Source organism: Choloepus didactylus, chromosome 16, assembly GCF_015220235.1.
Source record: "Choloepus didactylus isolate mChoDid1 chromosome 16, mChoDid1.pri, whole genome shotgun sequence".
In the NCBI taxonomy this organism is placed as follows: Eukaryota; Metazoa; Chordata; class Mammalia; order Pilosa; family Megalonychidae; genus Choloepus; species Choloepus didactylus.
Window position 1 is genome coordinate 62,654,589 of NC_051322.1, and position 267,122 is coordinate 62,921,710.

Genomic DNA, 267,122 nt, shown 5'->3' on the forward strand with positions numbered 1-267,122 from the left:
TGTTCCTTGTCTGTCTCCTCCAGTCCTGACCGGCAGCGGCTCTGTCTGTAAAGAGCTCGCAAAAATTCTGTTGGCTTCACATGAAGTACACAGGGGTCAAAGCTGTCAAACAATAGGACTTTCCACAAATCCTTTCTGCTTAACTCCTTCTCCATTTTTGGCTTGTACTGAAATGGTGGCTGGGTTCCATGTTTGGTTACATCCTCATGTTGGGCTGTAGCTTCTGGGGTTTCACCCCCAGGAAACCCAGAGTTTTTCAGGCCATCAATTTCTGCTTTCTTTGAAACCAAGAGTTCATTTCTCAGCTTATCTCTGTCCTCTGCATTTTCCTATAAGCTGCAAGTAAAAGCCAGGCTACGTCTACATTTTGTTTGGAGATCTCATCAGCTAAATATTCCAGGTCGTCGCTTTCAAATTCTGCCTTCCATCCAACACCAGGACTCAATTTTGCCAAATTCTTTGCCACTTTAAAACAAGGATTGCCTTCCTTCCAGTTTGCAACAACACATTCATCATTTCTGCTCAAGGCCTCATCAGAAGTATTTTTAGAGTCCATATTTCCATAGTCTCTTTAATGCAGTTTAGACTTTTTCTACCAAGATCCTCACAACTCTTCCAGAATCTTCCCCTTATCCATTTAAAAAACCGTTACAACATGTTTGGTATTTGCAAACTCAACAGCACCAACACCCCACTTCTCCAGTACCAAAATCTATTCTGGCTTGCTAATGCTGCTGGAATGCAAAACACCAGAAATGGATCGGCTTTTGTAAAGTGGGTTTATTTGGTTACAAAGTTACAGTCTTAAGGCCATAAAGTGTCCAAGATAATGCATCAACAATCGGATACCTTCACTGGATGATGGCCAATGGCATTCGGAAAACCTCTGTTAGCTGGGAAGGTACGTGGCTGGCTTCTGTTTAAAATAAGAGTTCTGGTTTCAAAATGGCTTTCTCCCAGAGTGTTCCTCTCTAGGCTTCAGCTTCTCTCAAAAATGTCACTCTCACTTGCTTTTCGGGCATTTGTCCTCTCTTACCTTCTCCGGAGCAAGAGTCTGCTTTCAATGGCTGTCTTCAAACTGTCTCTCATCTGCAACTCCTATGCTTTCTTCAAAGTGTCCCTCTTGGCTATAGCAAGCTCGCTCCTTCTGTCGGAGCTTATATAGTTCTCCAGTAATTTAATTCAGACCCAGCCTGAACACCTCCATGGAAATTATCCAACCAAATGTCTTGTCCATAGTTGATTGAATCACATCTCCATAGAAACACCAAAGGATTCCAAAATCTAATCAACACTGATATGTCTCCCCACACAAGATTGCATCACAGATAATGGTGTTTTGGGGGACATAATACATCGAACTGGCACAGTACCTTAGCTTCAGCACTTATTTAAATTTTGCCAACTGTCCTAATAACGTCCTTTATTAGTATTTTTTCCTGATCCAGGATCCAATTCAGAATTACACATTTCATTTAGTTGTCAAATTTATTTACTCTTCTTTACTGGGAGCATTTCTTGGTTTGTCACTGACTTTCATGACCTCGATATTTTTGAAGAGTATGGAAAAGTTCTATTTTATAGAATGTCCCTCAATTTTTTGCTAATGAGTTCTCATGATTAGACTGGGTTATATATTCTTGACAGAAAAACCTAGAAATGTTTCCTGGAAATGATGTTACATTCTTTTCAGTGCATCACATTGGAAAGAACATAATACTGATTGGTCTTGTTAATGATGTTGACTGTAATCACTTGGTTTTGGAGGTGTTAGCAAGGCCACTATTTTCCCCTTTGTAATTTAGTATCTTGTGAGGAAGATTCTTTGAGACTATGTAAATGTAATGTTTCCCATGAAACTTTCACCTACTAGTTTTAACATCACAGTAATGACTCAAGAATTATTACTATGACAGTTGCCAAAAAGTAATTTTCTAAGTTTTAATTCTATCATTCAATTCTTCTGCACTTAAGGAAGAACTTTCCATTTTCTTCCATTTACTTATTTCTATAAATATGGACCCATGGATTCTTATTTTAAACAGTCAATTATAATCTGTAACCATCATTATTTATTTTGATGTTTAAATTGTCCCATATTTAGCCAGTGGAAGTCCCTAAAGACTGGCTCCTGTGTCCTTTTGACATTTCTCCATCATTCTTTGAGCACTTCCTTACTTTCTGGCACAATAAGATGTTCCAGGCCATCCTGTATTTTTCCTGCCATATACCTGGAATCAGCCAATTCTCTAAGAGCCCTTAGAGTGGGGCCTATGAAGACTAAGTAACTAATTGAAGTTTGGATATAAGTAGCCCACTGGGTCTATGGACCCACCCAGAGGTCATTTTCTCAGTCCTCAGTTATATAGTTGAAATTTACATACTTGGGATTTAGAGTATACCCTACATTGGTTCCCTCATAAGGAAAGCCAAATAGAAACTGCTGATACTGCTTCTTAGTGGAAACGGTAAATAAAAATAACATCATATATCATAGAAATGATGGCAGAGATTAGTGCCACCTTTGAAGACCTAAAGGATACAAAGAGTAGTGGTTCCTACCACACTTAACCAAGACAACCCAACAGTACCCCCAATCCAAACTATGATACCAGATGTGGTATCAGTGCTAGAGCAGATTAGTTAAGGCTTCAGGTTTGTGGTACACAACCATTGATTTGGGGAATACATTCTTTACCATGCCAATTAGAAAAGAGGATCAGAAGCAGTTTATTGTGAAATGGACAAAATTATTATTATTCATTTAGTGTTGCTTTATGGCTAGGTTAACTCTCCTGCCCTCTGTCATAGTATAGTCCAAAGAGTGCTTGACCACCGGGATGTCACATTACATCACCAGCTTCATGCTGATTGGAAAGTATGACCAAGAGGTGACTAGGATGTTGGAGGCCTTGGCAATTAAACCCTATGAAGAGTTGGAGTTAAACCCTATGAAAATTCAGGGAACAGCCAGTTGAGTGAAGATTTTAAGGGTCCAGTGGTTAGGGATATGCCAGGATATCACTTCCGAACTAAAAGACAAGTTGCTACATCTTGCATTCCCCACCATAAGAAAGAAATACAGGGCCTAGTAGACTTCTTTGTATTCTGCAGATAACACATTCCACACCCAGAAATACTGTTCTGACCCATATATTGGGTGACCTGGAAGGCTGCCAGTCTAGAGTGGGGCCAGGAGCAGGAAAGGACACTGCAACAGGTCCAGGCCATGATGCAATCAGCCCTGATTCATGGGTCATCCTATCCTGCAGACCCAATGGTGTTAGATATGTCTGTTGCATAGGAGACTGGCGGTTTGATGAGTTGAGCCCTCTATCACAGGACTTGGCCTTGGGAAGACGGTTGCTGCAGAGGAGAGGCTAGGCCTCCCTATAATTGTGCCTAAGAGCCTCCTTCCGAATGCTTCTTTGTTGCTCAGATGTGGCCCTCTCTCTCTAGCTAGGCCAACTTGGCAGGTGAAATCACTGCCCTCCCCCCTACATGGAATCTGACACTCAGGGGAGTGAATCTCCCAGGCAACATGGAATATGACCCCAGGGGAGGAATCTAGACATGGCATCATGGGATGGAGAACATCTTCTTGACCAAAAGGGGGATGTGAAAGGAAATGAAATAAGCTTCAGTGGCAGAGAGATTCCAAAAGGAGCCAAGAGGCCACTCTGGTGGGCACTCTTACGCATAATATAGACAACGCTTTTTAGGTTCTAATGAATTGGAATAGCTTTCAGTAAATACCTGAAACTATGAAACTACAACCCAGAACCCATGAATCTTGAAGACAATTGTATAAAAAGGTAGCTTATCAGGGGTGACAATGTGGTTGGGAAAGCCATATGGACCACATTCCCCTTTGTCTAGTTTATGGGTGGATGAGTAGAAAAATGGGGGAAGAAAAAAAAAAGGCACCCAGTGTTCTTTTTTACTTTAATTGTTCTTTATTCTTATTATTTTTGTGTGTGTGGTAATGAAAATGTAAAAAATTAATTTTGATGATGAATGCACAACTATATAATGGTACTGTAAACAATTGAATGTGCGCTTTGTTTTGTATGACTGCATGGTATGTGAATATATCTCAATAAAATGAATAAAAAAAAAGAAGTGTCTGTTGTAGGGAAAGATTTAGTTTGGAGCTTAAAGTTCTAGAGGGAGATTCACAACTCAGATCTCTGGGATTCTAGAGTAAAGTCATGCCATCCATGCAGAGAAGTGCACACTCTGAGAAAGAGTTCTTGGCATGTTAAGGGACCTTATAGAGATGGATCACTTCACCAAGGGACATCAAGCAACCATGCATCTGGAACTTTCCGTTGTTAGCTGGGTTCTATTGACCCACCAAGTCCTGAGGTCAGAAAGGCCCAACAGGTAGTCCATCACAGATGGAAATGGTACAGCTGGGATCAATCTGAACAGGACCAGAGGGCATGAATAAGCTACCTAAGCAGGTAGTTTAGAACTTCATGTCACCCATCACACGTGTCCCTGCCCCAGTTTTCACCTATGGACATTTGAAGGATCCTGTACAACCAACTGATGAAGGAGGAAAAATACTAAAGTTGGTTTATAAATAAGTCAGCTCTGTATGTGAAGTCCAAACCAAAAACATTCAGCATGTGCATTAAAGCCAGATTTAGAGGTTGCCCTGGAAGACTATGATGAGGGACAATCTTGCTAATGGGCAGAACTGTGAGCAGTGCACCTGGTCAACAACTTTGTGTTGAAGGAAGTTTTACTTCTTTCTGTCATTTCTATGGAATAATAGGAAAGTTTTAGAATAGTATGCTTTTTTAAAGTTTGGTAGTTTTTCACCTGTGTGTACTGATTTTTGTGGTTATAACTCTTTGACAACTTTACCTATTTCTTCCACAGAATTCAATTTAAGGGTTTTTAAAAAAATCTCTAGTTTCGGTAAATTATATTATCTTAGACATTTTTCTATTTAATCCATTTTTTCAAATTTATTTTCACAGAATTGAACAAAGAATTTGTTGTGAATTTTTATTTTATGTTCTGGGTATTTCCCCCTTAATACTTATTTTGCGTATTTGCACTCTTTTTTTTTCTAGAATAAAATAGCTAATGGTTTATCTATTGAATTCATTTTTATCTTGATACTTCCGTTTTGCACTTTATTAATTTTTGTTAATTGTCTATTTCTTTACTAATTAATTCCTTCTGCTTTCCTTCCCAATTAATTTTATTGTTTTTTCCCTAACTTTTTGAGTTAGATTTTTATCGTTTATCTTAATTCTTTGTTAGTGTATTATTTGATGGTGTTAATTTTCCTCTCGGTTCTGCCTTAGTAGAAGGCATAAGTTTTATATATTGTGATTTAATTGTCTAAAGTTTTAGTTAGTGCTTTCTTTTTGTTCTAAGAGTTGTTTAACATAATTTGAAATTTCTTCATAGAATTTTTTTCCCCCAATTTTTATTTATTTTCTAGTTGTATCACATTGTGACCAGAGAATGCTCTCTTGACTATTTCTGCTGTTTGAAATTTACTGAGGTTTTTCTCTGTGGCCTAACAGTTTTTGTTAAGTGTTCATGGACACTCAAAAGGAAAGTGTGTTCTCTTTTTAGTTTGTATAATTTGATATATCTCAGTCAACTCTACCTTATCAACTACTTTACCAACGTCTTCTATAATTCACTTATTTTTTATTTACTTGATATCTCATGGGCTGAGAAACGGAGAGGTTATATAAATTTACCAAATTCTCATGGCTAGTAAATGGCAAAATCTGAATTCAGGCAGTCTAATATTAGAACCTCAACTCAACAGTTATACCATGCTGAGTTTCATGGGTATTTCTTCGATTTTCCCCTGTGTGGTGTCACTTGGGGTCAAACCATTTAGTGGCAGGAAGAGAAACCTCCCAGAGGAACAATGTGAAATCAATAAAAAGGATTGTGAGGACTTTGGAGCTTGTGAAGCAATTTAGCAAGGTATGCAGGAAGTCACAAAGAGCTGAAGAACTGTGCAAAATGGTGACATGACTAGAGCAACAGGAACTATAAACATGTAATGCTAGTCAGTGAGGTTGCTGAGAGTATGACATAGTTGGTGAGGCTGGGGGAAAGCAGTTAAATTTGGAATGGTAAAATGGCTAATATCAAGAAACTGAGTGACTGAGGGGCAAGCGCCACCAACATTCTGTGATGGTTATGATAGTGGAATCATCTATCCCTTGAGAACCTTCCAACCTCTGACAGGAAGGGAATTATCAGTTCTAAAGCAGGAGACCCCACCCGCCAGACACCAGCAGTGTTAAGATAGAAATGGGGAAGACTCCTGAGTTGTTTGTCCGTTAAAAGGGAGGTAACAGCTCCACCAGCCTTGTGGCAGAGGGGTGGTGTAATGAGGAGCTCTCCACTGGTTGTTCTTTCAACTCCTGAGAAAGGAGCAAGACATCAGCTCTGAAGAAGCCGATCAGTTCACTAGCAGAATTGAGTCCATCCTTGGGACGTCTTTTGGCTGTTTATCTAAATGGATTGTTTCCTAGCAGAGGAATGTAATGGTGGGAAAAATTACTCCCTGCTTATCTTTCAGCCTCTGTAGAAAGAGTATATTTGTAGAGTATTCTCTACAAACTAGAGAATAAGTTAGTTACTGTTCCAGTTTGCTAATGCTGCTGTTATGCAAAATACCAGAAATGGATAGGCTTTTATAAAGGGGGCTTATTTGGTTACAAATTTACAGACTTGAGGCCATAAAAATGTCTAAACTAAGCTATCAACAAGAAGATACCTTCACTAAAGAACACCCCTGTCAGCTGGGACGGCATGTGGCTTGTATCTGCTGGTCCCGGGTTGTGTTTCAGCTCCTCTCTCAGCAACTGTGTGTCCTTAGCTTAGCATCTCTGAATGTCCTTCTGTCCATAATTCCAAGCATCTCAAAGCATCTCTAAGTGTCAGTGTCAGTGTCAGCTCTTAGGTTCTCTCCAAAATGTCCCTCTCAGCTGCTTTTGGGGCATTTTGTCCTCTCTTAGCTTCTCTGGAGCAAACTCTGGGCTAGCACCTACTCTGAATGGGCAGAGTCCATATCACCATGGAGATAATTTAATCAAAGGTGTAGCCCACAGTTGATTGAGTCACATCTCCATGGAAACAATCGAAAGATTAATGTCTGCCCTCACAAGATTGCCTTAAGAACATGGCTTTTGGGGGGCCATAATACATCCAAACCAGCACAGTTAACTAGACCTTTTATAGAAGGCCCTTGGGTACTTTATTCATGAGGATGGAGAATGCAAAACCCCACCATTATCCTAGGAGAGGAATGCAATAGTTGTAAAACTAATTCCCTAGATATCTGATAGCTCTGGAGTAGGGAAGATGAGGTTAGATCTGTTTGAGAGACTTGATTTTCTAGGCACCAGGAGGGTGAGGGTCCAAATTATTTAACCCCTGGAAAAGGAATTCCAGATTTGATCTTATACCCTCAGCCTCATGCCTCACACCCTGGAAGAGGGATATGAAGATACTCTGAAGGAAGGAAGTGATTAAGGATAGAAACTGAGGGCAGTGAATCCAAAGTCCCCCAATGGCGGGTGCCTTTAATCTGTCGGTGAAGAGGAGCTGGGTAATTGGGAACTAAGAACAGTATATCCAGTTGTTGTTCCTCAAGTAAATCTCTATCCTGGGCAAAGAAAGGGAACTGGGGATTTCCATTCAGTAAGAGGCTCAGCCAAGGGAAAAAAGAGTTAGAAGACTCCAACTCCATGGAACAGTCACTCTGAGAGTTGAAGAAGTCACCCAGAGCTAACAAAAGCCAGTTAAAGCCCACCAACCAAAAAAAAGACCACCGGGCCATACCTATAGGAAAAAAAAGTTTTCTTGAACTTGCTGCACCAAACAAGAACTAGTCACAGGATGTCTCAATAAGAAGGAATTGGGAAGGACTTTTTCTAGGTTTGGGGCCTGTGCTAGTTGATTCTAGGAAGGGATTGTCAGTTATTTTTCCAGCATCTGTATAGCATGAATTGTGTTTGGTTAGAAACATTGTTCTGTTGGCCTTGTCCTTGAACTGTTGGAAACATTGATTATCATGATCTGACTGCTGTCAGGATTGCTTTTTCAAGTCCTGATTAGAGTTAGAGGTCATGGCTGGGGATCGTAATTTGACTGAACAGAAGATCATAGCAAATCCTCAGTAGGACTGTAGCTCTAAAGGATTATATTCTAGAGGGAAAATTCCCCCTTTAAATAGAGGAAAACAGGTGAAAGGACTTGTGTGGATATAGGAGGCTGCTCAGCAATTGCTGAAATATCTAAGGTGGACCTTACCCTGGTTACCCAGCAGCTTGTTTACTGCACTTGCATGGTTAATTAACCCGTACGAAGAGTTAGGGACATGGGGAGAGAACAACAAAATGACACTGGGTACCAGATACTGTGATTCCTGTTGTGATTCCTTGAGGAATTTGGCTCTGAATAGATTTACTCTTAGGCTAGCAAAGTTAGAGAAAATACACTGTTTGGTATAAACTTCCTTTTGTTCTAAAAAAGCAACAGAGTTGGACAGATTTAGTTTTGCAACTGTAAGGCAAAAGCATTCTCTGAAATGGAAAATGTTGACACTGTCAATCTAAGAATCTAAAATGTTCAAAGAGACACTAAATTTTCTCTCTGTGTGTATGCATGTGTATGCATGTGTGTATGTACTTGTGACTTTGCTCTACTTCTTTTTCTTTTTGAGAAGCCTATTTTTAGGTTTAGATCACAGGAACAGGAGGAGGGACACACCCAACAGCTGTAGAAGCAGGAAACATGTAGTATAAAACCGAAGTACAAAAACATGAAAATTGAGAATATTTGTGTATATTTTGTCCCAACTTAACTTTCTTGAAAAAGTCCATATTTCATACAGGTGTGATTGGGAATAGGGATGCTTGATTCTCTTTGTGCAACATATCCAGCATAATTCAGGCAGTGTGACCTATGAACACTTATTGTTTCCTTTGAGGAAGTATTTATTTTCTAGATCACATTCCAGAAGTATTAGGAACTAAGTCCTATAGAACGGTGGGGGGATGGTTACAGGAGTGATATTCATCCCAAACTGGAGGAGGGTCTATGGAGAGGAAGTGGCCTGGGTTGGCAAAGTTCAACTTGAATTCAACTATTGATGCATATAGTTGGTATTAAAAAATAAAAACTGTTCTTGTTTTTCAAAATTGTCTTGGAGCTTTGTTCCCCAGAAAAAAAACATGTTTTAATCTTAATCCATTCCTGTGTCCCATTGTAGATAGGACCTTTTGATGAGGTTATTTCAGTTAAAGTATGGCCCAACTATATCAGAATGGGACTTAATTCTATTACCAGAGTCCTTTTTTTTTTTTATTAAATTCAGTTTTATTGAAATACAGTCACACACCATACAATCATCCATAGTATACAATCCACTGTCCACAGTATGATAACATAGTTATGCATTAATCACCACAATCTATCTCTGAACATTTTCCTTACATCAGAAAGAACCAGAACAAGAATAAAAAATAAAAGTGAAAAAAGAACACCCAAATCATCCCCCCATCCCACCTCATTTGTTCTTTAGTTTTTATCCCCATTTTTCTACTCATCCATACACTAGATAAAGGGGGTGTGATCCACAAGGTCTTCACAATCACACTGTCACCCTTTGTAATCTACATTATTATATAATTGTCTTTAGGAGTCCAGACTGCTGGGTTGGAGTTTGGTAGTTTCAGGTATTTACTTCTAGCTATTCTAATACATTAAAACCTAAGAGGTATTATCTATATAGTGCATAAGAATGTCCACCAGAGTGACCTCTCGACTCCATTTGAAATCTCTCAGCCACTGAAGCTATTTTGTCTCATTTTGCATCCCCCTTTTGGTCAAGAAGATACTCTCAGTCCCACGATGCCGGGTCCACATTCATCCCAGGAGACATATTCTGCATTGCCAGGGAGATTTACACCCCTGGGAGTCGGGTCCCATGTAGGGGGGAGGGCGGTGAGTTCACCTGTCGAGATGGCTCAGTTAGAGAGAGAGAGGGCCACATCCGAGCAACAAAGAGGTACTCAGGGGGAGACTCTTAGGCACAATTACATGCAAGTTTAGACTCTCCTTTGTAGTAACGAGCTTCATAAGGGCAAGTCCCATGATCAAGGCCTCAGCACATCAAACCGCCAGTCCCAATGTTTGTGACAACATCAACACCAGTCCAGGTGAGGATGTCCAACACATCTGCACCTTCCCCCAGATCCTCAGGGCTGGGGAGGGGGAGGCTGTAAATATATTTTTTATTATCTGCCCAAATTACTCTGGGATGTGTCACTATTTCACTCCAGCCTATACTAACCTACCATATCTCATTTCCTATTCGAAGTTCCATGCAATTGCGGTGTTTGAACAAATCGACTGTAGAGTTGTACCGTTTAGAAAATTTAGATCCTGTACCAAACAGATATCTCTTCCCTTGGTCTCATATGAAAGTTGAAGTTTTAAAACACAATCAGTTTCAACCTTTACCCTTTGGCCTGGCTTGCCCTGGTCTTAACCAGACCTGCTTCATTCATATCACTAATTGAAGTCTGGGCTCTTTTTCATTTTTTTTTTTTTTTTTTTTTTTTTTTTTGACAGTGGCTGTATGCACTAATACTGACATTCATATCTGCCGAGCTCTAGCTCTGAATTTCAGGTGTCTCAGAGATATGCATTGTTCCAGAGACCAATCAGGTTATACGCTAGGGGATGAGCATCTCAAAGTTTAGAGACAGGCATTGCAGTTCAGGGATAGAGTTAACTGCTATAAGAGCTTACAATCTAGGGACTATTATAATTATTATGTCCACGTTAGGCTATGTTCTAAGATTCAATTCTGAGTTTACACATTATAGTTAGTCCATATTTGTGAGGCATCATCCCTCTCACCATGTTTTCTCCAACACTTTTACTCCTATATATATATTTTCCTACAATTTTATAGAGTTACATTCACATGCCATATATTTATCCACAGTGTACAATCAGTTGTTCATGGTATCATCATAAAGTTATACATTTATCACCACAATCAGCACTTGAACATATTAATTACTACAAGAAAAATTGTTTTTTTTTTAGCAATAAGAAAAAATGATAAAAAGAAAAATGACATGTCATACAACACAATATAATAGTAAGGACAGCAAATAACACCACTACCAAGAATCCCGTATTCCTCCCCTATATCCCCCTCTCATATACATTTAGCATTGGCATATTGCCTTTGTTACATTTCATGGAGGTATATTACAATGTTACTGTTGACCACAGACTCCAGTTTGCTTTGATTATGTTTTTTCCTGAATACCATCCCCTTTTCAACTCTCTACAGGGTTGACATTCATTTGCTTTCCCACATGCAAAAACATTTTTATATTTGTAGATTTAGTAACAGTCATTGGCCACTCCAGTTTTTGCCACGTTATACAGTCCCAGTCTTTATCATCTATCTTTACCTCTGGTGTCATACATTCTTCTATCCCACCTTTTTCAGCTTTACTCACAGACATCTTTGTTCAGTGTACTTACAATACTGTGCTACCATCACACAGTATTATGCTATCTATTTCTGGATCTATGCAATCAATCCTAAACATTCTGTAGTCCTTCAGCATCAAATGGCTGGTCTCTGCCCTCTTTCTATCTCATCATTGCCTGTGTTGTCAGCTTTTAACTCCCAAAGTTTGTTCATTAATGTCTGTTCATATTAGTGAGACCATACAGAATCTGTCCTTTTGTTTCTGGCTAACTTCACTCAACATAATGTCCTCAAAGTTCATCCATATTATTACATGATCCATGTCTTTGTTCTGTCTTACAGCTGCATAATATTCCATCATGTGTATATACCACAGTTTGTTTATCCACTTGTCCTTTGATAGACATTTGGGCTGTTTCCATCTCTTGGCAATTGTGAATAATGCTGCAATAAACATCAGTTTACAAATGTCTGTTTATGTCTTAAGTTTCAGTTCCTCTGAGTATATACCCAGCAATGGAATAGCTGGGTCATATGGCAAATCTATATTTAGCTTCCTGAGGAACCTCCATACTGTCTTCCAGAGTGGTTGCACCATTCTACATTCCCACCAACAATGAATAAGTGTGCCTCTTTCTCCACATCCTCTCCAGCACTTGTCATTTTCTGTTTTTTGGATAATGGCCATTCTGGTAGGTGTGAGATGATATCTCATTGTGGTTTTGATTTGCATTTCCTTAATAGCCAGTGAAGTTGAGCATTTTTTCATATGTTTTTGAGCCATTTGTATTTCCTCTTCAGAAAAATGTCTCTTCTTGTCTTTGGCCATTTTTTAATTGGATTGTTTGTCTTTCTGTTATTGAGATGCAGGATTCCTTTACATATTTGGGATATTAAACCCTTATCTGATATGTGGTTTCCAAATATCACCTCCCATTGTGTAGGTTGCCTTTTGACTTTTCTGACAAAGTCCTTTGATGTACAAAAGTGTTTAATTTTGAGGAGATCCCATTTGTCTATTTGTTCTTTGATTGCTCGCGCCTTGGGTGTGAGGTCTAAGAAACCACCGCCTATCGCAAGATCTTTAAAACATTGCCCTACATTCTCTTCTAAGAGTTTTATGGTCTTGGTGCTAATGTTTAGGTCTTTGATTCACTTTGAGTTAATTTTGGTATAAGGTGTGAGATGGACATCCTCTTTCATTCTTTTGGAAATGGATATCCAGTTCTCCAAACACCATTTATTGAACAGGCTGCTCTTTCCCAGTTGCTTCGGCTTCACTGCCTTATCAAAGATCAGCTGTCCATAGATGCGAGGGTCTACTTCCGAACACTCAATTAGATTCCGTTGATCAGTATATCTGTCCTTATGCCAGTACCATGCTGTTTTGAGCACTGTAGCTTTGTAATATGCGTCAAAGTCAGGTAGTGTGAGACCTCCCACTTCATTCCTCTTTCTCAAGATATTTTTGGCTATTCGGGGCACCTTACCCTTCCAAATAAATTTAGTTACTGTTTTTTCTATTTCTGTAAAGTAAGTTGTTGTGATTTGAATTGGTATTGCATTGAATCTGTAAATCAGTTTAGGTAAAATTGCCATCTTAACTATATTTAATCTTCCAATCTTGAACATGGTATGTTCTTCCATTTTTTTAGGTCTTGTTCAATTTCTTTTAGCAGTTTCTTATAGTTTTCTATGTAAAGGTCTTTTGTGTCCTTGGTTAAGTTTATTCATAAATACTTGATTCTTTTGGTTGCTATTATAAATGGAATTTTTTTCTTGATTTCCTCCTCTTGTTGCACATTACTTGTGTATAGGAACACTACAGATTTTTGCATGTTGATCTTGTAGCCTGCTACTTTGCTGTATTCATTGACTAGTTCTAATAGCTTTGCTGTAGATTTTTCTGGATTTCCTACATATAGAATCATGTCATCTGCAAATAGTGAAAGTTTTACTTCTTCCCCTCCAATTTGGATGCCTTTTATTTCTTTTTCTTGCCTAATTGCTCTAGCTAGAACTTCCAGCACAATGTTGAATAACAGTGGTGATAGTGGGCATCCCTGTCTTGTTCCTGATCTTAGAGGAAAAGCTTTCAGTCTCTCCCCATTGAGTGTGATGTTAGCTGTGGGTTTTTCATATATTGCCTTTATCATATTGAAAAAGTTCTCTTCTATTCCTATCCTTTGAAGTGTTTTCATCAGGAAAGGATGTTGAATTTTGTCAAATGCCTTTTCTGCATCGATCGAGATGATCATGTGGTTCTTCTGCTTTGATTTATTGATGTGGTGTATTACATTAATTGATTTTCTTGTGTTGAACCAGCCTTGCATACCTGGAATAAATCCCACCTGATCGTTGTGTATAATTCTTTTAATGTGCTGCTGGATTCGATTTGCGAGTATTTTGTTGAGGATTTTTGCGTCTATATTCATTAAAGAAATTGGTCTACAATTTTCTTTTTTCGTAGTATCTTTGTCTGGTTTTGGTATTAGGGTGATGTTGGCTTCATAGAAAGAGTTAGGCAGCGTTCCCTCTTCCTCAATTTTTTTGAAGAGTTTGAGCAGGATTGGTACTAATTCGTTCTTGAATGCTTGGTAGAATTCACATGTGAAACCATCTTATTACCAGAGTCCTTTATAAGCAGAATGAAATTCAGACACATAGGCAGAACGCCACAGAGAGTAACCAAAAGGTGGAAGGCAATGGAATCCAAAGAAGCCAGGAGAGGCTGCCATGTGCATTGCCATGTGACAGAAAAGCCAAGGAATAGAGATCTCTGGCAGCCAGCCCCAGAACATCACAGACATCTGGAGAAAACATTGCCTTGATGACACCTTGATTTGGACTTCTCCTAGCCTCAAATCTCTGAGTCAATAAATTCCCATTGTTTAAGCCAACCCATTGAATAGTATTTGTTTTTAGCAGCCAAGAAACTAAAACACATATACTAACTGACCTACTTGCTGTATCTCTGTGTATTTCTTGTGAGGATGCTACATTCTAACCCAATTAACAGACCTCTGGACTTGACAGAAAAGGATAAACCATATCCATTTCCTTCAGGGAAGAGATTTGTTGTCTTTCAAGAATACAAAACCTAGATAGGAAGTAGAAACTTTTCACACAAGGGAATTCTATTTCTATGTGTGTTGTATCTTTGGACTATATTTGAAGCAAAGTAGACATGTTTGAGAGTACTACTGATTGGTAGGGGAAGACAGTCTCTGACCATTTGAAGGTGGGAGTATAAACTGCAAATGAGTTAGCTGCATTTTGTAAATTAGACTATCTGCATATTCCTTCCTATATTCATCACCCTTTTCCCCTCCTTGGTCCAGTATTTCTCAAAGTGCAATGCTTAGAATACATCAGAATTGCCTGGAAGTTGTTGAAAATATAAATTTCTAGTTCCACACTTGACTGATTCAAAATATCTGGGGAGGGAACCTAAGAATCTGGATACACATCACATGTTATTCTTATGCATACTGAAGTCTGAATTCCCCAGCAGGGTCTCAACTGTGCTGCCAGGAATTAAGGAGGTGATCCATGTTCATAAAGGCAACAGAATCATAGAAAAGGAGCTAGTGGTGGCAGCAGCAACAGAAGGAGATCCTAAGTGGAAGATTGGGGCTTCAAAGTCTAGCTATTATTTACAGCCCATGTGTAAATTCTCCTTCACTGCCAATCTTGGAGAGTTTAGTTTGATTTTTATTGCAGGCAAAAGTGATTTCCTGTAGACTTTGACTCTTTCTGGAGAAGGCTGTGGAACCTTATTACTTCCCACCAGAGTTGGACTGTTGTTAAAGCCTTAGGAAGGTGATCTTTCCAGCTAGAAGATCTAATTTTAGAACATTTTTATCTCCCCAAATAGAAACCTCCTGCCCACTAGCAGTCAACCATAACCTCATGCCTCAATTTCTATAATGGCATCCCAACAGGTCTTGAGTCTGGGTCCCTGTAATCTATTCTCCATACTACAGTCAGGGAACTTTCTAAAGTGCAAAGGTAATCATGAATCATCGTAGGTTAAAAACCTTCAATAACTCCTTATCCCATTGTAGTATAAAATCTTTAAGATAGCTTCCAGGACCTTGAGGGATCTGACCCCCTTCTTACTCCAGGGATTAACGGTATTTTAGAATCAAGGTCCTTAATCAAGGGACCATGGTGGACTTCAGAAAATGGATGAACCCCATGAATGTGTTCGCAAAAATTGACATGTATGTGGATCTCTTCCCTCCATCACTACCTCCCCTAGAGAGAAGATGGATAAATTCCATTAGATTCTCAAAAGGTTTAGAATATTTGAAAGAGCAGATTATATAGTTTTACCTATTTTATAGTTTGGTTTTGTTTTTATCGTTACTTAGTGTTCCGGTTTGCTAATGCTGCTGTTAAGCAAAATACCAGAAATGGATTGGCTTTTTATAAAGGGGGTTTATTTGGTTACAAAGTTATAGTCTTAATGCCATAAAGTGTCCAAGGTAAGGCATCAACAACCAGGTACCTTCTTCGAAGGATGGCCGATAGCATCCAGGTAAACCTCTGTTAGCTGGGAAGGCACGTGGCTGGCATCTGCTAATCCCAGGTTGTGTCCTAGCTCCTCTGTCAGTTCCTGTGGGTTCTTCAAAATGTTGCTCTTGGGGTGTTTGTCTTCTCTTAGCTTCTCCAGAGCAAAAGTCTGCTTTCAATGGCCATCTTTAAAATGTCTCTCTCAGTTGTTCTCCAAAATATCACTCACAGCTGCTCTGAGGTCTTTCGTGTCTGTGAAATTGTTTATACAACTCCAGTGATCCAATTAACACCCACCCTGAATGGACAGGGTAACACCTCCATGTAAATTATCCAATCAAACGTTTCACTCACAGTTGATTGCGTCACATCCCATGGAAACATTCAATCAATGAATTCCAATCTAATCAACACTAATACACCTGTCCCCACAAGATTGCATCAAAGAATATGGCATTTTGGGGGACACAATACATCCAAATCGGCACACTTAGGGAGTGGGAAACAATATTTTCAGGGTTTGAGGTCTCCAAAGATCAGTCTGCTCCTGCGGGCTGGGTTTGCTTGGCGGGAAAGTCTTACTGTCTGGAATAATGTCTAAATTGAACCCAGCTTATCTTAAGCTAAGGTGTGTGTGTTGGGTGGGCGGTGGGGAGGGAGGTGGAGAAGGAAAGGGAGGGGAAGCAGAGGTAGGGACAGAGTGAGTATGCTGGGGGGAGGAGTGATACATCAGCACTGCAGCAAGGCTGCACTATCCATGGTCATTATTCCCTGGACCACTTGCTCCTTGAGGGCAGGGACTTTTCCTTGCTTATCTTTGATGCCCTGGTGCCTAGCACACAAAAGACATTTGGTTGGCAACAATGACCAACTGAATTAATTAATAAATGAATGAATACTTCTAATAAGGCATCACAGTTATGTTTTTGTGCCTGTTTTATTCCTCTCTTGCTCTTCAGTCTTGTGTTTGGTGTTTGTTGGACCGAATTGCCTTAGTTACCTAACTAAAAAGGAGTTAGAGTTAGGACTTGAGAGCACATGTTCTAATTTCTAGCTGTTTTCTTGTCACTAACAATTGTTGTCTCTTCAAAGTTGTGCAAGTAAAAACATTCTCAATCCTCCTCCTCAGTGCTTCTCTAGGCTCAGAAACCACAGTTTCTTTTCTGGTCATCAGTTTCATTTCTTTTTAACCACACTTCTTGTTGGCAAGCATCACAGCATTATTTCTGAGTAGTGAGTTTCAAATACTCAAATCCATTTTCCTTGATTTTAGGAAATTAAAGATGTTTTTCTAATTTATTTAAAATAGCATGAAAAGTTTGAATAAAAAACTTTATAAATATAAAATTTTAATAGAATAAAAAAGCATTAAGTTTTAGCCATAGAACTTAATGACTCTGGTAATAGAAGTTATTTGAAGAACTTGGTGTATTTGCCAATATAGCAACTTTGCCTCTGATTTGCAATTGACTGGAACAAGGTCTATGAAAATTGCAATTCTCAGCAAAAAGTTAAATGATTTTGCCCAAATGTCAAATAATACTGACAAATATTAGAATATATTTTTGAATTAGATGTATGGTTCTTACCAGACTCTGATAAGTTTTCAAAACAATGACACATTGTTCTAGTTTGCTAATGCTGCCAGAATGCAAAACACCAGAGATGGATTGGCTTTCATAAAAGGGGGTTTATTTGGCCACACAGTTACAATCTTAAGTCCATAAAGTGTCCAAGGTAACACATCAGCAATTGGGTACCTTCACTGGAAGATGGCCAATGGTGTCCAGAAAATCTCTATTAGCTGGGAAGGCATGTGGCTGGCGTCTGCTCCAAAGTTCTGGTTTCAAAAAGGCTTTCTCCCAGGATGTTCCACTTTAGGCTGCAGCTCCTCAAATATGTCACTCTTAGTTGTTCTTGGGGTGTTTGTCTTCTCTTAGCTTCTCTGGAGCAAGAGTCTGCTTTCAACAGCCATCTTCAAACTGTCTCTCATCTGCAGCTACTCTCTCAGGTTGGCTGTAGCTCCTCTTCAAAATGTCACTCACAGCTGCACTGCATTCCTTCTGTTTGTCAGCTCATTTATATGGCTCCAGTGATTTAATTTAGATCCACCCTGAATGGGTGGGGTAACACCTTTATGGAAATTATCCAATCAGAGTTATCACCCACAGTTGGGAGGGGCGCATTTCCTTGAAAACAACCTAATCCAAACCTTCCAAATCCCCACTAATACGTCTGCCCCACAAGATTGCATCAAAGAATATGGCTTTTTCTGGGGGACATAATACATCCAAACTGGCACATACATATTAATATCTGAGCACTAAGTTCTATAGTTTTCAAAGATTTCAAGGAAATTTGAGCATTTGCTGTGAATATATAGAGAGGTTATAGAGAGAGCTGAATTAATGAAAATATGGCTCAGTTCACAATATTACATGAAGCCCAGATGAACTTATCTATAGCATATAAGTGTTCAGGCTTTAGAGTCAGACAAATTTGGGTTTTAGTCCTTGCTCTGTCAATTACCCACCATATTACCTTGGGCAAGTGACTTATCCTATCTCATTTCTAAGTTAGGTATAATATCTATCTAGCAGAATTATTTGAAATAAGTGCCTCAGTCACTCCATGAATGGCAGTTGATATTATGAGAACATTCACAATAGGTAACATCATTCCTTAGCATATCAATCAGGGTTTTTAGTAGCAAGGAAGAGACACTAACTTTGGCTACTTTAATAAGAAACAGTGTTTTTTTGGGTTGGAAATTGGGTTGTCATAGATTTGCTGGGAGGTTGGCAAACCCACCTCAAAAGCTATACATTGCCAGAAGCATAGCTAAAATCCTGAACTGGTTCCATGGATGGCACCACTTACCACCTGCCCCTTGCACAGCTGGTGCTATTACACCCTGTGGTAAGGTGGTCTCTGTGGCCTTGACAAACTGGATGTTGCCACCACTGTCTGTTACTATCTGATGGTGGAGGCTGGGTCATGTGTGTGTGTATCTCAGCCACAAGGGAGACTAAAAAAATGAGTGTCTGGCATTTTCAGGCACACCTTCAGTGGGAGGTATGCTTTGTCTGCTACAGATTTATATGGTGGGGAATCACTCAAACATAGGAAGGGATTAAGATGTAGGTAGCAAGGATGTACACTATTTCCCCAGGACCTAAACATTTTGGAGATGGGCTTGACTCCTCTCTTTCTCACATGCCTCACATCCAATTGTGTTGTCTTGAAGCTGGATGTACCCCAGAAAAACATGTTCTTAAATTTAATCCATCCCTGTGGGTATGTACCCATTGTAAGTAGGAATTCTGATTAGGTTACTTCAGTTAAGGGGTGGCCCAATTGAATCAGGATGGGTCTTAATCCTTTTCCTGGGAGTCCTTGATACGTGGAGTTAAATTCAAACACAGAGAGAGAAAGCCACAGAGGGAGCAGTCGGAAGCTGAAATTAACAAACCCCAGAAGAGAAGGGAGAGACCAGGAGAGGCCACCATATGCCTTGCCATGTGCCAGAGGAGCCAAGGATCAATAGCAGCCGTCCCCAGAACACCAGTTTTCTGGAAGAAAGCCTTGCCTTTACGATGCCTTGATTTGGACTTTCTTTTAGCTTCAAAACTGTAGGCTAATAAATTCCCATTGTTGAAGCCAACCCGTTTCAGGGCATTTGCTTGAACAACCCAGGTAAACAAAACACCAATCTATTAGCAAATCTGTCAGCTTTGCCTTCAAAATACATCCAGAATATGACCACTTCCCCTCACCTCCACCTCTACCAGCTTGGAAGCCCTCATTATCTCTTGTCTGGATTACTGAATCAGCCTCCTGACTTGGTCTGCTGGCTTCTGTGTTTGGTTTCTTACATTCTATCTTCAACACAGCAGCCGGAGTAATTCTCTTAAAAAAAAATGTCAGCTCATATCACATCTCTGCTCAAAGTCCTCCAATAATTCCCATTCCATTCAGAGTGAAAGTCAAAGTTTTACAATGATCTACAAGGCCAAGGCCCTACATGACCTTTTCTCTTCCCATTATTACTTTCTCTATCTAATCACCTATTAATCTCCAACACAGTGCTAAACAAGCTCAAAACTCAGGATCTTTGAACTTATTTTTCTCTGCCTGGAGAACACTTCTCCTGGATATTTACACAATTTGTTCCCTCCCCCTCCCTCCCTTCCTCAGTTTTCTGCTCAAATGTTGCCTTATCAAGGAGATCTCTGATCACTTGTTCTAATTTTCCAGGTCTGCTATGACAAATACACAGAATGGGTTGTCTTAAACAGTGAAAATTTATTGCTTCATGGTTTTGGAGGCTAGCAGTCCAAAACCAAGGTCTTGATAGGTCATGCTTTCTCCTGGCAACTGTGTCATTCTGGTGTTGGCTCACATCAATACTTGGTTCCTTGGCTTGCACCTCTGCCTCCATCATGTGGCTTCTCCTTCAGGTTTCTGTTTCTCCTAATCAGCAATCTGTGTGTCTACCTATACTTCCTCTCCTTATAAATTCTTTGGCCATATGGATTAAGGTCTACCCTGACTCAATTTGGCCTCATCTAAATAATACATTCGAAGATCCTATTCATAAATGAGTCCACACCTTAGCTAATATCTTCAAAGGTCCTCTTTACAAATGGGTGCACACCCACAGGAACATGAATTAAGGCTTGTACATTTCTTTTGTGGGGGACATGATTCAGTCCCCAACACCACTATATAAAATTTTGACCCTCCACACCCTGGAACTCCCCATCCTTTCAAATTTTCTCCATGGCACCTTGATCACCATCTGACATTATATATATTTGTTTGTTTCTTTCTTTCCCTATAGGATGTGAACACCATGAAGACAGGGACTTTCATTTATTCATCACAAATCCTCCATGTCTACTTGGTGCACAATAAGTATGTGATGAAGGAATGAATAAGGACATACCTTTATCATCTAAGTAAGATAAAAAGTCTGCACAAACTGGTATCCCTCTTTTACACAGTTGCTGGAGTTCTATTTTTAAGATAGATTTGATTATGCCACTCACCCATAAAGATTTTTCCATTGCTTCTGACTGCTGATACCTGTGCTTCTCAATTTGGGGTATGGGACAGGTGAATCACAGGATAAAAGCAGTACATAATTCTAGTCCAGAGGGTCTTTACTTTTAGTATTTGGGAGAAATGTTTCTGATTTTATTCCTTTTTTTTTAAAAAAAATGTTATATTTGTGTAGATATGCAATCGCAAAATCAGCAGAACCATGTCTTTCCATTTCATTTGGTTGGGTAAAAAAACAAGAAAACTCAGAAAGGAGAAAAATTTATATAGGTGGTTAAAAAAATTGGTACTTCTGTGTTGTTAGGGAATATAGTCTATTAGGGTTGTGATTGAATAGAAATGTACAGGTTAATTAGAACAATCTGAAAATATCAAGGGTTGTGTGATCTCAAAATGAGCTTGATGTGGAAGCAAGTAGCATCTTTCTGACCACAACTAAATGTTTGGTAGTAAGTCATATCAGTTAATTTTAAAAGCTTATGGTCAAGGGTTGACAGTGTGATTGTGAAAGCCTTGTAGATCACAGTCCTTTTATCCAGTGTATGGATGGATGAGTAGAAAAATGGCAACAAAAAACTAAATGAAAAATAGGGTGTGGGGGATGATTTGGGTGTTCTTGTTTACTGAAAACTAAATGAAAAATAGGGTGTGGGGGATGATTTGGGTGTTCTTGTTTACTTTTATTTTTTATTCTTATTTTCACTTTTTCTGGTACAAGGAAAGTGTTCAAAAAATAGATTGGGGTGATGATGCACAACCATATGATGGTACTGTGAACAACTGATTATATACTTTGGATGATAGTATGGTATGTGAATATATCTCAATAAAAATGAATTAAAAGAAACATGAAAAAAAAGCATATAGTATACTCAGTTCCTTACAAAATTATGGGTTTTATTACTCTGAAAATGTAGTTGACCACAATCCCAAGTCTCTCATATGCGAAAAACCGAGCAAATAGAGGAAGACATTATCACTCTTGCTGTGACACTTAAAAACCAATTACCTGACTCTCCTGAAGAACAATAAGGTGAGATGGTTTGCTCTACTGGATCCAAAACATATAATAAAGTTAGAGTAATTAAAGTAGTATGTTATTAGTAGGGAGGAAAAAAAGTTAACCAATGGAACAGACTAGAAAACTCAGGAAGAGAAGCACGCATTTATGGAAACTTGATATATGACTAAGTGATACAGGATATAATAGGTAAAAGGTGGATTCACTTTTCAATAAATGATGCTCAATTAACTATTCATTTGAAAAAAAATGTAATTGGGTCTCTTTTTAATATCATACATAAAGGTCAACATCACATAAATTAAGGGCTTAAATTTTAAAAATGAGAAAGTTTTATATTTTAAATTAGAGAATATCTTTATGACCCTTAGCACAGAAATTCTTAAAAACAGACACAAAAGCACAAACCACAATATTAACGATGCGTAAATTCAATCATATTAAAATCAAGAACAATTGTTCATTTAAAAAAATCTTGTAAAATAAGGGAAAATACAAGCTACAAAGTGGAAAATGATGTTAACAAGACACAGAACCAACATAAGCATCCATAATATATAAACAACTCCTAAAAATCAATATGAAAAAGTCAAATAACTCAATAGATAAATGGGCACAGGGCATGAACCGGGTTTCACAGAAGAAGAAACACAATTAAGAAACAAACATGAAAAACTCAATCTCATTTATAATCAGGAAATGCAAACTTAAACCACAATGAGATACTAATTCATATCTACCAGGTTGATCAAAATTTTAATTTGTTGACAAATAAATGGAATGTTTTCATTTCTTAGCTGAGAAAAAAAAACAAAAAACCATATAATGGGTTGGCTTAACAGCAGGAATTTATTGGCTCACAGTTCCACAGGCTAGAGCCTTTACTTCCTCCCGGGGTTGCTATCTTCTGACTGACCAACAATCTTTGGGGCTCCTTGGCTTTTCTGTCACATGGCAATGCACATAGTGGTGTCTTCACTTTTCCCTTCTGAGTTCAGGTAAGGTCCAGCTGCTCCCCACAGATTCTCTCTTTCTGTGTCCAATTTTGTTTGCTTATAAGGACCTAAAGCCACATTGGATTAAGGCTGTCCCTCATTCAACTTGGGTACACCTTAAGTAATAACACCTTTAAAGGTTCTGTATACAAATGGGTTCATACCCACTGGATCAAGGGTTGGGATTTTAAACATGCCTTTTGGCAGAGACATGATTCAGTCCTCAACAAGGAGCAACAATAACATTTTTTGTGTGCCTGTTTTTTGTTGTTCTTTTCTTTTTTCTTTTGGTAAAATATATAGAGCTTACAATTTACTATTTTGAACATTTTTAAGCCTACAATTGACTACATCCACAATGATGTGTAACCATCACCACTATTTCCAGAACTTTTTCACAATCCCAAACAGAAATTCTGTACCCATTAAGCAGTAACTCCCCATTTGCACCCCTTCCCCAGCCCCTGGTAACCTCTAGTCTACTTTCTGTCTCTATAAATTTGGCTATTCTAGGTACCTCATAAAAGTGGAACCATCCAATACTCGTCCTTCTGTATCTGGCTTATTTCACTTAGAATAATCTTTTCGAGTTTCAAGCATGTAGCATTTATCACATGGAACATTACTTTTCCATTCATCTGTTGATGGACACTTCTGTTATTTTCAGTGTTTGGCCATTGTGAATAATGGTGCTATTAAACATTGGTGTGCACTATCTGTTTCAGTCACTGTTTGAGTCACTGCTTTCAATTATTTTGGATATACATCTAGGAGCGGAATTGCCAGGTCATATGGTAGTTCTATGTTTAACATATTGAGGAACTGCCAAACTGTTTTCCACAGTGGTTGCACTATTTTACATTCCTACAGCAATGTATGGGGATTCCAATTTCACCACATCTTCATCAACACGTGTTTTTTTTTTTTTTTTTTTTTTGATAATAGTAATCCTAGTGTGTGTGAAGCGGTATCTCATTGTGGTTTTGATTTGCATTTCCCTAGAGGTTAATGACATTTAGCATTCTTTTATATGCTTATTGGCTCTTTGTATATCTTCTTTGGAGAAATGTCTATTCAAGTCCTTTGTCCATTTTTCACCTGGGTTGTTTTGCTACTGATATGTAGGGAATTTTTAATATATTGTGGTTATCAATCTCCTATCATATATATGATCTCCAAATATTTTCTCCCATTCTGTGGATTTTCTTTTCACTCTCTTGATAGTGTCCGTGCCAGTTTGAATGTATTGTGTCCCCCAAATGCCATTATCTTTGATGTAGTCTTGTTGGGCAGATTAGATTTGCTTGGAATGTGCCCCACCCAGCTGTGGGTGATGACTCTGATGAGAGATTCCCATGGAGGCATGGCTCCACCCATTCAGGGTGGGCCTTGATCAGTGGAGCCATATAAATGAGCTGACTCAAAGAGAAGGAACTCAGTGCAGCTGTGAATGACGTTTTGAAGAGGAGCAAGCTTGCTAGAGAGGAACGTCCTGGGAGAAAGCCATTTTGAAACCAGAACTTTGGAGCAGATGCCAGCCACGTGCCTTCCCAGCTAACAGAGGTTTTCCGGACGCCATTGGCCATCCTCCAGTGAAGGTACCTGATTACTGATGTGTTACCTTGGACACTTTATGGCCTTAAGACTGTAACTGTGTAGCCAAATAAACCCCCTTTTTATAAAAGCCAATTCATCTCTGGTATTTTGCATTCTGCAGCATTAGCAAACTAGAACAGTGTCCTTTCATAAACAAAAGTTTTAAACTTTGACAATGTCTTATTTATACATTTTTTCTTTTGTTGCCTGTGCTTTTGGTGTCATATGTAAGAAACCATTGCCAAATCTGAGGTCATGAAGTTTGTCCCCCGTGCTTTCTTCTAAAGGTTTTATAGTTTTAGCTCTTGTGTTTAGGTCTTTTATCCATAAGTGCCCAACTTCATTTTTTTGCATGTGGAGACCCAATTTTCCCAGCACCATTTGTTGAAAAGACAGTCTTTTCCTCATTGAATGGTCTTGGCACCCTTGCTGAAAATCAATTGACCATAGATGTGAGGACTTATTTCTGGACTTTCTATAGCAGTAACTTTTAAATACTGCTGGGAAATCATTTGACATTATCTGGTAAATTTGAAACTACATATACTCTATGACAGTTGGTATATAGCCTATGCAATATGTATCCAATTGCATAAAAACATCAGGATATACCACACAATATTCATAGAAGCCTGAATTTTAAAAAAGGAAAACCAAACAAGCCAATTATAGAACCAGGAAACAACTAAGATATCCATTGATAGAATCGAAAAATTCATATCATGAAACACTGGATAGCACTTAGAAGAATGAAAAATAATGAACTATATCTGCATGCATAAACATGATCAAATCTCACAAAATAATGATGAAGAAAAAAGTAGAAGAATGTACACAGGTATATAGAGTTCAAAAACTTAAAAAAATGAAACAATCTATTATAAACAGAAGTAAAACAAATATCTACATATTTCACACTGTACATTACCTCAGTGGTAGAGAGAAGCTGCTTGGGGAGGGGCACACTGGGGCCTTCAAAATATTGGTGAGGCTCTTTATCTTAAGTTGGGTGGTGGCCATACATGCATTTGTTTTATTATTAGTCTTTTAACAGACATTTAAAATATATACACTTTTTTTGTATGCATGAAATGTTTCATGATCAAAATGTAAAAATGATAAAGAAAATGTACAGTCTTTGTAGAGGTACTTGGAATTTAAGAACTTAATAAATGCTAGTTATCATTTTTTTTATATATTAAGAAAAAATTCAACTACATAGAATTTGAGGGGCAAATAATCATGGTGTTTTACAACCCAAAAGTGAAAGCATAATCAACAGGTAAACAGGTAAATTTTTAAATTGCAAGATGTTTTCTTTAAATCAATTCCTTAAGTGACACGGAAGTTAAAGCTAGTGCCTTAGGAGAAAGTTAAGTCCTATATGATTAAGGTTATATTTTGAGATATTAACACATTTTAACTTTTTTTCTTCTTTGATTTTTTCCCTTAAAAATGACTGTCCCCTCTACCCACCTCCTTCCCCACAAATTCCCTCTCTCCAATTCAAGAAAACACCATGTTCTCTGCTTTCTTGCTCCAGGAGGACATTGTCACAGGTGTATAGTAGACTGCTACTTTGATGGCCCAAAGAACTAAGTCTCCCATATTCCTGCCTTTATGTAATGCCTTCCCTTTCAATCTGGGGTAGCCTGTGACCTGCTTTAACCAGAGAAATAAGGCTGTACCACTTTAAATCCTAACCCTTAAAAGAAGGCTTGTAAGCTTCCACTTTTGCTCTCTAGGGGAAGCTAGCCAGCATGTCAGAAGTCTGACTAACCTGAGACAGTCACTCTGAAAATCCCAACTAAGCCTTGTGGAGAGGCATGGGCCAGGGATCTGAGGCCCCTGGCCAACAGTGCCAGCAGAGTTTCCAGCCAACAGCCAGCACCAGTCATGTGAGAAAGGGTACCTTGGAAGTGCTTCTTTAACCCCAAACTGCTCAAGTTGATACCATGTGGAGCAGGGATGATCTGGTTCTGCCAAGCCCTGCCAAAACTGCAGAATGGTGACTGTATGAATAAAACTGTTGTTGTCTTAAGCCACTAGCTTTTGAGGTAGTGTGTTACACAGCATTCAATAACTAAAACAGGGTTGAGAGTAGAAAAGAGAACTGCCTCCCAGGAACGTTTGTTCTAAAAGTGCAAGTCTTTAGGAGAATTCAGAGGATTTTGGAGAGGGAATAAAAATGAGAAAAGGATTTACAAGCATTCATAGACTGCCTTGAAGAAAGATGAAAAGAGGATTTTCTCCAGATTAAAAAAAGAGATTCCCTCTAGGCTGCTGAGATGAGATAGCAAATTTAATTTTGGGGAATGTAATTTCATTAGCAAATCCTTTAAGACAGTCTTTTCCTTTTTTTTCTGCCAACTGCCCTATACTACTTTTAAAAACTGATCTCATCACAGATACTAGTGTGATTCCCCAAATAGGCAGTGAGTTTTGCAAGTCTACTTGTATTGATGAGGGGACCACTCAGGGGCTTGGCCAGTGTCTGGCTTTGGCCAATGGGACATTAGCAAAGGAGATGCAAACTGGAGCTTTCTCTTTTGGAATGCTGCCAGAGCCAAGCAAGCGATCAGGTGAGCCAATTGGAGATGCCTACTGGAGGAGAACTGAGCTGCCTGAGTTGACAGTCTCAGACCAAACATGCAAATGGGGCCATCATGGAGCATCCAGGTCTAGTCAAACTGCCAGGTGATGGCAGTGATGAGTTATCTCAGGTGAGACCAGCAGAAGAACTGCCCAGTTGAGTTCAGTCCAAATTGCAGAAGCATCAACAAACAAATGGTTCCCGTTTTAAGACGCTTAAGTTTTGGGGTGGTTTGTTATACAACAAAAGATACCTGATACAGAAACACAAATACTTAGCTATATATGATATAAGATTACTAATGAAAATTAAAATTGAGAGTCAGTTGGGAAGAATGAACTGTGGGGACTGGTTCATTTCAAAGTACTTACATGTGATGAAAATAAAGAACAAACATCATCTTTCTTTGCTGAAAGTTATTTGCAGAATTTACTTCTGAGAACAAAAGTGATTAGTAAATGGTTCTAAGACTGTTTCAGACTGCTTGTAAGCTTCCACACAAGAGAATGATTCAGATTTGACCTCTCACAAGAAGATACCTGTCAATCTTTCCACCAATAGTAGCTCATAACATTGCAGTACACTTCTCTGGCAGCATTTTGGATCTCTCCTCTTAGCAATTATCCTGAAATCTTTCCGAAAGACATGAAAAGTGTTTCTGCTTGTATCCATGCATCTGTATAATTTGGTATTTCAGAGAAATGAGAACCAGCCCTGATGATTAACCTGTCGCTCTAGTCCCAGTTTTCTGAAACAGAAAGGCAATTCATCTTACCCATTAACGAAGAATTAGAAAAACATTTTGTTTTCCTTAAGTCATTTAAATCAAACACTGTTACATTATGAAATGAAAAGTTCACAAAGATTTGAAAGGTAAAACATGGGACTTCAAAGAAATCCCATGGGGTGTCGGGGTGGCTTTGGTGTCCCCCTTCCCCTACTTGGGATGGCATTTGGCCACAACCTACTTCTTTCAAATTTTGTTTCACCACCTACTGCTCCATTTGCCCCACTTCCAACCATAGTATTTAAGTTCCCCAAACACACACGTGTTCAGTACTTTTGCTCTACCTGTAATATCTCACATCTATCTACTTGAAAACCCATGATCCCGGACAGATCGATAGAAAAAATTCTAGATTTCTAACATACACTCCATTTATTAGTCTATCCTTATGATAATTAACCATGAAAGTTTTAGTAAAACAGTAAATATACTAAATATTATCCCAACTTTTTTGAAGAACTGAGGAATTCCCCAATCTACTACCTTGCGTTTGGTGAATCTACATGCCACCATGAAGTAGGTAATATTCACTAAGTATAATTTTTAAGAAGTAGGGGGCATATGAATAAATCTAGTGCTTCAACAAGGACACTACTACTTGTTGCTGAGTTAGGGCACTACATACTGACCATAAGGATGTTTTCTAAAACTTATTCCCTGATATTTACCGAAAAGTGTACCATGCGTTAAATATTTTGCATACATTATCTAAATCAACCCTAAAACTGTTCGGGGTAGGCGTCATTTTCCTCTCAATTTACAACCGCGGAGGTGCAGCGCACGTGGTGGGGGATTCGGCTACACCGGCTGCCCCCCGGCCTGCGACGCGGTCAGCTGCCGGAGACCCAGGCCCACTGAGTGGTCGGCGGTAACGTCAAGAAATAGAAATTCTGACATTCTCCGGGGCCAGCTTTGTCTGGGAGGCCATTGCCAAGCCCACGCAGGACGCAGAAACAAGGAAGAAGCTTCCCGAACGAAGCTCTCGTGGCGTCCGTTTTCCCCGCGTAGGGACCCACGTGCCCGCTGGGGTGCAACTGCACGCGCGCGGCCTTAGGCTCCCACCCGCGTTCGCCGAGGGCGCAGCCGTTGCCAACGCGGCGCCGGGAGCTTTGCGGTCAGACAGGCCCCCGCGGGGGTCATGGCAAGGCAGGGAGGTGCCGGGACCATCTCTGCCGAAAAGCAACCGTCCTCTAGGCGGTGCCCCCGCAGTTCCCGGCCCTAGTTCGCCGGTCTTCGGCTCTCGGACACGCCCCTCAGGAGCCGGCCCGCGAAACCCCGGCGCTTCCCTGCAACTGGGCGGACGGGGCGGGGCCGACGCCACCTTGAGGCTCCGCCCCGTCCCCCGCGGCCCGCCAGGTCGCTCCGTCCCCGCCCCGCCGTCGGCGCTTCTTCCTGCGCCACAGGCCCCGGCAGCGGCCTTGGTGGCGGGTTGCGCTCGACTCTCGCGGGGGCGGCCGCGGCCACGGCGCGGATCGGGAACTGTGGGGAGCGCGCCGCGCGGCCTCTCCTCCGGGAGCGGCGGGCCGCGGAAGTGACGTGCACCCGGGCCGCAGAGCGTTTGAATCGGTTCCCGGGTGATCTCGCGGCCGCCACGCTCGGCCGCCCCTGCCGCCGCTGAGGAGGAATTGCGGTCGCGTGGGGCGGAGGCCTCTAGCCGTCGCGGGGGCTGGAGGCGGAGGCGCCGCGCAGGGCACGCGCCTCGTCACGGAGTGCGGCGGCGGTCGGCGCTGCTGTCTTTTCTCCTTTGCCCCAATATGGCAGCGGCGGGCGGCGGCGAGCCCAGCGGGCACTCGGAGGGGCCGGGGGAGGGCGGCGGGAGCGACGGCTGCAAGACGCTGTACTTGTTTGACCGGCGCGAGAAGGATTCTGAGCTCGGGGAGCGCGCGCTGCAGGTCGCAGACAGCGCGGACTATTCTGAGTTCCGCGCCTCTGTCTGTCAGGTAAGGAAGGAGTGATGGAGGCATGCTCGGGGAGCTTGGGCGGGAGGGTGATGAGGAGCCCACGTTGCTCACGGAGGGCCATAAACCTGTCACCGGCGCTGGTCCCTCGGAACGGTCTGCCTCGACTGCTCAGTCCCGAGCGCCCGCCATGCCCAGATGGGTTGGCAGGAGGACGCGGCCGATCCTGCTGCGGCCTCCGAGTGCGGAGCGCGCTCCTCCGCGATCCTCCCTCCCTCGGCCTTTTACTTGAGTCTCGATGTCTCGGATTTAGTTGTTATGTGTCGGCCTTACGTTGAGTGCGGCCGTACAAGTCACTTTCCTGTATGTAAAGCCTCTTGTTTGTGGATTATTTTTTTTTTTTTAAAGAAAGGAGGAGAGTTCTATGCGATGTCTGTATTATGAACGTTTCAGTAGTTAGAAACTGTGAAATCCCTGGAGCGCTTTTACGCCAGGTTAATTAAATGATGCTGTAGTTTACTGGGTGGTGCTGTCCGGAAGGTTTGCGAGGCTGGCCCTTGCTGGGTCCTTCCGTAGTGGAAAGTTAGTTATGCAGGTGGAGATGGCCTTCTGGTTTTCTGAATCCTTGGAAGTCCCTGAATTAACTCGAAGGGTGTTCATGAGTAGCTGTGGAACACCAAAGCGGGTATATATACACCCGCTGTATTAGTTTGCCGAAAAGTTTAGTATGTAGGAAAACCTTCTTTAAACTGGGAAGTATTTTATAGATATGTGATTTTGTTGCCTGAGCTTTAAAGAAGGACGTTATCATGCTCCGAATTAACTACCTATGGTACTTTTTAAGAAAGAACATTTAGATTACAAAGAAAAAGAGTTTTGAAACTGTTTGGCCTTGAGCAGGCTGATAGGTTTAGAAATGTTCCAGAGACATAATTCTGTACAGTTGCTGAAATAATTGAAAGTAAGATCCACAGAATAAAAGCGATTTGAGAGGAGGACTTTGTCTTGTTCACAGCTGTATTCCCAGTGCCTGGCACATAGTAAATGCCCAATTAAAATGGATAAATGAGTGAAGACAAAAACCTGTTAACCCTGAAGTTCTTTCTTGTGCCTGGATGTGTGTTTGAAAAGTGAATGAATGTTCATCATCGTTTTTAATGTTCTGTATGTCACAAAAAGGAAGCTCTTTAAGTTAGTTATTTTTGTTGTATTGTCTATCAGCACTTTAAAGAAAATATGGAACCAGAGGGGAAAAAAAGAGTAAACCTTTTATTCACTGTAAAACTTAATATAATTACTTTTAGCACGTTGAGATATTTCTTGGCAGCTACTCTCACCCCCCGTTTTTTTTTAAATAGCTATTATGCATGTTTTTATTCTGTTTCTTTTCTGCTTAGTATTGTCAGAGGTGTGTGTTTCTATTTTAACCAGTTTCATAATCAAAGTTTGAAATAGATGGTTTAGTCCATAACCAAATCCCTCCTTTTTGTCGACATTTACATTATTTTCAATTTCTGTAATTTTAAATAATTCTGTGATAAAACATCCTTGCATATGCAGTCTTTTATGTCTTGTTTCCTTTAGTTTAGAATCTTAGAAGTAAAATTCGTGGATCAAAGGTCAGGTACATTTTTAAAGCTCTTGATAAATGCTTTCAAATTGCATTTTTAAAAGGTTGTGATAATTTACTGTCCCTCTAGTAATAAACTATTTCCCTCCCTCTTATCCCCTTTGAGATCTTCTCACTATTAGATAGATAGGGCAAGTGTTTATAGCCTATTCTTAGAGAAGTGGAAAGTCTTAGAGATGTTGACTTACCTAAGCCAAACAGATAGAAAAACTTAGGATTCAAACCCAGAGCTCATATTTGTTCTGTTACACCACTCTGCCTCAAAGAAAATCTTTGCTACAGGAAACAGATATATTTATTCCAGTCTTTGAATATTTTAACCTCAAAACCAAGAAAAACATTGCCTTTGCTTGATCTTTTCTTCCTTCTCTTTTTCTACTAGAACACATGAAGGTTTAAGTTTGATTAGAAGTGAGAGGGAAGAACTAAGAAAAAGGAAGGCTACCTTTTTTTTTTTTTTTAAGAATCTACTTTTTAAAGTATTAGATTATCCCGCCTAATCCTTATAATCTTGAGGAAGGTAAAATTGTCTCCATTATGTACATGAAGAGCTGGAAGTTACTAACTTAAGTCCAAGATTATACAGTTAATAAGCAGTGAAACTAGAATTGGAATCTAGGTATATGGGGTTTCAAAACTTGTATTTTTTGTTACACACACACAAGCCACTGCCACCACCACCCCACCACGGTGTGCCAATTTGTTTTCCTTGTTAGTGGAGGAGGCAAAAGATTGCTCTAAATTAAAGTCTTTCATTAAAACTTAAATTAAGCCAGTACATGTTTGTGGTGCCAGGAGGTATTATGGATCTGTAGCTGTTGCTTGGGGAAAGCTCCTCTTGTTGAAAAGGAGCCTTCACTAGAGGGAGGAATCTGGAAAAGGTAGATCTGGAAGAAGCCATTAGAACTGTGATAAACAGCTGTTGACTCACCTGAGCCCTTGTGACCTTGGCAGAATCAAAGATTGACTCATTTAGTTAGTTCTTAAATTGACATTAAGTCCCATGTGTGCAAACTGCCACCCCAGTTTTGAGGAATTGTCTATCTTTTCCTTTGTGTGACTCCACTCTACCTTTCTATCCTTCCATGGCACTTGTTATACTATTGTATTTTTTAATACTGTATTCTACTTAAGTTCAGGAGCTTTACATAATAGTCAGTTTATAACTCTTTAGTTAAGAGAATCAGTTTCTTGCTTCCTTCAAAAAAATATTTGTGGTAGTTTTTAAGGGTACAGTATGTTAAAAACCCCAATAGATGAAAAGAAAAAAAGCATAAAGGTAGATTTAGAAGAGAAATATGGAACCTGAAGGAATGTCAGTAAGTGGAAATGCATTTGATGATACCTTACACTATTAACAATGCTTGAAGTTTCCTAATGGACAAGACAAAGAAGGAACTAAAATTGATACAGAATTCACAATGTCTGTAAAATAAACACATTACAATTGCTAGGAGAAGCAAAGATCTCCCTGGTGTTAAGAGTTGAGAAAAATTTCTCCCTACGTTAAAATCTTGAGTTCAACGGACAGCATCATCATTAGAAAAGGTTGCTTCTTATCCTGTCTTTTAATGCATGGTAGGGCGTGTATTTGTCATTTAGGGTGCTTTAACCAGTAACCAGCCAAAATTGTGTAGATATTTCTTATTTAATAATCTAATTATGAATGTTCTTCGTCTTTGGATGATTCAGGGACCCAGCCATCACGTATGATCAAAGTACAACTCATTAAAGGCTAGTTTGCAGAGTTTCAGAGCAATACAGTAAGGTATGTAGTTTCTGACTGACTTGATCCTTGAATGAAATATAAAATATTTAGAGGATTTTATGGACTGAAAGTTAGCCTTTCATAAATATTTCTTTAAAACAAGCTTATGCTTGTGGATCATAGTCCTTTTATCCAGTATATGGATGGATGAGTAGAAAAATGGAGGCAAAAAACTAAATGAAAAATAGGGTGGGGAGGGATGATTTGGGTGTTCTTTTTTACTTTTATTTTTTATTTTTTTCCGCTTTTTCTGGTACAAGGAAAATGTTCAAAAAATAGATTGGGGTGATGAATGCACAACTATGTGATGTTACTGTGAACAATTGATTGTACACTTTGGATGATTGTATGGTATGTGACTATATCTCAATAAAAATGAATTAAAAAAAAAACGGGTTTATGAGAGAGGTTGGACAGCAGGTAGTTTGCAGCTGACCTAAATACATGAGGGCAAGTATTTTGTATTGTCCATTAAGGGCACATCCATATGTTTTAAAAATTATCCCAGAAAAGGTTGGTATTGAAGTTCTCTCATAAAAATGAAAAGCTAATCAATACTCTTGCCCAGACAGAATGTCATCCTGCTTTCGATACACAGAAGGCAGAAGTAGTGTATTTGTATTCAAGGTTGGGTTAGTATAAATACATGAAAGACTTCAGTTGAGGTCTGATAATATAGATTTTAGACCAAAAATATGAAGAGGAAAGGGTACTTTGTCTTGAATAAAAGCAAAATGAGTAGTAATAGAAAAACATTCAATTTGTCACATATTAGGGCTTTATTATAAAATACTTCAAAAAATTATGAATCAAGAAATAGTTTTTATACAGAATTTTAAATGAAGCAAGGAAAACAAAGAACTTATGTTTCTTAATAGAAGAGTAATAGATTTATGGAGTGTTATTTGGAATAATTAGATATAAATCCTTTTTCAGATATACATGGATCTAATTCATGTTGATACATAATTTTTCAGTAACTATAAAACCAAATTTTATCTTCTACAGGATACATGAGCACATGATATAATAGCTGGAACACTGTAGAAATTTTAAAAAGTAGGGATTGACTAAAAAAATAAATGAATCACATTTACATAAAAACCTAATAATCTGTGAGGTCAGTTTCTGTCTGCTGAATGAACAGAATCTTATTCCCAGTCAGTTTGTCTGTAGCTTCATTTTTATAGTGTGGAATTGCATAGGATTGAGTATTTTTGTTTACTAGGTGTACCAAATTGCTTTCCAGTGTGCTTGTACTAATTTTCAGTCCTCAGCAACATGTAGGGTTCTGTTTCCCTACACAGAGGCCTACATTTGCTGTTATCAAGACTTAATTTTGTTGCCATTCTGATGGTAATGGTATCAAGTTATTTTCTTTGATAGCTAGTGAGGTTGAGTATCTTTTCATGTTTTCCAGTTTTTTTTTTCCCTTATTCTTGCGCTATTTGTATCTTCCAGAAATCCTTTTCTACTCTCAAAATTATTCTCTAATCTTTTCTTCTACAGTTTTGCACTTATATTTATTTGCTTTAATTCTCCTGGAATTTATTTTTGGGTTTGTCAACGTGAGTATTTTATCTCTTTTCATGCAGTTAGCTCTAGTTGTCTCAATATCATTTTTTTAGTGGTTTATCGTTTCCCTATTGCTTTATAATATCATTTCTTTAATTAGCCAAGCTCTCCAGGCATATATGGGGGGGTCTGTTGCAGGGCCCTCTGTTCTTTTCCATTGGGCTTTTTTTTCCCTTCCTTCCTTCATTCCGTTTTATTTTAAAGGATCAAAAATAAATGTTGCAAAGAGGAAACGGAGAAGTAAAACTTAACCTATTTGCAGATGGCATGATCCTATATATAGAAAATCCGAAAAATCCACACGAAATCTACTAGAGCTAAAATTGAATTCATCAAGAACAAGACCAATGTGCAAAAATTTATCAGTAGTGTTTCTATACACTAGTAATGAACAATCTGATTAGGAAATCAAGAAAAAACATTTATAATAGCAACTAAAAGACTCAAATATCTAGGAATAAATCTAACCCAATGATGTAAAGGATTTGTACACAGAAGACTGTAAAACATTGCTCAAAGAAATCAAAGAAGACCTAAATCAATGGAAGGACATTCTCTGTGCATGGACTGGAAGACTAAAAATTGTTAAGATGTCAGTTCTACCCAAAGCGATTGACAGATTCAATGCAGTCACATTCACAATTCCTACAACCTTCTTTGCAGAAATGTAAAAGCCATTCAGCAAATACGTGTAGAATGTTAAGGGGCTATGAATAGCTAAAGCCCTCTTGGAAGAGAAGAATGAAGTTGAAGGACTCACACGTCATGATTTTAAAACATATTTCAAAGCCACAATAATCAAAATAGCATGGCACTGGCACAAGGCCAGACATATATAGATCAGTGGAATTGAATTGAGAGTTTGGAAATAAACCCTCACATCTATGGCCTGATTTTTAACAAGGGTGCCAAGTCCACTTCATTGGGAAAGAATAGTTTCTTCAACAAATGGTGCTGGGGAAACTGAATAGCCGTATGCAAAAGAGCGAATGTCGCCCCCTACCTCAAAATCAACTCAAAATGGATCAAAGACCTAAACATAAGAATCAGAACTATAAAATTCCTAGAAGAAAACACAGGGAAGCCTCCTTAGGACCTTGTTATAGACAATGGTTTCCTGGATTTATGTCCAAAACACAACAAAAGAAAAAAATAAATAAATGGGACCTCAACAAAAGTAAAAGCTTCTGTGCATCAAAGGACTTTATCATGAAAGTAAAAAGATATCCTACAGAATGGGAAAAAGTATTTGAACACCACGTGTCTGATAAGGGCTTATCAAGAATATATGAAGAAAATCCTACAATTCAGCAATAAAAAGACAACTCAATTAAAAAATGGACAAAAGACCTGAACAGACATTTCTCCAAAGAAATGGCCAAAATGCTTATTCACTCAACATGATGTCTTCAGAGTTCGTCCATGTTGAAGTATGTATTAGAACTTCATTCCTTTTTATAACTGAGAAATAGTCTATCGTATGTATATATCACATTTTGTTTATCCATTCTTCTGTTGATGGACACCAGGGTGGCTTCCACTTTTTGGTTATTGTGAATATTGATGCTATGAATATTGGTGTATAAATTCCTGATTTCAGCTCTTTTGGATATATACCAGAAGTGGAATTGCAGGTCCTTTGTTAAATCTGTATTTAATTTCTAAGGAACTGCCAAACTTTTCCACAGTGGCTGCACAATTTTATATTCCCACCAACAATGTATAGGGCTCCTGGTTTCCCATATCTTCGCCAACACTTCGTTTCTTCAGCATGCACTTCTCTTATTACACCATCACAATTAACTTTGCGTATATCTGGTATCCCAGTCCATATTCATAATTCTCTGATTATCTCAAAATATTTTTGTATAGTTCATTTGTTTAAATCAGTATCCCAGCAAAATTCTCATATTGAACTTGGTTTTTATATTTCTTAATTCTTTTAAAATTTAGAGCATTTGAGCAGAATCCTCTCTACCCCTTATCTCTTCAGTTTTTCCTGCCATTGATTTCAATAAATCAAGTAGGTTTTTCTTTAAATATCTCACTTTCTGGATTTGCTTTTGTTCCTTTATGGTATCATTTAACTTTTTCTTGAACCTCCGTATGTCCTATAAACTAGAAGCTTTAAAGGCTTGCTTAGATTTAGGTTCAACCTTCTTTGGAGGGGGGTAGGCACAAAGAATACTCCTGGGTCTTGCTGATACTTCATATTACATCACATTAGGAAGGACATTATGTCTGGGTATTCCACCCACTCAGCAATGCTAAGATCAAATTAGTGGGATTAAGATAGTTTTAGCTGTATCCCTCCATAATAAAATTTTGATCTGATAGTTTATCCGTTGATGGTAATATTTTGATTGTCGTTTCTTCTTTATTCATTAGCAGGAATTGTTTAAAGAAGAACTCTGCCTCATCAACTAGAGCTGTTTGTTTACTTTGACATATAGTTGGTACAAGAAAACAAACAAATGCTATTTTATTCTTTCCCTTTAATGTACCAATATTTACAGTAAGAATTTCTTGCCTTAGTTAATTAAGGTAGTGATCAATAAGGGTTTTTAGTATCATTTTTCAGAATTTGAGTATCACTGGTCTCGATGTTTAGTTGTCTTCAGTGGGAAGGTTGGTTTAGGTTACCTAGTCCATCATTACCTGCAGCAGAAGCCAGCCTTTCTTTTAATTGTGTATACATTGTTGTATTCTTTCATTTAGAGAAAGCATGTATTATTTTTTTAATTTTAAAGTTATGTAAAATTTAAATGAAAATGTTAATTTACTGTTCTAATTCTCAGTTTTTACTTGTGAGATTTCACATTTTTCATGTGCTTATTGGCCATTTGCATTTTCTCCTGTTGTTGATCCTTTATGTCCTTTCTTTGTCTTTGTTGATGTTCATTTATTGATTTATGATTTCTCTATTAAGGTTGCCACCCTTTTGTCTCTTGCTGCAATTTGCTTTCTGTAATTTATAATTTGCCTTAACTTTTAAAGTTACTCTTTAGGAAGGAGTTATAATAAAGATTTTTTAAAATATGCTACTTCTCTATGTATCCTGCATAGTATAGCTGTCCTTACTTCAGTGTTATAAAATATCAACCTCCATTTTCTTCCAGCATTCTTCTTCTCTTTTTATGTATTTAGAAAATTGATATGCACATTGTGTTATGCTAATGCTTTATTCCAATTAAGTTTACTACTTCTGTATTTACATGAAATAATGTGTCATTTTTCTGAGTTGGCCCTGCAGATAGATGTTAAAACTCTTTTAAAATGTTCTACTTAATCACTAGTGTTCTTAAGTGGCATATAGTAGCAGAAAAAACAATCTTATTGAGCAGACAGGTAATTTATAGGTAGATATGGGCTATATTAGTTATGTAAAGGCAAAATTTTAAAAATATCAAGTCCATATTTCCTAGACAAATAATGTAGTAATTATTACAAGATTGTAAATTTATTATCAGTATTTTCATATTCTTGTAAACTTGAATAGTGTGTTTGTTTCCTTTGTTTAGCAATTGATTTTATTCCTCCTATTCTCGATAGACACTCGGCATTTCATCTGAAGAGAAATTTGTTATTACAACAACAAGTAGGAAAGAAATTACCTGTGATAATTTCAGTAAGTAAACAGTATTAAGTTCATGCTTTTATATTTAATACGTTCTAGTACATAATAGGGCAACAACTATTAAACACATTTGCAACTAAAACTCTTGATGATTTGGTTACTTTGTTGGGAGGGGGGAACCCTCTTTGTGTACACAGTCTACTCAAGGGCCATATTTTTCAAACAAGTTTATGGAAAAATAATTGATATCACTTAAGGTTATAGAAGATAATCTCTTGCCCACCATCCAAAATGGTTCTTCCTGGTCCTTCAAGAAGCTAATTGTCTTAGTTTGCTAATGCTGCAGAATGCAAAACACCAGAGATGGACAGGCTTTTATAAAACGGGGGTTTATTTCACTACACAGTTACAGTCTTAAGGCCACAAAGCATCCAAGGTATCACCTCAGCAGTCGGGTACCTTCACCGGAGGACGGCCAGTGGTGTCCGGAAAACCTCTGTTAGCTAGGAAGGCAGCTGGCATCTGCTCCAAAGCTCCGGCCTCAAAACGGCTTTCTCCCAGGACGTTCCTTTCTAGCAAGCTTGCTTCTCTTCAAAACATCACTCCAAGCTGCACTCTCTTTTTCCTCTCTTTGAGTCAGCTCATTTATATCGCTCCACCGATCAGGGCTCACCCTGAGTGGGCGGGGCCACACCTCTGTGGGAACATCTCATCAGAATCATCTCCCACAGCTGGATGGGGCACATTCCAAGCAAATCCAACCAGCACCAAAAACGTTTGCCCCACACAAGACCACAAAGATAATGGCATTTGGGGGACACAATACACTCAAACCGGCACACTAATTCTCCTAACTAACTTGGATTTTTCCATCATCTTTTTATTTAGTTACCAAGATGTGCCAGGTTTTCATGCCTGATTGGTTTTGAATAAACGTTCCACTCCATTCATGTTGATAGTACCATAATCCAGATCCTCATCTGATTTGCAGTGGTAGTGTATCTTAAGAATTGAATGTTTCAGATGAGTAGAAGTGTTAAGGCCCGTTCATTGATGTCCTTAGCAAAGTACAACTGAATTTGTAGACAGTCATTGTTTTAGAATTTGCCTGTACCATCTTTAAAGATGTTTCATAGATATAATTTGCATTTTCAAAATTATAAGTTCATTGCATTTCTGATGCTGGCCTGGACTTTAACATCTTATCTCTTAATTACAGATGAAACTGTTAAAGATGGAGTCACTCTGTACCTGCTGCAGTCAGTCGATCAGTTACTGTTAACAGCTACAAAAGAACGAATTGACTTCCTACCTCACTATGACACACTGGTTAAAAGTGGCATGTATGAATATTATGCAAGTGAAGGACAAAATCCTTTGCGTAAGTTCTTTATCCATACTAATTTTTATAAACAATTACTCTCCTTTAACCCCTGGTTACGTGTTACATTTCTTCACTTTTTACAAATTCTTGATTCTGCTTTATGAGAAGACTGACCACTTATTGTGAGCTTCCTTAATTCAAGCTCTTCATCACAATGTCTTTCCTTTTCTGTCTAAATCATTTTAGATTTAGGTAGAATCTTCTTTCTCCTGACCCTGCCAAAGTGTTTGATACTGCTTAGATGTTCATTATAAACATTCTTACTGAAAATATTTTTTTCTTATTGTATCATTTTATAGTTTGAAGGAAGTGAGAAAATATACATGAACAAAAAGAACATAAAGGAAATCCTTATCTCTACCACCCAGATATAACCACCATTAACACTTTGGTGTTTATCATTTCAGACCTTTTCACATTTTTTTTTCCTTAAACTTTTTATTTTGAAATAAATTCAAACTTACAGGACATTTGCAAAAGTAATACAAAACCCGTAGAGAAAACTCCAATACCCACCCTCCCCCAATACCCAGATCCACCAATTTTAACATTTTGTCACATTTGTTGTATATTGTCTTTATTTATGCATCTATCAATTAATAATCCATATTTGATTTCTTTATTAGAATGGTTTGATACTGTGCTTCCTTTTTAATCTATTTTTGCTTAAAAATCAAATGAGTATCTTTCCAGATCAATATATATTTGTTTTTAGTAGTTATATTATATTTAGATAATGATTTGCTTGAACAGTGGTCTTCTATTATTAGATATCTAGGTTGTGTTCAGTTTTTTTATTGTTACAAATGACTGAATAGTCTTGTGCCTAAATCTTTGTTCACATCCTTTTCTTTACTACTACTACTACTACTACTACTACTACTACTACTACTACTACTATTACTACTACTACTACTGCAGTTGGCTGCAGTGCCAGGCACTGGACCAAGTGCTTTATGAGCTTGATCTCTTACAATCCTTGATCCTGTATGGTAAGTAATGTTATTGATCCTATTTTGCAGAAGAACCTGAGGCTAAAAGATTTCAGGAAATGTGCCAAAGGCCACACTGCTAGTTAAGTGCAGGAGCCCAGATTTGAATCCTAGCAGTGTGATTTCAGAGCTTAACTCTTAATTAATACATTTATTACCTCCCACATTGTTCTTTTCAGATAAGCAAACTCTTATTTCTCCCATTCTAAAAACCTCGTTATCTTACTTCCTCCACCAGCTCCTGCCCAGTTTGCTCCCTTTTACAACAAAACTCCTCCCAAGAGTTGACTATTCACTATCTGCAGTGTCTTTCCTCCTCCCATGTGCTTCTGCTCACTCTGACCAAGCATTTGCTGCTACCCCTCTACTGTACCTACTGAAATAAGGTCTCCAGTGACTAAATCCAATATAAATTCTCAATTCTCATTTTACTTGAGTTATCAGTTGACACATTTATTCACTTTTTCCTCCTTGATATAGTTTCTTCACGTTGCTTTCTAAATCTGCACTCTCTTGATTTTCTTCCTACCTCACTAGCTGTCTTCTCTCATCTTCTCTTTCCCCACCCTTTTAATGTTGAAGAGCCTCAGGGTTTAGTTCTTCTTCCTTTTATCTTCTCTCTCACTTCCATACTTGAGCCCATCTAGTCATATGGCTTTAAAAACCATCTTTATGACAGTAACTTCCAAATGGATGTGATGAGAAACAGTCATTTTTAGTCAAATATCGAAAATAGTGCCAGACTTACCTTCTCAATACTAGTTTTGTTTATCCAGTTGCCCTTATGACATCACTAGCATGTGTGAAATGGGAGCCCTGATCTATTTGCTCAGTTCTGTGCTAACCATAGTTTTCCCATCTCAGTTGATCATCACTTGATCCTTCTAGTTGCTCAGAAATCACTCTGATTCTTCTTTGTCCCACTTCTCATTCAATCTGTCAGGAAATCTGTGGATACTGTGTTCAGTGTTTATCTAGAAAGGGCCATTCTTGTCGCCTATATCACTACCACCCAGTCTGGGCACCACCATCATAACTAATCTGGATTATACGGTGGCGTCTTTACTGGTCTAGTCTCTCTTCATTCCTGTCTGTGTAAGGTCTGAGAAGTCAGAATGTGTACTCCTGAAAAAACTCATTTCTTCTTTTACTAAGAGTAAAAGCCAGAGTTTTTATAATTATTTATAAGGTCTCAGTGGCCCTGGTTTGTACCTTTCTGACCATATTGCCAATACACTTCTCCTTGCTTGTTCACTCAGCTGCAGTACACTGGTCCTCTTGCTGTTCCTACAACATGCCAGCCCTATTCCTAGCTTAGGGTCTCTGCCTGGAATGCTCTTCACCCATGTAGTCCCTTGTCTCATTCCTTCACCTCATTCAATTGTTCATTACCTTCTCAACAAATCTTATACCTTGAACACCCTATTTAAATTTGTAACTGTGTTCCCTATATGCCTTTACTGTTATTTGATTCCCTTTCCCTGCTGTTTCTTTTCTAACTTGTATGTTAACAGGAATTTTGTCTTTTTTATTCTTTTTTGAATCTTTGATTCTTTGGGGGTAAATTTCTAAATGTATGATTTTAGAATCAAAGTACATATCCATTTTTAAGACTTTTAATATAGATTATTTACTTCCTAGATGGATTGTACCGGTTTTTATTCCCAATCATCAATATATGAATAAACATAGACTCTCACTCTTTAAACCCTTGTTTTGATACCTGTAACTCTGTACTATTTTCCTGAGTGTTTCCCTACTTCTTTTTCCTTTGCCTTTGGTGCTGCTTCTGGTTCTTCTTTACTGTTTGGTGGACCTTTCTTCACGATGTACTGATTTTTTTTTTTTTTTAGTTACATATTTTAATTATTTAGTTTCTTGTAACAGATTTATCGAGATAAAATTCACAAACAGTAAAATCCACCCACTTAAAGAGTACAGTTCACTGATTTTTCATGTATTCACAGAAGTTTTGCAACCAAGACCACTATCTAATTCCAGAATATTTTCATCATCCTGAAAAGAAACCTTGTGCTCCTTAGCAATCACTCCCCATTCCTGTCACTACCACCCCTTCCTTGGCAACCACCAATCTACTTTCTGTCTCTATGAATTTGTCTGTTCTGGACATTTCATATGAATGGAATCATTCAGTGTTTGTCCTTTTGTGACTAGCTTCTTTCATTCAACATGATGTCTTCAAGGTTCACCCGTGTTGTCGCATGTATCGGAACTTCATTCCTATGTATGGCTAAATAATAGTCCATTGTATGGATGGACCACATTTTGTTTATCAATTCAGGACGTTTGGGTTGTCTCTAGAAAATGATGATTTTTTAATCATATTTTTCAATCATGTTTTTTATTGTGGAATATAACGTATATACATAGAAGTGATATCTTTCCAAGTGCAATTGAACAAGTAGTTAGCAAATTTCAAAGAATGTTATGGCTTACAGTTCCAAAGTTTCAGTTATTTCCTTTTTGTGAAATATAACATACATACAAAAAAGTGTAATTTCAAATTACAATTTAACAAGTAGCTATATAGCAGACTTCAAATAATGCTATGGATTACAGTTCCACCATTTCACTTCTTTCCTTCTAGTTATTCTAGTACCCTAGCAACTGTGAAAAAGAAAATTATACAGAGATTCAGTATTCATAATCCTTTGTTAAATACCATCTTGTCTGTTGCTACCTCTTCCTCTAGTTTAATCACTTTCCTGAATTTCAGGGATATCTAGGCAGTGACCACTCCAACTTTTCCATGTTGTAAAGGGGTGTCGTCATTATGGGTAAAAGGTACACATCTGGTTGATGTTCTTGAAGAGGCTATTGCCTCTGGAGTTTGGGATTTAGCTGGCATAGGAGTTCTCTGAAGGATTTAAGTTTCTGAAGAGTAAACTTAATGAGTATATTATTTAGGGTTCTCTAGGGAAACAGAACCAATAAGAGATACCTGTAAATAAAAGATTGTAAAAGTGTCTACGCAGTTGTGGGGATGCACGAGTCCAAATTCCATAGGGCAGGCAGCAAACTGGCAACTCCAATGAAGATGTTCGATGAACTCCTCAGGAGATGCTGGCTAGCCAAAGAAGTGAAGTTCCTCTTTCTTTCTCCCTTAAAAGTCTTCAGCTGATTGGATTAAGTCCATCTGATTGAATTCTTCCATTGCAGAAGATATGCCCTTCATTGATATAATCGATCACAGGTGCAGTCAGTTCACTGAGGATTTAATAAACCAGCCACAAATGTCCTTGCAGTAACACTTAGGCCAGTGCTTTCTTGACCGGACACCTGGACACCATCACCTGGTCAAGCTGACACATGAAACCTAACCATTACAATCTACCCCTTGTCAACTTGGCAGTTATACACATCACCTTAAACCATACTTTATCTCTAAGTAGAGAACAATAACATATATTTCACTTAACAATGCTCAGCTGTCCTGCGTACAACTGGAAACGCAATAAATCTCTCCAAAATATGGTGCAAGTCCTTGGGTGACATTGACTCTTTTTTTTTTTTTTTTCCCATTTTTATTGGGACTGTTCAGATACCATACAATTATCCAAAGATCCAAAGTGTACAATCACTTGCCCCTGGGTACCCTCATACAGCTGTGCATCCATCACCACACTTAATTTTTGTTCAATTTTTAGAAACTTTTCATTACTCCAGACAAGAAATAAAGTGAAAGATGAAAAAAGAAAAAAAGAAAAGAAAACTCGAATCCTCCCCATCCCTAACCAACCCCCCTCAATTGTTGACTCGTAGTGTTGCTATAGTACATTTGTTACTGTTTATGAAAAAATGTTGAAATACTATAACTGTAGTATATAGTTTCCAATAGGTATATATTTCTTCCCTATATGCCCCTCTATTATTAACTTCTAATTGTATTGTCATACATTTGTTCTGGTTCATGGAAGTGATTTCTCGTATTTGTACAGTTGATCATGGACATTGCCCACCATAGGCTTCAGTTTTATACATTCCCATCTTTTTTTTTTTTTTTTTTTCATTTTTATTGAGATTGTTCAGATACCATACAATTATCCAAAGATCCAAAGTGTACAATCACTTGGCCTGGGTACCCTCATACAGCTGTGCATCCATCACACTTAATTTTTGTTCAATTTTTAGAAACTTTTCATTATTCCAGACAAGAAATAAAGTGAAAGATGAAAAAAGAAAAGAAGAAAAGGAAACTCTAATCCTCCCCTATCCCTAACCAACCCCCCTCAATTGTTGACTCTTAGTATTGATATAGTACATTTGTTACTGTTCATGAAAAAATGTTGAAATACTACTAACTGTAGTATATAGTTTGTAATAGGTATATAGTTCTTCCCTATATGCCCCTCTATTATTAACTTCTAATTGTATTGTCATACATTTGTTCTGGTTCATGAAGTGATTTCTAGTATTTGTACAGTTGATCATAGACATTGTCCACCACAGGATTCAGTTTTATACATTTCCATCTTTTGACTTCCAACTTTCCTTCTGGTGACATATATGACTCTGAGCTTCCCCTTTCCACCTCATTCACACACCATTCGGCACTGTTAGTTATTCTCACATCTTGCTACCAACACCCCTGTTCATTTCCAAACATTTAAGTTCATCCTAATTGAACATTCTGCTCATACTAAGCAACCACTCCGCATTCTTAAGCCTCGTCCTATGTCTTGGTACCTTATATTTCATGTCTATGAGTTTACATATTATAATTAGTTCCTATCAGTGAGACCCTGCAATAATTGTCCCTATGCGTCTGGCTTATTTCACTCAGTATATTGCCCTAGAGGTTTTGGCATCAACCAATTTTTTTTTTTTTTTTAATGTGGTTTTGTTCACTCACCATACATTCCATCCTAAGTAAATAGTTGATGGTTCTCTGTATGGTCACATATTTATGTGTTCACCACCTTCACCACTATATATAAGGGCATCTACATTTCTTCCACAAGGCAGGAGGGAGAGTCAAAGAAGGTAGAGAGGGAAAAGAAAGAGGGAAAAAAAAAATGACAGCTAGGAAGCAGCAAAAGGAAAAATAACCTTAAATCAAAGTAGAGTAAAGAATCAGACAATACCACCAATGTCAAGTGTCTAACATGCCTCCCCTATCCCCCCCTCTTATCTGCATTCACCTTGGTATATCACCTTTGTTACATTAGAGGAAGCATAATGCAATGATTCTATTAGTTACAGTCTCTAGTTTATGTTGATTGCATCCCTCCCCCAATGCCTCCCCATTTTTAACACCTTGCAAGGTTGACAAGAACATGTTTGTACATTTTATCACAATTGTTGAATACTCTAGATTTCACCAAGTTACACAGTTAAAGTCTTTATTTTTCCTCCTTTCTTCTGGTGTCTCACATGCTCCCCACCTTCCTCTCTCAATGGTGTTCATAGTTATCTTTGTTCAGTGTACTTAACATTGTTGTGCTACGATCTCCCAAAATTGTGTTCCAAACCACGCACTCCTGTCTTCTATCACTCTGTAGTGCTCCCTTTAGTATTTCCTGTATGGCAGGTGTCTTGTTCACAAAGTCTCTCATTGTCTTTTGTCAGAAAATATTTTGAGCTCTCCCTCATATTTGAAGGACAGCTTTGCTGGATATAGGATTCTTGGTTGGCAATTTTTCTCTTTCAGTATCTTAAATATATCACACCACTTCCTTCTTGCCTCCATGGTTTCTGCTGAGAGATCTGCACATAGTCTTATTAAGCTTCCTTTGTATGTGATGGATCGCTTTTCTCTCGCTGCTTTCAGGATTCTCTCTTTGTGTTTGACATTTGATAATCTGATTATTAAGTGTCTTGGTGTAGGCCTATTCAGATCTCTTCTGTTTGGAGTATGCTGCGCTTCTGGGATCCGTAATTTTATGTCTTTCCTAAGAGATGGGAAATTTTCATTGATTATTTCCTCTATTATTGCTTCTGCCCCTTTTCCCTTCTCTTCTCCTTCTGGGACAGCAATGATGGTACATTATTGTACTTTGTTTCATCTTTAAGTTCCCGGAGACATTGCTCATATTTTTTCATTCTTTTCTCCATCTGCTCCTTTGCATGTAGGCTTTCAGGTGGTTTGTTCTCCAGTTCCTGAGTGTTTTCTTCTGCCTCTTGAGATCTGCTGTTGTATGTTTCCATTGTGTCTTTCATCTCTTGTGTTGTGCCTTTCATTTCCATAGATTCTACTAGTTGCTTTTTGAACTTTTGATTTCTGCCTTGTATATGCCCAGTGTTTTCTTTACAGTCTCTATCTCTTTTGCAATATCTTCTCTAAACTTTTTGAATTGATTTAGCATTAGTTATTTAAATTCCTGTGTCTCAGTTGAAGGGTATGTTTGTTCCTTTGACTGGGCCATAACTTTGGTTTTCTCAGTGTAGGTTGTAATTTTCTGTTGTCTAGGCATGGTTTCTTTGGTTATCCAAATCAGGTTTTCCCAGACCAGAACAGGCTCAGGTCCCAGAGGGAAGAAATATTCAGTATCTGGTTTCCCTGAGGGTGTGTCTTAGAAAACTGCTCCACCCTGTGATGCCTCAGGTCACTGTGCTTTTCTGCCCAGCAGGTGATGCCTGTTAGCCTATAATTCTTGACTGGTGTGAGGAGGTGTGGCCGTGTTCCCCCAGGCTCTGGGGTCTGGTTCTGAATGGAAAGGGCCCAACCCCTTTCCTCTTAGAGAAGATAGACCCCCTAGGGGGAGGTCATTAGCATTTCAGTGGTCTCTCTCTCTCTCTGCTTGTGCTGTCTCCGCCCTTCTCTGAGTCACAGCCCTGGAAAGTGAAAATGACTGGGGCTTTCTCCACTGAGCTGAAAAAGAAACAGATAGTCCCCTACAGACCTAGTCCAAGGCGACCCTCCGGCTCTCCAAAGTCAGTCGTCACCCAAAGCCTCTGTCTGTTTTTTGGGGATTCGTACCTGTAGTGAGCAGTTCACACTCGCTACTGAAAATCCCAGTTGGGGCTCAGTTGAGCTATATTCACTTGCTGGGTGAGAGCTGCTCTCTGGCACCACGAGGCTTTGCAGCTCGGGCTATGGGGCAGGGGGCCTCACGACTTGGATCCGCAGGTTTTACTTACAGATTTTACGCTGTGTTCTCGGGCATTCCTCCCAATTCAGGTTGGTGTATGATGAGTGGACGGTCTCGTTTGTCCCCCCGCAGTTATTCTGGATTATTTACTAATTGTTTCTGGTTTTTTTCAGTTGTTCCAGGGGGACCACTTAGCTTCCACTCCTCTCTATGCTGCCATCTTGAGCCTCCTCCCAACATTGACTCTTAAACTTGATTTCCTTTAATTTAAATACTGCAAAATGAACAATAAAGCTTATGTCATATGATAAGGGGATAAGATAGAGAAGAAAACAAAGATACTTGCTTTTAATGCCAAATACAAATATATTCATAACGAAACAAGGAGTAAATATTCGTGCCATTGTAGTCCTCTTTTCTGTAACTAGTCACGTGGTCATAGTTCTTATTCATCACTTCCTTCTTCTACTACCCATTCCATGGTCCCTTTACCCTTAGCAAGCACTTCTGCTGGCTGTGGTTCTTTGCCAGGTGGAGTGACCCAAATCTTCATTCCTGAAGTTTCTTGGCCATGGGTAGCCCTGCTTGGATTGGGTTGTTGCAATTTTCCATTGACTTTAGTCACAGGGCATGGTAGTACTAAGAGACACCCTAGGGGATCTCCTGTGTTCCAGGAAAACTCTTCTTTACCTCCATTGTGTAGTTGCAGTGCTACTTCCCCTTGATAGTCATGATCAATCATCCCAACCAGTAGAGTAATCCCCTTCCTTGCCTGTTGATTCAGAGGCCTGAGAAGCCCGAAGTGGCCAGGTGGCAGTCTTAAGTTCCAGTTCAATGGAATTTTTGTGTGTCTCCTGGTGGAAGCACTCCTTCTTTTGGAACTAAGACTTGTAAACTAGCAGAACTTAAGGTTGCAGGGAGAGAAAGCAAAAATTTTCCTAATGGATCACTAGGAGTGATGGTGAGTGGTGCCACTCCTGTTTCCACCCCTTGATTCCTGGACCCATGAATCCTGGCTATAGAAGAAAGAGCCCTATGGACTGGACGCTGAGTCAGAGCATGCACAGCCTCCTGGAGAACACTGCCCCAGCCCTGCACGGTATTGCCACCTAGTTGGAGCTGTAATTGAGTCTTCAACAGGCCATTCCACCATTCAATCAATCTAACTGCTTCTGGATGATGAGGAACATGGTAAGACTGGAGAATTCCATGAGCATGTGCCCATTTTCTCACTTCATTTGCTGTGAAGTGGGTTCCTTGGTCAGAAGCTATGCTATGGAGAATAACATGATGATGGATAAGGCATTTCCCAAGTCCATGGATGGTAGTTTTGGCAGAAGCATTGCATGCAAGGAAGGCAAACCCATATCCAGAGTATGTGTCTATTCCAGTGAGAACAAACTGCTGCCCTTTCCATGATGGAAGTGGTCCAATGTAATCAGCCTGCCACAAGGAAGCAGGCTGATGACTTAGAGGAATGGTGCCATATTGGGGACTGAGTTTGGGTCTCTGCTGCTGGCAGATTGGGCACTCAGCAGTGGCTGTGGCCAGGTTGGTCTTGGTGAGGGGAAGTCCATGTTGCTGAGCCCATGCATAACCTCCGTCCCTACCACTATGACCACTTTGTTCATGAGCCCATCGGGCAACGACAGGAGTGGCTGGGGAAAGAGGCTGAGTGGTATCCACCGAACGGTTCATCTTATCCACTTGATTATTAAAATCTTCCTCTGCTGAAGTCACCCTCAGGTGAGCATTCACATGGGACACAAATATCTTCATGTTTTTTGCCCGCACAGAAAGGTCTATCCACAAACCTCTTCTCTAGACTTGTTTGTCACCAATTTTCCAATCGTGTTCCATCCAGGTCCCTGACCATCCAGCCAAACCATTAGCAACAGCCCACGAATCAGTATACAAATGTACCTCTGGCCTCTTCTCCTTCCAAGCAAAATGAACAACCAGGTGCACGGCTTGAAGTTCCACCCACTGGTAGGATTTCCTCTCACCACTGTCCTTGGGACATCCCAGAAAGGGGCTGAAATGTTGCAGCTGTCCACTTTCGGGTGGTGCCTGCATATCATGCAGAACTGCCTGTAAAGCAGGCCTGAGTTTTCTCTTCCTCAGTCAACTGAGGAATTCCCCAAGAGGCCATAAACTTTGGGCTGGGAAAGAGAAGATAATGTAGCAGGAGTGGGTGCTATGGGCATTTGAGCCACTTTCTCATGTACCTTACTTGTGCCTTCAGGACCTACTCAAGCCCTATCTCATATATACCATTTTCATTTTATGATGGAGTGCTGCTGTGCATGCTCAACTTTATGGCTTTGGGGGTTGGACAATATCCAGCTCATAATAGGTAACTCAGGTCTCATGGTAACTTGGTGGCCCATGGTTACGCATTCCGTCTCTACTAAGGCCCAGTAGCAGGCCAAAAACTGTTTCTTAAAAGGAAAGTAGTTATCTGCAGCGGATGGTAAGGCTTTACTCCAGAATCCTAAGGGCCTGTGTTGTGATTCTCCTATAGGAGCCTGCCAAAGGCTCCAGACAGCATCTCTATTTGCCATTGATATTTCCAGCACCATTGGATCAGCTGTATCATATGGTCCAAGCAGCAGGGAAGCTTGCACAGCAGCCTGGACCTTTCACAGAGCCTCATCTTGTTTTGGTCCCCACTCAGAACTAGAGCTTTTCTGGTCACTTGGTAAATGGGCCAGAGTAGCACACCCAAATGAGGAATATGTTGTGTCCCAAAAGCCAAAGAGGCCAAGTAGTCATTGTGCTTTTTTGGTCGTAGGAGGGACCAGATGCAACAGCTTATCCTTCACCTTAGAAGAGATATCTCAACATGCCCTACACCACTGGACACCTAGAAATTTTCCTGAGGTGGAAGTTCCCTGTATTTTTGTTGTTTTTATCTCCCATCCTCTGACACGCAAATTCCTTACCAACAAGTCTAGAGTAATTGCTACTTCTTGCTCACTAGATCCAGTGAACATGGTATCAGTATAATGGACCAGTGTGATATTTCATGGGAGGATGAAGTGGTCGAGATCCCTGTGGACAATATTGTGACACAGGGCTGGAGGGTTGATATACCCCTGAGGTAGCACAGTGAATGTATACTGCTGGCCTTGCCAGCTGAATGCAAACTATTTTTGGTGGTCCTTACTAACAACTATTGAGAAAAAAGCATTTGCTGGATCAATAGCTGCATACCAGGTACTGGGGATGTGTTGATTTGCTCAAGCAATGATACCACATCTGGAATAGCAGCTGCAGTTGGAGTCATCCCCTGGTTAAGCTTACAGTAATCCACTGTCATCCTTCAAGTCCCATCTGTTTTCTGCACAGGCCAAATAGAGTTGAATGGGGATGTGAGAATTACCACCAGTGCGTCCTTCAACTCCTTAAGAGTGGTGTTAATCTCTGCAATCCCTCCAAGAATCCGATGTTGCTTCTAGTTTACTATTTTGCTAGGCAGTTCCTTCTGCTTGTCAGCTCATTTATATGGCTCCAGTGATTTAATTTAGACCCACCCTAAATGGGTGGGTTAACACCTCCATGGAAATTATCCAATCAGTCATCACCCATGGTTGGATGGGGCGTATCTCCACAGAAACACTCAAAGAATTACTATCTAGTCGACACTGATATGTCTGCCTGCACAAGATTACATCAAAGATAATGGAGTTTTGGGGGACATAATACATTCAAACTGGCCCATCCCCCTTTTGGTCAAGAAGATGCTCTCTGTCCCACGATGAGAGGTCTAGATTCCTCCCCGGGAGTCATATTCCACATTGCCAGGGAGATTCACACCCCTGGGTGTCCGATCCCATGTCACTGCCATTATCAATCCATATGTCCCCATCCCAAGTTTCAGGATCCCATTCTTTTCTAATCAGTGCCTTTACTTTGACAGTAGACACTCTGTGAGGTTGAGATTTTAGATTACATCGTTAATCTGCTACTCACACAGTGAGACTCGGGGTCTGGTTTTCAGATATTTCAAGTCTACAGCCCCAGGAAATAAGATTTTCTTTCAAGGCACACATAGAAACCTTTACATCTGTCATACGGTGCTTAAGTTTCAAATTTGCAGTCTTTAACTCATACCTTTCTCTCATAACTTAATCCAGAGTATTTAAGAGCAACCAGCCAACATTAGATCTCTTAACTCTGCAAAATTCTATTAAGTTGTCAAAAGCACTCACCCAGAGCTTTGCTTTGTACAAGAGTATGATTAGGAGAATCAAATGGTGATATTTTGTGTATCTCCATTGCCAACTCATGCCATGGACTGTTGGTGCCATCTTGATTATTGGAAATGGGAGTCATTAGTGCCTTTTAATCTAATCAGAGTAGAAAATCAATTGTAAAAACCCATTTTAAGATTCTGTTTCTCAAGAACCACTCCTTGTACCAAGCTGTATTAGTTTGGGTTCTTTAGGGAAACAGAATCAACAAGAAGTATCTGTAAATATAAGATTTTATAAAAGTGTCTCATGCAACTATGGAGATGTGTGAGTCCGAATTCTGTAGCGCAGTCAGCAAACTAGCAACTCCAATGGAGGTGTTTGATGAAACCCTTGGGAGTTGCTGGCTAGTGGAAGAAGTGAAGTTCCTCTCGCCCTTAAAAGTCTTCAGCTGATTGGATTAAATCCATCTGATTGAATTCTTTTCATTGCTGAGGACATGCCCTTCGTTCATGTAATCAGTCACAGGTGCAGTCAACCAGCATTCTGGTTAATTAACCAGCCACAAATGTCCTTGCAGTAATGGTTAGGCCAGTGCTTTCTTGACCAGACAAGTTGCCACCATCACCTGGCCAAGTTGACACATGAACCTAACCACCACAGTGAGTAAAGGTTTTATAGAATTTTAGATAGAATCATGGCATTATTTAGGGTCTTCAGGACTAGTATTGACTTGTGCTTATCATACTGTGGCCATTTTGCATATCTAGCTGAAGCTTGCTGTAGCTCTATTACAGCCTCTTGGCTCTATTTGACTTATCTTAGCCACTGAAACCTTATTTTATTGCCTTTTTTAAATCCATTTTGGTCAAAAAAGCATTCTGAACCCTTCTATGTCAGGGTCAGGCTCATTCCTGGAATCTGTGTCCCACATCACCCAGGAGACTCATTCACCTGGAGGGTCCTGTCCCACTTCAGGAGAGGGTGATGAAGTTATTTGCAGAGTTGGGCTTAGGGAAAGTCCACATTTGAGCAACAAAAGAGGTTCTCTGGAGGTGACTCCTAGGCATAATTATAGGTGGGCTTAGCCTCCCCTTTACAACCATAAGTTTCATGAGACAAGCCTCAAGATCGAGGGCTTCGCATATTAAGTTTACATAGCATATGTTATGTCCACGATAATCTGTCCATATCTCACAGTGTCATCATTTAGTTGTACAGTCGTCATCACTCTACATTTTAAACCGTTTTCAAGACCCAACACAACCCATAGCTCTTTTCAGCCCTTAATTATTTGTTCTTAGTATTTGTGTTGTACTAGTAAGTATTCATATTAATTAGAGTCCCTAGTATGCAATAAGTAGATTTTTCCTATATATCATTCTGTTGTCAACTCTCTGTACTAGTGTCATACCTTAGAAGTATATCGTGCTAGCACCTATTTCTATTTGTAGTGCTGATCTGTGGGATGTATGCCTTCAAACAACCTCTTTAATCCTATTTGTGTTCAAAACAGCTCTGATACTTATAATCCCATTAGCAAATAATCATCACCCCATCCCCATACCTTTGAATTCACCCTTATTAACATATGTGAACATGTTAGATTATCATCTCCCCTCCACTAGGTTCTATCACTAGCTCCCCAGTATTCTACATTATAAGATACTGATTTTACATTGTTCAGGGAGTTCATGGTAGTGGTAACATGATTTTTTCTTTTTTTACTTTCCTCTTAGTGAACTGATCCAAGCCTTAACTATTTTATCTTTGTCAGTGAAGCAAAAAGCTTTATGTCCCACTGACTTAATTGTCCCATTCTGTGGTATATGCTCCATCTCCCTCTGGAGCACCTCTTCTCACTTAGCTTGAGATGTAGCATTGTATCTAAAATCGAATTTTCTTCCCCACAACTTTATATTTTCCTTTTATGGGAAATATGACCATTTCCTGTCTTCCAGATCATCTTGGATTTCTTTTTCCTTCTCTCTCTTTTTTTTAAATCTAATTAGATACTAAGTTTTACTTATTTCTTACTGCCAAATTTCTCTTAACTCTCTTTTCCTCCCATTTTCTACAATGTCTTTTTCCATTTTCTGGAGTTATTACTCTTAACCAGCTCCTTGTAGCTAGTATATGATATCCTTATACTTATATCTGATATTTCATACCTGTGTTATAACTAGACAGTTATAGACATAGCTTTCCTGTAAATTTTTATGGTGAGTGGAAGTGCTTGCTAGAGTGCTACTTTCTGGATTAGTTAACTTTAGGTGAGTTAAGCTTCAGTTGAAGGAAGAGACATAAATTTGATGTGCTACCCTTCCTTTTTCACGAAGGGAATAAAAGCGGGCAGTAGTTTACATACTGACCTTGAAGAAAGAAGCATGTTAGTAACAATGATGAACCAGTGACAATTCAAAAATCAAGGTGGTTATGTGGTAGGGAATCGGTAGCAGTTCTGTCAGTTAAGCAGACATGCTCTATTTGTCAAATTTCAGTTAGTCATAAGAATTCTACATTGAAATTATCCTTTAAGAGATGATTTTATAGTTGAGTCATTATTTGCCCTTTACCTCTAAATGTGCTTAGTTTTGACTTATGCATGATGTAATTACATTCCACAGACTATTTGATTTTTTGGTTATGGTCTTCTGTTTGTCTCTTATGTCTGTGTCTGTCTTCAGATTTTAAAGTTCTTGAAGCCAGGAATCATGACTGGCTGGCTGATGCTGTATGGTGCCAAGCAAGTACTGGTCGATGATTCCTTTTTTATGCTGGTGGTGATTGGTGATGGTGCTTTTATTTTGTATGGGATAATAATTAGGGTCAGAATAATTCTTTAATTTTAGCTCTTTGAAAAATAAAAGTGATGATATAAGGTACTTCAAAGTTGCTGCTACTTTGAACTTTTATATAAAGTATTTAGGAGTAAAAAGTTAAGCAATAATGTTTTCTCAATCTCTTTTAGCATTTGCTCTTGCGGAGTTAATTGACAATTCATTATCTGCTACTTCTCGAAACATTGGTATTAGAAGAATACAGATCAAATTGGTAAGAAAATAGTATTATAAAGCGATTTATAAGTTTGTTGGAGAAAATGAGAAAATAAAGATAAACTAAATGTAGAAAAAAAATCTTCCATTAGTAAAAATTTTTCTTTTTTTCTGTGCATGTATGAATGCAATTGTGTGATAATACCAATTGTTTCTTGTCATCTACTTTCCCTTAACGATACCTTGTTTAACGTTTTCTATATCATTAATATTCTGCAGTGTTGTATTCATTGCTGCAGAGTAGTTTATCACCTATAATACAGATTAGTAATTTGTCTTCTATCGTGGGACATTAAAATTTTCTCCATATTTTTGCTATTGTAAGCAATGTTGGCATGATGAACATCCTTATAGGTCTTTGTACACCTCTGATTATTTCCTTAAGCTAAATTTCAAGAAATGGAATTTTTGGGTTAAAGGATATCCAGAATTCTAAGGCTTGTGATACATAGAGTTGAAGTGTTTTTCACAAAGTTGTATTAATTCAAACTTCTACTAGCAATGTATGAGTAAGCCAATAAAACCACTTTTTCCATGTTAAATTTTCATATTTTTAACATTGATTAAATTTTTCCTGTCTTAATTTAACTTATTTTGTTTCATAGCTTTTCGATGAGGCACAAGGAAAACCTGCTGTTGCAGTGGTGGATAATGGAAGAGGAATGACCTCTAAGCAGCTTAACAACTGGGCTGTGTATAGGTTGTCAAAATTTACAAGGCAAGGTGACTTTGAAAGGTTAGCAAACCTTATTATTCGCTGTTTATGGGCAGTTGTGTATTTTAATAAAGATAAAAATTCTGAAATGCCTTTAGATACAAGTGTTATATGGGAGTGTTTGATATTATAAACATCTTTATTTAGATTTTTATATTATAGAATTTTTATGATCAGTGCACACTTTGAACAGTTCTTTTGTATTTCCTAAAGTCTGTAGGAGTTATGTTGATATGTTGAGTACTTTGGAACTCCTCCCCTCCCCTTCCTTTTTAAAAGTTGATGAAAACTAGGTAGCTTCTAGATTAGTAGAATGGTTTTTAAATAGGCTTAAAAATCACCTGATAACATTTGCCAAATTTATAAAGAACTGCACATATTTCTGTGGAGCTTTCTAGTGCACTTCTTTCAGTGTCCTGTGTCGGTAAACATTAACAACAGTTCTGAATAAAATGCAGTCAGGAGTTTTGTATCAGAATATGCTTACAGAAATTATCCTGAGTGACAATGTCATAGGGGAAATGAAATATTCTAGAAGCTGTCAAGAGATAGAGACTTAGGTCCTTAGGATGTGAGCTGAATTCTAGTAAGAAGAATGATGGCCCAGTAGTCTTTTGACATTTTTAGTTGTGTTGTATACTTCAATAGTATACTTGGGAAGAATCTGTTGGTGTTCCTGTTAGTTTGTTCTTGTTTGTAACAGTTTTCCTCTTTGCTCTGTAAGGAAGGTCAGCCAAATTTAAGGATCAATTTCAATAATGTATTAAGATTAATATAATTAGCACTTTTGCCCTCTCTTTTCTAAAATTTTGGCACCCTCACAGTTTTCTTTGAATTTGTAATGATTTATGGTGTCATGTCAAGAGGCAATATAATGAAGAACAAGTGCTCTGTAATCGTTAGGCCTAGTTTGAATCCTAACCTTGCCTCTTATTAGTTGTGTGACATTGGTCAAACTATTTTACTTCTCTGTCTCAATTTCTGTATTTTTAAAATGAAGATAATACCTCATAAGGTTTTGTGAAGATCAAGTGAGTTAGAACATGTAAAATCCTTAGGACAGAGTCTGGCATATGGTAAGCAATCAGTAAATGTCAGCTACTGTTAGTTATTACTACTCATTACGACTTCAAACTCGTTGACAGCCATTTGATTTTTCACTGTTTCATGAACACATGCTACTTCCAAGGATTTATAAAAAGTCATAGTAAAATTAAAGATCACTTTCTTTTATAGTCTGAGGATAGGATTTATCATAAGATAGAAAATACTAGGTAGAAGGGTAAGGAAGGAGAACAAATGGTCAGTTAGGCTATAAATCAGTAAAAGGTCAGTTAAATCGAGTGGAAAGAAGTGAAGAAGAGCCTACGATTTTTTTTTTTTTTTTAATCATCATTTTATTGAGATATATTCACATACCACGCAGTCATACAAAACAAATTGTACTTTCGATTGTTTACAGTACCATTACATAGTTGTACATTCATCACCTAAATCAATCCCTGACACCTTCATTAGCCCACACACAAAAATAACAAGAATAATAATTAGAGTGAAAAAGAGCAATTGAAGTAAAAAAGAACACTGGGTACCTTTCTCTGTTTGTTTCCTTCCCCTACTTTTCTACACATCCATCCATAAACTAGACAAAGTGGAGTTTGGTCCTTATGGCATTCCCAATCCCATTGTCACCCCTCATAAGCTACATTTTTATGCAACTGTCTTCGAGATTCATGGGTTCTGGGTTGTAGTTTAATAGTTTCAGGTATCCACCACCAGCTACCCCAATTCTTTAGAACCTAAAAAGGGTTGTCTAAAGTGTGCGTAAGAGTGCCCACCAGAGTGATCTCTCGGCTCGTTTTGGAATCTCTCTGCCACTGGAGCTTATTTCATTTCCTTTCACATCCCCCTTTTGGTCAAGAAGATGTTCTCCATCCCACGATGCCGGGTCTACATTCCTCCCCGGGAGTCATATTCCACGTTGCCAGGGAGATTCACTCCCCTGGGTGTCTGGTCCCACGTAGGGGGGAGGGCAGTGATTTCACCTTTCAAGTTGGCTTAGCCAGAGAGAGAGGGCCACATCTGAGCAACAAAGAGGCATTCAGGAGGAGACTCTTAGGCACAAATATAGGGAGGCCTAGCCTCTCCTTTGCAGCAACCGTCTTCCCAAGTGTAAAACTTATGGTAGAGGGCTCAACCCATCAAACCACCAGTCCCCTATGTCTGTGGTCTTGTTAGCAACCATGGAGGTGGGGTAGGAGAATACCCCTGCATTCTCCACAGGCTCCTCAAGGGGGCACTACATCTTTTTTTTTTTTCCTTGTTTGTCTTTTTTCTTTTTTCTTTTTTTTTTTTTAACTTTCCCTTCTTTTTTAAATCAACTGTATGAAAAAAAAGTTAAAAAGAAAACAAACATACAATAAAAAAACATTTCAAAGAGACCATAACAAGGGAGTAAGAAAAAGACAACTAACCTAAGATAACTGCTTAACTTCCAACATGTTCCTACTTTACCCCAAGAAAGTTACATAATATAGCAACATTTCAGTGAACTTGTTCCTACTACATCCATCAGAAATTAACAGACCATAGTCATTTCTGGGCATCCCCAGAACGTTAAATAGCTTATCTGTTCTTCTTGGATTATTGTTCCCCCTTCCTTAATTGCTCTCTACTGCTAGTTCCCCTACATTCTACATTATAAACCATTTGTTTTACATTTTTCAAAGTTCACATTAGTGGTAGCATATAATATTTCTCTTTTTGTGCCTGGCTTATTTCGCTCAGCATTATGTCTTCAAGGTTCATCCATGTTGTCATATGTTTCACCAGATCGTTCCTTCTTACTGCCGCGTAGTATTCCATCGTGTGTATATACCACATTTTATTTATCCACTCATCTGTTGAAGGACATTTGGGTTGTTTCCATCTCTTGGCAATTGTGAATAATGCTGCTATGAACATTGGCGTGCAGATATCTGTTCGTGTCACTGCTTTCCGATCTTCCGGGTATATACCGAGAAGTGCAATCGCTGGATCGAATGGTAGCTCTATATCTAGTTTTCTAAGGAACTGCCAGACTGACTTCCAGAGTGGCTGAACCATTATACAGTCCCACCAACAATGAATAAGTGTTCCAATTTCTCCACATCCCCTCCAGCATTTGTAGTTTCCTGTTTGTTTAATGGCAGCCATTCTAACTGGTGTTAGGTGGTATCTCATTGTGGTCTTAATTTGCATCTCTCTAATAGCTAGTGAAGCTGAACATTTTTTCATGTGTTTCTTGGCCATTTGTATTTCCTCTTCAGAGAACTGTCTTTTCATATCTTTTGCCCATTTTATAATTGGGCCGTCTGTACTATTGTCATTGAGTTGTAGGATTTCTTTGTATATGCAAGATATCAGTCTTTTGTCAGATACATGGTTTCCAAAAATTTTTTCCCATTGAGTTGGCTGCCTCTTTACCTTTTTGAGAAATTCCTTTGAGGTGCAGAAACTTCTAAGCTTGAGGAGTTCCCATTTATCTATTTTCTCTTTTGTTGCTTGTGCTTTGGGTGTAAAGTCTAGGAAGTGGCCTCCTAATACAAGGTCTTGAAGATGTTTTCCTACATTATCTTCTAGGAGTTTTATGGTACTTTCTTTTATATTGAGATCTTTGGTCCATTTTGAGTTAATTTTTTTGTAGGGGGTGAGGTAGGGGTCCTCTTTCATTCTTTTGGATATGGATATCCAACTCTCCCAGCCCCATTTGTTGAAAAGACCATTATGGCTCGGTTCGGTGGCTATGGGGGCCTTATCAAAGATCAGTCGGCCATAGATCTGAGGGTCTATCTCTGAATTCTCAATTCGATTCCATTGATCTATATGTCTATCTTTGTGCCAGTACCATGCTGTTTTGGCAACTGTGGCTTTATAATAAGCTTCAAAGTCAGGGAGTGTAAGTCCTCCCACTTCGTTTTTCTTTTTTAGAGTGTCTTTAGCAATTCGAGGCATCTTCCCTTTCCAAATAAATTTGATAACTAGCTTTTCCAAGTCTGCAAAGTAGGTTGTTGGGATTTTGATTGGGATTGCATTGAATCTGTAGATGAGTTTGGGTAGAATTGACATCTTAATGACATTTAGCCTTCCTATCCATGAACATGGAATATTTTTCCATCTTTTAAGGTCCCCTTCTATTTCTTTTAGTAGAGTTATGTAGTTTTCTTTGTATAGGTCTTTTACATCTTTGGTTAAGTTTATTCCTAGGTACTTGATTTTTTTAGTTGCTATTGAAAATGGTATCTTTTTCTTGAGTGTCACTTCCGTTTGTTCATTTCTAGCATATAGAAACATTACTGACTTATGTGCATTAATCTTGTATCCCGCTACTTTGCTAAATCTGTTTATTAGCTCTAGTAGGTGTATCGTTGATTTCTCAGGGTTTTCTAGATATAAGATCATATCATCTACAAACAATGACAGTTTTACTTCTTCTTTTCCAATTTGGATGCCTTTTATTTCTTTGTCTTGCCGGATTGCCCTGGCTAGCACTTCCAGCACAATGTTGAATAACAGTGGTGACAGCGGGCATCCTTGTCTTGTTCCTGATCTTAGAGGGAAGGCTTTCAGTCTCTCACCATTGAGTACTATGCTGGCTGTGGGTTTTTCATATATGCTCTTTATCATGTTGAGGAAGTTTCTTTCAATTCCTACCTTTTGAAGTGTTTTTATCAAAAAGGGAAGTTGGATTTTGTCAAATGCTTTTTCAGCATCTATTGAGATGATCAATTGATTTTTCCCTTTTGACTTGTTAATGTGTTGTAATACATTGATTGTTTTTCTTATGTTGAACCATTCTTGCATGCCTGGAATGAACCCCACTTGGTCATGGTGTATGATTTTTTTAATGTGTCTTTGGATTCGATTTGCAAGTATTTTGTTGAGGTTTTTTGCATCTATATTCATTAGGGAGATTGGCCGGTAGTTTTCCTTTTTTGTAGCATCTTTGTCTGATTTTGGTATTAGATTGATGTTAGCTTCATAAAATGAGTTAGGTAGTGTTCCATTTTCTTCAATGTTTTGAAAGAGTTTGAGTAAGATTGGTGTCAGTTCTTTCTGGAACATTTGGTAGAATTCCCCTGTGAAGCCATCTGGCCCTGGGCATTTATTTGTGGGAAGATTTTTGATGACTGATTGGGTCCCTTTGCTTGTGATGGGTTGGTTGAGGTCTTCTATTTCTACTCTGGTCAGTCTAGGTTGTTCATATGTTTCCAGGAAATTGTCCATTTCTTCTACATTATCCAGTTTGTTGCCATACAGTTGTTCATAATATCCTCTTATAATTTTTTTAATTTCTTCAGGATCTGCAGTTATGTCACCTTTTTCATTCATTATTTTGTTTATATGGGTCTTCTCTCTTTTTGATTTTGTCAGTCTAGCTAGGGGCTTGTCGATCTTGTTGATCTTCTCAAAGAACCAACTTTTGGTGATATTTATCCTCTCTATTGTTTTTTTGTTCTCTATGTCATTTATTTCTGCTTTAATCCTTGTTATTTCTTTTCTTGTACTTGGTTTAGGATTGGTTTGCTGTTCATTTTCTAGCTTCTTCAGTTGATCCATTAGTTCTTTGATTTTGGCTCTTTCTTCCTTTTTAATATATGCGTTTAGTGCTATAAATTTCCCCCTTAGCACTGCTTTTGCTGCATCCCATAGGTTTTGGTATGTTGTGTTCTCATTTTCATTCGTCTCTATATATTTAGCAATTTCTCTTGCTATTTCTTCTTTAACCCACTGATTGTTTAGGAGTGTGTTGTTTAACCTCCAGGTATTTGTGAATTTTCTAAGTCTCTGATGGTTATTGACTTCTAATTGTATTCCATTGTGGTCAGAGAATGTGCTTTGAATAATTTCAATCTTTTTAAATTTATTGAGGCTTGTTTTATGTCCCAGCATATGATCTATTCTGGAGAAAGTTCCGTGAGCACTAGAAAAGTATGTGTATCCTGGTGATTTGGGATGTAATGTCCTGTAGATGTCTGTTAAATCTAATTCATTTATCAGATTGTTTAGGTTTTCAATTTCCTTATTGGTCTTCTGTCTGGTTGATCTATCTATAGGAGAGAGTGATGTGTTGAAGTCTCCCACAATTATTGTGGAAACATCAATTGCTTCCTTTAGTTTTGCCAATGTTTCTCTCATGTATTTTGTGGCACCTTGATTGGGTGCATAGACATTTACGATTGTTATTTCTTCTTGCTGAATTGCCCCTTTTATTAGTATGTAGTGGCCTTCTTTGTCTCTCAAAACATCCCTGCATTTGAAGTCTATTTTATCTGAGATTAATATTGCTACACCTGCTTTCTTTTGGCTGTAGCTTGCATGAAATATTTTTTTCCATCCTTTCACTTTCAGTTTCTTTGTGTCCCTGTGTCTAAGATGAGTCTCTTGTATGCAACATATTGATGGTTCATTTTTTTTGATCCATTCTGCGAATCTATATCTTTTAATTGGGGAGTTTAATCCATTTACATTCAACGTTAAAACCGTGAAGGCATTTCTTGAATCGGCCATCTTATCCTTTGGTTTATGTTTGCCATATTTTTCCCTCTCTCTATTAATATCCTTTATTGTACCCATACCGAATCTCTTTAGTACTGAACCTTTCTCCAAGTCTCTCTGTCCTGTCTTTGTTTCTCTGTCTGTAGGGCTCCCTTTAGTATCTCCAGTAGGGCAGGTCTCTTGTTAGCAAATTCTCTCAGCATTTCTTTGTCTGTGAAAAATTTAAGCTCTCCCTCAAATTTGAAGGAGAGCTTTGCTGGATAGAGTATTCTTGGCTGGAAATTCCTCTCACTCAGAATTTTAAATATATCGTGCCACTGCCTTCTCGCCTCCATGGTGGCTGCTGAGTAGTCACTACTTAATCTTATGCTGTTTCCTTTGTATGTGGTGAATTGCTTTTCTCTTGCTGCTTTCAGAACTTGCTCCTTCTCTTCTATGTTTGACAGTGTGATCAGTATATGTCTCGGAGTGGGTTTTTTTGGATTTATTCTATTTGGAGTTCGCTGAGCATTTATGATTTGTGTATTTATGTTGTTTAGAAGATTTGGGAAGTTTTCCCCAACAATTTCTTTGAATACTCTTCCTAGACCTTTACCCTTTTCTTCCCCTTCTGGGACACCAATGAGTCTTATATTTGGACGTTTCATATTATCTATCATATCCCTGAGGTCCATTTTGATTTTTTCAATTTTTTTCCCCATTCTTTCTTTTATGCTTTCATTTTCCATTCTGTCATCTTCGAGGTCACTGATTCGTTGTTCAACTTCCTCTCGTCTTGTACTGTGAGTGTCCAGAATCTTTTTAATTTGGTCAACAGTTTCTTTAATTTCCATAAGATCATCCATTTTTTTATTTAGTCTTGCAATGTCTTCTTTATGCTCTTCTAGGGTCTTCTTGATTTCCTTCATATCCCGTACTATGGTCTCATTGTTCATCTTTAGTTCTTTGAGTAGGTGCTCTAGGTGCTGTGTGTCTTCTCGTCTTTTGATTTGGGTGCTTGGGCTTGGGTTATCCATATCGTCTGGTTTTTTCATATGCTTTATAATTTTCTGTTGTTTTTGGCCTCGTGGCATTTGCTGAACTTGATAGGGTTCTTTTAGGATTTGTAGACCTACTGAAGTCCTTATCTCTAATTTATCAGATCTACAGCTTCATGGAGTACACTTTCTCTAACTAACCAGCAGGTGGCGTCCACGAGCCACCTGTTCTCCACAAGCCAGTTCTCCCCTGCTTAGCCTTTTTGGTGAGTGGGGGAGTGAGTCTTGTGGGGCCCTATTGGTGTACCAAGATTGCATGTGTAGTTGGTGTTGCCTGCCTTGTATGTGGGGCGTGTTTCTGGGCAGTCGGGGAGGGGGGGTGGCCCTAACAATCAAATCTCCCTGATGATCCTAGAGTTTTAAAGGTGCTGCAATAGTCTAATCCTTCAGTTCAGTCCTGCCACAGTTTGTCTCTGCCACTGACCCACAAGTCTTTGGTATTGGCGTATGGCTCCTGAGACTTGCAAGTGGGCCCCTCTTCCAGGCTGTGCACCCCGGGTCCTCTGTTGAGGGATGACTGTGCTATGTCACAGGTGAGTGCCGTCCCCCCAGGGCAGTTCTGGGCTGCTGGGCTGTGTAGGGAGGCTCCCAGTCTGCTCAAATGATGGCTGAATGGGGCTGTGTTAATTCACACTGCTCCACCTTCCCAGTTCTGGGACATTCAGCTGAGGTTGCAGGGAAGGCTAATGTCCACGCCCAGTTTTGTGGTGTGTGCCTGTTATTTGAAGCACTTCCGTCACACTGGGTTGTCTGGGGCAGCTCTGGGCTATGGGGCTGGCGATGGGCAGGAGTGTTTCCTGTCCACCAGGATGGTGGCTGTGAGCGGACACCCCCCTTTTCTTGGGAAGTTGTGTTGTTTATTGAATTTTCTCAGCCACTGGATTATTGCCTTTTGTCTCAGAGCTCTCTTAGTTCTGCTCTTGACTTGACATGCCCAAATTGCAATTCTTTGAAGCTTTCTGTATTGGGCTTCTTAGAGTAATTGTTTTAGAAAAAGAAAAAAGGATTTAAAAAAAAAAAAAAGAAAAAAAAAAAACGGCCCACCTCAGAGATCTAATGGGTTATTGAAATGCTAATAGACGAAGCAACCAGGGTCATTAAGGAAAGGTCCACAGGGCAGAGAGATCAGCTTTTCTTCGGGATTTGCATATGCGCCTCAGGGCCTGAGCTCGGGCTTGAGCTCTGCCCTTCCCCCTTCTATGTTCACCAGAACTCCAAAAATCTTCCGCTTTTATTTTGGAGTTTTTCGTGTTGTTTTTTTTCTATGCCTGTCTCCTCTCTGCTGGGCTGGCTGCTCTCAGAGTCTCTGGTGTCTGGTCTCAGTCTATCTATGGTTGGAGTTTGAATCAGTAGAATGAGTTTCCGATAAGAGCAGCCACTGCACTTCTCCCTTCTCCTTCCCGGAGCTGACAGCCCCTCCTCCCACGGGACTGAGCCTGGCAGGGAGGGGCGCGGGTCCCCTGGCCGCAAAAACTTACTGATTTCGCTGATCTCAGCAGTTCCACGTTTTCATGAGTGTTGTATGAAGTATGCCCAAAGTCAGATTGCTCTGTGGTGTCCAGTCCACGCAGTTCCTGGCTTTTTACCTACTTTCCTGGAGGAGTAACTAAAACTTACAGCTCACCAGTCTGCCATCTTGCCCCGCCTCATCGAGCCTACGATTTTTAAAAATAAAATTAATCTTAACTGGATTCATGGAATTTTGACTCTGATTTTTCTCTAGATCTTAGCACAAATACAAACTTTTAACCTTAATTTTGATGTTAGGCAAATTTGGTTTAATTTCTGGTAAAAACCTTGCTTGTTTTGGTCCCAGCTTTATAGATAAATAGGTAGTTGTTATAGCTCATATATGTGTGTACTTGTTTTTCATTGCAGTACCAGTCCCTTGATCCACTACAATTTCTGTCCACATCGATGACTGCCCTGCCCCACCACCTTCTACTCCTATGAGGAAAAAATTGTCAGTGTGTTTTACTGCTTCCAGTTGAGTTTTTACAGAATACAAGGATGGGTGTTATAGGAAGCAGGCTATGGAAGAAAAGGAGGAATAGCCTAAAAGGACAAAACAGCAGAAAGATAGTGTTTGCTTATGGCTTATGTTCTGATGGAGAGGGAAGCAGAAGTAAACGCACAAATGCATACATTTAATTTCAGTTAGTGATTCTTGCTGTGAAGTAAAAATAGGATTATATGGTGGAGCTGAATAGGACTCTCCTTTAGCTAACAAGGTTTGGAGAAGTGGTTCTCTCTGAGAAGGTTACATTTGAGTTGAGGCTTGAATGATTAAGAGGAAACAGCCAGTGCTCACTTCGGCAGCACATATACTAAAATTGGAATGAAACAGAAGATTAGAATAGCCCCTGTACAAGGATGACACACAAATTAGTGAAGCATTCCATTGAAAAATAAAAAAAGAAAAAAAAAAGAGGAAGCAGCCAAATTAAAGATCTGAGGAAATAGTGTTCCAAGTAGAAGGAACATTAGCAAAGGAAAGATTCTGGAATTAGGACTAGGTTGTTTTGTTTCAGAGACAGAAAGAAAACCAGTGTAGTAGAGCATACTGTGGAAGAGGGAAAGAATAGTAAAGAGATGAAACCAGAGGCGTAATTTGGCAGTATTCTTATAATTCATTCACCTGAGTACTAACCCCTCTCCACCTTTCTTATATTGAAAAATGTCATGCCAACAGATAAGTTGAAAGTACAGTAATAGAACCTACACATAGATTCATCAGTTAACATTTTAACACATTTGTTGTCTATGTACACACACACATATACACACACTGTGTCTTTTCCTGACTCCTGTGAAAATAAGTTACAGGTGATAAGCATTTCACTCATAAATACTGCAGCATGTATTTCCTGAGAACTTGGACATTCTGATAAATAACCGTAATAACCACTATCGCACCCAAGAAATTTATCATTGATAAAATATGTAATAAATATGTCCATTTTCAGATTTTTTCAGTTGTCATGTCTAGTCTGTCTCCTTATTCTATGATAGTTCCCCACCTTTTGTGTCTTTCATGATTTTTTTTTTTTTTTTTTTTTTTTGTCGCGTTTAAGCTAGTTTTCTTATAGAGTGGTCTAACAATCTGAATCTGAGTGTTTCTTGAGCATCATTCTTTTCCTTAACATTTTATTGTGAACATTTTCAAACATACAGAAAATTGAAATTTTGTGGTGAATATCCCCTGAAGTCCACACCTATATTCTGGCATTGATGGTTGTTGACCACTTGTTTATCCCACCAATCATCAATTCATCTTTTTTTGATGCACTTCAATATAAATTACAGACATCAGTATACTTTCTCTTAATACATTAGGCACTGATTTCATTTTTTAGAGTTCAAAATTTTTTTTTCTTGTGAAAATGCTCACAATTGCAGTGAAATGCTCATGTCTGTCTTAATTCACTGGATTTATTTATTTTGAGATATAATTCACATACTATAAAATTTACCCTATTAAAGTATACAATTCAGTAACTTTTAGTATATTCATAAAGTTTTGCAACTGTCACTATTAATTAAGTCCAACACTTTTTCATCACTCCAAAAGAAACCCCATACCCATTGCAGTTATTCCTCATTTCCCTCTGTCTGCCCCTGACAAATCCTAATCTATTTGTTTTTCTCTATGGATTTTTATTCTGGACATTTCATATTAATAGAATTATAAGATATGTGGTCCTTTGTGTTTGACTTTTTTCACTTAGCATAACGTTTTCGAGGTTCATCCTATTGTATATATCATCAGTACTTCTTTCCTTTTTATGGCTAAATAATATTCCATTGTATGGCTATTTTACATATTGTTTACCCATCAGATGTTGAGCATTTGGGTTGTTTTCACTCTGACTAATATGAATAATGCTTCTTTGAACGTTCATGTCTCTGATAAAGTTGGATCATTAAAAAAAAAAATCCATTCTGCCATTCTCTGCCTTTGGATTGAAGTATTTAATCCATTTACATGTCATGTAATTATTGATGAAATTAGGTTTCCATTGATCACTTTGGTATTTGTTTTCTTGTGTCTTGTATCTTTTTTGTTCCTCTGTTCTGCTATTAATGCCTTCTTTTGTGTTAAATTTAATGTTTACTAGCATACCACTTTTGATTCTCTTTTTTCTTTTACTGTAGTTTTTTGAGATTTTTTTTTTGTGGGGGGGTGGTTTACCTAGAGATTACAATTACCTTCTTAATTTATAACAATCTAGTTTGGATGAATACCAATTTATTGTCAATGGTAGACAAAAACTTTGCATCTATATGGCTTCATTCCTTTCCACACTCTTGTGCTATTATTGCTATACAAGTTACACCTTATACATTATAGCCCCATCAGTAGTTTTGTACTTACTGTTTTGTGTGTGTGTGTGTGTGTGTGTGTGTGTGTTTTTTTTGGTGGTTGTCTTTTAAATTAGAGATTTTTAAAAAGGAGAAAAAAAGTTACAAAGTAAGAATACATTTGTACTGCCTTTTCTATTTCTCTCTGTAGTTACCTTTATTGGTACTCATTATTTCTTCATGTGCATTGGAATTACTTTCTACTGTCATTTCAGCCTGAAGGATTTTCATTAGTGCTTTTTGAAGGGCAGGTCTGCTAGTAACATTCTCTCAGTTTTCATTTATCTAGGAACATCTTAATTTCTCCATCATTTTTAAAGCTCTTGTGCTAAATAAAGAGTTCTTGTTTGAGAATCTGTTTCTTTCAGCACTTTAAAAATGTCATCTTACTGCCTTTTGGCCTTGTTCCAGTTTTCTAATGCTGCTTTTTTGCAAAGCACGAGAAATGGATCAGCTTTTATAAAGGAGGGTTTTGTTGGTTACAAAGTTACAGTCTAAGGCCATAAAGTGTCCAAGGTAACACATCAACAATCGGGTACCTTCACTGGAGGATGGCCAATGGGTGTCCGGAAAACCTCTGTTAGCTGGGAAGTCACGTGGCTGGCATCTGCTCCAAAGTTCTGGTTTCAAAATGTGTTTCTCCCAGGACGTTGCTCTCTAGGCTGCAGTTCCTCGAAAATGTCACTCTTAGTTGCTCTTGGGGCATTTTTCCTTTCTTGGCTTCTCCGGAGCAAAAGTCTGCTTTCAATGGCCATCTTCAAACTGCCTCTCAGCTCCTCTCTTCTCAGCAACTGTGTGTTCTTCAAAGTGTCCTTCTTGGCTGTAGCAAGCTCACTCCTTCTGTCTGAGCTTATGTAGAGCTCTAGTAAACTAATATCAAGGCCCATGCTGAATGGTTGGAGCCACACCTCCATGGAAATTATCCAGTCAGAGTTATCACCCACAGTTGGGTGAGGCACATCTCCATGGAAACAATCTAATCCAAACGTTCCAACTTAATCAACCCTAATATGTCTGTCCCCGCAAGATTGCATCAAAGAACATGGCTTTTTCTGAGGGGCATAATATATACAAACCAGCACAGGCCTATATAGGTTCTGATGAGAAATCAGTTGTTAATCTTATTGAGGATCCCTGGAATATGAAGAATCACTTCTATCTTGCTGCTTTCAAGATTGTGTCTTTGGCTCTTGACAGTTTGACTATAATGTATCTTGATGTCAATTTTTGAGTTGATCCTACCTAGAATTCATCGAGCTTCTTAGATGTGTGGGTTAATGTTTTTCATCAAATTTGGGATGTATTTGGCCATTATTTCTTCAAATATTCTTTCTCTTCTCTCCTGAAACTCCTGTTATATATATGTTGGAACACTTGATGGTGTCCCACAGGTTCTTGAAGCTCTTTTTTCATTTTTCTCTATTCTTTTTTCTTTCTGTTTCTCAGATTGAATAATCTCAATCAGCCTGCCTTTGACTTCAACAATTTGCTCTTCTGCCAGCTCAAATCTGTTGAGCCTCATTTTAGTTATTGTTCTTTTCAGCTTCGGAAGTTATATTTGGTTCTTTTTTGTAATTTCTTTCTTTTTATTGATGTTTTCTATTTGGTGAAGCATTGTTCTTATACTTCCCTTTAGATCTTTAGATACGGTTTTCTTACTTCTTTGAATGCATTCGAGAAAGCTGATTTAAAGTCTTTGTCTAGTAAGTCCAGTAGTCCAATGTCTGACTGCTCCTTTTCCTGTATATGGGTCATACTTCAATGTTTCTTTGCATGTCTCACTTTTTTGTTGTTGTTGAAAATGGAATGTTTTAAATAACTTAATATGGCAACTGTGGAAATAAGATTCCTCTCCCTTCCTGGGGTTTGTTGTTACTTCTCTGTCATTTGCTTATGTAGTGACTTCCCTGAACTAATTCTGTATTCTTTGTTTTGTGTCTCCATTGAAGTCTCTGACAGGTTTTAATGGAGTGCTAATCATTGGGCAAAGATTTCCTGTAATGCTTTGAATCACTAAGTCTCCCAGCTTTTTTGAGGGGCTCTGTGTGCGTATTGGGGCATATTTTCAATTACTTAAGCTGTTTTAGACTGCTCCAGTAGACAGTTTACAACTCTGCCTTTGCCTTCACTTCTGCTTGCACCAATTCAAAGTTCTAAAGCCATGAGTATTGGGATAACCAAGAATACATGACACCAACTCAGTCAGTGGGAAAAAAATGTGTTCCTACCTTTCTTGGGGACAAAAAATTTCATGGAAGACAGAAATGCAACAGGCTTCTATAGATATTGGCAGAGTTACAAATACTGCGTTCCCCTTAATGCGCAATTAAAAATAAGACATAAAGCAAGAGTACAATAAGTATAATGCATCTAAGAGAATTCACTGTCAGATCTCTATTGAAATAATAGCAAGGTATGTTTCCATTGAATTATTTTAACAGTGTTTTCCTGAGGTACTGCCAAGAGATGCTCACATAACAATGGTTACATCAATTTGGAAATAGGAACACAGTTGCATACATTCGTCTCCCTGCACTTTCTTCTGCCCCTCTGCAGCCAAGCTAATGAACAAGTTTTGATGGCTACTTCTCAGAGGTGGTTTAAAAATTCTATGTCAAAGATACTTTTCTTTTTAACAAAAAGATATTTATAAATTCGTTAACTCACTAGCTCTACTTTTTATCATACACTATCACTTCAGGTTATCTAAAGAGCTTAGGTTTGTGAAATAATGAATCTTTATCTGCAATAAACACAGGTATTTTACAAAAAATGCACATAGAACTATGGTTATAATCTAAAACTGCTTTCTAGATACAGAGCTAATAGCAAAGAGCCCTTGCCTTTGCTCTTCCTCTTCTTCGTCTTCCGCCATTTCAGTGACTAAGTACAAAAATGTGTCTAGCTCCAAGAGGTGGATCAGCAAAGGAGCAAAGGTCACTCCCAGAAGACAAGCCTTCCTATAAACGGATAAAAGGACATTTGTATAGTGATTATCTTTCTACCTCTATTTTTTAAAACTTTATTGAAAAATTAAAACAAAAAAAACCCCCACAACATTTCAAACAAAACGAAGGATTAAGAAAAACAGATAACCTAAAGTAACTACTTTGCTTCCAACATGTTCCTATCATACCCCAAGAAAATTAATAAACCATATCCAAACAATGAATAAGAAAAACAATGTAAAATAGCTACATTGCTTCCAACATGTTCCTACCATACCCCAAGAAAATGAACAAACCATAATCAAACAGATCTACCTCTATTTTTAATATACTTTCGACATTAGGACTTGTCCTTTAATACACAGCAATAACTAAAATGCCTATATAGAACCATGGTCACACAATCTGTACTTGTCTAACAACTCACAGGCGAAGAACTCTTACTTCTGCGCTTCCTTCCTTGTCTCCCCAACCCCTCAGCACACTGCGCCAAGACGTCTAGTATAATAATGCCGTTCCCCAAATACAGCCATTCCTCTGTATTAACTGAAAAAATATTTGAAGTGTTATTTTACACTCTATACTTTTAACATATGTTGTATACTACCAAGCATCTAGAAAAAGTAGTGTTTCAAATAAGGACTTAAATTTGTCCATGATACACAGTGGCTTTGAATAAACCATACACATGTAGCAAAGGATATCATCTGAAAGTATCTTCTTCTAGATAGGAACATTCTGGCCTAGAACCCTTCCCCTTCTCACCTCTTATCAACCCAGTGGTTGCATCTGCTGTGCTTAGAGGGTATTTTAACAATTTTGCTTCCAAGTAAAATTCTTTCATTTTCAGAACGAAGTCTTCCTGTAAATTTTAACACAAAATGTACAAAATGTATTAGTTTACTAACTCTACTTCCGTCATGTACTGGCAATTTCTTTAACATCTAGAAAGACTAGACGGTAAAAAAATGAGAACTCGTTTGTCCACTATGTACACAGTAAAGTAAAAGAAAAGGGACAGAACATACAGGATGATGGTTTATCTTGCCCAACTGTAGACTTACTGGCATAGAGCCCTTGGTATTTCCTTCTCCCCTTCTCCCTCCTTCCTGAAACAGCATAAACAGAATATGTACTGCTCTGAAGGTAGTTTGACCATTCCGTTTCCAAAAGATGTTTCATATGAATTTTAACAAAACGATACTACAAAATGTTTATTTTATGACCTGTACTTTTAACATACTTTATGTACTTCTAAACATCTAGAAAGACAAGCCGTTTCAAATAAGGACCTAAATTTGTCCACAATATACACAGTAGTGTTGAATAAACTCTATACATGTAACAGTGGTTATATCTGGAAGTGTCTTTTAAATAGAAATATTCTGGTCTAGAGCCCTTCATTTCTCCCGATTCCTTCTCTCTACCACAAACCCAGTGGATGAGTTACAGGCACGTATCACTTAGATGTGGTTTTACAATTTCATTTCCAAAAGTCATTTTCAGAAGACAGCTTTTCTATGAATTTTAACATAAAGTATACAAAATGTGTTAGTTTACTAACTCTACTTCTGTCATAGATTGGTAACCTCTTTAGTATCTAGAGATTACATTTATAAAATTAGGATTCATTTGTCCAGTGTATACACAATATATATAGTACAGCAAAGTTAAATGAATGTACTATTCATTGATTTTTGACAAATGCATATATATACCTATGTAACTCAAATCCCTACCAAAATACAGAAAATTAAATGAACCTAGAAATTTCCCTAGTAACTCAGGTGCTGTTATAATCATTGCCTTAAAATTTGAATTGGATGCCTGGAACATTATTGTAGTCTTGTGTAAACAATTATTTTGTGTTGGAAAGAGGTGTGATATTAGGTCAACTGGGTGACCATAATTCAGATGTGTTATCTTTAGCATTATGGTATGAAATCTGTTGAACCCTCTTCCCCAAAGACAGAGTTCATAAGGAGGGAAGATGAAAAGGGCTAGCTGTCTTTTTTGCTTTATACCAAACAGACCATCTTGATGGGAATCCAGATCATTATACGCAGGCTTTTTGCTTGTTGGATCAATGTTACCTTCTGTACTTTCAACTTACCCAGCAGTTAAAAGTCTCAAGTCAGTCAAGGAGCCGTTTTTGGAAAAATAAAAAGGGTAGGCTACATGGTTCCACTTCTTTTGCCATTTTTAGGTTGTAAGAGGGATCCCCTTCCTCTGAAGAGGATTTTCTTAATTTCCCTAAAGAAGCTGCTTTGTCCTCAGTATTTTCCTACATATAGAGTATCTTTCTGAACTTCCATTTACTTACTTGTTTTTGTACTTAATTGAATTTAGGCATTCTGCTTTAAATTGATCATTTCTATTGTGTCTGGTAGAGTTGTTCTAGAGGTTCTAATAGGGATCAGTGGCCATATGTCAGTTTTGTTAGAAGTGGGACTTTCTTCATTTTGGTAGGTTTTTTTATTTTAGGTAGTTAGATTTAAGGTAGCAAGATATATATATATAAATAAATAAATAAATAAATAAATAAATAAATAAATAAATAAATAAATAAATAAATAAATAAATAAATAAATAAATAAATAAATAAATAAATAAATAAATAAATAAATAAATAAATAAATAAATAAATAAATATATTCACTCTATTTCCTGGAAATCACTTATTGTTTTCAATTTATTTTTAACTGATTTGATCATCTCTCCTGTGTGGTTTCATTTTTATTACTTTTAACAGCTCTTATGTTTTGTTTCCATGCATGCAGATTTTGATTCTTCTTGTTTCACAAAGATATATATTTTATATTTTATCAAGAGTATGAATGATATATTTTCTGTAATTCTTTTGTAACTTGATCTAAATTTATTTTTGAGGGAAATGACTTTCTTAATTACCCAGAGGACTGCTTCTGTGCTACAGAATTGTTCCTTAGGGTCTTAGATTATTTTTCTATTTTTATTCATCTTCATGAAGTGATATTTACATAGACCTCGAGTGTGCATATAGGAATTTCCTCATTCACACAAGTCTGAGGCTTACTTGAAATCTGTAATGAGTAGTCTTATTTTCTGTGATAGGATTGTTTCCTAGATTGGGTTTTCATGGATGGCTTGTTATGAAAAAGGAGACTTACTGCCTGGAAATTGGGAGAGTGCCCCCACTCCTAACTGGGGAATAGAATTCTTGAGTTTTGAATTAGTTCAAGTGTATATGTATTGTATTTTATCAAAGCTCCTCCCTCCTTAAATTTTCTATACTTCCCAAGTATTGGAATGAGAATATAGGAGAGGGTGTTTTCAACTGCTTTCTTGAAGTATTGCAGTGGTAATTGAAGTCTTAGAATCTTTTCTTTTTAAAATGGACATCAGGTTCATAGAATTTGATTAATCATAATTCCCTTAGATTATAACACATTATTATTGATTCAGGCATGGCCCTTTAAAGTTTTACTTAAAAAAACAAATAATAAAATAAATAACTAGAATCCACTACCCAAACAAACCAGGAACTAGAACATTTCCAGTAACTTGTATCTATATATTTTTCCCTATTCCATTTCCTCTCTTCCCACCAAAGTTAACCACTATCCTGAAATCTGTTTATTTTCCTTGTTTTTTAAAAAAAGTATTTACTGAATTTTACTTGTTTTTAAATCTTATGAAAAGGGTAATCATATTCTATGTTAGTGTGCAAGGGACTTGCATTTTCATTTAATAGGAGGCCACTGAGATTTCATCCTTTTGTAGTTTTTTAATTATTATATAGTATCCTTTTGCATATACCAAAAAGAAATCACGGTATATTTATATGGTCTCCAGTCTGTAAGCATGTAGCTTTTTCCCAAGTTTTAGCAATTGTGAACATTACTTCTGTAAATAGTTTTATATATGTTTCCTGGTACACAGGTGCAAAAGTTTCTTTTCAGTATGTGCATAGGAGGGAATTTGTGGATTGCAAAGATGAACGTTGCAGTTTACAAGGTGAAAGTAAATTGATTTCCAAAGTGATGAAACTATTATACTTCCACCACCAGTGAAAATTTGGTAGAACTCAGCTATGAAACAATTTGGGTCTAGTCGTTTTGTGGGAGGAATTTTTAACTATTGCTTTGATTTGTTTAGTAGAGTTACAAGAATTTTTAGGCTTTCTATTTTTTTATTAATTTTGGTAAGTTACATTTTATGCAGAATTAATCCGTTTTGTTTAAATTATTCTTTCCTTCTTCTTGCTTTGGTTTATTTTGTTCTTTTTTCTGGGTTCTTGATGTGGAATCTTATATTATTAATATGAGGCCTTTTCTAATGTAAACATTTTCTGCTATACATTTTCCTCTAAGAACTACTTTAGCTGCTTTCCACATGGTTTTGATAAGCTGTTATTTTCACTTTCAATCTTTTTGGTGTGTTTTTTTATTTCTTTTACTGCTTGCTCTTTGACCCATGCATTGTTCAGGAGGGTATTGCCTAATTTCCAAGTGTTTCCAACACATGTTCCTGTTGTTTTTCTGTTATTGATTTCTTGTTTGATTTCATTATGGTCAGAAAACATACTCTATATTATTTCAGTTCTTATAAACTTGTTGAGGTTTGTTTCATGGTTTATTTGCAGGATGTGGTCTATCTTGGTGAATGTTTTATGTGTCCTTGAAGAGAATGTTTATTTTGTTATTGGGTGAAGTGTTCCATAAATGTCAGTTAGTTCCCACTGGTTAATGATCTTGTTCGGTTCCTCTCTTACCTTGCTAATTTTCTGTGTAGCAGTTAGTAAGAGAGGGGTATTGAAGTTCCTCACTATAATTGTGAATTTATCTATTTCTCTTTTCAATTGTTGCTTCATGTATTTTGAAATTGTTTTTGGGGCGTTCACATTTAGGACTGTTATAACTTCTTGGTGAATTAGCACCTTTATCATTATGTAGTACTGCTCTTTGTCTCTGGTAATTTTCTTTGCTCTAAAGTGTATTTTATGTGATAGTAGTATAGCTAAAGCACTGTAGTTTTTTCTTTTGTAATGCAATTTTACTGAGATATATTCACATACATTACAATCCATCCAAAGTATACAATCTTTGGCTCACAGTATCATCACATAGTTGTGCATTCATCATCAGTCAATTTTAGAACATTTTCATTACTCCAAGAAAAAAAGAGAGAAAACCTAGGACATCCCATTCCCCTTATTCCCCCATCATTGACCCTTATTATTGGTGTGGTACATATCTCACTGTTGATGAAAAAAATTAGGATTTTACTGTTAACTATGGTCCACAGTTTGCAGTAGGTGCATTTGCCCCCATATACCACTTTATATTATGAACTCCTTATAATAGTTTTGTACATTTCTTCTAGTTCATGAAAGAAATTTTTATTATTTGTTCACTTAATACACAGTCCATCCACCACATGATTTATTGAATTATACAGTCCCATGTTTTCACCTCTGGCTTTCCTTCTGATGACATAGATGACTCTCAACTTCCCTTTCTACCACAGTCACTCAGCATTCAGCACTGTTAATTCTTCTCCCAATCATATGCTACCATCACCTTTATCTATTTCTACTCATTTAAATTCAACCTAGTTAAAAATTCTGCACATACTAAGCAACCGTTGCACATACTTGAGGCTTTTTCTATCTCATGGTAACCTATGTTCTAGATTCTGTGCCTATCAGTTTGCATAGTATAATTAGTTCATATTAGTGAAATCATGCAATATTTGTCCTTTTTTGTCTGACTTATTTCATGTAACATAATGTCCTAAAGGTTCATCCATGTTGTCGCATGCTTCAGGAGTTTATTCCTTCTTACTGCTGAATAATAGTCTGTCCTATGTATGTAACACATTTTGTTTATCCATTCATCAGTTGATAGACACTTGGTTTTTTTTTCTGTTGGCAATTGTGAATAATGCTGCTAGGGATGTTGGTCTGCAAATGTCTGTTCATGTCCCTGCTTTCAGGTCTTCTGGGAATATGCTGAGTAGCGGGATTGCTGGATCATGGTGCAACTCTATGCTTAGCTTCCTGAGGAATGACCAAACCATCCTCCACAGCAGCTGTACCATTTTACTTTCCCACCAACAGTGAATAAGTGTTCTTATTTCTCTATATCCTTTCCAACACTGGTAGTTTCCTGTTTAATAGTGGTCATTCTTGTAGGTAAAATGATATTGCTTTCTGATACTGACTTGCATTTCCCTAATAAGTGGTGAAGCTGAGCATCGTTTCATGTCCGTTTTAGCCATTTGTATTTCCTCTTTGGAAATGTGCCTCTTCAAGTCTTTCGCCAGTTTTTTAATTGGGTGTTTGTCTTTTTGTGGTTGAGTTTTAGGATTTTTTTTATATATTCTGAATAGTAAACCTTTGTCAGATACATAATTTCCCACTGTTTTCTCCCAATGAGTCGTCTAACTATTCATCTTCTTGGCAAAGTCCTTTGAAGTATGAAGGACTTTTTTTCTTTTGCTGCTCGTGTTTTGGGTGTAAAGTCTAAGAAACCACCACCTACTATAAGATCTTGAAGATGCTTCCCTACGTTTTCTTGTAGGAGATTTGTGGTCTTGGTTCTTATATTTAGGTCTTTGATCTATTTTGAGTTGATTTTTGTACAAGATGTGAGATAGGGGTCCTCTTGGATTCTTTTGGCTATGGATATCCAGTTCTTCCAGCAACATTTGTTGAAAAGACTATTCTGTCCCAGTTGAGTGGACTTGGCAGCGTTATCAAAAATCCGTTGAACATGAGATGTGAGGGTCTGTTTCTGGACTCACAGTTTGATTCGACTGATCAATATGTCTCTCTTCATGCCAGTACCATGCTGTTTTGACCACTGTAGCTTTATAAAAATGCTTTAAAGTCAGGAAGTGTAAGTCCCCCAACTTTGTTCTTCTTTTTCAAGATGTTTTTGGGTGTTCGGTGCCCTTTACCCTTCCAAATAAATTTGATAATTTGCTTTTCCATTTCTGCAAAGTAGGCTTTTGAAATTTTGATTGGAATTGCATTGAACCTGTAAATCAATTTGGGTAGAATTGACATTTTAATGATATTTAATCTCCAAATCCATGAACACAGAATGTCCTTCCATTTATTTAGGTCTTTTTTTATTTCTTTTAGCAATGTTTTGTAGTTTTGTCTCTCTAGGTCCTTTACATCCTTGGTTAAATTTATTCCTAGATAATTGATTATTTCAGTGGCTATTGTAAATAGAATTTTTTTTCTTGATTGCCTCTTCAGATTACTCATTACTAGTGTATAGAAGCACCACTTATTTTTTAATGCATTTTTAAAATTGTGAACTTTAACATATAAACATAACAGTGATAACTTTCAAAGTATGATTTAACAAATAGTTAGCAAATTTCAAAGAATGTTATGGGTTACAGTTCCACAATTTCAGTTATTTCCATTATTGTAAAATATAACATACATACAGAAAGGTGTTAACTTTAGATGTAGCTCAGCAAGCAGTTATATAGGTAATTTCACGTACTGCTATGGGTTACATTTCCACAGTTTCAGTTCTTTTCTTATTATGAAATATAGGGTGTTCCAGTTTCCTAATGCTGCTGGAATGCAAAACACCAGAGGTGGATTGACTTTTATAAAAGGGGTTTATTTGGTTACACAGTTACAGTCTTAAGGCCATAAATTGTCCAAGATAACACATCAGCAATCGGGTACCTTCACTTGAGGATAGCCAATGGTGTCCAGAAAACCTCTGTTAGCTGGGAAGGCACGTGGCTGGCGTCTGCTCCAAAGTTCTGGGTTCAAAATGGCTTTCTCCCAGGACGTTCCTCTCTAGGCTATGGTTCCTCAAAAATGTCACTCTTAGTTGCGCTTGGGGGTATTTGTCCTCTCTTAGCTTCCCTGGAGCAAGAGTCTGCTTTCAACGGCCGTCTTCAAAATATCTCTCATCTGCAGCTCCTGTGCTTTCTTTAGAGTGTCCCTCTTGGTTATGGCAAGCTTGCTCCTTCTGTCTGATCTTATATAGTATGCCAGTAATTTAATTCAGACCCGCCCAATGGGCAGGCCAACACCTCCATGGAAATTATCCAATCAGAGTCATCACCCACAGCTGGGTGGGGCACATCTCCATGGAAACACTCAAAGAATTACAATCAAATTAACACTAATAGGTCTGCCCACACAAAATTACATTAAAGATATTGGCATTTGGGGGGACATAATACATTCAAACTGGCACGTAGGGTATATACAGAAAGTTGAAAACTTTCAAAGCGCAATTTAACGAACAGCTATAGAGCAAATTTCAAACAATGTTATAGGTTACAGTTCTACCATTTCAGTTATTTCTTTCTAGTGATTCTAATACCCTAGCATCTAAAAATATATATATATTTATATAAAGTTTCAGTATTTGTGAAATCCTTTGTTACATCCTATGTTGTCTGTTAATACCCCTTCCTCTCTCTTAGTGTCTTTCTTGATCATCAGGGATATCTAGGCAGTGAGCACCCTAACTTGTTCGTGTGGAAAGGGGGTGTCAACAGTATGGGGAAGGGGACTGCATCTGATTGTTATTCTTAAAGAGGTTATTGAGAAGCACTACTGATTTTTACGTGTTGATCTTGTTTCCTGCCACTTTGCTGAACTCATTTATTAGCTTTACTAGCTAATATAGGATCATGTCATCTGTAAATAGGGAAAGTTTTACTTCTTCCTTTCCAGTTTGAATGTCTTTTATTTCTTTTTCTTGCCAGTTCTAGCTAGAACTTCCAATATGATGTTGAATAACAGTGGTGACAGTTCCTTATCTTGTTCCTGATCTTAGACTGAAAGCTTTCAGTCTCTTAATGTTGAGTATGATGTTAGCTGTGGGTTTTTCGTATATGCCCTTTACTGTGTTGAGGAGGTTTCTTTCTATTCCTGTCTTTCAAAGTGTTTTTATCAAAAAAGGATGTTGAGTTTTGTCAGATGCCTTTTCTGAGTCAATTGAGATGAACTTGTGTTTTTTCCCTTTTGATTTGTTAAAGTGTTGTATCAGAATAACTGATTTTCTTGTGTTAAACCACCCTTGCGTACCTAGGGTAAAACTCATTTGGTCATGTTGTGTAATTATTTTAATGTGTTCTTTGATTCTATTTGCAAGTATTTTCTTGAGGATTTTTGCATCTATATTCATTCGAGAGGTAGGTCCATAGTTTTCTTGTAGTACCTTTATCAGACTTTGGTATTAGGATGATGTTGGCTTCAAAGAATGGGTTAGGTGGTGTTCCCTCTTCAATTTTTGGAAAAGTTTGAGCAGCAGTGGTATTAATTCTTCTTGGAACGCTTAGTAAAATTCACCTGTGAAGCCATCTGGTCCCGGGTTTTCTTTGTTGGGAGGTTTCAATGACTGATACAGTCTCTTTACTTGTGATTGGTTTGTTCAGGTCTTCTATTTCTTTTCGAATTAGCGTAGGTGGTTGTGCGTTTCTAGGAAATTGTCCATTTTATGAGTCATCTAGTTTGTTAGCATACCGTTGGTCATAGTATCCTCTTATGATCTTTATTTCTTTGGGGTCCATGGTACTGATCCACATCTCATTTCTGATTTTGTTTATTTGTATTGTCTCCCTTTTTGTCTTTGGCGTTCTGGTTAAGGATTTGTCAGTTTTATTGGTCTTTTAAAAAACCCAGCTTTGGGTTTTATTGTTTCTCTCTTTTTGTTGTTGTTGTCTGTTGTATTTATTTCTGCTTTAATCTTTGTTATTTCTTTCCTTCTGCTTGCTTTGAGATTAGTTTGCTGTTCTTGAAGTTCTGCAGGTGTTCATTTAGGTCTTTGGTATTAGCTCTTCCTTTTTAATGTAGGCATTTAGGACTATGCATTTGCCTCTCAGCACTGCCTTTGCTGAATCCCATAAGTTTTTTTTTTTATTTTATGATGGGCCATCAGCAGCACTGCTTTGGGAAACTACTTTGGCTGTATTTCTTTGATTGGGCTTTGTTTCTATAAACTCCTTCATTCCCCATCCCCATCCCCCTTTTTTTTTAGTCACCATGGAGTTGAGGCAGGTTGTTAAAGAAACGCAATCCAATAAATCACATCTCCTGTATCTGCCCTGGTGGAGTCTCCTCCTACATTGACTCTGTGACTCCCATAAGTTTTAATAAGTTATGTTCTTGTTTCCATTCCTCTTGAGATATTTGCTGATTTCTTTTGCATAGTCTTCTTTGACCCATTGATTGTTTAAAGTTAGCCTCCATGTATTTGTGAAATTTCTGGTTCTCTGGTTATCGATTTCCAGCTTCATTCCCTTATGATCAGAGAACATGCTTTGTATAATTGCAGTATTTTAAAATTTAAGGCCTGTTTTGTGCCCCAGTGTGTGGTCCATTCTGGAGGATGTTCCATGAGCACTTGAGAAGAATTTATGTCCTGCTGTTTTGGGGTGCAAGATTCTGTATATGTATGTTAAGTCTAGTTCATTTATCATATTATATATGATATAATTTGATAAATGCTTCCTTATTAATCCTCTGTTTAGATGTATCTATTGAAGAGAGTGGTGTGTTAAAGTCTCCTACATTATTGTAGAGACATGTATTACTCCTTTCAGTTTTGCCTCATGTACTTTGGAGTACCTTGATTAGATGCATGAATATTTATGATGATTTCATCTTGGTAAATTTCTTCTTTTTAATATATATCCTTTTTTGTCTCTTTTAACATTTTTGCATTTAAAGTCTGTTTTGTCTGATATTAGTATAGCTTCCACAGCCTTTTTTTTTTTTTGGTTACTGCCTCCATGAACTTTTTCTGTCATTTACTTTCATCCTATTTGTATCTTTAGGTCTCAGATGAGTCCCTTGTAAACAGTGTACAGATGGATCATATTTTTTATCCATTCTGTCAGTCTGTGTCTTTTAATTGGTGAATTTAATCCATTAACATTCAATGTTGTTACTGTAAAAGCAGTCTTCACTTCAGCCATTTTGTCTTTTGGCTTTTATTTGTCCGGCCTATTTCTTTTCTCTCTTTTTATCCTTTTTTGTTACCCTTACTGATAATCTTCATTTCTGTCTTCTCCTCTAAGCCTCTCTTTCCTGTCTTTTATGATCAGCCAGCAGAAACATTTCTTGTAGGGCTGGTCTTGTTTGAAAGAACTCTCTCAGCTTCTGTTTATCTTTGAATGTTGTAAACTCTCATTTTTGAAGGGCAGCTTTGCTGGATAAAGAATTTTTGGCTGGCAGTTTTTCTCTTTTAGTATCTTGAGTATATCGTACCACTTCCTTCTTTCCTCCATGGTGTCTAATGAGAAGTCAGCACTTACATGGCTTCCCCTGTATGTGGTAAATCACTTTTCAGGATTCTCTCCTTCTCTTTTGCATTTGACAGTTGGTTAGTGTGTGGCTTGGAGTGGGTCTGTTCAGATTTTTATTCTATTTGGAGTACATTGCTTTTTTCCTTTTGCATATTTATGTCTTTTTTCTGAGCTGGGAAGTTTATCAGCCACTATTTCCTCAAATATTCTTTCTGGGCATTTTCCCTTCTCTGTGATGATGTGTATATTTGTGTACGTTGTGTTGTCACTCATTTCCCTGAAATGTTGCTCAGAGTTTTCCATTTTTTTTCTTCATTTGTTCTTTTGTCTGTTAGAATTTGATTGTTCTGTCTTCTAGCTTGCAGATCCTTACTTCTGCCTCTTTAAATCTGCTGCTTTGTTCTCTAGTATTAATTTTATATTTCGTGTAGTGTCTTTCATTTCCATAAGATATTATTTTACTATGTACTTCTTCAAATTCTTATTTATACTCTCCTAATGTCTTACTATCCTTTATCTCTTTAGCCATCTTGTTGAATTTATTTAGGAGATTTGTCTGAGCATCTTTCATTAGTTCCAAATTCTGTGTCTTCTGCCACTTTTTAATTTGATCATTTGGCTTGATCACATTTAATTAATTTAATTTAATTTGATCATATGTTTTTGTTTCTTTGTATATCTTGTAATTTTTGCTGTTGATTAGCTTGATAAGATTATTTTGACTGTTGGTTTCCTTCCCTTGACTAAGACTTTGTTATTGATTGAGTTCGTGTTAAAGGTCGTCTTTGGTACATGGTTCATCAGTATTTCCCAGCCAGCACTGGACCAGGGTCCTATTTAGGGGGTGCAGACCATTTCCAAAGGGCACTGGAAAGCAGCTTCCCAGGACCACATTTTTCCAGCCTTCCCAGCAGATGACACTCTTCAGCAGCATATTCCCTACAGCCCTACAAAGATAAGTTATTTCTTAACCCTCCATCCCCTCTGTTTCTGAGATGAGTGGAAATAACGGCAGCGCAGCACTATGGTCACCTATCCAGGAAGGACCAAGGCTGTGGGACCCCATGGTCCAAATTTGTGAATGAACAGTTGGATCAGAACTGTGCTGTGTCCCTCTGTATTCCCAGATGGGAGGGCTTACTTGACTCTCCCAGGCTGCAGCAGCCAACTGGGCAGGGTCTGGACTGACTAGAAGCTGATGGCCTCAAGGGTGGGTGGGGGATTGGCACCAGGAGCCGCAGCCAAGTTCTTTCACTCACAGCAGTTTCTCTGTGTGTGGAACAATGGTGTAGTGGTACTCCGGGCTCCTGCCTGGAAGGTATCAAGGCTGCAGGACCCAGAAGGTCAGTTTTCCTGGGCAGTTGTTGGATCAGAGCTATGCTACATACACCTCTGATTCTGGGTAGTTAACTTTCCTGTCTGTCCCAGTCTGCAGCAGCCAGCTGGTTGAGAACCAGGCCAATGAGAAGCTGCCGACCTAGAGGGTGGGGGATATGTACGGGGAGCCATAGTGGAGTTGAGTCTCTAACCATAGTTTCTCTGTGTGTAGAAATAATGGAGCCACAGGGACCCCAGGCTCTTGCATGGGAAGGTTTAAGGCTGCGGGACCCAGAGGATCCACTTTGCTGGCCAACATTTGGATCAGTACTGTGCTGTTTCCCTCTTTTTCCTGGGGGTGTGGGGTATGTGTGGGAGGGCCTTCCATTTCTCTTCTAGTCCACAGCCGCCAGCTGGGTGAGAACCAGGTGTAACCAAAGCTGCCAGCCTCGGGTTGAGGATGGGTCCTGGGAGCTGTTGTCAAGTTCACTCATGGCAATTTCTCCATCATAGTTTGTCTGTTTCTTCGTCCAGCTCTCCCTTGTGTGTTGCACTGGTCCTTCCCTGGTCTCCTGAGCCCTGGAACCACTGCTTTGCACAGTTTCTGCCTGTTCTCTAGGTGTGTTGGGTGGAAGAGTGAGTTCTGCCTCTCCTTACTCCACCATGTTTCTGAATGTACCCTCCAGCCTTCTTTTCATTCATGGTTGTATGGTATGTCTTTTCCCATCTATTTTCTTTTAACCTAATTATGTCATTATATGAATTTCTTAAGCCCAGCATGTAGTAGGGTCATTTTTTTTTAAGTCCACTCTGCTAATTTTACTTTGTGTATTTAGATCATTACATTTAATGTAAATTATTGATATGTTAGGACTAAGTCAGTCATTTTATCATTGTTTTAGTGTTCCTTTTGTTTTCTACTTCTCTGTTTGACCTTTATGTGGATTACTTGAACATATTTTATAATGTTTTTGAGTATCTCTCTCTTTTTTTTTTTATGGTTGCTCTAAGGATCACTGTGTAGATATGAAACTTATCACAGTCTACTAGTATGGACATTTTACCACTGAAAGTAAATTGTATGAACCTTAACACTACTTATATCCCCTTTACTCTTTCCCATTTGTAATTTATTTTCATAAAATTACCTCTCCATACACTGAGAATCACATCAGGCAGTGTTGTTTTTATTTCAACAGTCTAACATAAATTAAAAGATACAAGAGGAGAAAGAGACTATTTTATTTACCTGTGTATTTGCTTGTTTCATAGCTCTTCATTCCTTATTCTTTCTTCATACCTTTTTTAAATTTACTTTGTCTAATAATGCAACCACTCCAGCTTTCTTTAATGTTTCTGTGGTAAATGTTCTTATCTTTTCCTTTTAACCTAATGTCTGTATTTAAGGAAGGATTCTTGTAGGCAGTGTATAGATGTGGCTTATAGTTTGACAGTCTCTGCCATTTTATTGGGATTTTAGACCTGTTACATTTAATGTAATTATTGGCATTAGACCTGTTACATTTAATGTAATTATTGGCATGTATGATTGAATTTGCCATTTATTTGTTTTTTATTTGTCTTGCCTGGTTTTTGTTTTTTTTTTCCTGCCTCATTTCAGATTGAGTGTTTTCTGTGTGTGAGTTTCCATTTTATCTCCTTTGTTGGATTATTAGCTATACATCTTTGTTTTTGTTGTTTTGCTGTTAACGTTAACATTCATAGTATACGTCTTTAATTTATCACAGTCTATACCAAGTAATATTACGCTAGTGTATAAGTATTATAGCAGTAGTATTCCTTTTACCCTGTCTCAGTCTTTGTGGTTTTGTTTTTTTACATTTTTACTTTCACTCATATTATAAATCTCAAAATATGTTTTTATGCTGCCTTAAGTAATTATGTTTAAAGAGATTTTGAAAAGAAGAAAATTGTCTTTCATGTTGACCCATGTAATTGCCGTTTCTGGTGCTCTTCATTCCTTTGTGTAAAGCTGTATTTCCATATGACATCATTTTCATTCTTGAAGATCTCCCTTTATTTATAGCTCAGATCTGATCTTTTTTTGTTTACATGCATGTCTTTATTTTATTATTCATGTACCCATACACTGGATAAAGGGGGTGTTGGTCACAAGATGAAGGCTATATAGTTTATTCAGTCATTTTCAAAGATCAAGGCTACTGGATTACAGTTCAACAATTTCAGGTATTTCCTTCTGTCTAGTCTCATACACTAGAAACTAAAAAGAAATATCCGTATAATGAGTCAGTAGTCATAGTCATTTGTTAAATCCTAACTTCTACATTGCAACTCCTCCCTCTCATTTGATCATTCTCTCAATCTTCAGGGATATCTGTGCAATGACTGTCCTAACTTCTTCATGCTGAAAAGAGGTGTCAACATTATGGGGTAGAGGAATGCAATTGGTTGAAGTTCTCGGAGAGACTGGTGCCTCTGGGTTTCAGGGCATAGGAGCCATCTTGAAGCCTTAAATTTCTGAAAAAAATAAACTTACTATGTAAAAACTTCATAGAATCTTAGATAAAACCCTGGGTATTAGGATTTTCAGGAATACTGTTGGTTGGGACTTGGTATACTGTGGCAATTTGCAATATCTGGCTGAAGTTTGCATAAGACCTCTCGACTCTATTTGAAATCTCTTAGCCACTGAAACTTTATTTTGTTTCATTTCTCTTCCCCTTTTTGGTCAAGAAGGCTTTCTCAGTCCCACAATACCAGGGCCAGCCTCATCCCTGGCAGTCATGTCCCATGTTGCCAGGGAGACTTACACCCTTGGGAGTTATGTGCCACATAGAGGGGAGGGTAGTGAGTTTATTTGCAGAGTTTGCCTTAGAGAGAGAGGCTGCATCTGAGTAACAGAAGAGGTTCTCTGGGGTTTTCTCTCAGGTATAATTATAAGGAGGCTTAGCTTTGCCATTACGCAAATAAGTTTCATGAGGGCAAGCCTCAAGATCAAGGGGTTGGCCTATTAAATTGGGAGTCCCTAATGCTTGAGAGAATACCAAGAATTCCTCGCATGGGGAAATTTAATAGTTCCACATATTTCTCCAGTCCCTTAAGGGAGTTCATAAATACTTTTTTATTTTCGCCCAAAATACTCTGGAATATATCAAGATATTACAATAGCCTGTACAGAATAACAAGATCTCATTCCCTATTCTACATTCCATGTAATTAGGTTATTTAAATAAACTGACCAGACATTAAATCAGGTAGTATGCTACATAAAATTTGAATTTGGGACAAAATAAACCTCTCTTCCTTTGGTCTCACATATAATTGGGAAATTTTAAAATACAGACAATATCGTCTTTTACCCTCTATTCTGATTTACCTTAGTCCTAACCAGATCACCGTCATTCATATGTGTAATTGAAGTCTGATCTCTTTTTCAGCTTTTTTAACAGTTGCTGTATGAAGTAATGCTGACTTTCAGAGCTGCAGAACTCTAAGTCTCAGGTGTCACATTCATACCCAAAGTTCCAGGGAACTACCAGGTTATACATAAAGAGCACAGCATCTCATAATTTAGAGAGAACAGTTAAAACTCAGGAGTAAATGTGACTACTGTAAGAGCTTACAATCTACAAACCTTTACAATGAGCTTTGTTGAACGTTCTGTACTCCTTAATCATCGATTGCCCAATTTCTCCCCACTTTCTATCTCCTGATAACCTCTGCTCTCAAATTTAATTCTTCAGAGTTTGCTTGTTATAGTTAGTTTATATTAGTGAGACCATAGAATTTCTGTCCTTTTGTTTCTGGCTTATTTTGCTCGACATAATGTCCTCAAGGTTCATTCATCTCGTTGCATGCCTCATGACTTCATTTCTTTCTGCAGCCACACAATATTCCATCATTTGTATACATCACAGTTCGTCCTTGTGCTCATCAGCCAATGGACGCTTGGGCCACCTCCATCCATTTACAGTCTGACTAATGCCTCCATAAACGCCAGTCTGCAAATGTCTATCTGTGTCCCTGCTTTCAGTTTTTCAGGGCGTATGCTTCGTAACTGGATTGCAGGATCATATGGTGTGCTGGTTTGAATGTATTATGTCCCCCAGAAAAAGCCATATTCTTTGATGCAGTCTTGTGGGGCACATGTTTTTGTGCTGATTAGATTTGCATGGGAATACGCCCCACTCAACTGTTGGTGATAACTCTGATGAGATATTTCCATGGAGGTGTAGCCCCACCCATTGAGGGTGGGCCTTGATCAGTGGAGCCATATAAATGAGCTGATGGACAGAGGGAACTCAGTGCAGCTGTGAGTGACATTTTGAAAAGGAACTACAGCCAAGAGGGGCACTTTGAAGAAAGCACAGGAGCTGCAGATGAGAGACAGTTTGAAGATGGCCGTTGAAAGCAGACTCTAGCTCTGGAGAAGCTAAGAGAGAGAAATACCCCAAGTGCAACTAAGAGTGATAATTTTGAGGAACTGTAGCCTAGAGAAGAATGTCCTGGGAGAAAGCCATTTTGAACCTAGAACTTTGGAGCAGATGCCAGTCACGTGCCTTCCCAGCTAACAGAGGTTTTCCGGGCACCATTGACCATCCTCCAGTGAAGGTACCCGATTGCTGATGTGTTACCTTGGACACTTTATGGCCTTAAGACTGTAACTGTGTAACCAAATAAACCCCTTTTATAAAAGCCAATCTATTTCTGGTGTTCTGCATTCTGGCAGCATTAGCAAACTAGAACATACGGCAAACCCTATATTAGCCTTCTGTGGAAGCGCCAGACTGCCCTCCAGAGGAGCTGTACCATTCTACTTCCCTACCATCAGTAAATAGGTATATCTCACTTTGCACATCTTCTCCAGCACTTGTATCTTTCTATAAAACTTAAAAGTTTTATTCAAACACCACATAGTCCATCCTAAGTGTACGATCAATGGCTCCTGGTACAATCACTTAGTTACTCATTCACCACCACAATCTATATGAGAATATTTCCATTTCTTCCGCAAAGAAAGAAGAAAAAAAAGAAAAAGAAGGAAAAATCCCATACCCCTCCTATATTCCCCTTATTGACATTTAGTTTTGTTATATTGCCTTTGTTACAATTAATGAAAGATTATTACATTGTTCCTGTTAACTATAGACTCTGTTTTGCATTAATTGTGTTTTTTCCATATACCATCCCATTTTTAACACCTTGCAATGGTGACATACATTTGTTCTTGCTCATGAAAATACTTTCTTATATTTGTACATTTAATCACTGTCATTGTCCATTCTAGGTTTCTCTAAGCTGTAGAGTCTCAGTTTTTATCCTCTGTCTTTCCTTCTGGTACCATACATGCCCCTAGCCTTTCTTTCCACCATACTCACACTCATCTGTGTTCATTATACTTGTAATATTGTGCTACCATCACATAGTATTGTGCTATCCATTTCTGAATCTTTACAATCAGCCTTGTTAAACATTCTGTACTCCTTCAGCATCAAATGCCCAATCTTTACCCTCTTTCCATCTCCTAATAACGTATGTGCTCAACTTTAACTCTCAGAGTTTGTTCATTATTGTTAGCTCATATTAGTGATGCCATACAGTATTTTTTTGTTGTTTCTGGCTTATTTTGCTCACCATAATATCCTCAAGGTTTATCCACATTGTCACATGCATCATGACTTAATTCCGTTTTATAGCTGTGTAATATTCCATCATATGTGTATACCGCAGTTTGTTTATCTGCTCATCACTTGATGGACATTTGGTCTGTTTCTATTTCTTGGCAATTGTGAATAGTGCCACTATAAACATCAGTGTGCAAGTGTCTGTTCGAGTCCATGCTTTCAGTTCTTTTGAATATATACCTAATAATGGGATTGCTGGGTCATATGGCAGTTCTATGCTTAGCTTCATGTGTAAATGCCAAACTGCCTTCGAGACTGGCTGCACCATTCTGCATTCCCACCTAGAGTGGATAAGTGTGCCTCTGTCTCCACATCCTCTCCAGCACTTGTAGTTATCAGTTTTTGGCCATTCTAGTAGGTGTGAGATAGTATCTCATTGAGGTTGTGATTTGCATTTCCCTAATAGCTAGTGACATTGAACATCTTTTCATATGGCTTTTGAGCCATTTGTATTTCCTTTTGGAAAAGTGTCTATCCATATCTTTTGTCCTTTTTTTTAATTGGGTTGTTTGTCTTTTTGTTGTTGAGTTGCTTTTGATGAAGTTTTATTAAGCTTCTGTATATCTGAAAAGTCTTTATTCTTCCCACTCTTTAAAGATGTTTTTGCTGAGTGTAGGATTTTAGGTTGTGTTTTAAAAACATTCTAGTACCTTAAAGATTTTACTCCATTTTCTACTGACTTGCATAATTTATGATAGGAAATCTGTTATCATTCTTACCTTTGTGCCTCAATATGTATTGTGTCTATTTTTCTCTGCTTTAAGATTTTCATTTTATTGTTGGTGTGTGTGTGTTTCATGAGGTCAGGTGTATATGTGTGTTGGGTGGGCAGTATGTGTGTGCATATTGTAATGTGTTTGTGGATGTGCACACTGTGGAAGGTGTTTTTTTGTGTGCATGATTGTATGGGGAGTTATTGTGTGTGAGTGTGTGTTTTGCAGTGACACATTTTTGTTTTGTGTTTTGGGAGGGCAGGTTTGTTTCTGTATTATGCAGGGTGTGTTTGGGTGTTAAATGGTTGTAGTTTTTTTTTTATATATTCTGTGAGGAGACAGGTTTTTTGTGTGCTTTGTTATTTGTTTGGTCCAGGTATTACAGTGTCTTACCTTGTTGTTGTTGTCCATTTGCATTTGTTTCAGTTATTGCTATATAGATTTGTGTGTCTGTCTACCATTTAAAATATTTTTATCCCATTCTTTTCCTGTTTTTTTCTGTTCTCATTTTTCCCCCTTTTTTCCCCAATTCTTTATTATTATTGTTGTTGCTCTTTTGTTCTTTCACTGTTTTTACCTGTTTAATATTTTGAATTTATATATTTCTTTTCTGGTTGTCCTTGACATTTAAAAATGCATGTTTAACTTTAGACTTCAACTTTAAATCTGTCTCCTTACCTTAAACCAAGGACTTTGGAACTCTTTAACTCTGATCACCTTCTTCCAAAATTAATGCTTTTGTTGCCCAGTATTTTGATTCTGATTTTTTAGAAATTCCACAGTTCACACATACTACTTTTACCCAGCCAGTTTTTAAAAAATTTTACACATATGACTTTAGAAAGTTACCTTTGTACTTACCGTATTATATTATGCTTGAAGGAATATTCCTTTAGAGCACATCTCCCTGTGCTAGATTCCCTTGGTTTTTATCAATTATTTAATTCTCATTCATAATTCTAGATTGACAGATTTTCTCTCGATACTTTCAAGATAGTATTCAACTGTTTTTTACTATTTGCTGTCAAAGCCTGCTATCCTTTTTTATCTGTCAGCCTGTTTTCTAGTTCTTCTGTTTGTTTCTTGTATTCATTATGATGTAGATTTGTTACTTGTCTTATTTGAGCACACTTACTTGGTCTTCCTGAATCTATGGAGCTATTTCTTTATTGGTTCAAGCATTTTTGCAGCTGTTATGTATTCTTTCTGTCCTCTGTTTCTAGAACTACATTTAAACTTGTGTGAGATTTTTTCCTTTAATCTTTCATGTTATTTAATCTCACTGATATTTTTCGTCTCCTTTTCTTTCATTGTTTCTTATGGGCAAGTTCTTTCAATGTATCTTCTAATTCTGTAATTCTCTGCAACTCTGTCATATTTCTTTAACTTTTCCATAGAGTTAGAAGTGGTTCCAGGCTCAGCCTAATTCTTTTTATTCTTGGTAGTGGGAAATGCTGTCCATAGATACCTTGCCTATTTGGTCTCCAGTGATGCCTCCTCTATAGAGTGTCATTATGGTACAGTGGGAGATTCCTTTAGAGCTCTTCATCTGTCATGATACATGGAAATGAGACTTTCTTCTGCTTTAATCCTGCTATTCTTCAGGCAATTTTGTAACAAATTTTGAAGTAGCAAACAATTTTGAAGGGCAATATGATATATAAAGGATAAGGATATTTCTTTAGTTTAGTTTGCTGGAATGTTCTGATTTAGTAGGTGGGTCCCAAGTATTTGCACTTCTTAAAGTTCCCAGGTGATGCTGATGCTGATGGTCTAGGAACTGCATTTTGAAAACCACTGGACTAGATGATGCCATGACTTTCAGCTCTGATTCTTTCACTTTTGAATAGTGTTGTTATCTTGCTGGGGCATCAATTTATTAACACTTAATAAAAGTGGCACCTAAGTAAGTTGTTTAAAACCATTGCATTAATGTGATGTTTTATTGTAGTGATCATTCAGGATATGTTCGTCCAGTGCCAGTGCCACGCAGTTTAAATAGTGATATTTCCTATTTTGGTGTTGGGGGCAAACAGGCTGTCTTCTTTGTTGGACAATCAGCCAGAGTAAGTAAAAAAGATTTCTTATAAATGAAAGTTGATAAGAATATTTTGAAGTTGTTTAAATACGTTAATCAGCCCACGTATTTGGAATTTTTAAAATGCTTTCTTTAATACTTAACAGATGATAAGCAAACCTGCAGATTCTCAAGATGTTCACGAGCTTGTGCTTTCTAAAGAAGATTTTGAGAAGAAGGAGAAAAATAAAGAAGCAATATATAGTGGATACATTAGAAACAGAAAGGTACAATGTATTTTAACTCAATTGTAAATTTATTCCTTTGGACAGATGATGTATGAGAAGACTCTTTTTAAAAATTTCTAAAGTACCGGAATTGTTGATTTAAAAACTTGAAGATAAGAAATGAGTGAGTTAGTTTTTCATTCTTTTTCCTTTAAACATGTGAGTTGAAAGAATGATCTTTTATGTGCTCTCTCAGGCTATGGGTCTTCAGAAAACAAGTTGTCTTATAAAGCCTAGTAAGCTTGTTGTAAATTGCTTGAAAAACAGACTTCTCTCCTTGGTCTGAATCTGAGTTTTAAAATCTTTGTTTTATAATAGCCATAGGCTAAAATCAGATCTTCAGAGAAATCAGTGATTTATTTCCATTGAAAGTTTGAATTCTGATTATTATTTTAATATGACAAAATGTCAAGAAGTTTGAATCTTGGTGAGTATATGGTATTTCTTGTATTGTTGAACTTTTCTCTGAAAAAATTTATTTTTTTTACTTTGAAGTCTTTCATTTGAGCTTTTTAAAGATTCTTTCTCAAGTCTAAAAGAAATTGTAGAAAGTTTTATGACAATTTATGAAGACAATAAAAATAGTCCCAAATGCCAGAGTACAGTGTTGATAGCATTAGGGTAGATTTCCTTCTAGTCTGATTTTTTTACTTATAAATAATTTTGGTCCCACATTATTTCAATTAATATTTTATTTCACTGTGTTATAAGGTGTTTTTTGGTATGGAAACATATTTTTAACTGCTTCATAATGTTTCTTTGGATGAAAATACTGTAAATAACCTATTCTGTTGTATATTTAGCTTATTTCCATGATTTTACTGTAACTATAAAGACATTACAGTAGATATGTTTGCATAAAATTTTGCCTGAATTGTAATTTTTTTCTTAGTATAGATTGTTAGAATTTTAATAAGTAGCAATGAATTTGAGGGTTTTTTTTTAATATAAGAAGTTATTTATTTCTTTTTTCTGGTTTCTTTCACTTAACATAATATTTAAAAAAATTTTTTAATTGCAATTTTGTTAAGATACATTCACACAGTAGAGAAACAATCCAAAACATACAATCAGTGATTCATGGTATCATCACATAATTGTATAGCGCCCCATGATCAAATTTAGAATATTTTCATTACTCCAGAAAAGAAATAAAAATAAAAAAGAAAACCCTAATCCTCCCATACTCCTTATCCCTCCATATTATTGACCCACAGTATTGATGTGGTACATTTGTTACTGTTGATGAAAGAGTATTAAATATTACTGTTAACTATCGTTCATTGTTTGCAGTAGGTACATTTTCCCCCTTATAACCGTCTATTATAAACTCCTTATAATAGTGTATAATCTGTGTATAATCTGCTCTAGTTCATGAAAGAACTTTTTTAAATTTCTGCAGTTGATCATGGACATTGTCCACCACAAGATTCAGTCTTGTACATTCCCACGTTTTAACCTCCAACTTTCCTTCGGGTGACCTACTTGACTCTAAACTTTCCCTTTCCAACACATTCACATGCCATTCAGCACTGTTAATTATTCTCACAATGACATACTACTGTCATCTCTATCCATTTCCCAAACATTTAAGTTCACCCTAGTTAAACATTCTGCACATATTAAGCAACTGCTCCCTATTCTTTAGACTCATTCTATACCTTTGTAACCTGTATTATTATATTTTATGTCTATGAGTTTACATATTAAAATTAGTTCGTGTCAGTACTTTGAGCTTTTTAAATGTTCATGGTATGTCTACACAATTGCTTCTCTTAATTTAAATGTCGAACTCAGCAACAGGATATGAAAGTGCCTATCTGACCATTTCCTTATACTTAAAAAGAAAATTGGAGAAAAGAAGCCAGCAAAATGTTGGCAGTTTGATGAGTGAAAGTAATACCTTTTCCTTCATTACTTAGTGGACTGAATTTTCTTTTTCATGGTTATTAGCCACTTTTATTTTCTCTGTAACTTAACATTCTTCTTTGTCCAGAAAAGATTTTCACTTTTGTTCATCTCACTTTTTTTCTCTTTAAAGGTGTTACATTTAATAATTTTGTTTATTGGTATATTTAACATTATCCCTAAACCACTTCCATCTCATCTTTTTTTTTTTTTTTTTTTTTTTTCATTTTTATTGAGATTGTTCAGATACCATACAATTATCCAAAGATCCAAAGTGTACAATCACTTGCCCCTGGGTACCCTCATACAGCTGTGCATCCATCACACTTAATTTTTGTTCAATTTTTAGAAACTTTTCATTACTCCAGACAAGAAATAAAGTGAAAGATGAAAAAAAAAAAAAAAGAAAAGGAAACTCTAAACCTCCCCTATCCCTAACCAACCCCCCTCAATTGTTGACTCCTAGTATTGATATAGTACGTTTGTTACTGTTTATGAAAAAATGTTGAAATACTACTAACTGTAGTATATAGTTTGTAATAGGTATATAGTTCTTCCCTATATGCCCCTCTATTATTAACTTCTAGTTGTATTGTCATACATTTGTTCTGGTTCATGAAGTGATTTCTAGTATTTGTACAGTTGATCATGGACATTGCCCACCATAGGATTCAGTTTTATACATTTCCATCTTTTGACCTCCAACTTTCCTTCTGGTGACATATATGACTCTGAGCTTCCCCTTTCCACCTCATTCACACACCATTCGGCGCTGTTAGTTATTCTCACATCTTGCTACCAACACCCCTGTTCATTTCCAAACATTTAAGTTCATCCTAATTGAACATTCTGCTCATACTAAGCAAGAGCATCTACATTTCTTCCACAAGGCAAGAGGGAGAGTCAAAGAAGGTAGAGAGTCAAAAGAAAGAGGAAACAAAAAAAATGACAGCTAGGAAGCAGCAAAAGGAAAAATAACCTTAAATCAAAGTAGAATAAAGAATCAGACAATACCACCAATGTCAAGTGTCTAATATGTCTCCCCTATCCCCCCCCTTATCTGCATTCACCTTGGTATATCACCTTTGTTACATTAAAGGAAGCATAATACAATGATTCTATTAGTTACAGTCTCTAGTTTATGCTGATTGCATCCCTCCCCCAATGCCTTCCCATTTTTAACACCTTGCAAGGTTGACATTTGCTTGTTCTCCCTCGTAAAAGAATATATTTGTACATTTTATCACAATTGTTGAATACTCTAGATTTCACCAAGTTACACAGTCCCAGTCGTTATCTTTCCTCCTTTCTTGTGGTGTCTCACATGCTCCCCATCTTTCTCTCTCAACCGTATTCATAGTTACCTTTGTTCAGTGTACTTACATTGTTGAGCTACCATCTCCCCAAATTGTGTTCCAAACCACACACTCCTGTCTTCTTTCACCCTGTAGTGCTCCCTTTAGTATTTCCTGTAGGGCAGGTGTCTTGTTCACAAAGTCTCTCATTGTCTGTTTGTCAGGAAATATTTTGAGCTCTCCCTCATATTTGAAGGACAGCTTTGCTGGATACAGGATTCTTGGTTGGTGGTTTTTCTCTTTCAGTATCTTAAATATATCACACCACTTCCTTCTTGCCTCCATGGTTTCTGCTGAGAGATCCACACATAGTCTTATTAAGCTTCCTTTGTATGTAATGGATTGCTTTTCTCTTGCTGCTTTCAGGATTCTCTCTTTGTCTTTGACATTTGATAATCTGATTATTAAGTGTCTTGGTGTAGGCCTATTCATATCTCTTCTGTTTGGAGTACGCTGCGCTTCTTGGATCTGTAATTTTATGTCTTTCATAAGAGATGGGAAATTTTCATTAATTATTTCCTCTATATTGCTTCTGCCCCCTTTCCCTTCTCTTCTCCTTCTGGGACACCAGTGATACGTACATTATTGTACTTTGTTTCATCCTTGAGTTCCCGGAGACGTTGCTCATATTTTTTCATTCTTTTCTCCATCTGCTCCTTTGCATGTAGGCTTTCAGGTGTTTTGTTCTCCAGTTCCTGAGTGTTTTCTTCTGCCTCTTGAGATCTGCTGTTGTATGTTTCCATTGTGTCTTTCATCTCTTGTGTTGTGCCTTTCATTTCCATAGATTCTACTAGTAGGTTTTTTGAACTTTTGATTTCTGCCGTATACATGTCCAGTGCTTCCTTTACAGCCTCTATGTCTTTTGCAATATCTTCTCTAAACTTTTTGAATTGATTTAGCATTAGTTGTTTAAATTCCTGTATCTCAGTTGAAGTGTACGTTTGTTCCTTTGACTGGGCCATAACTTTGTTTTTCTTAGTGTAGGTTGTAATTTTCTGTTGTCTAGGCATGGTTTCCTTGGTTATCCAAATCAGGTTTTCCCAGACCAGAACAGGCCCAGGTCCCAGAGGGAAGAAATATTCAGTATCTGGTTTCCCTGAGGGTGTGTCTTAGAAAATTGCTCCACCCTTTGATGCCTGGGGTCACTGTGCTTTTCTGCCCAGCAGGTGACGCCTGTTAGCCTATAATTCTTGACTGGTGTGAGTAGGTATGGCCGTGTTCCCCCAGGCTCTGGGGTCTGGTTCTGAATGGAAAGGGCCCCACCCCTTTCCTCCTAGAGAAGACAGACCCCTCAGGTGGAGGTCATTAGCATTTCAGTGGTCTCCCTCTCTGCTTGTGGTGTCTCCACCCTTCCCAGAGTCACAGCCCTGGAAACTGAAAACGACTGGGGCTTTCTCCACTGAGCCAAAAAAGAAACAGATAGTCCCCTTCAGACCCAGTCCGAGGCGACCCTCAGGCTCTTCCAGGTCAGTCGTCACCCAAAGCCTCTGTCTGTTTTTTGGGGGCTGCATACCTGTAGTGAGCAGTTCACACTCGCTACTTAAAACCCCAGGTGGAGCTCAGCTGAGCTGTATTTGCTTGCTGGGAGAGAGCTTCTCTGTGGCACCACGCGGCTCCGCAGCTCGGGCTATGGGGGAGGGGGTCTCCCGACCTGGTTCTGCAGGTTTTACTTACAGATTTTATGCTGTGTTCTCGGGCATTCCTCCCAATTCAGGTTGGTGTATGATGAATGGATGGTCTCGTTTGTCCCCCCGCAGTTATTCTGGATTATTTACTAGTTGTTTCTGGTTTTTTATAGTTGTTCCAGGGGGACTACTTAGCTTCCACTCCTCTCTATGCCGCCATCTTGCCCGAGTCCTCTCCATCTCATCTTATAATGACAAAGCTCTATAAAGTGTATTGGTAGAAATATTATTTGCTATGTTTGAACTAGAGGAAGATAGGAATTGAGATTAAGTGATTTTTCAGAACTGTATACATATGGCAAAACCTGAATAGAACTGAGTTCTCTTGGGTTATAATTTTTCTTCCAACTTTTCCTGTGTTTTATTTTTAGTTCATTCCAACAAACACTTAATGAGTACCAGTAAGGGACCTAGTTCTTTTTCTTTTCTGTCGAGTCCTTTTCAGCTTTCCTTTTTTGTCTGTTCCTCTGACTCTGATGTGTAGCAGTTTTCAGGTTGCAGGTGAGACTGGTAGTTTTATTTATAATCAAGCAGTCTTTTCCTCTTCTATGGAGCCATAAGTATATGACAAATATCAAATCTGTATTTCTTGTTAAGAATTTTCTCTTTAATTTGAATACTGGATCTGTCTGAGTTCAGTAAAGGAAACAAACTATTCTAGGAAGTTTAAACAAAATAATTTAATAAAGGGAATTATATACTTGCATGATTGTTGGAAGGGCTGAAGGAATACACTCTAGGCTGAGCCTCCTAGAATGTTGCCAGAATGCTCAGAATTGACCTTCGAAGGATGCTGCAGTGTCTGCTGTCAATATGAAGATCAAGCACCTCCCCTAAAACTGGAATACAAAAACACTCTGCCGTAGCTGTTGTCCAGGAGTTGGGAAGGTCTCACTGCCACATTTACCCCAGCCTGTTCTGCAGTGGCCTTTTGGCGCTTGAAGCAGAAGTCTGGATATGCTGGTCTTTCTGTGACCTTGGTTAATAACAGAAAACTGGGAAAACCTTGGGAAGATGACTTCTGTCTTGCTTTTGCCTTCCAAATTCTTGTGTAGTATGTCTGATTGGTAAAACATAATTTATATTCACAACCTGAATGCAAGGGAGCGTGGGAAATATATGTTTTGTTTTTCCAACCTCTGCAGCCTAAAAGGGCACAGTAAAAGGCGGTAGGAATGGATGCTGAATACCAACTGATCATGTCCAGCACACCCATATTTCTAGTTTCAATTGGTTGTTCTTCGTTAGGTGTTTGGTAAATAACTCATATTTGGTATACACCATTCTTGTTCTCTCCCTCCCTTTGTCCTCCAACTACACTAAGCAATTAATGGCTATGCAGTTAGAAACATTAATCTTTGTCATTAATCATTCACCACATTTAATTGTCTTTTAAAATAAATTCTTTCATATACTCTCTTCCACCCATTTTCCAGTGCTCTAATTTAGCCTTTCCAGCCTCATGTTTCATCATATGTTTATTGTATATTCTAAGTTACCTTGTTTTCCTTATACTCTTGAATCCTTCATCTTTTCATTTGTCTGAAATGTTCTTTCATTCATCTCCTGGGTGAATGTTACCACTCTTCTGTAGCTCTTGTTTCATATCTTTATAAAGGCTCATTGTTTCATAATCTTTTGTTTTTCATCTCCTAACAGATGTAATTTGTAGAAAGCAAAGGCACTGTGTTCTTGAGCCCTGTGTTCCTCATTCCCAGGATGAGGCATAGCTCTTAGAAGGTGATTGATAGTTATTTGGTAAATGACTGTTTTATTAGTAAACCCACAATAACCTACTAACTCTAATAGTGTATAAAATGTTACTTATGTATATTATGGATTGTAGCTATATTATGGTGTGTAGGGGATGCATGAGAAGAATTTTGAAGAGTTTTAAAAATTTTATTAGTAAAGCAATAATGCAGGCTTATTGAAAAAGAAAGTTGATCAGTTTCCTATAGATAATAGTTTAGTGTGTATCTTTATCTTTACAAATTTTTATGTATAGCAACACAGTACTTTGTGTGTAGGCAATTTTAATGCTGTCCTACTACAAATTGAGAAATTTGTAATTCCTGTTCCCCCCGCCTCCCTTCCGCAAGCTCTGGGGCCCAGAATGATTTTTCCAAACATAAAACACAGTGCGTTTTGGCTAAGCCAGCTGGGTCCAGGCTGCCCCTTAGTTTTCATGAACATGGAAGGCTGGACATTCGTTCTGACCAAGTTAAGTGGTAGGTGTCTCAAGTAAGGACTCATTCCTCCCTACGGTAAGTGTCCTCAATTTTTAAGTCATTCTTAATTGGTATTTATTCATGGTCTTTACCTTTTCTTTTATGATTCTAAAATTGGTTTAGCATTATGGGATAGGAACTCCTTTATGTAAAGCTAGCTTAGCCATGTGTATAAAGGTTCCCTGTCTTTATAGCATTGTCACACTCAGCTGGTCTGTTATATTGTCCCAGTTTCAACCAGATGTTTTTTGAAGCCTGTTTCTGAAACTATTCAATTGAATTACATTAAAAATTGATGTAATATTATTTGTGTAATTGCAATTTAGGCTTATCTAATCTGTTATGTTCACTCTTGTAGCCATCTGATTCTGTTCACATTACAAATGATGATGAAAGATTTCTACACCATCTTATCTTAGAGGAGAAGGAAAAAGATAGCTTTACTGCTGTGGTTATCACAGGGGTACAACCAGGACACATACAGTACTTGAAAAATTTTTTCCATCTTTGGACGCGACAGTTAGCGTAAGTCATTTTATTTGATTCAGGACATGTTGGTACTTAACTCTTTTAAGACAGAAAATATTACAGATAAATTTGAAGCCTCTTGGGTATTCTGCTTGTTCCTTCCCCATTTCCTTCCTTTCAGTATGGTATCTAGTTTTCTGATATTGGTGTTAAATATTTATTCATTCTGGAAATATTTATAACATTTAATGTACTGAACATTGAGGTGCATGTTTTTTGTTACCTATTATGAAATTAAAAATAAACTTCAGAATTTACCAAATTCAGCACCTCCACCCCCATATCCCCCTTTTGTCCTGCTTCTCCATGGCACCTATCGTAATCTTCCATACCATGTATTTTACTTATTTTGTTTTGTCTGTTTCCCCCATTGGAGCTTTGTCTGCCTTTCCCCGTTTTTTAACTGCTGTGTTCCCAGTGTCTAGAAGAATGCCTTCTACACAGTAGATGCCCAGTAAATGTTTATTTAATAAATTTATCATGCCTATTAACATTTTTCAAGCCCTTAATGTTTGACATATTAATAATACTGAAAATAAGTCATTGTATATCTGTTCCAGCAAGACTTAAAATTATTCTAGGAACTCTGTATCCCATTAGGCAAAATCAGAGGACTATTTCCATAATGGCTCCAAGTTTTTTCTCTAAAGCTGTATAAAAGATAACCTTTTACTGGGCTGTTCCGTAATTTGCGTCAGTCTGAATTACTGAATGTTGCAAAATGGATACATTTGCACAAAATCATGCTTTAAAAAAGTATCTTTTCACATTTATTCAAAAGACTATTGCATTTAATTTGAGATTCTCTATATTATACATAAATGTGTACTAACAGTTAAAATTTTTTCTCCTTTATGGAAGATAAATTTTATTTTTAGGAATACCTTTTTTAGGCTTGTTATTACCACTAAATGGCATACTGTATTAAAGTTTCTTCATGTAATGCTTGACACCTAGTAAGTAATGTTAAATAGTTATGAAATTTTTTTGGTGGAAGATTATATGAACTATGATTTTATGTGAATTAAAAGTATAAAGTTATTCTTCTGTATTTTAGGCATATTTATCATTATTATATTCATGGCCCAAAGGGGAATGAAATACATACTTCGAAAGAAGTTGGACCTTTCAACAACATTGATATTGAAGTAAGATAAAAATCCATTTTAAAATATTATGGATAATTAGGTATCTCTTCAAGTCTCAAGTGACTCTGGTTAACAAAAATCAGTCAGTAGTTAGACAACACCTCCCTTGTCTTTTACCAAAGTACTTTGGTAATTTAATATCCAAGTAAAGAGATCATTCCTAGATGTATTTTCCTTGAACCTTCATTTACTGTAGTACTTGGTTTCTATTTTCCCTCTCTCTTCTCTAGAGATATGAGTTGTTTCTGAACATCATGTCTTGAATCAGGGAGGAAAAGGGACATAACATAACTTTTCTTTCCTTCATAGATGTCTTACAGTAGTGACTTAGGATTTAGAAGCAGAGAATATTTGAATTTTGAGTTTTCAATACCTTGCCTACATGCTAGAAATTATTTCACATGCATCATTGCCAGACTTTCTTTTTCTAGCAAGAAACGTTGAATTAAACGTACTCAAGACTTACTGTCCTTCAGCTTGGATTTGCTGTTCCTTTGTTTATCTTTAGTAGTGTATGCCTTACTGAGATGCTACTAAAGCTGTTTAACCTATATATATATATAGACACACACACACACACACACATACATATATACACACACACATATATATATATATATATATATATATATTTTTTTTTTAAGCTAGATGATTACTTGCACAAATAAAAGTTGTTTTTACCTATTCTGGTTTTGAAACCTAGCTGAGAACAAAATTGAAGTCACCATAGAATTTAATTATTTTTATTTTTATTTTTATTTTAGATTTCTATGTTTGAAAAAGGGAAGGCACCTAAGATTGTCAACCTAAGGGAAATACAAGATGACATGCAGACGTTGTATATAAACACAGCAGCTGATAGTTTTGAGTTCAAGGCTCATGTTGAAGGAGACGGTGTAGTGGAGGGGATTATCCGATATCATCCTTTCTTATATGATAGAGAAACTTACCCTGATGATCCATGCTTTCCATCAAGTAGGTTAATCTGTTATCTTAGCTACAAAATGTGAAGTTGTGATTTAGTATAGTGATTTTTTTTTAATGAACGTCATTAGTTCAGTATTAAGGTTAGATGAATAAATATTTAAATTTTTTTCCTCATGCAGTTCTTCTTAAATTGTTAGGTATTTGTAACTTCCATAATTCTTGGTTTTTATGTATGTTCAATTCTGAGTGAATAAAGCACTGGCTTTAAGAAAACCTTATATTCCTTTCTCATACAGCTCTTACTGAACTGAACATTTAGTTATGTATTACATATTAATCCTTTGTATATTTACCATTGCCATATTGTTTTCCTTTATCTTTGATTACATTAGTATTTATAAAGGAGTTTTAAGCTTTATGTGGTCATATCTATTAGGTTTTTCTTTATACTTTCTGATTTTGTCTTGCTATATAAAGGCTTCTAATACCTCATGATTATAAAAATATCTGTAGCTTTGTGGGTTTTCTTTCCCCCATTTATGTTTAAGTCTTTAATGCGTCTGTAATCTCCTTTTTTGTATGTAGGGTAAGATAGGAATTTAACTTAATATTTTCTGGGTGGGAGTTTCCTATCACCAATTGTTAAATATTGTAATTTTCCCTTAGAATCACTTTTATTATATATTAAGTTCCCATAAGGACACAGATCTGGATTCTTTTTGAGGAATTGATCTATTTTGTATTTTTATATATGAGTATCGATACTGTCTTGTAGCTTTATCCTATATATTGGTATCTTTAGGGCGAGGTATTGTCACTATTGCTCTTCTTCGAGAATATTCTTAATTCTTAAGCTTTTGTTCTTTTAGATGAACTTTGGAATCAGTTTCATACATTCAGTTAAAAAATCCTAGTGGGATTATTAGAATAGCATTGAATTTATAGATTAAATCTCCTCATCCAGAAGTTTTCCTTAGTGTTGTGGGTTCTGGAACCAGATCTTCTAAGTTTCAATGCCATCTTTGCCACTTTCTATTATGTAAACTTGGACAAAACGCTCCCTGCCTCAGTCCTTATCTGTAAAATGGGAGTAATAGTTTATACCTGCTAGCGGTTTTGTGAAGGTCAAATAAGAAACTGTTCTAAGTCCTTAGAACAGTGCCCAACACTATGTATTTACTAAGTGTTTGATAAATGTTATTGCTAGGGAGCTGCCTTCCGTGGATTTCTCTGGCCCCTTTTTTAATTTGCTATTTCTACTATTTATGTTCTTGCTGGCAAAGAACAAAATAAAATTCTTCAAATGATGTCTTCAAATAAATTTCTTCAATAAAGTTGAGTGATGACCAGAGGGATTTTCCTCTAAGCGTAGTTATTTCTTTTTATTGAAAAGAACTCTTATGAGGGCTTTTTGGGGGTGGGGTGGGGGGATGGGGGAAGTTCTTTATTTTAGATGGGTAGTACTGCCAGGATAACTGAGGTGCCACTCATCAAGATCATAATATCTGATTCTAGTTTATCTAAATGTACAAGAATGTATTGCTAACAAGTATAACAAGTATAATGTTATAGGCGATTAAGCTAATTATGCTTTTTTGATCTCTTTGGTTGTATGAGGTTATTTATTTATTTATTTATTTTTACTCTACAGATAGGTTTTAAAGATTGCAGGCTCAGTCGCTAGTGTAGTATTCTGAATATGTAGTTTACTTAATATATGTGTAGGTAATTATTGACTTTTAAATGACAAACTCCATTGGTAATAAGTGATCCACTTTGTCCTCAGAAAGACCGATTTCCAAACAGTAAAACTACCCTTAGTTTTTATAAAGTGCAATTTGAGAGATCATACAGATTTGTTACCATTTCTCTGAAGCAACTTTAATAATTAGCTGATAAACATTGACTTCTTAGTGATAGTATTGAGCATGCCATATAGCTGTAAACATTTTGTTCTGCTTACCACTTTGACCTAGAATTAAAAGATGAAGATGATGATGATGACTGTTTCATACTTGAGAAAGCAGCAAGAGGGAAAAGACCTATTTTTGAATGTTTTTGGAATGGACGATTAATACCATATACATCTGTTGAAGAGTAAGTTTTGATTTCTGCTGAAATTATATTGTTTTTTAATCTTACCTTTTTCCTAACTGTTAGTTTGTTCTCTTCAAGCTTTGACTGGTGTACGCCTCCTAAGAAGAGAGGTCTTGCACCAATTGAATGCTACAATAGAATATCTGGTGCATTATTTACTAATGACAAATTTCAGGTCAGCACAAATAAACTGACTTTTATGGATCTTGAGCTAAAATTGAAAGATAAGAACACTCTTTTCACAAGGATCTTAAATGGACAGGTATGATTTTAAATATCAAGTTTTGAATATTAACAGATGTTCTATTTTCAAAGTAAAGTAAGTCATGAGTAATATAGGTTTTTATTTATAATTTACATACTTGGGATTTTATTTAATCAAAATACTCTGATGTATAAATGAATTTTTCTTCATGAGCCTTTGTTCACATTGCTCAAAAATTTCAAACTGATTAGACCATTTTTAGATAAAGTTTACTAATCTTTGTTAGATCTTATTATCTTGACCTTGACATAGTGAATAGAAGCTATAGAGTCACCTTCATTTAATAAGAACATACATGAATAATTGTATAAGATACATGGCTATATTGTATATTAATAATGTAAATATGCTACTTTAGTCTTGAAGGTAAAAATGGGGTAGCACTATGAAATATGCTGGACTAAAAAGTGGTTTGAAATTGTTCATTATTAAAATATATGTATTGATGTGTTAAAACAAGAATTATTCACTCTGAATAAATTTTTTAAAATTTTGAGTCAGACTAGGGTACTTTTATTCTACTTACAGAAATTTTTACTTGAAACTACTCTTTCAGTAGTTTAATGATGAATTATCATGGGATAGTTGTATTTATTATCAACTTAAATTTGCCAGGCAAAAAATGCAAATATATAACACACAATATTTATAGTGAACCATTCCTATAAAATGTTGCGGAATATAAAAGATTTTATAAATCTTATAAAATTAAGATGCTTTTTCTTAGCTATCCACTGAGAAATGTCATGTAAAAATGTGTTAGTACTCAATTATGATACCCTTGGAATTCATTTTTATGAATATGAATACCACATTTATATTGTGGTATTTATTGAGCAATTTGGTCTTTCCCAAAGTTATCTATGGTAGGTTAATTTTATTCCTTTGTTACATTGTAGTTTTTAATAAGTATATATTTTTAAATATCAAATGCACAGAAAAGTTGAAAGACTATAAAGAATGTCCATATAGTCCTTTTCTAAATTAACTGTCATCTTGCCACACATTACACTGACCTTTGTCACACTGTTGAGTTTCTGGAATTAATGTATCTGGTAATTTGGTTGATGAATCTTGGGAGTTCTTTAAGTTTTATCTTAGCCTTGAAGTGCAATATAGAAATTTGATAGGCAGACTTTCTCATTCCTAGTTAATAATTTTAAAGGATATCCAATGAATTAAGCATAATAAATTGACAAGACAGTTAATTTGTTGCTTCAGGAGAGAGTTGGTACCTGGGAACAGGAGTGGGAGGAAGATTTCCTTGGCACTGAATAACCTTTTACGACCTTTGTGTCTTTACCATGTGTATGTACCTCTTACTGAAATAACTTACAAAAGAAATACAATTTTATTTTAAAGACTAAGAATTTTGGCTCTCTAACTGAAGATTTTAAAGCTACAAAAACTTCAGCTGAAATTTTGTTTTTGCCTCATTTTCCTTTGGAAATGATGTATTGTAGTGTGTAGGAAGGAATGAGCTTCTATAGCTTTGTTTATTGTCTTCTGTGAAAGCATGTAATATGGAGGTTCTCTCCTTATTCTCCTAAAGATCTGCATGTGTATTGTTAAAAAGCACTTTATAACTTCAAGTTTATTTTTTGAGTAGATATGTGCATATAATACAAAATTAAAAACAGTAAAAGAGTCTTTAGCAATGTTTCTCAACCTTTATTTCATTATTACCCTCAAAAAAGACCCTTTTTAGACTTTTTTTTTTTTTCTAATCATTCCCCCAATGAAATTATAATACCACAGGAACACAGTCTGTTTTCCCCACTGAGAATGCATGGTTTACAGTGAGAAAGCTTCCTCTCACAGACCCTTTTCTCATAGCCAGCTAGTTCTGTTTTTCCTAGGTAGCCAAGCCAGTATTGGTGTACCCTAGAATTTAAAGCAGGAAAGGAAGCTTTGTTGTTGTTGTTGACCATCAAAGCCTTGGTTCCAGGGTAATATCAAAGATGTCTTTCTTCAGTAATAAACTTTTTTGAAACCTAAATTTGTAGGGGAGAAGGATCTTACAAAATGTTTTGACTTTAAGACTTTTCTGAATTGGGGGTATATGTAAGGAAAAGTGGAATGAATGGTAAGTGTCTATAGTTATACTTGTTTAGTAGTTAGTATGTTTTATAGAAAAAATTTAAATTTTACAGGAACAACGAATGAAAATTGACAGAGAATTTGCTTTGTGGCTGAAGGACTGTCATGAAAAGTATGACAAACAAATAAAATTTACACTCTTTAAAGGAGTAATTACACGTCCTGATCTTCCGTCTAAAAAGCAGGGCCCTTGGGCCACCTACTCAGCAATAGAATGGGATGGAAAAATATACAAAGCTGGACAGCTGGTAGGTTTATCTTATTTTTTAGATTCAATTTTTAGTGTTATTTGAATTAAATTAGATATATTTTTTAGATTTTCATACAACACATACGCATGTATTAGCTTCTCAGGAAAGAATGAAAATGTCAAACTGATTTTAATGACATAATTTATTATAGCATTTAGAAAAACTGTTATTTCCAAATGATCAATTAGCAAGATTTTTTTTTTACTTCAGTTTTATTGTGACATATTTACATACCATACAGTCATCCATGGTGTACAGTCGTTCACAATACCATATAGTTGTACATTCATCACCCCAATCTATTTTTGAACATTTTCCTTACACCAAAAAGAATAAAATAAGGATAAAAAATAAAAGTAAAAAAGAACACCCAAATCATCCCCCCATCCCACCCTTTTTTTCATTTAGTTTCTGTCCCCATTTTTCTACTCATCCATCCATACACTGGATAAAGGGAATGCGATCCACAAAGTTTTCACAATCACACCGTCACCCCTTGTAAGCTACATTGTCAAACAATCATCTTCAAGAGTCAAAGCTGCTGGGTTGGAGTTTGATAGTTTCAGGTATTTACTTCTAGCTATTCCAATACACTAAAACCTGAAAAGGGATACCTATATAGTGCATAAGAATACTCACCAGAGTGACCTCATGAATCCATTTGAAATCTCTCAGCCACTGAAACTTGATTTTGTTTCATTTCGCTTCCCCCTTTTGTTCAAGAACGTGGTCACTATCCCATGATGCCGGTTCCAGGTTCATCCCAGGAGTCATATCCTGAGTTTCCAGGGAGATTTAACCCCTGGGAGTCAGGTCCCACGTACAGGACAGGGCAGTGAGTTTACCTGCTGAGTTGGCTTAGCTAGAGAGAGAGGGCCACATCTGAGCAACAAAGAGGCACTCAGGGGGAGACTCTTAAGCACAATTATAAGCAGGTTTAGCCTCTCCTTTGCAGTAAAGAGCTTCGTAAGGGCAAGTCCCAAGACAAAGGGCTCAGCATACCAAACCGTTGGTCCTCTGTGTTTGTGAGAACATCAGCAACAATCCAGGTGAGGAAGTCCAACACTTCTGCATTTTCCCCCATCTTCTCAGGGGGTGCCGTGCATAGATATTTTTATTCTCTGCCCAGATTACTTTGGGGTATGTCAGTTAGGAAGGTTTTTAATGTTTCTATCTTTTTAACTTTTTATCTTGAAATGATTTCATACTTACAGGACAGTTGCAAAAATATTGTTTCTTGCAGTTAATTTTATTCACATATATAGAGATTCTCGATGTTTTTCTGAATGCGATATGAAATGATTTTTTGGCAATATTTATTGAGCACCTACTGATATAAGTTACTCTACCTTTTGACTGCATTATAGAGAATGCAAAGATCTTAGAGATGTGCTTTCTTCTTGGGGATAATACAGTCTAAAAACAAGGAAAATAAACACAAATAATAGCTAGGAAAGAGATAAGTCATATGAAAAGAGAGGGTGAATAGTGCTTTGGGAGATTAGAAGGAGAATAATTTTCTGGCTTTAGATGGTGATTAGGGCCTGGGAGAAGAGGGCAAATCACGAAGTACTTTGTGGAAGAAGTGGCATTTGAGCTGGACCTTGAATGGGAATTGAGGCTCACATTTACAAAGATAATTGCAAACTTAGAAGTGTGTCCATTCTCTCTGTAAAATGTCAGAGTCATCAAAATGTAATTAAAGCCATGAAATTAGATAAGATTCCTTAGAAATAGTACATAGGACTAGAGAAGAGGCCAAGGGCTGAGCCTGGGGCTTATCCAACATTTAGGGGTTAGAATGCAAAGGATAAGCTGGCAAAGGAGACAAGATTAGCTGGTGAGATTGAAAGAAAGTAGGAAAATTCCATATTCCTGAAGTCAAATGAAAAGTTTCAAGAATGAGAAAGTGATCATTTTGTCACATGCTGTGTGGTGGTGAAGTGCGTCGCCTTCTTAGAAAAAGATAATCCGAGTGTGGATGGAGGCGTAGGTAAGTGCAAGAAAACAGCAAGCAGTAAAGTTGGGTTGTCACTGTGCAGGTAGGCAGTCTACTGTGCATGTGAAGAGGAATAGTTTAGAAATGAGACTGGAAAGGTAGATTGGGCATAAACTCTTGTGGTCCTTGCTGGGAACTCTGTATAGGACAGTACTTAGCCCTTTCAAGCTAAAAAGGAAAAATCTTATAGGCACATGTTTAGTTTGCCATGGCTACTATGACAAATACCACCCTGTGGGTTGACATAAATAACACAAATTTATTGTCTTATGGTTTTAGAGGCTAGAAGTCCAAAATCAAAGTTTTGGCAGGCAATGCTTTCTCACGTAGTCTATGGCATTCTAGTGCTGGTTTACTGCAATCCTTGGGGTTCCTTTATTTGTATCTCTGCCTCCATCACATGGGTTCTTCTGACTTATTTCCAAATCTGACTTCCTCTGAGATGGTTTATTGGATCCATGACTCTTATGCCTAATCTTAGTAAGCAGCTTTTTAGTCACAACCTTGGGAGGATCCCCATTCTCTAGAGACTCATTTCCCAGAAACACGGAGGGCCCTACCTTGTCAGGGCCACTTCTGGCCCTAATCTGGATAGGGAAGAATTTTTCAAATCCTCAAGCGCAGTTCCTGTTTGTGTAACAGTAGAGTCCTCAGTTTATCCTCTTCTGCTCTCATTTTGCTATAAGCAGCAAGGAAAAACTAGACTGCACCTTCCACACTTTGCTTGGAAATCTCCTCAGCTAAGTATCCAAGTTTATCACTTACAAGTTCTACTTCCATTCCAGCATGGGCTCAATGTGGCCATGTTCTCTGCTCCTTTTAAGAAGAATCACCTTTCCTCCAATTTCCAATAACACGTTCATCATTTCATTCTAAGGCCTCACTGGAAGCATCTTCAGTGTCCATATTTCTACCAACATTCTGTTCATGATGATACATGTGTTGTCTAAGATGATAGAAACAACCTACAGTTTTCATCACTTTTTTTGAGCTCTCACCAGAATTGCTTTTAATGTCCATATTTCTACCAATAGTCTCTTCAAGACTTTTCATAGACAAGTTTTGAACTAATTTATTTGAAAGAAATGTTAACTTGTCAGAGCTTATAAATCAATGTTCTTAAACTAAGAATCAGAGTTTATGAGGGAAAAAAAAATTTGAGATACTTTAGCATTCGTAATAATTGGCTTTAAAAGAGTTTTGGCCTTTTTAATAGATGCTTAGCCATGACATTTTTGGCATGAAGCAGTTGTTTTATCTTTACAGTGGTATGTTAAGAATAAGTGGAGACCTTCATAAATATAATTTTACTAGAAAGCTTTTTTCATTAGTTTTAAAAATTATGTAAATGACTTTTTCTGTGTATAAAATAGAAGTAATTATTAAACCTGTTTCTGCTACTAAATATTAATACTAAAACCTTTCTTTTTTAACTAAATACTAGGTTAAGACAATTAAGACACTTCCCCTCTTTTATGGAAGCATAGTAAAATTTTTTCTTTATGGTGATCATGATGGAGAAGTATATGCTACAGGAGGAGAAGTTCAAATTGCAATGGTAAGGCAGCAAGTAATAAAAAATACTTCTTGGAAGTCTCTTAGTATGAATTATTTTTGCTTAAATATTGAAATAAAGATATAATATTGTATATTTTTCTTATGCTTGATTTTTCCTTTGGATAAAACAGTTGTATATACACATATCCTCTAGAGCCCAAAACTAGTGAGTATTGGAACCTAAACTCTGTCTCAAGAATGAATAACTCCAAAATTGGAGTGATTTTTTTTTCACTTGATGCTATACTCTGTTAATATTTGAATGCTATATAATTAGCAAAAGAGATTACACAAAAAATGGAAATAAAAACTGTGCTATAATGTAAGAATATCAATATGATTTATATATTAATTAGGGAAAACATTTCTTTGGAAGAAACATAGATTAGTGCTTTCACTGCTGCTAAATTTGAATGGTTTTCTTTGAAATGTTGGTATAAATTTATTTTATTTATTCAGGAACCTCAGGCATTATTTGATGAAATAAAAACTGTGCCAATTGCAAAGCTGGATAGGACAGTTGCTGAGAAAACTGTAAAAAAATATGTAGAAGATGAAATGGCGAGGTAAGGCACATTTCCAGATGCATGATAAAAATAGCAAGAAAAATTTAAAGGTGAGTTATAGTGCTTTTAAGTAATCTTGAATGTCATTTTACTCTTATGCTAGGGCATTTGTAGTCTTAAATGTAGTATTATGATGAACTTATTGCCATTAAAAAAAATTGAGAGCTTCTACTTATTACAGAAACAGAATCCTACATTGATTTTGTAGAAAAAGGAAATTTCTTATTTCTAAAATGTCATTCTTACAGGCACTAACATTAAGGCATTTAAAAAAAAATGATTTGGCCTGCAACTAGAAAATTGTGTTAGTTTCTGTTAGGCAAAGAATTAGTATGAAAGTAAAAGGCAGTATCAAAGCAGAGCTCTATTCTTGGCTCTTCTACTTGCCTAGCTAATGATGTAGTCATTTTGTTCTTACTGAATCTCACTAATTCTCCCTCTATTCTTAGAGTTGATACTGTCTGCCAAAGGTGACATACACAAATAGAAAAATTACCAGATCGACTGTTCCTGGCTCTTAATACCAGGAAGTGGTGTCTCACGTCTTCAGTAGCAACAGTGATTGTTCATCAGGAAAATTTTAGATGATTAACCTTAAAGAATTCTAGTTTTAACCTTTCAAAATATAGTAGAAATAAAACTTTTTGTTTCTAGTAATTTGTATTTTTCTAATTAAGACCATAATTGACAGAGGTTTGTAAAACATTAATTTAATGTTTTCATATTAGGCTCCCTGATAGATTGTCAGTAACTTGGCCTGAAGGAGATGAATTATTGCCAAATGAGATAAGGCCTGCTGGAACCCCTATTGGTATGTGGTTTTTGTTTTTGTTTTTTCCCCCAATACTGAAATAATGCTTTCCTTATGTTTTACATTTCAAAAATGTAAAAGTCTATGAAAAGTTAAAATGCAATGTCAATACTGAGGAGATTCTTTGTGTGTATTTAAGATGCATTTTTTTTTCTTTAAATTTTGGGCTAAGGTGCGTTAAGAATTGAAATACTGAATAAAAAGGGGGAAGCAATGCAGAAGCTTCCAGGAACAAGTCATGGAGGGTCAAAGAAACTCCTGGTTGAGCTCAAAGTTATATTACACAGTAAGTATACAAACTAATTTGGGTCCTTAATATTGTCCTTAAATGTATACAGATTTAATTATCCTTACGTAATTATTGATGACCTAGCAATCTGCTAGCTAATGCAGTGAATTGGATTAATGTTAGGAATTCCAGGTGCTACGAATAATTAGTTTTTAAGATGTTTTTTGAGTTTTTCTTTTACCCTTTTCCTCAGTTTTTCCATGTAGATAATTATGGGCTAAAATAATGATATGGTATATATGTAGAGGAATTTGCACATGATAGGACGTTAGATTCGATACTCCTTAAGTTCCCTTCCCAAATAAAAAATTTGGTGGCTCTGAACCTGTGGGCCAGAAGTACTTGGCAGGGTATTATTGCTCATTTTCTTTTCCTTAACCCAAATCACCTCGTTTGTTAACTTTGTCCATTGCTTTTTTTCTTGGCTGCCTAAAAATATTTTCAGTTTCCATAATCTGTTACTGTAATCTTGTGTGTATAGTGCATGGATTTTTAAGTTTTGGTGTTTTATTCAATGTGTGTTTATTTGCAACATTTGAAAAACCATTGAAAGAGTATACTTTCATTGTATAAATGTCTTATTAGACTTCTCAGCAATACTTAATGCAGTTTAACCACCTCTTTTACTGAAATACTCTCTTATTTTGGCCTCTGTGACACCATATGCTGTATTTCTCCAACCTTTGGCCACTTCTCAGTGTCCTTTGCATGATCCTTTTCCTGTATACCACTTGTAAATGTTATGGTACTTCAGGGTTTTTTCCTGGACACCTCTTTTTACTCTATGCTCTCTCTTAAGGCCATCCCATTTGTTTTTTAATCCCCTGTATCCAGTCCACCACCAGATCCCATTCTAAGAATGTCTTCGTTCTGCCCGCTTCTCTCCAAATCTTGGGTTACCATTCAAGTCCAGGTCATCACAATCTCTCATCTCAACCACTTACATGCCAATTTTGCTCTACTCCAGCTCATTAACCACAAAGCATCCGGAGGTGATCCTTTTAAAGTGAAAATCTAATTAAGTCACTCGCCTGCTTTATGTTACTTCACTTTTAGTGGCATAGGATACCAACCATAGCTCTGCAAGACCCCACACATGATCTGACCATGTTCCCTCTTCAACTTCATCTTCATTCACCATACTCCAAACCGCAGTCACTTTCTTTTAGTTCCCATACAAGCTTGGTTTTCCCATCTCTGGGTCTTTGCATATGTACTATCCTCTGCCTAGAACTTTTAAACAGCAGATCTTTGACAAACTGACTTTTCTTTCAGGTTTCAGCTGAAATGTCACATTATCAGAGCGGTTTCTCTGAATGATAATATTAGAAATTCTTCTGTTATTTTCTCAAGTGTCTTATTCTTTTCCTTAAAGTTAATTTGTACAACCTAAAATTTTATTTATTTCTTAAATGTCTTTCTTCCCTCTAGTAGAGGCGTGGCAGCTTTTTTTTGTAAAGGACCAGATAGTAAATATTTCAGACTTCGAGGGCCATGAGTTCTGTGTTGCAGCTGTTTATCTCTGCTATTGCAGAACAAAAGCAACCATGGACAATATGGTAGTTCACTGACCCCTACTCTAGAAGATAGAAATTCTGTGGAGGCAGAGATATTGTCTGCTTTCTTTGCTTTTTTCCTAGTGCCTAGTATAAAGGAGTTAATGAATGCATTAAAAAAAGAAAATTGCTTGGTCTTTGCTTGAGAACTTCTGATAGTCGTTTGTTTGTCTAATTGCATGACAAATTTGCAGTTGCACCATTTTTTTAAACTTAAAATTTTAAAATTATGAATGAAGCAAATAGAATAATGTAATGAGCTCCCATATATCATTTAGCCTGATTCAAAACTTATGTAATTTGTACTGCTGCATCTGTTCTCTTCTTGATTGTTGTGTCTCAAGTGCGTGCATTTCGAATTATAATTCAGTCATCACAGTATTCGTTCCTTGTTGTCCTCTACTACTTAGTCCAATTCAAATTCCCCTGATTTTCTAACATGTTATCTTTTTATGGTGTTTTGTTGTTTTGTGTTTTGTTTTTGTTTTTGTTTTTTTTTTGACATCAGGCATGTGCATTGCACTTAATTATTATGTTTTCTTAAGTCTCTTTTTTTCCAGAGCAGACCCCCCTCCTCTTTTTAATGTAATTGATTTATTGACAAACCTGGTTACATATTCTGTAGAGTGTTTCATATTTTTCTGTCTCCTTGAGATGTCAATGAATTAGTTCCACAATTTGCTCTGTTTCATGAAATCTGCAAGTTAGTTCTAAAACTTGATTAGGTCAGGTTCACCACTTTTTCCTAAAACAAGAATCAGTATTTACTAGGTAATTTGTGTTTCACATGGTAGTACATCAAGAGGCACACAATGTCTAATTGTTCCAGTGTAATGATGTTGAATGGATCAGTGAATTCACTTGGTAACATTGATCTCTCCATTATGAAGGTCTCCATTCATTTATTGTGTAATGGATCATCCACTAATGATCTTTGTTTGAATTAGTTGTTTTATCAGGGGATGCAAAATGGTGATTTTTCTGATTCTTTTATTCTTTACAAATTTATTATCCAAAATTCATCTGTAAAGAAATTTTCTTTTATCAACCAGAGTTATTTGGTTAGTCAAAAACACAGCTTTTATGGGAAAGGCTGTATAAGGGTTTGATTCTTTTCTTTAATTGCAAATTACCAGAGTTAGGAATTGAGGTTCTGCAGTAATGATTAGTGAGTTGCTGTAGTTTTGTTTTGATTTTTAAAATTTAGTGTTGTTGTAAATTTATAGGGTTTTAAACATTTAAAAGTTTTCTTTCTTTTTGATGCTCCTTCATGTTGGTTCCTGTGTCCTCTCAATGTGACCCTTTGATAGCTTTCCTGCCCTGGATAGCTTGGAATCTTTTTTTTTTTTTTTTTTTTAATTCAGTTTTATTGAGATATATTCACATACCATATAATCATCCATCATGTACAATCAGCTGTTCACAATATCATCATATAGTTGTGCATTCATTACCCCAATCTATTTTTGAACATTTTCCTTCAACAGAAAGAATCAGAATCAGAATAAAAAATAAAGATAAAAAAGAACACCCAAATCACCCCCCATTCCATCCTATTTTTCATTTAGTTTTTGTCCCCATTTTTCTATTCATCATCCATATGCTGGATAAAGGTAGTGTGATCCACACGGTTTTCACAATTACACTGTCACCCCTTGTAAGCTATATTGTTATACAGTTGTCTTCAAGAGTCAAGGCTACTGGGCTGGAGTTTGGTATTTTCAGGTATTTACTTCTAGCTATACCAATACATTAAAACCTAATAAGTGTTATCTATATAGTGCATAAGAATGTCCACCAGAGTGACCTCTCAACTCCATTTGAAATCTCTCAGCCCCTGAAGCTTTATTTCATTTCATTCCGCATTCCCCTTTTGGTCAAGAAGATGTTCTCAATCCCATGATGCTGGGTCCAGATTCATCCCTGGGAGTCATATCCTGTGTTGCCAGGGAGATTTACACCCCTGGGAGTCGGGTCCCACGTAGTGGGGAGGGCAGTGAGATCACCTTCCAAGGTTAGCCTAGAATCTTTTACATATTCTACTCCAGACCTGGAATCATCAATTCTTTCTGGGTCCTTTCCTTGGGGAATGGTATTTAGGGACTGCAGTCTGTGTTAGGGATGTTCATTGCCACTGGGTGACATTGCTTGTAAGCTTTTTCAGTTGACTATTAGGAATATATATTTTTGGAAAAGGAAAACTGAATTCATGCTGATATTTTGGGTTTTTATGTAACTACTTTGATTTTTTTTAAAAAAATGTATGCTAAGATTTATTTCAATTTTGATCATAATTATATTGTGAAAAACATATAGTTCACAAGTTAAATTAAGAACAAGAAAAACCTTATATGGGATACATACATAAGGCACAGTTGAAAAGTTCATCAGTTAATTATAAATATCTTAAATCTATAACATATCAAATATCAAAATTATGAATTAATTTGTGATAATAAAATGCTACAATTGTATACAGAATTCAACTGTTTGAAAAAGAATTTCCCACCAAGACTCTAAGAAATTTTAATATTATTTAATGTTAAGAAATAATTTCACATTCTCTATTAAGCGCTTTGATTTTATACTTGTATTTCTTTTATGTTGAAAATTTTGATTTTTAACAAGGTTAACATTCACTTGTTTTTCCTACAATATATTTAAATGGTTTAAACATAATAATATAGATATAAGTACTACTATGACTATTGAATTAAATTTGACTTATTTGTTGCTGTATTTGTCCTAAAACAATTATTTCTTTCTGGATAAATATCCAAAAATTATTTATTCTAAAGTCACTTGCAACGTGGTTATGTCACCAACTTGATAAACATTTTGGTTTGGTTTAATTATTGCCTTATATTAATTCCATATTTTGAATATTTAAGTTATTTATGTAATTCCAGAATGTGTAACAAGAAATTTTTCCGGGAAGTTACGTTATCCCCACTGAATACTACCTCTTTAGGTAGTAATGTTATTAGTTTTTGGCTTATCTTTCCAGTGTTTCCTTTTTGGAGCTATAAGCAAGGGCAAATATGTTCATATTTCTTATCCTTCCTTACACAGAAGGTAGCCTTTTATATATATATACTGTTCTACTCCTTGCTTTTTTCTCTTAACAATATCTCTTCAAGATTGCTTTATATCAAATAAACTGTTACTTTAATCCGGAAGTGAAATTTTAAGGAAAGCAGTTTTTTTTTTTGTTTTTTTTTTTGATAATAAATTTTATTTTGAAATAAGTTCAATCTTACAGGAACAGTTGCAAAAACAGTACAAACCCTATACATAGAACTCCATCATACCCCGACCCCACTCCCCCGATACCCCGATCCATCACCGTTAAGATCCTGTCACACCACTGTCTCTTTCTTTCCCTCCCTCTCTCCTTCCCTCCCTCCCTCCCTAGCACCCATCATCTATTGCTCTGTCCTCTGAACATATGAGAGCAAGCTGCACATATCTTTGAACAAACAATATAATTCACATCTACCTTTCCCGTGGACAAGAACATTATTTTATGCAATCTCATTAAACGCAGCTAGGAAGTTCAAGAAATTCAACATTGATATAAAGCTTGCATTCTATATTTCCTTTTTTTTTTTTTCTCCTTGTGTCCCATCTGTGTCCCTTTGAGCCTCCTCTCCTCTGACCTCAGATCACATCCAGGATCATCCTTGGCATTTAATTGTCATCTCTTTAGACTGTCTTATTTTTTTTTTCCATTGTGGAAAAATATATATAGCCTAAATCTCCCTATTCCACCCCTCCCTAGAATTCCATTAGTGGGATTAATCACATTTAGAATGTTGCAATGCTATCACCTTCCGACCATCCATTTCTAGAAGTTTCCCTTCACCCCAAACAGAAACCCTACTCTCATTTCTTAACTCCCCATTGCCCCTTCCCCCACTTCTTGGAACCCCTACTCTACTTTTCATCTCTTTGGTCATATTCTCTGATACTTTCTTTGTGTTTACCATGGGGCTTAAATTTAACATCTTAAATCTATAACAATCTTGTTTTTCTTTGATACCAACTTAACTTCAATAGGACACGTAAACTGTGTTCCTATACTCCTCCATTCCCCCATCTTTATGTAGTTCTTGTCAAAAATTACATATTTTACATTGAATCTAAAACCACCGATTTATCATTACACTTTCTGTATTTTAGATCCTGTAGGAAGAAAATAGTGGAGTTATAAATCAACAGTACAGTAGTATTGGTCTTTATGTTTACCATGAGATCTTTACTGGAAATCGTTACTTCTTCATGTGATTTCAGTCAATTGTTTAGTGTCCCTTCCTTTCAGCCTGCTTAGGACTGATCTTCTGGTGATGAAGTCCCTCAACTTTTGATTATCCGGGAATGTTTTCATCTCCCCCTCATTTTTATCCTTCAGGTGTTTGTGAATTCTCCAAGTCTCTGATGGTTATTGACTTCTATTTGTATTCCATTGTGGTCAGAGAATGTGCTTTGAACAAATTCGTTTTTTTATTTTTTATTTTATTGAGGCTTGTTTTTATGTCCCTGCATGCAGTCCATTCTGGAGAAGGATCCTGATCACTAGTGAAGAATGTGTGTCCTGGTGACCTGGGATGTAATATTCTATATATGTCTGTTAAGATTCTCTATATCTCTCTCTCATTTCTTTGTTTCTCTGTCGGTAGGGCTCGCTTTAGTATCTGAAGTAGGGCAGGTCTTTTATTAGCAGACTTTCTCAGCATTTGTTTGTCTGTGAAAATTTTAAACTCTCCCTCAAATTTGAAGGAGAGTTTTGCTGGATAAAGTATTTTTGGTTGGAAATTTTTCTCTCTCAGAATTTTAAGTATGTCATGCCACTGCCTTCTCACCTCCATGGTGGCCGCTGAGTAGTCATTACTTAGTCTTATGTTGTTTCCTTTGTATGTGGTGAATTGCTTTTCTCTTGCTGCTTTCAGAACTTGCTCCTTCTCTTCAGTATTTGACAGTCCGATCAGAATATGTCTTGGAGTGGGTTTGTTTGAATTTATTCTATTTGGAGTTTGCTGGGCATTTATGCTTTGTGTATTTATATTGTGTAGAAGGTTGGGGAAGTTTTCCCCAACAATTTCTTTGAATACTCTTTCTAGACCTTTACCCTTCTCTTCCCCTTCTGGGACACCAATGAGTCTTAAATTTGGACGTTTTATTTTATCTATCATATCCCTGAGATCCATTTCAATTTTTTCAATTTTTTTCCCCATTCTTTCTTTTGTTCTTTCATTTTCTGTACTGTGCTCCTCGAGGAGGCTGAGTTGTTGTTCAGCTTCCTCTAATCTTGTATTGTGAATATCCAGAGTCTTTTTAATTTGGCCTACAGTTTCTTTAATTTCCATAAGATCTTCTATTTTTTTATTTAGTCTTGCAATGTCTTCTTTATGCTCTTCTAGGGTCTTCTTTATGTCTTTTATATTCTGTGCCAAGCTTTTCTTCAAGCCTTTTATATCCCGTGCCATGCTCTCATTGCCTGTCTGTAGTTATTTGATTAATTCTGCCAGGAACTGTGTGTCTTTGGATCTTTTGATTTGAGTGTTTGGGTTCGGGTTCTCCATGTCATCTAGTTTTATCATATGCTTTAAGATTTTCTGTTGTTTTTGGCCTCTTGGCATTTGCTTTACTTGATCTTTAATTTGTTAGAATTGCAGCTTGGTGACATACACTTTCGGTAACTAACCAGCAGATGGCGTCCGTGAGTCACTTATTCCCAAGTCAGTTCTCCCCGACTTTGTGGTGTGTGGGGATCTGATTCTTTTGGGGTCCAATTGGTGCACTTAATTTGGGTGTGTTGTCGGTGCTGTCTGCCCTCAATGAGGGATGTGTGCCTGAGCGGTTAGGGAGGAAGGGCAGGTTTAATAATCAAACCTCCCAGGTGTTCCCGGAGATTTAAGGCTGTTCTCTGCTGCTGACACAGAAATCCTTGGTATTGGCGTAGGTTCCCTGGGATTTCCGAGCGGTTCCCCCCTCCCTGCTGTGCTTTTCCAGGACCTCTGCTGAGGCAGGGAGGGCCGTGCCACGTCACAAGTGAGCGCCGGCCTCCACGGAAGCCCTGGGCCGCCAAGCTGTGTAGGGGTGTTCCCAGCCCACTTCAAAGATGGTTGAATGGGACGCATTAGCTTCCCCCTTTCTGCACAGCTCTGCCCTCCCAGCTCCGGGACAATCAGCCATGGGTGAATTCAAGGCCACTGTCCACGGCCGATATTGTGTCGTGTGAGCGGTGCTGCGGGGAAGACTCCCTGTCAGGCTGGGTTTCTTGTCTCGGGTCTGTGCTGTGTGTTCGGCCCTGGGCAGGGCAGGAGTAGCCCCGCCCGCTGGGGAGATGGCGGCTGCAAGTCGTGCGTCTCCCCTTTGCTCCCTTGGACCGGAGACAATCAGCAATGGGTGTGGGAAGGGGTATACTCCACCCCAGACACCGAGGCGTTAGTCCAGACCGCTCCTGTCTTATCTGCAGCTGTTCCCGGGCTTCTGTTTTTTTTAAAAAAAAACGCCAACCCACCATTTCCCCACACCGCAGCGTGGCCAGGGGACTCAGCCAACTCACTCACTCGTTTCAGAATGCAGACTCCTGGTTTCACCAAACGCATGTTCCCGGTGGCTTTAGCAGGACTTGTCCGGCTGGTGCTACTCTGGAAGTGGTGTTCTGGGTCACTCTCTGGTTTTTTATCTAGTGTTTTCCATGGAGGTGTTTTTTTCTCTGTCTCACCTAGCTGCCATCTTAGGTTCCTCCTCCAGAAAGCAGTTTTTTAATATCAAAGGAAAATTCTTTATTAAATTCTTTGGTTTGTATCAGTTAATCTTAGTTACAGATAAATTTTTAAGAGTTGAAATATAGGAATTTTAGTGAGTTTAATGAGTAAAATTTAATTATTGCTGCTCAATTGCGTAGACTCTTTTGAAGCTTCAAAACACTTTTTAAAATATAGAGAGCAAAGAAAGATGCTTGATATCAGTGTGACATTTTAAAGTCAGTTTCTCAAGACATAAATGTTTCTTTGTTTTTATTTTTCTATTTTTTTAAGCTTCCAGTGGAAATAAAGAAATAATTTCACATATTAGTCAACATGGAGGAAAATGGCCTTACTGGTTTAAAAAAATGGGTGAGTTATTATTTTGAATGTTTAAAATTATGTAAGTATTACGTGGTCTTGATTTTTAATCTCTTCTTAATTTATCCAGAAAATATTCAAAAATTGGGGAACTATACGTTGAAATTACAAGTTGTATTGAATGAAAGTAATGCAGACACTTACGCAGGAAGACCACTACCATCTAAAGTAATTAAATTTTCTGTTAAAGGTAAGCAAAACATGAATACATAAGTATATATTCTAAAGTTGGCATTTTAAATCCAGTGGGAAAAGATAGATGATCAATAAAAGATGTTTGAAAGTTGGGTAACCATCTTGATGTTAAAATGGCTTTACAATTCTACTTGAGAGTCATATTGCCTCTGAATTTTGAAGACTTTGCCTCTTTGTTCTCTAGTTTCCATTGTTGCTGGTAAAATGTAAAGTATGAGTGACCTGCCCCCCCATTCCACCACCCCAATCCTTCTCCCTCCCTTCAATCCCCAGGAGTTTGAGGAATATATATAGGGCCCAGTTTCTGAAATTTAAAAATGTGTAATTTGGTGTGGGTCTGTTTTCATCCATTTCCTGGGTGCCTTGTATGCCCTTTGAATCTGGATATTCCTGTTTGATTTTCTAGTAATTTTTCTTGAACTACTTTGATTTCCTACTCCTTGTTCTCTCTTTCTTGATCACTTTTTATTAAGATATTAGATCTCCTGATTATTATATTAATTTTCTTTTCTCTTCTTTCCATATCTTGGTTTTAGTTTTCTACTTTATGGGAGATAGTTCCTTAACTTGATGTTTCAGAATTTTTATTGAATTTTATCTTTCTTCTGTCTTTTTTTAGTTTCTGAAATCTCTTTTTTATTCTATAGATATTCCTTTTTCAAAGTATTCTCTGTTTTCACTTCATTGATTCAGTATCTTTATTAATTTCCTGGGGTTATTAATAATAGTGGGTTTTAATCCTTGAAGTTTTTTCTTACTTGCAGTTTATTTCCTCCCTGTTGCTTTTTTCCCTGTTTGTTGTGGGTCTTTCGTATTAGTTGCCCACGTACATAACTAGTGATTTGCTCACATTTAAGAATGAGACATTTGTAACCTTTCACCAGCATTAAATTTGTGGGGAGGCCCCTTGTCAATCATGTATTTAACTGTAAAGTGATTTGGCTAGCTTATTTTTTTGGGAGAATTATGAGAGTTTTTAGGTCTTGTCTCTTTGGCTGTTCAGATTGCCCAGAGCAGAGACTTCTAGTGGCATGCTGGGAGGGTAAAGTTCTGGCTGCCAGCATTTTGGGAGGCAACCTGGTGAAGATTGGTGGGAGCCTCACATTTAGTATATAATCTTTCGCTTAATTTTCTTAACTATTTGCTTAACTATGACACTTTTAGTAGTACTGTGTCCCTTAGTCCGTAGACTTAACTTTCCCCAAAGAATGAATGTTCACTCTGTTGCTGGGGTGAGAAAGACAATGACTGGCTGAATGCAGTGAGGGATGATGGGGATCTGGGAAGCTGTTCAATGAGTCCTCCTGTTTTTTATCCCAGTTTCACTCCCAACTTGACACAGTCATTCCTGAGACTGTTGGGTGTCCAGTAGTGTGAATTGGATTGGTTCTCTGACTGCTTTGTTGATAATTGAAGATTTGATATTTTTATTTCTTTCTGCTAAGTCAGTTATACTTGCCCATATCTTTCCTAGCTTTCAAATTATGTTACTATCATCTTTTTTCTTGTTCTTTGCTTTTGTCTTTGTCTTTAAAATGAATCTGTGTAGTGTTATTATTTCAGGGTTTTGGAGAGACTTGATCTAAGTGCCTGTGATCAACTTTCTTTAATCAGAAGGACCACCTGGGACATTGTTCCTTGTTGTACATATAAATCTAATATATTCTGTTAATAGCTATGAAACACATTCCATAGTATGGATGAAACATAGTTTAAGCAGTTCCCTGTTGATGAACATTTAGGTTGTTTTCCAGTTTTTTGGCTAGTACAAACCACATTGGTATATGGAATAAAAATTATGCTGCTTTGTGTATGTGTGCTAGAATTCCTCTAGAGTAGATACGGCGAAGTAGAATTGTAAAGCTGAAATTTTAAATATATTTACTGTCAAATTGCCTTCCACAAAGACTTTGTCATGGTACTCCCACAATCAGAATATGAGACTTACAGTTTCCCACTTTCATCCATGGCTAGCCCATTTATTTATCTAGCCTAGTTGGCAGTTAAACTGCTTTTCTAATTAGTAGGTTGTACACCTCTTTTAGCCTCTGTTGGGCGTTCATATGTCATCTGTGAGCGCCTGTTCATTACTATGTCCATTTTAACAGTTGAAAGTGGTGGTTCAGAAATTTGAGAAACATCCAAGTCACCTAGAGAGCTTATTAAAACACAATTTACTGGGCCTCACCCCCAGAAGTTCTGATTTGTAAGGTTTGAGGCGAGCCCAAAAATTTACATCTCTGTTAACTTCCAAAGGTTTGGCTGAAACTACTAGACCAGAGACCACACTTTGAGACTGGTTTATAGGAGATTTTTATGTATTCTGGATTTTAATGTTTTGTTTTATGTATTGCAAATATTTTCTCATAGGATACTTTTTACTTTATTTTTGTTTAAAATTTGTATTGTGATAACATATAATTACCATTTTAACTACATACAAATATACAATTCAGTGATTTTAATTACATTCACAATGTAATGCTACCATCACCACCATCCATTACCCAAAGGGAGCTTATCTTTCACTTTGTTGTATCTTACAGAATTTTTAAAACTTCGTCAAATGTATGCTTTTATAGCTATTGAGTTTTGTGTTTTGCTTTAGAAGTTCTTTCCTATGATAAGGTTATAAATATATTCTTTATTTTCTAATAATTTCATAGTTTTAAAACATATCTTTAATACTTTTAAAATTTTACTTTTTATGATGTAAAGATTTAACCTCATCATTTTCCCAAATGGATTGTCAATTTTTTGCACAGACTTAAAATGTCGCCCTTATCATAGTCTAATTTCCTATATGTAAATGGATCTATTTCTGACTTCTATATTTGCTTTTCATTTTTACTTTTATTTTTGTTAAAGAGGGCAAGCCAGAGAAATTTTCATTTGGTCTTCTGGATCCTCCTTTTCGGGTTGGAGTCCCATTCAATATCCCTCTACAGTTCCAGGATGAATTCGGCCACACTACTCAACTGGTAACTGATATTCAGCCAATTCTTGAAGCAAGGTAATTTAAAGGATCAAATTGTACGTGCCTTTTCATATTTGCTGTGCAGTTACTCTTTCTCATATTAAAGAGCTTTAATTATTTGCATGTGGTTTTTAACTTTGATATTATTTAAAATGTATAGTAAATTTTATAATATGTGAGGGCTTTATTTATCCCCAAGCTATCCTGTGTTACTACAGTGTCATGTTTCCTTGTGCAAGTATGGCAATTCTGTTAGTACTGCCATTTTTGGTTCTACTATTGTTTTGTTTAGAAGTTATAGCTATTTAAACTTAGTGGTATTACCTCTAGTAGGTTTTAATATTTTACTGCAGTTTAATATTGATTTGTTTTAAAAACCATAGCAATAAAGTTATTCTTTCCTTGGGTCTTTCCTTAGAATTTGCCTTTATTTAATAGCCCTTTGGTGTGATGTGATTGACTGTTTTTTTTTTCTTTCTTTCGTTTTTCATCTCTATTCCTGCTTAATTTCCCTAGGCCACTATTTGATTCTTTTGAAGCAAAGCAGAATGGTTGAATTTAATCTCTTTATGTAATGCTATCATAGCCCTTAGCTCACTCTCTGTTTTTTTTAAATGCAATTTTATTGAGATATATTCACACACATACAACCCATCCAACATATACATCCCTGGCTCTCTATATCATCCCATAGCTCTGAGAAACATAGCACTGTGTCTTGTGATGTTATTGAGGATGCTAACTATTTACCATTACCTTTTTTTTGAGATGTCTAGGGAGAAATTCCTCATCAGTCTACAAGCATGAATTGTGTTTCTTTCCCTAAACAGTTGTTTTACTCTGGCTTCCAATTTTGTCTTTTTACCTACTTTTTATATATGTTATCTTATCTTATTGTCTGTGTGTTGGGTTTTGTTTTTTTTTTTTTTTTTTTCCCCTCCCTTTGTGGGGGAGCCATTTACTCTTCTAGTCATTTGAGTATGTCCTGCATTCCAGACACTTTTGCTGGCTGGGGATGTAGAGATGAATTAAGGATATTGTATTTGCCTTCCTGAAGCTCACAGACTCATGAGGCATAGATATTCTTGTCAAGGCTTACACCAAGGTTATGTTCCTGAAAAGCAATACCTAGTCATAAAAATTATTCAAAATGGGTTTTCATAGTTTTATGTTCTCTTAAGTTGCAAAATGTCGTTTTTGTCATTTTTGCATATTATATGAATATTGAGCAGTAATGGAAGAATTGAATCAATTACAAAATAAAACATTGAAATTGTCCAGCATAACCACAAATGTAAAATAATTATGCATTAGCTTACATCTGTTATATACTATAACTTTCCTCTTGTTCTTACTAGGATATTGTTACATATGAAGTCTCTGTCATAAACACATAGTGATATTTAAGATTTTAGACTTTTTAAAATCTTGGTGGTATGGACATGTGAATTTTAAGAAAAACAGTTTTTCCATTGGAAAACTCCAAAGGGCTATTAAATAAAGGCAAATTCTGTAGGTTTCTGTAGGTTTACAGAAAAATCATGCAGAAAATTCAGTTTCCATATACCCACCCTCACAAATACAGTTTTCCCTATCATTAGCATTTTGTATTGGGTGTACCGTTGTTACAGTTGATGAAGCAATATTATTATAATATAGTCTATGGTCTATGTTAGGGCTCACTGTATTGTACAGCTGTGTAGTTTTAAAAATTTTGTTCTAGTAACATATTACTGGAATTTGACCTTTTAACTGCTTTCTAATGTATAATTCATTGGAGTTAATTGCATTCACAGTATCATGCTCTCATCACCACCGTCCATTACCAATTAACTCCCATTCTTATATCCCATCCCCAGCCCCTGGGAACCAGTTTTCTGGTTTCTGACTCTATGAATTTGTTTATTTTAATTGTATCATATCCATGAGATCATATAATATTTGTCATTTGTGTCTGCCTTATTTCACTACCATATGTCTTCATGGTTCATCCCTGTGGTTCATGACTCAGAACTTCATTCCTTTTTATGGCTATAATATTCCATTGTAAATGTATCTACCATATTTTGTTTATCCACTCATCAATTGATGTTCATTTGGGTTGCCTTTGGCGGTTGTGAATAATGCTCCTATGAACATCAGTTTTCAAAATCTGTTAGAGTACCTGCTTTCAATTCTTTTGAATATTTACTTAGAAGTGAGATTGCCAGGTCATATGGTAATTCTATACTTAACTTTCTAAGGAACCACCAAAGTGTTTTCTACAGTGGCTGCAGATTTTGTATTTCCACCAACAGTGGATGAATGTTCCTATTTCTCTGGATCCTTTTATTTTCTATTTAAAAAATTTTTTTCACCTTTAGTAAGGTGAAGACCATTGTCTGAGTGTGTCTATGTTATGGTTTTTTTTCTTAGCTGTTGTCTAAAAAGAAATAATTTATTCGTGTATATGGCTTAACAATTCAAATAATTTGATAGGCCTTGTAAAAAAGAATGCCACTCCCTCCCCCAGGCCCTTAGCACCCCACTCTGAATCCATTTCTTAGAGAACCACTTTCAGCTTTCTTAGCAGATTATTTTGGTGACTTACCATATAGCTAAGTAATTTTATATTACTTCTACTTGATTCTTCAGTTTTAGGCACTATTTCTTAAAGCTGTAGGAGATGAGGATATACTCTCCCTTTGACACCCCCATTACCCATAAGGACCCTTTCTGATCTCTGGTTTTTTTAATGCAATTTTATTAAGATATAGTCATATACCATAAAGTGCATCTGAAGTATAAATCCAACTTTCCTTCTGGGGTAACATACATGACCCTATACTTTCCCATTCAACCACAATTCAGCACTGTTGATCATACTCACAGTGTGCTGCCATCACCTCTATCCATTTCCAAATGTTTAAGTTCAACCTAGTGAAACATTCTGCACATATTAAGCAACCACTCCCCATCCTCTAACTTCATTCTATGTATTGTTACCTATATTCTAGATTTTGTAAGTTGACCTATTATAGTCAGTTTATATTAGTGAGAGCATACAATATTTGTCCTTTGTGTCTAACTTATTTCACTTAACACCATGTCCTCAAAGTTCATCCATGTTGTCATGTGCATCAGGACTTCGTTCCTTCTTACTGCTGAATAATATTCCATCATGTTTATAGCACATATTGTTTATCCATTCATTGGTTGACAAACACTTGGGTTGTTTCCACCTTTTGTCAGTTGTGAATAATGCCACTATGGACATTGGTGTGCAAATGTCTGTTCACATTCCTGCTTTCAAGTCTTCTGAGAATATACTGAGTAGCAGGATTGCCAGATTGTAGGGCAGCTCTATACTTAGCTTCCCGAGGAACCGCCAAACTGTCTTCCATAGCAGCTTAACCATTTTACATTCCCACCAGTGGTGAATAAGTGTTTCTAGTTCTCCACATCCATTCTAACACTTGTTATTTTCCTTCTTTTTTAATAGCAGCCATTCTAATGGATGTGGAATGGTATCTCACTGGTTTCAATTTGCATATCCCTAATGGTTAATGATGTTGAGTATCTTTTCATGTGCTTTCTGGACATTTGTATGTCTTCTTTGGAGAGATGTCTGTTCAAGTCTTTTGCCCATTTTTTAAATTGGATTGTTTGTCTTTTTGTTGTTGTATTGAAGAATTTCTTTATATATTCTAGATATCAAACCCTTACCAGATATGTGGTTTCAAATTACTTTCTCCCATTGCGTATGTTGTCGTTTTACTTTCATGATAAAGTTCTTTGAGTTAACAGAAGTTTTTGATTTTGATGATGTCCCATTTACCTATTTTTTTCTTTTATTGTTTGTGCTTTGGTTGTAATGCCTAAGAAACCATTGCCCAACACAGGGTCCTGAAGATGGTTCTCTACATTTTCTTCTGGGAGTTTGATAGTTGTAGTTCTTATATTTAGGTCTTTCATCCACTTTGAGTTAATTTTTGTATATGGTGTGAGTTAGGGGTCCTCCTTTTTTTCTTTTTGCAATGGAGATCCAGTTTTCCCAGCACCAAACCACCAGTCCTCGATGTTTGTGAGAACATTGGCAACAGTCTAGGTGAGGAAGCCTAACACCTCCGCATTTTCCCGCAGCTCCTCAGGGGGGCCCTGCATGTATATTATTGTATATTGTATTCTATTGTATTAGGAGGTTGCTTCTTAGGCCTTATACCCAAAGCACAAGCAATGAAAGAAAAAATAGATAAATGGGAACTCCTCAAAATTAAAAGCTTCTGTACCTCAAAGGAATGTGTCAAAAAGTTGAAGAGGCAGCCAACTCAATGGGAAAAAATATTTGGAAACCATGTATCTGACAAAAGACTGGTGTCTTGCATATATAAAGAAATCCTACAACTCAATGACAATAGTACAGACAACCCAATTATAAAATGGGCAAAAGATGTGAAAAGACATTTCATTGAAGAGGAAATACAAATGGCTAAAAAACACATGAAAAAATGTTCATCTTCACTAGCTGTTAGGGAGATGCACATTAAAACCACGATGAGATATCATCTCACACCAATTAGATTGGCTGCCATTAAACAAACAGGAAACTACAAATGCTGGAGAGGATGTGGAGAAATTGGAATTCTTATTCATTGTTGGTGGGACTGTATAAATGGTACAGCCACTCTGGAAGACAGTCTGGCAGTTCCGAAGAAAACTAAATATAGAGCTACTCTTCAACCTAGCAATTTCACTTCTTGGTATATACCCAGAAGATCTGAAAACAGTGACATGAACAGATATTTGCACACTGATTGTCATAGCAGCATTATTCACAATTGCCAAGAAATGGAAACAGTCCAGATGCCCTTCAGCAGATAAGTGGTTAAACAAAATATGGTATATACACATGGTGGAATACTATGAGGCAGTAAGCAGGAATGAGTTTGTGAAATATATGACAACATGGATGAACCTTGAAGACTTAATGCCGAATGAAATGATCCATAAAAAGAGTGTTACTGTATGTTACCACTAATGTGAAGTCTGTGAAAAATGTAAAATAAATATTTTATATTGTAGAATGTAGGAGACATAGAAATAGGTAGCAACCGTTGAAGGGGGAATGATAATCTAATAAGAAAGGTAGCTATTGAGGGTACTCAATGTTATGGGAATGCTTGGGAATAATTATGTTCTGCAAACTTTCTTGGGTATGGTAGGATCATGTTGGAAGCAATGTAGTTATTTTAGGTTATTTATTTTTCTTATTCCTTTGTTTTGCATATTACCTTTTAAAAAATCAATTCAACATGTAAAAAGTAGAAAGAGAATGTTCCTGCTAATTCTACCACTACAAGAAGTAATAAGGTGTTTTAAAAATAGTTTTGATAGTCAAACTTAACTAGCATTCAAATCTTACTATTTGTATTATTCTTGAATACCAAATTTTTTTTTTGTCATCTGAGTGTCTAAATCCCTGGAATGCATTATTTTTTCTTTAGAATTTTAAATAAAATTGAATGTGGGAGATATTATAATCCCTGAGATAGTATTCCTAGTCTTCATTAGTAATATTACTCAGTATTAGTTTCAGTGTTAAAATCCTAAAACATAGCTATCAATCATGTTACTTCTGTCAAAATTATTTTAATGGGCCCTTCTGCTCTACAAGCTACTCCTTTGCATAACATTGAAGGCCCTTCAAATCTGCCTCTGAATTTGCCTTTTTTTCCAGTTTCATGTCACCCACCTTCATGTCTATACAGGACATTATACAGCTCCAATGCTTTCTTTATTAAAATAAAAACTGCCTTTTTTCCTCATACATTTCTGTGAGTTGTAACCACCACCACAATCAAGGTAAGAACAGTTCCACCACCCCAGAAAAGCTCCCTCATGTTGCTACTTTGTAGTAACATCCTCCTCAACCCATAACCTTTGGCAACCACTGATATGTTGTCCATAAGTTTGCAGGGTTTGTTTTTTTTTTTTGAGAATCACTTACACATGGAATCATACAGTATGTAATGGGTTAAGACTGACCTTTTTCACTCAGCATATTGCCTTTGAAATTCACCCAATTGGTTGCATTTATCAGTAGTTCATAGAATGCATTAATTTTATTTCAACAAATAATAATAATGGACTCTTAAACTCTTACTTAATTCCCAAATTCTAAAAGAATTTTAGAATATCTTTCTAAAATATATCCTTTCATTCCTTTTTTGTTTCGTATTCCTCATATACTCCCTTGATAGAAACTAAACCCATTATTTGAAGCTATCAGATTAAGCTGCTTCTCCATAAAATGAAGTTTGCATTGGTTCTGAGCCCCCACGCAGACCCACTAAATGTGGAGTGGGGGGCTAGAAATAACTTCTCTAACCCCTTGCTACTCAAAGTGTGGTCCTTGGATCAATAGCATTGGCATGACCTGGGAGCATATTAGAATTGCTGCATCCTGGGCTGCACCCTAGTCTTACGGAATAGAATCTGCAATTTAACAAGATCTTCAGGGTTTCACTTGTACATTAATTGAGAAGCACTACTATTCCTGATTCTGATTTACAGACAGCTGATGGTGGCTCATAGATAGCCCTGTGTTAAAGTCGGAGGACTTCCTTAAACCTGATTAATTTGGATATTTTATTTTTTTTAATGGGCTATCACAGCTAAGGGGCCTATGTACATGATCGAGCATTTGATTGTTTCCTACCTTACATCTTCACTATTTTAATATATGCAGTTTTTAGCTTTACATTGTATTTGCTGTGTCATCTGCAGTGTTTAGCCTATTGGTTTCACTCCTCAATACTTACTGAATCAATTTTTATAGTCTTTGTAAAAGAAATTCATTGGAATTTGCTTTTGTTCAGTTATTTCTTACTGTTTTTAAAAATTCTAATTTATTAGAAGAAATATAACTATGTCAATAGTATATGTGAAAACGAAATGTATTGGCAGCTTATTTCTATGTAATTGAAGGGAAATTATAAAAAATAATTGATTTTTTCCAGTGGTTTATCTTTACATTATGAAGAAATAACCAAAGGACCAAATTGTGTAATTCGAGGTGTTACAGCTAAGGGCCCTGTAAACTCTTGTCAGGGCAAGGTAAGTATTGTGCATAAATGCTATAATACATGTTGAATATTTATTTCTTTTTTGCGAAGAATCAAATTGGAGATTTAAAATCAAATGACCTGTTTTGGTAACAAGATGACAGAAATATTGGGTTTTTCAGAAATAATCAGGATCCCATCAGCTGCCTTAGCAATTACATCTTTAAGAAAAATCAGCATGGTTCTTTTACTACTGTTGTTTGTTTAACATTTATGATTTAAACATTTTTCAGTTGTTTTCATCTTCATTCCTGTCTTCCCACATTCAAAGCCATTTCTTCAACACAGTTATCCAGAATTATGTTGTTTGGGTTTTTCCCCCCTTACATTTTTCCATCCTTTTAAAAATAGTTTTTTTAGAACAAAAAAGACAATTAGAAATATGAGCAACTTTAGCTCACTTTAACATAATTGATTTGGTATTTCTCTATTTAAAGAGAGTTGTTTTGGAAGGAATAAGTCTAGGGAAGTTAAAAACATAAATTCCAACAAGTTAATTTTTCATTTAGGCATAAAAAAGAGATAATAGATTTATATGACTGAAGAAGACAGCTATGGCTAATAACTTAAGCAGTGTCACTTGTTTTAATCACTGTATTATTACCTTGATGTATATTTAAAGATTTTCCCAGCAACACGATGTTTAAATAAAGCACGTGAATGTCTTCAAGAACTAATATTTCTTTCAAATCAAATTAAAGGTTTAGTTCTGTACAATTTTTATGAATTCAGATTTTTTTTGGTAAAAGAACTTGAAATTCATGGCAAACAACATTAGAAAGATAAACGTAACCAAGTAAGAATTGTAGACTTTTAAAAACTTTTTCTCTGAAATAATTTTTAGATTTGTAGAAGAGTTGCAAAGATAGTATAAAGTTCCCATATACTCTTCACTCAGGTTATATCTTTATAACCACATATACTTATCCAAACTTTGAAATTAATATTGATACAGTGCTGTTAACTGAATTACAGACTTTTTTTCAGATGTCCCCAGTTTTTCTACTGTTATTTTTCTCTTCCAGGATTTAATCTAGAATACCACATTGCATTTAAAGATTCCTAGAGTCTTTTTTTCTACTTCACTGTTTTTTTTCACTTTTACAGTAATACCTGTCTTACTGCTAATAGTTATTTGGAGGTTATCTATTTTGAATTTGAAGAGACTGTTGTCTCTAAGGAGCAATATGTCATTTTTTTCTTCATCTAATATTCATATATATGATAATGTTGGTAAATAAGAAATTGCTGAGTAGATTTTTATAATGGTTTGAAAATGAAAAGCAAAGTTAAATCAGAATTAAGGTGATAAACTACTGATGTATTTTTGATTTGGATTTAATTTTTGAAATTTCTTTTCAACAGAATTTTAATCTGAAGGTTATTCTGCCGGGTTTAAAAGAAGACTCAGAGATTTTGAAAATTAGATTACTACCTGGTAATATTATTTTAAGCAATATTCCTGATATTTACCTTTGAAATAATATTCCTATGATAAAGTATAATGATTCTTTAAAAAGTGGGGTTTTAAATTTGTTTTTGGTATAAGTCTTGAAAATACATTTGAATGTTAAACAGTGCTGACAGAACTAATAAAGACTTTTGGAAGATTTTAATGAAGTTCTAAAAATAATCTGGGGAGAAAAACTTAAAATATATTGGAGAACTATTCTTAGGATTATGCTTATTAGGCTTATATTAGAAGTGGGTCTGTTCTTTACCTCCTGTTTATAACTGTTTCATATTTTAAAAAGAAAAGTTTCTAATGCCAATTGTATTAAATTAATTTGATAATAACTTACAAATGAATATTAACTTGAAAATAAAATTGAATTAAAATTATAAAGCACAGAAAATGCTGGTTAATTTGAAAGTCAGTCTGTTGTGGTGGTTCACAGAGCACATTGTGGAATCAACCCCTCTGGTTTTGAACCTAGGCTGTGATACCTATGATAGGTAAACTTGTTCTGTGCCTCAGTTTATCTGCGTCTAAAATGGGAGAGTAATGCCTACTCTCATAGTGTTGTTGGGAAAATTAAATGAGTTAATACAGGCAGTCCTCACTTTTCTTGGTTCTGTGGTAATTGAATTGAGGACAGTTCTAATATGCATGAGTTTTCATTAACATAGTACCATGCAAAGTGATTATTGGCTATACATGTAAAACACTTATCAGGACCACAGTTTCATCCATATGTGACATTTTTTACAGGTTTTAAATAAAAAGAACATATTAACAATTTGCTTTCATAAATTCAAGTAGTTTGAGGTGCTCCTCAAGCATGAATTGATAGAGAAGTAAAAATCGGCACATGGTAATAAAAAAATAAAAAAAATTATGTACTAGCAAACTCTTCTTCTGCCTTTATTTTTGGGGTTTTGAGTACTAAACTTACCAGGTAGTTCTGACATATTTTTGGAATATGAGAGTAAAATGACTAAGTAAGAAGTAGCATAGTGTAGTGATAAAGGTCAAGGGGTTTCAAATTACAAACCGGTATTAAAACATGACTCTGCCACTTACCAGGTAATCTGATCTAAGATACTTAAACCTCTTTGGACCCCAGTTTCCTCATGTTTAGAAAGGGGATAATAATATTACTGTCTTCATTAAAATTTTGGTGAGGATTATATGAGAATAGTGCTTAATTCAAACTTAGGACAGTGTTTGGCATATAGTAAATAATAAGTATTAATTCATGTTGTTATAAAGTAAGTGTTTTCACTAACAGTTCTTTGTGTGTTTGTGATTCAATATTTATCATAAATTGAGTTTTTAAATATTAATGTTTATGGAGTGATCAGGTCAATTTACTGAAGTGTGAACCCTCTTTTATTAATCTTATAGGGAACTTGGGGTCTAACTTGCTTAGACATCAAAGTTGTGGGCAATCTAATAATTAAATTATGCAGCTATGTTATTACATGAAGCGATCCTTTGAATGTTAATCTAAAACAGCCGGTACATGATTTCGTGTACCCAAGATTTCATGTACCCAAGAAATCAATCATGGTGTGAAGTTATAGTCAGTCAAAAAAGTAGTTTGATAAATTTTTTTTTAATTAAATTCAGTTTTATTGAAATACATTCACACACCATACAATCATCCGTGGTATACAACCCACTGTCCACAGTATGATAACATAGTCATGCGTTCATCACCACAGTCTATCTCTGAACATTTTCCTTACATCAGAAAGAACCAGAACAAGAATAAAAAATAAAAGTGAAAAAGAACACCCAGATCATCCCCCCATCTCACCCCATTTGTCCTTTAGTTTTTATCCCCATTTTTCTACTCATCCATACACTAGATAAAGGGGGTGTGATCCACAAGGTCTTCACAATCACACTGTCACCCCTTGTAATCTACATTATTATACAATTGTCTTCAGGAGTCCAGACTTCTTGAATTCTTTTTTTTTTTCAGGATCTTTTTAAGATTTTTATATGTTTAGATGATTTCTAGCATGCCATATCACCATGTCATAGTTTGTAGTGTAAAACTAAGCCTAGACATTGAACAAATTATACAGTTGAGACAGCGGTGGTCATGTATAAAATCGATGCATATTTGAGATAGCTATGATTAAACGTAAACATTGCTTATTTTTTCCTCTTTCTTGGCATTATTTACAAAATATCACTAAAACTGTAAATGTTAAAGTTGCTTCTTTTACTAGTTCAATAATTTAAATCTTTGAAACCTGAATGTGTATTTTACTATATAATTTCCTGATAGGCCCCCCTCGTCGATTGAAAGTGAAACCTGATTCTGAAATTTTGGTTATAGAAAATGGAACAGCTTTCCCATTTCAGGTAGAAGTTTTGGATGAATCAGACAATATAACAGCACAACCAAAACTGATTGTTCATTGTAAGGTGAGCTTATGAAATAACAATATGTAAATTTTATTTTGAGTCCCATTTTAGTAAGTGGCAACAACCGTGTCTTTTAGCTACTTAAGAGCAAGCTTTACCTAGTATCTAGGTGTTTACTGATTATTCCATGGAGAAATTTGCAAGAAATCTTTTTGCCAGTAGTTTTTAGCATCCTAAGCCAATAAAGATGCCAGCTTTATAAAGAAATTTATGGATGAAAGTTTCCTCCCCTCTCCTTCCCTGGCTCCATCTCCCTCATTTCAGTTGATGTAGTTCATTTATGAGCAACGTGGTAGTAATATCCTTTAGAATTGGGGAAGAATGGAGGTGGATAAATGACCACAAAAAGGAAAGGAAGACCCAAATAGATAAATGTTTTGCTTTGCTAATGCTGCCAAAATGCAGTATACCAGAAATGAGTTGGCATTTACAAAGGGGGTTTATTAGCTTACAGGTTTGCTATTCTAAGGCTGTGAAAACGTCCAAATTAAGGCATCAACAAGAGGATACCTTCTCTGAAGAAAGGCAGCTGGATCCAGGGTTCCTCTATCAAGTAGAAAGCCACATGACCAGCATGTGCTGATCCTTCACTCCTGGTCTCATTGCTTTCAGCTTCTGGTTCCAGTGGTGTCCTCTCTGAGCTTCTATGGGGTGTTTCTCTCTCTTAGCATCTCCAGGGCGCAACTCTAAGCTCACGCCCTCTCCCTCTCCCTGCCGCTGGTCCCCACCCTTTCTCCCTCTCCTTCTACCAGCACAATAAGTAAAAAGCAAATAAAAGTGGTTGAGGAAGTTGTTTTTTCTTTTCCAAAACAGGTAAAGCTTACTTAGCATTGTAGAAAATTACTCATTTCATTCAGAAATTGCCTAGAATTTTGAATTTGCCAGTTTCTAGTTAGAAATGGTACCTGTAGTGAATTGTTTGAAACTTTGATAGCAATTATTGAATGATTAAGTTAGGTTTCATTGGAGTCTTAAACTATTTTGTATGCTTCCAATAGTTTTTAGGTGCTCCAAATCTTCCAGTCTATGTTGTGGATTGCAGCAGTTCTGGAACTAGTATTTTAAGTGGGTCTGCAATTCAAGTTCAGAATATTAAAAAAGACCAGACGCTTAAAGCAAGACTTGAAATACCTGTAAGTTATTGTTACTCATTGATAATTATATTGAGTCTTTATAAAAATATTCTTTAACATCTTTATAATGTTAAGGTGACTTTTAAAAATGAAATATTTGGCGTTCTTTTGCCAAAGGGAGGAAAAGAAGGCAACATGAAATTGTATGGTGGATTTATATAGTGGACATTTAACGTATGCCAGATATTAGTAGTTTTCTTGGATAAAGGCTTTTACAACATCTATAGCTATTGATTTATGTTTTCCTCAAATTAATTTTTCCTTATGTTAAAATTGTTATTTTTGTATCAGTTTTACATTTTACTATTGTTTTTTATAGTTTACATTTGTTTCTGAGAAATTCCAGTAAATATCCCCACATAAATCACCACGGAAGGATGTATAAACATCTAATTTGTGTATAAGTTTTTTACAGATGCACACTTTTTATTAGCAATTTGTCTTAAAGGGAATTCTATATAATATGCCAGTGGAATATTTCTTACTGAACATGTGTCATGGCTGATGGTGACGCCAACATGAAGGAGGAAGTGCTGTAAACACTTGATTTGTTAAACGGGATAACAGATACTTAAACAAGTAAAATACTTACGAATTCATAATAACTGATATGGTAGACAACAAATAACCTACTCAGTTGTTTAACTTGTACTTGTCTATTAATTATACATCACTTAGTAACATATCTTGAGCTTCAAAAGGATGAAAGGGCTTTTTTTGGTCTTAATTAGAATGAGATGACTCAATTTTATTCCAGTTTTTTCTTTTCAGTCTGATTATACTTGATAATCTTCAAATGCTTGTTATATATTTCCTTTATGCAATAATGTGTGCAATGTATTTTTGAGGATACTATTTTACAAAGGGGTCAGAAGTTACAGGACTTGGAGTTAGGGAGGAATCTGGGTTTGGAGCAAGAGTAGCAAGCATTAGGAATTAGTTACTTATTATGAAACAGCAACAGAAATGAGACCAAGTATCCAATTCTGTAAGACAGGGACAAGGTATATCTTGTAATATGTAGTTACAAATGTTATCCTAAAGACAATAAATCATGAATTTAAGGAATCAAGCAAATAAGATACATAAGAGGATAGGGTATTCGCCTAATATTTCTGTGAGGCAGCAGTTTTACATATATCATCAGTCACATGGATGGTCATTGATAGGAATAGCAACAACTTGTTGAAGGAGACAGGAATTAAGATTGTAGGGGTATTTTAGGGTTAGGCTTATTTTGAATTTTGTATATCCTGTGAAATACATTACAGCTAGATCATGAAACAATGATGTAATGTTTTAATTTTGTGTGCCTGAAATTAATTTATTTAGCATAATCCAGCTCTTCTTAACTGATCTGTGGAATATTGGTATGCCAATAAATAGTTATGGATAACCAAGTGTATTGATCTCCTTAGCTTTCAGGACATGTAGAGCCCTTCTCTGGCTGTAAGCAACCTTGATCACTTACCCCAGTGTATTATGAATTGAAAAGGCACGGAGGCTTCCATGTAAACTAACATTGTTAAATGTATTTTATGGAAAGTTCTTAATTTCTGACATCTTTATTCTTATTGATAAATGTTAGTCACTGAACTTGTGACATATGATTAAAATTTCATAAGTTTTCAAAACTTTTAAATAAACTCACCAGTAAGAGCTAGTTTTTGGTTTTAAAAATGTGGCCACTCATTATTTATAACATGATGGTATAAATGGAACTATTAATAGTAAAATGCCCTTCTAATCACAAAATCTGAGTATAAAATTATATGAGGTTCTTCCACAATACTGAAACTAAGATTCTTCAACAATATAAAGGATTTACCATTAAAGCCAAAAAATGTCTTCAATACAGATGTCATTCAGTGTATATGTGTGTTTTCCCCTCTTCCTAGAGTTGTAAAGATGTGGCAGCTGTGGAGAAGACTATTAAATTGCTTCCCAGTAGCCATGTTGCAAGACTCCAGATATTTAGTGTGGAAGGACAAAAGGCAATCCAGATCAAACATCAGGATGAAGTTAATTGGATAGCAGGCGATATTATGCATAATCTTATTTTTCAAATGTATGATGAAGGAGAAAGAGAAATTAATATAACATCAGCTTTAGCAGAAAAAATTAAAGTAAGTATCTCAAACGTATTGGTTATTTGCAAAATTGTTTCGTGTGTTTATGCTTGGAAGACTAAAGAAGTTGTTTTATAGGGTAGCCTCTAAGAAGCAGCTTACCACAGGAAAATAATTTTATTAAAATTCTAGGCTAGCTTTCTCTCAGCCAACTCTGCAAATAAATTGACTACCCCCACCCCACCCCCCCAAATGTGGGACTGACTCCTAGGGGTGTGTGCCAGTTTGAATGTATTATGTCCCCCAGAAAAAGCCGTATTCTTTGATGCAGTCTTGTGGGGCAGACATAATAGTGGGGATTAAGTTGGAACTTTTGGATTAGGTTGTTTGCGTGGAGATGCGCCCCACCCAACTGTAGATGATGATTTTGATGAGATGTTTGCATGGAGGCGTGGCCCCGCCCATTCGGGGTGGGCCTTGATCAGTGGAGCCATATAAATGAGCTGACTCAGAGAGAGGGAACTCAGTGAGTGCAGCTGTGAGTGACGTTTTGAAGAGGAGCAAGCTTGCTAGAGAGGAACGTCCTGGGAGAAAGCGATTTTGAGGCCAGAGCTTTGGAGCAGACACCAGCTGCCTTCTTAGCTAGCAGAGGTTTTCCGGACGCCATTGGCCATCCTCCGGTGAAGGTACCCGATTGCTGATGTGTTACCTTGGATGCTTTGTGGCCTTAAGACTGTAACTGTGTAGCGAAATAAACCCCCATTTTATAAAAGCCTATCCATCTCTGGTGTTTTGCATTCTGCAGCATTAGCAAACTAAAACAGGGTGTAAGGTCTCCTTGGCAATGAGGGGCAGGACTCCTAGGGTTGAGCCTGGCCCTGGCATTGGGGTATTGGGGTATTAAGAATGCCGTCTTGACCGAAAGGGGGAAAAGAAATGAAATTAATATGGTGTGTGATTATATCTCCATAAAACTGCATTTTAAAAAATCTAGGTTAAATAAGATTATTTTCATGGATTAAACTGGAATGTGGATGGGTTCCTATGTGACAAACTTTTACTTAGGAAAATGATTTTGACACTTAAAACAAAATTTCAGTTATCATTTTTTTTAGTTTTTTCTTTTCTTTTTTTTAAATGCAATTTTATTGAGATATATTCACACACCATATAATGCATCTAAAGTATACAATCAGTGGCACACAGATTCATCACCTCAATCAATTTTAGAACATTTTCGTTACTCCAAACCAATAAATAAATAAATAAATAAGAACACCCACAATATCCCATACTCCTTGTCCCCCCATTATTTATATATATGTATTTTTGTTCTTATTACTCATGTGCCCATATTCCGAGTCCAGAGTGTGTCAGTTACAAGGTTTTCACAATCACAATCACATGATAAAAGCTATATATTTGTGCAGTCATCATCAAGAATCAAGGCTACTGCATTGCTGTTCAGCAGTTTCAGGTATTTCCTTCTAGTTATTCTAATACACTAAAAACTAAAAAGGAATATTTATGTAACGCATAAGACTAACCTCCAGAATTGCCTCTTTACTCTATTTGAAATCTCTTAGCTGCTGAAATTTTATTTTGTTACATTTCTTTTCTCCCTTTTGGTCAAGAAGACGTTCTCAATCCCACGATGCCAGGGCCAGGCTCATCCCTGGGAGTCATGTCACACTTAGGAGGAAGGTTAATGAGTAAATTTGCCAAATTGGCTTAGAGATACAGGCCACATCTGAGCAATGAAAGAGGTTCTCTGGGGATGACTCTTAGACATAGTTATAAGTAGGCTTAATTTTGCCATTGGAAAGGTAAGTTTCATAAGGGCAAGCCTCTAAATCGAGGGCTTGGCTTATTAAATTTGGGAGCCCTATTACTTAAGAGAATAGCAGAAATTCCCCAGGTGGGAAGTTCCTAGGTCCACTCATTTTGTTTAGTTTTGTAGTCACAATGAAGAATACCTCCTTATCAAAAACATGTGTTTACTGCATATATTAAAATATTTGTAGCTATACTGAAAGCACTAAATGAAAGTTCTGTTAAAGGCCGACAGTGAAACATTAACTACAGAGTCCTGATTTGGCCATTTGAAACTGGTGTACCACACTCTTGAAAGTATTATCCTTGGGGAAAATAGTTTTGTCTTTCCTCAGTAACTTCAGGTGGGCCACATCAGGTACATTCATCTGAATGTGCTTTGTTTACCTTGATAGGGTGAATCTGCATATTGAGGCTTAACATCTCCCTTAACAGGGAACAGGTCAAAACTGGCAGAAAGATTCTTATCACGCAAGTGGACAGCTTTGTAGCATGCCCTTTATGGCTGATTGAAAGAATAATGAGCAGTCTATTTTGTGTCTTTCAAAGTACAATCAATTCTGCTATAACACTACATATACAGTCCAAAAAATCACTGCTGTAATCAAAATCATACAACAAAAATCACATGCCTTATGGAGAAAGTGGGAATTAGAGTCATTACACTCAAACTTGTGATCCATTAAAAAAAAAAGGTAGGAACCTAATAAAACGGTAGCAAATAGAGTAACATGTATTAAATGGTTAAATAAATAAAAGCTTCTATAAAAGTATCATTTGCCTTGCTTGTTGTTGTGCATGTCAGTAGGGTTGCAGCTTTTGAGTTATTATGAAGTGCCAGGAGGGGAATTATCTGAAATTGGGTGGAAAGTTTGTAACACTAGATGTGGACCTGTGCTGCTCATAACACACAGTCCATCAAGGTAGCTGATAGGTGTTTGAAGTTTGTTGTTTGGCTTGGTTCAACTGGGTGCATTATTCTGCATTCACCTACTGTTTTCATGGGTGAAGTTGTGTATAAGCAAATGTGCAATTTGCTTTATGCTCACATTGTTCCCTTATTTAATTATTAATTGCATTAGAAGAAGTTTGCATTGACAAAACAAGCATTATGGCAGAACTGACCATACTTTTTCCCTGACATCTGTAGATAAAATTCCTCAAATCTTGAGTGTGGGGAAATAATTTTCTAAAAATCCAGGTTTCTTTAAAGCATTTGGAGGTAAACATCTCCCCATCTCTAGAAAACCAGCATTTGTGAAACCCTTTCATAAGGCATGTCCCAATTAACTAAATTTTTGGAGAGTTAACATTGTGGGACAAGATGTAAGAATTATTCTTTTATACTCTTACATCACGAGTTTATGTATATAATAATTTTAAAAGAATTTTTAGCAGAAGTGCAGCCACTCTTATTTTTAAAATCTTACTTGGAGTAGCTCTTACTCCAGCCAATTTATTGTTTCCTCTCTTTATAAGAAAAAGGAAGATTGAGAAAGGAGTAATCCTAACCCTGCTTGGGCATGAGCCGTTTTTACCTATCAACAGGTTTGAAGCCGAGTGTTTTAAAAGAGGTGCCAATTAACTGACTTTTGAACTTCTTTTTTGCTTTCTTACAGCAATACTTTTTAGGAATTTAGCACCTTCTGGTTTCCTATTAAGGTTAAGAAACATTGATTAGAAAGCTTCTCCTGGTACATGATCTTCTCTTTTCCATTCTCTAAGCTTGTGCCTCTAGTTCACTAATTCTTTCCTCTACCTCTTCAAATCTGCTGTTGTGTCTCAGTGTATTTTTAATTTGAACAAGAGTACCTTTTATTTCCATAAGATCTGCTCTTTTTTTATTTACTCTTTCAAATTCTTCTTTTTCCCCTTCTAGGGTCTTGATGTCCTTTATGTCATTAGCCATCACATTGTTGTTTGGGAGATTTGTGTGTACTACTTTGGTTAATTGTTCCAAGTTCTTTGTCTCTTCTGGCTTTTTAATTTGGTTATTTAGGTTGTCCATATATCCTGGTTTCTTCATATGCTTTATAATTTTCAGTTTTTGGCCTTGTGACATTTGCTTATCTTGATAGGGATATTTTAGGGTATGCAGATTTATTTGACCGTTTATAATATGGCAGAGCTACAGCCTGGTTGAGTGTACTTTCCCTTTTCTGCCAGCAGGTGGCATCTTTGAGCCACCTCTTTCCCTCAAGCCAGTTCTACCCGAGTTTCATCTGTGCACTGAGTGGGATTCAAACCAGGTGCAAATCCAATTAGCACAGCAATTTTCCGTGTGCACTCGGGACTGCCCACCCTGTGGAAGGGGAGCAGGTCCTATGCAGTTCGACAGGGCATTAGCTCCAGGGCACAACGGTCCCGGGAGTTCCCGGGGCTGCAGGTGGAGTATTCTGGGGCTGTGGAGCTGTGCATCTCACCTTCCAGCTCTAATGCCCTGAAGCCTATCCGCCATGCGCCCATGCGTCCCTGGGGTTGAGGAGGGGCTCCCAGCACTTCTGTGCGTCACCCTTGCCTCTCTGCTGTGCACCCCACTGGGTTCTGTGGAGGAAGAGTGGCTGCAGTCACAAGATCCCCAAATCCCGAGTTTCCTCACAGGTGTTTTCAGCTCTGGGGCTGTGAAGTGTTATCTCCCCATCCAACTGCTGACATGGGTGCACTGCATATTCAAAGCTGTCCCCTTATGTGCTCTTCTCACGGCTCCAGCCGCCAGTCCCCGGCATGGGATTTTTGGCCGCGGGTCTGCCAAGGGTTGTTATCCCAGCCAGCTGTTGAGAAGGGGGCACAGGGTGTGGAAGCCTGCTCCCTTCCGTGTTCATCAGCCAGCTCAACCACCCATCCCCAGTGGTGTTCTGGGCCAAACACTCACCCATCTTAAACACAGTCTTGGCCTCTCCAACAGGGTCCTTGCTATGTGGTGTAGAAGTCCCTGCCTGGCTGGTGTGTGCCTTAGTTTTATACATTCTGCCTCAAATCTGGTACTTACATGTTTTTTAGGCACCAAAAATTTAAAAACATGCACCTCCTTATTGTCAGTGAGATATTAAATACTACTTTTTCGTTAATTGTACAGTTTTTATTGTGGTTTTGTGGTCATTGGAGAAAGAAGCCAAGATTCAGGAAAATCAACCTGAATTGGGCTGATAACGTATTTAGAAGCTTGCAGCTATGATGAGGGAAGAAGCCTTCATCATTTCTTGTGTAACTCCTGCTTGTCTCTTGTCTCCATTATAAAAATAAAAGTAGATGAAGAAATAAAGATTGCTTAAAGAGATTAAAAGGTGGCTAAGAAGGGTAGATCAGATTAAACAAGAATTCAAAATATTGGAATATCTGTTTTTTTGAAAATCATAACTGAAGAGAAAGTTAAGCTAAAAAATCTTAAATGGAAAGAATGAAAGTTTAAAATTAGGATAGAGTAGGATATCAACTTTGAAAATGCGTCTAGACAGTCAGCCTGGTGGGCAGAGAGAGAAGGTCAGCAGCCGGGCTGTGACCACTGGTGAGGAGGGGTGTGCATGTGTAAGGGGAGGGTAGAGAGAAGGGTACCTCAGGGGCGACATATTCTCCTTGCCTGTGAGCCTTCTTCCCCGGTCGCCATAAGTGTCCCCAATTTCCTGGCTGTTGAAGGAAGAGGAGGAAGATCTTAGCAAAGAAATGTCTCAAGATGGCGCCTCCCAGTTCCAAGAAGTCATTCGACAAGAGCTAGAATTATCTGTGAAGAAGGAACTAGAAAAAATACTCACCACAACACCATCATATGAGTTTGAGCATACTAAAGACCTTGATGGATTTTGGAAGCTATTTCATAGATTTTTGCAAGAAAAGGGGCATTCTGTGGATTGGGGGAAAATTCAGAGACCTCCAGAAGATTCAATTCAACCCTATGAAAAAAATAAAGGCCAGAGGCTTACCATTTTGGTAATATATCCTCTGCGTTGAACAAGTTGGTGTTGGTGAAACTCAGTGGTGGTTTGGGAACCAGCATGGGCTGCAACGGCCCTAAAAGTCTGATTGGTGTGAGGCATGAGAATACCTTCTTGGATCTGATGGTTCAGCATATTGAACATTTGAACAAAACCTATGATACAGATGTTCCTCGTGTTCTGAAGAACTCTTAACACAGATAAATACTACAAAAGTACAGTCATTGTCGTGTGAAAATCTACACTTTTAATCAAAGCAGGTGCCCAAGGATTAATAAAGAATCTTTATTGCCTGTGGCAAAGTCTGTATCATACTCGGGAAAATAATGAAGCTTGGTATCCCTCAGGACATGGTGATATTTATGCCATTTTCTCCAACTCTGGTTTGCTTAATGCCCTTATAGGAGAAGGCAAAGAGTATATTTATGTGTCTAACATAGATAATCTGGGTGACACAGTGGATCTTTATATTCTTAATCATCTAATGAACCCACCCAATGGGAAACGCTGTGAATTGGTCATGGAAGTCACAAATAAAACACGGGTGGATTGTAAAGGGTGGGGACGCTCACTAAGTATGAAGGCAAACAGACGGGTGGAAATCACTCAAATGCCAAAAGCACGTGTCGATGAGTTCAAGTCTGTATCAAAATTCAAAATATTTAATACAAACAAACAATTTATGGCTCTCTCTTGCAGCAGTTAAAAGACTGCAGGAGCAGAATATCACTGTTATGGAAATCATTGTGAATCCAAAGACTTTGGATGAAGGTCTGAATGTCATTCATTTGGAAACTGCAGTAGGAGCTGCCATTAAAAGTTTTGAGAATTCTCTGGGTATTAATGTTCCTAGGAGCCATTTTCTGCCTGTCAAAACCACATCAGATCTCCTGCTTGTGATGTCAGACCTTTATAGCCTTAATGCAGGATCATTGACAATGAGAGAAAAACGGGAATTTCCTTCAGTACCCTAGGTTAAATGAGGCAGTTCTTTTATAAACGTTCAGGATTACCTAAGGAGATTTGAAAGTATACCAGATATGCTTGAATTGGATTACCTCACTGTTTCAGGAGATGTGACATTTGGCAAGAATGTTTAATTAAAGGTAACAGTTATCATCATCGCAGATCATGGTGACAGAATTGACATCCCACCTGGAGCAGTATTAGAGAACAAGATTGTATCTGGAAACCTTTGCATTTTGGATCACCGAACTGAAAAATACTGTGTACACTGTATTCTAATTATGGGTTAAATAGTTTCTTACAATGAAATGTTCTCTAGGATTCTAAAAAAGGCAAGTTCTTTACTATGTTACTGTATCTTGCAGTATTAATTTTTAAAGTAGAGTTTTTTGCAGTATGCTTTTAGTCTAAGAAAAGCACAGATGGAAGCAATAATTTTCTTTTTTGAAGAGACTCCTGAAAGTCAGTTAATCTTAAAATGTAATGTTTAAACTAGGGCAGCTCTGCTGGAAGATCTTTTAACAGATGCCTTATGATGATCACTTTGAATTGCTTATGATTTCAGAAATAAAGCTGTGAAGCAATACATTTATATATCTGTGCTTTTCAAGGACAACTTTGTGAAATGATGAAATAAAATTATTTGTTGTTACTAAACAGCTATTATATGAGTTGGAAGATTTGCTCCTGGCACTAGCCAGTACCTAGCAAACCCAGTTATTTCTATAGGAATTAAACTTGTAGGTATTTAGTACCTCTCATCTTGTTCTAAAGCTGGGATGCCTGCCATGCTTTCCACAGACTTCCCATTTATTGAAACAAAGCAGTGTTTCTTTTCCTAGCTGAAAGGGGTGGGGTAGGCAGAGGTTGGGTATTTCTGTCACATCCTTGTTCTCTAGTCTCGTGAGGGTTGGGGGGATGAGGTGGCAGTATAACTTTATAAACAAGTTTCCTTTCCTTGACGCTTCCTTTCTTGAAACTTGCTTGTTGTCACTGAAAAATGTTCATGAATAACTTTCAAATCAGGTCTGCTGGAAGTTCCATTTTTTTTAAAATCAATCACATTTTCCAATTTCTTCATTAAAAGAAAAAAATAAGTCTAGTAACAAGTTAAAATGTGAAATGCAAGAGGTGTAAAATTAAGGTATAGCTAAAGGCTCTCAAGAACGGATTAAGACAAAGGATGGCCAGCAAAGTAATTCCATGTAACTTTGGTGTTTTCATCTTGCTTAATAAGAGTTCACATTAATCTTAAGATTCTTTTCATAAAACAATGGAATATTATCTCTTAGAAGTGATCCCTTGACCTGACTTATAATTTATTTTTAAATATAATGATCCTAGTGACGATCTTGTGGCAAAGCTCTAATTTTTTAAAATATGACTTAATCTCCCCCTGAGTACCTCTTTGTTGCTCAGATGTGGCCCTCTCTCTCTCTAACTGAGCCATTTCGACAGGTGAACTCGCTGCCCTCCCCCCTACGTGGGACCCGACTCCCAGGGGTGTAAATCTCCCTGGCAGTGCAGAATATGACTCCCGGGGATGAATGTGGACCCGGCATCGTGGGACCGAGAGTATCTTCTTGACCAAAAGGGGGATGCAAAATGAGACGAAATAGTTTCAGTGGCTGAGAGATTTCAAATGGAGTCGAGAGGTCACTCTGGTGGACATTCTTATGCACTATACAGATAACACCTCTTAGGTTTTAATGTATTGGAATAGCTAGAATACCTGAAACTACCAAACTCCAACCCAGCAGTCTGGACTCCTGAAGACGATTATATAATAATGTAGATTACAAGGGGTGACAGTGTGATTGTGAAGATCTTGTGGATCACACCCCCTTTGTCTAGTGTATGGATGAGTAGAAACATGGGGATAAAAACTAAAGGACAAATGGGGTGGGATGGGGGGATGATTTTGGTGTTCTTTTTTCACTTTTATTTTTTATTCTTGTTCTGGTTCTTTCTGATGTAAGGAAAATGTTCAGAGATAGATTGTGGTGATGAACGCATAACTATGTTATCATACTGTGGACAGTGGATTGTATACCATGGATGATTGTATGGTGTGTGAATGTATTTCAATAAAACTGAATTTAATTAAGAAAAATGACTTAAGAATTCTTATTCTAGTGCACTGAAAGATATCTGAACATAAACAGAAACAAAAAATACAGATAATTCTTTTTTTACCATAATAACATGGTCATAACAGGAATTTTTTCCCTTGGGTGTTGGAAGGATGAGTTATAATTTAGCTTTAAAATTAGTCTTCCATAAGATAAGTGGCAGACTATGTTTTATGTTAATCTTACATATAATTTCTCTTCTAGGTTAATTGGACTCCTGAGATTAACAAAGAACACTTGCTTCAGGGTCTACTTCCTGATGTACAAGTACCAACATCTGTAAAAGATATGCGCTATTGCCAGGTTTCATTCCAAGATGATCATGTGTCATTGGAAAGTGCATTTTCAGTAAGGTTTGTGCATTTACTATATTGTGAAGTATTTCATAGCTCAGCATATGGCAACAAAAATATCTTTCTGTAATGTACACCTGTAAAAAGTTGTTTTTAATGTAGAAAATATTGTGGTTTCTGTGAAATAGGTTATGTTGTCTCTGGAATAAAGCTTTACCATTGATAGCGATTAATTCCTATTATCACTGTAACTCGTTTCTTAATTGGTCCTCTAGTACCTGGAAGAACTAGAACCTTCATTAAAGGAAAGTCCTCCTAGTGTAATCAATAATGAAAGCACCTGCAAAATGATAGACATGAAAAATACAAAATATGCAGTGTGGTCAGTGTATTTTGTGAAGGAAAAAATGTTATCAGTGGTTAGTGATGGTAGTGCTGAACCCAACCAGACCTAATATGTAGAAATGATAGAAAAGTGGGACGACTTCAATGAATATGTTTAAAAAAAAACAAAAAAAAACCTAACTCCCTGGCCTGTCAATTCCTTGGCCACCTCTTTTCCAATAACCTCCTTCACTTAATTCATTTCCCATGTGCATACTATTCCCTAAATTTAGAGCCCCTCCGTGTTTGTGATTAAACATTTCAAACATGCTTCTCTCTGACCACAACCAGATGCTTTGATGAGTTACTTCTTACTGATCCATCTTTCTTTCTCAGTGCTCTGCTGTTGTAATTTTCTTTAAATCCAGCATAAATATTATGACCTAACACTGCTGTATTTGTTGTTGTTGTTGTTAGTATTCTCTATCATTTTGCAGGCTTTCTTTTCCCCATTTCCTTTTGAATTAAAGCTATTTATTATAAATATAAAAATATATATTAAAAAGAAGTATTTGAAAGGGGAGTTATATTAAAGTTCTAGAATTTGAATGTTACCTATATATGTTACCTTCTAGCACATTAGAACTACTTCAGTTTTTTTTCTACAATTAATGGTGTAACTAAAGCCTTTTAATTCATTAACCAATTTCAGACCACTTCCTGATGAACCTAAACATTTAAAATGTGAGTTAAAAGGAGGAAAAACAGTACAGATGGGCCAAGAGCTTCAAGGGGAAATCGGTTAGTGTGGCCTACTTTCCTTCTTTAAAACACTTGTATAATGTTTCCTTACATTTGTGCTTTGGCATACATAATCTGAAGGGAAACTTTCCGTTTCAGGTTTATGTAGTCTTACTGGTTTAAAATCTATTGTTGGAAGATTGAAGTGTTATATGACCCTCTTTGCCTAGGCTGACAAACCCATGAAATCAGTTTATCAAAAACAAACAAAATAGTTTGTTGAAAAATAATGTTGCTTTTTGTTAGAATAATAGTTAATATTAAAATATAGCAATGAAGTCCTGTGTATCCTTTATTTTTCTTCTAGCTAGACTATTATGTAATACTAAATTCCTTCAGATTTTCATGATGAAAAATCTGATTAACATCTGCATTGTGTTAAATATATAATTTAAATATACTTACATAGATTCTTGAGTCATACTTTCGTAGCAGTTGCAAAAGAAATGAATAAAATCTTTTTTTACTAAAAAGTTACCTATATAAGAAAACCAAATTGAGTGATTTTCTATGTGTAAACATCTAAGTTCATTTTATTAAAAAGATAAGTCTTTAAAATGAAACTTTCCCTTTTTTTTTTTTTTTTTTTTTTTTTTAAGTTGTAATAGTTACTGATCAGTATGGAAATCAGATTCAGGCATTTTCACCAAGTTCTTTATCTGCTCTGGGAGTTGCTGGGGTTGGACTTGACAGCTCAAATTTGAAAACTACTTTCCAGGTATGGCTACTTTCCATAATAGTTGGTTTATTCCATTGTTTTACGTATAGCAAAAAGTTTGGGAGGAACTGAAATCACTAAGAAGTTTGATTTCAGTGTTTAAAGTGAAAAGTCATGAAAGACATGAAAAACTTTTTAATAAAAAGTTATAGAAATTTCAAGCATATACGAAAGAAGACAGAATAGTATAAAGAATTCTCATATACCCATTACTCAACTTCAACAATTGTGGTAGTCTTATTTCATCTATATACCTATCCACGTCCCCCTTGCCATATATCATTGTGAATCACATTCCAGACATCATATCATTTCATCCCAAAATATTTTTGTATGTGTGTAATGGTAATTTTCATGTAGCTTTTAAAATAAAATTTCATGGTGCTCACCACCAACATTAAACAGGATAGTGAGGAGGAAATGAGTTCTTAAAGTTTGCAGCTAGACAGTTAATTCAGGTTAGGTTGTAAAATAAAAATTCTGGATGAATTCTTTCAGTTTCAAACAAAAAAACAAGCATGATGTACTCTGCTTGGAGAAACCAAGACAGCTTTGGGGAAAAAGAGATGTTGGGGTTGGGTCTTCAAGAACCTGCTAGGCCAGGGTAGATGAGAGAGTAAGTGTTCTCTCAGAATCAAGAAAGTTGAATGTATTTAGAGAATCAAATTAGAGCTACTTCAGTTTTTTTCTACAATTAATGGTGTAACTAAAGCCTTTTAATTCGTTAACCAATTTCAGACCACTTCCTGATGACCCTAAACATTTAAAACTGTTCTCCCTTTTAGAGCCTCCATTACATTTTTTATTTTACAGGATAACCATGAGAAGAGCCTCCTTGTTATAGCCCTTCCTAACTAGTTTCTGTCTCCATTAATCTGTTAACGATATTTTCTAATTTTTAGAATACTACTTTCATTGTATCTTTGCCCTGCTGAAGAACTTTTTATGACATTTTATCTATTCTACAGAGATAGTCTCCTCTTTGACCTTCAGGTTCTCCTATTATCTAGCTTCAGCCCATGTATAAATATTTATATCTAGCTTCTCTCCATGTGTAAATATTTATAGATAAAATCAGAAAACTGTACTTCTATTGTTACACATGAGTGGTCCCTGCTGTTATCACTTTATGCACTAACTCCCATCTTCTTTTACCTAATTGCTCTTCAGTTGTAGCCTGTTTTTGTACATCTTCAGTTTTCCCCCCTTTAGGTCATTCCCATCTGCATATAAAGATACTATAATATCACTCATCTTAAACCCTCACCCCTCACACCCCCCCAACCCCAAAAGAAAAGAAAACACCAAAACTTCCTTTGGCCCTGCATCCCTCTCCATCTACTGACCTATTTCTTTCCTCCTTTTTGTAGTAAAATTCTTGGAAGAGTTTCATATACTCTTTTCACATCGTTTTCTGTCCTTCTCTTGCAAACCACTCTGATGGTGTTCAAATCTAGTGGTCAGTTTTCACTTCTCATCTTATACCACCTGTCAGGCCTATCAGCATTTTATACTCCACTAAATTTAAAATACATCTCCTTGGAATGGTCTAAAACACTCTGTAGTATTCCACTCTAGCATAATCTCACACCTTTTCCCCCCAGATCTCTAGTCAAGTTGGCTTTCTTTATCCTTTCTGTCATTTTACAACTGAAGTCTATTATCTTGGTCCATTTTCACATTTTTGTAGTTAATTCTATTTGTACTCATCATGTGTTTGTAAATGCATTATGTATATTTCATTTTCCAGATTTGAAATAAAACCAGAGTGACTTCTAACATGACTTAAAATAGAAATTTACCCCATCTAAAGGACATTTGGTTGTTTTGCTGTAACTATGGAATTCTAAGATAAACTGTGTGTATTTTGAACTTTTAATAAATTTTACTAATGAATATCTATTTAATTCACTTTCTAAATACTGAAAATTTTGAGCTCATTGGATTTTTCAGGGAAATTGATCTGTGGTTATTTTGTGGTGTCTTTTTATAGAAAATACAAACTGTTGTTTCAGAACATAAAACATGAAGTTTTATCTCTGATTTTTAAAATCTGTTGAAGTAGATTTGTGCTTAGTGGAAATTTAAGATAAATAAGTCATTAAGGGCCACTCTTAAAATGTGAATGCTATAGCTCTTAAGCCAATATGAAATCAGTTTATATCATTTAATCACATTACAAAGTTTGCAAGTGATTGAGCAGTGACAAATCAAAGCCCCTCACTTTTACCTTTTAATGGAAAGGACATGGTGAAGAACAAAAATGTGGGATAAAGGAATAGGGGGTCATTATATAGGGTGGTCAAGGAAGACCCCTCTGACTAAGATAATCATTGTGCAAAACCTAAAGAGAAGCCACCTGTATATCTGGTAAAGATTGTTGCAAGCAGAAGAAAAGAACAAGTGGAAAAGCTATGGTGCAGGCACATTCTTGACTATTTGAGTGATTGAAAAGCAGTGTGAAAAAGGTGAATTAGGACAAGTTAAAGTAAAAGATGAAGCCAGGACCTTTTGGATCCCTCCTCCACAAAAAAAGAAGCTCTCATGGGAATGGAAATTATGGTATGCTAGTATTGGAAGGTGTGTATATTATTTGCCATTATATTACACAGATAAGCCATCTGTAGGCACGAAACATTTTCTTTCTTCTTTTTTTGTAAACTAAGCATTATTCCCGTCATTTCTCAATCTCTTTTTCCTCACTAGGAAAACACACAAAGTATAAGTGTAAGAGGCATCAAATTTATTCCAGGTCATCCTGGAAATAAGGATCTTTGTTTTACTTGGCGTGAGTTTTCTGACTTTATTCGAGTACAACTGATTTCCGGACCCCCAGCTAAACTACTACTTATAGGTTGGCCCGAATTAAAGGAGGTAAGTAACTTCTTATCTTGCCTGAAAGTGTTTACTATCACTTGGCTTACTATTTTCATACTGAAAGTGTATCAGAATAGATATTTATTGTTGAAGTAACAGCAGCTAACAATAGTTATAGTAACAGTAACTAGCAAACAGCAAAGCATTTTGAGTTTTCATACTACTACTCTAATTCATCGCTGTGTCCCTAGTTTGTTAAAAGTATTTAGTGGAATAATTCAAATTTTGAGCAGTTTATTACAGAAGTTTTCAGGCACACACGAAAGTTTCCACTATAGTAAACCCCATGTGCCAGTTACCCAGTTTCTGCAGTTACTGAGTTTACCAATTTTGTTTCTTAATTTTTTCCTACTAACTTAAATTTTTTTTCTGGAATTTTTGAAAGTGTATTCCAGACCTTGTGTCATTACATCCATTCAGTATGCCTTCCTACACAAGTACTTAAATTTTAAATACTGCTTTTGTAAATGTCTGTCAAATCTGTTACCTTCATCAATGTTTCACTAATTTTTTTCAACTCTAATTGAAAAATGTACAGATTCTGGCATTCAGTTATAGTGTGTCAGAGCTTTAACTTTTTTTTAATCATTTTTTTATTGTTGAATATAACATACATACATAGAAGTGATAACTTTCCAAGTGCAGTTTAACAAGTAGAGAGCAAATTTCAAAAAATATTTAGGTTATAGTTCCACGGTTTCAGTTATTTCCTTATTATGAAATATGACGTATATAAAAAGATAATATCTTTCAAAGTATGATTTAACAAGTAGATACATAGGAAATTTCCAAAGTTGTTGTGAGTTGTAGTACCATAGTTTCAGTTATTTCCTTATTGTGAATTATAACATATATACAAAAAGGTGATAACTTTCACATTATAATTTAACAAGTAGCTGTAGAACAAATTTCAAAGGATGCTATGTGTTACAGTTCCACAATTTCAGGTCTTTCCTTCTAGCTATTCTAGTACCCTAGTATCTAAGAAAAAGAAAATTATATCGAGATTCAGTATTCATGGTCCTTTGTTAAATTCCATCTTGGCCGTTGCTACCCCTTCCTCTAGTTTAATCACTTTCCCAATCTTCAGGAATGTCTAGGCAGTGACCACCCTAACCTATTCATGTTGAAAAGGGGTATGTCAGCTTTATGAGCAAAGAGGACACATCTGTTTAATGCTCTTGAAGAGGCTATTGCCTCTGGGTTTTGGGACTTAGCTGGCATAGGAGCACTCTAAAGGATTTAAGTCTCTTAGTGAATGAAACTTTATTATAGAGTCCCAGATAGGGATCTGGGATTCTTTAAGGTTTTCGGGACTACTGTTGATTTGGTCTTATCATATTGTGGTCATTTGGCATAGCTAGGTGAAGCTTGCATAGGAGTAACCTCCAGGACAACCTCTTGACTCTATTTGAACTCTCTTAGCCAATAAAACCTTATTTGGTTGCCTTGATTTTCCCCCTTTTGGTCAAAAAGACATTTGTCAATCCCTCTATGCCAGGGTCAGGCTCATTCCTGGAATCCATGTTCCATTTCACCAGGAAGGCTCATTCATCTTGGGGGTCCTGTCCCACGTCGGAGGGGAGGGTGATGAATTTATTTGCAGAGTTAGGTTTAGAGAGAGAAAGTCCACATTTGAGCAACAGAAGAGGTTCTCTGGAGGTGACTCCTAGACTTAGCCTCCCCTTTACAGCCATAAGTTTCACCCAAGCAAGCCTCAATGTCGAGGGCTTGATTTAAAAGCAGGGCGTTCCGAAGAACACATAACATATGTTTTGTCCACAATAATCCATCCATGTCTCACATTATCATCACTTAGCTATACAATCCTGATCATCCTCCATTTTAAACAATTCTTATGACCCAAAACATCTCATAGCTCCTGTCAGCCCTCAATTATTTGTCCCTAGTATTTGTGTAATGCTAGTATGGTATTTCTTTTTAATTATAGTCCCTAGTATGCAATATGTAGATTTTTCCTGTATACCCTTCTGTTGTCAATTCTCTGTGCTAGTGTCATACCACAGAAGTATATCATGTAAGTACCTATCTATTTTTGTGGTGTTGATCTGTGGGAAGCATGCTTTTAAACAACCCCTTTCAATCCTATTCACCTTCAGTACAGCTCTGATACTTACAATCCCATTAACAAACAATCATCACCCCCATCTATTATCATACCTTTGAATTCACCATCATTAACATATCTGAACATACTAGATTATCATTTCCCCTGTTTCGGTTTGCTAATGCTGCCCTTTTGCAAAACACCAGAAATGGATTGGCTTTTATAAAGGGGGTTTATTTGGTTACACACTTACAGTCTTAAGGCCATAAAGTATCCAAAGTAATTTATCAGCAATCAGATACCTTCACTGGAGGATGGCCACTGGCACCCGGAAAACCTCTGTTAGCTAGGAAGACACGTGGCTGGCATCTGCTCCAGAGTTCTGGTTTCAAAATGGCTTTCTCCCAGGATGTTCCTCTCTAGGCTGCAGCTCCTCAAAAATGTCACTTAGTTGCTCTTGGGGCGTTTGTCCTCTCTTAGTTTCTCCGGAGCAAAAGTCTGCTTTCAAAGGCTGTCTCCAGAATGTCTCCGTAAGTTGCAGCTCCTCTCTCGGCTCCTATGTGTTTTTCAAAGTGTTCCTCTTGGCTGTAGCAAGCTCGCTCCTTCTGTCTGAGCTTATATAGTGCTCTAGTAAACTAATCAAGGCCCACGCTGAATGGGCAGGGCCACACCTCCATGGAAATTATCTAATCAGAGTTATCATCTACAGTTGGGTGGGTCGCATCCCATGGAAACAATCAAAGAATTACAGTCTAATCAACACTAATACGCCTGCCCACAAAGATTGCATCAAAGATAATGGTATTTTGGGGGACATAATACCTTCAAACCAGCACACCCCCTCACCAGCTACTGTCTGTCACTAGGTCCCCAATATTCTACATGATAAGACACTGGTTTTACATTGTTCAGATAGTTCACAGAAGTGGCAACATGCAATATCTCTCCTTTTGTGTCTGAGTTAGTTCACTCAGAATTATATCTTCAGGGTTCATCTATGTTGCCATATGTTTCAGGACCTTGTTGCTTCTTACTGCTGCGTAGTATTCCATCATATGTATATTTCACATTTTGTATATCCACTCATCTGTTGATGGACACTTGGATTGTTTCCACCTCTTGGCAATTGTGAACAATGTGGCTGTGAGCATCAGTGTACAATTGTCTGTTCCTGTCACTGCTTTCAAATCTTCTGGGTGTATACCGAGAAGTGAAATTGCTGGATCACAGGGTAATTCAATGTCTAGTTTTCTGAGAAACTGCCAAACTCTTCCAGAGAAGCTGTACCATTATACAGTTCCACCAGCAATGAATAAGAGTTTCTATTTCTCCACATTCTCTCCAGCATTTGTAGTTTCCTATGTTTGATGGCAGCCATTCTTATTGGTGTGAGATGATATCTTATTGTGGTCTTAATTTGCATCTCCCTAATAGCTAGTGAAAATGAACATTTTTTCATGTGTTTTTTAGTGATTTGTATTTCCTCTTCAATGAAATGTCTTTTCATATCTTTTCCTGTTTTTTAACTGGGCTGTTTGTGCTATTGTCGTTGAGTTGTGGGATTTCTTTATATACGTAAGATATTAGTCTCTTATCAGATACATGGTTTTCCAGTATTTTCTCCCATTGCATTGGCTGCTTTTTCACCTTTTTGACAAATTCCTTTGAGGTACAGAAGCTTTTGATTTTGAGGAGCTCCCATTTATCTATTTTTTGTTTCATTGCTTGTGCTTTGATTGTAACGTCTAAGAAGAGACCTCCTAATACTAGGTCTTGAAGATGTTTCCCTACATTATCTTCTAGGAGTTTTATGGTATGTAACCTTTTATGCAGTTTTATGGTTTTGTCTTTTATATTGAGGTCTTTGGTCCACTTTGAGTTATCTTTTATATAGGGTGTGAGGTAGGGGTCCTCTTTCATTCTTTTTATTATGGCTGTCCAGTTCTTGCAGCCCCATTTGTTGAAGAGAGTGTTATGTCCCACTTCAGTGGATTTAGGGGCCTTCTCAAAAATCAGTCAGCCATATATCTGGGGATCTGTTTCTGAATTCTTGATTTGATTCCATTGATCCATCTGTCTGTCTTTATGCTAATACCATGCTGTTTAGACCACTGTAGCTTTATAGTAGGCCTCAAAGTCTAGAAGTGTTAAGTCCTCCAATTCATTCTTTTTTTTTTTAGGATGTTTTTGGCAATTCAGGGCCCCTTTCCCTTCCAGATAAATTTGGTAACTAGCTTTTCCAAGTCTTCAAAGTAGGTTGTTCGAATTTTGGTTGGAATTGTGTTGAATCTGTAGATCAGTTTTGGTAGAATTGACATCTTAACAATATTTAGTCTTCCTAGGCATGAGCATGGAATATTTTTCCACCTATTTCAGTCCTATTTGTTTCTTTTAGTAAAATTTTGTAGTTTTCTGTGTAGAAGTCTTTTACATCCTTGGTTAAGTTTATTCCTAGGTACTTGATTTTTTTTTAGTTGCTATTGTGAAGGGATTTTTTTTTTTTTTTTTTTTTGATTGCCTCTTCAGTTAGGTCATTCCTAGTGTGTAGGAACATTACTGACATGTGTAGATTTATATACTGCCACTCTGCTGAATTTGTTTATTAGCTCAAGTAGCTTTGTGGTTGAATTCTCAGGATTTTTCAAATACAGGATCGTATCATCTGCAAATAATGACAGTTTTACCACTTCCTTTCCAATTTGGATACCTTTTATATCTTTATCTTGGCGAATGGCTCTGACTAGAATTTCTAGCACAGTGTTGAATAATAGAGATGACAGTGGGCATCCTTGTCTCATTCTAGGTCTCTGGAAGAAGGCTTTCAGCCTCTCACTGTTGAGTATTATGCTGGCTGTGGGTTTTTCATATATGCCCTTCATCATATTGAGGAAGGTTCCTTCATTTTCTGCCTTTTGAAGTGTTTTCATCAAAAAGGGATTTTGAATTTTGTCAGCTGCTTTTTCAGCATCTATTGAAATGATCATTTGATTTTTCCCTTTTGATTTGTTAATGTGTTGAATTACATTAATTTATTTTCTTATGTTGAACCACCCATGTATGCTAGGAATGAACCCCACTTGTTGATGGTATATAATTCTTTTAACGTGCCTTTGGATTCTATTTGCAATTATTTTGTTCAGGGTTTTTGCATCTATATTCATTAGGGAGATTGTCCTATAGTTTTCCTTTTTTATAGTGTCTTTATCTGGTTTTGATCTGAGAGTGGTATTAGCTTTATAAAATGAGTTAGGTAGTATTCCTTTTTCTTCAATTTTTTGAAAGAATTTGTGCAGGAATGGTGTCAGTTCTTTTTGGAAAGTTTGGTAAAATTCCCCTATGTAGTCACCTGGTCCTGGACTTTTATTTTTAGGTTGATTTTTGATGACTTATGCAGTCTTTTTGCTTGTTATTTGTTTGTTGAGGTCTTCTACTTTTTCTTGTGTTAATCTAGGTTGTTCATGTGTTTCCAAAAAATTGTCCAGTTCCTCTGAATTATCTAGCTTGTTGGCATACAGTTGTTCATAGTATCCTCTTAAGATTTTTTTTCTTTCTTTGGGATCTGTAGTAATTATCCCCTTCTCATTTCTGATTCTGTTTATTTGGGTCTTCTCTCTTTTTGACTTTGTCAGTCTAGCTTAGGGTCTGTCAATCTTGTTGATCTTCTCAAAGAACCAACTTTTGGTTTTATTTATTCTTTCTATTGTTTCTTTGTTTCCAGCTCATTTATTTCTGCTTTAGTCTTTGTTATTTCTTGTTGTCTACTTTAGGGTTAGTTTGCTGATCATTCTCTAGTTTCTTCAGTTGTCCATTTCTTTAGTTTTAGCTCTTTCTTGCTTTTTGATGTATGCATTTAGAGCTGTGAATTTCCCTCTCAGCACTGCCTTCACTGTATCCCACAGGTCTTGATATGTTGTATTCTCATTTCCATTCATCTCTCGGTATTTACCAATTTCTCCTTTTACCCACTAGTTGTTTAGGAGTATGTTTGTTTAACCTCCATATATTTGTGAAACATCTGTTTCTTTGGCAGTTGTTGATTTCTGGTTGCATTCCATAGTGTTCAGATTATGTGCTGTGAATAATTTCAATCTTTTTAAATTTTTTAAGACTTGTTTTGTGCCCCAACATATGACCTATCATGGAAAATGTTCCATGGGCACTAGAGAAGAATATATATCCTGATACTTTGGGATGTACCGATCTATATATGTCTGTTAAGTCTTAATTCATTTATCATATTGTTAAGATTCTCAGTTTCTTTACTGGTCCTCTGTCTGGTTGTTCTCTCTGTAGAAGAGAGTGATATATTGAAGTCTCCCATTATTATTGTATACGTGTCTATTGCTCCCTTCAGTTTAGCCAGTGTTTGTCTCATGTATTTTGAAGCTCCTTGATTGGGTGCATAAACATTTATAATTGTTATTTCTTCTTAACGAATTATTCCTTCTATTAACATACAGTGTCCTTCTTTGTCTCTTATGACATCTTTGCATTTAAAATCTGTTTTGTCTGATATTATTACAGCTACCCCAGCTTTCTCTTGATTGCAGTTTGCGTAGAATATTTTTTTCCATCCTTTCACTTTCAGATTCTTTGTGTCACAGGGTCTAAGATGACTCTCGTGTAAACAGCATATAGATGGGTCATATTTTTTAATCCATTCTACCAGTGTGTATCTTTTAATTAGAGAGTTTAATCCATTCACATTCAAACTTAGTACTGTGAAGGGAGTTCTTGAACCAGGCGTCTTATCCTTTGGTTTTTAGTTGTTAGATCTATTTTTTCCCCTTCTCTCTTTTTTTCCTTTAAGTCACACTAATTAGTAACTGTTCAGTTTTGTTCTCTTATCCAGACCTCTCTCTCCTTTTTTTTTTTTTTTTCTTAGCTGGTAGAGCTCCCTTTAGTATTTCTTGCAGGTCAGGTCCCTTGTTAACAAATTCTCTCAGCCTTTGTTAGTCTGTGAAAATTTTAAACTCTCCCTAAATTTTGAAGCAGAGCTTTGCTGGATAAAGAATTCTTGGCTGGCAATTTTTCTCTTTCAGAATCTTAAATATGTCATTACACTGCCTTCTCACCTCCCTTGTGCCCGCTGAGTAGTCAGTACTTAGTCTTATGTTGTTTCCTTTGTATGTGGTGAATTGCTTGTCTCTTGCTGCTTTCAGAAGTTTCTCTTTCTCTTCCTTATTTGACAATCCAATCAGTATATGTCTTTGAGTAGGTTTATTTGGATTATTCTCTTTGGAGTTCATTGGACATCTTTGATTTGCATATTTATGTCATTTACAAGGTTTGGAAAGTTTTCCTCAGCTCTTCTTCAAATACTCTTCCTAGCCCTTTACCCTTCTTCTGGGACACCAGTGATTCTTATATTTGTGTGCTTCATGTTGTCCATCATTTTATGAGATCCATTTCAAATCTTTTGATTTTTTTCCTTATTTTTTCTTTTGTGTACTCACATTGAATTACTCTGTCTTCAAGTTCACTTATCCTTTCTTTTGCCTTTTCATATCTGCTATTGTGTATCTGTAGTATATTTTTAATTTGAGCCACAGTTTCTTTCATTTCCATAAGGTCTGCTGTCTTTCTATTTACTCTTTCAAATTCTTCTTTATGCTCTTGTAGAGTCTTTCTTCTTGATTTCCTTTATGTCTTTAGCCATCTCGTTGAGATTATTTTGGAACTTTGTACTTCTGTAATTAATTGCTCCAAATATTGTGCCTCTTGCGGCTTTTTAATTTGTTCATTTGACTTGTCCGTATCTTCTAGATTCTTCAAGTGCTTTGTAATTTTCTGTTGGCTTTGAGGCATTTGCTTGTCTTGGTGGGGTTATTTTGTGGATTGCAGAATTATTTGAGCATTTATATATAATTTCATATGCTGGAGTGCAATTTCCCAATTTTACCAGCAGGCAGCATTCTTCAGGCACAGCTTGGTGGAATGCAGTTTCCCTAACCTACCAGCAGGTGGCTCTCTCAGTAGTTCTTCCCTGAACTTCTCTTGTGTAATGGGCGCTGTCCAAACCGGGTATGAGCCAGTCAATTCATTGGATCTCTGCATGCACTGTGGAATGCCTGTCCTGGGGCTGCAATGCAGGCCCTGAGCAGTTAGGCAGGAAATCCAATCAAGAGCAACATGCAGACAGAGCGTGGGTCCTGCCTGCTGGTTCTCTTCCTGCCTTGTTCCCCATGAGTCTCTGGGGTGTGGGAGGGGCTCCTGATCTCTGGCATGGCACTTCTCTCTTCCCCGCTTCTCGCCGTTGCACCCCACACACACATACACCAGACTTCCATAGTGGGGAGAGCAAACACTGCCCGACTGGTTCTCTCACTGACTGACTGTGTCCCTGTCTGACTGTGGAGGATCACTCTCCAGCAAACTGTGGAGGTAGGTATGTGGGAGTGGGGAGCTGCTGCTCACTCCCTTCCCTAATAGCATTTTTCCACTGCCAGCCTAGAGCGGGGTGTGGGTGAGTGGCAGTCCAGTCGGGGAACAAACACACCACGTCCCTCCAGCTGCTGTCTCTCCTCTGTTTTTGTTGATGTCCCCTCCACTTACTGTGGGGGACCCTCTATGGCTGGTCACACCCCAAAACCATAGTTCCTGGTGTCCTCTGGCCCCTTTGTAGTTACTTACATGGAGGAGAAACCCTCCACCTCACCTACTCTGCCATTTTCCCAGAAGTTCCTTTAACTGAAGAAGAGAAAGAACTCACATGACTATGGTATTAGATGAAATTATTCCAGTAAAGGAGCAGATCATCTAAGAAAAGTTTATATGTGTGTCCTAGTATGATTTTCCCATTTTAGTTTGTGAAATTAAAAAACAGATAAACTAGTGAATGAGTGTGTTTTTAAAGTTTCATGTTTAATGTTTTTGATGTAGTGTGTTGAATGAGGAAAAAGCCGGTTTATTTTTATGTGAACACAGTATATAAATTAACACTTTTTGGGGAGCACCTATTGATGCCAGTAAGGATTTGTCAGTTCATTGTATTCTAGAACAGTTGGGTGTCTTAGCTAGAACAGTTGTATAGCTTAGAGGTGGAAAAATTTTGACTTATCTTTTACTGTGATCTGTTTTGGGAATGTCAAATACAACAACAGCTTGTTAACTCAGAAATTCATTGTAAAATTTATTTGCAGATACTATAGAAATCCAGAAACCCTTAAAGTAAAACTTAAAACTAATTTCTTCTGTTAGCGATACGGTTATGTGTAAATAAGTTTCAAAATAATCATTTAACATCTGTTTTCCTGGAATTTCCTCATTTACGTCCTGTCCCATCTTTTCCCCACAGATTTTAAGTGGAAAAAAGAACTGATTTAACATCTAAGCATGATAAATATTTAAAAATATGAATATATTATATAAATATACACTCATAGATATTCTTTTATTTAAACTCCAACAGCCTTACAATGTGTTATTTTATAAATGAGGAAACTGAAATCCCAAAATGTTAAATAAATTGCCACAATGAAAAAGTGGCAGAGGACAGATTTGTATTCATGAATGATTTTAGAGACCTGCTTTTTCCACTATTTCCCAGAAAATATCAGCTTGAGTTGTTTATTGAAGGATGTCCTGTAGAAGTAGTTACTATTTGATAGGTAGATATTCTGGTTTGCTAGTGCTCCTGTTTTGCAAAACACCAGAAATGGATTGGCTTTTATAAAGAGAGTTTATTTTATTACAAAGTTATAGTCTTAAGACCATAAAGTGTCCAAGGTAAAGCATCACAATAGGGTACCTTCACTGGAGAAAGGCCATTGGCAGCTGGAAAACCTGTCATCTGGGAAGTCATGTGGCTGGCATCTGCCTGCTCCCAGGTTTCATCGTTCTCCAAAATGTCAGCATCACCTTTCAATGGGCATCTTCAAAATGTCTCTCTAAGCTGCAGCTGCTCTGAAGTCTTTCTGTTTGTGAGCTTTTATATAGGGATCCAGGAAATTAATCAAGACCCAGGCTGAATGGTTGGAGCCACACCTCCATGGAAATAATCTTATCAAAGCTATTACCCACAGTTGAGTGGGTCACATCTCCATGGAAACAGCCTAATCCAAAGATTCCAACCTAATCAACACTAAATACATCTGACCCCACAAGATTTCATTAACATGACATTTTGGGGGACATAATACATCCGAACTGGCAGCGTAGACAATTATGTGATTATGAATAAACTACTGTCTGACATAGGATGAACAAAACCCAAGATAAGCTTCTGTTTTCACTGTAGTCGTTCTGTACGTACCTTTTAGAAATCTACGCTGGAAGCCAGTAATTTCAAATGTTCTTTTTCCTTTATAAGTTTTTAATTAGTTCTGTAAAAAGTAGATCATTTGATAATTTAATTGGCTTTCAGAAGTTTATTTTAATTGATGAAGGAAGTCATTTGTGAGTAGAACGTAAATTTAGCAATCATTTTACAAGTGTGGGACATATGTTTTAGTGCTTCTTAAAATTATTATGTTTCAGCCCGTTCCAGTGATTAATGGTAAAGAACTACAGAACCCACTTATTGTTCAACTTTGTGATCAGTGGGATAATCCAGCACCTGTACCACAGGTTAAAATAACTCTTATGAAAGCTAGCAATTTAAAGGTAAGTTTTAAACTCCTTTAAATGATTTTCACTTACTTAAAATGCTGGATTTTATTCTCATGATAATGTCTTAAAGTGTCACTGTTCTTTTTTATTATTATTATAGGCTATGTAACTTTCCTTACTGCTTAGTTTAAATCAACCCAAAATTTTTTTGTTATTTCTTTTGAGGAAGGTAAGTTTATATCTAATTCAGCTAGTTCAAATTAGAAAATTACAGCATTTAAAAGTATGTGTAAATATGGCTTTAAATAAAATTTTAATAGAATTGCTTGTTAGAACTTTATTGATCTCTAGAATTTTGTAATTAACAGTTTTGTTTTGTTTTATTTTGTTTTTAGCTTATTCCTTCAAACCAACAGCATAAAACAGATGAAAAGGGCAGGGCTAATTTGGGGCTGTTCAGTGTTTTTGCTCCTAGGTAAGAACTGAAAGTATGATGGTTGATGATATTATGCAGATTCATTTTTCTTGTTACTTACTGAAGTTCTGTGTAATAACTAGTCTTCTATTTAGTATTAGACACAAGTTGGAACTGAACAGGAGTAGAGTTTGGAAGAGGCAGATTTTTTAACCTTTCAGATTTGCCTGTGCTATAAGAAGTAACTCTAATCAGATAGAAGTTTCCTTAATGTCTGTATGGAGAGTTGTCTGTGCTTTTGTACTAAAATATGGCTAATCACCAGTTTAGAGAGTAAAATAAATGAGAATTGGGAAGAAAACTAAAGTTTTCTAAATGAGTTAACTTTGTGTAAATTGTCTCAGAATTTTTAGGTTCTGACTAATTTAATTTGAATCCTCTCTTTTTTTTTTTCTGTGTGTGTGTGTGTGTGTGTGTGTGTGTGTCTGGTTAGGGGAGAACATATTATGCAGGTTAAAGGTATCTACAACAAGAATACCATAGAAGGACCTATAATTAAGTTAATGATTCTTCCAGACCCTGAAAAACCCGTTCGTCTCAATGTTAAATATGATAAAGACGCTTCCTTTTTAGCAGGGAGTCTGTTCACTGGTGAGTAATTCTCAGTATTTAAGTACATTTGTAATGATAATTTGCCTTTTACATTAGTGGAATAAATTTTATTTTTCCTAGGTGTTCATCATGAGAAAAAGCATGCAAGTAATATTTCCTCTTAAATGGCAAAGAAAATATATTTGCCTTAGCTCTGTCAATTCTCATCCCTGTGGTCTACATTCCTTTAATGTCAGGGGTGAACTGAAAATTGAAACATAAACAGATAGCCTGAAGTAATTAGTTAAGTTTGTTTCTCCATTCACAGAACTGTGAAATTCTGCAGAAGAAATATGAACTGCTAAATAGGGAGAATTTCATATGTTGTGATATTATCTTAAACCCATAAGACCAGGACCTTTTAATTAATTTGGATGGAGATACAGCACATCAGCATTTATGAGTAAAGATATTTCATAACAACAAACACTTACTAAATGCCTGCTCTGTCCATCAGTTACAATGATAAATATGACAGTTTTCAATGAGTACAGTCTAATGTAGAAGATAATCAAGTAAGGAGATGATTTCATTGTAGCATGACAGATGCTGAGTCAGTAGGAAAATAGTACTTGCTTTACACAGGTAATTTTCTGGAAGACTTCTGTTTTCTTAAAGGGATGAATTCCTGTACAAATTTTTAAATGGTGAAAGAAGCACACCAGAAAGTTTAGGTTTTACTTTTTTTAATAATTGTTATGTATATGCATAGTTCTTTCACAGAGTTTTTAATCTGTTTGGGAAGATAAGACCTGTGATTTAAAATCTTTAACAGGTGCCTAATATGTTACATATGGCAAATATATTGAGAATATTATTTTATATATAATACATACCATTTCTGTATGCTATTGAAAATCATATGAAAAACATTCTGTACTTGTAACCCATATAGCAAATTATGATTTTGTAACCAGTTGGCATTATTCTAGCTAAGCATAAACAATCTAGCCTTTTTTGGTCTCACATGTTAGAATTTACAGCATAGCAGAATGTGAAAATAAGAGAGGAGAATGTTAGGGGCAAAGATAGATTTGTCAGATTTCTGGGGAGAACATGATGTCCAGTTTTAATGCAAGAGTTGTCTGTCATGATTAGTAAGTTTTTTGGGCACATTGTTGTGGCCTTCTGGCTAAATTGGTTTTATTTTCATCAGAATTTTATTAACATTTAAACAAGAAGTATACTTTAAGAAATACATTTGATTAACCATAGCTATTAATTGAGCTAGAAAGAAAATAATTTTTTAATGTTTACTATGACAGATTTTATGATAAGTGTTATTTCTGAAGATGAAAGTATCATTAAAAATATTAATTCAACACGTATTTCCATGAAAATGTGGAAACTGTCTAGCAGTGGGAACCGACCATCAGCAAATGTGAGTCCTGGAGAGAACTTTTAGAAGTTAAGAACAGCTTGTTTAATGTTTAACTTAAAATTAAATGTAATTTAATGTAAAAGTACAATGTGTATACATTTGAGAATTTGAAGTTAATCCACTCCATCCTTGGGATATTAAAAAAAAAATGCATTGGCATTTATTTCAAATTAAATGTTGCCAGGGGCTGGAGAGAGGGGAGAGTGGGAAGTTACTGATTAATGGGTACAGAGCTTTTTGTGTGGAGTGATGAAAAACTTTTTGTCATGGATGGTGGTAAAGGTAATTAATACCACTGTGGATGTAATTAATATGTGATTAATAACATTGAATTGTACACTTAAAATGGTCAAAATGGGAAATTTTTTGGTATTTATGTTACCATATAAAAATTTAAAAAAAGTTGTTGATGCGATTGAAAAGCAATAGCTTACATTGTGATTTTTCTTAACATTTAAAGATACTTTGTGCCTTAAAATTGTCTTTAAAATTATATTTTAAAAAATTTTATGAGTCACAAGTTGTGCAGATAGAAGTTAATGTTGAGTAAAATCTTGGTTGAAAGCCGTGGAAAATATACCTTAAACAGGGCTAAGAAACAAAGGTAATTTATAGAACAGTCCAGGAGTAAATATCTCAGGCACATGTCAGTACCATAATCTCATTGAGTGGCAATTTAGTTTCACCCAAACAATCTCCTATTAAAACAGCCTGTCCAGTGGTAATATACTAGTCACACATGATATTTAAAGTTTCTTTTTAGTATCCACATTAAAAAAAGTATAAAGAAACAGGTAAAATTAATTTTAATGTATTTTTAATCTAATTTGTCAAAAATATTACCATGTCCTAATGAGATTGCCCATTCTTTTTTCTTACCAAGTCTTTTTTACTTAACGCCATATCTCAGTTTGGGCCAGCTACATTTCAGGTGCTGAATCATCATTGTGGCTGCTGTTGGCTACCATGCTGGACAGTTCAGATCTGAAATAAATCTCACATTGGAAACTGTTAAAGCTTATTTGAGGATCCTGATTTAAATATCCATTTCAGCATTTATGATTCATTTTAACCATTTGCTTAGAAAACTAACTTGCTTAAGTTAGACCTTCAGTCCAGAAAACCTACTATTACCTTAAAATAATATTGTTGCTGCGGAGACACATTGTGTACCCTTTAATAATGGGATGTTTCCACTATGTCTAATATCACTATTGTGTCTTACATGCATTGTAAAGAAGTACATCTATATATGTATTTCTTATAAATCCAAATGTTATCTGGATTCACATTCAGTTCAGGTATATAATAAGTTTTCATTCTTAATATACATTAAGTGTTTACAATTTTCTCATACTTCCGTTTCTAGGCAGAAACATTTAGTTGTAATAAAATAAAAGATAATGACAAAGAAGATGGCTGCTTCTATTTCAGGTATTTCTCATGTAATATTTTTATGCATATTTTGTTACTGAGTATCTCAACCTTGGAGATACTTGCATGCTTACCTACAGAAAAGTAGTATATAGTTAAATAGAAAATGTTAATATCTGTTATTGTGGGGGAGAAATTTTTTTGTAATTGGTGTGTGTTTGATTTTAAGCTTTGTAATGGTCTGGGGAAGATTGTTATCATGGATGGATTAGCTTTCAAAATTATCAAACAAAGCTATCAGAAGAAGCATTACTTTAGATTATCACAGAGCACAGAGATTTCTGTTTTAAACTTAAGATTTTATGAAGTAAAACTAGAAGGCTGGACCAGCTTTTTCACTGTTTAACTATGTGACTTTGAGCATCCTGTATCTTCATCCTGGACCTCCATTTTCAAATCTGGAAAATGGTTTGGAATGGATTATTTCTAAGGTTTCTTTTCATTTTTAAATTCTTTGAATCTTCGTCAATAGGATCAAAATGCTTGTTAGTTCAGTGCTTTTGTCACACTATCTTGGGAAGGACCAGTTTTGTTTTTTAATTTTATGTCTGTCTTAGACCTATGCTTTTTGTAAAAAGAAAAGAAAATTCACTGAACACACACTTAGTTGGTGATGCAATGCCAGATCATTGTAAAAGTTTCTGAACATTCTGAGTTTTGTAATTATCTTGTGATAGACCAATAACAAAATGTTCAAACCTGTGCCTGTGCTCCAACCACACTTTGAATACCATTTCCTTAAGTCTTTTGGGAATTTTCCAGAGTTATTACATATCCTGACTTTAGATATTCCATTAAAGGCCCACTACCTTCTCTACAGTCTATTAAATTATCTTTCAAAGTATGAGTCGTCTAAGTGTGGAAGATTGGGCTACTTCATTATATTCCAAAAATATTTACATCATTTATTTCAATTGAGTATTATTTTAGCATTCCAAGGCATCAGTTTCAAGAAACCATTTAGTGAATCTTTAAAAATCCCATATATTTTGGGTCTAGAGATGGTGGTTTCACAAGGTGAATATACTAAATGCCACTGAATTGTAAACTTTAAAATGGTAAATTTTGTTAGGTAAATTTCCCCTCAGTTAAAAAAATCACACACACTCTCAGTTACACATGTAATATCATGAAATATATTTTCATACATTGGATATGCTTAAATAAGTGAAAATATTTAAGTCCTAATGTGTGTCTGTCACTATGTTTGTCATTGTACACTGTATGTCTCATTTAATTTTGTAACCTTTTTAAAAGAAATATAAAACCCCTGAAGTACAAAAAACAAAGTTAGGTAGTCTCTCAAAGCAAATGTCTGTGCAGCCACTATGCAAGTCAAAAAACAGATGTCAGTAAGTCCCACCTTATGCCCCCCTCACAGTCACTCATTACCTCCTTCCCTCCTGCCATGAACTCGTGTACGCTCACATTGACACACACACGTACGTGCACAGGTTTTCTTTAAAATTCTGTTATTCAGGTATACATCCCTAAATTCCATAGTTTAATTTTGCCCGTTTTTGAACTTTATTTATACAGTGTGTTCTTTTGAATGAGTTTTTCACTCAGCATTGTGAAATTAATCTTTTGTATGTCATGTATCTGTCATGTATCTGTAAGTTCATTTTTTTTTATTGCTGTATAGGAGCCCACTATTAGAACACACTACAGTTACTAATACATATCATTTAGATTCTTTTAATTTTCTCTTGTAAAATTTTGTAATTTTTAGAATAGAGATCTTGTACATCTTTCCTTAGATTAATTTCTATATAGTTGATATTTTAATGGTATCCTTTTAAAATTTTTTCATTTGGTTATAGTAATAGTTGATTTTTGTATATTGACCTTGTAGATGGCATCTTTGCTGAACTCATGTATTTCCAATTTTATTTGTAGAGTCTTTGGGATTCTTCAAAAGTTGTGCGGTTATGTCTGTGTATAATGCTAGGTTTATTTCTAGTCCTTGCCCTTTTATTTTCCTTGTGTTACCACACTGGCTTGGTTTTACAGTAAAATACTAGACAGACATGATAAGAGTGGTCATCCTTATCTCATTCTTGATTTCAAAGGGAAAGTTTCAACATTTTAGCAATAAGTATGGTGTTTGCTTTAGGAGTTTTCTTTTGGTAGATATCTTTTATCAGACCATTTACTTCTAATGCTTGTTCTAAGAGGGGTTCTCTTTATTATGAATTGACATTCAATTTCATTATTGCCTATTGAGAATATGATATTTTTCCTTTATTTTTTACTATGGTGAATTTCAAGAACACTGGTTTTCTAAATGTTGAGTTAACTTCTTTTACCAGAATAAACTCAATGTTGTCATGATGTTATCTTTTTTATATTGGTGAATTTATTTTGCTAATTTTTTCTTTAGGATTTTTGCATTTGCTTTAATGAGTGAAGTTTGCCTGTGTTTTCTTTCTTGTAAGTTTTTCTAAGGTTTGGTATCTAGGTCATGTAGACCTCATAAAAGTAGCTGGGAAAGAGTTCCCTCAGTTTTGGGGTATTCTCTGGAAGATGTTGTATAAGAGCCTTTCTCTGTAAATGTTGGTAGAACACAGCAGTGAAGCCATTTGGGCCTGGAGTGTTTTGTGGGGGAAGGCTGTAGTTATGGATTCAGTTTCTTCAAATTAAGTAGTTAATGGTACTATTTGTATTTTCTTTTTCTTCTTTGGTCAATTTTGATAATGTGTAATTTTCTATGAATTTCAATTTGAACCAAATTTTCAAGAAAATTTATGTTCTTCTTTATGGTATCTACAGTGATGTTCTCTCATTAATGACATTAGTAATTTATTGCTTGATTAATCTTAACAGATTTCAATTTTGTAGATCTTTTCAAAGAACCGACTTTTGGCTTTTTAAATTTACTATTTAATTTTTACATTTTATTTATTTTCTTTTACTTCCTTTGGGTTTAATTTGTTCTTTTAAAAAAATTATTGAGATCTTTGCTTAGCTCATTTATTTTAAGCCTTTAAAATATATATACCTGCAGGTAGAGCTATAAATTTCCCTCTAAGCATGGCTTTGGCTACATCTACAAGTTTGATAGGTTTTATTTTCATCATTATTTGGAACAAAATATTTTCTAAATTCGTGTGATTTCCTCTTTCACAAGTGGATTATTCAGAAGTATGTTTTTTTCATTTCTAAATTGTGGAATTTTCTAGTTATCTTTTTGTTAGTGATTTCTTGCTTAATTCTATTGTGAGTTGAACCTTCTAGCATTATGAAGTATTTTGCTTTTTCATTAGTAATGCCTTTTTCCTTAAAGTCTACTTTAAGGAAAGTAGATCAATAAAGTTTCACTAACTTTCCATAAGAATGATAGGCAAAAGCCACCTTAGGCATCATGAAGATTAGTGTTTGCAAAATAAATCACTTTTTCATCCTTTTACCTTTGTTCTTTCTGTATCTTTATATTTTAAGTGTCTCTTGTAAATTGCATTATAGTTTTTTTTCCCTTGATAATCTTTTAGTTTGAAAAGTTTAGATCTTCTGTATGTAATTGCTGATACATTTGCATTTGCGCTTTATTTATTTATTTATTTATTTATTGCATTTGCTTTTAAATCTATGTTACTGTTTTTTATTTGATCCAATTTGACCTTTTTCTTTCTGGTCTTCCTTTTACTTACTGAATGTTTTTTATTGTTATTTTCTACTCCTTATTAACTTGGTAGTTATACAATCTTTTGTTATTCTCTTAGTGATTTTCTTAGAGATTATAGCCTGCATACTTGATAATTATGAATCTAATCATGTCCCTCACAAAGTCATGGTCAAGTCCTGATCTGTTGTCCCGTAGATGTGAACTCATTTGTAAACAGGATCTTCAAAAATCCTGTTAGATGAGGCCAAATTGAGTTAGAGTAGGCCATAATCCAGTATGAGTGGAGTACTTATAAGCAGAGGAAATTTGGACACTGTCAGGAGTAGGAGACAGAAGGAGACAAGTGGTCGTGTCAAAGAGGTAGATAATGAGTTACGAGTTGCCAGCAAGCTACCAAAAAAAAAATCTAAGGACTTCGGAGAAAGCATGATCCTGCCAACACCTTCATGTTGACTTCTAGCTTCCAAAACTGTGAGACTGTAAATTTCTGTTGTTCAAGCCAACTGATCTGTGATATTTGTAATAGTAGCCCTAACAAACTAAGACATACCGAAGTCTAATAATACTTTGTATGTTTTACCTTCTTTCTGGATGGTGCATGGATCTTAGAAAACTTAAACTCCATTTTTCGTCTCCCAACTTACATACCTTTGTTGTGTATAGTAAACATTTCAAGTCATGGTTATTATTTTGCATACTCAGTGTTCTTTTGGATTTACTGACTCATTTATCCTTTCTGTTAATTTTCAACTCAGGGCTTCCATCTGGGATCGTTTTCCATCAGAGGAAGTTCCCTTAGTATTCTGGTGCACGTCTGCTGGTGATGGATTATCTCATCACTTTTTACCTGAAAATATCTTTATTCCACCCTCATGCTTTAATGATATTTTCACTGGTTTCTTTCTTGCAGTACTTTCAAGCCATCCTTCACTATTACATAATTTCTGTTGAGAAGCTAGCTGTCAGTCTTCTTCTTGTTCTTGATTACTTCTTGATTACTTTTGAAAGTAGTCATCTTTCCCCTCTTCTTTAGTTGCTTAGAGTTTTGTTTTTAGCAGTTTTACTATGATGTACCTATGCATGGATTTCTTTTTTATTGGCTTGGTATTCAGAGGCTCTGATTTTGTGATCATTGTTCAGTTTTTGAAATTGTTTAGCCATTATTTCTTCAAAGATTTCTTCTGCCCCACCTTTGTCTCTTCTCTCTCTGGTATTCTTAATTATGTACATGTTAGTCCTTCTTGTAGCATGCCCTCTCTACCCTCTTTTCTCTGTTTCCCGTTCTTTTGTCTCTTTATTCTGGACATTTTCTTCTGAACTATCTTCAGCTCACTAATTCTTTATTCAGTAGCACCTAATTTGCTGTTATATCCATCTTTAAAATTCTCCATTTGTTTGGTATTTTTAGTTTTTTTCTGTAACAATTCTCAACTTTGTCTTTAATCACCCTGATTAGTAAGCAGCATTTATTTAAGACTGTGTCTAGAGTTCTTTTGATCTGTTTTGATTATCTCCTATTTCTTTTGGATTTTTATTCTAGTTCTCTTGCCTCTTCATGTACCTGGTTATTGTTTGTGTCAAACGTTATATTTATGAATATTTCTAGAAATTATTTAAGGTCTACGATGGTATTTTTTCTCCTAGGGAGGAGGGTTTACATTTGCTTCTGCCAGTTGACTGGCCCACTAGCAGTCTGTCACCTTTGTCCAGTATCCAGAGATTGAGGTGATTCAAAGCTGACCTGTCTTTCCTTTGGGATTTTGTCTACATTAGATCCACCTGTACTCCTAGCATATGCTCCAGGAGTAAAGTAGTCTTACATGTGTACCTTACCTCCCTGAGCCACCATCCTGTCTTGGATCCTGAATCAATTCTTTTTCACTAGCTTGTTAGCTCTTGAACATCTTCAAGCAAATTTTTTTTTAATACGGTTGTCTTCAGGAAGGGTTGGTCTGTCCTCAGGAAGCAGATGTCTTCCTTATTTCTTGCTGTAATTTTGTGTTTTGTTTCTTTGAGAAAACATGGCTTAGAGAAAGGTTAAATAATTTCCTCCAAAGTTGCATGTATGTTTCAGTGCTGGGATTTTGGTGCAGATATGTATTCAAAGCCTGTGTTCTTTTTACTACATTATGCCAGTATTTTTGTGAATATGAATGACATGCAAAAGCCACTTTCGGAATCATGAGCACCAGTGCACATATCAGGCAAGATATAAACATGGATTGTCGCTCATACTTTCCTGGTGCTTAAGTGTGACCGAAACAGGCTATTCGGTGTATGTCTTAATAGTTTCTGAGTTCTTCATTGACAATTAAATTACAATAAGTGCCTTTTATATTTAAAGTCAAATATTTAGAATAGCACTTCAGTGGAAAAGAAAACAAGGTAAAAGATCAGGATGTCTTGTAATTTTGAAATATAAAAACTCTGTTGGAAATACATAATTTAGAAACTAAGCAAAATTCACATGTAATTCAACATTTTTTGTGTTTACTGTTTTTTTCAACTTTTTATTCCCGTTATTTCAATTTTTTCAATTTTTTCCATATCCAGAACTTTTGTTCTGGATATTTTGTGAAAGAATATATACGTAAGAGGGACATGGGAATAAGCCTGAATACGCAGTTATAATTGTTGAGTGAGTGAAGCTGAATATAGTAAATTTTCTTTTTTTTTCTTCTTTTACTCATTTACTTTTTATGGAAGGAACAGAAATGTTGTTGCTTTGAATTTCTTCTCCCTTTATTTGAAAGTTACCAATACTCTTATCTCTTTCTTTTTAACCTAGGGATAAAGTAATTCCTAACAAAGTGGGGACATACTGTATCCAGTTTAGTTTTATGATGGATAAAGCAAATATTCTCAACAGTGAACAGGTTTGCTTACTTCTTTATATACCACAGTTAACTTTACATTTTCTCACTTAGTTTAGGAGTGAAATATTTTGTTTAAAAGTGAATTAATTATTGGATGCAAAGTATTAATAATGCAAATATCAGAAAAATCAGGATAGCATATATTTAAATTATGTTCAGTAATTTTTCCTGATGCAGAGGTCACTTTTCCATCTCTCTTGAAGATTCAATTAGTAAGTATTTCAGTACATATGTGTTAAGGGTAGTCAAAACAACCATACATGAAAAGTGTTGAATTAATAACATTTGTTACTAGAATTCTGGGTAAGTATGTTAAAGGTGGTTTTCTTTTAACATGCACTATCTCTTTATATTGTCACTGTACTAATTTTTTTCATTACCTGTATTTTTATGTCTCTCAGATTGTTCTGAGATGATTATAAATAACTAAAAAGTTAATTTGAGGTGCCTTTTGTCCTGAGTGTTTAAAATAAATTGATTTATCTTAAGAGATTAATAGAATTAAATTTTAGGAGGTAATGTTTCATTTCTTTTAGTATATGCCATCATGATTTCTTCTCTTCCTGTTACATACAAAGCATCAGGATGTTATTAATACTTCTTTTTTTTTGAAAGATTATAGTTGATGTTCTACCTAATCAACCTGTGAAGTTAGTTCCGAAAATTCAACCAGCTACACCAGCTGTTTCTAATGTTCGTTCAATTGCCAGTAGGACTCTGGTGAAAGATTTACATCTCAATATCACGGTAATGTTTGTTTTCTTCCAAAACCACACTGTCTGACAAGAGAATTTGTTATTTTAAATTCTGGAATGAAAATAGTTATTGTAGAGTCAGATTCAGGGCAGACTTGTACAGATGAATTAAATATTTATAAACATCTTCATATTTCAAAACAAATAGAGAATGTATAACATTGTACATAAAATAAGCCCAGATATACTAAGAACCGACTTAAAGTGCAAAAATCTGCCTACCTTTCCTAATATATACTTTTATTCTCCTATTTCATGTTTGTATTGTGAATGTGTGCACACTAAATTGATTCCTCAATGTCCAGTTCACTGAGGGAACAGAAGGATGTAATTATTTGTTTTTAAGAGATCTGCTCTGATGACTGATCATAGCTAAGGAAGAAAATCAGAGCTCTTGACGGTTGCTGATTACCTGGAAAGCAAGCAGCAGCAGAGCTGCTAAGAATATTAACAAAATCATGTAAAGCACTGTAGTGGGATTTCACTTGATGGAAAATTTGGCTGGTGACGTGCTTTACTCCTTTGAAATCGTATATTTTCCTGTGTTAGCCAAGTGAGTGGTTCTTACCTTCTCTTCCGCACACCTCTCATTGTGGTAAAACAAAGTGCCAGAGATTTACTGCAAAGGGGTATTTGAATCCATGTATGCACCAAACGTTATCTGAACAGTACAGGATATTTTACACATGGAGGTTCTATTGCTTTTTAAGTGTATACAGATGCTGTTGAAATGAATAAAATAATTAAAAAGCCATTATAAGTTCATAATATCTTTTCGTTTTATTAAGCACTTTTTCACATTAGTAGATGCTAAAAGTAGATAAGAAGGTAAAATTTTAAAATGAGGTCCTTGATATTTAGAAAAATAGGAGCCAGTGTATTAGATTCTTTTATGGTTTTCTAGGTCTATTTCTTGTAGAGCACTTAATCTTAGAACTGAATTCTGTGCTTGGATTAAAAAGAATCAGATAATTTAATGTTTGGGGCTCTAGAACTATGTCATTTCTGATTTGTACTTCCATTCTCTGGATTTATTCTGACCAGTTCTAATTAGTTATTTTCCACTGTTTATTTTAAGGATGAATACAGCAATCATACTGGAATTGATGTGGTTGGTGCTGTAATAGCTACTATTAAAGGTTCTAATGAGGAAGACACTGATATACCACTCTTTATCGGGAAAGTTAGAACACTTGAATTTCCCTTTGTGAATGGTTCAGCTGAAATTACGGTAAATTTGTATACCATTTGGTAGATAAAATTACTGTCTTTAATATATTTTAAACTACCCTATTAAGATTCCTGTTCTTGTATGTATGGCTATGAAAGTATACTAAATATAGCATTAAATTGGAAAGTCATCTGAAATATTTTGCGATTTTACTCGAAACTATTACAAATTGAACCCATGATCATTATTACTGTTAGTAAGGTTCCTTTCATCACTATGGATGACAGCAGCTTTCTGTGAGTCCAGTGATTTATTAGCTTCAGTGATAGTATGACATCATGTTTCATTGAAAAGCTGCCATTCTGTAGATAGAATAAAACATAGCCCAGATAAAACATAAAACTTTCTAGAAAAAACTTTTAAAAGCAGCTTATCTTTGTTTTTCATTTTTTCTCAAAATGGAAATATTTTTACTTGTATAAAAAATAAATAGTGCAAGAATTTAAAAAAAAATAATGACTATAATACCACCCTTCAGAGCTGTGATTATCAATTTAGTCTATAGCCTTCCATACTTTTCTATATATACTTTAATAATGCAGACATCCCGTGTGTATATAATTTATATATGTGCATGTATGTGTGTAAAATTTAATTAATATTATAAAATTTCACTAATATAGAACTGTACTGTTTAAAAATCTTATCTTCTGGTTTAGCATATCTTGGATATATTTTTTCAGTAAATGTTACATCAGCATTTTTCTTCGTATGTCCTTTGCATATATCTGATTATTTCCTTAAGAAATTGCTAGGAATAGAATTTGTTGGACATAGGGTATGTAAATTTTAACATTTTGATTGTTATTGCCAATTGTTCTTCAATTTATATTCCTACCAGAAATATGCATCCATTTTCATAATATTGCCAACCCTAGAAACTAAGTTTTTAAAATTTTAACCAATTTTCCTGTATGTTAAAAACTATTTTGTCACTAGTAAGGTTGAATATTTTTCATGTTTTTGATGTTTGTAGTATTGTCTATTCGCTATTTTTCTTTGGAAATATTCATCATTTTCTTCTTTTGTATATTAAAGATATTAATGATTTTTTTGTATATAAGTAGTTCTCGAGATTTTATCATTTTATTTTTCAGTTTGTATTGGAGGGAGAATTATAGTCACAGGGCTATTTCTGTATTCTTATGTTTTTAATTTTCTGTTTGGATTTGATTTTGGCCTATTTAAAACTCATTAACCATCTTGATATCATTTATTGAATAATTATTCCTTTAGCAACACACTTGAAATGTCACTTTTGCTTGTATTTTTCATGGCCCTTGTTCATATTTGTGTCTGATTCAGAGCTAATACCACATTGTTTTTAATAACGTGAGGGTCTCAAACTGGGAACCTGCCCGCTGCATCTGGCTTGCAGACCTATTGGTCTGGCAGTGACCAATCAGTACAACATTTCATTTTAATTAGTTTCCAGCATATAAATTTCTGGAGTTTTTACATATGGCTCTGCGTTACTCATTTACTTGGAGAAATCCAAAGATCTGCCAAACCAGGCTGGGATTCCTAAGGCAGCAGTATGTGGGACTACACAGTGCCTGCTTTTCCCAAAAGATGTTCTGTTCTCCAGGCAGCCATGGCTATGCCACTTCTTCGTATCTCTTGACATCAAGGACAAATGCCAGTTGCCACTCATATTCATGCTTGTTCTGTTATTTTTCTTACTATGGAGAGTAAAGTGAAATTGTCTTGTACCCTAATAAAAATTAGCTAATGAAAGACATGTTGACAAAAAGTGTGGGGAGTCTTGTTTAATGTGCAAAGTGGGTTTTGTTAGAAAAATACATTAGGCCCACTTTCCTGTTTGTTTGCTTGGCCTTTCTCTATGAATTTGAAATTGAAACTCTGCTTTATACAGTTTCTAAGGTTAAGAGAGTGACTTAATTTCCCAGCAACTCTTCATGCCTCATGTTATGCATAAGAATTTTGTCTAACCACTAGAGGTCTCTAATATCACACTGAAATAAGTGTAAAACTATCACGTCTCACATGGCTCCTGCCCTGTATATTGATATAATAAGTCTGGGGTGAAGCTCTGGGTTCTGATTTTTAACAAGCAGTTAGGTGATTCTTATCATCAGGGAAGTTTAGGGAACACTGAACAGTATCTGCAAATGTTTCACTTTTGTTTTAAAAGAACATGTGTTTCTTTGTAGCTATAATTTAAAGTTATCATTGCTCCAATTTATTGATTGTTTTATTCAAATTCTCTATCTATTTGATTGAAAATTTCTAAAAGAGGTGTCTGAGTTTCATTCCGGTATGCATTTGTCCATTTTCTTTTTATTCAGTTTTGTACTCTTCATTTCTGTTATTTTGTGTATCCTTTTTCTTGATAACAGCACCAGGGATTACAAATTTATAAAACTTTGAGGTAGGATAGGCTTCTTTAAACAAGACAAAAAGGAAAAAGATTTTTACATTTAACTACATTGAAGGTTAAAACTTTGTTATATGCCATAAAGTTTGTATCATAAACACCCTTGACAGAATTAAAATAACAATTGATAATTGTTGACACTACAATAATGATTTCCTTTTTTTAAATCCATCTCTTTAGGAAAAAAAAATACATGATTAATATTAAGTGTTGACCAACATCAGGGGAATTGGGCACTCACTGCTGGTGAGAAGATAAATTGATAATAGCCTTTTAGAAGGGAAATTTGATTCCACCTATTCAAGTCAACTTTTAACTAGTCATTATATTTCTCATTGTCCATCTTAAATTGATACAGTTTTTGAGGAAATTTGATTCTACCTATTAAACTTTTAACTGGTCATTATATTTCTCATCCATCTTAAAGAAATTATTTATAGAGAAGCATTCAAAGATATATTCTGTATTATACATAATAGTTATACATTTTTAATATGTTTTCATTCATGTAAGCACATTGAAAACAGTTTTCAGAAACTAAATGGGATCCAGAATTGTTAGCTATAATTGATAATTTTGTTATTTCATAGATTGTTCTACGGTGTCCTGTTGACTTAGATTTTAAAATTTTACTTCTCTATCTGTACATTGTGTTATTGTATCCTAAAAAACAAAACAGCTAGTATTGTTTCCTATAGAATTGTGAATAAAATCCTTTGGGATATAAGTATTCATATTTGCATCATTTACTAGTTACATGTTATGGTTAAAGTATATCAAAATATGTTAAGCTAAAATACATCAAAGGTAGTTTGGTGTGTTGATAAAGAAAATACAGATTTTAAAAAACAAATCAGTAGGTCCTTTCAGGCCATCTTGTTCCATCACCTGGGATTTGGTGGGTATAATTCCATGGTAACTGCTGTAACTTAAACTCAGCTTTGGGCTTTGGGCTTTGGGCTTTGGGCACTTCTTTGTGATTGTTTTTTTAACTTTCACAGCATCGGCTATTTCAAACTGCTTCAACTTAAAGATCAAGAAGATATTGCAGCTCAAGATATAAGGGTCCATTAATATTTCTGGTCGTAAAGAAAAGATACTTATAATTTTCTATTGTGTAGATTTTTTTGCATAAGCTGCTTATTGATAAGATCATTTGACTTTCAAAACAATACCAAAAGGTAAACAATTTTATGTCTTGGGTGGTAGTGGTTGTGATGTTTTAATGAATGTTTAATGAATCTTAAGAGTCAATTACTTGTACCAGTTATTTGAAAATAGAGTACACTTTAAAACTTACCACTTATTTTAAAACAGAGCACAATGAAATATGTAACATTTATACATGGAAAAATATCTTTTTAAATCTGGTTTTCCTTACTGCTTCTTTTTTATTTGTATAGAATCTAGTACTGGCAGAAAATAGTCCTGGAAGGGATAGTACTGAATATTTTATTATATTTGAGCCTCAGCTACCAGCTTTATCAAGAACATTAGAACCATATATCCTACCATTTATGTTTTACAATGGTAAGTTTCTGGGAAAATAAATGGTTGAATTCTGTTGTTAGTGGTAATTTAGATAACTTTATTTTGCTTTCCACTAATGTGTTTATTAATTGTCTAGTCATTCTATAACATTTTGGAAAAGTCGCTATCTTAACATTGTTTAAATTACCTGAATTTTTTTCCTTAGATGTAAAGAAGCAGCAACAAATGGCAGCACTTACAAAAGAGAAGGACCGATTATCTAAGTCTATTACTGTATATAGAAATTTATTTGAAGCCGGCAAACAGCTTCTTGATGAAATGAAATGTAAGTCATTTTGTATTCAAAAGCAATAAAACACTATGCCTTGGGGTATGATGAAGCAGAAAAAGGTTGAGCCCATGAGATACAAACATGTGCTGCTCCTTACCTGCTTTCCTAGATTGCAAGTTTACTCCAAATGCTGCAGAAAGGTGGTAGCTAAGGTTTATGTTATTTGTTATTTGATATTTTTTAAAAGAAATTATTCCTTCATTTTAAGTAAATTTATATCCTATGTACCTACAAAAGTTTGAGATTTTCTGTTGGTTAGAAATCTGGGTCTGTGGAAAATTTAGTCTTTAAAAACTTCAGGGATATGGTGCTAATGCTTATATGCAACTCCAGCTTCTGGCAAAAGCTGGTATATTGAAAGTATCACTGAGAGAGTGATAAGTAATTTAATTTTATTTTGGGTCATGGGGTGTATGCATTTTACTTAAAATGTATATAATACATCACACTATTAAGTGTACAGGTCAACATATGCTAATGATGAAAGATGTAACTTATTCTTGAATCAATATAAGTAATGTTTGTTGCAGTTTTTAATAATGTTTGTATGCAATTAAGGCATTTACTGAGTTGTGTTCTATCATCTCTTCTCTTTTGTTTCCCTCTAAGGTTTTATTTTCTTATGATTGTTGCCATCATATTAATTACGTAATAAAAAATTTTATCATTTAATCAACATATACTGCTTGCTCCAAAGTCCCTCCTTTTGTATTATTATCCAAGGTCAAGGACATTTACAGGATAGTTGGAGCAAAATAATAAGATAATACATCATTTGTATAGCACTAAAATTGTTTTTATAGAGTCTTATTTGCTTCTGAGAACAATCATGCACTATTATGTAAAGTCATGTGGATTAATATTAAATGACTTAACCACGATCACTCAGAGTTTGCAGTATAATATCAAAAAATCTCCTTTAGCTGCATTATTTTTTTTGCTTTCATTTTTATGTATTAGAATTGAACCTTAATTTCAGATTTTTTATATTAACTTTGAATTTGAAAGATAGTCACTGCCATGTTTCATTTTAGCATCAAGCATTTTAAGAAAAAAAAGGAATGAAATTGAAATATTTTGCCAAAAACTGTACTTTGACCAACTATCAGAAATCAGTTTTTTGTTGTTATTTTAGGCCAGTGTGAAGAAGCAGAATTAAAGGAGGCCCAGTTGCGGAATGAACTAAAAACACATAATATTGACATTCCTGCCGCACAACAGGTAGTTCCAAGTATACATGAAAGATTTCTTTTTTATTAAATTGTAGTCTATAAATTTTTTTACCATTGATGTTTTATGAGAAATGTTATGGACACTATTGTTTTGAGGTAGAAAGACATGTGGATTATAATCTAGACACTTACTAGACATTAAAAGGACTACCAAAATGATAAAGTGCTCTTTTCAAAGGCATTGCATTTTGTATTTTAATGTTATGAAACCAGTAAATGCATTGACGAGGCTGCAAAAGTAATAATATAATTGGTAGTAAAGAAAATAAGGGAAAGAAACAAAAAGCAATATATATGTGGATTTTCTTTAACTTAAATACTTTTATATGGGTAACTCAGTTTCAAAGATAAAGTCCCATTATGGGAAGTATATTTCTTAACCAAAATAAAAAAAAATCAGTGAAGTGGAAGCTTTACATTACTGTAACATTTGTCTTTTTAAATAATGCCTATATGTTTATTATTTTTATGTTCTTGAGTTTTTAAAATCATTAATTTTTCCAGTTGTCATTATGGGCTGCCTAGTGGAAGTATAATTGGCCTCATAATTAATTTTTCTTTATAAATTACAGGTGACACACATTGAAGCACTTTTGAAAAGAAAGAGAACAGAACAAGAGGAACTAAAGAAAAAGCCTAGAAGATCATGTACTCTGCCAAACTATACTAAAGGCAGTGTGGATGTTTTGGGAAAGGTTTGTGTTTAAGTCATTTAAAGAGGCAATGTATCATATTATTTTGTTTTGTTTGTTTGTATCTTGCATTGTTTAAAAATGACATTATAAAAGTGTCTGTTTCTCTTTACTTTTTTTTTTTTTTTTTAATCACTATAAAGGGATTTGGCCAGAATTAAAAGTGAAATGCATAATTAATTCCATGATTATTACTACCATTGAGGGTGTTGGTAGAGGTTGAGCTAACATCTCTTTAGAACACGGCTTGCTGTCTCCTTAGAGATGCTTTCATGTCATATGGCTTTATTGTAGCCAGGACTTTATTTTTTTAATTCAGTTTTATTGGGATATAGTCACATACCGTACAGTCATCCACAGTGTACAATCAGCTGTTCATAGTACCATCATATAGTTGTGCATTCATCACCCGAATCAGTTTTTGAACATTTTTCTTATCCCAAGAAGAATAAAAATAAGAATAAAAATAAAATTTAAAAAAGAACACCCAAAGCATTTCATCCCTGCCATCCCACCCTATGTTTCATTTAGTTTTTGTCCCCATTTTTCTACTCCTCCATCCATACCCTGGATAAAGGGAGTGTGAGCCACAAGGCTTTCACAGTCACACTGTCATGCCATGTAAGCTACATAGTTATGCAGTCGTCTTCAAGAATCAAGGCTACTGGGTTGCAGTTGACAGTTTCAGGTATTTCCTTCTAGCTATTCCAATACTCTAAAAACTAAAATGGCGTATCTATATAGCACATAAGAATGCCCTCCAGAGTGACCTCTCGACTCCTTTTGAAATCTCTCAGCCACTGAAACTTTGTTTCATTTCACTTCCTCTTTTTGGTCAAGAAGATCTTCTCAATCCCACGATGCTGGGTCCAGGCTAACCTCGGGAATCATGTCCCACGTTGCCAGGGAGATTTCCACCCCTGGGAGTCATGTTCCACATAGAGGGAGTTCAGCTGCCAAGCAGGCTTAGGGAGAGAGAGGCCACATCTGAGCAACAAAGAGGTACTCAGGGGAGACTCTCAGGCACAATTGTAAGTAGGCTTAGCCTCTCCTTTGCAGTAACAAGCTTCATAAGGGCAAGCCCCAAGATCGAGGGCTCATCCTACTAAATTGTTAGTCCTCAGTGTTTGTGAGAATTTCAGAAATAACCGAGGTGAGGAAATCCAACATTTCTGCATTTTTCCCCAGTTCCTCAAGGGGGCCCTGCAAATATATTTTTATTCTCGGTCCAAATTTCTTTGGGGATGTATCAGGATTGGTAACCAGGATTTTTACAGGTGACTCAAACTTAAGTGAAACAAGAGAAGAAAGAGAAAGATCAGAACTCTGAGCTCTCAGTCTAAAGTTGTTAAAGAATGCATTCTGAGATACTCCTCACAAAAGGAACCTAAAACAATAAAAAAACAAAAACTTTATACATATTTGTTGCCAAAGGTAAGAGTGCCATTACTTTTCTTCTTTTGTCCTTTCTGTATTTGGTTTGCCAAATTTTTGTTACATGAGTTGTATTTTCATTTTTATTCTACCGTTTTTATTCCATTATAAACATTCTATTTTTTATTTTTTGGGATCAGAATTTCTGTAACTAGCAGTAAGTTTGTCAGCTCTACACCTTTTTATGGCCTTTTGCTTTTTTCCTTGATTCTTTCAGTTTTTATTAGTGTAAAGATTTGTGGCATATGTACTTACGTTTTATTTGTTAAACTTTTCCATTTAATATGCATCTTGGCTTTCTGTGTTTATCCCCATTTTAAAGTTGAGGAAATTGAAATCAAAGCACACAAAGATTAAGTAACTGGCTCAAGGTTTCAGAGCTAGCAAGTGACAGAACCAGGATTCAAACTCCTGCTGTCTGACTCCAGAGTCTGTGCTCTTAAACACTGTGCCTTATTGGCTTTGTTTGTCCCTCTGCTTTCATAGCAATTCTATGAAATATTTGTAGTATTCCTAGTTTATAGATGAGCATACTGTTCTTCAGGGAACTTAAATAACTTGTCAGTATTATTATTAAGAGGCAGAACTTAGATGTAAATCAAGGTTTCCCTTACTCCAAAGTCCGTGTCAGTTTCCTTGTGTACTATCATTTTAAAGTCTCTTGTCACTTATCTTGGAAATTGGGGGAATCTTAAATCACATTTTATGTAGTTTTTCCTCTGCCCCCTCAGAAGTGCAAGCCTCCTCTAACCAACAAGCAAAAACTTTCCACTTCCTCCAAAGGATCCTTAATCATCTTGCTTATTTCCTTAAAAAAAAAAAAAAAATTCTTTGTTATTTTTCCTAAAATTAGAATGCATAATCCTGGAATATAGTTGGAGAGGAGGAGAGATTTTCCTCAAGACCTTATAGTGTGTTTAGTTTTAACACTATGAATACCTCAATTAACTTGGCTGACTTAGTTATTTCCTCCTCAATTTCAATTATCTTGAAATCTTGTCTATATTCTTTTTTTTTTTTTTAAGTTCCATTCATCACCCATTCCCAAATGAGGGAAAGTTAATAAAATTAGAAACATTCATGAAAACAACTAAGGTAGGCTCTATAAAGTTGGAAAAGTAGTTAAAGCTTGAAGGAGCAAAACATTGTATTTACTACAAAGGGGAAACAAAATGTGAGTTCATATCTTAGAAAGGATTTGATTTTTGAAAAAACAGTACTGTTGTTACATACTTTTATTACCTGAAAGTTGGAGTTAAGTGTAACGTTAAGCAGTCTGTTGAGCTTCCAGACATAGCTTCACTTAGAAACAAATATGCCAGTTATGTTACAGGGGTGCTTGTGGACAACTACAAAATTTATCCTTACAAATCACAAAATATGTACATGTAGTAAAATGAGGTCACGTAATTGCTTTGTCTCTATTAATCCTTTTTACATTGGCGAGAACATTTTTTTCATCTTCATTTTCATGAACTGTTTTCTTTGCATTTCTTTGCTTGTTTTCATACCTTTCTTTCAATAACTTTTAGAGAATTGGAATACAAGGGTAGAAATTAACAGTGACACACAGCATTCCCATTGCTAGGGCAGATCAGGTAAGAATAAAGGGTAAGAGTGACAATCCCAGCAACAAATAATTTTGAAATTGGCCACAATATTCCAACCTTGGTGGAACTTTTACAGAAATGCTCATGTGAAGGCAAGTGTTCATTAATAGGAGAGTGCTTTTTTATCTTACTCTCCAAAGAAATGTTCCTTTAAAAAGCAGAAGAAACTGTTCTTATTTGTGATATTTAAATTTTTTTCCTAAAAGAAATAGTATTGGAGTAAAATATCTACTTAGGAAGGTGTATGCTGTGTAACTATATTTAGGATTAATTGAATCTTAAAACTCCACTGATGATTTTGTTTTTATTATTTAAAGTAAGATTATTTTATTAAGACACATCCCAATTGTGGAGATCTTAAAATGTGTAACAAAATTCATCTTTACTTAGCTGATGAAATTCCAAATATTTTTATTTGCTTTTTTGTAAATTTATTAGGGTGTAATCTGGAGTAATTTTTCTGAAATTTAACAGCAGAATTAATACACAGTTTAATATGTTTAAAGCCAATAAGTTTTTACAACTTGGGAATTTTTTTTTAATTCATGTGTTTCAGAAAAGTGTTTTTGCTATAAAAGACCTGGGCTTTAAAAATATTTAAAATATAATTTCTATACATTAAACCATTTTAACTTGATTTTTTTATTCAATAAACATTTATTAAACATCTTTTATGTACCTTCACTGAAATGTGCTCTCTTCATAGGATACAAAGATGAATAAGACATAGTCCTTGTCCTGATAGAACTTACTGTTTAGTGGAAAAAAGTGACATCCAGCATAGATAATGATATGATAAAAATATGAACAACAAATTATAGAGAAAAGCTTACTTGGAATTTTTTAATGGGTTGTAGATTGCACATTTAGCACAAATTGAAGATGATAGAGCTGCAATGGTTATTTCTTGGCATCTGGCAAGTGACATGGACTGTGTGGTTACCCTGACCACTGATGCTGCTCGTCGTATCTATGATGAAACCCAAGGTCGTCAGCAGGTGTTGCCCCTTGATTCTATTTATAAGAAGACGCTTCCAGATTGGAAAAGGTTAGAAAAAAAGTGAAAGAAATGATTTTTCTGTAATTTATGTTCTGTATTTTTATGTAAAACAATCTGAGTGACTCAAATTATCTAGATTATTTTTGTCTTCATCACAAATGAGCACACCTCATTTTTTTCATTTCTGCGGGCATAATAGCTGGTCATTTAGGAGTAGCACCTGTGGTGGATGGGGAATTGATCATACAATCAAAATTATATATAATATATCTATGTTTTTCATATTTTTTAAATTAAAAAGTTGTATTGTTTTCTTAAATTTTTTTTCATTCAGGCCTCTACCTCACTTAAGAAATGGAAAATTATATTTTAAACCCATTGGAGATCCAGTCTTTGCCCGAGATTTGTTAACATTTCCGGATAATATAGAACATTGTGAAACAGGTAAAGGACATTATGGTGATTTTAGTTTGTACAGGTGTCTTTGTGGTCCAGATCTATAAATTACTGATTATGAAAATGTATGCTTGTATTTAGTTCATTATTGATAGTTTTACTAATATTTAATTCTGTTTATTACTTTTTCCTATTAGAGGCAAGTGTTGGATAAAACTTGTAACAAATAACATTAGCATTCTTTTGAAGAAAGATTTGCATTGTGTGTTAAATTGTAATGTGACCAAAGAAAATGTCATAATTTAAGAAATTCATTTATTGACTTTTTTAGTATTTGGTATGCTGTTAGGAGACACCATAATTTTGGATAATTTGGATGCTGCCAATCATTATAGAAAAGAGGTATGTGTTTGAATTACTTTTTAATTTGTTGCTCCAATTTTAATGTGTATTATTTTAATTTAATATCATTCCATTTGATGATACATATACAAGTGACTAAGTAGACTTGTCAAAAACTATTTAAATTCTACAAATCAGTAAACAAAATATATGAATGAAGGTGTTTTTGGACTATGAAATTATATAAGAATCTATCATCAGTGAGGGTATTGGAAAAAGTACTTCTAGATAATGCTAGTGGATATGTAAAGTCATGTAGCCCTTTAGAGGGCACTTTGGCAATATAAATATTTCTGTTATCTCTTGCTACATAAAAAACACTCCAAACGTTGTGTTGAAAAACAATGTTTTATTTCTCATTAGTCTGTGGCTTTCTCCACATGCTGTGGACTAGTTGTGGTGTTAGATTGTAGTGTTGAGATGGTTGAAGCTCCAGAATTTCTCACTCACATGGCTGGCAGTTGGTGCTGGTTGCCATCTGGGAATTGAATTGGGGCTGGACAAGCTCAGCTGAGGCTATCACTTCTCTTCTACCAGGGTGCTGTGGGATAATGTCATTAGGATTTTTAGAAGCTCTCTTGTCTGGCTAAGAGGGTCTTGATGGCAGTGTCTTGCATCGTTCTAGGATCTTAGCAAATGGATATCCTTGACTTGATTTTGAGCTTGAGGCCACTTTTATTGGCAATGCAGTGAATTTGATCTTAGCCCTGAGGCTGGCCATTTCTTAGAGAATTTTTTGTCAGCTGAAGAGCCTGGGGATGAAAAACCGTTTTATTTTCCAATGCAGGGTTAGAAATCCTGGGTTAGAAATATTCCCTTTAAGTTATTATTTTTAATTAATTAGTTCTACTTTAGTTTATCTCTTCCTCTTCCAACTAGCAAGTTGATCCTGGCTGCTGATTAGGCACTCAGCTTGGTCTGTAGCCTGGTGTCATCAGATGTCCTCCATATGGGCCTCTCCTGGTGGCTGTTGGGGCTTCCTTACAGCATGGCATCTGAGTTGTAGGAAGGGACGTTCCATGGAGTGAAGGCAAAAGCTGAAGATCTCTTAAGTTCCAGTCTTGGAAAGAACATAGCCATATTCAGTTGGTAGAATCTAGCCAACCTAGATTCAAGGGAATTTGGGGGTGGAAATAAACTCTTCCTTCTCCATTGGAGATATAACAAAGAATTTTCAGGCATCTACAATAAGGTATTAAGATAATTTCTCTTACAGGCACATTCCCACAAATATACCAAGAGGTATATTAGAATATTCGTTAGAATGTTAAAGAATTAATTTATAACAGGAAACTTTGGAAATAGTCTAAATGTCCATCAGTTAGGATTGGACAACTCCATCATGGTATTTTATAAAATAAAGTAGTATGTAGCCATTGAAAAGAATAAAAAAGATTTTATATGTCCTAACAAGGAAGGTACACAAAAAATATTGTTGTTTCATTAAAAAGTTACAAAATGATATGTATAAAATGTTGCCCTTTTTTAAAGATAAGCTTATGTACTTTAAAAAACTTGGAAGACTATGTTCTGTATTTGTTGGATATATTAAAGAAGATTCCACTTCTGTATTAGTTTTATATTTTACATAGAAAAAAAGGAAATTACCTTGAAGGATTTTTATCTTAAATTACCTTAAATTCTAGGTTTAAGTTGGGGGGGGGGACCTCTACAATTCGAAATTTCTAAAAAGCAAAATATAACAGAGGGACTTATGAGACATCTAAGTCCAAAGACTTAAATTTGAGTCAGATACAAAGCAGAATTAGTTCCCACTTGAAAAAGGATTTTCTTTTTAAGTAATGTGCATAAGGAATTATGTGATACTGTATATACAACAGTATAGTGACATTAGAATCAGAGTCCTGTGTTCATGTACCCCCAATACCATTTACTAGCTCTATGACCTTGAGCAGGTTATTTCCCTAAGCCTCAGTTTCCCCATCTATATGCAATCTAACTAATAATATAACTATTTCAGAGGACTCTTGTAAAGATTGAAGAAACAATACAGATAAAGGACTTTGCAAAAAGCCTGGGATACAGTAAAATTTCAGTAATGGAAAGGTCTCATTGCATCTGAAATCCCTTAAGGTCTTGAATTCTGTGATTCTGTGATACACAAGAAGTATTAAATTTAATAGATATGGTGTTAGGGACCTGGAAATTCCAAAGTGATAGCATGTATGGGAAACATAGACTTGTAAATTATTGTAATTGAAAATGAGGAAGAATATTTGTTTGCTTTATGTAAGAAAAAACAGAGGCAAGTTTAAAATATGAGCCAGTCTATTCTAGAAATCATGGGGACCTTAGAAATAGTCTGGTCTCACTGTATAGATGAGAATCCTTAAGCTCAAAACATAATGAATCTGTCCCAACTCACACTACTCATTCATGGCAGAATTATAGAAGCAGTCAGCAGGTCTCTAGGTTATGCTAAGTAATAAATGTCTCTTCTTGAATTTAGCAGAGCTAAGTTAATGAAATTATTGAGAATTCCACAACTAATTGGGCAATAGTATTTGGAACCTCCATGCAAGGTTCCTTGTGGACCTAATAATTGCTATGATACACTATACCAGAAAGGGTTTGGTGAATGGGGGTCTATTATATTCATTTGTGGTTAGGATTTTTATATATCCTGAATTATGAAACAGACACCATGTTATATTATGATAATTTGGAATCAATTTGAAGATAATTTGGAATCAATTTGAAGATTTACCAGTGATGATAGAATTAACAAATGGGATAATAATTGGAAGATTCTTGTTAGTTTCGGTCTGATATTTGAACATTTACTTCGTTTGAGACACAGTCAGTAATATGCTAGTAAATGCTTAACCACTGGCTCTCTGGGGAGAGAGCAAACCCTGATTTGTAGCCTTTGCCAATTTCCATAGTGTAAATATTCACGTCATGGTGATTTCAAGCTACCTCTGTGAAGTCACTGAATGTGGAGTTGAGAAGACATGCACAGTTGACTGCAGCTGCCACTATGCACAGCGCTAGGCATTGAAGGGACAGAGACGAATTAGACAACTCAGCCATTGGAAACTCCAGCTGAGGTGAACTAAAAGTAAGGATTCTAAGAGAAAGTGGGAGACCGGGGAGAACACTAAAGCCAAGTTTGTCTTGAGAACATTTGTCAAACCAATTAAACTTGAACATCAATTTTTATGCCCTTGAGGGCTCAGGGGTAGAAGATAAAACCCAAGGCCCTATTCTGATAGAGGACTCATTTCCCAATAAGCTAGGACCCCCAAAGGGGTAAATTTTAGTGTAAGGGTAAACAAAAAATCAACCTACTCCCCACCCCCCATCTCAACTCCAACTGCCCCTGGGGAGTGCAAGGAAATTGCCTCTCTTGAACTCGTTACTAATTGGAAAAGAAAAAAATTAAATGTTTTCCTAGAAAATTCATTAGCAAAAACAAATTGGCCCTCATTTCTGCTGGAAGCCTGCATTCACACTGCTAGAATGGTGTGAAAAACCTTAAGGTGAAAATGGTTTTGTAAGGTGCTGGACTTATGGTGTCCCCAGATGTCTGATTGAAGCAAACACAAATTCTTTTTGAAGGAATTCCGCCTTAATTTTAGGATTGAAATAATTTCCATATTGATAATGAGAGCTAATGAGAGCAAATATTTTTAAAGTATGTTTAATACAGTTCAAGAAATGAGAGTGTTGAAAATGAGAAATAAGTAGGCTTGGAAGATTTTTTTAATTTCTAGAATTGAAAAATATTATAGAAATTAAATGCTCACTGGGCAGGTTTAATAGCTTGAGGGAGAATTGGAACAGTGCAGGTTAGGTCAAAAAAATTATCTAGGCTGTAGCCCATAGAAAAAGAGATGGAACTGAAGAGTGAAAGGTTGAGACATGGTGGATTATATGAGAAAACCCAACGTAAGTCTACTTAAAGTGCCAAGAGGAGAGAGAGAAGGATGAGAGTCAATATTTGAAGGAGCTGATGGCTGAAAAACTTTATAAAATTGGTAAAAGACACCTCTCCATATGTTTTAGTTGGCTAGACTGTTCAAAGCAAATACTGTGAAATTGGTAGGGTTAAACAATGGGAATTTATTAACTCACAGTTTTGAGGCCAGGAAAATGTCCAAGTCAAGGCATCACAAGGCAATGCTTTCTTCCCAAACTACCAGCTGCCAATGATCTTTGGCACCTTTGTCACATGGCAAGGCACAAGGCATGCGCTGGTCGTTCTTCCCTTCCAGGTTTCATAGATTTCAGCCTCTTGCTTTAGTGGCTTTCTCTGTGTCTGAATTTCATTCTCTTATAAAGGACTCCAGCAATAGGATTATGACCCATCCTTATTGAGGTGGGACACAGTGTAACTGAAATAATCTCATCAAAGGGTCCTATCTACAATGGGTTGACACCCATTGGAATGGATTAGACTTAAGAACATGTTTTTCTGGAGTACATATAATACGTATAATTTCAAACCACCACACCGTACCTTCAAGAAGTTCAACTAATTCCAAGCAGAATAAATAAATTTACCATCGTGAAACAGCAGAACACCAGAGATGATCTGCAGATCATAAAAACAGTTTAAAAAAATAAATAAACGAAAAACAAGCAGTGGGAATCATTAAAGAATATCAGATCAAATGACAGCTGACTTCTTAGCAACAATGGAAGCCTGAAAATAGTGGAATACTATCTTCAATGCAAACAAATGTAAGGAATAGAAATATATATTCAGCAAAATAATTTTTAAGGATGGGGCCCCAATAAAGGTATATTCAGATAAGCCAAAGGTATTAAGAATCAGCTGCAAGGAGACTTAGGGATTCTAGGTGAAAGGTCTGAGAAATAAGCAATGAAGAAGAGAGAAAATGGTAAATGTATGGTGAATATAAGCAAATGTTGACTGAATAAAACTATAATCATGCTTGTGGGCCTGGAAAATAAGATATTAAAATATTTGGCAATGATAGAATATAGATCAGGAGGTGAATTATACTGTTCACAAGAAGGATCAAACTATTAACTTTTCACACTTTGTTATATTAAGTATGCTTATTAAAATGATAACATCATTTAGTTCACCAATATGTGAATGCTTTTTAAAGTTTAAGTTGTGGACAGTAAATGTTTGCAGCACACAATTTTCTTAGGGTGTAAGTGGAAGTATTGTTTTGTTCTTAGGTTTCATTTTTCAAAAAAATATTATACAGCCTGTGTCACAAAAACAGGTATAGTATTCCTGATAATTAGTATAGCACATTACTGATTTTTCCTTGCTTCCAAATGTTTGAATGATGGTCTATATATAACTCCATCAATTAAATATCATTTTAAAGCTCTTATGGCATTCTTTGGTAATATTTTTACATTTCCGCACTCTTGATTATTTATTGTTTTCTCTTTCTAAATTCTTCATGTCATTTATACTACTTCAACCCTTGTTCAGTCCATCTCTTACGGCAGTTGTGAAAAGTATTGGCCAGAGCTATAGCTCACTGAATTTGCAAAAGCTGTCATGACTTTTATGTCATAATAGTATGCTTAGTGAGGTAGAAACATGAGATTGAAGGATACTTTAAGAATAGAAACATAGTCTGTTAAAGTAATATTTCCAGAATTATTATAAAAGGGAGCTGAACTGTCCTTTCTACCAGCAGCTTATAAATCTTCCCACATATTATTAACAAGAAAATAGACAAGCCTTTAAATTTGAGTTTGTTATGTAAGATGATATTAAATTCTTAAAACATTGCTTCAGTCTGCATTTTGTGTTTTTAGAAAACATAAATCCAAGTTAAAACTAAGAAATTAAGGTACGATTATTTGTTTTACTTACATGAGTCATTTCACCAAAGGGATCACCACAGCTTTGCTTCAAATAGTCATCTTACTGCATTAAAAAAAAAATCTTTTTAAGTTTCCAATTTGCTGGGAAAACATCTGTAAAGAACCCCTGGAATTATATTGAGGAATAAATACTAATCAAGATTTTCTATTACCTGTCCTATTATGACTTTTTTCTTTTCAGAAAATAAACCTTTATTTAATCCCATATTTATATAATTCAGAGACTATTTAACGTCTAATATATAGATTGGGTTAGGTATTTTTACATGTTAAATTATACTGTTCCTCAATTATTTTTTAATGTCTGTATTCTGTTTCATGGTGTGAATGTGCCATGATTTATTTTTGTAACTTATTGAGACATTTAACTTTCATATTTTTCATCATTGAAACAATATTTCAGGGCACATTGGTCACATCTATGATTATTTTTTCAGAATAAATTCTTAGAAGTGGGCCATACAAAATGTCAAACTTTTTAGTACTTGTTGTCATAGTTCCTTTGAGAAGGGCTGTCCCAGAGCAAGTGAGCATAAAAAGACCTATTTCTCCATAGTTCTCCCAACATTGGGTGGTTTTTGTTACTTGTTTTTAACTTTTGAGAGTGAAAACATCTCATTTGAATTCTGTTTCTCTGGTTACCACGTAGGCTGAACTTATTTTGTATATTTCCTTGGCGGTTTTTGAAAGAGCATTCTTAAAGATCATGAAATACTAAACCTGATGGTCTGAAGGATTTAATTCTTGGCTAACCCTTCTTAATTACTCTTCCATGACCAGTTTTACACCTGATTTTAGTTCCTCTAAGTCTCAGATTACTAGTTCTTTATCTCCCCATAGTTGAAACCATAGTATTTTCCTTGGAAGATTCAGCCATATTCTTTTTGGTCTGTATTTTCTTCAGTATAATGTTTTCATTTTGCTGTCCTTTGGTTTTCTGGAAAACGTATATCCAGCAGAAGGAAACAGTACTGGTGATGTTGCTGCAGAAGCTGCCTTGGGTTTCAGAAGCACAGAACCCTCTTTGTCCCTCTCTCTTCCTTCCTCTATCAATCCAGGCATCACTTCTATTTTTCCTGTTTGCACATTGTTATTTTTGTTGAGGCTGAAACTTCAAAAGTAGTATAACTGATATCCCTGCCTCTCTTTTCTTTCCAGTTCATCTTATACATCATTAGCTTATCAATTTTGTGAAAATACTACCATTATCGTGTCATTTCTGATCTCAGAAGCCTTAAGTGATTTCCCCTTTCTTAGAGCAGTTGAAGTAAGTTTGTAGGCTAACTAATTAATATCCATTTACTTTCAATAGGTTGTTAAAATTACACACTGTCCTACACTGCTGACGAGGGATGGAGATCGCATTCGAAGTAATGGAAAGTTTGGAGGCCTTCAGAATAAAGCTCCTCCAATGGATAAACTTCGGGGAATGGTATTTGGAGCTCCAATTCCAAAACAGTGTCTGATCTTAGGGGAACAAATAGGTAGGTTTAATAGGTAACTTAAGTTTCTAATTTAATTTTAATTCTGTATTTGAGGTGTGTGTTTTGAGATTCATGAAAAATGAACCAGTAACAAATGTAAATATTGTAAGATGTTTTTGTTTGGTCCTTTTAGTTTCTTATATCAGGTAGTTTCAAGTTACATAGACAGTGGGTTTTCCCCTAATTTTTTTCAGTCTTATCTTGAAATAAAGAAAATGTTTTCTTCAATGAATAAACCAGTACTTCGTCAAATACTCATAATACTTATTTTTATCAAATAATTCCTACCTAAAATATAGCTGAGAATTTTTTAAAAGTGTGTGACATGAGACCCTCCTCTCCCATTTCCCTTCTACAGGCCATGTCCCCTTGCTCCTAGGCAGCCAATAAAATTCTCTCTGTGTCTGTTCTCTGAAGTGCCTTTACTTTACAGGAGATCACCTGTAGACCATTGCTTAAAGCTTGTTCACACTTTATTTTGTATGGTTCTAATAGGCTTGGATGTCTGCTTTTCTAGCACTCAGCAGTTGTCAACTTTCAATGAAGTATAGTAAACATGAGAAAAGTGCAGCTGGCTAAATTTTAACAAAGTGAACATTGCCCCTGTATTAAGAAATAGAACATTATCAGCATCACAGAAAACTTCTCGTGCCCTCTTTAAGTCACTACCTAACCCTCTGTCAACCCTCAAAGGATAACAACAGTCTTTACTTATAATTAGTCTGGCCTATTTTTGTACTATATAAAGTAGAATCATGCCATGTATACTTTTTTGTGTCTGGCTTCTTTTGCTCAACAGTATGTATGTAGTTATAGTTCATTTTCGCTACTGAATAATATTGTGTGACTATTTCGCAACTTATTTCTTCATTTTGTTATTGAGGAATTTGGGTAATTTCCAGCTTTGAGTTATACTTCAGCCCCACAGAAGTTTTTAAAGTAGTAATTGAGGGAAATGGTGGGAATGAGGTACACATTTCTGTTTATGATAGCAGTGAGCACATACAAAAACCTTCTCTGTACTTAGAGTAGACAATAACTGAACATCTAAACATACTGAAGAGAAACATCTAAACAACTAAACATACTGATGAGAAATCAGAGAAAATTCTATCAGAGATATCAAATCAGCATAAAAGCCTCACCCTTTGTCACTCTAGCACTAGTTAATAGCAGTTGTTCTCAACCCAGGGCATGGAAGATAATTGCCTATGCAACTTTTAAAATTCACAGATGCCATATTTACAGAATTAGAATTGCTAGTTTACCTAAGCATCTAAACAGTAAGGTGATAGCTCTAGAACTCTGAGAAGAAAAGATAGTAATTAAGGATTTCTGTGCCCTATTGTGTCATCCTCTGTGTGTAAGGTTAACAGGTAATACAAAGCTTTCAATAATTTTGTCACTTACCTTCTTGACAAATATCTTCAAAGATACAGTCTACATACAGCAATACGATAACTCATATATTAGACAAATCATTTTTAAGAGCAAATAAGAAAATTTTAAATTACTGATACGTGTAAGGTACTTCTGGTTGTAAGCAATCCAACCACAATCCACCCATCCTTAACTAGTTTAAGCAGAAGAGGAATTTATTGGAAAGAAACTGGAGGAAATAGATTAAAAGGTGATTGGAAACAGCTAGGACAGGAAAAAGGATGGCTCTGGGACACTCAGCAGCCTTGAGTTCCTTGCACCTTTGCCCAGGAGTACATCTTTTGGTATGGCCCAGATCCCCAACTCCTACAAGGGAGAACATGTTGGTGCTGGCTTGAGGCAGGCATCCCCTCATGTATCAACCAGCCCTACTAAGGATCAAATAGAACAAACACAGCTTTGGAAAACCTACCTCTCTGTATCTTGAGATTGGTCTCAGAGTAAAAGCAATTTTGAGTTAGGTTTCCACCACAAAAATTGTCCACTGCTAACAAATTTAAAAGCAGAGTGTTTGTGTTCTAAGTAATTTTGCCAACACAGTGTCCTGTGTATAGTATTTGGTAAGTGAATGAAATGATGAAGAACAAATAAAATCATGGCATAGGACAGAAAAAAAAAAAAGATACTTACATTTTATAAGATAAAGAGGTTTAGAAATAAGACCTTGAATAACAAGTAAATACATCGAGTTCCTTCATTAAAAAGCAGAGACTCAGATTTTAAAACTCTAGTTCAAGGACATAGAAAAATGGCTGTGATATATTGAGTGCTTAATATGTGCCAGGAACTATATTAAAGTTAGATATTCTCCCATATTGAGTGAGTAAAGAAAGGCTTACAGAATTCAAACCCAAAGCCACATGGTCAGTAAACTATAAAACAGAAATTATACCCACAGCCATCTGCATCTAAAGCCTGTGTTTTTCTTTCCACAACACTTCTTTAAGTTCACAAGAAAATCCCCTTCCAAACAATATACAAGGTAAGGAGTAGCAATATTAGTGTCAACATTAACTTTGAGGCAAAATACTAAAAGAACAAAGATAAATTTATTTTGAGAAAAGATGCAATCCATACTAGAAATCCAAAAGTAATAAACTTGATGTAATAAATTATAGAATCAAAATTCTTAAAACTGTTAATAATACAAAGACAGAAACATTGTTATGAGAAACCATTAATCCTTGACAGGTCATTTATCAAAAAGCAGACAAACAAAAAACAAAGAATTTCTACCTAATAAGTTTTTCTATCAGTACCTTCTTAAATATTTACAAAATATTTCACAGAAATCATTCATAATTTCAATTGATCAAATTGCTACTCTCTTACAATGAGAATACAAATTCTCAAAAGCAAGATTTACTTAGGATACATTTTTTTAACATAGTGTAGTAGAACTAAAAAACAATAACTTATTCCTTTCCTCCCAAAGTAACCCCAAATAAAAGGCATTTAGAAACAACTATTTTGTTAAAAGAAAATCTGTAAATAAAATAAAGAGAACAAGAGCATTACAAGTTAGACTTAAGAGACATGAATACAGACAGCTGAGAGCAAATGTAAATCTACAAGCTTAATGCTTTTTATTTAATGAGAAAGAAAAACTAATTCAACTCAAATGACCAGAGGAAAGAAAATACATCACAAGAAATAAGTACAACGAAATTAATTAGGAAAACATAGACCTTTGTATTGAATACATGATTCCTATAGCTGACTTTTAGGCAAAAACAAATGCAAAAAGAGAAATAACTAAGAGTATGTAACTTCAGACATAGAGATTTTTTAACACAAATACATTTAGAATCTCCTAATAAAGATCAAAATCTAGAAACATCAAATGACTGAAATTGATTTAATTTAATGTAGGCCGTTACCTGAGGAAGTGTCTAAAAAAATTAACTCTAGCCTACAGATTTTTTATTCAGTTTTATTGAGTTATATTCACATACCATACAGTCATCCATGGTATACAATCAACAGTTCACAGTACCATCGTATAGTTGTGCATTCATCACCCCTATCTGTTTTTGAACATTTTCCTTATACCAGAAGGAATCAGAATAAGAGTAAAAAATAAAAATTAAAAAGACACCCAAATCATCCCCCCCATCCCACCCTATTTTTCATTTAGTTTTTGTCCCCATTTATGTACTCATCCATCTATACGCTGGATAAAGGGAGTGCAATCCACAGGGTTTTCACAATCGCACTGTCATCCCTTGTAATCTACATTGTGTACAATCGTCTTCAAGAGTCAAGGCTACTGGGTTTAGCCTACAGATTTTAAATAAGTAAATTTTGAATTTTAAATATAAATTTTTGCAGAACATAGATAAACATGGAGACTTGCAGGTCATTTTATGAAACTGATAACCGTCCCGATTCCAAATATAGCACAAAAAAAGAAAACATGTTACCACTCTATGTTCAGGAATGTTCAGCTATGTTCAGAAGTTCTGCTTGGTGCAGTTAAACAGAAATAAGAGAGATTACCCTTAAAGGAAGAGAGTTTATTTTAATATCCGCTTTACCTACAATGGTTTGGCCTAGATATGTGCATGGCTGGCTTTTCTTACTAAGTCTGTACTCTTAATGTCACATCTTCAGAAAGACCCTGCCTGATCACCTTTATCTAAAAAAAAAGTACCACCTGAGGGAGAAGAGAGTAATGGAAGAAACAAGACAAGAAAATATTTTATAGTGATCTTTTTAAAGTTTGCATAAGGTTTGTTTTGTTTTGTTTTGTTTTGTTAATAAGAAAGCAAAGACTAATAGCAAAATGGGTGGATGACATGATAGGTAATTTTCAAAAGAATAGAAATCGTTAACATTTGAGGGCCTACTATGTATATCAGATAATTTGTTAAATTTGTCACCAGAATGATCTCATTTAATGCTGTTAATCATTCTCGTTTTACAGGTGAGAAAGTTGAGGTGCAAAAAGATTAGATAACATTCCCAAGTTTAGAACAGTGCATGGATTTGTATGTACATTGAAGCAAAAGAATAGAACCAAAAAAAAAAGTTTTTCTTCATTTCTGGGTTGTATAATTAAAATAAATTTCCTATCCATTATCCTTTTCTATATATTTTTCAGATTTGTCTCAGTGAAAAATTTATCACTTTTATAATCAGAAAAACAATTACTGATTGGATTTAATATCCATGCTCTTTGAACCAGTAGTTGATCCGCTAGGAAACACACATAAGTAAACAATCCTAAGTATAGGCAACATGCTTATTTTTCTAACCCCAATGAATATTTCAACCATTTTTCAAGCAAAAATTAGAAACATTAAATGCTTTAAATGAATTTGTAATTTAGGAAATACCTGACAAGACTATATGGAAAGTGAATAGAAATTATTAATGCACATATCATATGTTAAAAATTAAACCCACATACCTATAAAATGAAAAGAAAAAATGAAGCAGTAGATGTAACTTTTTTTCCAACTCACTAACATTTTTATGCTCATATATTCCAAAGTATTACACTTACTTGTGTCTAACCAGATTAGACATTATACTTTATTATATCATACTGACCCTAATATTTAAGTTCTCATTTATTACAGTCCATTTATTTATTTGTGTGTGGGTTTTATAAATAATGTCATTCTTAATGTCTTTAGAAGTAGTGACCAGATTTAACTGCTATAGTATTCAGGGCATACCATACCAGTCAGAAGAGCTTACTAGTTTATTTTTGCCACTAAAAGTCTTAGCATCATATAGAGCACAAAGTTTGAAAGTCCCTAAATATTATTTAGTTACGTTTACTCCCCCATCTAACTACTGATTTTTTCAGTGGTGAGACAGTTGCTGCTGCTTTCTAAAGCACCCCGTGTTTTGGCAGTTGGTTGCTTAAGCATGCTTATTAACAGCCCTTTGGATACCCTTTCAGGCCTTTTGTATTATTTTAATAACTTTGCTCTCCTGCTCAGTCTCCTGGATACACTGAAATAATCTGTATCTTTCTTTATATATGTTGTACAAAAATAAATTCATTGGAATTTGAACTTTTTCCCTTTATATGAAGTAATTTTTAAAGTATTTTGCTGTTTTCACAGTAAAGTTTCATCAGTGTTTTTTACCCAGTAGTTGAAATTTTCAGAAAATATGCAAAAGCTCTAAAATCATTATTTATAAACAGACTTAAAAGAGATTTTTAAAAAAAAATTTTTCCTTTGGCAAAATTATATTGAATTGGGAGAGACTTTTGTGGACATTATGGTAAATAGAAGTTTCTTTTCATATATAAATCCTTAGAGTTGATGAGCCATATTAAGTTGCCGCTTTCCATCTTATGCATAAAATGTGAGACTACTGTTAGTGCTTCCTGTATTGGGAAACACTTTATTCCATCTTTCTGCTTAATAATAACAGAACTAATGTTCTGTTAAAGCTCTTGCACATGCTAATTTCATGAACATTTGAAAGATGAAAGAACCTCATAACAATATATTAAGAAATAGAATTTCAGGGGAGGATTGTGGGAAGATGGCAGAGTAGGAAGTTCCAGAAATCAGTCCCTCCACCAAAACAATTATTGAACTGGCAGGAACTTATCTGAATCAACTATTTTGGAATTCTGGAGTCTAGTGGAACACTGTACAGCAGCATCCAAGGAAGAGGGGGAGGAAGAGGCTGGTAAATTGCAGTAAATACTGGTGAACTGCACCCTCCATGTATCAGCTACTTACCCAGCTGTGTGGCAGGCAGCAGCAGGGACTCTAGCCTGGGTTCATGGTAGCTTACCAGTGCCTGAGTGGGCTATAAGGCCACAGTCCTCCTAAATCCAGGGGTGTGCGATTCCATCACTGATCAGCCACTTCAGATTGTTAGTGGCACTGAGGGTGGCCAACGTTCCAAGTTCCCTTAGGGAAAGCGGCAGAAGAGGCAGCACCTATTGTGTTTCTTCTCTTTTCTCTTTCCATTCCCCATTTGGGAGCAAAAGTAGTTTGGAAGAGTCACAAATTGACTGCTCCAGCCCTCAATGAAAACCTAGCATTCCCAGAAGAGTGTGAAAACTAGATTTCCAGAGTAGTAAAAACATAATACTCAGAATGTGCAGTAAAAAAAAAAAAAATTACAAAACAGGAAGAAGCAAAGTATGGGCAATTCACAGGAAAAAAGAATTTGCAAGAAACCATTCCTAAGGAAATCATACATTGGAAATACTAGTCAAAGATTTTAAATCAACTGTTTAGGTATGTGAACTAAAGGAATCTTTATAGAAGAGCTAAAGGAAATTAGGAAGACACTGAATAAAATAGAAATTATTTTAAAAAAACATTTTTGAGCTTCAAAGTACAGTAATTGAAATGAAAACTTAGATGAATTCAATAGCAGATTTAAGCAGTTAGAAGAAAGGATCAGCAAACTTGAAGACAAGACAATTGAAACTATCCAGGTTGAGGAGCAGAAAGAAAGAAAAATGAACAGCGCCTGAAGGACTTGTGAGACACGATTAAGCATAACAACATAGGCATCTTGTCCCAGAAAGATGAGAAAAGGGCAGAAAAAGCATTTGAAGAAATAATGGCCAAAAACTTCCCAAATCTGATGAAAGACATGAATAGACACACCCAGGAAGCATGAATGAACTCTAAGCAGTTTAGACTCTAAAAGACCTATACTAAGACACATCAGAGTGTAGTTGTCAAAATCCAGAGACAAAGAGAGGGTTTTGAAAGCAGCAAGTTAGAAATGGCTTGTCACCTACAAGGGATCCCAATAAAATTAACAATGGATTTCTCATCAGAAATCATGAAGGCCAGAAGACAATGGGAAGGCATATTTAAAGTCCTTAAAGAAAAAAAAAAAAAAAAAAGGCTAACCAAGAATTCTATATCTGTCAAAATTATCTTTCAAAAACAAAAGAGAAATCAAGATGTTTATGGATAGGTAAAAGCTGAGAAACTTCATTACCACAAGACCTGCACTACAAGAAATGCTCAAAGGAGTTCCTCAGGCTGAAATAAAAGGACACTAGACAGTAACTGAAAGCCATAAGAAGAAATAAAGAACAGTGGTAAAGGTCACTATGGATGTAAAGATAAAATCCTATAGTATTGTCCTTTTGGTTTGTAATTGCTTTTTCTCTATATATGACTTAATGGACAAATGTGTAAAGCAACATTTAAAATTTATGTTATTGGGCAAACAATATATAAAGATGTAATCTGAGACAATTTTAAATGGGAGGAATAGGGATACATAGGAATAGAGTGTCTAGTACTAAAACTTGATTGGTACTTGTTGAACTAGGTTGTTATTAATTTAAGGTGTTCACTGTAATTACAAAGGTAACCACTAAGTAAATAACTAAAAAATATGGAGAAAGGAAAGAAGAAAGGAATCAAAATGGCATGCTACAAAAAAAAAGCATATTTTAAAAGGTAGTAGTTGATGGAGAAAAAACATACAAGACATACAGAAAACAAATGGCTGAATTAAATCTTTTTTTTTTTTTTTCAGTTATTACTTTGAATGTCGAAGGATTAAACTTCCCTCTTAAGAGGTAGAGATTGGTTGATTGGATGAAAAAGTATGGTTCATTTATATGCTGGCTACAATAGACTCACTTTACATACAAAGACACGAAAAGGTTTTAAAAGGGTGGAAAAAGATACTCAATGCAAACAGTACTCAAGAGCCAGAGTAGCTGTATTATTGTCAGACCACATACAATTTGTCAAAAAAAGATTTTGAGAGACAAGAAGGGTATTATATATTGGTAAAAGTTTCAGTCCGGCACGAACACATAACGATTATAAACATATGCACATTGCAACAGAGCCCCAAAATGTATGTAGTAAGAAATGACAGGAATATGGACTTCCTGGAAGATGGCGGGGTAGGTGAGGTGGGCGGGATTCTCCTCTGTCACAGTAACTAGAAAGGGGCTGGAGAACACCGGGGACCATGATTCCAGTGTGTGACTAGCCATAGAGGGTCCCCCACAGTACATGCAGTGGATACCAGACAAAAATAGAGGAGAGATGGAGGCCCAAGGAACGGGGTAAGTTCCTTGGGCCTCCATCCGAGAATGGCAACAGCAAATCTGCCACTGAGGAAGAGAGTGAGCGGCGGCTCTCCACTCCTGTCCACCTACCTTGACGGTTTGCTGGGGGTGATCCTCCATAGCCAGATAGCGGAGAGCTCCTGTGAGGGAACCTGAAGGGCTGCAATTTCTCTCCCCCCATGGAAGTCCAGGGAGGGGAGTGGTGCAATGGTGAGAAGCGGGGAAGGGAGAGGCTCCATACCAGAGATTGAGAGCCATTCCCACACCCAAGAGACACACGGGCACACAGTAGGCAGAGAACCAGCAGGCAGGGCCCACGTCCCACCTGTGGGTGCCCTTGATCAGGCTCCCTGCCTGCCTGCTTGTGGCCCATGTTGCAGCCCCAGGACTGGGATTCCCCAGAGAACACTGAGATCTGATTCACTGATTGGTTCCCCACCAGTTTAGACTCCACCCATCACACAGGAGTTCAGGGAAGACCTACTTGAGAGTGCCACCTGCTGGTAGATTTGGGAAACTGCATTCCAGCAGCTGTGCCTCAGGAGTGCCACATGCTGGTAGAACTGAGAAGCTATATTCCAGCAAGCCAAATTATATACAAATACTCAATTCTGTATTTCCCAAAATAACCCTATCAAGACTAGCAAATGCCCTGAAGCCAGCAGAAAATTATAAAGCACTTGAAGAATATAGAAGGTACGGACAAACCAAACGAATAAATTTAAAAGCCAGAAGAGATGCAAAATTTGGAGCAATTAATCAAAGAAGTACCACAAATATCAATATTATGGCTCGAGATACAAAGGACATGAAGGCCCTAGAAGAGCATAAAGAAGAATTTCCAGGAGTAAATAAATACCAGATCTTATAGAAATAAAAGATACTGTTGATCAAATTAAAAATATTCTTGAGACACCAGATTTGAAGAAGTAGATGAGTGAATTAGCAACCTCAAAAATAGGGTGACAGAAAGTGAAAGCACAAAAGAATGAAAAAATGGTGAAAAAAATTGAAAAATTTGGAATGGATCTCAGGGAAATGGTGGACAACATGAAGTACACTTTGGTGTTCCAGAAGGGGAGAGTAAAGGCCTAAGAAGAGTGAAGAAATTGTTGGGAAAATTTCCGAAACCTTCTAAACAACATAAATATCCAAATTAAAGATGCTGAACAAGCTCCAAAAAGAATAAGTCCAAATAAACCTACTCCAAGACATATACTGATGAGATTGTCGAATGCTGAAGAGAAGGAGAGACTTCTGAAAGTAGCAACAGAGAAGTGATTCACCACATACAAGGGAAACAACGTAAGACTAAGTACTGACAACTCATCAGGCACCATGGAGGTGAGAAGGCAATGGTGTGGCATATTTCAGATTCCGAAAGAGAAAAATTGCCAGCCAAGAATCCTTTATCCAGCAAAGCTCTCCTTCAAATTTGAGGAAGAGTTTGAACTTTTCACAGACAAACAAATGCTGAGAGAATTTGTTAACAAGAGACCTACCCTGCAAGAGGTACTAAAGGGAATTCTACCGGCTGAGAAAAAAAGAATGGAGAGAGAGGTCTGGAGAAGAGCACAGAACTGAAGAGTTATTAGTAAGGCTAGAACTTAAAGGAAAAAAAAGAGGAGAAAAAAAATAGATCTAACAACTAAAAACCAAAGGATAAGATGTCTGGTTTAAGAACTCCCTTCACAATAACTGAATGTGAATGGATTAAACTTTCCAATTGAAAGATACAGACTGGTAGAAGGGATTAAAAACTATAACCCAGTGATATGCTGTTTACAAGAGACTCATCTTAGTCCCTGTGACACAAAGAGACTGAAAGTGAAAAGAAAGGATGGAAAAAAATGTTCCACATAAACCGCAATCAAAAGAAAGCTGGGGTAACTATACTAATGTCAGACAAAATAGACTTTAAATGCAAAGCTGTCATAAGAGATAAAGAAGGACATTGTATGTTAATATAAAAGAAATAATTCACCAAGAAGAAATAACAATTATAAATGTTTATGCACCCAATCAAGGAGCTCCAAAATACATGAGACTTGGCTAAACGGAAGGGAGCAGTAGACAATGTCTACAATAATAGTGGGAGACTTCAATACACCACTCTATTCTATAGATAGAACAACTAGACAGAGGACCAATAAAGAAATTGAGAACCTGTATGATAAATTAATTAGATTTAGTTGACAGATCATTACATCCCAGAGTACCAGGATACATACTCTTCTCTAGTGCTCATGGAATGTTTTCCAGGATAGATCATATGTTGGGGCACAAAACAAGTCTTAATAAATTTTGAAGGATTGAAGTTATTCAAAGCACATTCTCTGACCACAAGGGAATGCAACTAGAAATCAACAACCACCAAGGAACCAGATCCTTCACAGATATGTGGAGGTTAAACAATACACTCCTAAAAACCAGAGTCAAAGAAGAGTTGCAAGAGAAATTGTTAAATATTGAGAGACGAATGAAAACAAGAACACAGCATATCAAGACCTGTGGTATGCAGCGAAGGCAGTGCTGAGAGGGAAATTTATAGCTTTAAATGCATATATCAAAAAGCAAGAAAGAACTAAAACTAAAGACCTAACTGAACAGCTGAAGAGGCTAGAGAATGATCAGCAAACTAACCCTAAAGCAAGTAGATAAAAGGAAATATCAAAGATTAAAGCAGAAATGAACTGAAGAATGAAAAAAACAAGAGAATAAATAAAACCAAAAGTTGGTTCTTTGAGAAGATCAACAAGATTGACAGACCCTTAGCTAGACTGACAAAGTCAAAAAGAGAGAAAACCCAAATAAACATAATCAGAAATGAGAAGGGGGTAATTACTGAAGATCTCAAAGAAAGAAAAAAAATCTTAGCCAACAAGCTAGACAATTCAGAGGAAATAGCCAATTTCTTTGAAACATATGAACATATGAACAACCTAGACTGACACAAGAAGAAATAGAAGACCTCGACAGACCAATCACAAGCAAAGAGATCCAATCAGTCATCAAAAATCAACCTACAAATAAAAGCCCAGGGCCAGGTGGCTTTACAGGGGAATTTTACCAAACTTTCCAAAAAGAATTGACAACATTCCCACTCAAACTCTTTCAAAAAATTGAAGAAAAAGACACTACTTAACTCATTTTGTGAAGCTAGTATCACTCTGATACCAAAACCAGATAAAGACACTACAAAAAAGGAAAACTAAGGAAAACTATAGGCCAATTTCCCTAATGATTATAGACGCAAAAATCCTAAACAAAATACTTGCAAATAGAATCCAAAGGCACATTAAAAGAATTACATACCACGACCAACTGGGGTTCATTCTTAGCATACAAGGGTGGTTCAACATAGGAAAATAAATTAATTCAACACATTAACAAATCAAAAGGGAAAAATCAAATGACCATCTCAGTAGATGCTGAAAAAGCATTCCACAAAATTCAACATCCATTTTTGATAAAAACACTACAAAACGTAGGAATGGGAGGAAACTTCCTCAATATGATAAAGGGCATATAGGAAATACCCACAGCCAGCATAGTACTCCATGGTGAAAGGCTGAAAGCCTTCCCCCTAAGAGTGGGAATGAGACAAGGATGCCAACTGTCACCTCTGTTATTCAACATTGTGCAAGAAGTTCTAGCCAGAGCAATTTGCCAAGATAAAAATATAAACGGTATCCCAATTGGAAAGGAAGAAGTAAAACTGTCATTATTTGCAGATCATATGATCTTAATTTGAAAAATCCTGAGAATTTGACTACAAAGCTACTTGAGCTAATAAATTCAGCAGAGTGGCGGGATATAAGAGTAATTCACATAAGTCAGTAATGGTCCTAAACACTATTAATGACCTAACTGAAGAGGCAATAAAAAAAAAATTCCATTCACAATAGCAACTAAAAAATTCAAGTACCTAGGAATAAACTTAACCAAGGATGTAAAAGACCTCTACACAGAAAATTACAAAATTTTACTAAAAGAAATAAAAAAGGACCTAATTAGGTGAGGAAAATATTCCATGCTAATGGATAGGAAGACTAAATATTGTTAAGATGTCAATTCTACCCAAACTGATAGAGAGTCAACGTAATCCCAATCCAAATTCCAACAACCCGTATTGCAGACTTGGAAAAGCTAGTTATCAGATGTATTTGGAAGGGAAAGGCACCTTGAATTGCTGAAAACATCCTAAAGAGCAAAGTGGGAGGACTTACACTTCCAGACTTTGAAGCCTGCCGTGAAGCTACAGTGGTCAAAACAGCATGGTATTGGCATAAAGGTAGACATATTGATCAATGGAATTGAATTAAGAGTTCAGAAATAGAGAGGCAAGATGGTGGCATAGAGAAGAGTGGAAGCTAAGTAGTCCCCCTGGAACAACTACAAAAAACCAGAAACATCTAGTAAATAATCCAGAATAACTGCAGGGGGACAAACGAGACCATCCACTCATCATACACCAACCTGAATTGGGAGGAATGCCCGAGAACACAGCGTAAAATCTGTAAGTAAAACCTGCGGAACCAAGTCATGGGACCCCCTCCCCCATAGCCCAAGCTGCAAAGCCTCCTGGTGCCAGAGAGAAGCTCTCTCCCAGCAAGCGAATATAGCTCAGCTGAGCTCCACCTGGGGTTTTAAGTAGCGAGTGTGAACTGCTCACTACAGGTACGCATCCCCAAAAACAGACAGAGGCTTTGGATGATGACTGACCTGGGAGAGCCAGAGGGTCACCTTGGACTGGGTCTGAAGGGGACTGTTTCTTTTTTGGCTCAGTGGAGAAAGCCCCAGTCATTTTCAGTTTCCAGGGCTGTGAAGCGGAGAAGGGTGGAGACAGCACAAGCAGAGAGAGAGAGACCATTGAAATGCTAATGACCTCCACCTGGGAGCTCTGTCTTCTCTAGGAGGAAAGGGGTGGGGCCCTTTCCATTCAGAACCAGACCCCAGAGCCTGGGGGAACATACGGCCATACCTCATCACACCAGTCAAGAATTATAGGCTAACAAGCGTCACCTTGCTGGGCAGAAAAGCACAGTGACCCCCAGGCATCAAAGGGTGGAGCAATTTTCTAAGACACACCCTCAGGGAAACCAGATACTGAATATTTCTTCCCTCTGGGACCTGAGCCTGTTCTGGTCTGGGAAAACCTGATTTGGATAACCAAGGAAACCATGCCTAGACAACAGAAAATTACAACCTACACTAAGAAAACAAAGTTATGGCCAGTCAAAGGAACAAACATACCCTTCAACTGAGATACAGGAATTTAAACAACTAATGCTAAATCAAATCAAAAAGTTTAGAGAAGAATTGCAAAGAGGATAGAGGCCTGTAAAGGAAGCACTGGGCATGTATACGGCCGAAAATCAAAGTTCAAAAAACAACTAGTAGAATCTATGGAAATGAAAGGCACAACACAAGAGATGAAAGACACAATGGAAACATACAACAGCAGATCTCAAGAGGCAGAAGAAAACACTCAGGAACTGGAGAACAAAACACCTGAAAGCCTACACGCAAAGAGAGATGGAGAAAAGAATGAAAAAATATGAGCAACGTCTCCGGAAACTCAAGGATGAAACAAAGTACAATAATGTACGTATCATTGGTGTCCCAGAAGGAGAAGAGAAGGGAAAGGGGGCAGAAGCAATAATAGAGGAAATAATTAATGAAAATTTCCCATCTCTTATGAAAGACATAAAATTACAGATCCAAGAAGCGCAGCGTACTCCGAACAGAAGAGATGTGAATAGGCCTACACCAAGACACTTAATAATCAGATTATCAAATGTCAAAGACAAAGAGAGAATCCTGAAAGCAGCAAGAGAAAAGCGATCCATTACATACAAAGGAAGCTTAATAAGACTATGTGCGGATCTCTCAGCAGAAACCATGGAGGCAAGAAGGAAGTGGTGTGATATATTTAAGATACTGAAAGAGAAAAACCGCCAACCAAGAATCCTATATCCAGCAAAGCTGTCCTTCAAATATGAGGGAGAGCTCAAAATATTTTCTGACAAACAGACAATGAGAGCCTTTGTGAACAAGACACCCGCCCTACAGGAAATACTAAAGGGAGCACTACATGGTGATAGAAGACAGGAGTGCATGGTTTGGAACACAGTTTGGGGAGATGGTAGCACAGCAATGTAAGTACAGTGAACAAAGGTAACTGTAAATATGGCTGAGAGAGGAAGATGGGGAGCATGTGAGACACCACAAGAAAGGAGGAAAGATAAAGACTGGGACTGTGTAACTTGGTGAAATCTAGAGTATTCAACAATTGTGATAAAATATACAAATATATTCTTTTACGAGGGAGAACAAGCAGATGTCAACCTTGCAAGGTGTTAAAAATGGGGAGGCATTGGGGGAGGGATGCAATCAGCATAAACTAGAGACTGTAACTAATAGAATCATTGTATTATGCTTCCTTTAATGTAACAACGGTGATATACCAAGGTGAATGCAGATAAGAGGGGGGGATAGGGGAGGCATGTTAGACACTTGACATTGGTGGTATTGTCTGATTCTTTATTCTACTTTGATTTAAGGTTATTTTTCCTTTTGCTGCTTCCTAGCTGTCTTTTTTTTCCTCTTTCTTTTGCCTCTCTACCTTCTTTGACTCTCCCTCCTGCCTTGTGGAAGAAATGTAGATGCTCTTATATAGATAATGGTGAAGGTGGTGAACACATAAATGTATGACCATGCCGAAAACCATTGATTATTTACTTGGGATGCAATGTATGGTGAGTGAACAAAACCATATTAAAAAAAAATGGGTTGATGACAAAACCTTGAGGGCAATATACTGAGTGAAATAAGCCAGACACATTAGGACAATTATTGCAGGGTCTCACTGATAGGAACTAATTACAATATGTAAACTCATAGACATGAAATATAAGGTACCAAGAAGATATAGGACGAGGCTTAAGAATGGGGAGTGGTTGCTTAGTATGAGCAGAGTGTTCAATTAGGATGAACTTAAATGTTTGGAAATGAACAGGGGTGTTGGTAGCAAGATGTGAGAATAACTAACAGCGCCGAATGGTGCGTGAATGAGGTGGAAAGGGGAAGCTCAGAGTCATATATGTTACCAGAAGGAAAGTTGGAGGTCAAAAGATGGGAATGTATAAAACTGAATCCTATGGTGGGCAATGTCCATGATCAACTGTACAAATACTAGAAATCACTTCCATGAACCAGAACAAATGTATGACAATACAATTAGAAGTTAATAATAGAGGGGCATATAGGGAAAAAGTATATACCTATTACAAACTATATACTACAGTTAGTATTTCAACATTTTTTCATAAACAGTAACAAATGTACTATATCAATACTAGGAGTCAACAATTGAGGGGGGTTGGTTAGGGATAGGGGAGGATTACAGTTTCCTATTCTTTTTTTTTCATGTTTCACTTTATTTCTTGTCTGGAGTAATGAAAAGTTTCTAAAAATTGAACAAAAATTAAGTGTGATGGATGCACAGCTGTATGAGGGTACCCAGGGGCAAGTGATTGTACACTTTGGATCTTTGGATAATTGTATGGTATCTGAATAATCTCAATAAAAATGAAAAAAAAAAAAAAAAAGTTCAGAAATAGACCCCCGGATATAAGGTTGACTGATTTTTGATAAGGCCCCCAAATCTACAGAACTGGGACAGAACAGTCTCTTCAACAATTGGGGCTGGAAGAGCTGGATAGCCATAACAAAAAGAATGAAAGAGGACCCCTACCACACCCTATAGAAAAACTAACTCAAAGTGGATCAAAGACCTCAATATAAGAGATAGTACCATAAAACTCCTAGAAGATAATGTAGGGAAACATCTTCAAGACCTAGTATTACGAGGTTGCTTCTTAGACCTTACACCCAAAGCACAAGCAATGAAAGAAAAAAGAGATAAATGGGAACTCCTCAAAATCAAAAGCTTCTATACCACAAAGGAATTTCTCAAAAAGGGGAAGAGGCAGCCATCTCAATGGGAGATAATATTTGGAAACCATGTATCTGATAATATACTAATATCTTGCATATGTAAAGAAATCCTACAGCTCAATAACAATGGTACAAACAGCCTAATTATAAAATGGGCCAAGGATTTGAAAACATTTCTCCGAAGAGGAAATACAAATGGCTTAAAAAAAAAACATGAAAAAAATGTTCATCTTCACTAGCTGTTAGGGAGATGCAAATCAAGACCACAATGAGATATCATCTCACACCAATGATGGCTGACATCCAACAAACAAGAAACTACAAATGCTGGAGAAGATGTGGAGAAATTGGAACACTTATTCATTGCTGGTGGGACTGTATAATGGTACAGCCCCTGTGGAATATGGTTTGGAGGTTTCTCAGAAAACTAGATATTGAATTACCCTATGATCTGGCAATGTCACTTCTCAGTATATACCCAGAAGATTTGAAAGCAGTGATACAAACAGATACTTGTACACAGATGTTCATAGCTGCATTGTTTACAATTGCCAAGAGATGGAAACAATTCGTGTCCTTCATCAGACAAGTGGATAAACAAAATGTGGTATATACATATGATGGAATACTATGCAGCAGTAAGAAGCAACAGGGTCTTGAAACTTATGGCAACATGGATGAACCTTGAAGATATAATTCTGAGTGAAATAATTTGGACGCAAAAGGAGAGAGATTGTATGTTACTGCTTCTATGAACTATCTGAACAATGTAAAATCAATGACTTATAATGTAAGAATAATGGGGGTCTAGTGATAGGCAGTAGCTAGTGAGGGGGAATGATAATCTAATATGTTCAGATGTGCTAATGGTGAATTCAAACGCGTGGCAATGGAGAGGGGTGACAATTGCTTGTTAATGGGATTATTAAGTATCAGAGCTATATTGAAGGTGAATAGTAATGAAAGGGCTTGTTTAAAGGCATGTTTCCCACAGATCAGCACCGCAAATATAGATAGGTGCTTGCATGATGGTCTTCTAAGGTATGACACTGACACAGAAAGTTGACAATAGAAGGGTACATGGAAAAACCTACCCATTGCATTCAAGGGACTGTAATTAATAGGGATACCATACTCAAAAAAGTTTCACTCAGTAAGTGTATTCATCAGAAACTTAAACCCTTCAGAGTGCCCCTATGCCAGCTAAGTCCCGAAACCCAGAGGCAATAGCCTCTTCAAGAACACTAACTAGATGTGTCCCCTTTTCTCATAAAGTTGACACCCCTTTTCAACATAAACAGTTAGGGCGGTCACTGCCTAGATATCCCTGAAGATTGGGAAAGTGATTAATCTATAGGAAGGGGTAGCAACAGACAAGATGGAATTTAACACAGGATTATGAATACTGAATCTTTATATAGTTTTCTTTTTCTTAGTCACTAGGGTTTTAGAATAGTTAGAAGGAAAGAATTGAAATGATGGAACTGTAACTCATAGCATCCTTTGAAATTTTTTCTATAGCTACTTGTTAAACTGTAATTTGAAAGCTATACCTTTATACATATATGTTAGATTTCACCATAAGGAAATAACTGAAACTATGCTACTGTAACTCATAATAACTTTGGAAATTTCCTGTATATCTACTAGTTAAATCATACTTTGAAAGATATTACCTTTTTGTATATATGTTGTATTTCAAAATAAGGAAATAACTGAAACTGGAATTGTAACCTATAATATTCTTTGAAATTTTGCCTCTAACTACTTGTTAAATTGCACTTAGAAAGTTATCACTTTTATGTATATATGTTCTACAATAAAAAAAAATTTTAAAAGGACAGAATCAAAGGGAAAATTAGATAGTTCTACAATAGTACTTGGTGATTTCAATATACAACTTTCAATAATTGAATAGAATATCTAAACAGAAGATATGAGGAAAGAGATGTTTTGAACAACACTATTAACCATTTAGACCTAATGGATATACATGGAACATACTGCCCAACAACAACAAAATGTACATTCTTCTCAAGTGCTCGTGGAACATTTTCTAAGATAGATGATACATATGTTAGCCACAAATCAAATGTTTAAAAATCTGAAAATATTGGAGTCATAAAAAGTATCTTCTCAAACCACAATGGAATAAAACTAGAAATCAATACAGAAGGAAAACTGGAAATTTTACAAGTATGTGAAAATTAAACAACATACTGTTAAAACAACCAGTGGGTCACAGAAGAAATCACAAGGGAAATTTGGAAATATCTTAAGATGAAAACAGAAACAACATACCAAAACTTACAGGATTCAGCAAAGGCAGTGCTCAGAGGGAAATTCATAGCTCTGAAAGCCTACATTAGAAAAGAAAAGTCACAAAAGTCACAAATCACTTACTTAATTTCATACCTAAAGAAACTAAAACAAGAAGAGCAAACTAAGCCAGTAGAAGAAAGGAAGTGGTAAAGATTACAGCAGAGATAATTGAAATGTAGAGTAGCAAAACAATAGATTCAATAAAACCAAAAGTTGATTCTTTGAAAAGACCAATAAAATTGACAAACTTTTAGCTAGTCTGATAGAGAGGCAGGTCCTAACCAAAATCAGTATCAAAAGTGGGGCTGTAACTACCAACCTTAGAGAAATAAAAGGAGTATAAAAAGGTGCTGTGAACAATTATATGCCAACAAATTAGAAAACCAGAATGAAATGGAAAAATTCCTTGAAGCATAAAATTACCTAATCTAACCCAAGAAGAAACAAAATCTCAGCAGACTTACAAGAAGTGAAGAGATTGAATCTGTAGTCTAAAACCTCCCAAAAAAAGAGAAATCCAGGACTGAATAGTTTTCACTGTTGAATTTTACCAAACATTTAAAGAAGATTTAACACTACTACTTCTCAAACTCTTCCAAAAAAAATAGAAGAGAGATTACTTCTGATTTCATTCTGTGGGGCCAGCTTTACCCTGATACGAAAGCCAGGTAAACACAGCTCAAGAACGGAAAAATTACACACCAATATCCCTTATGAACGTAGATGTAAAACTCCTGAGCAAAATATTGGCAAACCAAGTCTAACAGTATATGAAAAGGCTTGTGCAACATGACAAAGTAAAACTTTTTCCAGGAGTACGAGAATGGTTCAATTTAGGAAATCAATCAATGTCTCATATTCATTAGTTAGAGTGAAGGAGGGGGGAAGCCACATGATCATCTTGACACAGGAAAAGCATTTGACAAAATCCAACATCCTTTCATGATTAAAACATTTAGAAAAGTAGATATAGAATGGAAATTTCTAAGCATGATGGTGAGAGACTGAAAGCTTGTTCCCTGAGATCAGGAGCATGAGAAGGATGCCTCCTATCATCACTATTATTGTACTGGAAGTTCTAGCCAGAGCAGTCAAGCAAGAGAAGAAGAAAAAAAAAGGCATCCAAATTGGAAAGGAGGAAGTCAAATTATCCCTATTTGCAGATGACATGATTGTATATATAGAAAATTCCAAAGAGTCTTTAAAAAAGCTATTAGAACTAAAAACTAATACAGCCAAGTTGTAAGATACAGGATATATAGGCAAAAGTCAATAGTATTTCTGTGCAGCAGTAATGAATAATCTGAACAGGAAATCAAGAAAACAATTCCATTTACAGTAACATATAAAAGAATGAAATACCTAGGAATAAGTTTACCCAAGGAGGTAAAAGATGTACCTTGAAAAGTACAAAATACTGCTGAGAGAAATTAAAGAAGACCTACATAAGTGGAAAGACATCCTGTGTTCATGTTGAAATGTCAGTACTGCCTTAAGCAGTCGGTTGTTGTTGGAAATGTAAAATGGTGTAGCCACTGTGGAAAATGGTTTAGCAATTCCTCAGAAAGTTAATGTAGAATTACCATGTGACCCTAGGTATATACCTAAAAGAATTGAAAACGGGGACTAGAACAGATATTTGTACACCAGTGTTCATCACAGCATTATTCACAATAGCCAAAAGGTCTGGGCAACTCAAGTGTCCATCAACAGATGAATGGATAAACAAAATGTGGTGTATCCATTCAATGGAATGTTCTTTCGTAAAAAGTAGTGCTGGTACCTGCTACAACACGAACAAATCTTGCAGACATCATGTTGAGTGAAATAAGCCAGACATAAAGGACAAATATTATATAATTTCTTTTATAGAAATACTTAGAACAAGCAAATTTAGAGAGACAGAAAACATAATAGTGGTGACCAGGGTTTGGGATGAGGAGGGAAATAGGAGTTACTGCTAAATGAGTGTGAATTTTGGTGTAGAGTGATTGCAAACCAAAATAATGGTGGAACTGACGCAGCATTGTCTTTTTATGTTAAAGAATTGTCCACTATCATTTTAATGTAAATTTTATCATAACTAAAAATATTAAGTAAAAAATAGGATTTTAATACTTGATTACCTGAATTTTTGCTTATTGTCTTCTGTATAAAGGCAGTCTCACTGGCATACTGGTCTGGACATAATTTTGGAACTCCTTCATGTAAAAGTAACTTATTTTCTATACATAGAAAAGAAAAGATTACTTTTAGTAAGAAATCAGAAGTACTGTCAGATCAGAAAGCCAGCTTTTTTCCTAGAGACTTAAGTCGTAAAGAATTAAAGAACATAAGAGCCTTGTCATCACTCAGTTACACATATTCAGTGTATATTTAAATATATGTGTATGGTTACAAGCGCACATAGATGTTTTACATGTGAATTTGTTCATTCTAAGTATAGGTTCCCAGAATGCTGGATAGTTTTCTTTTTAAAGAGTATTCTTGACTCTTACAGTATAAAATGTCTCAGCTTAATGTGCTTTATATCTTGAAGAATTTTTTCTATAGTTTTTTATGTAAGCTGTATATATTTGTTAAACATCCAGATGTTTGTTTGTCCATTCACAAGAATATTGATCATCTTTGTCTGTGACTAGAACAGGCATTGGCAAACTTTTTCTTCAAGGGCTGATAGTGAATACTTTTTTTTTGCCAAGAGGCAAAATTGAAGATATTATGTAGGTATAAATATTCTTAAAAAAAAAAAAAACATTTAAAATGTAATCATTTGGGGCTGGGGCAGCGGTGGGGCGGGCACGTTGCTGGGTCACGTCTGCCTGCGCCGGCCGCGGCGGAATGAGCGGGTCGGCGCCGCCGGGGGCCGCGGGCGGTCCGGGCGGGATTCGGGGGCTGCGGGTGGACGGGCTGCCCCCCCTGCCCAAGAGCCTCAGCGGGTTGCTCAACTCCTCGTCGGGCGGCGGCGCGTCGGGGGGCTGGCGGCACCTGGAGCGGCTGTACGCACAGAAGTCCCGAATCCAGGACGAGCTGAGCCGCGGGGGCGTGGGGGGCGGCAGGGGCCGAGCCGCGGCGGTGCCCCCTAAGCCCCCCAACCTGGACGCTGCGCTGGCGCTGCTCCGCAAGGAGATGGTTGGCCTCCGACAGCTGGACATGTCCTTGCTCTGTCAACTGTACAGCCTCTGCGAGTCAATTCAGGAGTATAAGGGTGCCTGCCAAGCGGCCGCCAGCCCAGACTGCACTTATGCTCTGGAAAATGGCTTCTTTGAGGAGGAGGAAGACTATTTCCAGGAGCAGAGCGCTCTCCAGGATGGGAGGGAACGAGGGGCTCCGCGGGACTTGTCGCTGCCTGTCTCCTCCCTCTCCAGCAGTGACTGGATTCTGGAGTCCATCTAGAGGGCCTCAGGAGGAAGGCGACTGTTGGGGAAACCCTTACCACTGGACAGACTCTCCTCTCGCAAATGCATCTTTCCAGAGAGCTGCTCTGCCATTCCGTTGTGGACGGTCCTCAGGCACGTGGGATGGTGCTGCCAGTTTAATGTGGAGGCAGGAAGCTCTCCGTTGACGCATGGTGGCAGTCTGTGTTGATGGTCAGAGTTTCTGCTCAGGCAGACCTAGTGGAATGGCCATATCCCCGGCACCCCTGTATTGAGGCTCTGCTGCTGAGGATTTATGATGATGTATGAAAGGATCCTCGTCAGACATCTTAGTGGGTGCTAGTTACCTCCTCACAGATGGTAGCTTATTTACACCCTCTTTCTTGTAGGGTTCCTGCCTGGCTTGGGATGTATAAAAACTAAAATTTCACTGCTCTGTTTCCTCAGTTCATTCTACAGCTTTCCTTGCTATTTACATGAGCTTTTAAGCCTCCTGGTTAAGCTTTATTTATTTGCGACAGTAAACTGTCCAGGTGACTCAGTGAAAGCTTTTTACTGATAAAACATTTCAGATTACACCAGTCAACTGCCTTTTCTGAATCTATCAAAAAGCTTTATATCATTCTTTGTCCATCAGATATAAGTGGAAGGAAGATAATATGCAGATATGTTGAATGGAAAAAAACACAAATGGGTAAGCTAATGTTTTGTATCATTCATTGTAAGATGGTAAGCTTTTTTTGTTTTGAAAGATTCTCAGTGTAAACTAGTATGTGAGAAAGCATACTACCCTCCTTTGCTCAAAACAATGTTTACCTTAAGCCTTAATATATTTATTAAAATACTTTATGACAACTTTACACTACAGGTTAAAATGTTTAAAATGCAGAAGTGTCTGTCTGTAGTTATAATTTTTGTCTGTATAGAATCATTAACTTTCATAACTTGAATGCAAAGAATCAAATCAAATGTACTGAAAAAAGGTATAATTTGTTTTCTTGCAATTAAGAATCTGAAAAAAGCTTTATACCTTTTGATTTGATTCTTGAATAGTTTTATTAATAGTAGACACCTATTTATAGCAAGGTCTCAGCACTGTTCAGTTTTTGAATCCTCCAGACCCCTTGTTTCTCTTTAATCTTTAGGTGAGATAATTGCTTATTAGCACCTCTTTAGGGTTATGGAGAGGAAATAAAACTCACAAGTGCTGACAACCCATTATGTACATGCCCCTGTGTTAGGGACTGGGGCCAGATACAAAGAAAAAAGAGTATCCTGCTTATTTCCTCTGTTGGAGAGAGTAGGTAAAATGAGAGATGTTAAATTACCTTCAGCATGTGAGGTATCTGTTTCTTAAGGAAGAGAAAATTGAAAGTGATAAGACTGGTTAGGTCTGGTCATTTGCAGGAACCTGTTCATTTGAAGCTGTACCCCTGCTTATCAAACGAATTGAAACTTAGGTCAATTGTCGTGTACCCTGACCACATTAGAATCACTTGGGGAGTATGCCAGTTTGAAAGTATTATGTCCCCCCAAACACCATTATCTTTGATGTAATCTTGTGTGGGCAGACCTATCAGTGTTAATTAGGTTGTAATTCTTTGAGTGTTTCCATGGAGATGTGCCCCACCCAACTGTGGGTGATAACTCTGATTGTATAATTTCCATGGAGGTGTTACCCCACCCATTCAGGGTGGGTCTAAATTAAATCACTGGAGCCATGTAAATCAGCTGACAAACAGAAGGAACTCAGTGCAGCTGAGAGAGACATTTTGAAGACGGCCGTTAAAAGCAGACTCTTGCTCCGGAGAAGCTAAGAGAGGACAAACACTCCAAGAGCAACTAAGAGTGATGTTTTTGAGGAACTGCAACCTAGAGAGGAACGTCCTGGGAGAAAGCCATTTTGAAACCAGAACTCTGGAGCAGACACCAGCCACGTGCCTTCCAAGCTAACAGAGGTTTTCCAGACACCATTGGCCATCCTCCAGTGAAGGTACCCAATTGTTGATGACTTACATTGGACACTTTTATGGCCTTAAGACTGTAACTTTGTAATCAAATAAACCCCCTTTATAAAAGCCAAAAAAAAAAAAAAAAAATGTAATCATTTAAAAATGTATATATTGGCCCAAGTCAGGATGGTAGAGTGAGATGCTTCAGGCTCCATCTTACCCCTTCCCCCAGAAGCTTTGAATAACCAGCAAGAACCAGCAAGCCTGCACAGAATGCATCAGAGTGGTCTCTACACTTTGGCCTGGAGCTATTCTCTAAACTCATTGTGTGGCTAAGCCTTGAAGGAGACCAGTGGCACAGATCAATCTGCAAAGACTGGGAAAGGTGTTTTCTCTTTTTCCTTTTTGGTTAGCTCCTAGCAATAAAAGAAAGCTCTATCATAATACTAGCTGGATATAAACTTAAGGAACAATTTCTTCGAAGTCTTAAATTTCAGCAACAACACATTAAAAAATATCAAAATGTCCAGGTTGCAATAAAAGATTACAAAACATACAGACACAGGAGTTAATAGCCCAGACAAAGGAGAAAATTAAAGGACCAGCAACCACCAATGAGGAGAACCAGGCCTGGGACATACCAAAGATTTTTAAAAATTGGTCCTAAATATCTTTAAAGAACTAAAGGAAAACATGGACAAAGAACAAAAGGAAATCAGGAATGCAATAGGCAGATATAAAGAGAATATTATTAGGGAGGTAGAAAGTATGAAAGGAACCAAACAGCTGAAGACCACAGTAACAAATCAGAAATTCCTTAGAGGGGTTCAACAGCAGACTGGAACTGGCAGAAGGAAAAGTCAGTGAACTTGAAGATGAGACCGTTGAATCATTCAGTCTGAGGAGCAGAAAGAAGAAAGAATGAAGGAAAGTGATCAGAGCCTAAGGAACTTGTGGGTCACCAATATATGCATTATGGGGTCCACAGAAGGAAAAGGAAGTGAAGGGAACGAGAGAATGTTCAAAGAGATAATGTCTGAAAACTTCCCAAATTTAACAAAAGACATGGATATACACATCCAAGATGCTCAATGACCTCCAAACAGGATAAACCCAAATAGACCCACATTGCAATATATTAAAATCAAATTGTCGAATGCCAGAGGTAAAGAGAAAATTCTGAAATCCTCAAGAGAGAAGCAACATGTCACATAAGGAAACCTCAATAAAATTAAATGCCTGTTTTTCATAGGAAACCATGAAGGCAAGAAGGCATTGGGATGACCTATTTAAAGGGCTGAAAGCAAAACATGACCAATAATTCTGTGTCAGGCAAATCTGTCTCACAAATGAGAGCAAGATTAAGACATTACCAGATAGACAACAACTGAAAGAGTTCATCACCACTAGACCAGCCCTACAAGAGCTGCTTAAGAGAATTCTGCATGTTGAAAGGAAAGGACACTAGACAATAGATGAAAGCCAGATGATGAAATAAAGATCCTCCAGTAAGGGTAATGACATGGGTAAATATAAATGGTAATTAAAATACCATTGTATTTTTCAGTCCTATTGTTTGAGCACTTTTATTCAGAAAACTCCGTCCTGATACAGAAATAAATTTATTAAATCAGATAGACTAAGAAAATTAAAATTTAACAAGCACTGATTTTGTGCTGGGAACTAAATTATGTATGTTTTTAAATTTCATTTGTTTACATTTTGTGGATTAAACGTTCCCACCTGGTACTATAACAGTTCCTGTGTGTTGCTAATTCTTTTCCTAAAATGTGGGATTGTTACAATACCAGCAGATTAATCATATTTTCTGTTTCTTTTCAGATCTTCTCCAACAGTATCATTCTGCTGTGCGCAGACTGGGCAGTGTGAATGAGGACCTTAATGGTCAGTTAGAGTACCTTCACACTCCTGATATGAAGAAGAAGCAGCAAGAGCTTGATGAACAAGAGAAAAATCTGAAACTGATAGAGCAAAAACTAGGTGTGTGCTTTACTTTTCTGTTAACATTTAGTTTCTCTGAATGGAGATAAATCTTTATGATTAGATAGAGCCCAACCACAAGAAGGAAGAATGTGAATGAATCAGCAAGTCATCTGATAAATGGTAGTAAATATTCTCTCAGCAAGTTAATTTTCTTTTTTTTTTTTTTCCATCTTTTCAGGTATGACTCCAACACGTAAGTGTAATGACTCATTGCATCATTCAGCAAAGCCTGATGTGACAGATTGTCCAGTTCCTGCTAAAAGAATGAGAAGAGAAGCTGCAAGACAAAGGTGAGAATATCATTACCTGAGTATTATCATTGGTTAGTTTATCAAAGCTCTTGGTTCATTGTACTTAAAATAACAGCATGAATTTATTTCTGATGTCCTCCTTGAGCCAAAATTAATACCTTTTTAAAAACTCAATTAAATAATAGATAATAAAGATAAGACATAGCCATTATATTCTCCTACAATATTCAAATTTTCTAAATGATTTTTGTTATTTACTTGCAGATGTAAATAGTTTATTTTTATGTTAGGTTAAAAGTAAAATTGCTTTTTTTGTTTGATTTATCTTTCATTTAAAATACACTGCACTCTGCGACATAGGATCAGCAATTTGTTAATTTTAGAATATGTAAAACCATCTGTACATTTTTATGTATTTAAAAATTGCTTATAGCTTTGATTTAGAGAATCAAACCATTTAGGTACCTCACCAAAAAAAAAAAAAAAGAAGCCATCTGCAACCTAATTCAGTGGTAAAGAAAAATAGCATCCTTTCTATATTACATTTTAGTAAGGCCATCCCATGGACAGATGCCATAGCATTGGGGTTTGGGGTCCACAGACTCTACCTGACTAAGTTTTTCATATTGACCTAAAAGGAGTTCCCTTGAGGCCGTGGTGTTTGGAATGGGTGTTCCATGCCCTACCCATCTGCATACTCTACATTTATTCAGTAAATATTTGAATACTCACTTTTGCCACATATTAGTGGGTGAAGAAAAGTGTTCTTGCCCCCATGGAGCTCTACAGTCCTGTGCAAATGACAGACAATAAAAATAAAATGTAAACAAACTTTTTTGCTATATATAATAATGTTCTATGAAGAAAAAGAAAAAGGATGAAGTGATATACACAATAAAGAGGAACTATATTGATTGTCGGGATGTATTTAAGCAGATAACTCAGAGATGGGAAGGAGCCAGCCATATAGAGATTGGCTTCAGTCAGAAGGAAAGTAAGAAAGCTGTGAGCAGATAGCCAGTGTGACGTGTTAGAGGAACTGGAATGATGCTTGTGTTTGGCTAAAGCAAGGTGAGCAAAAGGGAGAGTGGCCTGAGATATGGTTGGAAGGGTAGGCCTCACCCCACCGCCCAAGAAAGTATGTTGCAAAAATTTTATAAGATAAATTATTTATATTTTATGTACATCTACTGAATATTTAAAATTGTGTGCTTGCAGGAAAATAAAGTGTCTTGGGATAGCTGCTTTTAAAATAAATTATGAGAGCTACTGAAATGCTGAGATTATAAATACACAGTACTACTCATATGAGAAGGGTGTTTCCACACATGTAGGCATATGTATGTTTGTGGGCACAATGGATTTAAACACTTTTTTTTTTAAATTTTTAAAAGAATTTTGTAAAATCATGAATTCAAAATGATGCACAAAAACCTCATTGGTCCTCACTGGCAGTTGCTAGGGCACAAGCACATTACTATGACAATTGATTACAGTCATGTAGAAAAGACATGTATTCTCTCTTTCCTTCAAAAACTATTTCAGGGTAACTATAAATAGTTGAAGAGGGAAGTTCTTTATAGAAGAATCATATTAAAGTATAAGCAGATGGTAGAATTGTAAAACATCACTCTTTTGCCATCCGTAATGAAATAATCTAGGTAATGATAATCAATGGATACTCAAATGATTAAGTGAAAAGTTGATGGGGAAACTTAATAATGGAAAGATCAGATTAGCATCTGGACAATTTTAGCAACATTAAAATAGGACAGTTCCTCTTCACCTCTCAGTAGGAAGTAACCTGAATCTAATGAAGCTTCTAGTCAGCCTTTCTGAACAGGACTTCTGTGGAAGAATTGAGCACTGCAGGAAATTGAGTAAATATTTTCTCAATTTTCCCTAGGATGGTACACGGCTAGTATCACTCTAGATGCACAAGAAGGAGTTTAGTTTGTAGCATACAGTAGATGCTTGGTGGCATTAGAGTTCTTTCACAAATTTGAAAAGGACTCCATTTAACTACCAGTTTACAGGAAATGTGGGAAATTTAGTAGCAAATTAAACAATACCACTAGGTTGCAATTATCCTTAACATGGGATATTTTACAGGAGAGTTGATGACTGGTTTGCAATGATCAAAAAAAAAAGGAGGGAGGGGGCGGAGAATAGACTGCTAAAGAATAAAAATTATTGAAAGATATAACCAAATGCAAGTGTATACCTCGTTTAGATCTTGATTTCAACAAAGCAACTTTAAAATGACAACTTTGAGGTAATAGGATTTGAATATCACTTGACTATTATGTGGTATTAATTATTATTAATTTTGTGAGTAATAACATCATAGTATTTATGTTAAAAATGCATACTGAAGTACTTATTGATAAATAACATGGTTTCTGTATATATACTTTAAGTAACTCCTGGAAAAGAAAAAGTGGCAGAGGATAACAATACAAAATCTGGCAAAATATTAATTATTGAAAGCTTGAAATAAGGGTTCATGATTTTACTCCCTCAACTTTTACATAGATTTGCCATAATTTTTTAAAGGTATTTTATGCAGGATGGAAAGCATTTTTCCAGTTTTCTAAGAGGCCAGAACCCTTGTTTCCCAGTGAAGAAAATCCTCCGGAGCAAGTCTAGACTAAGAACTAAAAGTATGATGTTCTTGAGATAACACTGTAGTCTCAGCACTCAGTTAGCCCTAGACCTTATTGTTACTGCAGCACAACCACAGTTAGCAATGAATTAAATCTTGTTAATTAAGATTTTGTAACAATTTAGAAATGGTGTGAGTTAAAATTTATTTTATCAACTTCAGATAATTTGACTCACCCAACTGCTTGCCCTGGATGTCTGTTGTGCCTGGCCCCACCTAATCACTTTCAGACTGAATTGTCCTGAATTGTTGGAGAACCTTCACATTATCCCATTTTTATTTAGTTCTAGTCTATCCTGCAGCCACGCCTACAGCAAATCTCAGTTAGGACTAGCCGCATTACTGCTCAGGAGCCGTGGGTGGCTGGTGACTACCATATTGGACAGCACAAGTACTGAAAGAGCTAGTGATGATAAAAATCTTCTGTGCATCCTCACCCCATCCTATTCTCCACAGGCAGCCTTTGCTTTAACTGTTTATTTTTAGTTATTGTGATGTTGCCTCCATTTTTTAATATACTTACATCTGTCTTCTTCTATGAACTTCAGATAATAAGGCTCACCCAGTCCTTGGTGTGGGTGTCTATCATGCCTTATCCCACCTAGTGACTTTGGACCAGATTGGGTTGAATCCACTGTTTCTTGGATTCTTTGTCTTTTTCTTTCTTATAACTTCCTTAGGAAAAAAAAAATGTGTAAAAAGAAACCTGGGGGAGGAACCTAAGATGGCAGCTAGGTGAGACAGAGAAAAAAACACCTCCGTGGAAAACACTAGATAAAAAACCAGAAAGTTACCAAGAACACCACTTCCAGAGTAGCACCAGCCGGACAAGTTCTTCTAAAGCCACAGGGAACGTGCGTTTGGTGAAACCAGGAGTCTGCATTCTGAAACGAGTGAGTGAGTCGGCTGAATCTCTCGGCCACGCTGCGGTGTGGGGAAACGGTGGGTTGGCATTTTTAAAAAAAAGAAGCCCGGGAACAGCTGCAAATAAGACGGGAGCGGTCTGGACTAATGCCTCGGTGTCTGGGGTGGAGTATACCCCTTCCCACACCCACTGCTGATTGTCTCGGGTCCAGGGAGCAAAGGGGAGATGCACGACTTGCAGCCGCCATCTCCCCAGCGGGCGGGGCTACTCCTGCCCGGGTCCGAACGCACAGCACAGAGCCGAGACAAGAAACCCAGCCTGACAGGGAGTCTTCCCCGCAGCACCGCTCACACGACACAATATCGGCCATGGACAGTGGCCTTGAATACACCCACGGCTGATTGTCCCGGAGCTGGGAGGGTGGAGCTGTGCGGAAAGGGGTAAGTTAACGCGTCCCATTCAACCATCTTTGAAGCGGGCTGGGAACGCCCCTACACAGCCTGGTGGCCCAGGGCTTCCGTGGAGGCCGGCGCTCACTTGTGACGTGGCACGGCCCTACCCCCCTCAGCAGAGGTTCTGGAAAAGCACAGGAGGGAGTGGGGAACAGCTCGGAAATCCCAGGGAACCTACGCCAATACCAAGGACTTTTGTGTCAGCGGCAGAGAACAGCCTTAAATCTCCGAGAACACCTGGGAGGTTTGATTATTAAACCTGCCCTTCCTCCCTAACCGCTCAGGCACACACCCCTGATTGAGGGCAGACAGCACCGACAACACACCCAAATTAAGTGCACCAATTGGACCCCAAAAGAATCAGATCCCCACACACCACAAAGTCGGGGAGAACTGACTGGAGGGGAATAAGTGACTCACGGACGCCATCTGCTGGTTAGTTAGCGAAAGTGTATGTCACCAAGCTGTAATTCTAACAATAATTAAAGATCAAGTAAAGCAAATGCCAAGAGGCCAAAAACAACAGAAAATCTTAAAGCATATGATAAAACTAGACGACATGGAGAACCCGAATCCAAACACTCAAGTCAAAAGATCTGAAGACACACAGTTCCTGGCAGAATTAATCAAAAAACTACAGACAGGCAATGAGAGCATGGCACGGGATGTAAAAGACTTGAAGAAGAGCATGGCACAGAATATAAAAGACATAAAGAAGACCCTAGAAGAGCATAAAGAAGATATTGCAAGAGTAAATAAAAAAATAGAAGATCTTATGAAAATTAAAGAAACTGTAGGCCAAATTAAAAAGACTCTGGATACTCATAATACAAGATTAGAGGAAGATGAACAACAACTCAGCCTCCTCGAGGAGCACAGAACAGAAAATGAAAGAACAAAAGAAAGAATGGGGAAAAAAATTGAAAAAATTGAAATGGATCTCAGGGATATGATAGATAAAATAAAACGTCCAAATTTAAGACTCATTGGTGTCCCAGAAGGGGAAGAGAAGGGTAAAGGTCTAGAAAGAGTATTCAAAGAAATTGTTGGGGAAAACTTCCCCAACCTTCTACACAATATAAATACACAAAGCATAAATGCCCAGCAAACTCCAAATAGAATAAATTCAAACAAACCCACTCCAAGACATATTCTGATCGGACTATCAAATACTGAAGAGAAGGAGCAAGTTCTGAAAGCAGCAAGAGAAAAGCAATTCACTACATACAAAGGAAACAACATAAGACTAAGTAATGACTACTCAGCGGCCACCATGGAGGCGAGAAGGCAGTGGCATGACATATTTAAAATTCTGAGAGAGGAAAATTTCCAACCAAGAATACTTTATCCAGCAAAACTCTCCTTCAAATTTGAGGGAGAGCTTAAATTTTTCACAGACAAACAAATGCTGAGAGAGTTTGCTAATAAAAGACCTGCCCTATAACATGAATAGTTGATTGTACACCATGGATGATTGTATGGTATGTGAATATATCCCAATAAAACTGAATTTAATTAAAAGTGACAAAATCAGGGGAAATGAGGAGTGGTTGAAACAGTAGATCGTCTGCATTAAGCATAGTGCCAGTTTGGATATATTATGTCCCTCAAAAAGCCATATTATTTAATGCAATCTTGTGGGGGCAGACAATTAGTCTGTTGATTAAGGTGGAAATGTTTGATTAAATTATTTTCATGGAGGGTGTGGACCCTGCCCATTCAGGGTGGGTCTTAATTAAATCACTGGAGTCTTATAAGAGAGCTCACAGACAGAAGGAGCTAAGAGCAGCTGAGAGAGACTTTTGGAGAGATTCTTGGGAACTGAGATGCTTGCTGATGCTTGGAGACACTTGGAGGTACAGACAGAAGGACATTTGGAGATGCTAAGCTAACAAAAACCCTGAGACATTTTGGAGAACACCATTTTGAAATGCAGCCTGGAAACAAAGGAACAGCAGACGATAGCCACATGCCTTCCCAGCTGACAGAGGTGTTACAGATGCCATTGGCCATTCTTCAGTGATAGTATCCTCTTGTTGATGCCATAGTTTGGATACTTTTATGGCCTGAGGACTGTAAATTTGTAACCAAATAAACCCCCTTTATAAAAGCCAATCCATTTCTGGCATTTTGCATGACAGCTCTAGCAAACTGGAACAACCATAATGTCTAGCAGATTGTAAGAACTCAATAAATTGCACCTGCTATTAATTTAAAAAAAAAAACAAACGAAAAACCTGCCCTACTTCAGATACTGAAGCAAGCCCTACCAACAGAGAAACAAAGAAATGAGAGAGATATAGAGACTTTTAACAGACATATATAGAATATTACATCCCAGGTCACCAGGACACACATTTTTCACTAGTGATCGGGATCTTTCTCCAGAATGGACTGTATGTGGGGACATAAAAACAAACCTCAATAAAATAAAATAAAATAATGAATTTGTTCAAAGCACGTTCTCTGACCACAATGGAATACAAATAGAAGTCAATAACCATCAGAGACTTGGAGAATTCACAAACACCTGAAGGATAAAAATGAGGGGGAGATGAAAACATTCCTGGATAATCAAAAGCTGAGGGACTTCATCACCAGAAGATCAGTCCTAAGCAGGCTGAAAGGAAGGGACACTAAACAATTGACTGAAACCACATGAAGAAATAAAGATTTCCAGTAAAGATCTCATGGTAAATATAAAGACCAATACTACTGTACTGTTGATTTATAACTCCACTATTTTCTTCCTACAGGATCTAAAATAAATACATAAACTGTAATGATACATCAGTGGTTTTGGACTCAATGTAAAATATGTAATTTTTGACAAGAACTACATAAAGGTGGGGGAATGGAGGAGTATAGGAACACAGTTTACTTGTCCTATTGAAGTTAAGTTGGTAACAAAGAAAAACAAGATTGTTATAGATTTAAGATGTTAAATTTAAGCCCCATGGTAAACACAAAGAAAGTATCAGAGAATATGACCAAAGAGATGAAAAGTAGAGTAGGGGTTCCAAGAAGTGGGGGAAGGGGCAATGGGGAGTTAAGAAATGAGAGTAGGGTTTTTGTTTGGGGTGAAGGGAAACTTCTAGAAATGGATGGTCGGAAGATGATAGCATTGCAACATTCTAAATGTGATTAATCCCACTAATGGAATGCTAGGGAGGGGTGGAATAGGAAGATTTAGGCTATATATATCTTTCCACAATTGAAAAAATAATAATAATAAGACAGTCTAAATAGATGACAATTAAATGCCAAGGATGATCCTGGATGCGATCTGAGGTCAGAGGAGAGGAAGCTCAAAGGGGCACAGATGGGACACAAGAAAAAAAAAAAGGAAATATAGAATGTAAGCTTTGTATCAATGTTGAATTTCTTGGACTTCTTAGCTGCGCTTAATGAGATTGCATAAAATAATGTTCTTGTCCATGGGAAAGGTATATGTGAATTATATTGTCTGTTCAAAGATATGTGCAGCTTGCTCTCATGTTCAGAAGACAGAGCAATAGATGATGGATGATAGATAGGGAGGGAGGGAGGGAAAGAAAGAAACGGTGGTGTGACAGGATGTTAAAGGTGGTGGATCGGGGTATGGGGGAGTGGGGTCGGGGTATGATGGAGTTCTGTATATGGGGTTTATACTGTTTTTACAACTGTTCCTGTAAAATTGAACTTAGTTCAAAATAAAGTTTATTATTAAAAAAAAACAAAAACCTGGGGCCCTTGCATGTCTGAAAATGTCTTCGTTCTGATTCCCATTTCTTTGAAGTTCTCTGGGGATCGCAGAATAGAAAGAAGTAGGCATAGCTAGAAAGTACTAAGGAAGAAGGGCCTGAGAAACAGTTTAGAGACAGTGGGAGAGAGTTTGCCTGATGGAAAATCCGAGAGGCTTGGTCTCAGAGTCAGTAATTATAACACAGGGTCGGACAGGGAGATAAAGAGGATGGGAGCAGAATGGAAAAGGAGAAGAAACCCCAGCCTAGAATATGCCCGATTTTCAACCCAAAACTTTGAAAGCTTTTTTCCCTTGTCCCTAGGTATAAAAAGCTGCCACCATTTAGATAACGTGATGGCAGTTAATTAATTAAATGTTAGTATATCGCTTCAGGTATAGTTGCTGGCATCCTAGAGGTCTATTTAATGCTGGCATCTGCAAGCCAGCTGCCCCGATAGTTGACTCTCCACCCACACACTGACAGCAGTGACTGCTGGACACTGACCCTGCCCTGCTCCAATTATAATTCCCACTCAGAGATCCAATGGGAAAATGGTCCTGTATTTACAACAGAAGAAATCAGGCCAGCAACACAGCCCTCTTTATTAAATGTATTGCACAGCCAAAAATCATCACGCATGTGAGAGCAGTCAGCCACATGAGAGAGAAAATCCAAGATAAACAGCAAAACCAACTCTGGGAGATGATTTAGTAAGTAGACTAGAATGCTTTAAAAACATTATAGTAACTAATCATAGTTCAGAAGTAATTTTCATAAAACACAAAAAGGGTGCTCTGAGAAAGGAGCAGGCAGGACAAGAAAGAGTAAACACAGATTACAAATATTGCGGCTGAAATTTTTTTTTTAATTCAGGAAAAGCACTCAAGTCGAGAAAGTATCCTGGAATAAAAAATAATAATAATTCATGAAGAGAAAGGAGACGTAGAGAACCAATTCAGACTATTAGGGCTCTTAGAAAGAATAAAATAGAGTAGAAAAACTATCATCTGGAAGAGAAATTTCCCAAGGAAGAATGAGAAGCACAGATCTTCTGACTGAATGACTGACAAAAGATGCCCCAAGATTTCTTTGTAGTGAAATTGTAGAATATCAAGGAAAGGGAAATGATCATAAATGTCTTCAGAGAGCAAAGGAAAGAGAACTATATGGTCAGTATAGCTCTTGGCACACAGGAAGTACACACAAAGTTAGCCATCATTATTTTTTTTTTTTAAATCTTCATTTTATTGAGATATATTCACATACCACGCAGTCATACAAAACAAATTGTACTTTCGATTGTTTACAGTACCATTACATAGTTGTACATTCATCACCTAAATCAATCCCTGACACCTTCATTAGCACACACACAAAAATAACAAGAATAATAATTAGAGTGAAAAAGAGCAATTGAAGTAAAAAAGAACACTGGGTACCTTTGTCTGTTTGTTTCCTTCCCCTACTTTTCTACACATCCATCCATAAACTAGACAAAGTGGAGTTTTAGCCATCATTATTTAACTTTGTGGTGGACATGGTCAGTGCTAAGACAAGGGAGCAAAACTCAAAGTTTTAGTTTAAAATTTTTGGATATTCTAGCCTGTGGTTTCCTCCCCGTTTGCATTCTACTCCCATCCTCTTGTCTTTGGGAAAATGTTTTGAAATCACCATTTAGTGATTTTTCTCATCCCTAATCTCCACGTATTCTCCATAAATCTTGAACTAGTAATTCTTACACCATCTCAAAATGTTAGAGTATTTCAAATTAAATTATCTTAACAGCACAAACTCTTGGTATATTCCAGCCATGCAATTGAGTACAAAGAAATAAAACCATAATATGTATTTATGGACTTATATTTGTATTTATTTATACTTGTATATGTATATTACGTATTTATGTATTTTGATACTTGTTAGCTCTTACAGTAGTTACATACCATATTTCATCAACTCTAAGATCTCATCATTATAAGAAACACCATTATTTTAAGGAATGTTACTGCCAGTTAACTCATGGCATTGGTTTTAGGATGTTAAAAGTGAAAAGATGTGCATCTTAGAATCTAAAATATGCTTAGTGATAAATAATAATATTCAGTAAACTTACTTGTTACCTAATTCATTTTCTACTCATCAAGATTACAAATGAGCTGTTTAACAAAAATGTGTGTCTTCTATTTGAATGTAGCAGTGTGGGGAAATACCATTAGAAAATAAAGTATTCAGATATATCTGAATAAAAAAGTATCTGCATAGATATATACCAAAGTGTTCATGTGTTCTTCTCTAACATGAAGGGGATTATGGATGTTTGAAAAGTTTTGCCTTTTGCTTGTCTTTGTTGTGTAACTTTTCTGTAATAAGCATTTTAATTGCTGTTAATTTTTAAAATAGTAATTTCATTTAGGGGAAAGGAAAAAGTAAATAAAAATCTGCAGAATTTAGGTCTGATACTATTCCCAAGATATGAGACAAGTTACTTAGCCCTTTATCTATACACATTAACTACTGCATTTGTTTTTTTTTTAATTCAGTTGTATTGGGATATAGTCACATACCCTACAGTCATCCACATTGTCACAGTACCATCACATAGTTGTGCATTCATATTGCTTTTATTTTGAGGCTTTTTTTTTTTTTTTGCATACATGTGAAGAAAATGACTATATACAAGGATTTAATTAAATCTGTTTATGCTAAAAATTTTAATTAACAGAGCAAAGTTCCATTGCGTATTTAAGCATCTAGTATGAAGAAGGGAGTTCAGGAAAAGGAAATCTTTGATACATAAAACTTAATATGTTTCTTTTTCTACCTTGCCCAGGATTATAACCAAAACAGATGTGTGAAAGGTGAAAGAGAAAGGGGACTACTGGTCTCACTGAGAATGCCCTGACTTCTGCAGCTGTTTCAGAAGACCAAGAGGGTGACTTACCATTCTGAATATTTCTGGAGACAAGACAGTATCTGGGCATGAATTTCCATGTCTATCCAGAAGGGACTGGAAACAACAATTCTGTTTTATAAATCTCACTGGGCAATATGGATGTACTGGAATTATTCCAGTCATCGTGCCATTTGTCATTGTCTTGCATATGTGTCAGAGGAAAATGTGCAAATATGGCAGTGACTTTAAAACCGGCACATGGCATTTATTAACCCTCAAGAAAAGTTTATGTACTATTTTTCAGTATAATTATCATGGGTATGTTAGAACTATTTCTTGCAAACCTTTTTATTACTTTTGTGTGAATTTATTTAACAAAATTGTTCTGTTTTGTCTAAGAAAGTTTCTAGAGGTTAGGTATTTAATTGTAAATATGTGAAGAAACTCAGTAAAATTCAGGATGAAAGTAGAAAAAGCACAGTTATCTATCTGGGAATTCAAATGTTAAGATACATAGAAAACCATTCAGTTGCTGAGTGTGAACTTGTGCTAGTGGTAGCATTTTAAATTTCTGAAGACTTATCCTCTGTATATATAAAATATGCAGCATCAATTTTTATAAGTATTGTTTGACTTTATTGATTCTAGAATCTATAGTCTCAGCCTTAATTCTACATTTACATTATTTCATAATTTTTATTACTATTTTTAAAGGGTTAAAGAAACATACAGTCCCACATTAATGCAATAACGTTCTGTTAGAAAGTTGCTGCAGAAACATTTGACTTGTCTATTAATTCAAGCTAACGTATGTCAAAATGTATGTCTTTGTGTCAGTTCAAGGCTGTTGGTCTGTGAAGTTATTTTGTAAGGAAAACTTTTGGTACATTTTTGTGTTCCAGGAAATGTGTTTTTTAATCCTTTCTAAATATACAGCAAGGTTAATAAAAAGGACTGTTTCTTCCCTGCTGAATAGATAAATGGTTTTTTTCTTTTTTATTGAAGTCTCCATTAAAGTTACCCTCCTTAGAACTATTGTGATGTTACCTACCTTTTATAATTGGAAATCATCTCTCTCTGTTGAAGGAAGAAATAAAACTAAATAGTGGAATTAACTACAGGAAAGACTGGTACCCACATTTGGAGTCCTTAGACATTAGATTATATGAAAATGATAGGTAAGAAAGGTTAGAGAAATGACTTTTTAGGAACTAGACTTCAAGTATATTTAGTCATAGTGAAAGTTGTTTGTGGGAAACAGTCGTGTTTCAAATCTGTAACATGGAGACTATCTAAAACAAGAAAAGCTATGTTAAAATTTTAAAATTTTCACTAGGAATGTGTTTAAAAACAAAAATGTTAATTTTATTGCTCAAAATGGCAAATTTAATGGATATTACCTAGCACTGAGACCATATCTATGAATTTTTATTCATTTTCATAATATTGAAAAGAAATTTTTTATCAATAAAATAAGGTTTTAAGTATTTATATCCATTTTTGTGGCGTTTTTCTGCCCATTAAAAATTAACCTTAATGGTTCCCAGTAATTACAGTAAAAAGTTTTTCTATATATTTCCCCAGTTGGATTTATCCAAGGATTTTTTTCAACATACTAAGTCATTATGAGTCCTTTTCTACATTTGAGCAAATACTGAGGTCCATATTGTATCCAGTACTAATCATCACCCACTTTTGTCTTAAATATGGAACATGAAAGAACAAGTAAAATTTTATTTTTGTAAGATTTAATTCTAGCATTTACTGCAAAGGAAGATAACTGGAGAGAAAAATTAACACCACAGCCATCCATTCTGTGTTCTGTGATATGTAATCTGAAAAATGTCACAATGGTTAAAAAAAAAAAAAATCTTTTTTTTTCTTTCAAGGGAAATGTAATAGCCTCTTGTGTAGTTTGAAATGACTGAAATGAAGCACCCTCTTTCCCTATTTTCTTTATGCCCATTTTTATTATATAATTTTCAAATACTTTTTTAAAAAATTGAATTTGGTTATACTGCAAAATGACTTTTCAGTTATATCTGCTAGACCTCTTCATGCAATCATCTCTCCCCATTCATGGTTATGTATTTATGAAATTACTTTTATACATATTAATGTAAGGTATTTTACTTTGCATGTCTCTTGAGCCCGTATTACCTCTTTTCCTCCAAAAAGAGGTTGCTGCTTTTTACCATGTATATGTTTAGGTTTAGGAATAGGTAGCAGCATTAAAATTCATGGTAGAAGATTTAGCCTTAAAATATTACCTTAGGTTTAAGATAAACTTCAAGGTAAACTTATTTTTCCAATTCAGTATTATTGAGATATATTCACATACCCTACAGTCATACACAGTGTACAATCAGTTGCTCACAGTACCATCATATAGTTGTGCATTCATCATCAAAATCAATTTTTGAACATTTTCATTACTCCAAAAATAAAAAATAAAAATAAGAATAAAAATACAAGTAAAGAAGAACACCCAAAACATCCCATCCCCCCATTCATTTAATTTTTGTTCTCATTTTTCTACTCATCTGTCCATACACTGGATAAAGCAAGGTAAACTTAAGAAAAATGGCATCAATTGCAGGAAAATCATTTGAGAAATTCCAACATTTCCATGGTAAAAACTTTCAGAAAACTAGAGATAGGAGGGAATAAAGGCCAAATATTTTGAAAAGCCCATAGTCAGCATCATACTCAGAAGTGAAAGACTGAAACATTTTCCCTAAGATCAGGAGTGAGACAAGGATGCCTGCCTGCACTGCTTCTATTCAACTTTCAATACAGTGATGAAAGGTCTAGCCAGAGCAATTAGGCAAGAAAAGGAAATTGAAGGCATTTAGATTGGAAAGGAAGAAGTAAAACTGTATTTGCAGATAACACGATCCTATAGACAATCCTAAAGAATCCATAAAAAAGCTGCTAGAGCTAAGGAATTTAGCAGTTTTAGGGTACAAAATCGATGTCCAAAAATTTTTTGATTTCTTACTTCACTTGGGCCTCTAATACTTGTCCTACCTCCTCCTAAACTATACCTCTACTTCAATATATATATATATATATATATATATATATATATATTTTTTTTTTAAGTAATAAACTACACCTGGCAGTAAAGCATTCTCTTCAGAGCCTGCTAAATATTTTTGCACCTCTTTCAAGCAGTTTTCTAATTTTGCTTGATGCTTTCTGTATGTAAAGACTTTCCATCTCTTTTACACCAGCATTTTGAAGAATTTGTTTCTTAAATGTCAACTCCCTAATACAAGTATTGTTTTTAAGAAGTTTCTGCACTTTTTATATACCTTGTATTAATAAAAATACCAATGTAAAAAAAAGAAAACTGTTTTGTTTCTGTATCAGCAAGGAACAATCCTAAAAGAAAATTAAGAAACACTTCATTTGCAGTGGCATCTAAAATAATAAAATACCTAGAAATAAATGTAATATCCAGGTTATTTAAAGATCTCTTACAACTCAACAACAAAAAGGACAACCCAATTAAAAATTAGGCTAAGAGCTTGAATAGACATTTCTTCAAAGAAGATATACAAGTGACCAATAAGCACATGAAAAGATGTCTACCATTAATCATTAAGGAAATGCACCTCAAAACCACAATGGCATACCATCTCACATCCACTAGGATGGGTATTATCAAAAAGATATAAGTGTTGGTGAGGATGTGGAGAAATCAGAACCCTCATGTATTGCTGATGGGAGTGTCAAATGGTGTAACCACTGTGGAAAACAGTTTGGTGGTTCCTCAAAAGTTAAAACAGAATTAACACATGACCCAGCAATTTTACTTTTAGGTATATACCCAATAGAATTAAAAAACAGGGACTCAGGGGGGTGGGGCAAGATGGCGGAGTGGTGAGGTGCAGAATTTCGTCTCTCCCCTAGAGCAGCTGGCAATTACCCAAGAACTACATGAAACAGTGTTTTCGGGGTCTCCAGTAGCCAGTCACACATTGGACGCAAGTTTGGAATTGGAGGAAAAGCTGAGATCGCAGCAAACATTGTAAGTTCCCCGGACCAGGGGTCTGGCATCCCTCCCAACCCAGATTTCACAGACTGTCTTGCTGCTGACTCCCTGAAAGGGGGGGCGGGGGAACAGCAATCTGCTGAGGGCAAGAAGAGGGGCTCAACTCAGCCTCAACTTCAGAATTAATTAACAAATTAGTTAACTAATTTTGGGAGCTGGGGTGCTAAAGAAGGGTTGGGCTCCGAGAAGTGGGGGCACGTAAAAGCGGGCACCCATTCCCAGACTCCAAAAAAGCCATTTTTTTTCCCCTACATTTTGTCCCTTCTGGCTTCTTGCTGATCCCTTATCTTTTTGCATTTCAATAGCCCCAGCAGGGGTGGAACTGAAGCTGTTGGAGAGTAATTATCAGACAATAGCCCAAAGCATATCTTTAAATGCTCTATTCTGACACTGACAAAACTTCCAGGCTGGGGAAAGACTTTTAAAAGGGACTCTTTTTTTCTTTTCTTTTCTCTTTTTCTTGTTTTTCTTTTCTATTTTTTTTTTTTTTTTTTTTTCAATCTAAAAGTAACGTGGTTATTTTCTATCGGAAAGCCCAGGTTGAGGGACTACGCTGGGCTTGGGGGGAGTCAGAGTACCCACAGCGTCTTTGAGTTCCGTATTCACTACTGAAGGTCTCCACCCCCGTCTTTTAATTGGCAACTCAGGCTGACCAAGGAATCTACCTGGTGATGCCCCAAAGAGGAGAGGGGAGAAGGGAATAGTGCCCCTGAGAGACAACTGGAGTTCTGAGGATTGGGAGAGTGGAGGGAGGTCCAGCTCAACTGTCAGTCCTACTTTTGGGAACTCAGACCCCAGGGGCTGGAATTCAGATTCCAGCTCCAGTCAGCCACACACCCGACAGGATCAGAGTTACCAGGAGAACTAAAGTCTCCACACCTCCTTACACTGGTGGGGGAGCTGCGGGCTGGCAAGCACCACCTGCTGGACAAGAGAGGAAAAGCACCAATTCTAAAGGCCTCATAGGAGGGTCTCATTCTCAGGAAAACGCCATAACCTCCCAATGAGACCTGGGCCTTACTAGACTGGGAAAATCTGACTAGGGTCGACCATATCTGAGGAGACCCACTCACAAAAAGGTTACATAGAGGCAGAGCAAGAAACAGAAAAAACGAGGGGAAAAATTCTGATCAACTAAATAGAACCTAAGTTAGAGGTCTAGAATAAGTTGAACTGAATAACAGAGGCCAGAGAACAAAGCCAACCAACAGGAAAACCACTAGGTAAAAGAAAACAAGCTCCAAAATAAACTAATCAAGAAAATCAGATGCCTAGACAACTTAAGATAACAAGCCATACCAGGAAACACAAAAATATGGACCAGCCAAAGGAACAAACTAATAGCTCAGCTGAGATACAGGAGTAGAGGTAACTAATGCTGAATAAATTCAATGAAATGAAGGAAGATATAGCTAAAGAGCTGAAGGATATAAAGAAGACACTGGATGACCATAAAGAAGAATTCATAAACTTAAAAAAACAAATGGCAGAACTCATGGGAATGAAGACCACAATGGAGGAGATGAAAAACACAATGGAGGGACACAACAGTAGATTTGAACAGGAAGAAGAAAGGATCAGTGAACTGGGAGACAGTTCATTCGAATTCATACACACAAATGAACACATGGTGAAACAAATGGAAAAATATGAGCAGAGTCTTAGGGAGCTGAGTGACAACATGAAAAGCACAAATATACGTGTTAAGGGTATCCCAGAAGGAGAAGAGAGGGGAAAAGGGGCAGAAAGAGTAATAGAAGACATATTCACTGAAAATTTCCCAACTCTTATAAAAGACAGAAAATTAGAGATTCAAGAAGTACAACGTACCCCAAATAGAATAGATCCCAATAGACCTACTCCAAGACACTTACTGGTCAGATTGTCCAATGTCAAAGACAAAGAGAGGATTCTGAAAGCAGCAAGAAAAAAGCGATCCATAACATACAAGGGAAAGTCGATAAGACTATGTACCGATTTCTCCGCAGAAACCATGGAGGCAAGAAGACAGTGGCATGATATATTTAAGATACTGAAAGAGAAAAACTGCCAACTAAGAATTCTATATGCAGCAAAACTTTCCTTCAAAAATGAGGGAGAGATTAAAACATTTTCAGACAAACAGACACTGAGAGAGTTTGTGAATAAGAGACCAGCATTACAAGAAATACTAAAGGGAGTGCTACAGGCTGATAGGAAAAGACAGGAGAGAGAGAGTTGGAGAAGAGTGCAGAAATGAAGATTATCAGGAAAGTTAAAAGGAGAGAGAGGAAAAAATAAGATATGACATATAAATTCCAAAAAACAAAATGGTAGTAGAAAGTACTGCCCTTACAGTAATAACACTAAATATAAATGGATTAAACTCCCCAATAAAAAGACACAGACTGGCAGAATGGATTAAAAAACAGGACCCATCTATATGCTGTCTACAAGAAACTCACTTTAGACACGAGGACAAAAATAGACTGAAAGTGAAAGGTTGGAAAAAGATATTTCATGCAAACAACAACCAGAAAAAAGCGGGAGTAGCTATATTAATATCAGACAAGTTAGACTTCAAAAGTAAAACAACTGAAAGAGACAAAGAAGGACACTATATATTAATAAAAGGGTCAATTCATCAAGAAAACATAACAATCATAAACATTTATGCACCAAGCCAGTATGCCCCAAAATTCATGAGGCAAACACTGCAATCACTGAAAGGAGAAATAGATACCTCTACAATAATAGTTGGAGACTTCAATACACCACTCTTATCAATGGATAGAACATCTACACAGAGGATCACTAAAGAAACAGAGATATTGAATTGTATGATAAATGAACTAGACTTGACAGACATTTATAGAATACTACATCCAACAATAGCATGATACACTTTTTTCTCAAGTGCTCATGGAACATTCTCTAGGATAGACCACATACTGGGTCACAAAGCAAGTCTCAACAAATTTAAAAATATTGATATTATACAAAACACTTTCTCAGACCACAATGGAATGAAGTTGGAAATAAATAAAAGGCAGAAGGTCATAAAATTCACAAACATATGGAGGCTAAACAACACCCTCTCAGAAAACCAGTGGGTAAAGGAAGAAATTACAAGAGAAATTAGTAAATACCTCGAGGCAAATGACAATGAAAACACAACTTATCAAAACTTATGGGATGCAGCAAAGGCGGTGCTGAGAGGGAAATTTATTGCCCTAAATGCCTATATTAAAAGAGAAGAGAGGGCAAAAATTGAAGAGTTAACTGTTCACCTGGAGGAACTAGAGAAAGAACAGCAAACTAACCCCAAAGCAAGCAGAAGGAAAGAAATAACAAAGATTAGAGCAGAAATAAATGCAGTTGAGAACAGGAAAACAATAGAAAAAATCAACAAAACCAGAAGTTGGTTCTTTGAGAAAATCAATAAAATCGATGCACTGCTGGCTAGGCTAACAAAAAAAAAGAGAGAGAGCAGATGCAAATAAATGCAATCAGAAATGGGAAAGGAAATAGAACTACCGACCCTGCAGAAATTAAGGAGATAATGAGAAGATACTATGAGCAACTATATGCTAATAAACTAGACAACTTAGATGAAATGGACAACTTCCTAGAAAAGCATAAACAACCAACATTAACTCAAGAATAAATAGATGATCTCAACAAACCAATCACAAGTAAAGAGATTGAGTCAGTCATCCAAAAGCTTCCAAAAAGGAAAAGCCCAGAACCAGATGGTTTCACATGTGAATTCTACCAAGCATTCAAGAACGAATTAGTACCAATCCTGCTCAAACGCTTCAAAAAACTTGAAGAAAAGGGAAAGCTACCTAACTCTTTCTATGAAGCCAACATCACCCTAATACCAAAACCAAAGATACTACAAAAAAAGAAAATTATAGACCAATTTCTTTAATGAATATAGACGAAAAAATCCTCAACAAAATACTCGCAAATCGAATCCAGCAGCACATTAGAAGAATTATACACCATGACCAGGTGGGATTTATTCTAGGTATGCAAGGCTGGTTCAACATAAGAAAATCAATTAATGTAATACACCACATCAATAAATCAAAGCAGAAGAACCACACGATCATCTCGATTGATGCAGAAAAGGCATTTGACAAAATTCAACATCCTTTCCTGATGAAAACACCTCAAAGGATAGGAATAGGAGGGAACATTTTCAATATGATAAAGGCAATATATGAAAAACCCACAGCTAACATCACACTCAATGGGGAGAGACTGAAAGCTTTTCCTCTAAGATCAGAACAAGACAGGGATGCCCACTATCACCACTGTTATTCAACATCGTGCTGGAAGTTCTAGCTAGAGCAATTAGGCAAGAAAAAGAAATAAAAGTCATCCAAATTGGAGAGGAAGAAGTAAAACTTTCACTATTTGCAGAAGACATGATTCTATATGTAGGAAATCCAGAAAAATCTACAGCAAAGCTACTAGAACTAGTCAATGAATACAGCAAAGTAGCAGGCTACAAGATCAACACGCAAAAATCTGTAGTGTTCCTATACACAAGTAATGTGCAACAAGAGGAGGAAATCAAGAAAAAAATCCCATTTACAATAGCAACCAAAAGAATCAAGTATTTATGAATGAACTTAACCAAGGACACAAAAGACCTTTACATAGAAAACTATAAGAAACTGCTAAAAGAAATTGAACAAGACCTAAAAAAATGGAAGAACATATCATGTTCAAGGATTGGAAGACTAAATATAGTTAAGATGGCAATTTTTCCTACACCGATTTACAGATTCAATGCAATACCAATTCAAATCCCAACAACTTACTTTACAGAAATAGAAAAACCAATAACTAAATTTATTTGGAAGGGTAAGGTGCCCCGAATAGCCAAAAATATCTTGAGAAAGAGGAACGAAGTGGTAGGTCTCACACTACCTGACTTTGAAGCATATTACAAAGCTACAGTGCTCAAAACAGCATGGTACTGGCATAAGGACAGATATACTGACCAATGGAATCGAATTCAATGTTCAGAAGTAGATCCTCACATCTATGGACAACTGATCTTTGATAAGGCAGTGAAGCCAAAGCAACTAGGAAAGAGCAGCCTGTTCAATAAACGGTGTTTGGAGAACTGGATATCCATTTCCAAAAAAATGAAAGAGGATGCCCATCTCACACCTTATTCAAAAATTAACTCAAAGTGGATCAAAGACCTAAACATTAGCACCAAGACCTTAAAACTCTTAGAAGAAAATGTAGGGCAATATCTTAAAGATCTTGTGAAAGGAGGTGGTTTCTTAGACCTCACACCCAAGGCGCAAGCAACCAAAAAACAAATAGACAAATGGGATCTCCTCAAAATTAAACACTTTTGTACATCAAAGGACTTTGTCAGAAAAGTCAAAAGGCAACCTACACCATGGGAAATGATATTTGGAAACCACATATCAGATGAGGGTTTAATATCCCGAATATATAAAGGAATCCTGCATCTCAATAACAGAAAGACAAACAATCCAATTAAAAAACGGGCAAAAGACATGAACAGACATTTTTCTGAAGAGGAAATACAAATGGCTCAAAAACATGAAAAAATACTCAACTTCACTGACTATTAAGGAAATGCGAATCAAAACCACAATGAGATATCATCTCACACCTACCAGAATGGCCATTATCCAAAAAACAGAAAATGACAAGTGCTGGAGAGGATGTGGAGAAAGAGGCACACTTATTCATTGTTGGTGGGAATGTAGAATGGTGCAACCACTCTGGAAGACAGTGTGGAGGTTCCTCAGGAAGTTAAATATAGATTTGCCGTATGACCCAGCTATTCCATTGCTAGGTATATACTCAGAGGAACTGAAACTTAAGACACAAACAGACATTTGTAAACTGATGTTTATTGCAGCATTATTCACAATTGCCAAGAGACGGAAACAGCCCAAATGACCATCAATGGACGAGTGGATAAACAAACTGTGGTATATACACATGATGGAATATTATGCAGCTGTAAGACAGAACAAAGACATGGATCACGTGGATGAACCTTGAGGACATTATGTTGAGTGAAGTTAGCCAGAAACAAAAGGACAGATTCTGTATGGTCTCACTAATATGAACAGACATTAATGAACAAACTTTGGGAGTTAAAAGCTGACAACACAGGCGACGAGGAGATAGAAAGAGGGCAGAGACCAGCTATTTGATGCTGAAGGACTACAGAATGTTTAGGATTGATTGCATAGATCCAGAAATAGATAGCATAATACTCTGTGATGGTAGCACAGTATTGTAAGTACACTGAACAAAGATGTCTGTGAGTAAAGCTGAAAGAGGTGGGATAGAAGAATGTATGACACCAGAGGTAAAGATAGATGATAAAGACTGGGACTGTATAACGTGGCAAAAACTGGAGTGGCCAATGACTATTACTAAATATACAAATATAAAAATGTTTTTGCATGTGGGAAAGCAAATGAATGTCAACCCTGTAGAGAGTTGAAAAGGGGATGGTATTCAGGAAAAAACATAATCAAAGCAAACTGGAGTCTATGGTCAACAGTAACATTGTAATATACCTCCATGAAATGTAACAAAGGCAATATGCCAATGCTAAATGTATATGAGAGGGGGATATAGGGGAGGAATATGGGATTCTTGGTAGTGGTGTTATTTGCTGTCCTTACTATTATATTGTATTGTATGACATGTAATTTTTCTTTTTATCATTTTTTTTCTTATTGCTAAAAATACAATTTTCCTTGTAGTAATCAATATGTTCAAGTGCTGATTGTGGTGATAAATGTACAACTTTATGATGATACCATGAACAACTGATTGTATACTGTGGATAAATGTATGGTATGTGAATATAACTCTATAAAATTGTAGGAAAATATATATATAGGAGTAAAAGTGTTGGAGAAAACATGGTGAGAGGGATGTACCTATCTACTGTTGATGAGCAGGTAGAATGGTGTAGCCTTTCTGAAGGTCAGTGTGGTTGTTCCACAAAAAGTTAAGTATGTGGGGACCAAAAGGTCCTGCAACCTCATTATGGGATATGTCATTTGAAGATCTGAGAGCAGAGACATGAATGGACATTTGCAAACTGGTGTTCATGGAGGCAGTAATCATGATTTGCAAAGGGTGCAGATGACCTAAGGGTACATTGACTGAAGAATGGATTGGTGTACTGTGGTGTACACATACAGTGGAACATTGAGCAACTACAAGGAGTGAAGCTGTGAGACACACAACGAGGTGAATGGATCCTGTACACAGTATTTGAGTGAAGTACATCAGAAATAAAGGCAAACACTTTAATGCCTCACCAATATGGACTAACTACAATGTGTGAACTCAGAATTGAATCTTAGAACATAGCCTAATGTGGACATAATTATTGTAATAGTCCCTAGATTGTAAACTCTTACAGCAGTTAACTCTATCCCTGAATTGTAATGCCTGTCTCTAAACTTTGAGATGCTGATCCCTTAGTATATAACCTGATTGGTCTCTGAACAATGCGTATCTCTGAGACAACTGAAACTCAAAGCTAGAGCTCGGCAGATATGAATGTCAGTATTAGTGCCTACAGCCACTGTTAAAAAAAGAAAAAAAAAAAAAAAAAGCTGAAAAAGAGCCCAGACTTCAATTAGTGATATGAATGAAGCAGGTCTGGTTAAGACAAGGGCAAGCCAGGCCAAAGGGTAAAGGTCGAAAAGGACTGTGTTTTAAAACTTCAACTTCTGTATGAGACCAAGGGAAGAGATATCTATTTGGTACAGGATCTAAATTTTCTAAACGGTACAACTCTACAGTCGATTTGTTCAAATACCACAATTGCATGGAACTTTGAATAGGAAGTGAGATACGGTAGGTTAGTATAGGCTGGAGTGAAATAGTGACACATCCCAGAGTAATTTGGGCAGATAATAAAAAATATATTTACAGCCTCCCCCTCCCTAGCCCCGAGGATCTGGGGGAAGGTGCGGAAGTGTTGGACATCCTCACCTGGACTGGTGTTGATGTTGTCACAAACATTGGGACTGGCGGTTTGATGTGCTGAGCCCTCGATCATGGGACTTCCCCTTGTGAAGCTCGTTACTGCAAAGGAGAGGCTAAACTTGCATATAATTGTGCCTAAGATTCTCCCCCTGAGTACCTCTTTGTTGCTCAGATGTGGCCCTCTCTCTCCCTAACTGAGCCATCTCGACAGGTGAACTCGCTGCCCTCCCCCCTACGTGGGACCTGACCCCCTGGGTTGTAAATCTCCCTGGCAACGCAGAATATTGACTCCCGGGGATGAATCTGGACCCGGCACTGTGGGACTGAAAGTATCTTCTTGACCAAAAGGGGGATGCAAAATGAGACCAAATAGTTTCAGTGGCTGAGAGATTTCAAATGGAGTCAAGAGGTCACTCTTGTGGACATTCTTATGCACTATATAGATAATACCTCTTAGGTTTTAATGTGTTGGAATAGCTAGAAGTAAATACCTGAAACTACCAAACTCCAACCCAGCAGTCTGGACTCCTGAAGACAATTATGTAATAATGTAGATTTCAAGGGGTGACCGTGTGATTGTGAAGACCTTGTGGATCACACCCCCTTTATCTAGTGTATGGATGAGTAGAAAAATGGGGATAAAAACTAAAGGACAAATGGGGTGGGATGGGGGGGATGATTTGGGTGTTCTTTTTTCACTTTTATTTTTTATTCTTGTTCTGGTTCTTTCTGATGTAAGGAAAATGTTCAGAGATAGATTGTGGTGATGAATGTATAACTATGTTATCATATTGTGGACAGTTGATTGTATACCATGGATGATTGTATGGTGTGTGAATGTATCTCAATAAAACTTAATTTAATAAAATAAAAAATAAATAAATAAAAACAGGGACTCTAAAAAATTCTTGAACACCAATGCTCACAGCAGCATTATTCACAATAGCCAAAAGGTGGAAAACACCCTATTATCCATTGACAGCTGAATGAATAAGCAAACTTATCCATTGAAATTCTTAATTCTCTAGCAATGTTGAGCAAGTTCAGGGCAAGACTAAAGAAAATGTATAGTGCACTTCACCTGGGCTAGGAAACTGGCAAGGTAGGCACTACAAAGAGACAATGTAAGGCTAACAATGGTGCCCAAGCTTTGTATTAAAACAAGAGAGGCAAGCAGAGGGTCAACAGACTATGAAGTTGAGCAAGTGTACGTAATATGGAGTAATAAAGGTTGTGGTACATCATGGAAGGCAATAAAGGAGAATTTCTTCATCTCACCCCAGGGAAGAAAGGATATTTTAAACCAAACCCTTAAAAACACACAACCATAATGGAACAGATTAATACATTTGATTATATTCAAATTCTCTATTTATTAGAAGGCATCACAAAGACAGTGTGTAGAAGACACTAGTGGGAGCCACAGAGTATGGAGAAGATATTTGCAGTACATGTTAGTGACCAAGGATTTATAACCAGATAAGGAAATCCTATAAATCAACAAGTAAAAGACAGAAAAACAGAAAGGAAAAATAAGCAAAAGATGTGAATGGGCATTTCTCAAAAAGAGGATATCCAAATGGCCAATAATCATGAAAATGTGCTCAATCTTATTAGTAATTAAGGAATGAGATACCATTACACACACAGCCTGAGTGGCAAAGCTTTTACAATTCTGACAATAACAAGTGTTGGTGACAATTTGGAGCCAACAGGAACATACATGCACTACCTATGCAAATGTAAAGTGGTATTAGTAATGAGAGCAAATACATTTAGTGCTTACTTTCTGCCAGGCTGTGTTCTAATCAATTGACTGCATTAACTCCAAGTCTTCACAACAGTACAGTGGGTTAAATACTGTTTAATCACCTTGTTCTCTTGTATTGCAGGTGAGGAAACCAAGGCACTCAGAAGTTTAGTTACTTGCCAAGGTTTGCACAGACAAGAAGAGTTAAAGCCAGGACACAGTCCCCAGCAATCTGGCTCACGTCTGCCCTTCTTATCCACCAAGCAACATTGCCTCATACAAGTTATTCAAGGCATTTAAAAAGTGACTGGGGGTGGGGGGGCAGGACAAGATGGTGGCATAAAGAGGAGTGGAGTTTAGTTAGTCCCTTGGAGCAACTAATAAACAACCAGGAACAACTAGTAAATGATCTGGAATAACTGCTGGGGGTCAACCGTGACTGTCCACACATTGTGTGCCAACCTGGATTGGGTGGAGTAGCTGAGATCACCACATGAAATCTGTAAGTAGAAACTGTGGAACCATGCCAGGGTCCCCCTCCCTCCCCCCCTCCCCATGGCAGGCTGAGCTGCAAAACCTCGCTGTGGTAGAAAGCAGTATTCTCGGAGTGAGTATAGCTCAGCCCAGCTCCAACTGGGTTTTTTGTTTCTGTTTATTTTCTACATGCTGACATCTTTATTCATACAGCTTAATCTGGCAAAGTCTGAGTACAAACATGTTGATTATTTCCCTTTGGAATTGGCAAAACCAGAAAAAAAGTTAATTTTGAATATTGTGCCAGTTTGAATGTATTATGTCCCCCAGAAAAAGCCATATTCTTTGATGCAATCTTGTGGGGCAGACATAATAGTGGGGATTAAGTTGGAATGTTTGGATTCGGAGATATGCCCCACCCAACTGTAGATGATAACTGATGGGATATTTCCACGGAGGTGTGGCCCCGCCCACTCGGGGTGGGCCTTGATCAGTGGAGCCATATAAATGTGCTGACTCAAAAAGACTGAACGGAGTGCAGCTGTGAGTGACGGTTTGAAGAGGAGCAAGCTTGCTAGAGAGGAATGTCCTGGGAGAAAGCCATTTTGAAACTAGAACTTTGGAGCAGATGCCAGCCATGTGCCTTCCCAGCTAACAGAGGTTTTCTGGATGCCATCTGCCATCCTCCAGTGAAGGTACCTGATTACTGATGTGTTACCTTGGACACTTTATGGCCTTAAGACTGTAACTGTATAGCCAAATAAACCCCCTTTTTATAAAAGCCAATCCATCTCTGGTGTTTCGCATTCTGCAGCATTAGCAAACTAAAACAAATATATACCATCAAAAAATAAATATTCACTTAATAGGGTCTTATCTGTCTGATTATCAAAAGTTTTTCTTCTTCCCAAATAAAGGTCCTGAGAGAAAGTCAAGATTCCTTAGAATGAAAAAACAATATGCCTTCTAAAGCAATGAGCTTGCAAAATGATGTAGCAGACTGCTAGACACACTTAATGTAAAAGGAACTTAATGTTTACTGAAAAAGGAAATTGGAAGTAGGACCATAAACCTTTATGAAAATTTATAACAATCCCTTTACCTAATTTACTTTTAGTAACTTCATGTGTACCAAAGAGCAATTGGACACAGTTTAAAATGAGAGTTAGCAAAGTTTCTTTTTCCATAAAGCAAATTTGTAAATCTTTCCCTTTTTTCGAGCTTCTTCTATTGTGTTGAAGAGTTACTGTGTTCTTTCAGATCTTTGCTTTAGTGGCTGGTTTCCAAACTGACTGGACTTTCCAGGTGTGTGGTTCCTGCATAGGGTTTTCCTGTCACTGGATCTATGATTTTTCCCACTTTGAAAATTATCTCAGCTAGTTCATACTTCACATGCTTCATTCATGGAACAGTTAATGCTTTGAGAAGCACGATATCCCCAGCTGTGCACTGCTGGGGAGCATCATGAGCAAAGTAGGTTTAACTCTTATTAAAATACTTTAATAAATAGTTATCCAGAATGAGCCTGGTCACTCTCACTTTAGCAGTCTTTTGCATTGCTGTCCCAGTCACCTCTTCCACAATCCATTTGGCATGGACGGATGATCAAGCTATTGACATTATGTGGCTTTGGTCACCTCAGGGTTTAGGTTGGTCCAGTTGTGCCTCCAACTGGGGTTTTAATTAACAAATGTGGACTGCTGAATACAAGCTACAAAAATAACAAGCAGACAGGGGCTTTTAGTGACAACTGACCTTAAAGAGCCAGAAAACTGTGTCCCAGGAAAAGGAGTCCAGAAGACCAATCACTGTCTCTGGCCAAAGGGAAAACTGGGGGGCCATGGACTGGCTCTGAAAGGGAGATTTCTTTCCCTTTTTCTCTCAACCTGAGTGGCTCAGTGGAGAGAGCCTCAGCCATTTTCAGTTTGCAGTGCTCTGACCCAGACAGGGGTGGAGATAACAGAGTCAGAGAGACAAAGAACAATTCAAATGCAGAAGATAACTTCCTAGGGGGTGTATCTTCCCTAAGAGGAAGGAGGTGGGGCCCAGCTCTACTGCCATCTGCCCTTCAGAACTCAGACCCTGGAGCCTGGGGGAAACAGGCAAAATGGAAACTAAAGGGGCCACATCTCCTTACACCAGTTGGGAGTGACAGGCTGATGGGCACCACCTGCTGGGCAGGTTAGAAAAAGCACAGCAGCTAGAGACCTCACAGGAAAGTCAATCTAACAAACACCCTCAGGGAAACTTGAAACTAAATATAACCCCATTCTGAGATCTGAACCCATTCTGATCTGGGAAAATCTGATTGAGGTAGCTGGGGAAGCCAGATGCCTAGACAACAGAGGACTACAAACGACACTAGGAAGTTTGGAGATGTGGCCCAGTCAAAGGAACAAACTTACACCTCATTCAAGATACAGTTGAGATATTGTTTCAATTTAATGAAACAATCAATTAAAGATTTTCAAAGAAATATGCTAAATTAAATCAAAAAACAAATCAATGAATTCAGGGAAGATAATTGCAAAAGAGAAGAATATAAAGAAAATACTGGGTGAGCATAAGATAGAAATCAAGTTTGAAAAAACCACTGGCAGAATCTCTGGAAATGAAAGGCACAACACAGGAGATGAAAGACACAATGGAGACATACAACAGCAGATCTCAAGAGGCAGAAGAAAACACTCAGGAACTGGAGAACAAGACACCTGAAAGCCTACACACAAAAGAACAGAGAGGGAAAAGAATGGAAAAATATGAGCAATGTCCAGGGAACCGAATGACAACATGAAGAGCATGAATGTACATGTCATGGGTGTCCCAGAAGGAGAAGAAAAGGGAAAGGGGGCAGAAGCAATAATAGAGGAAATAATCAATGAAAATTTCCCATCTCTTATAAAAGACATAAAATTACAGATCCAGGAAGCATAGCATACCCCAAACAGAATAGATCTGAATAGGCCTGCATCAAGACACTTAATACTCAGATTATCTAACATCAAAGACAAAGAGAGAATCCATCACATACCAAGGAAACTTGATAAGACTATGTGCAGATTTCTCAGTAGAAATCATGGAGGCAAGAAGGCAGTGGTGTGATATATTTAAGATACTGAAAGAGAAAAACCACTAACCAAGAAGCCTATATCCTGCAAAACTGTCCTTCAATAAGAGGGAGAGTTTAAAATATTCTCTGACAAACAGACGAGAGAGTTTGTGAACAAGATACCTACTCTACAGGAAATACTCCCTTTAGTATTACAGACAGATAGGAAAAGACAGGAGTGAGAGGTTTGGAACACAATTTTTGGTGATGGTAGCCCAGCAATGTAAGTACACTGAACAATGATGACTGAGTATGGTTGAAAGAGGAAGGTTAAGAACATGTGGGACACCAGAAGGAAAAGGGGAAAGATAAAAACTGGGACTGTATAACTCAGTGAAACCTAGAGTGCTCAACAATTGTGATAAAATGTTCAAATATGTTTTTACATGAGGGAGCACAACTGAATGTCAACATTGCAAGATGTTAAAAAAATGGGGTGGTATTTGGGAATGTTTTAAGCATTTTATTTAATTCATTTAATCCTCACTACAGCCCTGTGAACTAGGTAGTAGCAGTAGCTTCATTTGACAGCAGTGGAAACACAAGCAAAGAAATTAACTTTTCCAAGGTCACATAGAGCTGGGATAAAACCTAGGCAGACTGTATTTTGCCTTTGTGTTCTTAGTCATTAAGCTAGGTTGCTCTCAAATGATATTTATAGATATTTTCAAAGTGAGTCTGTCTGCCTATATGTATATGTAGTAATGAGTATATATAGTGTTCACCACATCCCAGGCACTTTTCTAAGTGCATTGTAAAATATTAACTCATTTCCACCTGAAAACAACCCAAGAGGAGGTATAATCAATCCTTTCACATTTAGAGAAAACTCAGGCACAGGCAATTTGAGTAACTGGCCCAAGCTGGTGAGTTGGGGGGATGCAGGGCCTGTCCCAGGCAGTTTGCTCTGGAGCAGTGTTGTCTAATAGAAGTACGATGAGAGTCACAAATGTAAACTACCTCTGTAATTTGAAAGTTTCTAGAAACCACATTTAAAAAAGGAAAAGAAACTAATGAAATTAATTTTAGTCATATCATTTATTTAACCAAATCTATCCAAAATATAGTTTCAACATGTAATTAATGTAGCGATATTTTACATATTATTTTTTGTCTTTGAAAACTGGTGTATATATTTTTTCCTTCTGTTCCAGTTTTAACGCAATTTTATTGAGATACATTCACACAACATACAATCATTCAAAGTGCACAATCAGTTGCTCCCAGCATTGCCAAATAGTTGTGCACTCATCACCACAGTCAATCTCTGAGCATTTTCACCACTCTAAAAACTAAAATTAAAATTAAAATTAAGAGTATCCAAAACATCCCCTTTCCTTCCCCTGCCCATTGTTCATTCACTTTTTGTAATACAGTGTTATTTTTTTTTAACTTTCCTTTCTTTTTAAAATCAACTGTATGAAAAAAAATTTAAAAAAAAAAACATACAATAAAAGAACATTTCAAAGAGACCATAACAAGGGAGTAAGAAAAAGACAACTAACCTAAGATAACTGCTTTATTTCCAACCTGTTCCTACTTTACCCCAAGAAAGTTACTTAATATAGCAACATTTCTGTGAACTTGTTCCTACTATATCCATCAGAAATTAACAGACCATAGTCATTGCTGGGCATCCCCAGAACGTTAAATAGCTTATCTGTTCTTCTTGGATTATTGTTCCCCCTTCCTTAATTGCTCTCTATTGCTAGTTCCCCTACATTCTACATTATAAACCATTTGTTTTACATTTTTCAAAGTTCACATTAGTGGTAGCATATAATATTTCTCTTTCTGTGCCTGGCTTATTTCACTCAGCATTATGTCTTCAAGGTTCATCCATGTTGTCATATGTTTCACAAGATCGTTCCTTCTTACTGCCGTGTAGTATTCCATCATGTGTATATACCACATTTTATTTATCCACTCATCTGTTGAAGGACATTTGGGTTGTTTCCATCTCTTGGCAATTGTGAATAATGCTGCTATGAACATTGACGTGCAGATACCTGTTCGTGTCACTGCTTTCCGATCTTCCGGGTATATACCGAGAAGTGCAATCGCTGGATCGAACGGTAACTCTATAACTAGTTTTCTAAGGAACTGCCAGACTGACTTCCAGAGTGGCTGAACCATTATACAGTCCCACCAACAATGAATAAGGGTTCCAATTTCTCCACATCCCCTCCAGCATTTGTAGTTTCCTGTTTGTTTAATGGCAGCCACTCTAATCGGTGTTAGATGGTATCTCATTGTGGTCTTAATTTGCATCTCTCTAATAGCTAGTGAAGCTGAACATTTTTTCATGTGTTTCTTGGCCATTTGTATTTCCTCTTCAGAGAACTGTCTTTTCATATCTTTTGCCCATTTTATAATTGGGCTGTCTGTACTATTGTCATTGAGTTGTAGGATTTCTTTATATATGCAAGATATCAGTCTTTTGTCAGATACATGGTTTCCAAAATTTTTTTCCCATTGAGTTGGCTGCCTCTTTACCTTTTTGAGAGATTCCTTTGAGGTGCAGAAACTTCTAAGCTTGAGGAGTTCCCATTTATCTATTTTCTCTTTTGTTGCTTGTGCTTTGGGTGTAAAGTCTAGGAAGTGGCCGCCTAATACAAGGTCTTGAAGATGTTTTCCTACATTATCTTCTAGGAGTTTTATGGTACTTTCTTTTATATTGAGATCTTTCATCCATTTTGAGTTAATTTTTGTGTAGGGTGTGAGGTAGGGGTCCTCTTTCATTCTTTTGGATATGGATATCCAACTCTCCCAGCCCCATTTGTTGAAAAGACCATGATGACTCAGTTCAGTGACTTTGGGGGCCTTATCAAAGATCAGTCGGCCATAGATCTGAGGGTCTATCTCTGAATTCTCAATTCGATTCCATTGATCTATATCTCTATCTTTGTGCCAGTACCATGCTGTTTTGGCAACTGTGGCTTTACAATAAGCTTCAAAGTCAGGGAGTGTAAGTCCTCCCACTTCGTTTTTCTTTTTTCGAGTGTCTTTAGCAATTCGAGGCATCTTCCCTTTCCAAATAAATTTGATAACTAGCTTTTCCAAGTCTGCAAAGTAGGTTGCTGGAATTTTGATTGGGATTGCATTGAATCTGTAGATGAGTTTGGGTAGAATTGACATCTTAATGACATTTAGCCTTCCTATCCATGAACATGGAATATTTTTCCATCTTTTTAGATCCCCTTCTATTTCTTTTAGTAGAGTTGTGTAGTTTTCTTTGTATAGGTCTTTTACATCTTTGGTTAAGTTTATTCCTAGGTACTTGATTTTTTTAGTTGCTATTGAAAATGGTATCTTTTTCTTGAGTGTCTCTTCAGTTTGTTCATTTCTAGCATATAGAAACATTACTGACTTATGTGCATTAATCTTGTATCCCGCTACTTTGCTAAATTTGTTTATTAGCTCTAGTAGCTGTATCGTCGATTTCTCAGGGTTTTCCAGATATAAGATCATATCATCTGCAAACAATGACAGTTTTACTTCTTCTTTTCCAATTTGGATGCCTTTTATTTCTTTGTCTTGCCGGATTGCCCTGGCTAGCACTTCCAACACAATGTTGAATAACAGTGGTGACAGCGGGCATCCTTGTCTTGTTCCTGATCTTAGAGGGAAGGCTTTCAGTCTCTCACCATTGAGTACTATGCTGGCTGTGGGTTTTTCATATATGCTCTTTATCATATTGAGGAAGTTTCCTTCAATTCCTACCTTTTGAAGTGTTTTTATCAAAAAGGGATGTTGGATTTTGTCAAATGCTTTTTCAGCATCTATTGAGATGATCATATGATTTTTCCCTTTTGAATTGTTAATGTGTTGTAATACGTTGATTGATTTTCTTATGTTGAACCTTTTAATTGGGGAGTTTAATCCATTTACATTCAACGTTATAACCGTGAAGGCATTTCTTGAATCAGCCATCTTATCCTTTGGTTTATGTTTGTCATATTTTTCCCCTCTCTCTATTAATATCCTTAATTGTACCCATACCGAATCTCTTTAGTACTGAACCTTTCTCCAAGTCTCGCTGTCCTTTCTTTGTTTCTCTGTCTGTAGGGCTCCGTTTAGTATCTCCAGTAGGGCAGGTCTCTTGTTAGCAAATTCTCTCAGCATTTGTTTGTCTGTGAAAAATTTAAGCTCTCCCTCAAATTTGAAGGAGATCTTTGCTGGATAAAGTATTCTTGGTTGGAAATTTTTCTCACTCAGAATTTTAAATATATCGTGCCACTGCCTTCTTGCCTCCGTGGTGGCTGCTGAGTAGTCACTACTTAGTCTTATGCTGTTTCCTTTGTATGTGGTGAATTGCTTTTCTCTTGCTGCTTTCAGAACTTGCTCCTTCTCTTCCGTGTTTTACAGTGTGATCAGAATATATCTCGGAGTGGGTTTATTTGGATTTATTCTATTTGGAGTTCGCTGAGCATTTATGATTTGTGTATTTATGTTGTTTAGAAGATTTGGGAAGTTTTCCCCAACAATTTCTTTGAATACTCTTCCTAGACCTTTACCCTTTTCTTCCCCTTCTGGAAGACCAATGAGTCTTATATTTGGACGTTTTATATTATCTATCATACCCCTGAGGTCCGTTTCGATTTTTTCAATTTTTTTCCCCATTCTTTCTTTTATGCTTTCATTTTCCATTCTGTCATCTTCCAGGTCACTGATTTGTTGTTCATCTTCCTCTAGTCTTGTACTATGAGTGTCCAGAATCTTTTTAATTTGGTCAACAGTTTCTTTAATTTCCATAAGATCATCTATTTTTTTATTTAGTCTTGCAATGTCTTCTTTATGCTCTTCTAGGGTCTTCTTGATATCCTTTGTATCCCATACTATGGTCTCATTGTTCATCTTTAGTGCTTTGAGTAGCTGCTCTAGGTGCTGTGTGTCTTCTGATCTTTTGATTTGGGTGCTTGGGCTTGGGTTATCCATATCGTCTGGTTTTTTCATATGCTTTATAATTTTCTGTTGTTTTTGGCCTCTTGGCATTTGCTGAACTTGATAGGGTTCTTTTAGGATTTGTAGACCAATTGAATTCCTTATCTCTAATTTATCAGATCTACAGCTTCGTGGAGTACACTTTCTCTAACTAACCAGCAGGTGGTGTCCACGAGCCACCTGTTCTCCACAAGCCAGTTCTCTCCTGCTTAGCCTTTGTGGTGAGTGGGGGAGTGAGTCTTGTGGGGTCCAATCGGTGTACCAAGCTTGCGTGCGTAGTTGGTGTTGCCTGCCCTGTATATGGGGCGTGTTTCTGGGCAGTCAGGGAGGGGGGGTGGCTCTAACAATCAAATCTCCCTGGTGATCCTGGAGTTTTAAAGCTGTGCAATAGTCTAATCCTTCAGTTCAGTCCTGCCACAGTTTGTCTCTGCCACTGACCCACAAGTCCTTGGTATTGGCGTATGGCTCCTGAGACTTGCAAGTGGGCCCCTCTTCCAGGCTGTGCACCCCCTGGTCCTCTGTTGAGGGATGACTGTGCTATGTCACAGGTGAGTACCATCCCCCCAGGGCAGTTCTGGGCTGCTGGGCTGTGTAGGGAGGCTCCCAGTCTGCTCAAATGATGGCTGAATGGGGCTTTGTTAATTCACATTGCTCCACCTTCCCAACTCTGGGACAATCAGCTGAGGTTGCAGGGAAGGCTAATGTCCACACCCAGTTTTGTGGTGTGTGCCTGTTATTTGAAGCACTTCCGTCACACTGGGTTGTCTGGGGCAGCTCTGGGCTATGGGGCTGGTGATGCACAGGAGTGTTTCCTGTCTACCAGGATGATGGCTGTGAGCGGGCACCCCCCCTTTTCTTGGGAAGTTGTGGTGTTTAGTGAATTTTCTCAGCCACTGGATTATTGCCTTTTGTCTCAGAGCTCTCTTAGTTCTGCTCTTGTCTTGACCTGCCCAAATTGCAAGTCTTTGAAGCTTTCTGTATTGGGCTTCTTAGAGTAATTGTTTTAGAAAAAGTAAAAAGGATTAAAAAAAAAAAAAAAAAAGGCCCTCATCAGATCCTCAGAGATCTAATGGGTTATTGAAATGCTAAGAGACAAAGCAATTAGGGCCATTAAGGAAAGGTCCACAGGGCAGAGAGATCAGCTTTTCTTCGGGATTTGCATATGAGCCTCAGGGCCTGAGCTCTGCCCTTCCCCTTTCTATGTTCACCAGAACTCCAAAAATCCTCCGCTTTTATTTTGGAGTTTTTCATGTTGTTTTTTTCTATGCCTGTCTCCTCTCTGCTGGGCTGGCTGCTCTCAGATTCTCTGGTGTCTGGTCTCAGTCTATCTATGGTTGGAGTTTGGATCAGTAGAATGAGTTTCTGATAAGGGCTGCCACTGCAGTTCTCCCTTCTCCTTCCGGGAGCTGACAGCCCCTCCTCCCACGGGACTGAGCCTGGCAGGGAGGGGTGCGGGTCCCCTGGCCACAGAAACTTACAGATTTTGCTGATCTCAGCAGTTTGACATTTCCATAAGTGTTGTATAAAGTATGCCCAAAGTCACATTGTTCTGTGGTGTCCAGTCCACGCAGTTCCTGGCTTTCTACCTACTTTCCTGGAGGAGTAACTAAAACATACAGCTCACCAGTCTGCCATCTTGCCCCACCTCAATACAGTGTTATTGATATATATTCACCCACCGTAAGTCATCCACAGTGTGCAATCAATTATACACAGCACCATCATACATTTGTGTGTTCAATACCAGAATCAATTTTGAACCTTTTCCTTACTCCAAAATAAAAATAAAAAAAACAAAAATGAACACTTGGATTTTTCCATCCCCTCCATCCCACTCTATTCTTCATCTAATTTTTCCACTCATCTGTCCACACACCAGACAAAGGGAGTGTGAGCCACAAGGTCTCCACACTCACACAGTCACAGTGTGCAAGAATCAAGGTTGCTGGGTTGTAGTTCGACAGCTTCAGGTATTTCCCTCTAGCCATTCCAACACACCAAAAACCAAAAGATGATATCTGTATAGCGCATAGGAATACCCTCCAGAGTGAACTCTTGACTCCATTTGAAATCTCTCAGCCACTGGAACCTTATTTTGCCTCATCTCTCTTCCCCATCTTGGTCAAGAAGATCCTCCCAATCCCACAGTGCTGGGTCCAGACTTGTCCCCGGGAGTCATTTCTCATATTGCCAGGGGGATTCACATCCCCAGGTGTCATGTCCCAAGCAGAGGAGAGGGCAGCGAGTCCACCTGACAAGTGGGCCCAGAGAGCGGGGGGAGCCACATCTAAGCAACACAGAGGCTCTCGGGGGTGGCGGGGATCCTAGGCACAATTATAAGTAGGCCCAGCCTCTCCCCAGCAGCAACCATCCCCACAAGGGAGAGCCCCAGATCCAGGGCACAGCCCACCAAACTGGCAGTTCCCAAAGTTTGCGGTAAAACTAGCAATAACCCAGGAAGTTATGTGTATCGCATCTCTCAATTCAGACTAGCCCTATTTCAATTGCTCAATGGCCATACACACATGTATCAGGATACTTGTACAGTATGTTTTGAGCAGAAAAAAAAAGAAAACAAAATGAAAACAACCTAAATATCCATAACTTCTGTGTTATATCCGTACAATGAAATTCTACTCAGGTATGAAAATCAGTGAATATAGTGGGACACACAAGTGCTTCTGAGGTTCAGTCACTGTTTCATGTCTTGACTAGGTGGTGAATATTTGTATTATAAGCATTCATTTAGCCTATATTTAAATTTTATGCACTTTTTCTGTGTGTATTGTATTTCACAAAAAGTTTACAATAAATAAAAATTTTAAGTGTCAACATCGTGATGATGGTAGAAGGGGGTAGAACGGGGTTGGAGAATGGGGAAAGGGGTACCGAGGTCATGTGGGGTAGGGGTCACTATGACGAGGTGATGGATGAATTCAGTTTCCTGATTTTCTAATCTGCATTTTCTAGTTTGTCCATACAATAGTTTTGTGTTGCTTTCCTTCAAAAAGTAAATCAATATATGTAATACCAGTTAAAAAACTGAGGGAGGGAAAACCACTTGATCATCTTAATAAATGAAGAAAAGTATCTGATAAAATTAAATATGCATTCAGCATAAAAACTCATAGCAACCTCGGAACAGAAGGGAACTTTCTCAACCCCATGATGCTATCTACAAAAAATTTAGAGCATGCATCATACTCAATGGTTAAACATCGAGAGCTTTCCGTTTAAGATTGGGAACAGAGAAAGGCACTTCGTATCTTCTATTGAACATTGTACTGGAGGCCCTAGCCAGTACAGCAAAGCAAGAAAAAGGGAAAGTTATAAAAATTAGGAATAAAGAAACATAACTATCTTGGTGTATTTCAAGATACAAAATCAATATACTAAACCAATATGTAAAAATCAATTGTATTTCTATATACCAGTGATTGTTAGAAAATTAAAATTTTTAGTGATACCATTTACAATAGAATAAATAATATTGCAGAGATGTTAATAGCGCCAATCATAATTTTAACAGGTTTTATGGGGGCATATGAAAGAGATGATCTTTGACAAGCTGAATTTAAAAGTAAATCAAAGTATAAAAGTTCAAGAATATCTAAGACACACTTGACAAAGAGAGGGACTTAACCTACAAGATACAAGGAGTTATTATAAAACCCAACTAAGACAGTGTGGTATTGTTGACAACCTGATCATTGGAATAGAAGTGAGAGACAAGAAACAGACTTGGAATATATATAATCTTGGTATATGGCTGAGACAGCATTGCAGAACAGTGGAGAAAGGATGGACTTTTCAATAAATGGTACCGGGACAACTGATAACGCATACGGGAAAAAAATTAAACTGAACCCATATCTCACACCACACTCAAAAATCTAAGCCAAATGGAATACAGACTTAAATGTGAAACACATAACTATAAAATTATTAGAGGATGTATTAGTTATCTATTGCTGTGTAACAAAATTTCCCCCAAACTTAGCTGCTTAAGACAAATAGAGTGGTCAGTGTTGGGTGTTGAATTATGTACCCTACAAAAGACATGTTGATAGCCTAACGTGTACACAATAATTGTAATAGTCCCTAGATTGTAAGCTCTTACAGCAGTTAATTCTATCCCTGAATTGTAAGGCCTATCTCTAAACTTTGAGATGCTCATCCCCTAACGTATAACCTGATTGGTCTCTGGAACAATGCATATCTCTGAGACACCTGAAACTCAGAGCTAGAGCTCGGCAGATATGAATGTCAGTATTAGTGCATACAGCCACTGTCAAAAAAAAAAAAAAAAAAAAAAGCTGAAAAAGAGCCCAGACTTCAATTAGTGATATGAATGAAGCAGGTCTGGTTAAGACCAGGGCAAGCCAGGCCAAAGGGTAAAGGTTGAAACTGATTGCGTTTTAAAACTTCAACTTTCATATGAGACCAAGGGAATAGATATCTATTTGGTACAGCATCTTAATTTTCTAAACGGTACAACTCTACAGTCGATTTGTTCAAATACCACAATTGCATGGAACTTTGAATAGGAAGTGAGATACGGTAGGTTAGTATAGGCTGGAGTGAAATAGTGACACATCCCAGAGTAATTTGGGCAGATAATAAAAAATATATTTACAGCCTCCCCCTCCCCAGCCCCGAGGATCTGGGGGAAGGTGCAGATGTGTTGGACATCCTCACCTGGACTGGTGTTGATGTTGTCACAAACATTGGGACTTGCGGTTTGATGTGCTGAGCCCTTGAGCATGGGACTTGCCCTTATGAAGCTCATTACCACAAAGGAGAGTCTAAAGTTGTATGTAATGGTGCCTAAGAGTCTCCCCCTGAGTACCTCTTTGTTGCTCAGATGTGGCCCTCTCTCTCTCTAACTGAGCCATCTCGACAGGTGAACTCGCTGCCCTCCCCCCTACGTGGGACCCGACTCCCAGGGATGTAAATCTCCCTGGCAACGCAGAGTATGACTCCCGGGGATGAATGTGGACCTGGCATCGTGGGACTGAGAGTATCTTCTTGACCAAAAGGGGGATGCAAAATGAGACCAAATAGTTTCAGTGGTTGAGAGATTCCAAACGGAGTCGAGAGGTCACTCTGGTGGACATTCTTATGCACTATATAGATAACACCTCTTAGGCTTTAATGTATTGGAATAGCTAGAAGTAAATACCTGAAACTACCAAACTCCAACCCAGCAGTCTGGACTCCTGAAGACAATTACATAATAATGTAGATTACAAGGGGTGACAGTGCAATTGTGAAGACCTTGTGGATCACACCCCCTTTATCTAGTGTATGGATGAATGGAGGAATGGGGATAAAAACTAAAGGACAAATGGGGTGGGATGGGGGGGATGATTTGGGTGTTCTTTTTTCACTTTTATGTTTTATTCTTGTTCTGGTTCTTTCCGATGTAAGGAAAATGTTCAGAGATAGATTGTGGTGATGAACGCATAACTATGTTATCATACTGTGGACAGTGGATTGTATATCATGGATGATTGTATGATGTGTGAATGTATTTCAATAAAACTGAACTTAATTAAAAAAAAAAAGAAAGAAAAAAAAAAGAAAAAAAAGACACGTTCAAATCTTAATCCACTTTCCTGTGGGTGTGAACCCATTTGTAAATAGGCCCTTTGAAGATGTTATTGTTAGTTAAAGTGTGGACTCATTTATGAATAGGATCTTTGAAGATCTTGTTTAAATGAAGCCAAATTGAATCAGGGTAAGCCTTAATCCATATAACTGAAGTCCTTATAAGCTAAGGAAATGGAACACAGAAGTAGAAGCCAGATATCAGAAGAAGTCAGAAGACAAAGAATGGAGTAATTTGAAGCAGACAGCGATGCAAGCCCAGGAACCCCAAGGGTTGCAGCAAGCCAGCAACATAATGCTACAAACTCCAGAGGAAAGCAAGGCCTGTAGAGACCATGATTTTTGGACTTGTAGCCTCCAAAACTTTGAGCCAATAAATTCCTGTTGTTTAAGCCAACTGGTGGTGGTATATGTCATGGCAGCCCTGGCAAACTAAGACAGTTAGGAATCTGGGAGCAGCTTAGCTGGATGGTTCTGGCTCAAGGTCTCTCCTGAGGTTGCAACCAAGCTGTCTGTCATTTGAAGGCTTGACTGGGGCTGGAGGATCTGATTCCAAGCTTATTCCCATGGTTGTTGGCAGACCTGTTACTTGCTGGCTTTTGGCCACTCCATAGGGCTGTTCACACCATGGCATCTGGCTTCCCCCAAAACTAGTGCTCTAAGAGATAGAGTGAGCACAACGGAATGACCACAGTGTCTTTTTATAAGCTAATCTTGAAGGTGACATATCATCCCTTCTGCCATATTTAGTCGGTTGTATGGACCACCTCTGATACAATGTGGAAGGAGATTAGACCGTGGTGTCAATACCGAGGTGGGGAGGGGTGTATACTGGGGGCTTGGAGAGGATATAGAGTAAAATAACTCCATCACCTGAGGATAGGAAAGGGTTAAGATCATAAAGGAAAAGATGAATAAATTTAACTCCATTACAAGCAGAACACCCAAGACATACCATAGAAAAGGATGAAAATGTAAGCCACAAAAAGAGAGAAGATATTTGCAACATATAATTGATAAATAATTTATTTAAAAAAAAAACTTTACAAAGCAATAGAGCCTGCTCATACATAACCGTATGGCCCAGAGAGGCACATTATTGTCATATTTTACATGACCATGTCCCTGACTCACAGTTCCTGCAGGGCAGGGATCAGGACATTTTGTATGCGGTCTGCACACAGAGAGTGCGCAGGAAATGCTTGTTGGGGTGTCACAAGCAGGCCCATCAGACATTGATTGGAGTCAAAAGAAGTGTGAGACCAGGAGAAGAGAAGTATAGAAACATCTGTCTTTCTTACCTTTCTACCCACGCTTGGTGCTTTAGTTCCTATAGGAGACAGGTTTTCACAGAGGCACCCACGGGTGCTCTCTATGGTGGATGGTGCCCCATGGTTCCCTCCATGGACCCCAGAGGAACCCAGGAAAATATAACAGAATTTCCCCTGGAGTACAGGCCATGAGGCATGGGCTCCATGGGGCCCAAACATTTTCTTTCCTCCACAACCAAAGTAGAGTAGAAAAGAGTAAAGTTTTCTGTGACTTTGAACTCCAAATATTTCAGTCTCATGCAGGAAATTACTCAACAAATAATTTTTTAAATTTTTATTGTAGTAAAAGATACATAACATAAAATTTTCTATCTTGACCATCGTTAAGTGTACAATTCAGTTGTATTAATTATATTTACAGTGTTGTAAAACATCACCACTGTCTATTTCCAAAACCTTTTCATCAACCAAAGCAGAAACTCTGTACCCATTAAGCAATAAATACCTCTTCTCTCCCCAATAAATACCTCTAATCTACTTTCAGTCCTATGAACTTGCCTAATATTGCCTAGATATTTCATTTGAGTCGAATCATACAATATTTGTCCTTTTGTGTGTGGCTTATTTCACTAAACATAATGTCCTCAATTTACATCCATGTTGTAGCATGTTATCAGAGCTTCATTTTTTCTTACAGCTGAATAATATTCCTTCATATGTATATACCACATTTTGTTTTTCCATTTATCAGTTGATGGACACTTGGGTGATTTTCATCTTTTGGCAAATGTGAATAATGCTGCTATGAACATCGGTGTGCAAATGTCTGTTTGCATTTCTGCATTCAGTTCCTCTGAGTATATACTTAGTAGTGGGATTGTCAGATCATATGGCAATTCTATACTTAGCTTCCGGAGAAACCTCCAAACTATGTTCCACAGCAGCTGTACCATTCTACATTCCCACCAGCAGTGAAAAAAGTGTTCCTATTTCTCCACATCCTCTCCAACACGTAGATTTCTGTTTTGTAATGGTGGCCATTCTAGTAGGTGTGAAAAGATATCTCATTGTGGTTTTGATTTGCATTTCCCTAATAGCTAGTGATGTTGAGCATATTTTCATGTGCTTTTTAGTCATTTGTATTTCCTCTTTGGAAAAATGTCTGGTCAAGTCTTTTTCCTGTTTTTAAATTGGGTGGTTTGTCTTTTTGTTGTTAAGTTGTAGATTTCTTTCTATATTCTGAATATTAAAGTCGTATCAGATATGTACGTTCCAAATATTTTCTCCCATTGAGTAGGCTGCCTTTTCACCTTTTTGACAAAGTCCTTTGACGCACAAAAGTATTCAGTTTTGGGGAGGTCCCATTTATCTATTTTTTCTTTTGCTGCTTTTACTTTGGGTATAAAGCCTAGGAAACCACCACCTACCACAAGTTCTTGAAGATGCTTCCATACATTTTCTTCTAGGAGTTTTACGGTCCTGGCTCTTATATTTAGGTCTTTGATCCATTTTGAGTTAATTTTTGTATAAGTTATAAGACAGGGGTCCTCTTTCATTCTTTTGGATATGGATATCGAGTTCTCCCAGCAACAATTGTTGAAGAGACTGTTCTGACCCAGTTGAGTGGACTTGGCAACCTTGTCAAAAATCAATTAACCATAGATCTGAGGGTCTATTTCTGAACTCACAATTTTATTCCGTTGATCAATATGTCTATCTTTAAGTCAGTACCCTGCTGTTTTGACTCAAGAAGCATGAGTCCTCCCACTTCATCTTTTTCAAGATGTTTTTGTCTAATCAAGGGCTTTTACCCTTCCAAATAAATTTGATAACTGGCTTTTCTATTTCAACAAAGTAGGCTGTTGGAATTTTGATTGGGATTGCATTGAATCTGTAAATAAATTTGGGTAGAACTGATATTTCAACGATATTTAGTCTTCCACTCCATGAACACAGAATGTCCTTTCATTTCTTTAGGTCTTCTTTGATTTCTTTGGCAGTGTTTTGTAGTTTTCTGTGTACAAATCTTTTACATCCTTGGTTAAATTTATTTCTAAATATTTGATTCTTTTTTCCTGATTTCTTCCTCAGATTGTTTATTACTAGTTTATAAAACACTACTGATTTTTGCATGTTGATATTGTATCCTGCCACTTTCCTGTACCCATTTATTAGTTCTAAACCTTTGTCATAGATTTTTTGGGACTTGCTGATATAGGATCATGTCATTTGCAAATAGTGAAAGTTTTACTTCTTCCTTTCTGACTTGGATGCCTTTTATTTCTTTTTCTTGCCTAACCGCTCTAGTTAGAACTTCCAGCACAATGTTAAATAGTGGTGACCAGTGGGCATCCTTTCTTGTTCCTGCCTGATCTTAGAGGGAAAGCTTCCAATCTTTCACCATTGAGTACAATGTCAGCTGTGGGTTTTTCATATATTCCCTTTATCATGTTGAGGAAGTTTCCTTCTATATCTGTCTTTTGAAGTGTCTTTATCAAGAAAGGATGATGAATTTTGTCAGATGCATTTTCTGAATCAATTGAGATGATTATGTGTTTTTTTTCCCTTTAGATTTGTTAATGTGGTGTATTGCATTAATTGATTTTCTTGTATTGAACCACCTTTGCGTACCTGGGATAATACCCACTTGATCATGGTGTGTAATTCTTTAAACTCTTGGATTTTATTTGTAAGTATTCTGTTGAGAATTTTTGCATCTATATTCACAGAGAGATTGGTCCATAATTTTCTTTTCTTGTGGTATCTTTATCTGGCTTTGGTATAAGGGTGATGTTGACTTCATTGAACAAGTTAGGTAGTGTTTCCTCCTCTTCAATTTTTTGGAAGAGTTTGAGACCTGTTTTGTGACCCAACTCATGGTCTCTACTGGAGAATGATCCATGAGCACTTGAGAAGAAGTATATCCTGCTCTTTTGGGGTAAAATGTTCTGTATATGAGTGTTAGGTCTAGTTCATTTATCCTGTTATTCAAATTGTTTCCTTGTTGATCCTCTGTCTAGATGTTCTATCTGTCTATTGAAGAGAGTGGCATATTCAAGTCTTCAACTATTATTGTAGAGTCATCTATTTAACACTTCAGTTTTGCCAGTGTCTGTCTGATGTATTTGGGGGCACCCTGGATGTTGTATGGCCTCTCTAATATGAACTAATTGTGAGCAAACTCATGGAATTAATATCCAGAATAAAGGTTACCAGGAGATAGCATGAGGGTAGAGAATGGGAGCTGATGCTTAACTTGTGCAGAATTTTTAATATGGTTGATTGTAAATGTTCAGAAATGGATAGAGGTGATGGTAGCACATTATGGTGAGTGTAATTAACAGTGCTGAATTGTGTATGATTGTGGTTGATAGGGGAAGTTCAGGGTCAGGCATGTCACCAGAAAGAAAGCTAGAGGATGAAGCATGGGACCGTATAACATAGTGAATCCTGTTGTGGATGATGACTGTGGTTAATAGTACAAATATAAGAATGTTCTTCCATGAACTAGTACAAATGTGTCACTATTACAAGGAATTAATAATAAGATGGTAAATGGAAAAAAATACATTTAATACAAACTATGGACTATAGTTAACAATAATACATTAATATTCTTTCATCAATTGCAACAAAGGGACCACACCAATGCTGTGGCAATAATAGGGGTGAATAAGGGGTATGGGTTTTTTTTTGTTTGTTTTGGGAGCAAAGAAAATGTTCTCAAATTAAATGTGGTGATGATTGCACAGCTCTGTGATTATACTGAGAGTCACTGATCATACACTTTGGATGGATTGTATGATGCAAGAATAAAACTTCTTAAAAAAAAAAAGCATTGCAGAACTGTTTTACAAAGCTCTTGTACCAGTTTATACTCCTACCAGTGGTGTATTAGAGTTTCCATATTCACTCTACCACTTGATACATCAGACTTACTGATTTTTATCAATCCAGTGGGTGTGTGGTTGTTATGGATTGAATCATGGCCCCCATCAACATCCCTGTGGGTGAGACACCATTTGTAAATAGGACCTTTGAAGATGTTGTTAAGTTGAGGCCAAACTGAATCAGGGTGGGCCTTAACCCAGTATAACTGGAGTCCTTAAAACACAGGAAATTTGGACACTAAGTAAGGGACAAAAGGAAACAGATGGCCGTGTGAGCAAGGGAGAGATTGATTTACAGACCGCCAGCAAGCTACCACCAGCATGCTACAGACCTCAGAGAAAGCACGGCCCTGTCAACAACCTGAATTTGACTTCAGGCCTCCCAAACTATGTGACAATAAATTCCTGTATTTTAAGCCTAGCCTTTTGTGTTATTTGTCATAGCAGCTCTGGCAAGCTAAGACAGTAGTAGTACCTAACTGTGGTTTTAACCTGCACCTCCAGCATCATCAGCGAGGCTGAGCATACTTTCATTTTTGGCAGTTGGGTTTCCTTTCTTGTGAACTGCAGACTCAGGTTTTTGTCTGTTTTTCATTGAGTTGTTTGTCTGTTTTCTTATTATTTTGTTGTCGTTGATTTGTTTATTTTTTGTATCAATTGCAAATGTCTGAGAGGGGCTGCAGGAACCAGGCAAAACTAAGAGGAAGCCTTGAAGACTGCCTAGGAGGTCATTGAGAGAACAGCTTGTGCAAAGATTGTTTTTAAGAACCGCCAATCAGTAGTCATAACTGGATGAAGCTATAAAGGAGAATGAATTTCTTTGTCTTCTCATCCCTCCTCAAGCCAATTAGATTAGTTGCTGGATTTAAGATTCCTATTTTTGAAGACTAGTTTAATGTGGATGAAATGGATTTGTGTGTTTCTCTGGTTGGGATTTGGGCTCTGCACTGTGTCTTTGAAGGATCAGCACCCATAAAGTAGAAGATATCTCTGTGGGGGGAGTGGGGGCTGGGGAGGGAGGGGCAAGTGGGAAGAAACCATCCTCCAAGTGAAATAGTTTTCACTGTCCAGACTTGCTTCCTTTAAAATTTAGAAGCCTCTTGAAGAAGTATTTAAAAATGTAATGAGATTATTCATAACGAATCTGTTCTTCAAAAGATATAATTTATTTGTGTTTCTCTGGGACTCGTAGGAATCACAGTTCAAAGCTTGGAAATGTCTTTTCCTTTTATTTATTTTCTCTCTACAGCTGACAGATCTCGCTGGCTAAGCAGTGATTAGGCAATGCTGGGTTTTAAATTCCAGCTATTTAAAAGTACAGTTAAGAAGAACTGTAATTCTACTGCAATATTGGTTCGAGACCTTATTTGGCCCCTCATTACCTCATTCGTTAGGGCGGGAGGCGATCTGGCTGCAGATCACATGCTTTGGCCAAGGGAGAGGGTGACTCTTATTTTGTTCTCTCACTAAAGGAGACTCTGAGTGGGGTGGGGAAGCGCTGAAAATAGTCATTACTTGGCTGCATCGGTCGGGAAGGAGGGTCTTTTCATCACGGGTTCATTTGCAAGTACAAAAGAGAACCAGAAAGTCCCTGGAAGTTGTCTCAGCGTTTACTGGAGATATGATGTGAACCGAGGTGGTAAAGACCCAAGGAAAACTTGGCAGAGGTTTAGATGTATTCAAGTTGTTTATACTTGTTGAGATAAAAACTGTACTCTTCCTATTCAAACAAAATTTGTGTTTTCAACTTGTGTCCAAGTTAACATCGTCAGATCCCAGTTCTCACCCAAATCTAAGGTTACTTTCCCTGTATATATTACATATGTTAATTTGGTCATCTGTCTTGTAAAAAGATAGTCAGATACATGCCTGCGTTCTTTCACTTATTCAACCAATGTTATTAAACAAGTTTAATGCACCAGGCACTGTGCCAGGTATTGGGATAAAAATATGAATAAGAAGAATAAGAAATAATTATATTCTTCAGCAAACCTCTATTCAGAACTAATCTCTGGTGTTAGAAGTTGGAATAGATGTGACCTTTGGATAGGGTTAATGATTGGAAGGAACTGTGAGAAGCTCTGGAGCTGTTCCTGGTTTGCTTTTTGACTGGGTATTGGCTACATGGCTAGGTTCAGTTTGTGAAAATTCATCAATCTGATCACTTATGATTTATGCACTTCTTAAAGGAATACTATGATAAAATTTACATTAGATCATCCTAATCTACAAATATTAATTTTAAAGAAACCCTTTTATTAAATTGGAATCCTTAGTAGTAACATGAAATGTTCTTTTAGGGTTGAAACATATTGGAATTGAGTTCTGGTAACTTTTTTTCTCCTGATATTCTTTTTTTTTAAATTAGAAGTTGTGGGTTTACAGATCAATCATGCATAAAACACAGGATTCTCATATACCACCCTATCATTAACACCTTGCATTGGTGTGGTACGTTTGTTACAATTGATGAAAGTGCATTTGTCATAATTGTACGATTAACTCTAGTCCATGGTTATCCTAATGTTCTTCCTATTTTTCTTGGGAATCTTGGCACCACTTTGCCCCCAAATAGCCCTGTGAAAAGCATAACCTCAGAATATTCAGGGAATACAATATTTTGTTTTTATGTTTTAAAGCTTAGGAAAATACATGTAAGAATGTAATAGAAAACTAAGGTCCTTTCTTGAGCCCCTCCACATCCCTGAATATGAAACTTAGACAAGAGTATTTGCATTTTCCATTGGTCAAAGGTATCAGCAACTTTTTATCTGCCCGTAGCATATTATTTTTGTTGTTTTAGTCTTTTTTTAATTCGTTTTTATTGAGATGTATTCACATACCATGCAGTCATACAAAGCATACATTCAGTTGTTCACAGTACCATTATATAGTTGTGTGTTCATCACCAAAATTAATTTTTGAACATTTTCATTACCACACACACAAAAATAATAAGAATAAAAATTAAAGTGAAAAAGAACAGTTAAAGTAAAAAAGAACACTGGTTGTCTTTTTTTTTTTTTTTTTGGCCCCATTTTTCTACTTATCCATCCATACGTGTTTTAGTCTTTTTAACCAATAAATTTTCAAAGATGTTCAAGGGGTTTAGATTGTGAGTTGCAAGTCAGCAAGACCTTACTTGCTCTGTACTACTTAAATGTGCAATGACCAGTCCAGAATATTTAAATAGAATACAGCTCTGTGGTTCCTGAGGATGAGTTTAAAAGTGTGCTATACTTACACTGTGTGACCGTATGATTGTGAAAATCTTGTGGCTCACATTCCATTTACCTAGTTATGGACAAAGAGCAGAAAAATGGGGACAAAAAGTAAATGAATAATGGGGTGGGATGGGTATGGGATGTTTTGGGTGTTCTTTTTTATTTTTATTTTTATTCTTATTTTGATTTTCATTTTTTGGAGTAATGAAAATGTTCAAAAATTGATTGTGGTGATGAATGCACAACTATATGACAATACTGTAGATAATTGTTGCATACTTTGGCTGATTGTATGGTATGTGAATATATTTCAATAAAATTGCATTTAAAAAAGATAAAAAGTATGCTATAGCAAAATGTCTTTATTAGTTTAATTTTTCAGTGATTAAATCTGAGAAAATAGAGTCAAGGGAATCTCATGTAATCATCCAGCTTCATCCACAATCAACTAAACAACCAAGTCTCTGGTGTTTAATCAACTTTTTTCTTAAAAACTTAAACTTCAAAAAGTTACTAAAATGCATGAGGTGATACAGGAATAGGAGAACTGGCCAGTAGCAAAGTTATGAGCTACAGCAGTTCAGCTCTTTCTCATTTTCTGATTTCATTATTTGCATTGACATTTATGAATGTTTGAGGCTTTATAAAGACGTGTTCAACAAACCTAGTGTGGCTTTCAGTTCATTTTTAGGTCTTAGAGTGACCACATAATTTATTGTCCAAACCCAGGCACTTTTGAAGATGAAAGCAGGCACTAAAAATGATTAACAGTGTTTGCTGATCTACAACAGGAGCAAACTAAGG

General features: G+C 36.6%; 2 protein-coding genes, 1 non-coding gene and 1 pseudogene across 6 annotated transcripts; 3 read left to right on the forward strand and 1 right to left on the reverse strand.

Annotated features, from left to right (window-relative positions):
• Positions 1 to 29,843: 29,843 nt before the first annotated feature.
• SMCHD1 (structural maintenance of chromosomes flexible hinge domain containing 1) lies at positions 29,844 to 231,901 on the forward strand. Of its 4 annotated transcripts, none has more exons than XM_037805484.1 (48): positions 29,844 to 30,029; positions 38,513 to 38,588; positions 39,757 to 39,918; positions 55,133 to 55,215; positions 55,823 to 55,953; positions 91,744 to 91,858; positions 91,977 to 92,096; positions 99,634 to 99,800; positions 100,861 to 100,951; positions 101,716 to 101,926; positions 103,855 to 103,975; positions 104,054 to 104,237; positions 106,394 to 106,588; positions 110,035 to 110,148; positions 110,607 to 110,713; positions 111,442 to 111,524; positions 111,697 to 111,810; positions 120,416 to 120,493; positions 120,573 to 120,692; positions 123,566 to 123,710; positions 130,673 to 130,769; positions 132,143 to 132,215; positions 134,521 to 134,660; positions 135,659 to 135,793; positions 137,692 to 137,919; positions 146,927 to 147,075; positions 148,052 to 148,140; positions 148,740 to 148,858; positions 151,565 to 151,732; positions 162,282 to 162,407; positions 162,749 to 162,828; positions 163,262 to 163,419; positions 164,685 to 164,800; positions 166,170 to 166,234; positions 172,648 to 172,735; positions 173,351 to 173,482; positions 174,569 to 174,721; positions 178,523 to 178,649; positions 178,816 to 178,935; positions 180,077 to 180,162; positions 180,746 to 180,868; positions 184,767 to 184,957; positions 185,244 to 185,353; positions 185,637 to 185,707; positions 192,864 to 193,035; positions 218,967 to 219,125; positions 219,307 to 219,418; positions 229,917 to 231,901. In XM_037805484.1, the coding sequence occupies exons 1-48, from the start codon at positions 29,844 to 29,846 to the stop codon at positions 229,939 to 229,941; spliced, it is 6,015 nt and encodes a 2,004-aa protein (XP_037661412.1). In that variant the 3' UTR covers positions 229,942 to 231,901. The 4 variants fall into 4 exon arrangements, with proteins under 4 accessions (XP_037661412.1, XP_037661414.1, XP_037661413.1 ...); XM_037805486.1 differs by lacking the exon at positions 29,844 to 30,029 and adding an exon at positions 32,135 to 33,385; XM_037805485.1 differs by lacking the exon at positions 29,844 to 30,029 and adding an exon at positions 36,357 to 36,390.
• Positions 65,810 to 65,914, forward strand: LOC119511931. The gene has a single exon (XR_005212277.1). It is a non-coding gene; the product is annotated as a U6 spliceosomal RNA (small nuclear RNA).
• On the forward strand, positions 214,637 to 216,676 carry LOC119511077 (protein FAM89A-like). The gene has a single exon (XM_037805488.1). The coding sequence runs from the start codon at positions 214,637 to 214,639 to the stop codon at positions 215,189 to 215,191; it is 555 nt and encodes a 184-aa protein (XP_037661416.1). The 3' UTR covers positions 215,192 to 216,676.
• Positions 231,902 to 245,497: 13,596 nt separating the features above from the next.
• Positions 245,498 to 245,902, reverse strand: LOC119511079 (annotated as a pseudogene).
• Between the last annotated feature and the right edge of the window lie 21,220 nt (positions 245,903 to 267,122).

Coding starts and splice junctions, on each gene's coding strand:
- LOC119511077 (XM_037805488.1), top strand. CDS start 214,637: ATGAGCGGGTCGGCGCCGCCGGGGGCCGCGGGCGGTCCGGGCGGGATT.
- SMCHD1 (XM_037805484.1), top strand. CDS start 29,844: ATGGCAGCGGCGGGCGGCGGCGAGCCCAGCGGGCACTCGGAGGGGCCG. Junction 172,736..173,350: donor ATATTCTCAACAGTGAACAG/GTTTGCTTACTT, acceptor TTTTTTTGAAAG/ATTATAGTTGATGTTCTACC. Junction 193,036..218,966: donor GATCTTAGGGGAACAAATAG/GTAGGTTTAATA, acceptor GTTTCTTTTCAG/ATCTTCTCCAACAGTATCAT.